A 288,358-nucleotide genomic window follows, 5' to 3' on the forward strand; every position below is an offset into this window, starting at 1 on the left:
GGTGGCTCAGCAAGGAAAGACGGCAGCTTCAAGTAAAAGAGGGAAAAGCCCTGTGCTGTGCCAATGACCAGCAGTACATCCAGGAGCAGATTGATGGCTACAGAGGAGTGTGGCTTAGCCACCTTAAGGGGCCAAAGTCACCTTGCAGCATATGTAGGTGCCTATGGTCCCCATGGCACTCAGAATGCCAGCAACATACCCCTGAAAAAGGGTTTGGAGTGCCCTCAGCCCAAAGGCCTGCTCATAATAGGGAGTCAGTCTGTGAATCCAGTAAGCTCACCAGTGATGATACAAGCAGTAAGGAGGGGAATAACAATTTATTCCCAGACCATTTTCTAACTGGACTCAGACCTTCACTATTTTGGAATGCATGATTGGTTAGAAGGCACTAAAAAACTGTTCCCCTATTGTTTTTTGTCTGGAGGCTATAGGTCAGTCTTTTTAAACCTTTTTAACTCTGAAAAATCCTTGAAATAATTTTCAATTTCTTGGGGAACCCCTGGTAATTATGCCTACAGCTCATAGTACAGTAGTGTAATCAATAAGTTGAAGACATTTTGAAAGTAACAAGGTATGCCTGGCCTATTTGAATGAACGGTTAATTTCTCTCCATTTGTTAAGCTAATGTGGCTATTTTTTAGGTCTCTCTATTCAGGAACAGGTAATGGAAGAAGAGGTACTGTTGGCACTAGACTGGGAGATTTAGTTTGGGCACAGACTAAGTATGTTTTCACATACTCCTCTACATCCTTACAGAAGCCTGGCAATCAGTAGTGGCAAGAGAGGAAGACAAAGAATCTGTGGACCTCATGCTGTTTGGAAAAACAGACTGCAGGAGACTGACTGGAGTACACAAGGAAACATGCTGAAAAAGGGAGAATTAATGTTGGTAGAGGTGCACACTGGAGTCACTGGAGCATGATGGAATCTGGGGAACACCAGAATCACAAGAGAATGCTTTGAGATGCAAACACAAGGTACAGATTGGAGTGCACAAGCATAAAAAGGCTGGTCTCGTGGATAGTCATGTGGCAACGGACTCTGAAAAATAAAAAGGTGCTTTAAATGGTTAGTTTAAACAATTTAATGAATATAAGAGGCAGGGAGTGGGTTTTAATTTTGCCTTAAAATGGGCTTTAGTTCTACTCACTCCATGACAGAAACTCTTCACTGACACCAGTCATAATAATGTATCAAACAAAAATGTGAATTATGCTTAACGTATTTCATACACCACAGCAATGTCCATTACTGCTCTCTCTAATGCCTTTAGACCACATGGTCCATATCCTCTAATCAGAGAACACATATGGTCCCATATCCTCTAATCAGAGAACACAATCACTGTTACCAGGGAAAGTAGGGCAAGACTTTCTAAGGACCATTTAAAATTATGATTTTAACATATTGCCATGAAAACAATTAATGTAATGAGGTCATCACTCTTACACCAACTCCCAGAAATCCATAGTATGTTCACAAAAAAGCCCATAAGATTGTTATAACTAAATTAAACTGTAAAAAAAAAAGGATAATAAAACAACCACCAAGAGCAAGATTAAAAGGAAAATACTTATGCAGAGCATAAGAGAAAGACATATGAAGACATATATTCTCTATGAAAAGTTATATATTAATTTCTCTTGGACTACAAAACAGCTTTTGCATAAACTGTAATCCTGCCTGCATATTCAGATTCCTAATATTTCATTCAAGTTGAGCTATGAGTTGCATAAAATACGATAAGCTTGACAACCACATCAAGGTAACCTCAATAAAGTCAAGCAATAACTTTAATGTTATTGTCTAATAATGTCTTGTGGGTTCAATTTGATTTCATTTTCTCTTTTGTTTTTAGGAATGAGAATTCTTTGAATATGTCATCAACAAGCCATCTTATCACACATGGATAAAGAATTGAAATTTATTGTAGGTTATTGCAAATCTGCAAACTTTAAGTGTCAATAAAAGGCAAAAATATACAAATGAAAGTTTCAGTTTTTTTGTACTTTTTTTCTTCCTTACTGAAATAATGATATGGCTTAGGAAGGCTAGACCTTAAGGCAGATGCTTTACGCTGCATCCAATTATCACATATTGGGACTAATTAAGAAAAAATGTCTCTGATCATCACCCTATCACTATGACATTACGATTTCCGGAGAAAGATTCCCGTTCTAAGATATGGCGTTGGATGCCTCTCTTCTTTCTGACTTGGCCAGTGAAGCAGAGGTTCGCTCCCAATTAACAGACTACTTTTCGAACAATCAAACTCCAGATACCTCTTTGTTAACTCAATGGGAGGCACATAAATGCGTCATTCGAGGAGTCCTAATAGCTATGGCCACAAAACGTAAAAAAGAGAGACAGACTCGCTTACAACAACTCTTAGATCTCATTCAATTCCCACACACAGCTCTTAAACAAACTAGGCAAGGCATCTGAGGGCAGATTCATTTTGTCTCAAAAACTTTTTTATGAGTTTTCTAACAAAAGCGGGAGATTCTTAGCCAGATCCCTCCAGACAAAAAAGTCACAAGATTAGGGTACAATACACCTTCTAGAATCCATCATTTTAATCCATCCAGACCCAGTATTTGATGGAAATGTGGGGCTCCTTTTGGATCTCTTCTTCATATCTGGTGGGACTGCCCTATGGTTCAGCCCTTTTGGCAGGAGGTACATCGGATTACTTCTTCAGTGTCTACTCTTGATATTGAGTTCTCTCCGGCCCAACTCCTCCTCCACCACACTCGGCTTCCCAAACGTCTATATTTCAAATCTCTGGCTATGCATATGCTTAACGCGGCTAAACTCTGCTTACCGGTTCTCTGGGGGTCTGTTCACCCCCCAAAGTGCGAGATTGGTTCATACGCTTGAACAGAATTGCTGAAATGGAAGAGCTGATTGCTTCTTCTCTGGATAACCCTACCAAATTTTCTCATACGTAGTCCTGTTGGATTTACTTCCGAACAACCCCTGACTATCGTTCTTTCATGGGTCTTGCTGATTGATTCTGAATCTCTCTGATACCCCATAGTGTTTCTGGCGATATATTGGCTCTCTGTTTTTTCAAGGTTGTAATTGAGGTCCTTTTTCTTGATGTCCTGTACTGCTTGGAGCAAGCTACGCTTGGCACCCTGATACCCTTGCAACTGTCCCCAGCTCGCTTCTCTGCCAGGGGTGTACGTATCTCTCATGTCCTGGGAGTCTGGAGTAAAGGTGACTTACCTACCCTCCTACTCCTCCACACCTCCTCCCCATCTGACCCTTCCCCAACCCCCCATCTCCCTCCCCCCCCTTTGTTTTTTTTTTCTTCTTCTCCTCTCTTCCCTTCTTTTTCATGCTTATTCTTAAATTCTTAATCCCCATTTCCCTGCTTTCTTACTCAGAGTTTAGCTTTCATTCTCCCCTTTCGATTTTGGCACACTTAGGAGCCCTACTCCCTATCTGCAATCCAGCTGCGCATATGTTTTACTTTTACATATTTCCTTTCCCGAACCCTATACCCACATGCAGGCAACCTGTAGTGGGTTACCTCAGTTTCATCAAAAGTACAAGGCCATATCCTACAAGCCCTTGCACCCCCCCCCCGTCCACACCTACTGTATACATTTACAACGCATACCTTTGACTCACTGGCCCTGCTCAGTACCTGAGGTTATATATCATCGACCCTGCCAGTGCTGTGATTCCAATATGCTAAATAAGGGCTTGAGACCAGATATGCCTTTAATGTTCCTGCGCTCGCATGTTCTCATTTTTCCCGTTTTCTTTTCCCTAGGATGACTTACGTCTGATTCTTTGTCTATGTATTGCTATGTATCTTTTTGTTTGCTGTATGTGTATTACCTCCTATTGAATTTCCAACTGATACCTTGTATTACCTGTACTTATTGTATGCTCTGAGTTTATTAATAAACTTTATGGAAAAAAAAAAATGGACTAAAACTTTTACAGCTAACCTTGCTTAAAGGATATGTTTGTTTTTACTAAACGTGACCTTAAATTCACCAACCCCCTGAGTGTAGCTTTCCATGTTAAATACCTTCGAAATATGGCTCACCCATAAGAACAGAAGAGGAGCTGCCAAGACATTTTTATTGGAAAGGCTGTGCGACGTCAGGCAGTGCCACACAGCGAAGATCACTGGAATGTGGAGGAAGGTAAGTATTTAACAAGGCAGGATGAATGGGGGATTCAGTACAGGTTGAATTCCCTAAATGTGAACTTGTCTGTTAAAGATTCTTACACTACACACTGTAGCACCTTAAGTTATTAAATCAACAAATTATAAAATCTATAGATTTTGCAAGAACTATGATGTATGTAGATGCTTTTCAACTGGGGACTGAACAAACAAATCTATAGTGTGCAGTTAATCCTAAACTGAAGACTTCACTCTGTGTTTTCTTTCAGCCCAAATTCAATGGATGACTGGTTACCCTTGGCAATGGCATCTGGCTACACTCTATGTATCTATGTAAAGTATGTATCTATCTCTACTATTTACTCTCTTACTAAAGTCTGGCTTAATATAGCTATCCCATTTATTCCCAAAATTACTGATCTGCTCACTAGGCATAACCTGCATCTGTGGAGCTATCACTAATCTTCTCAAATTATGTAGTATGCAGCAAAATCTCCTTAGGGCACTTGAGTATTCATGCACGCATATTAGGGGGCCTTAAAAGGTATTCATTATTGAATTGTATTATCATACAGATGTAATGGGGGATTAGTATAATTTGATTGTGAGCAGCAGCTTATCTATTACCTGTATTAAAGTCCAAATGAACCTTCAGTTTAAATCAGCTGAACACATTCCAAGTGCATCAAAATAAAATGTGTTCAATGTCTTACAGTTTTGAAGCATCCACAGCCTGAGTTGAAAGTCCTGTCCCCGTCAACGGCTGTAAAGTGTGACTCTTGCTTCCTGTGGGAAAACAATGGTCTCATTGCAGAGGTCTGACACACACCCTGTGATTCAGACCTGTAGCTCTGCTATCAGCAAAGTTCATGCCCCATGCTGAATGGAGAGTTTTGGATCTGACTCAGCAGGGTGTGTGTTGGACCTCTGCAAAGACCTAATTGAGAGTCCTGGCAGGGATTCTGTGACTACCATTGGAAATCCTAGCAGGGATTCTGAAGCAGTTCTGGAATTCCTGACAAAGATTCTGTGAGTACTATTGGGAGTTTTGGAAGTCCTGACAAGAAGTCCGCGAGTACTGAAACAGGCCTCTCTAGCCATAGGCATTGTGGAGCAACTGGAGCAACCTCAATGAACTTGAACTGCCTAGAGAGCCAGTTTGAAAGACTATAGGGCTTCTGCTGTGAACTTTGAGGATGAATTGCTTCATAATGCCTGCAGTTATGTACATAACCCGGTCACAGGTTCACTTTATTGTAGGGCAATGCAGCAGGTTTGCTTTAATCTTTCAACTGCTTTCATCTGATTGCTGCAGTGCAGTCACATTGGAAGTGTATGAAGAGTTCTGAATCTTCTGTAAACTCTTATGTGTATATATATATATATATATACATATACATACAGTGGGGATCAAAAGTTTGGGCACCCCAGCTAAAAATGTGTATTAATGTGCATAAAGAAGCCAAGAAAAGATGGAAAAATCTCCAAAAGGCATCACATTACAGATTCAACATTCTTATAATATGTCAACAAAAGTTAGATTTTATTTCCATCATTTACACTTTCAAAATAACAGAAAACAAAAAAATGGCGTCTGCAAAAGTTTGGGCACCCTGCAGAGTTAATATCTTGTACTGCCCCCTTTGGCAAGTATCACAGCTTGTAAACGCTTTTTGTAGCCAGCCAAGAGTCTTTCTTGTTTGAGGTATCTTTGCCCATTCTTCCTTACAAAAGTCTTCTAGTTCTTTGAGATTTCTGGGCTGTCTGTCACGCACTGCTCTTTTAAGGGCTATCCATAGATTTTCAATTATTTTGAGGTCAGGAGATTGTGAAGGCCATGGCAAAACCTTCAGTTTACGCCTCTTGATGTAATCCCCCGTGGATTTCGAGGTGTGTTTAGGATCATTATCCATTTGTAGAAGCCATCCTCTCTTTAACTTCAGCTTTTTCACAGATGGCATCAAGTTACCATCCAAAATTTGCTGAAATTTTATTGAATCCATTTTTCCTTCTACTCGTGAGATGTTCCCTGTGCCACTGGCTGCAACACAACCCCAAAGCATGATTGATCCAACCCCATGCTTAACAGTTGGACAGAGGTTCTTTTCATTAAATTCTGTGCCCCTTCTTCTCCAAACGTACCTTTGCTCATTCCGACCAAAAAGTTCAATTTTAACCTCATCGGTCCACAGAACTTGTTTCCAAAATGCATCAGGCTTGTCTATATGTTCATTTGCAAAGTTCAAACGATGATTTTTGTGGTGAGGACGTAGAAGAGGTTTTCTTCTGATCACTCTTCCATGAAGACCATATTTGTACAAGTATCTCTTTATAGTGGAATAGTGTACCACAACTCCAGTGTCTGCCAGATCTTTCTGGAGGGATCGTGCAGTCAAACGTGGGTTTTGAATTGTTTTTCTCACAATCCTGTGAGCTGTTCTGTCTGACATTTTTCTTGGTCTTCCAGATGTTGCTTTAACTTCCACTGTTCCTGATGACTGCCATTTCTTAATTACATTCCGAACAGAGGATATTGACATCTGAAAACGCTTCGCTATCTTCTTATAGCCTTCTCCAGCTTTGTGAGCGTCAACTATTTTCAGTTTCAGTTTTCTAGACAACTGCTTAGAAGAACCCATGGTGCTGATTGTTGGGGCAAGGTCAGATGAGTCTGGGCATTTAAAACCTTTGAGATTGACATCACCTGGTCTTCCCAGACGATGATTGAGAACAATCCATGACACTGGCAGGTCTCAGCTTTGCAAAGGGGGCAGTGCATGCTATAAATTCTGCAGGGTGCCCAAACTTTTGCAGACGCCATTTTTTTGTTTTCTGTTATTTTGAAAGTGTAAATGATGAAAATAAAATCTAACTTTTGTTGACATATTATAAGAATGTCTAATCTGTAATTTGATGCCTTTTGGAGATTTTTCCATCTTTCCTTGGCTTCTTTATGCACATTAATACAAATTTTTAGCTGGGGTGCCCAAACTTTCGATCCCCACTGTATATATATATATATATATATATATATATATACACATACATACACACACATACACAAAACAGGCACTCATGGGTTTTGCAGTGGAAATAAATCAATAAATCAGAACAACAGTGTTTAATTGTCAACACTTCAATGGAGCTCAGTCTATGTTTTTCAAGACAGGCATTACACTCACACATAGGGTGCTGTGGCTACCCTTGGCACTCTTATAATCAGAATGAGGACAAGGAGAGGGGCAGGAGGGATACCTGCTCTGGGCGCGGTGTCATACTGTGGAGGAAGGGGTGCAGGGAGATAGTCAGTGCTCCATTCTTCATCTGCCTGAATGACAGGAGTAACACTGCCATCACTCCCACTATTCAGGCAGCTAGAGAATGGAGCACAGAGCAGGAACTGCAATAGGTGCCGGAAAGAGAATTCTACACTAACCTCTCTCCAGCAGCAGCCTGACAGGGGCATGAACAAGTAAGTACGAGCGCCCACCAAGAAATGCATCTTTTTGCCGGAGAGGAGAAGAGCAAGTGGGGGGGGCAGGAACCTGGGACCCACTAGTGACATCATCCACGATGCTGATGTGACTGGGAAAGCAGGAGCAAAGCATGCTAAGGCCACTTCTAGTCTGCACTCTGGGAATCGGCGCTGTCATCACACAAGTTTTGACAGACTTATAGGCAACCACTTTTCTCCCTCTGGCAGTGTACAGTTTGTTTCCCCTTGATTGGCCACAAGTTTGGGTCCAGAGTTTACTCAATAACACCACAGCAGCAACAGAGGTTTTTAGAATTTCTTTTTTGTAAGTGGATTTTCCTGTAAGTGGATTGTTTTTACTGAATTTGCTCATTAAAGCTATCATAACATTACCACCTATTGGAGCACTTGGCATTTAGACCCGGATTGCATTAAGAATTACATAGGAATGCACAGTGCATTCCTGTGCAATTCACATGCGATTCAGTGCAGTGCGATTTGAGCCAATTCATTTTGAATGAGCTGAAATCACACCACACGATCTGGTACAGGCAAAGACACTGTGTCTTGTGACCTGCATTTGGAATGTCGTTAACATTGTGCTGACACCTTTTGCAGATTTCAAGTGCAGCGCATTTTGAATGCAGTGTGGGGAAACACATACATGGATCATAGGTTTCCCACACTGTGTTCTAGTGTGAATTGGGGCTTACTGGGCTTTTTTCTGTGGCATGTAAATGGGATGCTATCATTGTCCTCTGGTTGTGGAAAAAAGTGGCTCCCTCCTCAGAGTGTGGTGATTATTGGAAGGGTTTTTGGAAACAACATATGTTTCTTGCTTGTCCGTGTGGGACTGTCATTATGGTTTTTAGCCCAGTGGATTGACTGCAGCATCACATTTATGTACTGTCACCATCTGGCCCCTTTCACAGTGGGCTGACTCAGTCAGCAGTGGATCAGCTCACAGATTTCCTACTGATCAGAGCAGAGCACGTGGATGACAGGTCTGTGTCCACTCAGTTATTGCAGAATGGACATGGACAAATCTTTTCTGCTCTATGAGTGCTTAGGAGTAAGTGGACTCTGCTGTCTGTTTACACTTGTCTATCTCTTGTTTTCTTTTTTTTTTTAGTGGACAGGATGGGACCCAGAGGTATATGGATATAAATGACACAAGTCTGTGCTGCATTCCATACCCTACTCCCCTCGGAGGGGGGGGTCGCAGTTTGGCACCTTCACCCTGGGCACTCCATGAGCTTGTTCTGGCACTGGTTATAATAATAGTATTTGTTATACTATATATTCCATACCTGCAAAAATAAAATCTTGAAACTATTTTCATAATGGTGGTACTTTAAAAGAGAAAAAGAAGTATGTGTAATTGTCCTTTCCAAAGAATAAGAAAGGACACTGTGTTATTACTTTCCAGCAAAGTATGAATAGACTGCCAATGTCTATGTCACACACAAGTACCCAAGTCTCCAACAAAGAAACAGAAGCAAATAGTAAGTTTCAAATTAAAGTGGTCTGACAAGGAAACTATTAATCATGATGGAACACTTAGTATTGTTCTGTGCCTGGGAAAACAACAAGCCGGTTAAATGGCCCCAGAATAGTTACACTTAAAGCATTAATTTCCAACTCTGCTGTTTTGCATAAAAGGCTACAACATTCAAAAATAGCAGAATGCCTGTCCAACTAGACTGGATTATCACTGTATCAATAGAACTTTCATTTTAAATGACAAAACACAATGTAAACCTATTATTTTACTTGCTATTTTATCAGAAACTGTGATATATATGTATATAATGAAAATACTCAATAATAGGCAGATTTGACTAATAAGGGAGTGGATAGTTGTCTGTTTTCAGTAAATGATTCAGTTAGATTTTTCTATAACATGTACAATTACAAAAGCATAGTTGTCAGCATTTCAACAAAGAAAAAATTCCAGGGACACATTTTTTTTATTTTTTTTTTTGCGCTGTGCATCAAGCTAGTCATCATAGGCAGAAAATGTACTTTAATTAGGGGTGGGGCATTCATTTAAAATTAACGTGGTTCTACAAGTGGCATATCATTAACCTATTGAACAATTTAGTTTTTAAATAATGTATACACAGATAAATGTATTATATAATAAGGGCAGAAACATAGCTAAGAAGGTATTGGGGAGATTTACTAAATGCAGCTGTACATCAGCTTCTAACTTCAGCTTGTTCAATCATGCTTTGGCAAAAACCTGGAAGCTGATTGGTTTCTATGCAGAGCGGCACCAGATTTGCACTTTCCAGTTTTAGTAAATCAATCCCACTGTGTATTAGTAAAAGTTATTTTTGTATTTGTTTAGCTAGCTACAACCTTTAAGTTTGCCATAAACCGTTCCTCCTGAATCTGACAATATTTGAGCAATGGGTGGTCCTTTTGGCACCTCCTGGCTCAACAAAAGTTAGTTTCAAACTCGAAGGAGCTGGGTGAAAAATTATCGGCCAAACAGTGACTGCATCCAATCAGGTGTATTGTCCAGTCAGATGCAATACATCTGATGAAGAGCCCCACATGGCCACATTTTGTTTAAATTGTGACAGCTAGTGTGGAGGAGAAGATCTCCCACTAGCTGTCACAATGGGGATCTGGGAGGAGTGGGGACTTGTCCATTTGTAACATGTTACACCCGAAATACGGGTGTAACATGTTACGAAAGATTAATTTATCCTTCAAAATACAACAATGATTTTTTTCCACAATCATTAGGCAATAAAACCTAACAAAAACCTTTTCTTTTTTTGAGCACTGTTAGTTTAACCACTTGATGAGCTGTGTCTTTGCTGTATGAGTTGTGTCTTTGCTGGGCAGGATGTCTCTTTTGCTGGGGTTGAGCTGTCTCTTTGCTGGATGGGCTGTCTCATTGCTGGATGAGCTGTGTCTTTGCTGGACATGCTGTGTCTTTGCTGGGCAGGGTGTCTCTTTACTGGATGGGCTGTCTCTTTGCTGGTCAGGATGTCTCTTTGCTGGATAGGCTGTCTCTTTTCTGAACGGGCTGTCTCTTTGCTGGTTGGGATGTATGTTTGCTGGGAGGGATGTCTCTTTCCTGTATGGGGATGTCTCTTTGCTGGATGGGATGTCTCTTTGCTGAATTGGGCCAGCAAAGAGACATCCCAATCCAGCAAAGAGACAATCCAGTCCAAGAAGGGACATCCCCATTCCAGCAAAGATACACCCCCATATAGCAAAGAGACATCCACATCCAGCAAAGAGACATCCCCCATCCAGCAAAGAGATATCCCAATCCACAAAGAGACAGTATGTCTCTTTGCTGGACAGGGATGACTCTTTGCTGGAAGGGATGTCTCTTTCCTGTATGGGGATGTCTCTTTGCTGGATGGGATGTCTCTTTGCTGAATTGGGCCAGCAAAGAGACATCCCAATCCAACAAAGAGACAACCCAGTCCAAGTAGGGACATCCCCATCCAGCAAAGAGTCATCCCTGTCCAGCAAAGAGAGATACTGTCTCTTTGTGGATTGGGATATCTCTTTGCTGGATGGGGGATGTCTCTTTGCTATATACAGTTGTCTCTTTGTGGGATTGGAATGTCTCTTTGCTGGATTGGGCCATCTCTTTGAATATATAGGAGGCACTTTGATTAGCTCTCTAGGGGCACTGTAATGTAAAGGGGAACTATGATATAAAGGGGACTGCACTGTAAAGGGGCACTGTAATCAATACAGCTGTGTATTGCACTGTGATTGGCTTTCACAGTGGTCCTGTGATCAGAAGCTCCCAAAAGTAAACAATGATCGTTAGCTGTCTGAAAAGGCTCACAGTGAGCATGCTCTCAGCACAGAATAGCTATTCCTTAAGGACCCATAAGTGTGCTTTGTTGGACCCCTACTGCCCTGTGACCACATATATACCTATGACTGGCAGGAGCTGGATAGTGCACAAATATAAAGGATATATGTGCACTCCCTACATATTGGTAATGCACATTTTGTGTGTTGGTGCACTGTGGTGCAGCAACATATTAAGGGTCTGTTTACACCAGTGGGTGCATGCTATAATGCACATAACATACGAGCTGGTGTGCACTGTACACATGAACAGCAGTACATTGTTTAACAAACTGTGACAGCTGAAAATGAAAAATAAAAAATGTTGCAAAAATGGTCCCAAGGTTAAAAGTAGAGCACATGGCGTGGTAGCGAAAAGGGTTAAGGTAGATGTAAACCCTGACTGAATGCTTTAGCACTATGTATATTAAACAACTGCCCTTTTTTTATTTTTTTCATGCTTCGTTGCATCTCAGCACTGCTTATTTTTTGTAGCCTCTTTGCAGTTACTCCCTGTCTACATGTCCTCCAGTAATGGCTGCATGGCATTTCGCAGGCAGGCTTTCCTGGTGACAACAGTAGACCATTCCTGCGTAATGTGAGCTGAAAAGGCCATTTCATAACAAGAAGTGCTTGAGCAAAGACCTTACTAGGAACACTAGCTATTATTTTATGAAAACTGCAGACTTGAATATAATAAAAAAAGACTTTTGAAATAACATTAACATGTTAAAGCTTACATGAGATTTTAGTGGATGGCTATATTTGATACTTATAAAATAAAGAATTCATGTAAATAATTTAAAGGATACAAAAATTAGCTTGTAAATTTAAAAATATTAAAATTAACCAAGAATGATTATAGTTTCCCTTCAACAAATCACATTCCCTGATATAAAGATGATAACTAGACATGTGCGATTCATTTTGTTACTACCAGTATTCGGTATTACTACTGAATCTAAATTCGGAGATTCAGACGTATCCGAAATTTCAAAACTACAACAGTAACAAATTTTTACTAATCCGGAATAAATTATAATAAAACAACTTTGTTTCATTCAGATGTTTGAAGTGTCCGACCGACCGGGCAGGATTCCCCACTGATAGCAAAATGTAAAAAAAAGAAGTGCTGGTGAAAAAAAAGTAAAATAAAACAGCGTGGAGTCCCCCTGTCCCTCTCCCCATCCATACCATGCCCTTCAGGTCTGTTATTGATTTTGAGGAGAACCCCATGCTAAAACTGAAAAAAACAGCATTGGCTCTCCCCCAAATCCATACCATATCCTTTTCCAAGCATGCAGTCTGGCAGGCCAGGAAAGGAGGGGATGAGTGAGCACCTCCCATCCTGAACCATACCAGGCCACATGCCCTCAACATGGGGGGATGCATCTTGTCCCCATGTTGATTGGGACAAGATCCTCTTCCCCAAAACCCTGGGCAGGGGTTGTGGGGGTCTGCAGATGGGAGACTTATTAGAATCTGGAAGCCCCCTTTAACAAGGTGGCCCCCAGATCCCAGCCCCCCCCCCCCAATGTGAATGAGTATGAAGTACATAGTATCCCTACTCATTCACCAAAAAAAAGAATCAGAAGTAAAAATACACAGAAACAGTTACTTTTGACAATTTTTGGTGACTGAGTAGGCCCCCTGCCCTCAGACCCCCACAACCTCTGCACAGGTTTGTAGGGTATGAGCTCTTGTCCCCATTAACATGAACACAAGGTGTTTTGGGGGGGAGCTCCCCTCCCCCAAAGCACTCTCCCTCATGTTGAGGGCATGTGGTCTGGTATGGTTCAGGAGGGGGAGGGCCGCTCATTCGTACCCCCTCTTTCCAGTCCTATCAGGCTGCATTCTCCGATAAAGGTCTGGTATAGATTTTGGGGAAACTCCACGACATTTTTTTTTTTTGGCTTGGGGTTCCCCTCAAAATTTATACCAGAACCAAAAGGCCTGGTATGGATTAGGGTGGAACCCCATGCTGTTTTCTTTTTTAACCACTGCCTGACCAGGCTATTTTATGCGATACGGCACTGCGTTACTTTGACTGACAATTGCGTGGTCAGGCAATGTTGTACATAGATGAAATTTATGTCCTTTTTTTTCCCACAAATAGAGCTTTCTTTTGGGTGGTATTTGATCACCTGTGCATTTTTAATTTTTTGCTCTATAAACAAAAAAAGACCGACAATTTTTTTAAAATTACAATATTTTTAACTTTTTGCTATTAAACATGTCCAATAAAATATCTAAAAAATCTAATTTCTTCATAAATTTAGGCCAAACATCTTTGTTAAAAAAATCCCAATGCGTATAAATTAATTGGTTTACATAAAAGTTATAGTGTCTACAAATGGCGGTATATATATATTGGAATTGTTATTTATTTATTACTAGTAATGGCGGCGATCAGCGACTTATTGCGGGACTGCAGCGGGAATTCTGACAGTGGGGGGGAACTGACTAACTGCCACTAATATCCCCAGTGACAAAAGCTGAGCAATACAAAGCAGCCTGTTCATGCTGACAGGGGAGAGATCTGTTTGCATACAGACTTCTCCCCTGTTAGCTCCGCCGACGATCACTGAGTCCCAGCCGAGGGGACAGCCACCTAGCCCAAGACTCTGTAACAGCAATCACAGTCCTTTTAAAAACCTGCCATCTAACACTGAAAATTACAAGCACACCTGGAACTGCTAGGCAAGGTCCCTCTCAAAATGTCCAGAGACAGCTCCCCAACCAGCTTCCCTGTGGGACTCTTTAGTGAAAGTGTTCCCTATTCCAGCCGAACTTCATAGGACATGTTTTCCAGCAGATTTCCTTAACTCCTCCAAACACATGCTGAGGCCTGAGAGCAACAGCTCTCCAGTAGCACAGGCTTCCTTTTTGAGGCAAAGGCTCCAAAAGAAGAAAACCTCTGAACAGCCCCCACCTACTGGATGCCCCTTCCCAGGGACTGTCTGAAGTCAGATACATTTTAATAACCCCAGTGGCTAACCCTCCAAGCTTTTTCCAGAGGCAGGCAGGATCATTTAATCAACAGGCTTAGAAAGCCCTGATCTGACCATGAAAATACCTGCTACTTACCTAAGTACAGAAGAGTCAAAAACTAAATTTATCCACCTTAGGGCAGAGCTCTACATATTTAATTTTATTGTCAGACCCCAGCTGGAATTCTATGCTCCTTTTCTGCATTTTTACCAAGTTTAAACATTTACCAGGCTACATTCTAAATAAAGTCTGCTGTTTACTGAGCTCAATAGCTCATTCTCAAATCTGATCAATGTGAAAGCTGTATTTTAAATTTAAGTTCTATAGTCACTGCATATGCTTTCATTTTATAACATCTGTATTGTAATAGCAATACAAAAAAAATAAATGTTTGACAATCCATTATCAGGTTACTTAAAACAATCTCTTTTCATGTTGTGAATTCTGCCTGTCTGTTTGACATCTCTTTCAGCAACTTTCTGTATTCACTTCATACTTTGCAGCTTCTCCTCTGCTGTTTTCGCTCAGTGTAAGTCTAAGAACTACATTTGCCATGGTACCTTTCTGCCTGCAAGCAGCAATTTCTGTACTTACTCTGCCTCTTGAAACTCCTCCTCTGAGCACCTCCTCTGAGCACCTTCAGAAGACAGACTCCGTGAAATGTATCACACAGCAGTGCCTATTCACAGGGCATAGTGAATATGTGTCACTGCATTCAAGGCAGTTTAGGTGAAGTAAATATTTTAATGAAGTCAGCTCACAAACTTCAGGAACATTCAGATTAATAGGAGTAGGCTAGAAATAATTGAAACACAATGTGGAAATTAATATAAGATTTAAAATTTTGACCATAGATAAAGAAATGGGTTATTGTAGAGTCAATCACAAATTTTATTTAGAGGTACATTCCGGCAAAGTACAGCATTTATGGACCTACTGCAGGTGGAGGAGAAAAGCCTTAGGAAATGTACAGTCAATACAATACTTACAAAAATAGTTTTGTTTGGGCAGACCATTTACCATGCTTTAAATTTATTTAGAAAAACCAATTTGAATTCAATCTATTTATTCTTTACAAAACCAGTACTATTACACTTATACAGTAGATGTTTCCTATTGCTGATAAAACAACACATATACCTATGTATATCACATTTTAAAAATTCTTCTGGTATTTTGCAATTAAAGGATAAAAGGAGCAGAGCCGACACTATTTTCAGATGATTAAACCTAAAACATAAAGCTCTTCTATTCTATCCTCTTATTCAAACAAACCAAGCCGATATTGGTACCATTTGCATATATATATATATACATATATATATTTATATTTATGAACTCACAACAACTGTTAAGCTTGTTAGCAAATCTACAGTTTAGTACTGTGAATTATTCAAATATATGGAGAAAAATGGATGCAAATAGCTGAAAATCTTATACATAACACTAAAAATATCATGGATATGGAAATCAGCTTGTCTCCTGACTCAAATACTGTATGTTGGTAGATGCCAAAAAAGATCTATGAAGTTATTTCTAAAGCCTAGCTTGTCTGTAATCCTAAAAACTATGGACATCACGCTATTTATACACATAAGGTCTCTGCCAACCTCTACAGCTAGCTACAGATATGGCATTGGTATGTATAGCATGATCTTGCTATCAAAATGATCACAGGGAAACCATTCCATCTCTTAGCAATGAGATATTAAAATCTTTAGTAATTTTCCTATATGTGCCATGAACCTTAGGGACAAGTATCATCAGCATGCAGAGGACATGTGGCTGTCTAAAGAGAAAATATTAGGTTTACATTGGGCAGTTGTGTGATTTCCATATACTTTTCTTCTTTTTTTAACAAAACTACCTGCTAACAGTGATATAATTAATGACAACTGTAATTCTGCATGTAATTGAAAAAATGGCTAAAATCAGCATTTTCTAACACATCTAATGGCATAAATAAGCACCTTTGGGTAATAAAGTAGATCTAAATCCAAACACCAAAATGTTTTATAAGCTTGGCTATTGGGCCAGTTCTGACACTTCTCTTCTACATGTAAAAATCAGCATGCTTTTGATAAAAAATTACTTAGAACCGTCATACATTATACATATATTTTTTAAGCAGAGGCCCCTAAAGAATAAAATGGCGGTTGCTGCAATTATTTATGTCACATAGGCCTTGATTCACTAAGATGTGAGTGTATTAGCAGAGACTGACCATTCAGGCAGACTCCGGTCAATCAATCAGTCGCCTGACCAGCGTCTAGCAAGCTCATTGACGAGCGTCTACTGACTACTTTGCTATCACTAAATGTGGTATCCCGTCTGGCACATTTTTAGGTGCAATACCGGATATGTTCGCTAGATGGCGCACAAGCGCGGGCTTTATTAACATTGGCATTCTTATGATGGCAAAATAGAATTCTTAGAATGTAATAAATAGTACACCTGTATTAGAATTTTCTATTTTCTTCTATTTCTTTTCTTGCAGTGTCTCCAAAATGATCAGGAAACTAATGCATTTACTAATGAATGTCATACATTCTGTACTCAAATGTTAAACATTTTCACACTTATATCTCAAATAATTTATATACTTCTAATTTCCCAATATAATTATATATCTTCATTCTCTTTAATCACGTAACTATTCTATGGTAAAGACAAGTGCAGCGCTATAAATGCATGTGATCAATAATGAATGCATGTAAAAACCAAAAAGTGCAAAGAATTGCAACAATGATGTAATATTGTAAATGGTGCTAAAATAAGTTCATAGAATCATTCCTGAATAATGGAATGTCCTTTGTGTGAGAGTACCAACTCAGAGAGTGCCTATGAATGGCACGTGTGGTCTCTCTGTGACGGACAGTAGTGCATGAACTCGTGAAAGGTAAACCACCCTTGGGACTGGTCTACACTCACCAGAACAAAAGTATTAATGCGCATGGGTTATACACATCACACATCTGGGGGTGCAGCGGTATGCTGGCATTTATGGGTTAGTCATCCAGCTCCATCCATCCATCCATCCATCAGGGTGGGTGCCCAAATGGTCCTGGGGAGGAATTAGATCAGCCACAGGAGCCAGAAAGGTGCTCAATAGTGTAGTACACTGTCACAGGGGTGGGTGACCTTTCACGAGTTCATGCACTACTGTTCGTGGTTATATTTATCTTGTGTAATACCATTTTACTAGTCTATATCATTTGACCAGCGCTTGCTTTATCAGTTTTAAACAATGTAACTATTCTACATTATAGCTCAAACTGTGTCTCCCACAGTGGTTTAGTGGTTAGAGCTCAGAACTTACAGCACTTGGGTCATGGGTTCTAATCCCAGTCTTGGCAACATCCCAAAAAAATGGAGATCAATTTTCTGGGTTGTGGCAGGAATATTGATCAATCAATTATGATTTTGCCTAATGACTAGAAAGTGGATGAATGTTACTTGCGTACTGTTCTTCTGCCAATTAGGAAATGTGCAAGTTTCATGCCGTGTATATTTCATTGTAACTTTTTTCTCTTTTAAATCTGTCTCCTTATACAACTTGACCCCCTCCCCCACCCCATCATCACCTGCCTCATATGCAAATCTATGGATCACCGCCCCACTCTTTAACTATCTATTTACTGATCAAGTGAATGTGTCTCATTTTCTATCAGCTACAGCTCAGATCTCACATTATTATACAATTGCTGATTGTATCTCACCACTAGTCTGATTGAATTCACAATTCCTGGTCAGTCCTGTTCCCTGACCTCTAATAACCTTTAGGGCCAGTTCACACTACATGTGTTTCAGTTGCTTTTTCAGCATCACAAATGCACAGAAAGAAGGTTATATGGTTGTCAATGTCATAGTTCACATCAGCGCTTGCATTTTCAATGCATTGCAGGTGCTGTAAACAAAGTTGACCACGCTGCATTGTTTCTGCACAGAACTGTACTGGAACACATTGAAACGTCCTTGAATGTACAAAAACGCACATGTCCCTAACTACATTGAATACAAAGAAAATAGAAAAAAATAAGTGGAAGGGATACAAAAATGCAATGTAAACATGTCCAAAACGCATCCAAAATGTACTGGAACACACTAAACATGCATGCCAAAAGGGCATGAAAAAAACCCATCAGGAACACATCTAGACTGTTTCTATAGTGTGAACCAGCCCTTAGGACTTGTTCACACCATTGGTGGTGCAGAAACGCATGCAAGAACACACATTTTCCAGCACAGCAAAGAAATGCAATGCCCTTTGCAGATGTGCGCAAGTACCATGATGAAAACGTTGTTGCACCTACACACGTCTATTAAAAACAGCCCCATTCACAGCCACAAATACGCTTGGCACCACACTACTGTGCGGTTAGGTGCGACACACTTGGAAAATAACATAAAAATAAGCCAACATGGCTAAAACATATCTTGAAAATATGGGGACTCTGATATCTGGCGACAGTCCGTTCACGAACGAGAAGCAATTCTGCACCCCTAAAACCAACATAGAGGAAAGGGATGGTCAAATTGCTGTGCTGCTTCCAAACCACCTCTGGCATGCCAGGGTCATTATGCAGGTCCTCGATGCCAGTTCTTGCCTGCGGCCACAAAATATCCACTGGCCACAAGTGAAGGTGAGTGGAGGACGTGAAGGTGGATTTCTACCAGCTTCAACCGCAAGCAGTACCACTCCTGAAAAATGAGAGCAAATAATCATTGACACGTCATCATGACAGTCAATTCTCAGTGCAGGCTATCTAGAGTGTCTTTCCTTTTTAACCATTTCAAGAGTTCAAGGAAACATTCTTGGAGCATCTACTGTGTTTGGAAGGCCAAAGGTCCCCCCCTCCCCCAGGCACACTAATGCTTATGCAGGCCATAAACGGGGAGAAAAACAGCCGATTTTTCTTTTAAAAAATGAAAAATCGGTTGTTCAAGCGGCCGATGTTACTAGCAATGGTAAAAAAAAAAATCGGCCGATTTTCATTCCGTCTACAGCCGGCAAAAAGTGTCCCTGCAGAGAGCTCTGCTATTTCTTTGACAGTTCTTTGACATTTATAGCGGTTGCAACAATGTATTTGTATCCATTTCGGATACAGATGTTTTTATTCGGAAACAAATAGATACAATGTTGCAACCGCTGTAAATGTCAAGGAACTGTCAAAGAAATAGCGGAGCTCTCTGCAGGGACACTTTTTGCCATACTGGAATTCCTCTCATTTTTCATCCTTCTTCTTCCTCTTCTTCTTCTTCTTCTTCATCATCATCCTCTTCTACTTCTTCTTCATCATCATCATCATCCTCTTCTTCTTCTTCATCATCATCCTCTTCTTCTTCTTCTTCATCATCATCATCCTCTTCTTCTTCATCCTCATCTTCTTCTTCTTCACCATCATCCTCTTCTTCTTCATCATCATCCTCTTCTTCATCATCATCATCATCATCATCATCCTCTTCTTCATCACCATCATCCTCTTCTTCTTCTTCTTCTTCATCATCATCCTCTTCTTCTTCTTCCTCATCTTCTTCACCATCATCCTCTTCTTCTTCATCATCATCCTCTTCTTCTTCATCATCATCTTCTTCATCATCATCCTCTTCTTCATCGTCTTCTTCTTCATCCTCTGCATCATCATCCTCTTCTTCATCATCCTCTTCTTCATCATCATCATCCTCTTCTTCTTCTTCTTCTTCATCATCATCATCCTCTTCTTCTTCATCATCATCCTCTTCTTCATCACCCTCTTCTTCTTCTTCATCATCTTCATCATCATCATCCTCTTCTTCTTCTTTTTCTTCATCATCATCCTCTTCTTCCTCTTCATCATCTTCTTCTTCATCATCATCCTCTTCATCATCATCCTCTTCTTCATTATCTTCTTCATCCTCTTCTTCTTTTTCTTCTTTTTGTCTTCCTCTTGCAGGTCACTGCTCATGTGCAGATTTTTTATCAGTAAAATATTGGCCGATTTGCCCATCATTTGCGCGAACATCATCATCATCATCCTCTTCTTCTTCATCATCATCCTCTTCTTCATCACCCTCTTCTTCTTCTTCATCATCTTCATCATCATCATCCTCTTCTTCTTCTTTTTCTTCATCATCATCCTCTTCTTCCTCTTCATCATCTTCTTCTTCATCATCATCCTCTTCATCATCATCCTCTTCTTCATTATCTTCTTCATCCTCTTCTTCTTTTTCTTCTTTTTGTCTTCCTCTTGCAGGTCACTGCTCATGTGCAGATTTTTTATCAGTAAAATATTGGCCGATTTGCCCATCATTTGCGCGAACATCGGCCGATCGGCAAATTCGGCCGTTTTTTTTCCAACTTTACCGAAAAAAAAAATCTGCCAAAATACCGAAAAACGGCCGAACAAATAGCCCACTAACGATCCGAAAATCGGCCGATTTTATTTTCGGCCGAATTTTCGACCCATCTATGGCCTGCATAAGATATGGTGTGGCCCTAGGGTCAATGTGTGTTTAGAATACTTCCAAAATGCACATACAAAAACACTACATCCAAATGCATGTTGCATTTCTATAGCATGTTAAACAGAAGAAAAATGCACTTCCATAATGTTAACATGCGCAAGTAAAAATAGACAAAATCCACATCCTTTTATTGTGGCTTCACATACATGCATTGTGGTCTAACACCGCACTCCTGGGCAAATCACATGCAATTTGTGTGCGTTGCAATTAGAGACAAACATTTTGCACACCTCAAATTGCACCGCATCCGGGCCAAAAATGTGCAGGACCCTTTTTCAGGGTATGCACATGGGTGTGAATAGGCATGCCATCCAATTTGGCAAATCGCAATATGCTTTGTGTACCAATTTTGGTGTGTTGGTAACTTCACCTAGAAAGCCGCAGCAGGTGGCATGAAGGGGTTGCGGTTGTGATGCGGTGCAGCGCTTGCACAGAAAACACTGCAAATTTCACATCGCATCTATGTGACACCAGAATGTGCCAATATGTGGCTTGACAAAGCACAGTGGTCAGTGCAGATTATTTTCAATCCATGTTTTTTTACACTTTTCATTTACTGGTTTAACTCAGGTGATCGTTAATCCCAATTATCTCCGGAGATCACATGCAGCCCCTCAACCATCTACACATATCTCTGGAAATCTATACAGATCTCCTTGAAAAAATGTCTCCTCTCTTCTTCGGAAAACAATTGTCCTCCACCTCATAAACAGGGGGACAGAGAAGACTTCTCCTTGATAACTAAAATCAGATTAATTATCTGTGCTTAATAAACATACACCAATACTGCAAATGCATTGTACTGTCCAAGGCATTGCACACTAACGCATTGCACACTAGAAATGTCAAATGCGTTAGTGTGTACAGTGCATGAGTGTAAAATGCTTTAGTGCACACTGCAGTGTACAACGCATTGCACACTGTAATACACTGTACAATGTAATACCGTGTACACCCACACATTGTAGACTGTAATGCACTGTACACTGTCATGCAGGATGGAGCAACGCATTGCACACTGTGATACCGTGTACACCCACACATTGTAGACTGTAATGCACTGTACACTATCATGTAGGATGGAGCTACGCATTGCACACTGTGATACGCTGTCCACTGTCATGCAGAATCCAGCAACGCATTGCACACTGTAATACCATGTACACCAACACATTGTAGAATGTAATGCATTATACGCAGTATACATGTCCAGATATTCAAAGATTAGCCATGAAGGCCTAGCTGGTTACCAATTTGGCGACCGCAGATAGCCGAATAATGCTACACTGCATCCAGGCAGCTCTGGGAGGGTGTCATATGACATCCTGGCAGAACGCGCTCTCCGTGATTGCGGTGTCCTAAGGACACAGCTGATCACGTGATGTGGTAAAGGCCAATCACAGCGGTTTTTTACCATGTGATCAGCCATGTCCAATGACACGCTGATCACCGGGAAATGCATTTGCCGGGTCTTGGCTGCACTTTCATCACGCTGTCAGAATGTGTGGAAAGTACTGCCGAGAACCAGCAGTTATCAAAGCAGGGGTCGGCCTGGATGATCAGTGCCCACCAGTGCCACCCAACAGTTCCGCCCACCTGTGGCCAGCAGTGCCACCCACCAGTGCTGCCTCATCAACGCACATCAGTGTTGCTAAATTACCAGTTTACCAAATGTTATAATATAAACAGACTTTTATTCATTATGAGCTATTTTGTGGTTTATCGAGCAAAAAGTAAAACTCACAGCAGCAAGTCAATACCACCCAAAGAAAGCTCTATTTGTCTGAAAAAACTGATACAAATTTAAGATGGGTACAATGTGGCATGACCGCACAATTGTCATTCAAAGGGTAACAGTGCAGAAAGATGAAAATTGGCCAGGACAGGAAGGGGGTATGAGTACCCAGTAGGCAAGTGGTTAATATCATTGACCCATCAATACCCAGGAGCTAATGTACAGATAAGTAGCATGTGCACCAAGTGAGATTCTGCTAGGCCCCACCCACAAAATTGCAAGTACCTGTCGCTCATATGTTATAAACATATTTGCAACGGCCACACTTACTTTACATATAAGGATCATCTCCTCAGTTGAGAACTGTGCTCTCGCCATGTCCAAATGCCAATAAAGTTATCAAAATTTTCAACCAACACAAAACCTCCAACCACTTCTCATCCACTTACACTCCCCACAACCACTTCCGGATGCGCGCGCACGTGATGACGGACTTCCAGGATAGCCGTTCATGCGCCATGCGGACACCTGTTTGGTGCTTATTTGTTTGCAATCGCGCATTTCTATGCACGGCTATGATAGCTTTCGCAAATGTGTGTTTCTTATTGATTTGTTTTTTTTAACCTTGGCTAATATTTGTTGCCAAAGGCCAAAAATCAACAAAGTGTGGACTATTTTATTACTGTAAATCGAATTGTAGAAAACCTGTAGCTGGCTGCACAGTGAATGTGACATTCATTAGTACATAACAATATTGTGGTGCAAGTGGGTTTTTTTTTTTTTTTGGTTTTGAAAAAGCCAGTTTGCACACACTTGCATATTCACGCTCTTACAAGCTACATTTGAGCAGATTATATAAGTATACAAAGTAACTATTAAGGTTGTTCATATATTGAACATAAAATAAACACAAAAACATCGGTGAAACATTTATTGATCAAATATATCTTCATTTATTTGGTCAGCAGGAACAAGTAGGTACAGTCAATATCTTGGTGAGTCACAAAAATAGGATTCACGTGGCAAAAATAAAACACTCCTGCTCATAAGAGCTTACAATCTAAAGATACTTCTAGTGAACTGTGTGTGCTCAGGTTATAGCAGGAAACAAAGGGGAAGATGAATCAAGTAACATTTTCGTGCACATAAGATTTACTTACACAATCATTTAGTATGAAGATCCATTCACAAAAAAAAAGTCTACAGATCAAAATATCAAGAAAACAAAGCCTGTGAAAAAAAACCCCTCCCACCTCTACAAAACCCCTCCCACCTCTACAAACCCCCTACACATACATTTGTCAGCAGGTTTGTCAGAAAAATGCATTGGAGTCTAAATAAGCAAAATTAAAACAAGAGCAGATTTTAAACAAAACGATTGACATGTGTGAGGCTTTCAATGCAAAGAGAAAAAACACAATCATTGTGCAATAACACACAAACACACTTTACAAGGCCAAAAATATGCAAACATTTCCAGCCCACTTCCAAACACAGCCTGAGTGGTGTCTGGGGCAATTCAGCACAAAATCTCTTCTTCCCCCAAACCACTACAAGCAAGGACTTAATCACAAACCACCCGGCCTAGTAACAGGCCAAATCACTCCCTACTGCACATCTTTATATAAGCTAGGTTGTATTTGGAGCACGCCAAACAAGGCCCCACACCCAATTAAGCCACACCCACCACTGACCTTAATTTGGTCAGTGAAAGTGTTTTCACCTGATGAATCCGCTTCCTACCTGCATTAACCCTTGGTATACAGGCCCCACAAATCAGAAAGAAATATACAGTGAAATGTACGTGTGCAGCATACAACAGAACATTGAGCAGGGATGTGAAAGGGAACCCCAATTGGAACCTTTATTGCTACTATGGTCACAATTCCCTCCAGATTCTCGCATGAGTTAAGACAGTCACATGACCACATCTTGTATGCAATACTGAAAATGACAAATCGATTTGACTAGTATGGTGAATTTCCCATCAATTGGCAAAACACTCCAGAAATCAAACTTCACCAAACATTACACTCTGGGCAAAGCTGATTTACAAATCCTGCGACTTCCAGTAAAATTGACCATTTCAATGCAATTTTCAAGACATCTGACACAGATCTCTATGCAAATTGCCACTAAAGTAGTACATGTACTACTATATACTACATACTATATACATATACTATATGTACTATAGAAATCAATGTTTGAAACACACCCATGTGGTCGCTCTAATAGCATACAATAGGGTGCGACTTTGCCTCTCTCTGTCAGCTCTTTGCTTGCCAAATCCTTCACAAAAGTGGATGGAGTGTAAACCATCATTATCAAATCTATTAGTGCTCCAGGCTCTTATCCCATTAGTATGACATTCCATTGTATGACATTCACATAAGGTGCAGCTTTGAAGGTGTTTCAACAGACAAGGCCTCATTCTAATTCACATTTTAGGGATCATTTAGACAGAAAGCAAAGATGTTGCCAGAACATCTATTTGAAGACAGCCACACACAGAGATCATGCTACTTCCTCACCGGGGTTGGGATTCAAACCGACAACCCTAGAGTTGTGAGGCAGTAGTGCTAACCACTAATCCACGGAGCTACATTGCTAATCCAGCCTGTATTTCTGTGCTGTGAATCAATCTTAGGTCCCTGGGCAAGGTCAGTATAACTACCAGATATCTCCAATGTGACACAAATGTTGTGCTATGTTGCCAATTCAGATGTATGTTGGTTCTATGTATCCCAATACAAAGGATTGCAATACTAATACAGGCGTACCTCGGTTTACCAATGCCTCAGGGAACGTCATATTTGGGGTACAAATGCCAAACCATTTCAGTTAATTGGTCTGTTTACAAATGTTTGAATAATTTGGTATGGGCATGTGGCCTGGTATGGTTCAGGAGGGGGGGAGGCGCTCGCTTGTCCCCCCCCCCCCTTTCCTGACCTGCTGGGCTGCATGCTCAGATAACTATCTGTTATGGATTTTGGGGGGTACCCCATGCTGTTTTTTATTTAATTTCAGCGTGGAGTTACCCCTTAACATCCATACGAGACCCAAAGGGCTTATTATGGATGAGAGGGGGGACCCCACGCCGGGTTTTTTACAAATTGTTTATAATTCCCTGCAATACTTTTACATCAACTGTCAGTGGGGAACTCCGCCGACAGCTGAAACATGAGCGCTGCATTGGTTTTCGCTACTAAAATGCTGCATGAGTTGATAACATAACTCATGCGGGATTGTAGGAGCGACAGCCATGTGTTAATGTTTCAACTGTCAGCGGGGTTCCCCACTGACAGCTGAATGTACAAAAAAAAAAAAAAGCGTGGGGTCCCCTCTCACATCCGTACCAAGCCCTTCGGATCTGGTATGGATATTAAGGGGGAACTCCACGCTGAAATAAAAAAAAACAGCTTGGGGATCCCCCCAAAATCCATACCAGACCCTTATCCGAGCATGCAGCCCGGCAGGTCAGGAAAGGGGGGGGACGAGCGAGCGCCCCCCCCCTCCTGAACTATACCAGGCCACATGCCCTCAACATGGGGGGGTGCTTTGGGGAAGGGGGGCTCCCCCCCAAAGCACCTTGTCCCCATGTTAATGGGGACAAGGGCCTCTTCCGTTATTGGGATAATTGGTCGGCCATTTTTTGGGATTTTAGCATATTTTGTTTACCAGTAAAGTTGAAAATTTTTTGTTCCAAATTTACTGATAAAAAAAATGTGCCAAAATCCCGAAAAACAGCTGACCAATTAACCCACTAACGGCCCGAAAATCGTTCGATTTTTTTTTCGGCAGAAAAATCGGCCGATTTTAGACCCATCTATGGCCTGCTTTACATGGGTCTAAAATCGTCCGCAAAAAAAATCGGCTGATTTTCGGCCCTTTAGTGGGTTAATTGGTCAGCCATTTTTGGGGATTTTGCAACTTTTTTTAATTGGTAAATTTGGATAAAAATTGGCCGATTTTGCAGATCGGCCGATTTTAGCTGCAATGATCAGCAAATTGGCTGATCTTTTAACACATAAAAAATCTGCACATGAGCCATGACCTGCAAGAAAAAGAAGAATAAAAAAAAAGAATAAGAAAAAGAAAAATGCAGGCCATAGATGGGGCGAAAACTGACCGTTTTAAAAAAAAAAAAAAATTCGGTTGTTCAATGGGCCGACGTTACCACCAATGGTAAAAAAATTGTTCGATTTTCGCCCCGTCTACGGCCTGCAAATATAATAGCAAAGTAATTACTTCTGTCCCTGCAGAGAGCTGCGCTATTATATTTGACATTAAAAAGTATAAAGGTTGCAACATTATATCTATTTGTATCCGAATAAAAACATCTATATCCAGAATGGATACAAATAGATACAATGTTGCAGTCTCTATACTTTTTAATGTCAAATATAATAGCGGAGCTCTCTGCAGGGACAGAAGGAATGTTTCAGCTGACAGCTAAATTTCAAATTATTTCCGTGAATTAAATAAATAATAAAAAAAACAGCGTGGGTCCCCCCCTCTCATCCTTACCAAGCCCTTCAGGTCTGGTATGGATATTAAGGGGGAACTCCACACTGAAATTAAAAAAAAAAACAGCGTGGGTCCCCCTCAATATCCATACCAGACCCTTATCCGAGCATGCAGCCCGGCAGGTCAGGAAAGGGGGGGGGGACGAGCGAGCGCCCCCCCCCTCCTGAACTATACCAGGCCACATGCCCTCAACATGGGGGGGTGCTTTGGGGCAGGGGGGGCTCCCCCCCCAAAGCACCTTGTCCCCATGTTGATGAGGACAAGGGCCTCTTCCCCACAACCCTGGCCGGTGGTTGTGGGGGTCTGCGGGCGGGGGGCTTATCAGAATCTGGAAGCCCCCTTTAACAAGGGGGCCCCCAGATCCCACCCCCCCCCCTACGTGAACGAGTCTGCGGTACATGGTCCCGCAGACTTATTCACAAAAAAACTAAGTGTGGTGTAAAAAAAACACAGTACAGGGTCTTTGACAAGTCCTTTATTAAAACAATGTCCCCCGAAGTAGATCCAACGTCAATCACGGCGGCGGCGGCGGCAGGGACCCGAAAAAAGAAAAAAAAAAAAAAAAGGTTCCGCTCCCGTCGGAGGCTCCCAGCCTTGTGAAGAAGAGGCTAGCTGACATTTCTTAAATAGGTATGGGGCGGGGCCAGCCGGGCACATCATCCCCACCCCTTACCTATTTGAGAAATGTCACCCTGTCTCTCCACTGAGGCTAACTAGCTGAATGCAGGAGACAGTCTGACATTTCTTATATAGCTATGGGGCGGGGCCAGCCGGGAACAGCAAGCATGTGACATGGGGCGGGTCACTCGGATGATGTCCCCGGCTGGCCCCGCCCCATACCTATATAAGAACTGTCAGCTAGCCTCTTCTTCACAAGGCTGGAAGCCTGGGACGGGAGCGGAACCTTTTTTTTTTTTCTTTTTTCGGGTCCCTGCCGCCGCCGCCGCGATTGACGTTGGATCTACTTCGGGGGACATTGTTTTAATAAAGGACTTGTCAACACTGTGTACTGTGTTTTTTTTACACCACACTTTTTTTTTTTGTGAAGGAGTCTGCGGGAGCATGTACCGCAGACTCCTTCACGTAGGGGGGGGGCCGGGATCTGGGGGCCCCATTGTTAAAGGGGGCTTCCAGATTCTGATAAGCCCCCCGCCCGCAGACCCCCACAACCACCGGCCAGGGTTGTGGGGAAGAGGCCCTTGTCCTCATCAACATGGGGACAAGGTGCTTTGGGGGGGGGGAGCCCCCCCTGCCTCAAAGCACCCCCCCATGTTGAGGGCATGTGGCCTGGTTTGGTTCAGGAGGGGGGGGCGCTCGCTCGTCCCCCCCCTTTCCTGACCTGCCGGGCTGCATGCTCGGATAAGGGTCTGGTATGGATATTGAGGGGGACCCACGCTGTTTTTTTTTTAAATTTCAGCGTGGAGTTCCCCCTTAATATCCATACCAGACCTGAAGGGCTTGGTAAGGATGAGAAGGGGGACCCACGCTGTTTTTTTTTGTTTTTTTTTATTGTGGACCTTTATTTTTACATTCAGCTGTCAAAATAAATATTATCTAGACCTTTGAAATAAGTAAAATCATTACAGAAATAATTATAAAGGATAAGAAACAAAAATAGAATCACTAGAACTAAGGAAATCTAATTAGATTACATGAAGATATGCCGAGTGCTGTTTATTAAACACAATAGACGCGAGCGAGTGTCGGCTGTCAGAGGAATCCACAGTAAGATTCACTATTAGTCAGTGGCTAAAAAGCAAACGCCCATGGCAGACGTCTAAAATGTGTTCTGCACATGCTCAGTTGTATCTGCCAAAGACACTGCACAGGCTTCTAGATTTTTACTGTGTCGATTTCCTTGAAAAAAACGATTTTTAACACATTCTTAATTTTTTTGGAAATAGCAGATATTGTTTAAAGTGAAGTCCTGATATTTGGCAAAGCAAATTTCTAAGTGAACATGTTTCTGCAGTGATTTTTCATGGTTTTAGACTTGCTTCTTAGCAAGTCTGTTTTGTGAGTCTGATTTCGGGCGTGTGTCTTTTTGTGAATTAGATTGGGCATCTGCTTATGGGCTCTGCTCAATAGTGAATTAGGTTGCAGGGTAAAAAATGACGGACGCCCATGAAAATTGGGCTTAAGCCCATAAATATGCGCCCACGCCCAATAGTGAATCAGGGCCATAGTGTCTTTAAATGTTAGTTTACGGATTGCCGCCATCTGTAAAAATATGACCGGGGGCTGGTTTTGGAACTGCTTATGCACAGTCCCGAAACCAGCTGGGCTCGGTAGCACTCGGACAGCCTCGGCCGTCAGAACGCTGCCGCTGGGGACGCCATGCTTTTAATAGTTGTGAGGTTGTGATACAAATTGAATGTAACAGTCCAGCCTGGCTGATGCTACCATATGGGCGGCAACTTTCACCTGCTCCCCAGCTCTGCTTGATGGTCCCCGCTTGGCACCTTTTTTAAAGACGAGACAAGAGAGCTGTGTGTGGGTCCCTGTAGGATGAGAAAGGGTCTGGGATACATCCTGTGTTTCCTCCCTGCCTTGACTATACTCACTGCTAGTAGCACCTTCACTGCTCAAGGTAAGAAAAACATGTCAGGTGAGCAGGTGGGGGGAGCCCAGGAATGACCTTATCACTGGTGTGTGACCTCTCCACCTTCTCCATCCACCTGGCTGCATCCCCCCTCTCCTCCCTCTATCCCCTCCATCTGGCTCTGCCCTCCCCTCTCTTCTGTCCATCTGGCTCTGTCCTCCCCTCCACCGGGCTCCATCTGCCCTCTGCCCTTCTCTTCTGTCCACCTGGCTCTGTCCTTCGCTCCACCTGGTTCCATCCCTCCTCTCTTCTGTCTACTTGGCTCTGTCCTCCCCTTCACTTGGCTGTATCTCACCCTCTTCTGTCCACCTGGCTGTATCCCACCCTCCACCTGGCTCCATCCACCCCTCTATTCTGTCCATCTGGCTCTGTCCTTCTCTCCACCTGGCTCCAACCCCCCTCTCCTCTATCCACCCCTTCCACCTGGCTCCATCCCCCCTCTCTTCTGTCCACCTAGATTTGTCTTCCTTTCCACATGGCTCAATTCCCCCTCTATTCTGTCCACCTGGCTGTATCCCTCTTCCATCTGGCTCTATCCACCCCTCTCTTCTGTCCACCTAGCTATATCCCCCGCTCTCTTCTGTCCACCTGGCTCTGTCCTTCGCTCCACCTGGTTCCATCCCTCCTCTCTTCTGTCTACTTGGCTCTGTCCTCCCCTTCACCTGGCTGTATCTCACCCTCTTCTGTCCACCTGGCTGTATCCCACCCTCCACCTGGCTCAATACACCCCTCTATTCTCTCCAACTGGCTCTAACCCCCCCTCTCTTCTGTCCACCTGGCTCTGTCCTTCCCTCCACCTGGCTCAATCCCCCTCTCCTCCATCCACCCCCTCCACCTGGCTCCATCCCCCCTCTCTTCTGTCCACCTAGATCTGTCTTCCTTTCCATATGGCTCAATCCCCCCTCTATTCTGTCCACCTGGCTGTATCCCTCTTCCATCTGGCTCTATCCGCCCCTCTCTTCTGTCCACCTAGCTGTATCCCCCGCTCTCTTCTGTCCACCTGGCTCTGTCCTTCGCTCCAGTTTGAATAGAGAATACAAGTAGCCTTTTCAACACACAACACTCAGGCATGGTCTACTCTCATCAAAAACAGACAACCAGACCATACATACATGTAGACAGGATGTTGCTGCAAAGAAGCTATTTGAGCAGAATTATGATGCAACAAAGGATGAAAAAAATGAAAACAATATTTTTTTTAATGATATTCAGTGCTTTAGAAGACTACATTTAACCGCCCTATAGCAGAAATATTGCTACAAGGGGTGCACAAAATCACGTATATATACGTGAATTCGCAGTTCTGAGTAGGAGCATTTGCATTCGCGGCCTCGGTTGTCAATCACCATGTCCCAGCCAGTGATTTCTCGCTGGCACCCAGTGATCGCCGATTATCTCCGACAGGGGAGAGACATGTGTATAAACAACACAGATCTGTCCCCTGTCAACTCCTGCACACTGTTTTGTATGGCTCTGCTGTCAAGGTCCTACCTTTCCTCAGAGGTTTGCTGCTCCATGTGCTGCCATCCATCTTAGGTTTCTGCAAAGCATGGTGGGAGCCTTTTATGCTTTCAGGCCTCTGCAGTCCCTCCCCCAGAGGGGTGCGGTAGATCACATTTAAGCCTGTTGTCTGCACTTGCTCTTTGCATTCATGTCCTGTATGTTTCCTTGCAGCAAGCTCTTGTTCTGTTCTCATTGATCTCCTGGTAACCGACTCGGCTTGGACAAGACTATTCCCTGCTTTAACCCTCTACCTTACCTCCCGTTGCTGAACCCGGCCCGTGACCTGAGTATTCTCTGCCTACCGTCTTGTACTGTCTGCTCCGTTGTTATAGACCCAGCCTGTCTGACCACGCTACACGTTTTCTCATCTAGCTCCCACCAGCTGTACGCCATTGGCGGCAGTGGTTACCGCAGCTGGGGTTACTCGGGGACCGCGACCTGCTCTCAGGCTGCATCAAGTCCATCCCCACCATCAGGGGCCCTGGTGAAGGGCAGCCTGGGGCTTAGACTCCGGCCCCTGAGGGACTCTGGTCTGTGGGTAGTGGCTGTCGTCAGTCACTGCGTGACCTTACCATAGGCCTGCCTGCCCATTCCATCACTCCTGTTCTGACATTACACGAATGCCATGAATCCTGACGGTGCAGGTACGCCTTCGCTCCCCATGTTAGTCGCCAGACTTGATCAACAGGATCTCTTGTTGGATCAGTTCGCTCAGGCGTTGCAGACTCTGCTTGCACGCACTGGGCACCTTGCTCCTGGTGCTATTAGGCCGGTTGTCACTCCGGTGGTCACTCCCGTTGTTGCGCCTACCGCCGCAGCTGCTGCTGCACCCGTGGTGCCCAGTGGTATGACTGGTTTAGCCCCTCTTCCACAGCGCTTTGGGGGTGAGCCCAGTCAGTGTCGTGGGTTCCTCAACCAGGTGGGCATTTATTTTGAGTTAATACCTCATGCTTTTCCCACTGAGAGGTCAAAGGTGGGCTTCCTAATCTTGCTGCTCTCAGATAAGGCCTTGGCCTGGGCAAATATCTTATGGGAGAACAATAAACCGGTGATTCACGAGTTTGCCGGTTTTGTCTTCCGTAGGGTATTCGACGTGCCGGCTCACTCTGCCTCGGCTGCCAAGCTGCTCGTGTCCATACATCAGGGTTCACGGGCCTTTGCCGAGTACGCCATAGAGTTTCGTACCCTGGCGGCAGAGGTGGGCTGGAACAATGAGGCTCTGGTGGCTGCTTTTTCTCATGGCCTTTCAGATGCATTGAAGGATGAGATTGCAGCCAAGGAACTGTGGAGCTGTAAGCACTCATTTCCTTCCTGATCCTGATTGACACCAGGCTCAGGGAGAGGCCTTCACTCAAGGAGCACCTGCGGAGGCCTCCCAACCGACTGACGCCTGCGTTTTCTGTCCCACCCGTTCCTCCCTCTCCTCCCATGCCTCCTGGGGATGGCTTGTCTGGCAGTGAGCCCATGCAGCTGGGGTTTGCTCGCCTTTCTGAGGGGGAGCGGGCCGCTCGGCGCCGGGAGGGTCGCTGCCTGTACTGTGGCCTCGGTGGGCATTTTCGGCAGTCCTGTCTGGTCCGTCCGGGAAACGCTCGCACCTGAGATCCTGTCGGGGACAGATCTTGCGTGGAGTTTCCTCATCTCCGGCATCCTACAAAAATAAACCACTGATCACTGTTGTCCTCTCTTGGGTGGACGGCTCGGTGACGACCCAGGCGTTGGTAGACTCTGGGGCCGGCGGGTTGTTTATGGAGAGCTCGTTTGTTGCCCAGTACTCCATTCCCCTGCAGGCTCGAGTTACCCCATTGGTTCTCGGGGCGATAGATGACGGGCCTCTGCAACCGCCGCAGGTTACCCACGAGACCCTGCCGGATGAAGTAGCTATTGGAGCTGTTCACAAGGAGTTGGCCTGTTTCCAGGTAATTTCTTTCCCACACTATTCCGTGGTTTTGGGGTACCCTGGCTCCAGAAGCACAATCCGACCTTTAATTGGCGAATGGCTGAGATCCTCTCGTAGTCTCCACAGTGTGGGGCCAGGTGCATTCGTGGGCCGGTTAAGGTATTGTGTGCCTCCTCGGACTCTGTGTTGCCCACTGACTATGGGGAGTACCTAGACGTGTTTGATAAGGTGCGCACCGGTGCCTTACCTCCCCATCATCATTACGACTGCACCATACCCTTGCAACCCGGTGCCACTCCTCCGCGTGGCAGGGTGAATCCTCTTTCGGTTGCGGAGAATCAGGCCATGGAGGAGTACGTTGCGGATGCGCTTTCCCGGGGGCACATTCGCAAGTCTACTTCCCCAGCAGGAGCGGGCTTTTTCTTCGTAAAGAAGAAGGGTGGTGAATTGAGGCCTTGCATCGATTATAGGGGTCTCAATCGAATCACCATTAAGAATGCCTACCCAATCCCGTTGATTACCGAGTTGTTCGACCGCCTCAAGGGAGCAACGGTCTTTACTAAACTCGACCTTAGGGCGGCGTGCAACCTCGTACGGATCAAGGAGGGGGACGAGTGGAAGACCGCATTTAACACCAGAACCGGTCACTATGAATCCCTGATGATGCCCTTCGGTTTGTGTAACATGCCCGCGGTCTTTCAAGAGTTCATAAATTATGTCTTTTGTGACTTGTTGCAGCAGTGCATGGTGGTTTACTTGGATGACATCCTGGTTTACTCTGTCTCCATGGAATCTCATATCCAGGATGTCAAGCGGGTGCTGCAACGGTTACGTGAGAACGAACTTTTTTGTAAGCTCAAGAAGTGTGAATTCCACTGATCCCAGGTTGCCTTTTTGGGCTACATCATTTTCGCGGTGGGAATTTCCATGGACCCTCAGAAGGTTGCGGCGGTTCTGCAGTGGCCTCGTCCCAATGGTCTTCGGCCCATTCAGCGTTTTTGGGTTTCGCCAACTATTATCGGAAGTTCATCAGGAACTTCTCCACGCTGGCCAAGCCTCTCTCAGATCTAACCAAGAAGGGCAGTAATCCTCACGAATGGCCATCCGAGGCCATCGTAGCTTTTGAGGCTCTGAAATCTGCCTTCGCTTCGGCTCTGATACGGTCTCATCCCAATCCTGGGTTGCCCTTTGTCCTCGAGGTTGATGCATCTGAGACGGGAGTAGGCACTCTCCTGTCTCAGCGTCGGTCGCCCGATGGACCCCTACTTCCCTGTGAGTTCCACTCCAGGAAGCTTTCCTCTGCAGAATGCATTTACCAGATTGGAGACAGGGATACCACCAAAAGAAAGCACTATTTGTGGGGAAAAAAGGACATAAATTTCATTTTGGTGCAGCGTTGCATGACTGCGCAATTGTCAGTTAAAGTAACGAAGTGCCGTAACGCAAAAAATGGCCTGGTCAGGAAAGGGGGTAAATCCTCAGGAGGGCAAGTGGTTAGTTTAGTTAGTTTACATTTGTCTGGCAGGGTTGTTTACATCTCAGGGCTAGAAGTACAAAAATGCAAATGCTCTGGCAGGTAAAACAGCTTCCCTACATGTATTACACAGTGGTGTATTTAGGTTTTTTGCTACCCTAGGCAACACAAAAGTTGGACGCTCTCCCCCTCCCAGGTGGAGAGAGCCTGACACCAACCAACAACAAATCCCCCCCCCAACCCCCCCAAGGAGAGAGCCTGACAGCGACCCCCCCCACCTAAGAAAGCCTTTCACTTACACCCACCCCCCACGGAGAGAGCCTGACAGTGACCCCCCCACCTGATAAATCCCTCCACTAATACCCCCCATCCCTGCCAGCACCAGGGAGAAAGACACTCACCTTCATAGCTCTGGATATCCCCGGAAATGACAATCAGGCTCTGCATACACCATCAAGCAGCCCACAGCCTCTCTCAGATCCCACCTGGTCCCCATGCCACATATGTCCCTTCTTCCAGGGGAAAGTGCTGCCCCCCTAAAAAATGCCGCCCTAGGCAAATGCCTTGTTTGCCTTGTGTTAAATATGCCCCTGTTATTACATCTGTGTATTGAACTGTGTTCCTGGAGTTCTGCTTTAAAGTTGAAGTAGCCATCCTAGCGCATTGCACTTGGTTTGAGATATCCAGAAATAGGTAGATGGGCACTATAGAAGGTAGATGGGCACTATAGAAGGTAGATTGGCACTATAGAAGGTAGATGGGCACTAAGTAGATGGACAGCTTTTCCTGTATGTTGAGGATGCTCACACACACTCAGAAGTTACCATTACATAGCCCAAACATTACAAAAGAAGATCAAATCAGTTGCATAACTTGGTAATATAGGGTTCACTATGGACACCCTAATATGCATTATGTGTCCAACTTAATAATGATTTACAAATTATTATACACCCAATAAATATAATAAGCACTTTGTTCTCAAGACTGTACTCCACATATTCCAATATGAAATAGGCACAAAGCTGTGGAGAGCTGTACCTTCGGAGACTTTAAACAAGAATATAAGCTTTGATTCACAAGCTTAATGAATGATAATATAATTTGAAGGAGGCTAGAAATGTAAAGTATGTTGAAACCTCATTTCAGATGCAGAAAAGGGACGATTTTCCTCAGCTCTAAAACATGCAAAGTGTATTAGGGTGATTACTTTTAGGAAGGAGTAGGCAACACTTATTTCCTTTGAATCTCTTCCTATTAAATTAATATGAAAGGCTACAATAGATGGCAGTTGATATTAAACTTTACAGTTGTGACCAAAATTATTCAACCCCCACTGAAATTGAGTGTTTTGGCCAGTTTGACATTGCTTTTGATCATTCAGTCATCTTGCTTACATTTACATTAAAGAGGCACTTGTAGGTCAGACAAATATAACATAACAGTTATAATGAAATAACCACAAATGTCTTTTCTGTGCTCACAGCATTATCAGTTTTATTCAACCCCCAAGTGACATTCAATCTTAGTACTTAGTACAGCATCCTTTTACAGTTATAACAGCTTTTAAACGTGAAGCATAGCTTGACACAAGTGTCTTGCAGCGATCTACGGGTATCTTCGCCCATTCTTCATGGGCAAAGGCCTCCAGTTCAGTCACATTCTTAGGCTTGCGCACTGCAACTGCTTTCTTTAAGTCCCACCAGAGGTTCTCAATCGGATTTAAGTCTGGTGACTGCGATGGCCACTCCAAAATGTTCCAGCCTTTCCTCTGCAACCATGCTCTAGTGGACTTGGAGGTATGCTTGGGATCATTGTCCTGTTGAAAGGTCCAACGTCTCCCAAGCCTCAGGTGTGTGACGGACTGCATCACGTTTCCATCCAATATCTCCTGGTACTGAAGAGAATTCATGGTACCTTGCACACGCTGAAGCTTCCCTGTACCTGCAGAAGCAAAACAGCCCCAAAGCATGATTGACCCTCCACCATGCTTCACAGTAGGCAAGGTGTTCTTTTCATCATAGGCCTTGTTCTTCCTCCTCCAAACATAGCGTTGATCCATGGGCCCAAACAGTTCTAATTTTGTTTCATCAGTCCACAGAACACTATCCCACAACTTTTGTGGTTTGTCCACATGGCTTTTGGCATACTGCAGTCGACTCTTCTTATTCTTTGGAGACAGCAAGGGGGTACGCCTGGGAGTTCTGGCACGGAGGCCTTCATTACGCAGTGTGCGTCTTATTGTCTGGGCTGAAACTTCTGTACCCACATCTGACAAATCTTTTCTCAGTTCCTCAGCAGTCACACGGGGACTTCTCTCCACTCTACGCTTCAGGTAGCGCACAGCAGTCGAAGTCAGCATCTTCTTTCTGCCACGACCAGGTAGCGTTTCAACAGTGCCCTTTGCCTTGAATTTGCGAATGATGCTTCCTAAGGTGTCTCTTGGTATGTTTAACATCTTTGCAATCTTCTTATAGCCATTGCCCTTCCTGTGAAGAGAAATCACCTCTTCTCTTGTCTTCCTGGACCATTCTCTTGCCTTCACCATGTTTGTAACCACACCAGTAAATGTCTAGAAGGAGCTGAGTATCACAGTCATTTTAAAGCTGCCTAATTGGTGCTTATTATGCTTGATTGCTGCTCGGTGACATCCACAGGTGTTTTCAATACCTGATGGAAAGCACCTGTATGAACCTCTGTTCTTCAGAGTGGTAGTCTTTAAGGGGTTGAATAATTGTGGCAATGAAGAAACCACATAAGAACCATTTACTACTGTATTACATAAACAATTGATGTCATTTTAGTTGCATTTGGGTAGTTACAACGTCCTTGTAGGATTTGATTCTGAATACAATTCCAAATGTACACTATAGTCCCTAAACCCCTTTACAGCATTGGGGGTTGAATAATTTTGGTCACAACTGTATATGCAGCATCTAAACAATGTGATGTGCAACCATATAAACTGAGGGGCTAGGTTTATTTACTTGCTCTGTAATGTCTACTATAAAAGATTGCCACTATTTTATCTTATAATGTTACAGACCTCCAATGCTATTTAAAAATGCTAGTTAAGTGCTGGCGCTGCTCTCCCTATATTTGCCACAAAACAGCATCAATAATTATAAGTACACTCATTCCTCAATAGATAAACTAAGAATACATTCTGTACTAGGGTGAGTATTCTGTTATGTTATTAGTTATTTTAAGAAAATACACTTAATGGGATTTTTTCTCTTTATCCATGTATTTTAAAACAGTTTTATGTTTTGTATAAAAGCTTTATATTTCTTATTTGTTTTTGGACTTTTCCATTTAGTAACACAAAGGCTCCCACATACTGCAGTCTGTTTGTGTAAAAGGAAAAACAGAATATAACGACCCAGATAAACGTGAAAAGGAGGCAAGAGCCCCACCTGCTGGCGGAATTTGAAATTAAAAAATATTCACATTGCGATGTTTTGGAAAAATGGAAACAAGGAAGGATGTGCAAAAACATTACCTTCTCTTAAAGTGGTAAACTCAAGTACAAAAAAAAAAAAAACATATTCTCCTGCAAGATAAAGGTAAAACGTACTAGTATGCGTGGCATACTGGCACATTATGTGAAACTTACCTTAAAATGAAGTCCTCTAGCGGCGCGCTGTCACCACTGACAGGGCTTCGGTCTTCACTCGGTCCTTCATCCACGTTTGCGGGCTCTGGCCGCTTGAATAGCCGAGCCGTGATGACATCACTCCCACGCATGCCCATGGGAGTCACTGTTTATGGTACACAGCTCTGAAGGAACCAGCACGGGCATGCCATTCCTTCATTTCTTCTTTGTGTTTTTCTTCTTCTTTTATTTTTTGCGCTATAAACAAAAAAAACCTGACAATTTTGAAAAAAAATAAAAACAATATTTTTGACTTTGCTATAAACCATATCCAGTAAAAAAATTTAAATAATCTAATTTTGCCATAAATTTAGGACAAAATGTATTCTGCTACATGTCTTTGCTAAAAAAAAATTCCAATACTTGTAAATTAATTGTTTTACATGAAAGTTATAGTGTTATAGTTATATACAAATGGCGGTATATATACTGGATTTTTTTTTTTAAACTAGTAATGGCGGAAATCAGTGACTTATAGCTGGACTGCGGGACTGCGATGGGCATTCTGACACTGGAGGGGAACGGACTAACTGCCACTAACTGACTAACAACATGCACAATAATCAACAAGTGAATATAAATGATGTATTCAACATAATAGGGCTAACACGTCCTAAATAAAAAGGCACAAAAAGTGCCATGCAAAGAAAACTGTGACAATCAAAAAGCAAAACAATATATGTGCAAAACTAATTACACAAGGTGCATGAAACTACAAATGCATGAAACTATAAATGCATCATAAATAATACATAAAAATGTAAAGGCCTGAAGCCTAAAATGTCCCCCCAAATGACCCCTTTTTGGAAAGTAGACATTCCAAAATATTTGCGGAGAGGCATGTTGAGTCAATAGAATAATTAATTTTTTACCACAAGTTTTTGGAAAATGACAATTTTGCAGCTAGGCTCCCAAGAAGTTTCTCGCATGTGGTATCCCCATACTCAGTAGAAGTAGCAGAATGTATTTTGGGGTGTAATTCCACATATACCCATAGCATGTGTGAGCAATATATCATTTAAGTGACAAATTTGTGTTAAAAAAATGTGGTTATTTTCCAGAAAGTTATGGGAAAAAAATAAAGTATTCCATTGACTCATCATGCCTCTCAACAAATAGTCTGGGATATCTTCTTTCCAAAAAAGGGTCATTTGGGGGAGGGGGGATTGTGCTATCCTGGAATTTCAGGGCCTCTGAAAATGAAAGGAGGAATTTGCGCACCATCAGGCTTTCAAAGGGGTTATTGGATTTCAGGCTCCTGTATGTGGCTAGGCTCCCAAAAAGTCTCACACATGTGGTATCCCCATACTCAGGAGAAGTAGCAGAATATATTTTGGAATGTGTGAGCAATATGTCATTTAAATGACAACTTTGCGTAAAAAAAAAACAAATTGTCATTTTCCAAAACCTTGTGGAAAAAAATAAATCTTTCATGGACTCAACATGCCTCTCAGCAAAAAGCTTAGAGCGTTTACTTTCTGAAAAGAGGTCATTTAGGGGTGTTTGTCTTGCCAAGAAATGTGATCAGAAATGTACAATCAAAAAGTAAGCTGTGTAAATTCCAGTATCTATATAGATTTTATAACTTTCACACAAACCAATTAATATACACCTATTGGGATTTCTTTTACCAAAGACATGTAGCAAAATATATTTTGGCCTAAATGTATGACAAAATTTGAGTTTATTGGAAATTTTTAATAAAGAAATTAGAATATATCTTTTTTTTTTTTTAATTTCTGGGGTTTTTTTTTTCTTTATAGTGCAAAAAATAAAAACCTAGAGATAATCAGATAACACCATAAGAAAGCTCAATTTGTGTGAAACAAAGGACATACATTTTGTTTGGGTAAAGCATTGCATGACCGCGCAATTACCAGTTGAAATATCGCAATGCCGAATAGCAAAAGATGGTCTGGTCAGGATGGGGTGGTTGATCTTCTGGAGGGCAAGTGGTTAAATAGTACTTTTAGTTTGTGGTGCTGAGAAGCAGTGTAGTTCCACTTTAACAAGCAGGTTTAGCCATAACACCTACTCCTACTATTCACACCATGCTTTGTCCTGGATTCCGATATTGGTGATTGGTCTGAAGTTAATGCATTACATATTTGTCTCAGTGTCTTTTCAGGCAGTTTTTCTCTTATTCTTGCTCTTATACTGAAACAGTTTAATCACAGAAGAATTCCTGTTTAGGATACAATCAGAAGAAGAAGCCTGTAAAAAGAAATTGAAATCGGCTAAAGTTTTCTAATTTGCTTGAGTGATTTGCCTTGAGAGTTGCAACTTGGCACTGTGTTACACGTCTCCAATTAATTGTTGCATGATCCAGCAATTTGCAACCAGACTGGAATCTTCCATCTAATGTCTATAGCAGTGGTCGTCGACTTAGTGGACATAAGAAGTGCAGCCCCTATCATCACGTGATGGGGAATCCCCCTGCTGATCCTTTCAAACAAACAACATACTGATTGATATATCCCACTTTCTCTTTTTCCCTGCTATGATATTGTCTTCATTTGACTCCCTCGGCTTTTCTTCTCTTTCCCCTCCAGGAGTGGTTCAGTGTCAGCTTACCCCATTATCCTTATTGTAGGTATTCTAGGTTGCTATATAATCTTGCCATCATTCACACATACCTGATTCTTGTTACCAGTATCTTTCCTCCAGCTATCTACTGTATATTTTATCTTATATTAACTGTATGCCCCTTATCAGTTGTCAGATACCTCCCTCTTAATATGCTGATTGTATTGCTATGTAATGGACAATTGACATTATCTCTATATTGACTCACAATTGATCATTGTATGTTTATATAATGAGATATCCCCATCCCTCTTTCTTTTTCCTTCTGTACCCCATTTAAAATATTCAATAAAAACTTGTTTGAATAAAAAAAAAAAGAAGTGCAGCCCCTAACAATACCAAAGGGACGCTCATGCTATTGAGTGTATGCAATTCTACAGAAGACTGTCAGAGACTGCAGGTATACTTCAGTAGATGGTTAAAGACATGAGGGTAGAGATGATAAGACTGCAGACATGTTATAATAAATAGTTGATGACTGAGGTCATGCTGCGAAAGAATTTAAAATACTGGGAAGATCATTAAACTAGTTGGACCTGTCTTTTTTCAAGCTGACTAGGTAAATGTGTAGCTGTCATTACCATACCCTTACGAATCAGTGCCCCCACATGTTTGATTTCTTCATCCCCTCTAAAAAAAGTAATGATCCCACATTTTAAATTCCTCTCAACAAGATAATTTATTAAATAAAAAAAAACTACAAAAAATAAAAGGTAATAGCACAGAAAAAAAAGTAAAACAAGAAACAAATCTAACCAATTAACTAGCAGAATCCAAAGTAATCAAATATTTTATGTCACTAATCCTAAGGTCTTAGCCAGGGAAACAAACAGGCTAACACCCACTTAGGCCTAATGGCTGCACAATGTATATTAAAGGGCCACAGTTTGGGCACCAGGGGTCTATAGATACAAGCTTTAAAACTGATCTCAAGAACAGGAACAACAACCTCCCATGCTTTCTTATGAGTCTCCTCAAGCTATTTCTGATCTTTTTACTTTCAGAAACCCTACAATTGCAAAAAATGAAGGTAAAATTATCGGCATCACCGGCCTTTTTAACTTATCTACTGGAGCTCTGCTATGCTGCATGTAATTTCTGCCTCCCACATCTGACTTCCACATCCAGGTTGCTTAGGATGATAGTTTTACTTCTGTGCATTCATTTGGTAGTCTGTAGAGGATATTGGGGGGGGTTATCTTGCCGTCCATCTCCACCCCCAATATCCACTCACTGCTATCCCCCCACACTCGTCTTCCACAGCCACAGAGCAGGAAACCCACTGAGAGTAACCTTACCCCAAAGTGATACTCTGGACAGGTAAGTGTCAGCATAGCATTGGAAGGCAATAAAAAAGCTTTGGCCATATTTCACATTTAGCATTAACAACCAGTGTTTTTTCATATATAATTAAGAAATTCAGTTTATTTCAAGTGCTTTCCCTTTGCGTGTTGCAGTGATTTAAAAACATTTTGAAACAGAGTATCAGAATTATTCAAAAGACACATTCTTTCATTCTCATGCTCCCCATTATCAACAGATATGACCTATTCGCCTTTCCTACTATATATACATGCTTTCAATATTACTGCATATTCTATGAGATCTTACTCTCACTCAGGGTAACTCTTTCATAAGCCACTTGCACTATTTCTTGTATCCCTGTATCTGAAAAGATACAGAGATACAAGAAGCAGAGCAGGCTGCTTTTGAAAGCATTACCATGGGAGACAGTAAGATCTTATTGAACTGCTGAAATATATAGTAATATAGACTTATACTGTATATAAATATAGAGAAAAAAAGAAAAGGTCATATGAGGCGATAAAGAAGGGGCTCAGAAAATAAAAAGGCATCTTTTTAATATATTATTTTGCACTTTAAGTAAAGAACATATATTAGCCCTTTCTTTTGCACAAACTTTTATAACACACAACTAACCACTAACTCTGGAAAAGTTAAACTTTACATTTCAAATTTATTGTTGGTATTTGAAATATATTTCCTGTTTATTTGTGTACTTGTTCAGCTCACAGATACCGACACTGATGAAATCTGTCTTTTTTTCAGCTTCTAAAAGGTTATTGTGGAAATCCATTACTTTAGCAAGACATATTTTTGTGTCTTTATTTCACGTTGTTCTTCAATGTTTATTTTATTAGTAGTTTATGTTCTAGTTTATGCTGTCTTCTATTTTTGGTTGACATTTTTGTGGTCCCAAAGAAAAGCTATTTTCACTTGGATTTCAGTCAGTCACCATATGTTGCCTTGATGATTATTAAGATAAATACATTTTCAATACGTAGGAAAATTGAGGGTCATGGACTCTGTGAGCTGCAAAGTAAACATTTTTAACATGTTTGCTTTGCATTTTTGTTTAATTAAGAATAAACTTTAAGTACGCGGAACAAAAAGGGAAACTTCAATATGTGTATGATGTAGTGCAACCTATACAAAAGAACCATGCAACTCCAAAAAGGAAAATAAAGAATAAACATAGAAAAAAATAGTCCAAATGTAATAGAGTCCTTACAGTGGTAATGTCTCCAAGCCACCAGTGGTGTCTGATTATCTTGAATCCTCACATAACAGATCACTCATGTTCAGCATGTACAGTACATGCAAATCACCTCCATGAACCATATCTTCTCACCTCTGGGTGTTGACCCCAATCTCAAAATCAAGATCGAACACACTTGTGCCCCTTTCTAGGCTCAATACATGATGGATTATGGCTCCAAGTAATATGTCAAACCAACTCCCAGAATGGCTCCTTCTCTTCTCTCCTCCCACAAGGTAAGCGTTGGTCTCTTGTAGGGTGAAGACCATCAACCAGCAGCTGTCCCACAAAATATATGCAGGCTGGTATTGTATCTCTTCATTTCCTGGGTGCCCCCTTAGCATGGCACATAAATGATTACTATAACAGTATGTACTTGATAGCTACCATATTGAAATCAGGGTTATCAGTCATCATAGCTTTTATAAGAATATTGCTCCTGGTGTCAGTGCTAAAAGAAAAAAAGACAGATACTGCAATCAGTTTAAATCAACCACAATATATCCATATGGTACTTTTTAGTAGGATAACATCATGCAACACACAGTTACATTAGTAATCTATATTTGCCATCAAGTAATCAGTGACAATATTCAGGTTCAGGCATAATTTACTGTAATTTTTTTACCATATCAAAGGCAATTTATTTTAATGCTCCAAAAGGTTAGTTTTAGATTGCTATGGGATGGTATCTTTGTTTTCCTAATAATTATAATAAAAATATGTGTTAAGCAATTGTATATGCTATATTAATTTTTTTTATTTGCTATATTTTTTTCCTACAAAAGAAGAGTTGCCCTTCAAGTGGACCCAGTATCCGTAAAAAGAGACCACAGTAGACCTATGTTATCATAGTCCTTATATCCAAATATATTCTGTTCCATGCTGTATTACCAAAATAGCTGTGTACACTAACAATTTGTTTGAAATGCTGAACAAAATTGAATACAATGCATCGTGAGCACTGCGGAATGGAGCACCACTGATACTGAACACAACCCTAAACAGAGTGTTCAAATAGTCAAGGCAATGTTACAGTGTGTACACGCAGAGTGGGTTTTGAGGATTACCCTAAAACTGTCTGATCAGGCTCAGAGGGTCCGGCAAACCAGAATCATGGATCATGAATACACGCAACTTAAAACTTTACAAAAACAGCTTGAGACTGAAAAATAATCTGGTCATGAAGAATGCCTGTGACCTTCTTTAGAGATACACCATATACACTACTCTATTTTTTTCCAGAACATTTAATCCATATATTTTTATTCCTCTTGAGTCATCATCAATGGTCTCCATGAGTTCCCATTGCTTTAGATGGGGCTAGCATGATTATCTTTATGTGATATGTTGGTCTCTCTGACCTGACCTACGCTCCTCTCTACAGCTACTTCTACTGCTCTGGATTTCCCTGATGTAGGTAGGTCTCAGGAGAACCAACCTGCCTCCCACCTGGTCTCAGTTTCTGCTTTTCCTTTCTTTTCCTCTGCACAAAGGATTTCTGTCTTCTTTGAGCCTTGGTTCAAACTTGTGCGGTCCCCATGCGACCCGTGTATGTGCGGCCATGACAGCCCAATAATTTAAACGCCTTGCCTGCATATTCCTCAAAAAAGGGTCTTTTTGAATGAATGGCAGCTCTGTGCATCTCTGTGACATAAAGTAGCCCTCTCCTATCTGCAGGGGGACAGGCTGAAATGTCAGCAGTGCTAAGCTTTGGTTGGGAGAACTCCCCCCCCCCCCCCCAAACCAAGGGAACCTTCCTGGTAGACGCGTTAGACGACTCGTTTAGGCTCAGCTATGCGTCATCTAAAAGGGGGGAGATGTGACATAAATGTAAGATTTGAGTAGCTGAGATGTGATCTGTAGAAATATGACATTGTAGATTTAGCTTCATTCCATGTTAATAATAAGATGGGTTCAGGATTCAGTCAGACATATGGTCACCAATTAGCATCTGAAAGGACAGAGCAACCTCTAGGCTGGAGGTGACACCTAGATGCCAATAAGACCTGTCACCTACATAGTCAGACTTTGTCGCCTTCTAGAAATCTAAGAAGGAGAACTCTAGACATTTGGGCTTCAGAGGCAGCGGGAGACCAAGAGAGGGCTCCGACCTGTCTGTCAAGCTCTGAGGTATATCAGCAGTTTAAAGGAATATATTTAATCTTTCATAAAAGCTAAAATATTAGTTGCAGAGAGATGAAAATACTTCCTTCTGATTGGACACACTGTAGGCTACATCTGCATGTAAAACTGTATTTGTAGCCTATGTAGAATCCCAGAGAAAGCAGAAAACGGTTATATGGCACCTGTGCAGGGGGGGTGTGGACAGTGGAAGAGTGATTAACACCGGGGTTCTAGCTTGTAGGATAGCAGGATGAATCCTACAAGGGCGTGCCAACTGCCAGACTGCTCCCCAACCCTTAGCGTGCACCAGATTGTATATAAGATTTGTATCTGCCTTTGTGTGTGGTCAGCCAGCTGGATTGGAGTTGAGTCTCCCTCTAGTGGTGGCCAGAGGTAGTGCGGGCTGTGAAAGTATATCAAGGCCAGTCTTATATATTCAAGTAAATCCCCCTCATTCCCTCTTACCCCAAGTCATGGCCGGAAGTGCACACCTCGGTTAGCTAGTCGCTGTGGCTATGTGCGTGCGGGTTGGATCCGTGACAGTCTCATAAGAGCAGAGCGATTTGGTTGCGAGTGCGAGAACAGATGCGATTCCCTCACCCACAACGAGCCTGCACAGTGTGAACCAAGGCAGAAATTTCTGTCAGTCCTTCAGTTCCACCTGAAAGAAATTATCCTGTGTATTTAGGTGGTCTTGCACACTCCCTGCTGATTAATATTGACAAGCGCATTTACGGATCACTTCTGTACTTTCTCTTGTATTATGGATGAGAAATCTGTTAAAATCACTCAGTGCAATTAGGATTTGTCTGATCAAAGGCCTCACTCTGTGACTCTGTTTCCAGGATATTGTTTTCATCACCTTGTTCCTGATCTCAGTTTCCAGTTTCTTATTCCTGTTGATGATTTGTCTTTGGCCTTAGCTACAATTCTTGTCTTCCACTTGCTCCCATCACCTGTTTGTCTGTAGTCATGACCTCATCTCCACACCTTTGCATTGCTTGGTTGGTTTGGCATTGGTTATTACCAGCTGTTGCTGACTTAAATGTATATGGATATAAAATGAGTAGTTACAGACAAAGACAGTTTATGGGTGCACAGCTGAAGACTATGCAAACAGTATGAGCACAAATAGTGGCAGACTTGAACGGTCCATGGTTCATGGCCGAGGACCATAAAGTAGGTTTTAGCTTAAGTATTGTTAGACTAGAACAGTCTGAATTCTTGCAGCTGGAGACCACAAGACAGCTTGCAGAACAAATATGCAGACTGGAACAGTTCATACATCCACAGCTGGAGACCATAGATAAACTGCAGCATAGGAAGTAGGTTCTACTCACAGATCCCAGTGGTAAAGAACAAGTCCATGGGCTTTGTCCGTAGAAGAGTAGTCCAACAGCTAGTCCAGAGGTGCTACAGGGGCAGACAGCCCCCTTAAATTTGCAGATTATCTCCCTCTCAGCTCATAGATTCACCCCCATACTATTTAACAACAGCCTAGCTACCATCTGGGCACATCTCTTCAGGTATTGGCCAGGCTCTGATAAATATTTAGGCAGGTTATCTGAATCCCAGTCTGTGGAACCCTGAACAAACCAGAGCACACAATCACTGCTCCTCTGATTACAGAGCAAGCTAAAAACTAAATTTACCTAGTAGCCTAAGAAGGAGAGTGCTACACTTGCATAAACCTTACAATCACATCTAAGGCTGCCAAATAGAGTTAGACTAATTTCACACTGCTCTGTTGCAAAAACGTGGTATAAACGCATGTGTTTTTGTTTTACTGCGTTTTTGCATCTTTTTTGGTGCATCTCAAGGTTTTGCCACATTTTGATATGGTTTCCACTCATTTCATGGAAAGGTGCATTTTTTTTTAACTGCACCAGACATGCACCAAAAATGCAGCAAGCAGGATTTTACAAAATGCAGCAGACCTGCAACTTATTAATGTGAAGAGTTCCATAGCATTTCATGGCCATGCGTTTTCTCCTTCTTTTAACGCAAAAGCAGAAGAAAATCAGATCAGTGTGAAAGCAGCCCTACAGTTTATTAATAAGCTGATAAAAATTGTTCTCCCAAAGTTCTCCAATTACCTCAGACACAGGACAGTCATTATCAAAATTAATTTAAAGACATACTTTTGTTTTTGAGAGTGTTGATTCTTATAGCTTATTTTTATCATCCTTTTTTTACAGAAACAATTAAAGAAGAACTATAGGCAAAACTTTTTTTTCTAGTTTGGATTGTTTTGCAAAAATGCAGCACATTTTGAAACACAGCACTACTATTTTCATATGGAGAGATTAATGACAGCCTCCATACTCCCTCAGTATAGGATTCCTTCCCACCTATACATCTTCGTGTGAAGATTCCATTAAATAGTCAGAGGGTGCTTTACTCTACTGAGGTTCACCTAGAAGTACTATAGTTTTGGTCAGATTATATCTTTAATAAATAAATTGGAATGTGTCTATGGGTGTCAAAAACCCTAAGACAGCTTTTTCATTCTTTTTACCTTAGAGGAAACCTTGTAATAATTTAATTTTTCAGGGCACCCCTGATAAAAAATATAGGCAGGTTGTACCTAGTTTTGACACAAAGGTGGTTAGTTTTTTTTAATTATTATTATTATTAACACCCCTGCTATATATGGAAAAATTATTTTCTGGAATAACCATGAAACCATGGGGCTCTTTGGGCAGTAAGCAGTAGCAAATTGACCTCCTTCTTCATGCTGCCTGCATGGTTCTAAGCCAATGTCAGCTGGTATTGTCAGTGGTGTGGGGACAGTGGAATATTTCCCCTCTTCCTTCTGATAAGTAACCACTGCCACCAAAGATCTTTTTAGCTGTCTGTAAGTGTGACATTCCTCTCAGTGAGCCCCAGTGTAAGGGACATTCTTCCCAATGACCTCCAGTGTAAAGGGCATTTTTACAACCTCTAACAACCAATGTAATTGAACTCTTCTCCAACTGACCACCAATGTAAAGGAGACCTACGGTTTCACAGAACCCTGGCTGAGAATGCCTGGTCTAAGAACTCATCAGCGCTATTGACATAGAAATAATTAGCACGTGTGTGTATAGTAGACAATGAGCGAATGTAAATCTACAGCTTACACACACTGCCAAACTATCAAGAATTGGATTTACAGTAAATTAAAGATACAATCTATCTAGTGAAACACCTAGGCCAGATCATTTCCAGAAGTCTAAGCTTTGGTTATTCCTTTAGTTTATCACCTTTTGCAGCTATTTCTAAGTATTATATTATTTTAGAAGTAGAGATAAAGATAAGCACTTTTCCTGTGGTTTTGTATTGATATACTCTATGCCAATGTTCACTATCCAATGTTAAAGCCCTTTCAGTATTAAACTGTCCTGTATTCAAAAAATGGTAAGTTCCGTAATAATGGTAAAACAGTTGAGTCTTATTTGTTATAGTTGTATTTCAGATTTTATTACCATTTTGTCCATCTGTGTTTAGTTGTTTAGAGTTATAATTGTATGGCCTTCAAGCATAGAAATTAATTCAAGCTACAGACAAGCCAATTGCCAGAAAAGATTAACATTGTAGCCAATAGAATGCATTAACACTCTAACGCCTAAATGCACATGCAATACACGACTTTTTCACGTTTTTCAAGCAGCTTTTTCCTGCCAGTAGTTCTGGCATAGAAACAAAGTGATGGCAGAAAAAGAACAAATACTCCATTGAGTCTGCCTGTGTTTTTTTTCTACTTTGGGGGGGGGGGTTTGTTTTTTTTCCGTTAACTTTTTTTGTCAAGTATAAATCTATGCTTGTTCCAAGCATGTTTGAAGCTATTTACTGCTGACTGACTTACTATATATACAGTTGTGTTCAAAATAATAGCAGTCAGACATCACTAACCTGATCAATCACTGTTTTTGGTGGAAATTATATTTCTACGTGGCAAATAATTTACTAGCAGGTGTAGAAGAGTAATAGAAATCCAACAGACCCAACAGTCATGACATGCTGCTGCTGATTCTGTGTAATTGAATCACTAATTGAAAGGGGCATGTTCAAAATAATAGCAGTGTGGAGTTCTATTAGTGAGGTCATTCATTCTTTGAAAAACAGGTGGCAATTATTTCCCTTATTTAAGGAAGGAAGGCAGCAAATGTTGTACATGCTGGTTACAGTGCATTTCTCTCTGAAATTCTGAGGAAAATGGGTCGTTCCAGACATTGTTCAGAAGAACAGCGAACCTTGATTAAAAAGTTGATTGGAGAGGGGAAAACATATAAAGAAGTGCAGAGAATGATAGTCTGCTCAGCTAAAATGATTGCAAATGCTTTAAAATGGCAACCAAAACCTGAAAGACATGGAAGAAAGCGAAAAACTACCATTCAAATGGATAGAAGAATAGCCAAAATGGCAAGGACTCAGACAACAATCAGCTCCAGGAAGATCAAAGAAGGTCTAAAGTTACCTGTGAGTACTGTTACAATTAGAAGACGCCTATGTGAAGCCAAGCTATCTGCAAGAAGCCCCCGCAAAGTCCCACTGTTAAAAAAAAGACATGCTGAAGAGGTTACAATTTGCCAAAGAGCACATTGACTGGCCTAAAAAGAAATGGAGCAACATTTTGTGGACTGATGAAAGTAAGATTGTTCTTTTTGGGTCTAGTGGCCAAAGACAGTTTGTCAGACGACCCCCAAACACTGAATTCAAGCCACAGTACACTGTGAAGACAGTGAAGCATGGTTGCGCAAGCATCATGATATGGGGATGTTTCTCATACTACAGCGTTGGGCCTATTTATCGCATACCAGGGATCATGGATCAGTTTGAATACATCAGAATACTTGAAGAGGTCATGCTGCCTTATGCTGAAGAGGAAATGCCCTTGAAATGGGTGTTCCAACAAGACAACGACCCCAAACACACCAGTAAACGTGCAACATCTTGGTTCCAGACCAACAAGATTGACGTTTTGGAGTGGCCAGTCCAATCCCTGGATCTTAACCCAATAGAAACCTTGTGGGGTGACATCAAAAATGCAGTTTCTGAGGCAAAACCAAGAAATAGAGAAGAACTGTAGAATGTAGTCCAATCATCCTGGGCTGGAATACCTGTTCACAGGTGCCAGAAGTTGGTTGACTCCATGCAACACAGATGTACAGCAGTTCTAAGTTCAGCAGTGCTTATACAACTAAATATTCATTAAGTGATTCAAAGGAAAGCAAAATCTTCAAATATTTTTCAGTTTATATAGTGAATGTTTGAGTTTGTAAAGAAGAATACAATCACTGCTATTTTTTTGAACAGTCTAATATTCACTTTTCTTCAATTTTTTTATAGGAACTAAACAAATTTGATATATTTTTCTTCATGTTTTGATTTGGAATAGAATGTGTAGTGTTCCCAATGCATTTGTGTGTATGGAAATAAAAGCTATTATGGATTATGGATATTAAGGATTTTGAGCTTTATTCACTGTTTTCAACACACTGCTATTATTTTGAACACAACTGTATATATAATATTATATGTTATACTAATGTAATATAAAATAATACTTGTAATCTAGTTCATGTTTATGATTTGTTAATATTCAGCTTTCATTAAATAACACCTCGTGACCTTGTAATAAAGGTCCTTGTTCAGGCATGTTCTGTTATAGGGTGACATGTTGTCCTTGTCTCCAAAATGTACTCCTACATTCTAACCCTCTCACATGCTCTTCCAGTGGAGAATACAAGTGGTCCTGACAATTCACATTGCATAGGCATGGTCCATATGTGTCACCATCAGGAAATATGCCCTGAGAAACACAGCAGGGTAATGAAAAAAATAGTAAAAACAATTATTTTATTTAAACATGGCAGTTATTTTATACACAGTGCTTTAACCAAATACATTCTGGTACGGTTTGCATGTATTTTAATTAGAGATTTTGGAAGTGTTAAGCAATTTTGATTTTGGAAACCCTGTACAAAAGCTCTTTGGCTTTCCAAAATGGTTTTGGGGGGAAACTACATCAAGAAGACAGCATATGATTTCCATCCTTTTATACCATGCTTTTTCAAGTCACCATGACGTAGATGATCTGAATGTGCATTATCTGATATGCTGTGTTCTTGACCTGATGTCTGATGTTGAAATTTACATTTTCTTGTCATGTGACCTAACTTTATAAATAAACAAATTACAAGAAATAGAAGACAGCATACGAGACTACAGGCAGAAGTCCAGTGCAAAAACATTCCCAAATAATAGTCTGTTTTGTTAATACTGAGCTATAGGGTATGTATTCCATGCAATAAAAGTTCAGTCTCATTATTACATAGCAACAATAGACTAATTTACAGCTGAATTCCAAAGGGAAAAACTTTACCCGTTCCCCCCTCCCCTCCACACTAAAAAGGTTAATTGCTCATTTTACCTAGGGGATAATAAAGAAGAAGTTACCTTTACCTTTTTCTTTATTCCTCACTACCCTAAGCAGCCAGCACTCTTCTCAAATGTCCAATGCTCCCGAATTGTGGGCGGGCCCTCTGCAGCTATATGTACTATGTATGTGCTAGTTGATATCAGGGAGCTGCGACCAGTTGGACAGCGAAGGGAAGGCTTTAGGAGACCAGTTTCACCAAAAGAAGGAAGCCTGTGGGATCAAGAAATAAGGTAAGCATAATACCTTATTCATCATCCCTTAGGCCAGTGTTTCTAAACCTTTTCTTCAGCCAAGGCACCGTTTAAAACTATACACATTCCCGAGGCACCCCATTGTCAAATGTAAAAAATGAAATGAATAATTTTACAAAGTGCAGCAACATCCACGAGTATAGGACATCTAATGTTAGGTCATTTATTCTTCCAAAGCAAACCCATCTTTGCACACTGGTACTGACTTGTATTTCAGCGTTTCTCTTCTCCCTCTGTTTCTCTCCCTCACTCAGCTAATGTGACCCCAGTACGCATGGAAAGGGACAGGAGAGGGTCAAATAAGGATGCTGTGCAGGTACCCAATGTCCTAATGATCAACTGACATCTTTGGTCATTAGGGCACTGGCGGCTAGAAGGCTGTAGTGGTGCACAATCAAAACCTGTGGCTATCTGTAAATAAATTGCAGGCGTGATCTACCCGCTGACTTATATACAATTTTTGGGCAATTTTTAGGCATTTTTCCAAAGCACCTCTGAAGAAACCTGAAGGCACCCCAGGGTGCCTAGGCACCCTGCTTGAAAAGGCTGCTCTAAGTAGATCTAGTAACTCTTGCAGTGGCGAGGGGGATCCACTGCAAGGGTAAAGGGTTTTTAATCCAGAATTCATCTTTAACTTAGTAGAAAGTTCCCTAACTCAAATGCTATTACATGTGTTTATGGCAGCTAAATGAACTAAAGTCGTCCCAGCTCTTTGTTGCTATGTAAACACAATCTCGCATTAATTTTTCAGCAGTCCAGACAATTACTACTCTGGATGAGTACCAAAACATTATAGATTTAATATAATCTTGCAGGTTTAGTGAAGTCTTTCCCACAACATAATATGATACTAGCAATTTCTATGAAGCGCCAGCGTCTACTCCCATAAACTCCAATAATGAGGTGCTGTAGAAGAACAGCTGTCTTGAAACCTTGCTGCCTCTCAAAGAAGCGGCGCTGCTGGATAATAGCATCCAGCGATGGCTGGCAAACAATAAGTGTTCAAGTCTATTTATGCCAGGCAGCTGCGACTTCTAACTGCTCTTCTGTATGTCTTGTGTATGCAAACGTTTCACCTTCAGAAGAATGGCAGGAATGGAATCTGAATTACTGTAGGCACACGTTCATTTAACGCAGACAATGAAATTGGGAGCTGCTGCCCGTAATTTGGGTTTCGAAGGTCTGTCAGTCAACAGATGGGTTAAATGTTTGCTGGGCCCAGTTAAGCTATTGATAATAAGAATATGGATGTTGCGTAGCAACAAAGTAGATTCTTTTTGCTCATCCTGCTGTCGCTGGTATCTTGCCATATCCTTCTGTTCTGTGCAAAAACTCTTGGGGTTTGGGTCCATTAACCTTTTCACTGCCTAAAGCACATTCATAGCTAAGCTGGCAGATGCAAATTTTATTGCACTGTCACTGAAGCGTAAGGATAGTCAATAATTTAAAACAATCTTTATAAGACTTGTACTGAGAACAGTAGTTAGTGTCTCTGTGGGCATATTGTAAAAAGGCAGTGTAAAGTGCAATGACAGTGCAAAATGTAGAAGCCCTTAGTAATTCAGATTTCAGTGTACTGATGAGGAAAAGGAAGAAATCTGATGTTCTTTATAAACAAGTTTGAAAGACTACATGGTCTAATGACTTAGGTATTATATATTATCACCTGAGCTGGGATTTTCTGTACAGATAAAGCAGCTGTATATAACTTACCCTACTTGGTATTTTAACCATCAACTTTATATTATACAGTGCTGATCTGTTTAGCTTTCATATTACAAACCAAGTGAATAAAAATAAAGAAAAAACAAAGCAATTATCTGTGCATGTACATTTATAAATGCCACATTTGTAAAGTGTCCATGTGCCAAAACAAAAGAGTATCTTAGGCATCCATAATAATATTACCCATGTTGCCATTAAAGTGCTATTGTGCCGTGAGGTGTGGCCTGGAACGAGATGGAGTAAGGTGCACATGAGGAGAGCTCCGTCTTCATTCTATCCTTCCACTGGTCTCCTGCTAAATATTTGGACCTTTCTAACCAGCTTCTGGCTCTAGAATGTTCCTCTACCCCATCTGATATGTCTCCCCAACGGAAAGCCTCAGAGGATGGTTCTAAACTGGAGAAATTTCACCACAAAGAGAGGGACGCTCAAGGGGAAGATGGCGGCACTTCCACATCAGACATGGAGACTTCAGCGACAGAGACTACTAAGGTCCTAGAAGCAATCTATACATATTAAGCAACCCTTACCTCGAAAATAGACAAGGTCAAGATTGACATTTATCTATTATTCCAGCACTTTCATAAACTTCGGGACAGGGACACCAAGGCCAAGACCTGCATCAGCTGAGTGGAAGACAAGCTACACATGCTCCAGCATACCACGGAGCATATACAATGCCAGGTACAGCAGATCACCTAGAAGCAGGATGACATGAAGAACCGCCTGGTAACTTTCACTTTGTAGGCCTGCCAGAGGGTGCCGAGGGATCTGACCCAGCCTCCTTTCTTGAAAACCTTCTGACTCCACCTATGGCAGGACCATGAATGTCGTGGAGAGAGTCCACCGCCTGCCTGCATGGCCACCACCACAAGGAGCACAACCGCATACTTTCATAGCTAAACTCCTCACTTACCATGACCGAGACACTGTCCTTGAACTGGCAAGAGAAAGAGGCAACATTTCTTTCAGAATGTTAAGGTGACTGCTTTCCCAGACTTCTTAGTGGAGGTGCAGCGGCAAAGATCTCGCTTTGATGCGGTCAAAAGACACCTCCACGTTCACCACCTTAAGTAAGCCATGTTGTATCCCCTCAAGCTCCACGTGGAGGCAGAAGGCCGTGTCCACTTCTTTGAAAACCTTGACCTGGAGTCCACTTGGATTGACCAATGGTCCATTACAGATGCTGCTCCAGTCTGAACACCTACGACTGGCAGTCCCTCCGTGAGTACCTCCGTGCATTTTCTCACTTATCTACCAAAGATGATCATACCTTGTGGGATTCGGCAATTGCTCCATCTTTATTTTTCCCCTTCCCCACAGGGCCGAATTCCAGAACATGGCTTGTCACCAGCCATCTGTTACTGTGCATGCACCCAACCTGGAGATCATTCATCTTCTGCCACTTTTGCCTATGTGGGCTGGGTGCACCCGCTTCATGTCCAGATACCCCACTCATGTATCCTGCTATTCCTTCCCCCTAACCCTAAGTACGTTTCCCCCCTTGATTTCCCCCGCCGGAATTTCCCTTTATTTGGATACCATCTCGCATGAACATTAACACCTATTTGAAGATACAGTTGTGCTCAAAAGTTTACATACCCTGGCAGAAATTGTGAAATTTTGGCATTGATATTGAAAATATGACTGATCATGCTAAAAAATGCTTTTATTGAAGGATGATGATCATATGAAGCCATTTATTATCAAATAGTTGTTTGGCTCCTTTTTAAATCATAATGATAACAGAAATCACCCAAATGGCCCGAATAAATTGTTTACATACCCTGGAATGTTTGGCCTTGGTACAGACACACAAGGTGACACACACGGGTTAAAATGCAGGTTAAAAGGTTAATGTCCCAAGTCTGTTGCTTTTTAAATTGCAATTAGTGTTAGTGTATAAATAGTCAATGAGTTTGTTAGCTCTTATGTGGAGGCACTGACTAGGCTAGATATTGAGCCATGGGGATCAGAAAAAAACTATCAAAAGTCCTGCGTAACAAGGTAATGCAACTTTATAAAGATGGAAAAGGACATAAAAAGATGTCCAAAGCCTTGAATATGCCAATCAGTACTGTTAAATCACCTTTTAAGAAATGGAAAGTTCGGGGATCTCTTGATACCAAGCTAAGTTCAGGTAGACCAAGAAAGATTACAGCCACAACTGCCAGAAGAATTGTTCGGGATACAAAGGGAAACCCATAGGTAACCACAAGAAAAATTCAGGCTTTAGTTGTTTTGAAGGAGCACAATATGATGACACTTGAACAAAAATTAGCTGCATGGTCAAGGTGCCAGAAAGAAGCCTTTACTGCATCAATGACACAAAAAGGTCTGGTTAGGCATGTCAAGGTATTGTCAGGCATATTGTAACTGGGCTTTTTTATGCACCAATGTACAGTAAAAGCTTCTTTCTGGCACCTCGACCAAACAGCTAATTTTTGTTCAAGTATCACCGTATTGTACTCCTTAAAAACAACCACACCATCTTTTTCCAGAACAGCCTGTATTTCTTTTGAGGTTGCCTGTGGGTTTTTCTTTGAATCCCAGACAATTCTTCTGTCAGTTACGGCTGCAATCTTTCTTGGTCTACCTGACCTTAGCTTGGTATCAAGAGATCCCTAAACTTTCCACTTCTTAATAGGTGATTTAACAGTACTGACTGGCATGTTCAAGGCTTTGGACATCTTTTTATGTCCTTTTCCATCTTTTTAAAGTTCCATTACCTTGTTACGCAGGACTTTTGACTGCTCTTTTCTGATCCCCATGGCTCAGTATCTAGCCAAGTCAGTGCTTCCATGTAAGAGCTAACAAACTCATTAACTATTTATACACTGACACTAATTGCAATTTAAAAAGCATCAGATGTGGAACATTAACCTCTAATTGGCATTTTAGCCCGTGTGTGTCACCGTGTGTGTCTGAATCAAGGCCAAACATTCCAGGGTATGTAAACTTTTGATGATGGCCATTTGGGTGATTTCTGTTATCATTATGATTTAAAAAGGAGCCAAACAACTATTTGATAATAAATGGCTTCATATGATCATTATCCTTCAATTAATGAGCATTTTGTGGCATGATCAGTCATATTTTCAATATCAATGCCAAAATTTCACAATTTCTGCAGGGTATGTAAACTTTTGAGCACAACTGTACCTTTCCTCCATGTCACTCCTTAAATACATCTCAAGGACTCATTGTGTGCCTCACTCAGTAGCTCGCACCAGCGAGAAGTCGCCCCCCTACAGTTTGGAGTGTAGGGTTCGTGGATCCACAGGGTTGGTATGGACTCGATAGTTAGACACCACTGACTTTGAGCTTGAACATAATGTTTTATGTTCTTAGTTTCAGATTGTATCCTCCGACCAAGTTTGGGAGGTCAGGAACTGGGTAAGAGGTAAACTATACTAAGTTCACTATTGCAATGTTATTATATTTTTCTGCACCCCAGCTATTACTCGTTATGCAAAGTCTTTTAGTCCAAGATGATGAACATACTGTATATTGATGTATATACTTATTGTATGGTGATTTGCCGTGTCAGTCCGATGCTTATTCTCCTGTCCACTCTGTTATTGGTCCATCCTATGGCACCCTTAAAACCTTTAAAGTGGAACGTCTGCGGTATGCGGGATGTTATTAAACGCACAGCAATCCTAACATTCCTTAAAGCCCAGAAGGCGGATATATTTGTTTTGGTCAAGACTCATATTAAACAACTAGTCTTAAAACACCCCTGGGTGGGCTGGGCTTATTACGCCACCTATACTTCCTATTCCCGGGGGTGTTTTGGTTCTGGTAGCCTAACCAGTCCCATTTGAATTAATTAAGATGAGGATGGACCCACACGGCAGATTTATCTTTCTACAGGCTAACATTCATGGTCGTCCTTTACTCATACTTGCATGTTAGATTCCTCCACGTTATACTTCTGTGGTGATCAACAAGGGTCTGGCCTATATGTCCCAACACCCAACAATGCCTACAATCTGGCTAGGGGATTTTAACATGGTCCATGGCTATGGACAGGTTGGGTCCAATAATTATGGATTCCCCAAGAGGCTATAAGACTCAAATGTACCAAATCCTCACAGACTTCATGTTAGCAGACTCGTGGTCTTTTATATAGCCCCCCCCAACAAGGTCTACTCCTGTTTTTATTTATCACCCACTCCCCAATGTCCCACATACATTTTATGTTTCTATCCTGAACCCTGCTTCCTTCCCTGGCAGATGTGGGATTTAGTTTCAGACTGTTACTGGACCATTTCCAGTAGTGGGTGGTATTAGAGTTGGGTTGCAGGCCCTTGTGGTGACTGAACCTATTTTGGATAAACACCCTGGGAGACTCAGAAGAGTTATCCCAGGAATGGCACTATTTTTTTTACTAATGCCTTAACTGCCCCCTTTGGAGCAGTGTGGGAAGCATTCAAGCTCCATGCCAGGGCCATGCTTACTCTTCATATTTCCCACCTGAAGTGTACCTCTAAACAGGTACTCAACACCGCTGAGGCCCACCTGGCACAAATGAAAGATTCATTTGTACGAGACCCCTCCACCACAGAACTGAAGTTACGTACACGCTTGGTTGACCAGCTACATCCTGAACAAGCCAAACAATATCTCTTTGTTTTACAAACAGTGTGTTTTTGAACATGGAGAAAGAGCAGAAAAATTACTGGCTTATCTGGTCATTCCTGGGATAACTCTTCTGAGCCTCCCAGGGTGTTTATCCAAAATGGGTTCACCACCTTAGGGCCCTCGTGGTGGTCTCCTTATGTACCCAGGACAGGGCTCTCATTACTGACCCTCAATTGGTCGCCACAAAATTCAGAGAGTTTTTCTCTAAATTATACACTTCCCAGATGCACCACTGTACAAAGGCCATGAAAGCATATCTTACATCATTACACTTCCCCAAGTTAACACCAGACAAGGTAGCTATGCTGGAAGCCCCTCTCACAGCGGATGAGATTGCAATGGCGGTGCCCCAAGTGGCCTCTGTGAAGGCTAAAACTCGAATTCTATGCCACATACTCTGAATGTATCTTGCCACACCTACTTACATTATATAACGGTATCTTTCAATCTGCCACACTGCCAGCAACAATGCGTGATGCCGTGATTATTGTCCTCCAAAAGCCAGGCAAAGATCCTTCCCTTCCAGTATTTTAATGCCCAATCTCTCTACAGCAAGTAGACATTAGGGTCCTGGCCAAAATATAAGCCTCTCGAATGAATGAGGTGATTCTGTCTCTAGTCCATTCTCATCAAACGGGCTTTATGCCCAGTAGAAACACAGCCATTAACATCAGGCGGTTGTTCATGCACATTCAGGCAACACATGACAGGGTTGGCACCTGGGTGCTGGTGGCTTTAGATACAGCCAAAGCATTTGATTTTGTCTAGTGTGGTTACCTATGGGAGTGTTTAAAATGTTTTGGATTTGGCTCTAAATTCATTAAGTGTGCACAGCTGCTATACCAACCCCCAATAGCCCAGGTTTCTGTCAACGGGTGGATTTCAGACCCCTTTCCCTTGAGCCAGGGCACCCAGCAGGGCTGCCAAATATCTCCCTTTTTATACACCTTGGCAGCAGAACCCTTAGCCATCTCCCTTAGGTCTCATGACCAGATTCAGGGCCTGCGAATTGTTAACCTGGTGGAAACAGTGGGCATGTACGCTGATGACACCATACTTTATCTAACAAACCCGGGAACTTCATTACCCTCAGAAATGAATATAATAGACCAACTGGGCTCTCATTCAGGTCTGCAAATACAATGGTTCAATCATCAATTACCTGAATTACTTCACATTCTGGGCCCTATCCTGTGGGCATGCAACAGAATTCTCTATTTATACCAGTTGTTTCATACCTCAGGGTTAAAAACTTTTGCTGAATTGCAATCTGAATTCTCCCTACCTAATCATGTGCTGTTTCGTTATATACAATTGTGGCATGCTTTGCAGGCTCAAATTTCAGATCTACCCCCTTCCACGGCTTCCCTACCCCTTTTAGATATAATCATGGGCTCAGACCCTACCAAGTTGATCTCCGCTATATACAATACTTTGCTAACACCATCTGCCACAAAACTAGCCCAAAGAGTTGAAAATAGATGGTTATGGGACCTGGGGGATATTGCAGATGATGATTGAGAAGAGATACTCGAAAATTACAAATTTGTCTCCCTCCAAGGTTTCTGAATGCTTTAATCAGCTGTATATATTACACAGAGCATATTTGACCCCGGTCCATATATCCCGTTACAAGCCCACTCGCAGCCCACTATGCTCCCTATTCATGTCTCATACGGGTACATTCTATCATCTCCTCTGGTCCTGTCCTGTTGTGCAAACAAACTTACTGGGCTCATATTGTTCGCTTTCTACTTGAGCATATGGGATCCCCCCTGACACTGGACCCAAAAATATGTTTACTGAATCTCCTTCCATATTCGGACACAGAGAAGTCATTAACCATGTTTCTTCATGAAACATTATTCTCAGCTTGTAAGGTCCTTGCTCAGGTCTGGATGCAGACAACACGCCCCACACTAGACTCCTGGAATCATTGAGGTAAACCTCACCATCCCCTACAAGAAATGTATTTACCTACATAGAGGCTGTCCAGATAAGTGCAATAAAGTATAGGATAGATGGCTTGAAATACCAGATACATGTGATTGAGTATTTGCTCCCTCTTTTTTTCTGAAAATTATTGTATTGTACTGGTTATCCCGCATACTGGACTACATATGATTCTTGTTCCCGCAATTACCTCAACCCACTGTCATACTTGAGTGTGTAATTGTTAATAGGAATGCTGTTCACCTGTGCTTTACTTGGAGATACCCTACAATCTTGTATACTTGGCCTAATTGTTTCTTCTGTCTTGTGTAATGGTTTTATAATCTACATTGCTTTTTTTTCTGAATAAAGAAGTTTTTTGAAGTGAAAAAGTGCTATTGTGCCATACAGAAAATCTTCAATAAAGGTGCTGTTTGTGATCCACTTATAATGCCATTGTACACCCAGGAGGAAGTGTACACTTACCCTATATACTGTATGTATGAGATGTATGAGGGAGGTGTTTGGATTACCCAGCGGTTTTTGAATTGATGTAACATGCAATTTATCCTTGGTGCAAGGTATAGCACTTTTTAATGTGAATACCTAGTTATATATATTGTTTAATAAAGTTAATCAGTACTACACTATGGCAGATCTCCCTTATTTTCTCCATATGCCTCATCTGTGATTATATCCCAACTTCAATGAGAGGCGAGGTGGAGGTCTCAGGAATACCGTGGATTGTCTGCTTAAAGCAATGGTTATATGATTTACCTGTAGTGGGGGGTCATATTGAGTTGGTGAGTTCTCCGGTGTGGATCACAAACAGATTTTTGGCACAGCACGAAAGCACTTTGATGACACTGTGGATAATATTATTATGAAGGACTAAGAGACTTTTTTCTTTTGGCACATGTACACTTTAAATATGTGGCATTTATAGGTGTACACGCATGGATTATTCCTAGGTTATTTGTTTGTTTGTTTATTTATTTGTATGCACTTGATTTGTAATAAGAAGGCTAAACAGATCAGCGTTGTGCAATATTACATTTATGGTCTAGTAACTACATTAAATAAGTTTGACGGACCACAAATCCTGCAAAAGCTCTTGAACTGTTGGGTCAAAAAAAATAACACAGTTTGAATTTGAAATTTTATCTATGTGTTTATTTGTCATAAAATCGTCAAAAAGAAGATAAATATACATACATCATTATATAAGCAGGTATATACTGTATACAATGAAAAGAAAGTCCCAAAGGCTGACAACCTAGAGGAGGCTGCAATGAGGTTTGAGTTTCAGACATCCCATGGATTAAATTTTGTTAAGATGCTAGGCCTGATTTACTAATTAGGCCCAGTGGGTGGATGCCCAAATTGTATCTACTATTTACTATGCACCCTCAATGCATGTGGGACACACCTCAGTATACATACAGTTAATTTACTAAGAAACATATTTCGTCTTTGAGAACATTTCTCTGAAGTAGTGGCTTCTCTAACATAAAAGTGTGACTTTGGTTAATGTGTTGGGCTCTTTCTGACTACTATTAAGAATGTTGCATATGCATACCATGAAGGAGGAAATCTATTTGTGGCGCATACTAATATTGTTAAAAGTAACTGTAAAATTCACAGTATTAAGGAACATTCCACACCTACAAATATGAATACTTTTATTTTTTGTTGGCTTTTAGTGAAAAATAACTGGCTACACTATTGGGCACTTTTATCATTTTTATATTACCAATACTCATGTGGCAGAGGGAGGAAGTACAACTGACCACAAAAGAAGGGGACAACTCAGTAAGCTGTCTATGACCCCAGCTGCATACTTCCAGTATGGGACCTTGAACGGTTTGGATTATATAGCTTCTATTAAGTAGATAGTATTATTTAGGAACTAGTTTAGGTAGCTCGAATATTGTTCTCAGTAATCTTGTAAAAAATTGGGAAAAAAGCACTGAAAATAAATTGAGTCATGGTGTACAAATGTGCACACTGTGACCAAGTGACCAGGGCAAGTGCTGGTACATACTTTTATATGCTGCTTTAGGCTTGATACGGCAGTTTTGATGATAAATATCCATTATTACTTTGCCTTCTTTGCTCTGACATCATTGCATACAGGCTTCCTTGCTTAGAGCTATCTTTTTTTTAATTTTCTGGCAAAAAAGTTGCTACGACTCAAGCATCTATGGGAAACAACAGGAAGTTGGAGTCCAAGGTAAGTATCCTTATTTATTCTATTCTATGAGGTTGAATTTTTATGTAAAGCTGCAGAATTAAGAATATTGAAAAAAGATTTTAGTGATTAGGTTTGCATATTCATTAAAGCCCAAATCTTTCCTCCCCCCTCCAAACCAGAACCTTAAGGGCTTGTTCAAACTGTGTCCACTGAGTTGCACACCATCGCATGTATGGGGCACACCAATGCACACCACTGCATATGTATCGTGTGAACAGGGCGTATAGACAAACAATTGTTTTTTATATGCCCTGCTCACATTGTAAGTGTGTGGTGGTGTGCACAAAAAAGTAGCTTAGACTTTGACTTTAGGAGATATTATACAATAGGAGACATTTGTTGTTGTAGGTTTCCAAGTGTCACAAAAGAAAGAAGGCATCAACTGCAGTCAATAGTACAGAAAAATGGCACAAACAATGGGACAAGAAAGGCACTCTGTATCAATGGTTGCAAGAGAACAATGGTCCAAATCAGCAAATTTAGAGGTAAAATACAGTACCCAACAGTATGCATGATTATATCAGCTGAGAAGATCAGTATGATGAGGTGATGAAGGTTTCTCACCGCTGACAATAGTCAAAAACACAATGTGCAAAGAAGATGGGAAAACAAAATGTAGCACTATCCCCTTAGGAGTCGCTAGAGAATTGGGTCCCCCTATAGTCCTGCACAGCCAGACAGCACGCATTTCCTTCCAGCCTTGCACTCCAGAGACAGTAAACAGTCCCTGAACTTGTTTTTTTTGGGGGATTTTATTAAGGGATACATGGGATGCCCGAGGAACTAGTAAACTGAGGACAATTTCCTGGAAAAGTGTTCAGAAGGGTTTCTCTTCTTTGGAGAGCTATCTAGCTTCTCATGATGTACCATCTCAGACCCCAGATGAAATCTCCTCTTCACCCAGCTGCCTGAGGGAATCCCTGGGCAAGGGGACCCAGAATCTGCCACCTTAAGATCAGCAGTCCCAGATGGGGACTAATCAGGTTTCCCATCAGAATGTCCTTCTCCCCTTATCTGTGTGGGATTACTCACTCAGTCCTCTCCTGTAAGTGTATGGGTTGGTGGCTGCCTTCAGGCCTTACACTGGGCTGGCTCCTTCCCTGCTTCCCAGGCTGTCCTCTCTCCAAGGACAGTTGAGAATGAAAGATCCTCCCTTCCAGCTCCTCTGCCTGTAGGTAGGCCCCTCTCCTGGACCCCCTCCCAGGCTCCAAACTCCATCCTGCTCACTTCATATTCAACCCGAACTTTCCTGCCACTGAGCAGGCTCAATCACTCTTAAGGGCTGTCTTGAACCCAAGCCAAGCCTCCAGCTTGGTGATTGGCCAGAATCCCTTAAAAGTGCAGACCAATTCCTCCTCACCTCCACTCACTGAGTTCTAGAGACTTCTCCAAGTCTCTAGATCAGGGGGAGGTATCAGTGAGCTGATCTGCAGAGCGGCTCAGCCCTAACCTGAATTTTACCCCTTTGACTATTCTCCCTGGCTGTTATTCAGCCTCTATCTAAAAAAAATAATTAACTAGCTCCCCCTAGATTCCTAGGAGAGTACTACAGAAAGAAAAAAAAGGGGAAAAGAAAGAGGGGAGAAGAAGTATGGGCTGACGTAGTCTCTCCCACAGGCTTCAGCCATAGCATGCTGTTATCAAGTTGCTAAACAGGTTTAAATTGAGAGCAAGGTCCTGCCATGGTTACCTGGGTATTATAGGTGATCCTAGGATCCCAAACTTTGAGAAAATTGGCATGGATGTCCTCTAGAATGGAGGTGAGCTTCTCATGTACCATTGTTCCCATTAGGCTCTGTCATACTTCATCAAAATTGAGAAACTGTTATTTCCATGCTCTAGCCAGGGTTTGCCAAGCAGCTAAGAACACAAACCTCACCAACTTCTTCTGGTTCCTAGTCAATGAGGGGGTTGATTTATGCAAAAGAACCTCCCAGGGGTTTTAGGTTAAAGGGATATTAAGGACTGATCTGATCATGTTATATACTCGATTTCAAAACCTAATTGCCTTGGGGCAGGACCACCAAACATGAAATAAAGTGCCTTGGAAGCACATGGGGGATACTGATTGGGTATATTCAGGCACATGGTCCAGGGTCATGTACCATCAAGAAAGTAACTTGTATGTGTTTTCCTGAGCAAAGATATTCAGAGAGCATTTTGTGGAGATTAACCAAATCTTAGCCCATGTAGGATGGTCGGGGGTTTTGCCTAGGTCAGCCACCCACTTCACCGTACTTCATTGAGTTGGTCAGAGAAACGCACAGATTGGAGACAAGGCCTTTCAAGTGGGGAAACTTTTGACAATGATTTTTGAAGGGAGTTAATTGTTTGGGTGGTCCCTCATGGCAACGAAGCAGGCTACAGACAAGGTAGTTAAGTTGGATATAAAGATATAGTGTTCTTGTAGGAAAGATTTAACCCAATCCATAGCAAGAAGTTCGTAGAAGTATCCAATTCCTCTCCTGTGCTACCATCTGAAAACCAACTGATTTTCATTTTCAGGGTGTTTAGGACATTGGAAAGAGGTAGATGAGAGATCAGTCCACAGGAATATTTCACGAAGTCCCATACACATAAGGAATGCAGCAGTATTGGGCCATGAATCCTGGGTCTATAGGTGTGAGTGGTCCAGAGAACATTATAGACCGGGAACGGGAGCATTCTGCTACTGCTAAATTAACCTAGATCGGCATTTCAGGGGTAGCATTGAGAGAGACCAGGGGGGCGATCTGAGCCACAATATAGTCATTTTTCAAATGTGGTACCACAAGGCCACCTTGTAGCCTACAACGGTACAAGACTGGGGCCAATAGCTGTGGTCTGCAGCCTTGACAAATGAAACGTAGTACTTTTGTGCTGCTCAATTCGTAAGACATAGTTCGAAACTGGTAGTACTCTGAAGAACTAGAAGAGTTTTGGTAACTAGGTCATGCAGAGGTCATGTATCCTGCCACACCAGGAAATATGTAAGGAGGCCCAATGAGGCCAGCATTCCAGTCCGATCTTTGAAAAGGGAAAAATAGTTTGCATTGTACAGGGAGTGAATAATCGTGGCCAGGCTTATTCCAAGATACAGGATGGTAGCTGACCAAAAAAAGCCATAGTTGGTTTGAAGCCTACTGAGTTGGTCCTGGGACAAGGAGAGGTTCAAGGCCTTCAATTTAGTCTTATTGACCTAAAGATGAGATAAAAGCCAAAACTCTGATAAAAGCTTAAATAGATTAGGCAATGAAGTGTGGGGGGAAGAAATAAACATCAGAATGTCATTGGCAAAGAGCATTAATTTATGATGCTCTCCCGCCAGTTCCAGCCCCCTAATGTCTGGATGTGTCCTGATGGCTGCAGCTAAGGGTTCAAGGGACAAGCTGAAAAGGATAGGAGAGATAGGGCAACCCTGTCTCCTGCCTCAATGAACTGGGAAGGGATCAGAGGCAAAACCAGCATCATTCAGAATTGCAGAGTTAGCATATAGGGCAGATACCAAAGACAGAAAAGAGTCGCCAAAGCCCCAACTCTGCAGAGTGTAAACCATGTAGTCTCAGGAGTATCAAAAGCTTTGCAAATGTCAAGGGACAATAGCATAGTCAAGTTGGTGCGTGATTTGGCTATATGTATAACATGGATGGCCCTGCAGACGTTTCCTCCGTGCCTTTCTGGGGCACGAACCCTTATGAATTAGCTTCCCTAAAAATGAGTCTAGTGGCCAGAATTGTTTGTGGAATTTGAGCATTAAGAAGCAACATGGGGCAAAAGTTGAACCAGGCATGGGGGTCCGTACTGGGTTTAGGAATCATTACTAAATTGGCCTTAAGGGATTCCAAAGGAAAGGCATGTCCTGAATTTAAGAAATAAAGACCAACTGTAGATTGGAAGTAAGGAGGTAAGAAAGTTTTATAAAAAAAAGGGCCGTATAGCCATCGGGACCAGGCTGCTTGCAAGTCTTAAGGCTGGGAATTGCAGTGGTAATGTCTGCTTCCATAATGTTGCTGTGATGCACTGAGAGCATAGGAGGAGCAAACTTATAGAAAAAGGCCTGCACCTGGGAAGCAAAAAACATTTCATAAGCGTAGTATAAGTGGGCTAAATGGTGGCAAAATTCTGATAGGATATTTTTAGTGTTGCTTGTTAGTGTATGGCAACATGTACAGAGAGCAATAGGCTTATGATGCGTCGAGAAACATTGTAAAAGTTTCAACAGCATGGTACCCAGTTTGCTGCTGTAGGCGTAACATTTTTGGTTAACCCAGGGGAGTTGCTTTTCTGAGATGTCCATAAGACAAAGGTTTAACTCTGTCTTAGTGGCAGGAGTAGGCCTGGATTTATGGGCTGGGCTCCTGCTACTTAACAAGCAGCTATTTTCTTTCAGTGCTCAGCTGTCAGTTAATTACCAGCCACTCATTGTCTCCACAGTGACTCACCTGGATACCATGGCTTATGGTTCCTGACAAGAACAAAGAAGAGGGGTGTAAAAAAATTCAGCAAGCTTGTCGCCCATTGGAGCTTGGGAGCTAAGCCCATGCTCAGGAGGAAGGACAGCGGGTAGCATTTAAATGTCCAGGAACCAGGGACTAATTACCTGATGAAGTTATGAACCAAAAAGAGAGAACCTAAGAGGGCAAAAACAATAGGAAACCTTTAAAACAGGTATCAGATCTTCAAAATGAAATCCAAGTACAACCTACCGACCACACCCACTTTTAACAATATTCACAAAACTACACCCTCATTTATTGTCTCACACACAGCAAATTCACTCCCTGAAACAATTGGTCACAGTCTGTTTGAACAAGATACAGCCATTTTACCTATAAAGTCAAAACATCCTGGGCACCATGACAAGGGGTATGATTCAGAGCATGAATCATGTTGTAGAAAATTGTGGGTATGGCCAAATGTGCTAACAGTGGTTGGGGATGAAAAGGGTAACATTAAATAAAACCTAAGCCTATGCTGCTTTGAGTAAAAAGAGTAAAAATAATGGAGTGCATGGGGTAAGGATTAAGAAATGCACAGAGTGCTGGAGTCATGATTAAGCAATGCACAGAGAGTTGGGGTCAGGATTAAGAAATGCACAGAGTGTGGGGTCAGGATTAGATAGCACACAAAGATTAGGCGTTAAGATTCATTAACATACAAGGGGAGATTTACTGAAACTCGCGTGCAAAACCTGGTGCAGCTCTGCATAGAATCAGCTTCCAGGTTGTATTGTCAAAGTTTAATTGAACAAGCTGAAATTAAAAGCTGATTGGCTACCATGCACAGCTGCACAAGATTCTGAGTGATCCAGTTTTAGTAAATCTCCGCCACAGTGTGCAGGGGTCAGGATTAAGTAGTGCGCACAATTCATGGGTCAGGGTTAGGCAACACACAGAGTGTAGCGGGAAGAATTAAGTAACTCACAGATTGTGCCTGTTGTCCCCCATGTCCAGCTTCCATTTTCATTGTACTCCCCCTTTTGTTTGTTCCTGGAAGCTGGTTAGCATAGACTAAACATTACAGTGTCCAAAATGATGTACATATGGTGCAGCGCTAAAAATAAAATACACTTATTGAAATACAATAAATAAATCAAATAAATACCAACATACGGAACCCAAAATAGGGAACTTAAATTAAGGTGCAAAAATCCTTAACGTGCAATTAAGTGAATTCTTAAAAATGGGTCATAAATACAGACCCTAAATGCCGTGAAATACAAAAAACCCAAATCCCAAATTGAGATAATACACACCAATATGTGTGAACAAGGTGAATCCCTTGAAATGGGATAAACTTAAAGTGACAAGTGCCAAAACACAAATAAGTGTATACACTATACACGCAGTGAAAAAAACAAGACCAAAACGTATGTGTAGTGAACCAAACAAACATCAAATATGCAGTGAAAAAAATTATAGTGAAACTCTGATAATAAAAGCAACAAAATGTCCCTTTTTGAGTCCAAATAATAGTGCTGTGGGAATCCTCCACACAAAACAGACAGTGCTCCACCCTCAACAGGGAACTAGTGTCGTGTGGTGTGCACTCCAAAGGAATCCCAAAATGGCTGAAATGCCTGCTCACCTCCAATAAGTGACGGTCATCACACTTTTTGGATCATAACCGGATCCTATGGTATAAATCTCCTTATACACAAGGTTCCAATGTGCCAAGTATGTAATCCCCTTCCTGGATCGATTAGGCAGGTGACCTTAAATACCTCCAGCCCACTCACAGAAACTCTGCCCAGCTCTCAGTGAAAAACATGCCCATAAGAGAAGAAAGATACTTCCATAGTGCAATAATGTTTAATCAAGGTAATCAGACCAAAAAACGGCAGTAGATACACTCACTTTTGCGTAGAATTAGTAAGGCATTTCCACCCCATACTATGGGTGTATCCATATGTATCCTGGGTGCACCAAGATGGCTGCCGGCATAATGACGTCAGCACGTAGCGTATCGACGTGTTGCGTCACGTGTCACAAGTGACTTCATCAGGATCCTGATGATCCTGATGAAGTCACGTGTGACATGTGATGCAACGTGTCAATACGAAGAAAGGAAGATGTGGTCACCTGTCTTTGGAAAATCTTTATTAAGACTAGGTTCACACCTATGCAGGTTGTGTTTGAGCCGTTTCTGCATTGCGTTTTTGCACCTGTGTTTTTTACGCATTATGGCAGCCTTTTTGATGCATTCTGCATTTTTTTTTTTATTTTATTTTATTTTTCTTGCTGCTAGGCAGATTTAAAATGCAGCAAAAACGCAGCAATAAACGCAGTACATGCTTTTCTGCAGCGTTTCCATTGAAGTCTATAGAAACAAAAACACAACTATTAGCGTTCAAAAAAGTACCTGACCCTTTCCAAAAACCGCACGGGGCAAAAATGCGGAGATGTGAACATGTCCAATAGCAAATCATGTTAAATGGACTGTACTCTGCAAAATGCAAAACGCTGCAGAAAACGCTTAGATGTGAACCTAGGATAAGATAGAAAACTAAGTAAACAAAAATATCACAGCAAATGTATTTTTTTTTAACGTTAAGGGGGCACAAGGGGAGATTAGCAAAAGCATTTAAAAACTTTTCTAAAATTAGAATTTATAATTAGAATATAAATACAAAATTTAGCACTGACTTTTTTTTAAGCGGAGGTAATGCAAAGTTCAGTAATAATGTTCTAAGACAGGTAATCCATTGCAACCAATTAGATTTCATTTTTTCATCATCTATTTTACCACTAAACATAATTGGCTATTATAGGTAAGTGATACACTGATACACATAATCAGTTAGCACCACCTTAACCATGTGTGTTTGACAGCGGTTCCAACTGCAGAATACAGCATTCTAGCCAAGCATTGTAACCTTTCTTTAGCACCTGAGAAGCAACAAATTAAATCCCCAATATACTGTAAACAACAAAATTAACTGTGGCATTCACTGAATGCCATGACAGTCACTACTGATGATCTTTGCCCTGTCAGGAAATCCTTTGCAGAGAACACAAACTTAATTACCTGCATTGTTATGTACAAGCTTGCTTTCCTCTATCTTTCATATCATACTGGCAGTTCTTCCAAATAAAAAACAAGGGGCAATTACTATGATAGCACAAAATTAAAATTCTTTCTTTTTGTGACTGTACATGATGTAATTCTAAATGAAATTAGTTTAAGAACCAGGCAGTTTTGCTAAAATGCAAGCAAGGAACCATTTTTTCATGAAGTGAGTGGTTGGATTGTTCCTGTTTATAGTACATTTAATTGTCTTTAAAGTGTTACTAAACCCAGGACCCTGCATTCACTATATCTGGTCTCCCACAGTACACAGAACATGGAAGTACAATTATTTTAGTAAATATAAACTGATAAATACCTTTTCTCATCAGCAGTTAGAGAAGTCTTATGACTTCTATCAGTGTCCAACTGAGCACTGGTTAAAGCTTATAGGAGGAGTTTTCATTCTGCTGTAGGAGGATGCAGGACCCCTGACCTCTGTATGTATAGTGCTGATTGGCCCTGTGCTGATCACATCCACTCTCTCAAGAAAAAAAAAACCACTCTAGCAATACATACCAAACTGAGCATGTGCAGAGTGACTCCACACATATGTCTTATCAAGAGATAAGAGGGGGACACTGGAAGAAGGGGAGGATCAAAGAAGTCAGGATATAACAGCGTTTTCACACAATGCAGAGGATTAACCCCTTAGCTTCCACAGTGAGTATAACATTTACTGCATATACAGAGTGATTTTACTGTTGTGGGTTTAGTAACACTTTAATATTAGCAGATTCAAAGTTTGACCCAGTGGTCATGAATTTTGTAAAAGATGGTCATATATAGATAAGAAATGTACACTTTTGTTTGTAATGTAAACTGTGAAGAGTAACTAGCCAAGCACTCTGTCAAACTAAATGTAGCACTATTTGTACACTCTTTGCGGCTACTGGGGTATGATGGCGTCACCTGTATAGTATTTAGGAGCAGAGTCTTTATAATCTGTGTGATCAGGACAAGATCTCTAACAAGTGCTAGTGTCTCCACTCAATTGGGGCTTGTAGATAACAAGTGAAATCCCAACTGAGAAATGTATCGTCCACATAGACAGTAATCCACACAGCATTGTATATGAAAGTCCATGTATTGAAGAAATCACATTCAGTGAATCATCCAACATAAAGTATCTTCCAAACAGGAACATTAAAGCGGAGCTCCACCCAAAAGGGGAAGTTACGCTTTATGGACTGCTCCCCATTAAGGACTGGCACCTTTGGGGGGCGGGGGGGAGTGGGTACCCGAATTTGATAGGTACCAGCTCCCAATTGTGGTCGGACTGCCTAGGCGATCGGAAAAGGAAGGTGTCCTCCCTCCTTCCCTCCCCGTAGTCTTCTGGGACACGTGACAGGTGCGAGAAGACTACAGGACCATTCATGAAGCGCAGCACTACTCGAGCAGTCACAGTCGGATGCCCACACTGAAGATGCTGGCCTCCAGGAATCAAGGACGGCAGGTGAAACGGGCTGTGGGGGACACACCACGGGACTGAGGGACAGGTAAGTGGCTGTTTTTTAAAAGTCAGCAGCTACAGTTTTTGTAGATGCTGACTTTTATTTTTTGACAGGATGAGTGGAACTCCGCTTTAAAGCATTAACAGTCTTTTTTTGCATGTCTCAGTGAGGGGAGGCTGCAACACTTACAGTCTGAGCTGTCTCTCCCAGGAAGTCCACACACCTCTCTTTTCCACAAGTGCTCTCTCTGATGACCTCATCCTTAGTGCCCAGAGAGCATAGCAGCCATATTGGAAAAGGGCAAAACAAACACTGCATAACAGAAGTATACACTGGAAAATGGGCAAAGAAATTATCACATCACATTCTCCCCCTGCTGAAAATCCTTCCGACCCGGCAAGGATATACACATAAAACAACAACAAAACAGCAAGTTAACATCGTTGTCGCCTTCTGCAGACCACTTCTCCAGAAGCAATCTATTACAGAGATTATCTGCAAAGAAAACATGGTTAATAACAAATAGGCATCATGCTAACCAGTCTAGAATGGGCTGTAATCATGTCCATCAGAACATGAGGTTGTACAGCATAGTTCTGTACAGCATAGCAGGGTCTTCCCAAGGTGTCATAAGTAAACATTGGTGGAGGTCCTCGAACAGGATCTCCTCTCCTCAAGCCCTCAGTCATTAGTCCAGATAAATCTGGGACTGCACTAGTGGGAAAACTTGGTGCTCCAATCATGCCTGGAACTGTAGGCACAAAGTTTTGGGCTGTTGGTTCAAAAGCAGGAGTAGTTGGGTTCAGACTTCCCCTCTGAGAAAGGCCCCCATTACTAATAGGTGAAGGAGCCTGTACAGGAGACTCTGGTGGAGGTGTAAACCAGTCATTGTCATCACACTGTTCTCCACTGTCTATACAAGCAGCAATATCAGGTTGTGGCTCCTCATCAGCAGTAGCAACTTGTGGTACTGGCAGCAAGTGATTCCTATGCCAGGCTTTGATCCGACCCTCAGGTCCTCGAATTCGGTAAACTGGAATTCTAGGCAGTTTTTCTATAACTTCAAACAACTCATTTCTCCAGCGATCAGCTAACTTATGTTTGGCTGAGGGTCCCAAATTGCGAAGAAGCACTTTATCACCAAGTTGTAAGTCTTTGTAACAAACTTTGGCATCAAAGCATCTTTTATTGGCAGCATTTATTTTTGCAGCATTTTCCTCAGTCATTCGATAGGCCTCTTGTAAACTATGTTTGAGTCGTGCCACATACTGGTAGTGATTTATATGTTTCACTCCATCAGTAGACACATGCAACTGAATGTCAATAGGTAGACGGGCTTCTCTCCCAAACATGAGAAAATAAGGAGAGAAACCAGTTGACTCATGTCTGGTACAATTATAGGCATGTACCATAGCTCCAACATGTCAGCTCCAGGTTTGTTTAGCACCATTAGGGAGGGTACCCAACATATTCAACAAGGTGCAATTGAAACGCTCAGGGAGAGCATCACCCTCTGGATGATAAGGTGCGGTTCGGCTCTTGTCGATGTTAAGCAATGTTAACAGCTCTTTAATTGGTTGACTTTCAAAGTCCTGTCCCTGGTCAGAGTGAAGTCAATTTGGCAGTCCATAATGAACAAAAAACTTCTCCCACAACACTTTGGCCACAGTTACTGCTTTTTGATCTTTGGTGCGATAGGCTTGAGCATATCGAGTGTAGTGATCAGTCACAATCAAAACATTTCCCACACCACTGCTGTCATTATCAATGCACAAAAAGTCCATGCACACTAAATCCATTGGACCAGAACTTTTCAAGTGTTCCATAGGAGCAGCTCAAGTAGGTAGAGTTTTCCATTGCAGACATCTCACACAAAGGCAGCAATAGTCCAAAACAGATTTTCTGTAGACTTGAGGGAGCACTAGCCGTCTCCTTCCAGGATGATCATGGAACAAATATACCCTACACAAAAGTCCATCGATTATTTTGAGTTCATCCCATTCCTTAAGATAGTAGGTACTCTGCTCAGGTAGGGTTTTTCTCATGTAATTAGGATCTTTGTGGAAAACAGACTCTCTAACATGTCTGATTACTGGATCCCTCATTTGTAGAAGAATCATATCTTTCTTTTGCAGCTGGATGTTTTCTGGTACCCCCTAGAGCAGTGGGACAGCAATACATCACCAGCTCCCAATGAGTCAATAACTCGTAAGTCAGAGAAAATAATATTGTCTCCTTGTACAGCAGCTGTAGCACAGTAGGCAGCCACAGCAGGCCCAGGTACTTTCTCCCATTCACTTTCTTCTAAGTTCATTGGCAATCCAGGACGCCTGGAGAGAGCATCAGCCCCAATATTTTTGGGTCCTGGCTTGTACTTGAGAGTGAATTGGTAATTAGACAAGGCAGCAAGCCACCTATGACCAGTGGCATCCAGCTTGGCTGTAGTCAAAACATAAGTGAGGGGGTTATTGTCAGTTCTCACCTCAAACTGAGCCCCATACAAGTAATCATGCAGTTTTTCAACAATAGCCCACTTCAGGGCAAGGACTCCCAGTTTGTGAATGGGATAATTTGTTTCTGATGGGCTTAGACTGCGACTGATATAAGCAACAGGCCTTAGTACTCCTGGGTACTCCTGAAGGAGGACTCCTCCTAACCCATCGTAGCTGGCATCTGCATGCGGAACGTATGGCTTTTGTGGATCTACACTGGTGCTTTTGTAAGGCTTTTCTTAAGCTGTAGAAAAACTTCCTCGCAAGCAGAAGTCCACCTCTCACTGAAAGGAGTTTTGCTGGTTGTGTCAATGCCAGGTGTTTCTTTAAGCAAGTCATTAAGAGGCTGAGCAGTCTTGGAATAGTCTCTAATAAAGCGGTGATAATAACCACAAAAGCCCAAGAAGGACCTCAGTTCTGTCAAATTTGTGGGACGTGGCCAGGTTACCACAGCCTCCACTTTAGCAGGATTAGTTGCTACCCCTTCTGCAGATATGATGTGGCCCACAAAGTTTACTGAAGAACGGGGCAAACTTGCATTTGTCCAGGGAGTGTTTCAGACCTTCTCTCCTCAAACGATCAAGCACTTTAAACAGTCTCTGATCATGCTCCTCTAGGGTGGAGCCAAAAACAATTATGTCATCTAGGTAGACAATACATTGAGTGGGACAAAGGTCTCCCAGTGTTCGATCCATTAGACGCTGGAAGGTTACAGGTGCACCACTAATTCCCTGAGGCATTCGAGTAACCTGGAAAAACCCCAGGGGGGCATATGAAGGCTGTCTTTTCTTGATCTTCCTCACTCATTGGTACTTGGTAATACCCGGATCTTAAGTCCATTACTGTGAACCATTTGCAGCCTTGCAGGGCATCAAGACCTTCCTCAATTCGAGGTAGCGTGTATTGATCTGGGACCGTTCACCGCTTTAGAGTCCTGTAATCAACACATATTCGCACTACACCATTTTTCTTTCTGACCACCACTATTGGGGATGCATACAGGCTTTTAGACTTAGCAATGATGAATTGGTCTTTCATTTTGTGTAAGCACTCTCAAACATCCTCCAGATCTTTAGGAGGTAAGCGCCTGGATCTTTCTCTAAAGGGGGTGCTATCTGTTAGGCAAATACTGTGTTGAATACTTTTAGCACACCCGACATCCATGTCATCAGTAGAGAAAACATCATTGTATTCCATTAGCTGCTTGTTAAGCCACCTGGCAGAGTCTCTAGCAGCCCACCGCACGGACGCCCTCAGGGCGCGGGGTCTAAGTCCCAGCCTGCTGTTCACCAGGGCCCCTGATGGTGGGGATGGACTTGGTGCAGACTGAAACCAGGTCGCGACCCCCGAGTGCGACCCGTGGTGGTAGAGAATACTGACAGGGGAGTGCAGGAATCGGAATCTACTTTGGAAGAGGCAGACAGATACAGTGGTCTGATCCAAGCCGGATGGATGGATGGTCGGGTACAGTATGCGTGGTCAGACAGGCCGGGTCGGTATTATGCGGGCAGCGAGGTACAAGAGGAGCGAGCTAAGAATGGTCAGGTCACAAGCCAGGTTCAGCAGGATGCGGGCAAATACAGTACCAGGGATCAGACAGAAGAGTAGTCAGGCAAGCCAGGGGTTAAACAGGAGAAGAGCAGGATCAGGAACAAGCAGAGGTCAGCAACGGAGTATACAGCACACAGGAACAGGATACAAGACCAAACGGCAACTAACATACCTGTTCCTACATTTAAATAGCCCGCCTCCCGCTGTCATTGGTGCCAGGCGCGCGTCCGTGATCCCGAGTGCGCATGCGCGAACCCCGCCGCTGCCATGCGCGGCCAGGTCCTACCGCCCGCCGGGTAGAGAAAGTTGGTGTTCTGCGCATGCGCCGCCCGACGCGATGCCGCAGAACACCCGGATCCTGACACTGCTCTTCTAGTGCTTGTTGTGCTCTGCAGGACTATCAGCATCATTCAGGTGAAAGTCTAATTTGGTTTCTTTCTCCTCGACCTTGGTAGGGTAAGAGCCACTGGGTAACAATAGGCTACCTCCTGCCAGGCTGGTATTATAACTGGGTATGTGGTAACATTCCGAACAGTAACAACATCCATTCTTGGAGATTTTAAATGATAGTCTTTCCTTTCTGGTACTATCTCCCAGACATTCTTTGCAGCCTCTTTCGGATCAGTCTCTAGCAGGAAAAAGCTACCATTTGCACCCGGTGAAATTTTCAAATAAACCCGCAACACTCTCACACCCCCTGCTGGAAGCTCTATGGGATGCCATGGATTCCCCACACATCCTCCAGGAATATTAGGAGCAATGGTTTGGCAGATATTTTGAAGTTCTGGAGCAACAGGCAGTGAAGGTAGAGGAGTACCCTGTTGTGGCTGAAGAAAACTTATGAAAGCAGCCTCAACGGCTTCAACATTGGAACCCACAATCATAGGAGCATACTCATTACCCCCGGGTGGAGGGCTCACATAGGCAATGACTTTAAGTGGGGGATCCTCATCAGCTGTCACACCAGGAATGTGAAGCTCAACTTCTAGACAACCATCCATAAAAACAGGATTTTCTCCCACACCATAAACAGGCAGAGTGTCCATAGGTTTCAAAGGGAGGTGGCTTAAGTGTTGATGATAGAAGGGTCTGTAGATAATAGTCAGCTGAGAGCATGTGTAAAACAGAGCAGTAGTGGGTATATAAATAATAAACACATTGAAAGTACATCTGCAGCCTACTCTAGGCAGTTTTGTGAACATTTGTTTTCTCGATTTTCCCTGTTTTCTTTTATACATTTGTCCAGCTTTACTGTGAATTTCAGAAGTGTCAGCAAGCTGTGGACACTGATGAACTGTGTGGCCTGTTTGTCCACAGTGGAAACATTTAATGTGGAAGAGAGGCTTATCACTGGAGATTTTATCAGTAGATAGAGCTCTAGGCTGTGGAAGTCTACCAATTTCTTTGTTTTTAGCAACAGTCTCATTTTTGTACTCCCCAGAAGAATTTGATGAACATTGCTTTTAGAAGGGGTACTAAAAAGGATATCAGCCTCCTGTTTCTTTACTTTAGTCATAGTTTCAGTAAAAGTAAAGTTTCTCTCTCTCAAAACAACTCTTAGGACTGGTGACATTGGGTGATGCGGCAGTAACCCCTTTATGATTTGAGCAGTCTTTAATTTATCAATATCTGTAGAAGAGATGACCTTTTCAGTAAGCAATCTTCCTAGAAGCACTTCTAGCCTCCTCACAAACTCAGAAACATCCTCTCCCTCTTTATGCTTTGTCTGTTTAAAATCAGCAAGAATCTGATCTGGCTCACGGTGCAGTCCATAAGCATCTGTCAAAATATCAATATATTCTTGAGCACTGGTATTCACATGTGTGTCCTTGTAAGCTCTAACAATAATGGATGCTGGTGGGCTTAAGCTTTCCATGATGCGCTGTTTTTTCTTTTCTTCTAAGCAGGTCCAAAATCTCTCCACACTTCAAAGTTTTCTTCACCAGCAGGAACAGGTAGCACTCCTGAAAAAGCCTTTAATTTGCGGTAAGAATCAGAATGTAAATTCTGAGCAATGACTTCAGTGATTTTTAGCAGCAGATGCTCAATATTTGTTTCCTGCTTAGTGGCTGTAGCAGGCAACATTCCAGTCTCTCCTGATGAAGCAGTTGTATTCAATGGTTCACACTTTACAGGCAGGGCTGGTAACGTTTGCCTTACTAGAGGTGAAATCACTGAAAATAGTACAGCACGACCAAGTGCTTCAGCCCCTTTGGATTTATGCAAAAGGTCCCTTTAACTGGATTTAAATCCACCTCACTGAGACAGAGATAATGGGTATAAAGTTCAAAACTCTCATCTTCTTCTCTTTTATCCACAAGAGTGGCATACTGCAAGGTTTAATTTGCTTTTAGTGCCTCCTGCAGTCTGTGGGAACTTACAGTGATAGGCACATATGAAATAGCAAATGTTCTTTTAGGTGGCAGTCCCTCCTCCATAGTCGACTGCCTCACAGCTTCTGTTGATAACAGTGACATGGTCGTTCCTTAATGTCCTGAACCAAGATAGATCTCAGCAGTGCCTCCAACTGTAGCACTATTTGCACACTCTTTGCGGCTACTGGGGTATGATGGCGTCACCTGTATAGTATTTATGAGCAGAGTCTTTATAATCTGTGTGATCAGGACAAGATCTCTAACAAGCGCTAGTGCCTCCACTCAATTGGGGCTTGTGGATAACAAGTGAAATCCCAACTGAGAAATGTATCGTCCACATAGACAGTAATCCACACAGCATTGTATATCAAAGTCTATGTATTGATGAAATCACATTTTGTGAACCATCCAACATAAAGTATCTTCCAAACAGGAACATTAAAGCATTAACAGTCTTTTTTTTGCACGTCTCAGTGAGGGGAGGCTGCAGTACTTACAGTCTGAGCTCTCTCTCCCAGGAAATCCCCACACCTCTCTTTTCCACAAGTGCTTTCTCTGATGACCCCATCCTCAGTGCCCAGAGAACATAGCAGCCATATTGGAAAAGGGCAAAACAAACAATGCATAACAGAAGTATACACTGGAAAATGGGCAAAGAAATTATCACATCACTACACTAAATATTACAGTACAGAGTACTTAAATGCAAAGGGTTGCTGTTCCTCTGTTTTACAGAAGATATCATCATTGTATCTGGATGGTGATCACTGCCTGTAAATATATGTGCTGGCAACTATCACATACCAGGTCAATTTCAGAACTATGATGCTGATTATGGATAAGCTTCAGGTTTAAATTGAACATGAGTTCGACCCTATTCACAGGTGAACAAATTGGCTATATTTGGCCATGTGGCTTAAACTCCCGGCTGTTAAGGGTTAAAAAAATCAGCCAAAAGTATGTCATTGTGTGGTGGTAGTACTATCAACAACATGACAGATGCCAGGGCAGTTTCTGTTTGTAAACAAATTGGCAGGAGATCCTGGTGGCCTAATTAACATAATACAGTCACCCCAGGACCTTCATTAACATATCAAAGTTGGTTGGGGAACTGTCTTTTATAATGGGCATAGTAGAAGTTGGTCATCATTGAGCAGCATGTCATTGCGTCAACATTGTCACACTTTCAGTCGTCATGATTAACATGGATCTACATCGTTGTCAGATGATATACTGTACATCCAACATCAATCATGTTGCTGGCATGAAGGTGGCCCTATCATTAGTGCAACGGTATTACTACCAGCACTAAATGACAGTACCTGTCTTGTAAGTTTGCTAACAGCAGCTGGCAGTGGATCTTTAGTTTTGCAGTGGTAGTGCTACTGACACTAATTGACAGATCCCCTGGTCGTAATCTGTTTGTAAATTAACTGGAAGCTAACTCCTTCATGATGAAGGGCAGAATAAACACCTAAACACAGTGTTGCAACTGTACATATCAAAGCAACTACTTTGTGTATCCTGGTGGATTATAAAAATGTTTTCTGGAAAAAATGGGCTTTTAGTTGGTAGTAAATAGTAATGGATATCTCCTGTTTTTTTATCATCAAAAGAAAACTAAATAGTGAGAGCCCAGTCCCTGTGCTGGAGGAGTGCTGTGCAGCGTGCTCCCAGCACAAATCCACGTACACATACAATATATACAGCCCCATGGAAGAAGACCCACCTCTGTGAGACTGCATATACAGTATGTGTACACTTGGCTGGAAGGGGTTAATGATGTCACCCAGCATACCTGGCCCTTTGTTTGCAAACAGAAGCCAGATGGGAATCTGTTATTTATGCTAGCAGTAGCGGTGTGGAAAGATTTTCAGGTGATAGGTTATTATGTGGGGTGGGTCAACATTATGGATCAGCGGGCATTTATGATTGACATGAATTTACAACACTGGAATTACAATGAGGGACAGTGTTTTTAATGGTGTGAGTGTTTGTATCTTATATTTAATTTTTTTTTGTGAATAAGTAGCAAGAAGTACTATATACTTCATACTCTTTCATCTGGAGGGAGGGTGGATATCTGTGCATACCCTTATTTCAAAGAGGGATTTCAAGGTCACTCCTCCAGACCCCCACATTCATTTTGGGGGACAGGCTGTGGGGATGAGGTCCTTGTCACCATTGATTGAAAGGAGGAGGGGGGGGATTTTGCAAGGTATTCCTCTCAATATTGAATGCATGTGACCTTGCATGGTTCTATGAAACAGAAGCTGGTGGGGATCTGTAATTTAGCAGCTGTAATGCTACCACTAGTAACAGAAGTGCTCTGGAAGTGGACAAATATATTAGTATGTGAGTATTCATGAAAAACGCATGATCGTGACATGCGTAGATGTAATATAATGTCCAAATTGTCTTAAAGTCAATTGCAATCTTCAAATAACTCGTATCAAGTCCCAGAATGATGTTTCTCCTTGGGTTGATGTATTGAATATACAGAGTGCGCACTTACCAGATGCGCTAATAAAAAGCGCTTGTATAATGTACTCCTGGTATGCAAGGGTCCCTCAGGTGTGGTCAGAGATGCAGCCTGGGGGTGGATGGTCTTCCTCAAGATGCTGAGGTACGATGGTCATGACAGGCATACCCCTTTTGAGAGTGAACGCTGAGTTCGAAACGCTTTAAGGAGGAGCCCTTGCAAGCCATTGACGTCAAGCCATCGGATCATGGGGATCCGACAGCCACTTCATATTTCCAGCTGGTCAGTTATTCATGTGCATAACATATGCGACTTTTATTGTGGCACTTTCATACATACTGCAGTTTTTTGTACGTTTTTTAATATAACCTTTAATATTAATAAAGCACCTTTACAATACTACACTATGGGATATTCCTAATGTTTGCTCTGCATTGAGCACCTTAAATCCCCCAGCACCACTTCCAGTTGGTGTCCCAGCACCCTGAAGAGATCGAGCTACCAATACAGACCATCGTACCTCAGCATCTTGAGGAAGACCATCCACCCCCAGGCTGCATCTCTGACCACACCTGAGGGACCCTTGCATACCAGGAGTACATTATACAACGCGCTTTTTATTAGCGCATCTGGTAAGTGCGCACTCTGTATATTCAATACATCAACCCAAGGAGAAACATCATTCTGGGACTTGATACGAGTTATTTGAAGATTGCAATTGACTTTAAGACAATTTGGACATTATATTACATCTACGCATGTCACTATCATGCGTTTTTCATGAACACTCACATACTAATATATTTGTCCACTTCCAGAGCACTTCTGTTACTATTGATGTTTACTACATATATGCATAACGCATTTATTTCATACATGCGTCTATAAGACAAACATTAGGTTTTTTGTTCAACATCTAGCGCTGCACCAACATTTATTCTCTTATCTGAAGGCATTGTGGTTCACCTTTTAGTGTGTTCAGCTGCTTATTCCATACTTCAGGTTTAGCGCTCACTTTATTACCTTATCATTTTAGTAATGCTACCGCTGCTGAATGAGAAGTCCCCTAGTTTACACATAGAACCTGCCTGGAGATCTTTAATTTAGTGGTGGCAGCACTGCTGCCAATAAATAACAAATCCCCAGTCCAATGTTGAAAGCACTTCTCACAGAAACCTCCTACTTGGGCCCATGCATTTCACAATCTCTATATGGCAGCGGTGTAGGGTTAAATTCGTTGTTTTCTCAGTGTTCTCCCCTGAGCAATGTCATATTCAATCCCAGTCTCCCAGATGGTTTGGCTTTGGCTCGTGTGAATTCATGGGTTGAGATCAACTTATTTCAGTTGTGTCACCTGGTCCATCCAGTGACTCGTAAGCTAAAATCCTTTTCTGAGATTCAAAAAGCTGCCTATTTACCTTCTCATCAATATTATGTTTATCTACAGATACGCCATTTTTTCTCCTCCAAAGTTCCATCGTTAACTCTTGAGCAACCTACCCTTTTTGAATGCAACTGTATTCAAGGTTCTCATCAGCGGGGCATAATTTCCTCTACCTTTAAGCTCCTTCAAGATGCCTGCCCCCTTTCTATTGACACACACCTTTATATGTGCAAATGGCCCCAGATCCTCCAATGTGATATTGCTTTGGATCAATGGAGTGGGATTTGGGAGGCTGCCTCCAGATCTTCTATGTGGGTAGTGTATAATGAAAATACTTACAAAAAACTGATGTTTTGCTATAGGACCCCTGAGGTTCTCCATGCTCACAATCAGGGTGTTCCTTCTGCCTGCTGACGATGTGGCGAGGACACTGGCACTCTCTTTCACATTTTATGGACTTGCCAGAGCATTGTACCTTTTTGGACAGAGGTCTTTAACCTTTTGAAGCATCTTTTACAGGCTCCTATTTCATTTGAGCTTATACATTTTTTGCTGGGTCTACCTTTTTCAGGCCTCTCTAAATTTGCCAAGAAGCTGTCCTCCCATGTTTTAACAGCAGCGAAGAGAAACATTCCCATGCATTGGCTTTCTACTACATCTCCTACACGGTCGAAATTGGTGAAAGTTTTAATGGAGATTTGAAGAATGGACTACCTCACTGCTTTGCATGCTAATTCTATCCTCATCTTTGAGGCAGTTTGGGAACCGTGGGATCTTTACATTTCTGATTTGCCTACTCCACTGTCTGATACTGATGGCTAATTTATTGCTATGTATTGACATTATATGTACCTGTATGTTTCTCATCGATGAGCTTATTTCTCGGTTTCCTTTCTTTTATTGCTTTGTGCATTTCTGTTTCTTGTAAATCATTTTGAAAATCAATAAAAAGTAAATTATAAAAAAAAATAACAAATCCCAGCTGCTGTCTGTAAATGATCAATGTACCTTTTAAAGGAATATATTTGTACTGCTCCACAACTTCACATGCAGGTTTAATACATCCCCAAAGTATGCCATTTAAAGGATTTGTGTATTTTTATTGTTGCCCCTTAAGCCAAAATGAAAAATCCTCTATCCACTGAATGGTATTTTTTTTTTTTGCATATATCCCCAGTGGCAGTGCCTGTCTACAGTACATATGCCCTTTTTTAACAGAGCTTGCATATTAGCCTTGAAAAGACCCAAAAACAACAACCAGATTCAGCTCCTATAGACTTCAGTTGGGTTTGGCATAATATTTAGAGTTTGTGCTCTTCCTGTCAGGTTTGTAGATTGTCCAGCGAATTAGGACCCATTCCCTCATCACTAATGCTGATATCAATGCTCTGTTTATTATAACTAACCAAGTAAAGGTCTACTCTAGTCACTTTGATTTTAGGATGTACGGCAACTCACACAGCTCCACAGAGCTGGACAAAAGCGTAGGTAGGTGCCAATGTAAAGATATGCTGTTATGTTAATTAATGGCTGGTGCTGCATAATCAATTGAAGAGCACAGCCATATGTACTGTATATTGTGTTTACAAGAATGCTTATCCTCCAACGGTTCTATCTCAACATGTAACTACTATCAATGAATTAAATATAGTTCTTGTGAAAGAAAAAGTTGCCTGCTCTCCATTACTTGAAAAGGGAATCAAGTGTCTTACTCACAGGTGTATTCACTGTGTGTTCATAGAACTAGGAAATAGTGTGTAAAAGCCATGGTTAACCCTCAGAGCAGTGGTGTATGTAGGTGTTGTGCTGCCCTAGGCAACACAAAAATTGGCCGCCCCCCCCCCTCCACCAAAAGAACCTGACACCAACCAACTCCACCTCAGCTCCGTCTACCACCCCCCTTTCCCCCTGCAAGAGAGAGAAAGACACTCACCTTTACATCTCCAGACATCTCCGGGAACGAGAGTCGGGCTCTGCATACACCGTCAAGCAGCCCATAGCCTCTCTCTGATCCCACCTGGTCCCCATGCTGCATGTATCCCTTCTTCCAGGGAGTGGCGCCGCCCCCATGAAAAACACCTTGTTTGCCTCATGGTAAATACGCCCCTGCCTCAGAGTGAACATTACAGTTAACCCTTTTGGTTATGGAGAAGTGGATAGTAAGAAGGAAAAGCAGCCATATGGGGAGATGAAGCAGTGGTGGCTAATAATGGGAATTCTGTGAGTGGAATGGCCTGGCACTCTACTGAGCAGTTAGAGTCTCCATCTTGGGACCTGCTGTGGGGCAGAACTCTCATAAGGACTGAGACACATATCTGTGCAAGGCCTTGTGGAACTAAGTGTGGTGACTTCTGTATGTGCCTTCGGGCTGAACATGGTCAATTAACAGGGTAATGTGTTATAATAAGCTAGTGGAGATAAGTCAATGTTCTTCACTACTTTCTCAAAATGGCCATCAGAAGTTGCATGAGACAAGGTCACACCTTGACTATTAGTACCTCAGTGTCACAAGTTAGCTTGCAGTTTCTTGTTTGTGTATTCTTACCTCCTTGCTGCAGTGCTGTTCCTGTCTGTGCTCACCTATGGGTGTCGTCTGCTGTTCTCTGGGTTTTATTTCTTTCCCTTCCATCATTTCCTGGCCCGCTTCCTTGTTTGCCTGCCTATATAAGACATGCTCAGTGTAGGCCACTTTGCCTGAGAAACTTCCTAGTTGTCTGAGCTCCCAGTTGGCGGTCTACAAGGGCTCACTACCACAGGTTTGTGACAGATTGCTCAGGCCATGAGCTCCTCGGAGACCCTGCAGCCTCTCCTGGAACAACTCCAGTGTTTGGCACAGAGAGTCGATGTCCAAAAGGCCTATCAGGAATGTATTATGCAGTGCCTGCAGGAACTTTCCTCCTGGTTGGATCAGCTGCAGGTTGTGTTCACTTCCTCACCCTCTGTTTCGGCTCCTGCTCCGGTTCCTGCTGCTCCAACTCCTGCTGTTCCTCCAGTGGAACACAGTCCTTCGAAACTCCAGCTGCCTCCACCGCCTTGCTTCTCTGGTGATCAGAAAGATTGTTGGGGCTTCATCAATCAGTGCTCAATTCACTTTGAGCTAACAGCCCACCATTTTTCTACTGACCGTTCCAAGGTGGCGTACATGATTTCCCTCCTTTCTGGTGAAGCACTGGCTTGGGCCTTGCCACTGTGGGAGCGTCAAGATCCAACTGTTTGCAGCCTCTCAGCCTTCCTGCAAGCTTTCTGTAAAACCTTTGATGTGCTCAGCAGGACTTCATCTGCCGCAGGAGCTCTTCTTTGGCTTCATCAAGGTAGCATGACTGTTGGACAATATGCAGTTCAGTTGTGCACCTTAGCTTCGGAACTGGCATGGAATAATGAGGCCCTTTCTGCAACCTTTTGGCTGCAAGTCCATCCCCGCACCTTTTATGTGCTCAGCAGGACTTCATCTGCCACAGGAGCTCTTCTTTGGCTTCATCAAGGTAGCATGACTGTTGGACAATATGCAGTTCAGTTGTGCACCTTAGCTTCGGAACTGGCATGGAATAATGAGGCCTTTTCTGCAACCTTTTGGCAGGGTCTAGCAGGCCGTATTAAGAACAAACTAGCTGAAAGAACCATACTCACCACCCTGGATGACTTGATTGCTTTTATCATCCAAATCGATATCCGCTTCCAGGAGCAAGATCTGGAAAGGGCTCGTCTACGTCACCCCCCAGTGGGTTAATTTGCTCCTCTTTTCCAGAAAGCCCCTGATCAACTTACCTCTACAACCGTATCGACATCTGAGGAGCCTATGCGGTTAGGCCGAACATGCCTCACTCCACAAGAACGGTCGCATCGCCTAAGATTTGTCATATGCCTTTATAGTGGGGCTAAAGGTCATATAATTAAGTCCTGTCCTGTCCATCCGGGAAACTCTCGGGTCTAGGTTACTCTGAGGGAGGTGATCTAGACCAGAACTGGAATTCCCCCACCTTCCCTCGATTTATCATACCTGTCTCCATTCATTGGGCCCTGAACTCGTACCAGGTTTCTGCTTATGTGGACTCTGGGGCAGCCAGGAACTTCATCGAGCAATCTTTGGCCACTGAATTGGGCATTCCGCTTGTCCCCCTGATGACACCCCAATCAGTATCTACAGTTGATGGCTCTACCATGGCCTTAGGACCTCTACGCTTCCGAACCACCTCCATAACTATGCATGTTGGCGCTCTTCATCGTGAGGAAATCTCCTTCCTGATCCTCCCTAAGTCTTCAAGTCCCATCATTCTAGGACTTCCATGGTTGCAGAAACACTCACCCTATCTTGACTGGAACTCTGGCCAAGTATTGTCTTTGGGGTCAAAATTCAATCAGGCTTGTCTCCCTAAGGTGCTCCCACCTCGCACTGTACCCATGGCTGAGGCCACCATCTCTTTGATGCTCCCTCAACATTGCCAGACCTTCCAAGATGTTTTAATAGTAAAGCTGCTCCCCTGCCTACTCCTATTGCAGGCCCCCTTCCGGTGCTGGCCACCTCTAGTTCCTCACCCTCTTTGCTGTCTAAACCATCGGTCCCTTTACATACTGTGCAGCTCAGAGCTCCTATTTCACTACTTTCTGTATGGGTGGAGGCCCCAACATCTGTGACCTCTGTACCATCTGAGTTCCCAGATTCATGTGCCCTGTTTGCTGAGACCCCAATACCCCTACTCCCTTCAGCTGCTTTGGACCCAGCCGTGGTTTCCACATTAGTAGCTACAGTGCCTTCTGTCCCCTGTCCTGCCCCCATTCACCCTACTGTACCCTCTGTCCCCTGTATTACCCCAGGTTCCTGTTCTGCACAGCCTGCCTTGCCCACTGTACAAATCAAAGCCTTCACGCCTACTCCTGTGTCCTCCCTGGCTACCTCTTCACCAGACCCATCATCTTGGTTATTGGGGTCTGCTCCAGCCCAGCTTCCTGTCTTATGTTCTCCCATTCTTACTCCTTCTGAGGAAAATGTTTCCAAAAACTTACATCTGTCAGCTTCCAAGTACAAAGTAGCTGCAGATTGTCATCGCTGGGTGAGTCCAAAATTTCTCCCTGGTGACAAGATTTGGCTCTCTACCAAGAATATCCATCTACGAGTACCCTCTATGAAATTTTCTCCTTGTTTTATTGGTCCATTTACCATCCTCCTCCAGGTCAATCCTGTTGCTTTCAAACTTCGCCTCCCTTCACATCTGAGAATCCCTAATGTCTTCTATGTTTCTCTTCTGAGACCGTACATCATCAACAGGTTTTCCCGTCCTCATCGTCATCCTTCCCCAATAGTAAATACTTCAGATCAGCATATAGTCAAGCAAATCTTGGATTCCAAATTCATCAGAGGGAAGCTTTCGTATCTAATTGACTGGAAGGGATATGGTCCTGAGGAGAGGTGTTGGATTCCTTCTACTGATGTTTCTGCGCCCCGTCTTCTGGAATTTTTTCTTCAGAAGTTTTGATAGCCTGGCCCTAAAAAAGTGGGGAGACCTCGTAAGGGGGGGGGGGGGGTACTGTCACAAGTTAGCTTGCAGTTTCTTGTTTGTGTATTCTTACCTCCTTGCTGCAGTGCTGTTCCTGATCCCTTTCACATGTGTGTTTGTCTGTGCACACCTATGGGCGTTGTCTGCTGTTCTCTGGGTTTTATTTCCTTCCCTTCCATCACTTCCTGGCCCGCTTCCTTGTTTGCCTGCCTATATAAGACATGCTTAGTCTAGGCCACTTTGTCTGAGAAACTTCCTAGTTGCTATCTCCTGTATCCTGCATTGACTACTCTTGTACCGACCCCAGCTTCGTTCTATGACTGTGCTTGTTTTTCGCCTGTCCTGGCCTCGGCTAGTCTATCGGATTTCCATTTGTCTCCTCCCATTATACTCTGCTCCTGCAAGCGGTCTCCTCATCCTCAGCTGGGCATACCCGGGGGCCGTGACCTGGCCCCAGCTTGCTGCAAGTCCATCCCCACCATCACGGGCTCTGGTGAAGAAGCAGGCTGGGGCTTAGACTCCGCACCCTGGGGAACCCTGAGTTGGCGGTCTACAAGGGCTCACTACCACAGGTTCGTGACACTTAGCAACATTCTGCCAATGATAGATAATTTTAGAAAGTATAGTGAGTGAGACTTGACACTTTAGGACAGGAAGTGTGTACTGACAGGATCACCAGGTGAATTAAAAAAAAAAAGCTAATGTAGTCACCAGATTTAAGGACTGGAAACTGCAATATCACACTTTTGTTATTGATTTAGATACGCTTTAAGATCTTTGACTTGTGTTGTGACTTATCCTCTAACTGTTTTTTTTTTTCAGCGGTCCTTTTTAGTAAAGGTGTTGATTTTATTTTATCAAACATACAGCAATCTATTGAAAGGAAAATATACAAATCTCTACATTATATACATTAGATACTATCATTACTGTTCCTTAAAACAGTTTAGGCAAGCTTTGTAATAACTCAAAGGTCCTCAATGAGAATGCACAATAGTTTTAGCTTTAAGCTGTGCCGCCTGAAAACAGGTACCTGCAAAAGGTCCCCCTCCACACACACTTCCCACACAGGCATTCATAAACACTTTGGACAAATGAGCTTCATTTGTTATTTTCCGCTTAAAACAAAAGAAATACAAAATCACACCGCAGTGGGAATAAATCTGCAAAGCATTGTAAGCTTTTACCTAGGAAAATCATATTGCAATTTCCTTTTCTTTTATTTAAGTGTGTTGATGATTTATGTAGATGTGTCAGCTCTGCAGTGTTAGTAAATTTCCCTTTGGTCTTATCATTTTCCTTTCATCCTACAGAGATAGTAATAACGCTTTAATGAAAGCTCCTAGGCCTCCCGGGTACCAAACTAATGCTTTATAATGATTTCATAGAATTCCACTAACTTAGAACCTGCAGTTTTTCTAAAGGGTTATGTAAATCTCTATGTTAAAGCTTTTTTGCCATTTTCGTAATTACTTTCCAAAGCAGAAACCTAAACTTGCACAATTAAAGGCCATTAATTATTAGCAGAATTAACACATGTTTTCTAAAGAGGTCTTATGTTTTGAAATCCAGTCATCAGAAAAGGCTGTCTATTTGTTGAATACCAGAATATATTTATGTTTGGAATCAATAATATATGCTCTGCTATTCCAATTAATAGGCTCACCTCCTGTTCTTTGAAATTTTCAATATAATTCAGTCATTATTTCTTTATTAGAAAAACTGTGTAATGTTTATGAAAACTAAGCAGGGGGGAAATGTAATGTAACAACGAACTAGATTCAGGCTCTTTTTTTTTTTTAGTATAAATGTAAAATGAAATATAATTAAAAAAGGAACTGTAGACATAGACTTTATTTCCTTTGTTTGGTAAATATCCAGAAATGTAGGGCCTTACATATTTCCCAAAAGTGTTTGTCAACATCAGTGTACTGAGACACACTGTCTTTTATACAAGCAGGGTACTCTATATATTTGGCTTTGTATGTGTAGGTTTTTGCTGACCACTGCTCACAGCAGCATGGCTTGTTATAGCTTCCTATTGGTATTGAATTTTCCATTGCAAGGGAAATGTTATATCATACATATGGATATGGGTAGGTATAACTTGTGGGTAAAATATGGGTGGGCGTTTGCTGGAGGTAGGTACATTTTGCTGGCTCCACAAGATGCCTTCTGCTACTTTTATTACCCAGATGAGGCTCTTCTGTACCCTTCTCACGTTTGGTTTACTTTGCTACTGAGGCATGATTTCCTCTGACAACATAGCTAAGCCCTGCCAATTGCCATTCCAATGTCCAATGAGACTGCCTTAGTGGACAGCAAAGACACTAACTGGAAAGGTATGTGACAGTTGGTTGAACTGAGCCATCAAGTCAGGGAAAGCTAGATTCCCATAAAAAAAGGGAAAATTAATTGTAGGGGAGCACAAAAAAAGGCTTTTTTGACTAAAATGGTAATATCTGGCATTTTATAATGTGTGCTCCTTGACATGATGTTTAGCTATAAATGTTTTAATCTGAGTAAGGTTCACAGTGCTTTAAAATACTGCAGAATAGGAAGAGAATTAGAGAGAATAGTCGAGGTAAGGGAGAGAAAGAAGGAGAATACTGAAGGATAAGGTGACAAGGAGTTGTAAAGTGTTTTTATTAATTTTCTTGTGCTTTTTGTGCTTTTCATTTTGATTATCATTAGGGATGCAGTTCAGGTTATGCATTACCGTGGTTCATATTACATTGTTGGGGTGGAAAGGCTTGTGAATTGAAAACTGTTGGCAGAAACATTTACAGGTTTCCAGCTAGAAACAAGGAAACTCCATTATGCAGTGTTTAGCCTTTGCTCCTGTGTCAGCTGAATCACAAGAGTCCATAATATGGAGGAGATGGTAACCCAACCCATTCACTATAAATGAATGGGCTCCCAATAGCCACATTGCCAGTGTGTGTTGATTAAGGAGAGGTAACTCTGTACAAAGACAAATACTGTACTATGCAGTGTTTTTAATTTTGGAATTTGTACATGTTCAGGCATGGCAGTGCCCGGTTTTTTTGATAATAACTTGCTTATTTGCCCTATAAATGGCAAGAATTGAATAACAAGATTTACCCCTATAGACCTCTATGGGGTTCACCACAAAGTCTGCAAAATTAAAGGAAAGTTCATAAACTGTTTACAGACTAAATCCAAGTTGATTTGCTCATGCCTAATTACCATGTTTTGCTAATTTTTACTATTAATTTTTTCTATTTCTCTAAGGCTTTATCATATGGGTCATACATGTTTTACATTATTATTTTATTGTCTTTTTGCATTTTTGTATTTTAAGTACTCACAAAGATTATCTCACAGGTTATGATGGTGATAACTGTGAGATGTTCATGAGGACATTCTGAAAATAAGGAATTGAAGTGGTTGTAAAATGAGAAATAGAGCCTTTCAGTGGATGAATAGATAATTCATGTGAAAAGATAATAATTGCATACTTTTATTTATGTGTATGAACTGAACATTTTCTGAAGGAAATCATAATCAATGCAGTTTAAATAACTACTGCATATTACAGGGTTTTACTGTGTCCTTACATGTTCTCCTTTCAAAAGGTTAATGTTAGTATACCAGATTTCAACAGCACTATCACAATGGAGATGGAAGATCATATTGTGCACACAGAACAGTACATTCGTTCGTAAATATGTTTTTTTAAAGAGTTACAGTATTGTCTATAACTATACCTGATGGTCATGACAAATTCTCGCAGCAAATTGCTTTGCGTATACTGAAAAAAGTGAATTACCGAGAAATGGCTGCCATGTAGCTGTGAGATACGCTATAAGGCTGGAAGGCTTTTCACCAGATTTTGGAGTGTCTGTGTGAATTTGTGCCCTCAGCCTCAAAAGGGCATTTGTGAGGTAGGGTAATGATGCTGGGCAAATATACCTTGCTGCAATTGGCATTGCATTTCATCTCAGCAGTGTTCAGCAGGTTTCAAATAGTTGCTTTCTTCAGGTCACTTGAATTCCTCTACACTAAACTCCTCAGATCTTTTGAACCTGATTTTTTGCAAAAGAGCACAGACATGTTGAAACAGGAGGACTGTCCTGTTAACTGTTGCCACATATTTAGAATCACACAGCTATCTAAAGTGCCTTTGCATGCTGTTCATCCATTAACAGTACCCTTTACTGGAAACGCTTGATCTCAGTAATTTGGAGGGATGTCCAAAAACCAATGACCACATAGCACAAAAGATTGTTACGTGTTTGGAATGTCATGTTTCATGGAGACCTTTATGTGGTCAACATATGATGAGTTTTGAAATTTGAATCATTGAAAGTCCTGGACGTTGGTGATGTTGTTTCTACTACTGGATATAAAGTTTTGTGTGAGCACACCAGATTGATGAATATGGAAAACAATCTTATTTTGTATAACTTTAGCTTGGAAGGGCACTGTGAGACATTTTGTAGGGTTCCCTCTTCAATGTCATCACGGGACTATAAGAAGCAAAACTCCTAGGCCTCTATTTTCAAGGGAGATTTTAAACCAAAGAAAGACAAACTATTCAGTTACAAGTGTCTGGCAACCATTTACAAAACCAATAGTGAAATGACACCAGTTTTGATGTTGTAGTATTGGTGCTCAAACACATGATGTAGGTTTATTAAAGTTGTGGCAAAGCTAGATTTGTTTGTTTTTTTAATAATAAGCTTGCAATGGTTTTGCACAGAGAAACCCTGATTCTCCTCTTCTGTGGTCCTCTGCTGGCGATCCTCCCCCCTTCCGATTACCCCCATAGCAAGCTGCTTGGTATGGGGGCACTCGTGCAGGATGAACCCTGAGCCAGGCTGTGTGTGTCCATTGACATACACAGCATGGCCCGGCCCCACCCCCTGGTCTCTCCTCACAGGTTGTGATTGACAGCAGCAGGAGCCAATGGCACCCTCTGCTGCCTGCATGTCCAGCGAGGAGAAAAAAAGCAGCGCTGCATTGAAACAGGGCTAAGGTTAGTATTCAGCGGGGGGGGGGGGGGTCATCCACATTAAGAGATAAAGGATGCATAGAAGTTTCTTCCTTTACAACAACTTGGCTGGGCAGTCAGTTTTAGAATATTGTATGTATTTTAACAATAACTAATAAATATGTTTGACATTGCAGTATGGTTTCAAGCTATTTTGTATTGTATTTGATATTGAAAATGTTTTAATAAGAATCAGTCTCCTTTACAGGGTTTGGCTTTTTTTGTTTATAGGTATTATTTTTTAGACTGTGGTAAATCCACAGCTCCCATTGCCAGAGGTGTACCTCAGGAAGAGTGTCGGCTTAACAGTGCCGCTTTTGCTTATTTGACAGTGGCAGTTCAGAGCCAAGAGGAGACTCCTATTCTGATCATGTCAAATCACACAGATGAAAGGTAGGATTTCCCCTCACTTTGGACTGCAACTGTTTCTAGTAAGTTGAACAGGGAGATCTGTACAAAAGGGGAGTCTTTACTGAGGGTTTAGGTTGCAAAGGGGGGTTCTTAATGGAGGATTAGGCTGGGATGAATGGTCTGTACTGAAGAGGTGGACTGGGGAGGGGTTAAAGCTTTGGGGGACATCTCCACTGAAGAGGGATAGGGGCTGTTGGTGGACAGTTTTACTGGGGGGGATATGACCCTAGGGGGATTTGTACTGGGATGAGGGAGTCATTTTTGGCTGTATTCTGTATGGGGGTCTGTGTTTTATGTGTCCCTGACCCCTGCAGTCTCTGTGTTACAAACGCATGACCCCTGCACTCTCTGCATTACACATTCCTGACCCCTGAACTTTCTGTGTTATGCACTCCTAACCCCTGCACTCTCTGCATTACATACTCCTGACCTTTACATTATTTGCACTAAGTAGACTTGAGCCCTGGATTATCTGCATTGCCCACTTCTGACCCCAGCATTCATTGTACTGCCCATTCCTGACTCCTGCACTCTCTGCATTACACATGCTTAACCCCTGCACTCCCTGCATTACATACTCCTGACCCCTGCACTCTTTTCAAAAATCACTCATGAGAGCTTCACTCTCTGCATTACGCACTCCTAAGCGCAGCACATATTGTATTATGCACTTCTGAGCACTGCAATCCCCATTCCTGACCCTTGCACTCTCTGCATTATCCACTCTTGACCCCTGCACTTGCTGCATTACACATTCCTTGTTTATGTATGCTGTGTATACAGTAAATAGGCTCATGTTTTTTCTAACTATTCAAGTCCTTACCCCCCCCATATGTGCTATGCTATGTGACATGCTAGGTACACTACTGCCCACAGCTATAGGACTTGTCAGGGTTGTCAACTACCCATTACATTACATTTGACTGTAACCTACATTACTAAAGTGACCCTGTCAGCAACGTAGACATGCAAATAACAGCTGGTCTCTGAAAGAGAATGTGAATAATTACCTTTCTTGTCTGTCATCACTCCTGTGCTATGTAGTGAGGTTGGAAGAGGAGAAACCAGTGAGCGCTGCAGGGAACACAGAAGATCGACACTACTGAAAGTCGGTTGTTTTATCAACAACAGATAAACATTCAGTGGGGTGGGCAGCAGGAGATTATTTTATTTTATTACAGGTACTTATTTAGCGCCATCAATTTACACAGAAATTTTCATATACTGTACATTGTACATTCACATCAGTCCCTAACCCTCAAGGAGTTTACAATCTAAGGTCCTTAACTCACATTCATACATACACATACTAGGGCCAATTTCTGATCTTTTTACCAAATAATAATCTTTTAAAAACTTTCCTTCTATTTATACAGTAGACTTGCTGTTTATTCCTCAGGCTCATACATGTTGTACACATGCAAACATATAAGACAACACCAAAGCTTCAGCACCTGGCATAGTGTGGCTTCTATCCTCATTCTTCTAAAAAGTCACTTAATTCTTCATTGTATTGGTAAAGTCAGAAGGAGGAGAAAGTTCTGTCCATCAACTTGTGTGTAAGCATGACATCATTAGTGTGTTAAGGCTGTAGCGGAGTGCTCCTTGACACACCATTCTTAAATGCAGGTGTGGGCTCCTTAACAGTTTTACCCACAATCTCCTTGGTTCCCACAATCCCCTGGGCACCTAGACATTTCCCCATTCTCCACCCTTTTTACAGCTCAGAGTATCCCAGAGTATCCCCCACTGGTGCGGAGGAGCATGTGATATGTCTCTGCGTGTGTAATTCTCCACTGTTAGTCCCTGTGTGCAAGTACCCGGGCTGGAGCCCAATAACACACAACTTTTAGGGAAGATTGAGCCAATGTGGGGCACTGCTCCAGTTGCTACCAGAGTACTGTACTTCAGGTGGGGTGGCCCTGCATCTCCAGCTGCTGGCCAGTGTTACCAGCCCTGAAACTCCTTCAGCCGCTCACCTATGGTGTCATCCCCAAGTGCCCTCTGGGCTGTTTGCCTGTGCAACACAGACATCACTGTGAGAGACACTGTCCCAGAGGCTAAGCAAAAGTAGCTGTTTATGTACTGTAATTTTTTCAGATGTAGTGTTCATTCTTTAGTATCTGTGGCTACAGAGCCAAGACTGAGACATTGCTCTAATGAGCTCCTGCTTGTACAGTTTTCTACTGCATGCACATTTTTATTGCCATTTTGACCCTATTTACACCATTATTTCCTACTCTGCATCTGTTTAGAAAAGTTAAACTAGAACTAAAAGCAGAAGATTTCCCTTCACTACCCGTCCCGTAGACAAAACAGAAAGTGAGAAAACATTAGAAAAGCCCTGGTTGTCACTAGAACTAGTGTCCCTACTATTTCTGTTCTGGGGACAGTTCAAAATTTCAGATTTTCTTTTACTTCTGGTTAAACAGGGCAAATAGAGAAGATGAATTTCCCTAGCAGTGGCATAGAGAGTAATGAAGACCTGACAGGTGTCCTAATCCCTCTCCACTCTATCCAAAACTAAAACAGAAAAAAAACTAAAGTTTTGCCTTTAGTTATACTTTAAATTTAAACCTCTGTCTGTTCATTCAGTTGATTTCCCTACCTGTTACAAAACTATTAATTCCCAATGCTTGGATAAATCCATGAAGGGATCTTATGAAAAATGTTAACTTAGCTGCAGTGCAGTGTTTTTGATTTTAAACCAAATTGGTATGATTATGTGACACTAATCATGTCTCTGGGGCACACAGTACTAGAGGAACAGTGCACCTCAAGTGCATCTCATAGTGCTTTTATTTTAACATATGCCAAAAAAGAGCATCTACAGTACATGTTCTGCGCCTTCATTTTGTAGCTTAGCTAGACAAGTATTGTCTTGAATAACAACATCCACTAACCTTTCTGGCAATAAACACAGTGTTAGTTCTATGTAGCGCTACCCTTGCAGGAGCCGCTTAGTAATGCGTGTCCCTAGTGGTTGATCCACTAGGGTCCCTGACCTTGCAAAGCTCCTGCCACCTCTGAAACTCTGGGTTCAGGAATATTTCAACTGTATAGAATAATAATGCAAGAGACACAATTCTTTAGTAACACCTCTATATTAGACTGTAGAGTAGGCTACAAGAATAATGGGTTTAGGATATACTACCTCAGTTAACACATAAAAGCAGATCACTGGTAAAATAGGAATAATCAATTAGCAACATTTAACAGGTTATACATTCATGAGTAGTAAGCTTCAGCTATTTAGCTGCAACACCAGCACAAAGAGGAAGATGTGAAGACTTGTTGACTTATCAGCTCCTTCTGTGCCACCAGCGCCGCAAAGCGGCATGTAGAGAATTATGTAAATGTATACTCTGGTACAAAATAGAAATACAGTAAGTACCTTAACCATTTGCCGCCCGGCCGGCAAAATCCCTCAGCGTTCTGGGTGGATGCCATATGGTGTCCTCCCAGGCATGCGCAGTTTGCCCGCCTCCAGAGCCGTGCAGCGGCGCGATCTGTCACCGGCCATGTACCTCGGACATGGTAGATGACAGATCTGAGTACCGGCCCTTTGCCAGTACCATGTGACCTGCTGTGACCAATCACAGCAGGTCACATGACAGTTGTATACAATGGATGGCTTCATTCATGCCATCCATTGTATACTAGTGTGCCTAGCTGTGAATGGTCACAGCGATCACATGCACAAGCTGGGCCAATCACAGCCCAGCTGTGTCATGTGATTAGCTGTGGCCAAATCACAGCTAAGCACGAAAAAAAAAAAAAACCCTGAATGAATCGATGTCATTCAGGTAAATGCTTGCTTATAGCAAAGTAATTCTTTGCTATAAGCAAATTGTGTAAAAAAAAAAAGTGTAAAAAAAAAAAAATACTGATTGTTACGGATCGCACGGTCACCGCCACCAACATGCGACAATCGCACGATCGCAACTAACAGTAATATGTCCTGGCCGCAGCGTCAGACCCCAGACCTTCTCACCAAACTCATGACCGAAGGACCGGCCGATCTAAAACCGCAGTGTGACGCGCGTAACAAGGCCACATCCAGCTGCACCCTGCACAGCGATTGTCCAGCTAATGGGCCACAATCGGTGCCTGCAGCCTGAATGCACTTGTTACTGGGTCGGGTTAATTACGCAACTAACCCTTTCAAACTGCCACCACCGTCTTTGGTACAGAGAAGACGGAAACTCTGTCAGAAATACACTATAATGATTGAAAAGTCACCTGTCCAATATGGTCAACTACAGGCCAATTTGGCAGGGAGTAAACAAACACAGTAGCGTCTCTTCGAAAGGCAGGAATTCGTGAATTGCAAGTAAGCGCTTAAAAACAGTTTAACACTTTCAGAAAGAAAGATTTATTACTAAAAGAGTCAAACAGGTGCAATAAAATATTTACAAAGAGATATCACGAAAATATATATATATATATGTATATAAAGATACAGCAAAGAGATAATAGGAAGAAAGTTACAGGGTTAAGTTACTTGCCAATATGCCTTGGTTTGCAGATCCAAGTTGCAGAGCAGGATGATTCTTTGATCTCCTTTTGTTACGATGTTCAGCTGAGAAGATGTGTTAAGAACGTAAACTTTCAGGCTTGCAGCCTGTCCTTTTTAAAAATCCCTCTGAAAGGGGGGTTGCTCTGACTACGCTGTGTTGGGAGGGGTCAGGGGAACTCTGTATTAAACTAACAGCTTCATACTCCATATGATATGAAACATACAGTTGACCTGAGGAATGTTCAATTACTGCTGGTCAGTTTTATGATGTGTGGGCCTACACAGTTTTGGGTCAGTGCTTCCCAATTCTCTGAGAAATGCTGGCCTTATCAGAACGTAGGTGAGAAAGGTTACATTTTCGCAGATGGCTGGCACCAAACTAGGAATGCCTAGCCTGTGTTTGACCCCCCACCATCTGTAACTCAGGAAGGGAGGGGGTAGGGAGTGAATAATCGAGGAATAAGGAATACTTCCACTAAAAGAAAAGAAAAAGGGGAACTCCGCGTCCAACTCTGATTTGCTAGTTTGCTACACTAATCACTTCCCCAAAGTAGTACAATGTTACTATGGTAACATTGTACTACTTTGGTCATAGTGAAATATGAAAAAAAATCTTAAAAAAAAGAAAAAAAACTTAATAAAAAATCTAAAAATAATAAAAAAATTTAAAACAATTAAAAAAAAATTATATATATTTTTTTCATACTGTTAGTGTCCCTGATCACCGCCATGCCAGTTATATGATGACGCTGTACTGCACTGGTGGCAATATGTAAAAATAAATAGTGAAAATAATTTTTTTAATTTTTTAATTTTCCGAAAAATTATGGCAAAAAATATAACTTCAAAAAACTCGCTATGCCTCTTAAGAAGTACGTCGGACTGTCTACTTTTCAAAAAGTGGTCATTTGGAGGATATCTGTACTATTCTGACATTCTTGGACCTCAAGAAATTAGATTGGCTGTCAGTACTTCAGGATTGATCAATTTTCAGATCTATACCATAATTTGTGAACTCTATAACTTTCCTACAAACTAAAAAATACATCCTAATTTGGGTTATTTTCACCAAAGACATGTAGCAGAATATATCTTGGTCTAAATTTATGAAGAACAATTATTTATTTGCAAACTTTTATAACAGAAACAAAGAAAATTGTGGGGTTTTTTTTCAAAATTTTCGGTCTTTTTTGTTAATTTAGCTAAAAATAAAAATCCCAGCAGTGATTAAATACCACCAAAAGAAAGCTCTAGTTGTGTGAAGAAAATGATAAAATGTTAGTTTGGGTACAATGTTGTATGACCGCGCAATTGTCATTCAAAGTGTGAGAGCACTGAAACCTGAAAAATGGCCTGGGCAGGAAGGGGGTAAAAATGCCCGGTATTGAAATGGTTAAGTTGACTAACAATGGCCTTAGAAGAGAAAAGGTTCCTTTAACTAGAGATTGCGACTTGAGTCCTGCGATGTTTAAAGTTCCTGGTATAGTGGTATGCGCTGTCTTCTGCTAGCAATGGTGGGCCCCATAAACATTAGCAAATACTAATGTTAATGAAATTCTATTTCTGCATATGATGGCGCTCTAACTATTGATATCAATAAACTGTTTAAAATTGTCATACAAATATATATTTGAAATCAATTCTTTATTATTTTGTTGAAAAAAACATGGTGTGGGTGGATTTCTACAAGTCACAAGCTGTGTCACACCCCACCAGCATGAAAACTGAGCATGTGCAGAGTTGCCTCTACAGCTGCAAAACCTTTAGCTGAACTGGGGACATGAACAGAAGGTGTAGATAGAGAGCACCAGGGTCAACCAGTTTTTTTTTCAGAATACAGAAAACAAATCTCAAAGTAACTGAGTGAGTATGGACAGCATGTAATACAGCATTTATTCATAGCTTTTTATGATGTAGGTTTAGTGACACATTAACTCTTTCACTGCCAGGTCCATACACTGGTCCAGGGAGAGCCATGGTGAGTGCCAGGGGAGAGAGGAGAGCAGGCGAACTCCCCACCCACTCCACTTTCCTCCCCTTCTTTGTGTGAGCTGGAAGGCAATGTCCATGTCGTCTCTTCCGGGTCATGGCTGTCACTTTCCCGGCTAGAATAGCCAGGGAAAGATACATTGCAATGCAGTTTGCATTGTAATACATCTAATGGATCACAGAGGAGACATGCAGGGTATTTTAGACCCTACATGTCACAATAAAGACAACCTGTCACCAAAACATCATCACATGACCCCTATGTGATGAAAAAAAGTTAAGTAAAACATTTTTTTTTTTAAATAAAGTAATACCCAAGCACGTAACCTTCTTCCCCAAAAAACATTTTGAGACCCGCCACCCCCACATATACGCATGTACAAACATAAATGTAGTGATGGGCCGAACACCCCCTATTCGGTTCATGGTCGAACATTCAAACCAAACTAAAGTTCGATCGCGAACTTCGAACAGGGGCAATTAACTAAGCTGTATCTTATGCATCTGAGTATGCGGTAAGATACTGCACAGCTACTAAAATACTGCATGAGTTATATTAAGTCATAGGGTATTTTAGTAGCAAAAACATTCTATAATGTTTTAGCTGTCAGCTGGATTCACCACTGACAGCAGAATGCAAAAAGAATTGCCGGCAATTAAAACATTTTTTAAAAAACGGCATGGGGTCCCCTGCATCCATACCAAGCCATTCAAGTCTGGTATGGATTTTAGGGGAACCCCCACACCAATATTTAAAAAAAATGGTTTGGAGGATCCCCCAAAATCCATACTAGACCCTTTTCCGAGCATGAAACTTAGCAGATCAGGAAAGGGGGGGGTGAGTGCGTGCCCCCCTCCTCCTGAACCATACCATGTCACATGTCCTCAACATGGGTGGTCCTTTGGGGCAGGGAGGTTCCACCCCCAAAGCACCTTGTCCCCATATTGATGGGGACAAGGGCCTCTTCCCCAAAACCATGGCCGATGGTTGTGGGGGTCTGCGGAGATCCAGGCACCCCCATGTGAATTAGTATGGTGTACATGGTACAGGTCAGGTACATTGCTTTGGCCAATCAAATGCACTGTCAGGGTGCAGTGCATTGTGAGGTGTGGCAGACAGACAGGCAACATCAAGCCCAACCCTATAAACGCACACATCGGGCGCCTACGAGTGAAAACATATATTGTTATACATATGTTACATGTCGCCACACACGCTGGAGTGAGAGCAATAATTCCAGCACCAGAACTCCTCCGTAACGCTAACCTGATGACCTATAGGGGCCTTTGAAGCATTGTCTATAGAAAATATAGGGTGGTGAAGTTTGTCGTCATAGGCGCACACACATTTAAGGTGTGGCATGTTGGGTATCTATTTACTTGGCACACCTTTGTCTTTTATATTTATTTATTGTGCTTCTTTTTAATGAAATTTTGCATTTCCTAGACTTTTGCAATAATATTGTGTGACATAAAAAATTGAAACTACCACTATTTTCTTCTCTAGGGTGTCTGCTTTCAGAAAACATATAATGTTTGGGGGTTTCATGTAATATTCAGGCCTAAAATGATTTTTTAACATGTGTGCAAAAAAAATGCAAAAACTGGCTTTGGCAGTGACAGGGTTAAATCCATATATTCACTTTGTTTCAGGCTATAAGGTTAGAGCTGGGAACAGTGCCAAAACATTTTAAATGTTTGTATCTTGGCTATTCTAGTTATGGGAAACCTTTCTGCATTTATTTCCGAGTTTGTAATTCTAGGGGTACCACTGCACACACATACAGTACGTCGACTTTTACTTCTCCACCACCAATAGCAACTCTTATGCATAGCTTTATTTTATTATCTGCGAATGGCAGTTTCAGGCAAAACTAAAATAATTACAAAAAGTTCAGCCTAGGTGCCTCTGAAACCAGAGATATGATAACATGTGCATATGATATATACCTACAATTAACAGCTTTGGAATGGCAGAACGGCACAACTACTTAGCTATGCTGAATGCTGGCAATTTATCTAAGTTATTAGCTGGACAGAATGGAGAAGTACTCTCAAGGAAGTGCTTTGGATTTTTTCAAAGAACGAGACATCTCATCTCTGGTTCTTTCTCATAATTAAGATTAAACCCTATGTGTACATATCAAGGAGGTATGGGAGTGTTGTCAGTTCTCGACTTCAATAAACATTATTGCTGTCTCGTACAATCACTGTTTTAGATATATTGTATGCTCTGGAATTTAATTTGTTTTATCTTGACATTAAGTGCCTTAGTTCTGAACAGTTCTTAGTAAATTATTTGCATGGGTGAAAGTAAAGGATATTGCAAAGTACTCAAGGGGCTGCTTATCAAAGTGAGCTTATTAAGCTTTTATTGTTTTAATCCATTTATTATTACATTTTTCTAGAAGAATTGAATTTTAGAGGTAATTTAAACCTCATATAGGCCCTTCTGGGTTTTTTTTTTTTTGGGGGGGTTGTTGTTTTTTAATACAGAAGGGCAGTTACCAGATTTTGTAAGGGATTGCCACCTTCCGACATTATAATGCAAATGATGTATAACTGGAGAAATATGAAAAAGAATTTAAGAAAAATACAAATTTCCATGCTGTCCATCCCTGTGGTTGCACTCTCAAAATTGCTTTGTAAACAAGACTCATGTACTGTCAGTAAATGTACTGTATATGTGTATAGAGAACCCTCAGCTCAATAAACCTCCTAAGAAACAAATTGTGCCGCTAGCATATAATGATTTACCACATGTAAGCCATAAATCAATAAAAAATGCAGAGCAGCAATATAAACATAAATATAGTGCTAAAAATATTAAACAAGCATATATACAGTCATGGCCGAAATTGTTGGCACCCTTGATATTTTTCCTGAAAATCAAGTATTTCACACAAAAAAGGTATTGCATTAACACATGTTTTGCTATACACATGTTTATTCCCTTTGTATGTATTGGAACAAATATAAAACAGAGGCAGAAAAGCAAATATGACATAATGTCACACAAAACCCCAAAAATGGGCTGGACAAAAGTATTGGCACCCTTAACTTAATATTTGGTTGCACACCCTTTGGAAAACATAACTGAAATCAGTCGCTTCCTATAACCATCAATAAGCTTCTGACACCTCTCACCCGGAATTTTGGACCACTCTTCCTTTGCAAACAGCTCCAGGTCTCTCTTATTGGAAGGACACCTTTTCCCAACAGCAATTTTAAGATCTCTCCACAGGTGTTCAATGGGATTTAGATCTGGGCTCATTGCTGGCCACTTCAGAACTCTCCAGCGCTTCTTTGCCATCCATTTCTGAGTGCTTTTTGACGTATGTTTGGGGTCATTGTCCTGCTGGAAGACCCAGGATCTTGGACGCAAACCCAGCTTTCTGACACTGGGCCCTACAGTGCGACCCAAAATCCTTTGGTAATCCTCAGATTTCATGATGCCTTGCACACAGTCAAGGCACCCAGTGCCAGAGGCAGCAAAACAACCCCAAAACATCATTGAACCTCCACCATATTTTACCGTAGGTACTGTGTTTTGTTCTTTGTAGGCCTCATTCCGTTTTCGGTAAACAGTAGAATGATGTGCTTTACCGAAAAGCTCTATCTTGGTCTCATCTGTCCACAAGACGTTTTCCCAGAAGGCTTTTGGCTTACTCAAGTACATTTTGGCAAACTGTAGTCTTGCTTTTTTATGTCTCTGTGTCAGCAGTGGGGTCCTCCTGGGTCTCCTGCCATAGCGTTTCATTTCATTTAAATGTCGACGGATAGTTCGCGCTGACACTGATGCTCCCTGAGCCTGCAGGACAGCTTGAATGTCTTTGGAACATGTTTGGGGCTGCTTATCCACCATCCGGACTATTCTGCGTTGCAATCTTTCATCAATTTTCCTCATCCGTCCACGACCAGGGAGATTAGCTACAGTGCCATGGGTTGCAAACTTCTTGATAATGTTGCGCACTGTGGACAAAGGCAAATCTAGTTCTCTGGAGATGGACTTGTAACCTTGAGATTGTTGATATTTTGCCACAATTTTGGTTCTCAGGTCCTCAGACAGTTCTCGTCTCCTCTTTCTGTTGTCCATGCTTAGTGTGGCACAGACAGACACACAATGCAAAGGTTAAGTGAACGTCTCTCCTTTTTATCTGCTTTCAGGTGTGATTTCTATATTGCCCACACCTGTTACTTGCCCCAGGTGAGTTTACAGGAGCATCACATGCTTGTAACATTCTTATTTATCCGCAGTTGTGAAAGGGTGCCAATACTTTTGTCCAGCCCATTTTTGGAGGTTTGTGTGACATTATGTCGAATTTGCTTTCTTTCCTCCCTTTTTTTGTTTTGTCCCAATACACACAAAGGGAATAAACATGTGTATAGCAAAACATGTGTTAATGCAATACGTTTCGTGAGAAATACATGATTTCCTGGAGAAATATCAAGGGTGCCAACAATTTCGGCCATGACTGTAAGTAGTGAAAACAGAAACTGTGCTTGTGACAATCAATGTGTGCTACACCAAATGTCTTGCCAATGCATACACATAGGCACCCATAGAACTGCACATAACAAGTGCTGAGAATGAATTGTGCACACAAATACCAAATAAAATGGCCTTAATAGTGGACTGTCCCTTTAAATCCTAAATATCTTCATGTGAACTTGTGTGGTATATCTCCTATAGATCATGATCCAAACACACCAGCAGCAAGTGTCTTATAAATATGGTCACAAAAAATGGCGAACCATCCCTTTAAATCCACTGTACTGCAAGTGAACCAGTGTAAACACACTACTGCATAAACGTATACGGTGCTCCTGTGTCACCCCTTAGTGCTCATCCACCTCCAACATTCTATTGTGATCACCTCCACGTTTGACCCGCAATGACAGGTCAAACTGCGCCTTTCCCTTTAACCCGGGAGGGTATACTGGTACACAGATCTTCACCACCGTTAGCCAACACTTTTAAATATCTCCAGATCGCTCCACATCCATGTGAAAAGGATGCTCAATATAGTATAGTATTGCCAATAAAAACAGCCTTTATTAAAATAATCTAGTAAACTCACATTTAAAAGTGTCCTCCTGGGACACTACAGGGTTAAAACTCACTATACAGTGTAATCTGTAAGCAATGTGCAGAAAATCCCTGATTTTTATTGATTTATTTTTACTCTATATGCTACAAAAACAGATTCCACAGTTGGTGAAATCTGGAAATTTCAGTTTGGTGCCAATATTAAATGTGAAAAGCTATTTGAGTAAGTGTGAAAATACACAAAAAGGTCACAATATGATATCCAGTCAAACCAAGCAAATTTGCAAATATACCATCCTTTCCTGGCCTTCTAGGCTGCATGCTCAGATTAGGCCTGGTATGGATATTAAGGGGGTGTTTTTTTCTTTGAATTTTTCTGGGTGGTTCCCCTTTATTATAATATCACACCCTAATCCTGATGAGGGTTTGGTATAGATATTTCCTCTGGATCAACTGTGGGTACAAGATTATAGCTTTTTTTTAATGGTTGAACTGGATGGACTTTTGTATTTTTTTCAGCCAGAATAACTATATTAAAGGGGAACCCCAGACAGTAACAAACTGAAAGAGAACGTGATGACACAGGGTGCAGTGTGAAAATGCACATAAAACACACATAAAAACTGATGTTAATGCATATAAAAACTCATGTAAACTCATGTCTCTCATGGGCAGCACAGTGGCTAAATGGTTAGCACTTCCGCCTGGCAGTACTAGGGTCGTTGGTTCAAATAACAACCACGGCACCACCTGCCTTGAGTTTGCATGTTCTCCCTGTGCCTGCGTGGGTTTCCTCCGGGTACTCTGGTTTCCTCCCACATTCCAAAAACATGCTGGCTGGTTAATTGGCTCCTGTCTAAATTGTCCCTAGTATGAATGTAAGTTAGGGACCTTAGATTATATGCCCCTTGAGGGTTAGGGACTGATGTGAATGTAAAATATATATGTAAAGCGCTGCATAAATTGACAGCGCTATATAAGTACCTGTAATAAATAATGTCTTTGCAAGTCAAATATGTACATTTTCTCTATCCTGCACTTATGGTGTGAATGAGCTCACAGTGCTCAGTCTCTTCCATTAATGAGCATCAACCAAATACAGCCCCAAGGATCCATCACACAGCAAACATGGCAGTGCATGCTCATCCACTCCTACTTCTTTCTTCAGAAAGCCCTTTACATTTACTGCTGAATAGCATAGCACCACATTTTTTAAAATGTAATCAACGTTATCTGATCCACTAACATTAAAGTGTATGTAAACACAAAAAAAATATTTGATTGTATGTGTGGCATCATGCCTGACTATACAGTTTTATTGCCTTGCTTCCTTGCTGCTTCCTGTCTCTCTTCCTTTTGCAGCTTCCTACAATTAACAGCAACTTCTCTTGATTATTTTTTTAATAATATTTTTGTTTTCAGTGTTTTTTTGTTTGTCTGTTGCATCTAAGCACTGTTGAACCCCTGCAGCATCTTTACAAGCACTTCCTGTCTACACACACTCACAGAACCACTGCTGTAAGGGCACCATTGGGTCCTGTTTACATCACTGATGCACATCATATGCCTCTTAAAGTAGATGTAAACCCTAACTGATTGACACTTAGTTTGCTAAAGCACCGTCAGTGGGAAGTATAGTGCCCCATCGTTAGTGTCAGTGGGAAGTATAGTGCCCCATCGTTGGTGTCAGTAGGAGGAATAGTGCCCCATTGTTGGTGTCAGTGGGAGGAATAGTGCCCATCGTTGGTGTCAGTGGGAGGAATAGTGCCCCATCGTTGGTGTCAGTGGGAGGAATAGTGCCCCATCGTTGGTGTCAGTGGGAGGAATAGTGCCCCATCGTTAGTGTCAGTGGGAAGTATAGTGCCCCATCGTTGGTGTCAGTGGGAGGAATAGTGCCCCATCGTTGGTGTCAGTGGGAGGAATAGTGCCCCATCGTTGGTGTCAGTGGGAGGAATAGTGCCCCATCGTTGGTGTCAGTGGGAGGAATAGTGCCCCATCGTTGGTATCAGGGGGAGCAATAGTGCCCCAACATTGGTGTCAGTGGGAGGAATGGTGCCCCATCATTGGTATCAGTGGGAGGAATAGTGCCCCATCGTTGGTGTCAGTGGGAGGAATAGTGCCCCATCGTTGGTGTCAGTGGGGGGAGGAATAGTGCCCCATCGTTGGTGTCAGTGGGGGGAGGAATAGTGCCCCATCGTTGGTATTAGTGACACCAATGATTGGGCACTATTCCTCCCACTGACACCAATGATACTTACCTTGCTGACCCCTGCTCCAGCCTGGGCTCGCTCCCTCCCTCCCTCTCCCATGGTACAGACACTTACCGGTCAGATGTCTTCCTTCTCCGGCCGCTCTCCTCCTCTTCACTCGCTCGATCTTCGCGGTGCCGCTCGGCTCCTCCTTTCCAAGCTCCACCTCCTCGCCGGTGATTGGCCGCCTGTGTGCCTCTCCTGAGCTACAGTTCCGGCGGCCAATCACCGACAAGGAAGGATTGATCCCGGGGGTGTGTCCAGATGACAGGGATGGCATGTCATCCCGCCCACACCTGGAGACGGATCAAGGAGCGGTGTCTCGGTTCCTAAGGCCATCGGAAATATGTGTTTTCCGATGGTCTTAGGCCACCCCTGGGAAAGTGTCGTTCGACCCCCAAAGGGGTCGCGACCCCCAGGTTGAGAACCGCTGCCTTACAGTGTTTTAAGAAACTTACGAGCACTCTATGTTTGGAAGTAGGAAAGTCATCTGGCAAGTAGGCCATATTTGTAAAGAAGCAGGCTTTCTAGGATAGCTAATCTATACAGTTGTGCTCAAAAGTTTGCATGCCCTTGGAAAATTGGTAATAGTATGTACCATTTTTGTAAAGGAAACATGAATGAGCAGACAAAACACATTTCTTTTATTTCTTATAGTTTTCATATTCAGCTGTAGATAAAAACAGAATGGAACAATCATAAAAAAAACCATGGCAACAAGTAAGTAAATGAAGGTCTCCTGTTCAAAAGTCTGCATACCCTTAGTTCTTAATATTGTGTATTGCCCCCTTTAGCATAAATGCAGTCTTTTGTAATAGTTGTCTATGAGGCTCCGAATTCTTGCAAGTGGTATAGCTGCCCATGCCTCCGGGTCATGCAAAGTCTTTGGTCTTCTTGCATGAACCGCATGTTTGAGTTCTCCCCAAAATGGCTCGATAATATTAAGGTCAGGAGACTGTGATGGCCACTCAAGAACCTTCATATTTTTCTGCTTTAACCACTGAAGGGTCAAATTGGCCTTGTACTTAAGGTCATTGTCATTCTGGAAGGTCCAAGAAGCGTCCCATGTGCAGCTTTCATGCAGAAGAATGCAAATTGTCTGCTCATATTTTCTGTTAATATACTGCATTCAATTTTCATAAGATTCACAGTGCCTTTAGAGCTCAAACATTACCAAAACATGAGTGAGACGCCACCATGCTTCACAGTGGGGATAATATTCCTATAATAACCGTGACTCTTGTAAACTGCTATGCATACACTAATAAAATAATATAATAATAATTATTTATGCACACTCCCATACAAATGTGTTATGACACGCCTCACCCACCTATGCACTAATCAAGCCTACTGTTCAACTCAATTTCCAAAATTATATATGAGAATCAAGTGATTTTTAAAGTACATCAGATAATTATACATAAATGTGCAATAAAAAAAAAAAAAAGGTCCATAAACAGTCCAAAAAATCACTTGAAAACTTCTTCCCATAAGGAATATCCTTCAGTTATGTTAACAATTATTCCAACATCTCATGTGCTCAAAAATAATATCCAAATGTGATTTCAGATCCTCTCCACCAGATATGCTCTCACCTGGTTTATATGACGAAACTGCTAGGTGAGGTCATATATAGCTTGTGCCCCTCTATTAGAACTGGTGCTATTATCCAGCTTGGATGGGTCTGTACTCCCAAATAATTCCACCTTTTCTCCTTCTCCTTATCGATCCTCCTCAGGCATAGGAGAAAAGATCACCAAAACATAGTGCTTATCCTTCTAAAACATTTATTAGCTTAAAATAATTTCCAATTTTACACTTACATTTATAAGGTGTCTGAGCGCACCACACTATAAATCTCAAATCTATAGTTGACAAAGGTGCGTTTCCCTACGCACCATCTGGCCAAATGATGAATCTAAAATACATAACCTTTATTCAAATATATAGAAAATGTATGCTCAGCTGTAATTAATGCCTATTGGAATGGAATGTACTGCGCACAACAATATGACTGGATACCATTGCAATTATTAACCTTACATCCAAATGTAAGGGAAACGTACCCTCGTCCAGTATATATATATATATTTTAAACAGAAAATTGATGTTGCGCCAATCACAATAATGCCACAGACATTCCAAAACAAATAATGAGATGAGAAGACAATAGATAATACACCATAACATAATCAGTAAATGGAATGAATATGGGAGGAATATTGCTGATGAAGTCACCTGACAGTGATGTAACGCGTAGGTTAGAGAGCGGAATGTGGTGACGTCATTTCTGACACGAACAGCCACAGCTATATTGGTACACCCAGTACACCCATATCAGCACATGTTATTGATGCCTTGTTTGATCTGTTCCCATGTAAGTGCGCATTTGTCTCTACAATACATTTGATTAATTTACAATATTACACTATGGAAGCACTTTTTCTTGTCTCCGTGGGAGTGCTGTGAGCTGGCTGTTTTTTCTGGTCCAACGAACCCCTGGCAGGAGTTCTGTGTGCTAGCGAATTTCCGTGTCCAAAGATGAAAGATATATTACCACCGCTGAACAGTATGGTCCACCAGTGAGGGAGATATCATCCCTACATCGCTGTTTGGGATTCCACTTAAAGGGCTCCTGCAGTGAGTGTCCTGAAAGTCTTTTGGCCCCTTGGGGTTTGGGTGTGGAGGTGAGGAGGCAATTTAGCTGGTGTGGGATTCAACAATCATTTACCTATCCACGTTGTGGTTTTTTTATGCGTTTTTGTTGGACGCTTTTGCACATGGACTTTATGTCGTATTTACGATTTTTTTAGTCACATTATTTATTTCTTCATTGTGGTATTGTATTTTACGGTGCACAGTAATACATTCATTTGGTTTCACTGTGCGTTTATATCACCATTTTCTGTTTTATACTAGTTGCACTCTATATATGTGTGCCACATTTATTTATGGTATTTCTATGGTCACTTATTAGTCGTTTTATGTCACATGGCCTTTTCATGCACATTGTGGTATGACTCTTTAGCTGCATGGTCACATTTTTTGGCCTCACTGTGCATTATTATTATCATTCTTCTGTGATAAGTGGTTTGTCCACTTTTAATATTAAGCACTTCATTTTGTATTTTTCATATTTTGCTCCACTCTCTCATCAGTTGCATTCACGTTACTTCATTTTTGTTGTGACGGACTCATATGTCCCACTATTACTGTGATTTAGTTAATATTTTATTTTTCCCTGATCATTTCCGTGCGTTTTGCCCATGGTCACGATTTATTTTCTGTTACACCTTTTGATCCTCATTTTGGACCTTTTTTATTTCACCTTTCCCTTCACTCCCATATTCCTTCCATTTACTGATTATATGATGGTGTATTATCTATTGTCTTCTCATCTCATTATTTGTTTTGGAATGTCTGTGGCATTATTGTGATTAGCACAACATCAATTTTCTGTTTGTTGTTTTTTGCTAGTGGTATAGCCAGGTGTGTGCTGCTGTCCCAATAGTCCCATCTTTTCTAGTAGCAGTGCGAAACGTTTTTTACATATTTTTAATATATATTTATTTTGCCAAAGATGATTTACAAATTAGGGCTTAGTTCAATAGTTGACACTATAAATCTCGTTGTATACTGCGAAATGCACATCCATACAGTCTACAGCTAGCTATTGGGTTACCGGTAAGAATGTTTGCAAGTGATTCTTTTGATTTTTTGGACTGTTTATGGACCTTTTTTTTATGTATACTTGTCTGATGTAATTTCAGAATCACTTGATTCACATTTATCATTTGGAAATTGAGTTTGAACAGTAGGATTGATTGGTGCATAGATGGGTGAAGCGTGGCATTTCTCAAGGGGATGATATTCTTGTTGTTATAGGCTTGTTGACCCCTCTCCAAACATAGCGCCTTTGGCTGTGACAATAAAGCTCTATTTTGGTCTCATCACTCCGGATTGGCGTGTGCCAGAAGCTGAGAGGCATGTCAAGGTGTTGTCAGGCATATTATAACTGGGCTTTTTTGTGGCATTGGCAATGTAAAGGCTTCTTTCTGGCAACTCGGCTAGTTCATTTTTGTTCAAGTATTATTGTATTGTGCTCCTTGAAACAACCACACCCTGTATTTATCCTGAGATTACCATTGCTTTTTAATTTGTATCTCAAACAATTCTTCTGGCAGTTGAGGCTCCAGTCTATCTTAGTCTACCTGACCTTGGCTTGGTCTCAAGAGATCCTGAATTTTCCACTTCTTAATAAAAAAAAAAAAATTAATACTGACTGGCATATTCAAGGCTTTGGATATCTTTTTATATCCTTTTCCATCTTTATAAAATTACACAGGTCTTTTGACAGTGCTTTTCTACTCCCCATGACTCTGTATCTAGCCTACTCAGTGCAACCACGTGAGAGCTAACAAACTCATTGACTATTTATACACAGACACCAATTGCAATTTAAAAAGCCACAGATGTGGGAAATGAACCTTTAATTGCCAATCGAACCTGTGTGTGTGTCACCTTGTGTGTCTGTACCTAAGGTTGGCCATACATTATACAATTTTCTTGAGATTTTTGGTTTAGATTTACCAAAAACCATATAATAGGAGGTCAAACCTAACAACACTTTCAATTGTATCCAGTTAGGCAGGCTCTTGCACTACATAGTTGAAGGTAAATCTAAAGGAAATTGGGCAGAAATTGGAAAGAAAATTGTATAGTGTATGGCCAGCCTTAGTCAAACATTCCAGGGTATGTCAATTTTTGATCAGGGCCATTTGGGTGATTTCTGTTATTATGATTTAAAAAGGAGCCAAACAACTATGTGATAAGAAATGGCTTCATATGATCACTAAAGATAGTTTTTGGCATGATCAGTCATATCAATATCAATGCCAAAATGTCACGATTTCTGCCAGGGTATCCAAACTTTTGAGCACAATTACACGTAAGTCATTCTGTAGTAATGTGAGTTGTGAGTAACCCTGAAAAGATAAACTGTAAGGCCTCATTCACGCCATACATGCAGAAAAACTGATGGAAAAATGCACAGATTTAATTTGCAGAGGCATGTGTTTACATCAGTTTTCATGAACGTTTCAGTGAGTTTTATACACATTGAAGATTTGTGCGCAGACAAAATCTGCACATGATACCAGTGTTGTGGTGTAAACATGGCACATAGAGAACAATTGTTTTCTTTGTGGCCTTGCAGAACATGTGCAGAAAACCTCACGTCTCTGCACACTGGTGTGATCGAGGCCTGAGGATGATTGGCAGAAAATGATGCATTCCTCTTGAATGATGTACTCTGGCACATCCTATGATATACTCCCGGCACACAGCCAAATTATTCCCAGTGCCAGAGTTACCTATACAACAGCTGATGAAGCTGGTCAGCCTACCATGTTACTCAGGTGTGGAAACATTTGAATTTCAGCTGTTAAAATAAGACCCCTATAGACAAACATTTACAAAAACAAGACTTTACAAAAAATTATTTAAACACAGTTTAATATTACTGACTGTTAATTGTAATCTACATTTGTTTTGATTGCAAACATTCCATGATTTACCTATTCAGGTTGAAAATTGCTGTCATTTAATTCAAACATATTTTGGATTTCTACCTGAATAGTTTCCAAATTGTGGTTTGATCATGAGCCATAATTAAAGCAGTTCTATAAAACAAAGCATATGAACAACATTTTGCATTGTCATATGGTACATAACATTTGCATTCCATATTGCTTACCCTACCACTTCTTCAGATATACTGTATATTCACTGTTACTCCACTTGAGTCCTTCCAATAGGCTAATTTCTCTAAGCAGTAAGTAGTATGATTTGTTACAGTATAACAACCGTTATTTTCATCAATGATAGATAAAAAATAACAGTGGAATGGCTTAAAATATGAACTGTTATTGTAAAGCACATGCAATACAATAGCTCTTCCATAGAAAATGAGATCTTTAGTAGCCTATATACTTGAATCCTGGCCTGGATATGATCTCTAGTTAGCAGACCCAGAGTTAGACAGAATGAACACACATGTTACAGAGCTGGTACTGCTGTTGTTACTTGTCCTAAAGGCAAGGCCAAGGCAGAAGCAGGAGAGGCCCCCATACCTTAGGTGCTATAATGGTAGGAGAGCAGCTGTGACAGAAGCTTCTCCTATCTCTGTAAGGGTTTCATGGGACCTGTTCTTAATCTGCCAGTGAAGTCCTGCAGATTACACAGGGAGACCAGCACTTCCAGTGTAACCAACAGAATTCTACTGTCAACTTAATAGAAGGTTGAGAAACACTGTTATAGACCATGATACTATTGACAGACAACAGACACTCTATATTATTATTAATATAGAGGATTTATTTCCCTTTCTTTTTCTTTTTATCCTTTTTTCTTTATTTCTTCTTTTGTTTTCATATTTGTTTTCTTTCTTTCCCTTTTTTATTTTATTTTACTTAATTGTTACTCCTCCATACTTCATATTGGTATATAATTATGGGTAACTCAGCTACATTATCAATTGAATGCTAAATATTCATGCATGCTTCCACTACAGATGAAAACATAGATAATGATTATTCAGTTGACTGTAACGTATTTATTTGCTATATTGTTTATTACCAACGTAGTTAAATAATCTTGTGTCAGTGGATTGGAAGCCAGTATTGTAAATGTACCCTTTTATATTGTACATTTATTTTGTTATACTATCCTAATTTTTGTTGTTACTTATAATTTGGAAATATCTAATAAAAATATTTTTTTAAAAAGCCTGCACTGGTGTTCATACACCACTGTCAGTCCCCACCATACAAGGGGGTATTCCAAAGGAACATGTCTCAGGACACAGACCGGCCAGAATTCTAATCCCAGAAGAGGGGTATATATACACTAAATTGCCAAAAGCATTGGGACACCCCTCCAAATCATTGGATTCAGGTGTTCCATTCACCTCCATGGCCACAAGTGTATAAAATCAAGCACCTAGGCATAGATGCACACTACTTCTACAAACATTTGGGAAAGAATGGGTCGCTCTCAGGTGCTCAGTGAATTCAGGCGTAGTACCGTGATAGGTTGCCACCTGTGCAATAAGTACATCCATGAAATAAATATTCCATGGTCAACTGTTATTGATATAACAAAGTGGAAGCAACTGGGAACAACAGCAACTCAGTCATGCAGTGGTAGGCCATGTAAAATGACAGAGCGGGGTCAATACATGCTGAAGTGCACAGTGCGCAGAAGTCGCCAACTGTCTGCAGAGTCAATAGCTAAAGACCTCCAAACTTCGTGTGGCCTTCAGATTAACAAAACAGTGCGTAGAGAGCTTCATGGAATGAGTTTCCATGGCTGAGTAGCTGCATCTGTAAGAGGTGTAGAAAATAGGCAGCCCCATAAAATTAAAATCCAAAGCTTAATACCTAATATAACTGTAATCTATCTTTGTTAATAGAAGATATTAGAGATTGCATTTTTATCGCATCATCACAAGAGGGCAGAACTACTTCCTGTGATAATAGGAAGACACAGAAGTGGGAACTAAAAAATCTAACAATTTGTTTCCGGCAGGACAGTGATTACAGTGAACAATCCATGTCTGAGTTTTGTAGTTGCCAGGAGAATGGTACTTGCCTGACTGCATTGTGCCAAGTGTAAAGTTAGGTGGTAGGGGGGTTATGGTGTGGGGTTGTTTTTCAGGGGTTGGCCTTAGCCCCTTAGTTCCAGTGAAGCGAAAACTTAACCGGTTCCCACCTGGCCTATGGCCGAATGGCGGCCGGCAAAAACCCTCGTCCCTCCGGGTGGACGTCATATGGCGACCTTTCAGGCATGCACAGTTTGCATGCCAGCAGAGCCGTGCAGCAGCGTGGTCTGTCACTGGCCATGTACCTCGGACACGGCAGATGACAGATCTGTGTACCGGCCCTGTTGCCGGTACCATGTGACCTGCTGTGACCAACCGCAGCAGGTCACATGACAGTTGTATACAATGGATGGCTTCCTATCATGCCATCCATTCTATACAAGTGTGTCTAGCTGTGAATGGTCACAGCGATCACATGCACAAGCTGGGCCAATCACAGCCCAGCTGTGTCATGTGATTAGCTGTGGCCAAATCACAGTTAAGAAAAAACAAATCCTGAATGAATCGATTTCATTCAGGTAAATGCTTGCTTATAGCAAAGTGATTCTTTGCTATAAGCAAATTGTGTAAAAAAAAAAAATATATATATATATATATATATATATATAGATCACTTCCCCAAAGTAGTACAATGTTTCTATGGTAACATTATACTACTTTGGTCATAGTGAAATATTAAAAAAAAAAATCTTAAATAAAAAGAGAAAAAATGTAAAAAAAAATAATAAAAAAATTAAAAAAATAAACATGTGACCCTTTGTCCCCACAAATGGGACTCAACCTAGGCATACGTGAATCCCTGTGGAGGGATAGGTGCTTATCAGATACACATGAATTAGCACAAATATATCAAAGTCCAATAAATGTGAACCAACACGTGAACACAAAATATATAAAATATGTGTAATGGTAAGGCGATAAAATTAGATAATAAAAAATAAAAATAAAATAGAAAATAAAAAAGAAAATACAATAAAAAAGAAAGAAAATAATAATACTATACTATATATTTTTTAATTTCTTTTTTATTATCTAAATTTATCGCCTTACCATTACACATATTTTATATATTTTGATGTTTCTATCCAGTGTTTCAACCATTTTGCCATCGATTTATTGTTTTTCTTTATTACATTGTTGGTCTTATTTTTATTATTTATTTTTTATAGATAATAATAATTTCGGATGGCATCGCTTGTGGTGAGGCATATTGGGAGTGTACATCATTGGGGATGGTTTTCTCCGCTTTTTTAATCAGTAACTCGACATATCAGATTCGTGTGCCATTAGTCCGGCGGTAAAGTGTCCCTAATACCGCTCGGAGCTCACTAAAATGTCCGCGATCGTCCCGTCCAAATGTGGAATTAGGCTAATCTATCAGCCTTTATTAAGGAATGTTGCCAGCCAATCACACAGTCCTGATGAAGTCACGTGTTAACGTGACGCAACGCGTTGATGGTACAGCGTGGTGACGTAGCTTCCGGTGTGACGCACTTCTGGCGCGGCGCTATTTTTGAATACCCTGCATTCATCTCAATAGACCCACATATGGGTAATGCCTATTGATGTATTCTGAAATGTGAGTGCATATTGTTTTATATTCGTTTGAGTATCAAATAAAGCAGTTTTACACTATGGAGGATTTATTCTTCTGTTATATGGGCCTGTTGGATTGAGCTGTATCCAAGTATCCTGTCGCCTGCCTGTCCATTGACCCAGAGGGGTTCCTTAGTGAGGACACGTTATATCTAGGGGTCCTGTCCAGCCCAGATATTGGACCACCAGGAATACCTATACAAGTAGGATCCAGGAGAGATCCGCAAGGCTTTGTGGCCCCTAGGGGTCGCTGAGTGGAGGTGAGAGGCCATTGCAGTCATTCTTAGGAGCACATACCAGTGGGTCACGGTGGTTTTTGCATAAGCCCGAAGACTGAAGTACTTCAGCTGTGTTCACGTGTTGGTTCACATTTATTGGACTTTGATATATTTGTGCTAATTCATGTGTATCTGATGAGCACCTATCCCTCCACAGGGATTCACATATGCCTAGGTTGAGTCCCATTTGTGGGGACAAAGGGTCACATGTTTATTGATCCCTGAATGGGATTGGGTTCACTATATACCAGTCACTTATTAGGTCTATTGTGACCTTGTTTGGTTTGGAGCACACATTGTCACTTATCTGTATTTATGGTATTTACATTATCCATCTACTTGGTACTGAGCGCTACACCATTTTTTTATTTCATTTATATATATATATATTGCTTCAGTGTCTCCAGATTATTTCAAAGGAAGGACAATTCTTCCCAGAGAGCTGGTAAGTTAAAATGGTCCCCCTGTCTTTGGGCAGCACTTCCATCATTTTGACAGCCTCCTCTTTGTCTCAGATGAACTGACAGTGGCTGTTGCTGAACGAGGGCTGTAAACTGGCTCACTCATCTGTAGTGCTTGTGTTCAGATCAAACTCTTGTCCTTTGATCTGCACATAATACAAAATTAACAAGCTTGCAATTGTATGATGATGATATATACTAAAGTAGTGACAACAACAAAGATAAAAAATACACATTTTTATTCCACAAAATGTGTCTCTTTTTAACCATTTATTAATCCTTTGTAACCCTAATTACCTTATGCCCTTATCTCGTTTTATTACTGTAAATTTTTGTATCTTTGTCTACTTTTTGTGTATTGGTGAGAAAATGCTATGTACAAGAAACTTAATATTACTACCTTTTTTAAAGGGACAAATCACAGGATAAAATTTGCTTCAGACTTATAGGCTACCTTTGTTCCCAGATGGAAGAACCAATTTTGGTTATAATAATGAAAACTTGACTCTGTTTTACTATGCTCAGTACAGCTACATCATTGGTGTACATCACAGTTTTCTATGGACCAAGTGATGGCAACCCTAGGACTGACAGACAGAATCTGGCATTTCTGCAACCTGCCATGGCTCAGCCACTAGATGTGCAAACACAATCTATTTCAGCTCAAGAGGAGGTGCCCAATTTGCTCTGTTCACATTGGGTGCCAGAGAACCTTGTTTGTCACTTCTTGCACTTAAAGCAGTCCTAGTACTTAACCACTTGACGATCAGTGCCCATCAGTGCAGCTTCATCAGCGCACATCAGTGAAGGAGAAACATTACCTGTCTGCAAAATTCTATTAGAGAAACTAAGAGAAAAAAAAATGTTTTCAAATTCTTTTTTCATTTGTTTAGCAAAAAATAAAACCCAGTGGTGAGTAAATACCAGCAAATGAAAGTTCTATATGTCTAAAAAAAATTATAAAAACTTTTGGACATTTTCATGTATATAGCAAAAAAAAAAAAAAATCCCAGTGGTGAATAAATACCACCAAAATAAAGTTTTTTATCTGTCTCAAAAAAAAGTAAAAAAATTAATTTGGGTACAGTGTTGCAGGACCACGCAATAGTCATTCAAAGTATGACAGCACTGAAAGCTGTAAATTGGCTTGAGCAGGAAGGGGTTGAAAGTGCCTGATCGGCAAGTGGTTAAACAGCAATGTCTGCTTATTTAGAGTGGGTTCCTACCACCTAGGAGAAATGCCGTAATAATACGAAAGAAAAACGTATTATTTTAGTGCACTAAAATTGTTTTAAACAGTGCATAACTGCTGATGGGTCCTTCTTGACTAAATGTATGGGAGAGGGGATGCTAGATGGGACCTGCACCATATTGGTGGCTAGAACCTATACTGTTTTTACTAGGTTAAAGCGCTAACAACTATAAATCTCTGGGGTGATTTTTTTTTTATTCTGCTTTATTAGTAGTCTTGCATAATGTACTGTATCAAGAATATATAGCAATATGCAGGTGGCAAAGCAATGTATAGGAAAAGAAAATTAATATCCTTTTGTAATGTATAAGTATATTATTTAATTAATCTGTAAAATAATATTAGAAGAAAAATCCCTTTTAAACTTTTAAAAACACAACAATATCTCTTTGGAAACCTTTTGTTCCAAATGTTTCAACACAAATGGGGACAATTTATAAGAAGTAGGTATGGTAGAAGATGGAAACGGTTCCCTTTGTTTAATAAATCCAATTGATTTACTTTCTGTTTCAGATCTATAAACAGGAACACAGTGCTCATTTCAGTCTTTGACATAATAATCTACAGCTTATATTTTTTCTTTCATTTAGGCTGATTGTAGGAGTAAAACAAATGTCTTTTTTCAATGACTTGCATCAGCTCCTCTGGCAGTTTAGAAAGGTAAATCTGATTATCACTACTGAGATTTTACTGATATACTATATATAATTGAACAATGGGGCAGCTTTGTCCCCCTTTTTTTTTTAGATCACTATAGCTTAGTGTTCAGGTATAATTGCTTTCTATTTTCAGCCAGAATGTGAAAAATATGGCCACTTCTCTTTTTGCTGCTGTTCATTGAGAGTATTCATGCTTAGGACCTCGCCCAATCAGCTTCTTCCTTCTTAAATTAATGAACCCCTACCACCAAATCATCCATTTTGACAGCAATCTTTCCATAATATTATACATTATATGTGCATTTAAAGTGAAGTTCCACTCAAAAGCAGAAGTTCCGCTTATTTGCCTCCTCCCCAGGGGCGGACTGACCATTTGGAAACTCAGGCACTGCCCGAGGGCCCGGGGTCAGTAGGGGGCCCCATGAGATGCCCCTGGTACCTTTTTCATAGGCTTTTTTGAGTTTGGGCAAGGACACAGGGGCCCCATGATCCCCTATTGCCCGGGGGCCCCATGAGTTGTCAGTCCGCCCCTGCTCCTCCCCCCTCCACTGCCATATTTGACACTTTTTGGGGAGGAAGGGGGAGCTGATACCTGTTTTGACAGGTACCCACTCCCACTTCTGGCTCAGTTCGCCAGAAGTTCAGCCCCCTCCTCCCTCCTGGGAACTTTTACAGGTCTCAGAAGACTGCCGGACCATTTAGGATACGCAGTGCTCATGTACAGTGGGCACCAGGCTGTGAAGCCGCAAGCTGTCACAGCCTGGTGCCCACAGTAGAGATGCCGGCGCCGTGGAGGAGAGAAGGGGAGAAAGGACGCCACAGGTGAGAACATCGCTGGACTCCAGGACAGGTAAGTATGTGTTTATTAAAAGTCAGCAGCTACAGTTTTTGTAGCTGCTGACTTTTAATAAACACAAAAACGGCTGGAACTCCACTTTAATGTATTTTATGCATGTTATATAACTGTAAGTTTCCCATGTGTAAACATCAAAAAACCTGCTAAGCACCACCATCTTGGATTGGATGTAAATAGTGCCAGCCGACTTAGAACTGTCACTCAAGTGATACTCTATAGTACTACCCCTTTGCAGGTTCTATAAAGGTGCTTTTAACTTCTTCAGCCCCAGCCACTGCATATGTACGTTTGCAGGGCGGCACGGCTGTGCAAAACCACGTTTAAAACGTGGTTTGGCAAAACAGGTAGGGGGCGCGTGCGAGGCGTGCACCCGCCCTACCTGTCCCGCGGGTGTCAGCAGCGGGTCTCCGCCGCCAGGTCATGGCCGGTCATTACCGGCCATTTCCCCACGATGAGCGGTGATCGCTGACAAAGAGCAGGGCTGCATTGTTTATACACAGCCCTGCTATCTGTCAGTTGCCTGTCAGCTCGTGACAAGCTGAAGAGGGAGAGAAGAGTTTCTCTCTCTCGATCAGCCTGTCCCCGTCCAGCACACACCCCCGCCCCCTAGTAAAACACTCCCCTCACACAGTTAACACTAAAAATGTTAACCCCTTCCTCCCCAGTGCCATTAGTACAGTGTCAGTGGGTTTTTTTTCCACTGATCACTGTATTGGGTCACTGGGGATGTCAGTGACCCCAAGTCAGTTCCCCCCAGTGTCAAAATGTCCACCGCAGTCCCGCAATCCCGCCATAAGTCGCTGATTGCCGCCATATGTCGCTGATCACAGCCATTATTAGTATAAAAAAAATTAAAAATCCCAGTATCTTTCCCGCCATTTGTAAACGCTATAACTTTCATGTAAACCAATTAATTTACACGTATTGGGATTTTTTTTAGCAGAGACATGTCGCAGAATGCATTTTGGATGAAATTTGTGACAAAATTAGATTTTTTAATTTTTTTACCTGGACATGTTTTATAGCAAAAAGTCCAAAATATTGTTTTTTTTTCTCAAAATTGTCAGCCTTTTTTTTTATAGCGCAAAAAATGAAAAACGCACAGGCGATCAAATACCACCAAAAGAAAGCTCAATTTGTGGGAAAAAAGGATGTACATTTAATTTGGGTGCAGTGTTGCATGACTGCACAATTGTCAGTTAAAGTAACGCAGCGCCGTAACACAAACCTCTTCTGTAACCGCTTCCTGACCACCCTACAGGAGAAATACTGCTACAGGGCGGCATGGGTACACAAAATCACATATATATATATATATATATATATATATATATATATATATATATACGTGATTTGCGCTCCCATGGTTTTCACACCCCTCCCAGATAGCGTCAGATTGCCCGTCAGTACACCAATCATCACATTTAATCCCTTGATTGCCAGGAGCACGCTCATGTACAATAAACCTTCATTGCTAGTATAGTGTCTGAAATCAATATCTTTGATCAGGTCAGCACTATACCAGCGTTCACATTAGTATAGCGTCCCCAAAAATGCAGCGTTAGCGGAATCAGCCCCGGCACCTGCCAACACCTGCGTTTAGCCCCTGCGCTTACTCCCCCTTCTCCCCCAGCAAGTGCAGTGTCAGTAGGTCACTGTCACTTGATACATTGCACACAAAACCGCAGTGTTCGCAGAATCAGGCCTGATCTCTGTTAGCACTTGCCGGTAAATTTTGATGACTCTCATAAGCAGCAGAATGCCAGTACTAGTGCCGCTTTACCTTTTGGTGAACTGGCGAGTACCAGTGGTCTAGTACATCCTGGTCTTTCACATACCTCCTTGATTTTTGGAGCTGTTTTTCACCTAATATCTGTATGCGTTGATTGTGGATCAAAGCATTTTATATGCACAACAATTATCGCCGCCAACCCAAATTCAAACCTTGCCAGACCATTCGCATGGAAACTCATTACGATTTTCAAATTTACATTTTTTTTGGGCCTAACCCTCAACATGGGCATCACTAAAAGAAATGAATTGCGGTTGTATTGGTCCGCAGACCCGATTCATCATATGCCGTGTTCTCGGCTGCCATGGCCAGGCATAGATATGAGAGTATAATGTGTTTTATGCATTTCAGCGACAATACACTCTGTCATCCTCGGGGTAACCCTGAATTTGACCGGCTCCACAAAATTCAGCCTCTCGCAAATCACCTTAACCTAAAATTTGCAGATGTCTATACTCCCCAGCAAAACATCTGCGTTGAGGAGTCCATCATTAATTTTTCTGGCCGCCTTGCATTCAAACAATTTCTCCCCTGCAAGCGTGCCAGATATGGGGTCAAGATGTAGAAGACCTGTGAGAGGACAACAGGCTATACTTATAAGTTTCGGATTTACGAGGGAAAAGATAGTCACGTGGAGCCCCCCGGATGCCCAGACTACATGGGGAGCAGTGGCAAGATAGTTTGGGACTTGGTGTCATCATTTCTCCATATGGGGTACCACTTATACGTGGACAATTTTTATTCAAGCGTGCCTCTATTTAGACATTTATTCAATCTTGGAACTGGCACTTGTGGCAAAGTGTGACCTAGTGTGTGCCCACCATTAGAAGTGGGTGGATGCAGGTGGTATATTCTAATGGTGGGCATACCACACACTTTTTCTGGCAGAGATTTCTTCTCATTTTTCATTCAGTCCACTGGCTGCATACAAAAAAAAAAAAGAACATAGCATATATAACCAACAAGGACCAGCAATGTACTGGTACATCACTGGATTTGAATGGTTATACCAGGATGATGCCTACAGCTGCAGGCATCATTCTGATATCGTTTTTTTCAGCCAGTGATCGGCTTTCATGTAAAAGCAATCCTAGTGGCTAATTAGCTGCAAGATTGCTTTTACAAGCAGTGGGAGATGATGTCCCCCCTCCCCTGCTGCCTTCCACGGCCTTCTCGGGCAGTCCCGTGCCATCAGGGGAACCTGAGAATGCAGCCGGTGTTTCTGCCAGCTGACCATAGAGCTGATTGGAGACCAGAATGGTGCCAATCATCTCTATAGTCTAAGAATTCGGAAGCTACAAGCATTTCATCACTTCAGTTTCGCAGGATATAAACAGCGCCATTTGTAAATTGGGAAAGCATCTGATCACACCAATTTTGGTTTGATTAGATAATGTAAGGGCAGAGGAGATATCTAGAGTTTGATAGACCCCAGATTTCTCAAAAAATAATATGACAATGCCCATTGAAGTTATAGGGGTTATTTGCATTCCTTGTTATAGCATTAAAAGTGATAGAAAAAAAAAATGAAAAGTACAATGTCAAAATAATAAAAAAAAAAAATTGCCCCTCCTATGCGCACACACCTGTGTGCACAAGCCTTGACCCTGTGCCGTTATGTAAACAGCGGTTGAACCATGCATGTGAGGTATTGCCGTGAACGTCAGATCAAGGGCAGTAATTCTAACACTAGACCTCCTCTGTAAATCTAAAATGATGGCTTTTAAAGGCTTTTAAAGCGCTGCCTATGGATATTAAAAATGTTTGCAGTTTGTCAAAATTGCACAGGGCATGCACAATTTTAAAGCATGTCATGTTTGGTATCTATTTACTCAGCATACCATTATCTTTTATATTTTACCAAACAATTGGCCAATATATTGTGTTTTTGTGCATTAAAAGTAAAAAAAGTTTTTTGTTTTTTTTTAAAAAAATTGCTTTTGTAAAATCGCTGCGCGAGTACTATGTGCCATAAAAAATTTTAGTACCCACCATTTTATTCACTAGGGTGCCTGCTTTAAAAAAATATATAATGTTTGGGGGTTTAAATTAATTTCCTAGCAAAAAATACTGATTTTTTTCATGTGAACAAAAAGGCTTGGTCTTCAGGTGGTTAGAAGAGTGAATGATGTGTGGCATAAACTTCTAATGCCGGGCATAAAATGCCCCCACCCCCCAAAATTACCCCTTTTTGGAAAGTAGTCACCTCAAACTATTTGCTAAGAGGAATGTTGAATCAATAGAAGAATTTATTTTTTTACCACAAGTTTTTGGAAAATGACAAAAATAAATATAGATTTTTTTTTTTACACAAAATTGTCACTTAAATGATTTACTGCTCACACATGCCATGGTTATATGTGGAATTACCCCCCAAAATACATTTTGCTACTTCTCCCGAGTATGGGGGTACCACATGTGAGAGACTTTTTGGCAGTCTAGCCAAGTACAGGACCCCAAAATCCAATAAGCACCTTCAGGCTTTTAAAGGGCTTTATTTCCTCATTACACTTCCAGACTACCTATCACAGTTTCGGAGGCCCTGAAATGCCAGGATAGTACCTAACCCCCCCAAATGAGCCCTTTTTGGAAAATAGACACCCCAAGGAATTTGATAAAAAGCACGGTAAGTATTTTGCAGATCTCATTTGTTGCCACAAGTTTTTGGAAAATGAAGAAAAAAAAACATATTTTTTCTATTTTTTTTATATTTCAAAACCTTGTGAGAAAAAATGAGATCTGCAAAATACTCACCATTCCTCTTTTTAAATTCCTTGGGTTGTCTACTTTCCAGAAAGGGGTCATTTGGGGGGGTTTGGGGCTATCCTGGCATGTCAGGGCCTTCGAAACTATAATAGGTAGTGAGGAAGTGTAATGAGGAAGTTACGCACCTTCAGACTTTCAAAGTGGTTATTGGATTTCAGGCTCCTGTATGTGGCTAGGCTCCCAAAAAGTCTCACACATGTGGTATCCCCATAATCAGTAGAAGTAGCAGAATGTATTTTGGGGTGTAATTCCACATATACCCATGGCTTGTGCGAGAAATAAATCATTTAAATGACAACTTTGTGGTAAAAAAAAAGTTTTTGTCATTTTCCAGAAACTTGTAGAAAAAAAATAGTTTGTAGACGCTATAACTTTCACAAAAAGCAATCAATATACACTTATTGGGATTTTTTTATCCAAAAACATGTAGCAGAATACATTTTGGCCTAAATTTATGATGAAATTTTAGTTTTTTTAGATATTTTTTATGACCAAAATGAGAAAATATAGTTTTTTTCCCAAAAATTTTTTTTTCTTCAAAACTTTTTCTGGTTATAGCGCCAAAAATAAAAAGTGCAGAGGTGATCAAATACCACCAAAAGAATGCTCTATTTGTGTTAAAAAAGGACATACATTTCATTTATGTACCGTATTGCATGACCGCGCAAGTGTCCGTTAAACTAGCGCAGTGCTGTATAGCAAAAAAAGTTGTAAATTGCAGTATCTATACCATAGTTTGTAGACGCTATAACTTTCACACAAAGCAATCAATATACACTTAGTGGGATTTTTTTTTACCAAACACATGTAGCAGAATACATTTTGGCCTAAATTTATAACTAACTTTGAGTTTACTATATATTTTTTATAGCTGAAAGTAAAAAATATCGTTTTTCTTCAAAATATTTGGTCTTTTTTTGTTTATAGCGTGAAAAATAAAAAGCACACAGGTGATCAAATACCACCAAAAGAAAGCTCTATTTGTGTGAAAAAAGGACGTAAATTTCGTTTAGGTGCAGCATTGCATGAGGCCTGGTCATTAAGAGGTCATTAAGAGGGGTAAATCCTCAGGAGCTCATGTGGTTAAACTGCAGGCAAAGCAGATCAATTGCTGCATGTTGCCTTTAAACTCATGTGTTTGAACAGCAGTGCATTCGAGTGGAAAAGGATGTTTGACAAGGAGGCTCCTCAACAGTAACCCTAATTGGTAAGTATGCCTTTTTTCCAAAAAAAATGAAAACATTTCTGTTTAGGCCTGCAGCTAGCTTTGATTTTCAAAAACTGACAAAAATGTAATTTTGTTTGGGAATTGTCTTTTCCTGTTTGTGTGGTTTCCTCACTTCCATTTCCAGCAGTTTTATCACAATACTGGAACTGATCTTTTGACTATATGAGGAAGACCCTCTAAAATCTGAAAAACAGGATGGTCTTGCTCTAAAAATCACTTATGGATGGTTTGCTAACTGCTAAAGGAGCCACATCAAAAGGGCATTTCCTAAGAGCTAAACATACCGTATCTACACACTAGGCTCCTTTTGGCTATAATGGGGCTGTATACTAAGGCTATTAATCCTTAGTATATGACCTCATTGAAGTAAACTATATTTCCAATGAGCACTGAAGATGGTAAGATGAGACAATGTATGTAACATCAGCACATTATCTTCTTGTCTGGCTGCAGAATTCAGATGTCGGGCTGAAAAAAAGGTAAAGTGTTATTAAACCCACAACAGTAAAATCAGTCTGTATATTCAGTAAAACATGCTTGTTATACTCACTGTGGAACCTAAAGGGGGTTAATCCTCTGCATTGTGTAAAAAGGCTATTTGATCCTGACTTCTCTGTTCCTCCCCTTCTTCCTGTGCCCCCTCTTATCTCCTGATAAGGCATACTGTGTGGAATCACTCTGCACATGCTCAGTTTGGTGTGTATTGCTAGAGAGGTTTTCGTTTTCTTGGGAGAGTGCATGTGATCAGCACAGGGCCAATCAGCACTTTCTAGACAAAGGGTGAGTGGTCCTGCAGCCTTATCGGACAATCAGGCGTGTATGAAAACTCCTGAAAGCTTTAACCAGTGCTCTGCTGGACACTGATAGAAGTCACAAGACTGCTCTAACTGCTGATGAGAAAAGGTTTTTAGTAGTTTATATTTGTGACGGTTGAGCGGCGTCAGACCCCAGCCCTTCTCACCAACTTGTGACCGAAGGACCAGCCGATCTCAGACCGCGCTGTCACTTGCGTAACAATGCCACACTCAGCTGCGCCCTGCACAAAGATTTTCCAGCTCGCTGGACCACAATCTATGTGCAAGAAGCCTGAAAGCGATTGTTACTGGGTCAGGTTAATTAACCCTTCACACTGCCACCACCACCTTTTCACAGAGTAGGAGGAAACTCACAAATCTTAGCAGTAACACTATGATATTAATATAAGCATCTGTAATACACCCTGTCACAATAGACAGATGTATTCAGAGGATTATCACATACAGTAGCACTCTTCAGAGACAGGGATTCTTTAGTTTGCATAGAAAGCTTTAGAGACAGTTCAACACTTTTCAGAAAATAGGATTTATTACTAAAAAGGTCAAAATGGTGCAAATAAAATATTTACACAAAAAGATGTAACAAATATATATATATATATATATATATATATATATATACAGTTGCAAGAAAAAGTATGTGAACCCCTTGGGATTACGTGGAGTTTTGCATGAATTGGGCATAAAATGTGCTCTGAACGTCATCTAAGTCACAACAATAGAAGAACACAGTCTGCTGAACATAATACTACACAAACATTAGATGTTGCTATGGTTTAATTGCACATAACATGTAAACATTCACAGTGCAGGGAGGAAAAAGTATGTGAACCTTTGGACTTAATAACTGGTTGACCCTCCTTTGGCAGCAATAACCTCAACCAAACGTTTCCTGTAGTTGCAGATCAGACCTGCACAACGATCTGGAGTCATTTTGGACCACTCCTCTTCACAAAACTGTTTCAGTGTAGCAATATTCTTGGGATGTCTGGTATGAATCGCTCTCTTAAGGTCATGCCACAGCATTTCAATCGGGTTGAGGTCAGGACTCTGACTGGGCCACTCCAGAAGGCTTATTCTGTGCTGTTGCAGCCATTGTTTTGTTGAATGACTTGTATGCTTTGGGTCATTGTCCTGTTGCATCACCCATCCTCTGCGGAGCTTCAGTTGGCGGACAGACGGTCGTACGTTTTCCTGCAAAATGTCTTGATAAACTCTGGAATTCATTTTCCCATCAATGACAACAATCCGTCCATGCCCTGAGGCAGCAAAGCAGCCCCAAACCATGATGGTCCCTCCGCCATGTTTTACAGTGGGGATGAGGTTTTGATGTTGGTGTGCTGTGCCTTTTTTTCTCCACACATAGTGTTGTGTGTTCTTCCCAAACAACTCAATCTTGGTTTCATCTGTCCACAGTATATTCTGCCAGTAGTGCTGTGGAACATCCAGGTCCTCTTTTGCAAACTTCAAACGTGCTGCAATCTTCTTTTTGGACAGCAATGGCTTCCTCCGTGGTGTCCTCCCATGTACTCCATTCTTGTTTAATGTTTTCCTTATTGTAGATGTGTCAACAAAAATGTTAGCATGTGCCAGAGATTTCTGTAGGTCTTTAGCTGACACTCTGGGATTCTTCTTTACCTCATGCAGCATTCTGCGCTGTGCTCTTGCAGTCATTTTTACAGGACGACCACGCCTAGGGAGAGTAGCAACAGTGCTAAACTTTCTCCATTTGTAGACAGTCTGTCTTACCGTGGACACATGAACATCAAGGCTTTTGGAGATACTTTTGTAACCCTTTCCAGCTTCATGCAAGTCAACAATTCTTGATCGTAGGTCTTCTGAGAGCTCTTTTCTGCGAGGCATGGTTCACATCAGACAGTGCTTCTTGAAACCAGTAAACCCAAAACAGGTGTGTGTTTTTTAAGGGCAGGACAGCTGTCAGCAACACATCCAATATCATCACACTGATTGGAGTCAAGGTTGGCTCACTCCTGGCTCCAATTAGCTCTGGGAGAAGTCATTAAGCTAGGGCCTCACATACTTTTTCCTCCCTGCACTGTGAATGTTTACATGTTATGTGCAATTAAACCATGGCAACATCTAATGTTTGTGTAGTATTATGTTCAGCAGACTGTGTTCTTCTATTGTTGTGACTTAGATGACATTCAGAGCACATTGTATGCCCAATTCATGCAAAACTCCACGTAATCCCAAGGGGTTCACATACTTTTTCTTGCAACTGTATATATATATATATATATATATATATATATATATAAAAGAAAGAAGTTTCAGAAGGCAGAATTTGCGAAAGTCCTTGGTTTGAGCAGAGTCAAATCGTCCAAACAAAAGGTTGCCTTTGCTCTCAAGATGGTTCCTGATTGACGTTAAAAGGAGAGCTACCTTTTCTCCAGGCTGTCTTGTTCTATTGTCTCAAAGGGGTGTCTCCCGAGAACAAATAGCCAATCACCCCATTTAGGGATGGGTGTTAGGCGGTGACCAAGGTTAGGACCAAATCCCTTGCAAGTTCATACTACGGTCAATAACCTTCAATAGGTACAGGTAGCATCCTAGCAACTGGCAGATTAATATTTAGAATTATATTCCGCTTGCACAGATACCAAACTTTAGCATATCCTGCCAGATAAAAGATATTGCTTTCTACTCTCTTGTAGGCGCTACATAGGGATGTAAGGTGTCATGTGACTCATATTAAAATGACCTAGCCGAATATATACTTCATATTAATGTGCCCAGTTCCTGCTGAAGCTTATGAATTTGTATGAAAAATTACTCATGTGGAATGTATGTTTTATGGTAAAACCTGCTCTAATGGCTTAACAGGTCATGACCGAGTTATGGTGTTACGACCGGGCAGAGGAAAGTGGTTTCTCAAGCAGACCTTCTGGAACCAGGCTAAATAGTGGTTTACAGCCATGGAGCTTATCCAACTGTGCATATGCACTGTTGAACTCAGTTCACTTACAGACTCACATTCCATTCAAATGGGAGGAGGGAGGATCTGGTGAGACAAAATGGCTGGCAGTGTCAATGTCTCTATGCGCACAATTGTCACAATATTTAGTTAAATAATTGCATTTCCATGTTCTGTGTACTGTGAGAGACCAGATATAGTGAATGCAGGGTCTTGGGTTTAGTAACACTTTAAACACTATCTGATCACATTAAATCTTTTACACAATGTGCATCTGTGGGCAAGCTCTGCAATCTATAGGGTTTTAATTTTTGGTTTCACATATGCTTTAGATTTTACTACTTTCTGGCTGAATATTACAGACTCTTGAATCACTTCTCTGTTAACTGGACAATGATGCTAAGTCATTGTCCAATAGGCACACTGGACAAGTGATTCAGAAAGTTACATTACTGATTGGGATAATTGTTTTCACCTGAATAGATATTCAGTGCAGCAGATGTGGGTAAATCACAAAATTCTGTATGAAAATAATTAAATATCCTATGATATGCAAAACAGCATGCAAATATTTTAGCTTTTTACTTGAAGTTCCACTTTAAATGGGGCTCAGAAGTCCACATTTTAAAGCTGAACTCTAAGAAATGTGGGCTGCACCCACATTGCATGGGTCGACTGCTTGTTTATGTATAGGGGACTAATGCAGGCCATAGATGGGTCGAAAATCGGCCGATTTTTCGGCCGAAAATAAAATCGGCCGATTTTCGGATCGTTAGTGGGCTATTTGGTCAGCCGTTTTTCGGTATTTTGGCAGATTTTTTTTTCCGGTAAAGTTGGAAAAAAAAACGGCCGATTTTGCCGATCGGCCGATTTTCGCGGCAATGATGGACAAATCGGCCGATTTTTTACCGATAAAAAATCTGCGCATGAGCAGTGACCTGCAAGAGGAAGACAAAAAGAAGAAAAAGAAGAAGAGGAAGAAGAAGAGGATGGAGAAGAAGAGGAAGAAGAAGAGGGTGAAGAAGAAGAAGAGGATGAGGATGAAGAAGATGAGGATGAGGATGAAGAAGAAGAAGAAGAAGAGGATGAAGAAGAGGATGAGGATGAAGAAGAAGAAGAGGATGAGGATGAAGAAGAAGAAGAGGGTGAGTATGAAGAAGAAGAAGAGGATGAGGATGAAGAAGAAGAAGAGGATGAGGATGAAGAAGAAGAAGAGGATGAGGATGAAGAAGAAGAGGATGAGGATGAATAAGAAGAAGAAGAGGATGAAGAAGAGGATGATGAAGAAGAAGAGGATGAGGATGAAGATGAAGAAGAGGATGAGGATGAAGAAGAAGATGAGGATGAGGAACAAGAAGAAGAGGATGAGGATGAAGAAGAAGAAGTAGGATGAAAAATAAGAATTCCAGTCCAGCAAAAAGTGTCCCTGCAGAGAGCTCCGCTATTTCTTTGACATTTATAGCGGTTGCAACATTGTATCTATTTGTTTCCGAATAAAAACATCTGTATCCTAAATGGAAACAAATAGATACAATGTTGCAACCGCTGTAAATGTCAAGGAACTGTCAAAGAAATAGCAGAGCTCTCTGCAGGGACACTTTTTGCCGGTTCTAGACGGGATGAAAATCGGCCGATTTTTTTTACCATTGATGGTAACGTCGGCCGCTTGAACGACCGATTTTTCGTTTTTTAAAAGAGAAATCTGCCGTTTTTCTCCCCGTCTATGGCCTGCATAAGTAATGCAGTTTTGCTTACCTGATCCTCAGGTCCTGCAGACTCCTCCACGCTGCAATACTGCATCCTGCAGCCTCATCTCCCCTGCACTCTGGTGGTCAGATGCCCCTGGCATTATCAAGGCCAATACAAGGCCCATACCCTTATAGTGGACATGAGGACACTGAGGGACAGTCCAGTCTACTGCCAAAGCATAGGGGAATGACGTTTGCTGGGGGAGCAGAGAATCAGGTAAGTAAAACTCCTTTTACCGTCCCCTAAACTAAACAAGCATTTGACCCTTGCCTTGTGGGCACAGTCCCACTGCAAGTGCGAACTTTTACTCACCTCAGAGTCGGGCTTTCAGTTTTACTATAATCTGGTTGAGCTTTACAGATCCTTGTCCTCCCTGCTAATGTGACAGATGATGATGCTAATTCATTGTCTGATGAGCAGGTTGAAGAAGTGATACAAGAAGCTGCATTGCTGAACCAGATATTTTTTTTTCACCTGCCTGGTTATGCAATACTGTAGATGTGTGTTTATCATACCACACAATTTAAAAATCTTTGGTAGACAAAACACAAAAGGTTGCAAAGCTTCCCAAGGATTTCTTGTAGCGAAAATCTAAAGTTTCAAGAACTCAGCGATGTTCTATTAGAGCTTCAACTTGCTAAGGCTGACATCAACTTACCTGGTCTCAGTTACCTTGACAGCTCTCATGGCATCAAATCTTTTGTTCTCAAGCCACCATATGGAATTCAAGAAAGATGGGCATCGCTTGGATCAAAGTATAAGGAAGAACATAGAGTTGCCTGTCCTCCTTTTTCTTACTTCTGAGAGTTCATCAAAAGAATTACAGACACTAAGAATGACCCAATTTTCTCATATGGAGACAGTAACCTTCTCAGTACACTCTCTCCAAGACCTACGAACACACGTATGTCACACAGAGACCATAGAGGTCCAGTGTTAGTGAAAAGGACTAATGTTCTACCTTCACCTGCTACAGTTCTTGAAAAGACTGATCAAAACAAGAAAATTGAGGACCCAAATCGCCAATGTCCAATACATAGGAAACCACATCAACTTAAGAAATGTATCAGCTTCAGAAAGAAAACCCTCCAAGAACGTAAGGAACTTTTGAAGAACTTTGGCATTTTCTACAAATGCTGTGCCTCCACAGAACACTTTGCAAAGGACTCTAAAGCAATCATCAAATGTATAGAGTGTGACAGTGATGACCATGTGCAAGTTCTTCATCAATATTCGCACAACTCTACTATGCTGACAAACAATCTTCCTGAGACAAAACAAGACGAGGAGCACCCAGATCAAGCAGAACCTACCACCCCAGTGTTCTCTACATGTACAGAGGTTTTTGGAGAAGGGTTCTGCAACAAATCCTGTGCAAAGATATGCTTGGTACGTGTATACCCCAAAGGTCAACCTGAAAAGGCCATAAGGCCATAATATACTATTCTGGATGATCAGAGTAACAGATCTTTTGCAAGAACACATTTTTCTGAACTGTTGAACATAACTGGAGATGCTCTGCCTTATACTCTAAGCACTTGTTCCGACACTACAGAAGTCTTAGGTAGGAGAGCCAGTGGTCTTGTAGTTGCTCCTCTGAATGACAATGTGGAAATATCTTTGCCCACTATCACTGAGTGCAACCAGATTCCAAGCATCAAAGAGGAGATCCCTACTCCTGAAGCTGCTTTTCACCATTCTCACTTAAAGCACATAGCCAACCAAATACTAGCCCTCGATGAAAGTGCCGATATCCTGCTGTTACTTGGTCAAGACATCCTAACGGTGCACAAAGTTCGTCATCAAATCAACGGTCCACACAATTCACCATATGCTCAGCGTCTGGATCTAGGATGGGTCATCATAGGCAATGTCTGCCTAGACAAGGACAGGTGATCCTACTCAGTCTCTTCCTTTAAAACACATTTCCTGTCAAATGGACGCATAACTTGTTCTGCACAACAACCACAAATATAGAATGACTTTAGAAAGAAAGACTGTTTGAAAAAGGTGCACAACAGCACATCATACAAGACAATAAGAAAGCTCTTAATCTCTGGGATGACAACATTGGCAACACAGTGTTCGAGGTAACCACTAAAGACAATGAGTTGGCAGCTACCATAGAAGACAAAGAATTCTTGAAAACCATGAGTGAAGAGTTCTAGCAAGATGATTCCAACAGTTGGGTAGCACCTCTACCATTTCGTACCCCAAGAAAGAGACTACCAAACAACAGGGTACATGCAAAATCTCCGTTAGTTTCTTTAAATCGCAGTTTGAACCAGAAGCCTGAGATGAAAAGGTACTTTGTGGACTTTATGCAGAAGGTGTTTGGGAGAGATCATGCTGAGCCTGCACTTCCTCTTACAGAAGAAGAAGAATGTCGGTACTTACCATGCTTTGGTGTCTACCATCCTCGCAAGCCTGATCAAATTAGGGTGATCTTTGACTCTAGTGCTCTCATGAAGGCATCTCCCTCAATGACAATCTTCTCATTGGGCCTAATCTGAACAACAATCTCATAGGAGTTTTACTTTGCTTCAGACAAGAGCCAATTGCTGTTATGGCTGACATTCAGCAGATGTTCCACTGTTTAATCGTCCGTGAAGATTACAGAAACTTCCTCAGGTTCCGATGGTACTGCAATAATGATGTCAATGATAAAGTCATAGACCACCGAATGAAGGTACATGTTTTCAGTAACAGTCCTTCTCCTGCAGTAGCAATTTATGGACTGAGGAAAACAGCTCAAGAGGGTGAGAAAGAATTTGTATCTAATGCAAGACAGTTCGTTGAAAGGAATTTCTATGTAGACGACGGACTCAAAACTCTGCCCAATGAAGAAGTAGCTATTGACCTTCTTACTAGAACCCAGAACATGCTTGCCATTGCAAACCTCAGACTTCACAAAGTCATCTCTAACAGTGACAAGGACATGATAGCCTTTCCTTCTGATGACCATGCTGTCAGTGTGAAGAAATTCCAACTAGGCTCTGACCTTTCTGTTACACAACGCAGTCTTGGATTGCTTTGGAATGTTAAACAAGACACATTCACATTTCAAGCATCAGCCTGTGACAAGCCCTTCACAAAGCGAGGAGTATTGTCTACAATAAACAGCATTTATGATTCGTTAGGTTTCATTACACCTCTCACCATTTAGGGTAAGATACTGCTGAGACAACTTACTTCTGAAAGTTCAGACTGGAATACCCCCTTACCCAAGGAGAAACAACAAAGGTGGGAATCCTGGAAACAGTCTCTAAAAGCATTAGAAAAACTCCAGATACCAAGCTCTTACACCCAAGCATCCTTAAAAAATGCACCCAGAAGAGAGATTCATGTCTTCTCCGATGCTTCCAATGAAGCCATTGCTGCACTGGCTTATCTTCGAGCTACGGATCCCAGCGGTAAAGTGGGTGTAGGATTTATCATGGGCAAGACCAAGCTCACACCAAAACCTGCACATACTACTCCAAGGCTTGAACTTGGTGCAGCTGTGTTAGTTGTAGAAATTTCTGAGCTTATAGAACTTGAAATAGATGTTGAAATAGACTACTTTGACTTTTACTGTATACAGACAGCAAAATAGTGCTAGGATATATACACAATCACACAAGACAGTTCTACGTGTATGTCGGCAACAGAGTGGAACGCATAAGGAAGTTCTCTACACAATGGCACTATGTTCCCACTAGCCTCAACCCTGCTGACCGCGGCCGTTGTGCAGTACCTACTACTGCATTCCTGGACACATCTTGGCTATATCCGCCAGTATAAAAGAGGGGTAAGTGAGCGCTAAAAGTCAGTAAGCTGTTAAACACCAAAGGCACCAAAAACCTCCAAAATAGACAATAAGGCAGCAGGGTGTAGTGCTCAAAATGAAAATAATAGACACTAGTAAAAATGATCGTGGTAAGATAAATGAAAATAAAACCATATATCATATATCCACTTATAGATATGATGTTAAAAGCATCAGTATATCAATAATAATGGTGACAGTCCCAGAATAAGTGATAAAGTGACATAGTGCAAATACATATACAATAAATAGGTGTAATGCGTCATTAATCAGTGACTCGCCATGTGCACATGTGTCAGGTATAACTCCAAGTGTTAAGGTGCCTAGAGGTCTTCTGGATCCAGATTGCTGGTCCCAATGATTGGTGATAAAGAAAAAGTGTAAAGACTGCGCACTCACCAGATGTGCAATCACACTGCGCATTTAGCGATATCAATCTCAAAGAACCAGGGTGTCCCCTTTAAAGGTCTGGTCAGGTCTGGTATCCCTCTTAAGTCGACATCTACTGCCCATGGATAGCTCACCTCCTCTGTGGATGGTAAGAGCTCTCGGAGAGCTCAGAAAAGAGGAGGCTAATAGCGTGATACCGTTTGAACAGAGGGTACTTTATTAACCAGGTAGGTAAACAAAAACACTGACCAGTAATGGTGATCCAAGATGGCTGCCGGGACGAGTGTAGTGCCGGCAGCGTGGCATCCTAGTGCTGTAGCCCCTCTGTAGGGAGGGGCTACAACACTAGCCCCTCTGTAGGGAGGGGCTACAACACTAGGACGCCACGCTGCCGGCACCACACTGGTCCCAGCAGCCTTTATTGAGCCACCATAGGAATGCTTTCGCTTTCATGCCAAGGGTAAATTTTGGATTGTTAAAAATATGGGCAAACAGAGTAAATTCTGAATCAAGGGAAGTATGAGTTTGTGGTTTATCCCATAAGCTATTTAAATGCCATAATGTCAGAGCCAAAATCTCCAGGGGAGCACCATAATAAGTAGTCCTCTGTGAAGGGATGGATAGCTTGTCCCTTAATATGCTCCTAATTGGGTTTCTCCCATACGGAATAGACTATGGAAAGTTGCTCCATTTGGGCAGCACAATAGTAAGGCATAAAATCCGGCACCCCCCAAAACACCTTGCAGTCTGGGGGTGAACAAAATTTTCCACACAAGCCGAGTACTCTTTTTACCCCAAATAAAACAAGTCATTTTTGCTTGGAAATGTAGTAAATCAATTCATCATATTGGCACTGGCAGGGAACAGAAGAAATAGAGCAATTTTGGTAAAAGGTCATTATAATAGCATGGATTCTACTGATCCAAGACAGGTCACACACATTCCAAGCAGACAATTGTTTCTCCAACCACTGGAAAAGAGATGATAATTAGCCGAATACAAGCACGGATGTGAGGATGAAAAAAGGACCCATGGGTAAGGAAGTGCTCCCTGCTGTCTAATAAAGGGGGAAAGAGTCAGGGACATTAATATTAAGCACCAAAGACTTTGTCTTCTTTACCTGGAGCCTGTCAACACAGCCAAAATCATGCAAAGTATGTAGGAATAGTGGTAATCGGGAACAGGACAAATAATAGCAGGTCATCTGCAAATAATGCACACTTATATTCATGAGGGCCACATATTACTCCTTTAATATTCGGGTTGTCTCTTATTGCAATAACCAGAGTTTAAATAGCAATTGCAAATATAAGTGGAGACAAGGGGCAACCCTGCCAAGTGCTTCTTTGCAATCTCAATTGGGTTGGAAAGATGTCCGAGTAACTTAATCCTAGTTTGGGGTTGGGTATATAATACTCTATAGAATTTGTAAAAAAAATGTGGATTTAATCCCCAGAGTTCCAAAGTTTGAAAAGGATAAGACCAGGACAAGGAATCAAAGGCCTTCTGTAAGTGAATAGAAAGAAGAAGGCCTTGCTGCTAACCACCACCATCCCATCGAGACTGCAAGGGGGAAATCAAGTCAATTGCACGTCTAATTTGATCCGGATGACCTAGTATGAACCTCATTTGATCCTCATGGACGTACGATCCAATAAAGGAAGATAGTCTTTTTGCTAGGATCTAAGTACAAAGTTTGAGACTTGTCAGGGAGATAGGCAGATAATTCCTAAACTCCCTGGGATCTTTATTAGGCTTAGGGACAACCAAAATACGTGCAAAGTTCAGCAAAGAATCTAGTGGGTCTCCCTTTCTAAGCGCATTTAAAAACCATACTAAGTGAGGAACCAACACATCCTGAAATTTGCTATAATAGAAGGCATTAAAGCTGTCATGGCCCAGAGCAGATCCTGTGCAATCTGTTTAATCACTGTTACAATCTCCTAGTTGGCGATGGGGCCATCTATTAAGTCCCTATGAATAGAAGATAGTGTGGGATGGGAATGGAATTATCTTTTGAGTTGCACATTGCCAGTAGAGGTGCAGATCCTGGTATCAAAAAGTAAAATGAAAGAAGGAATAATAAATTGTAAAGTTAAAAATATATATCCATAATAAGTGTGTTGAATTAAAACCAAACTAGAAAAACTGTTGTTAAACAAATCCCCTAGCCTAATCACTAATTGACCTGTTGAAGTTGTGTGTTCATTTGTTTAATGGTCACAGATACTAAAGAAGCTGCTTGTGGCTGATAGCTTGAAATAAACTCCTTGGGACTTAGATAAGGCAATATCCCTTAAGAAAAATTACATTCTATAAACCTTCTATTTTGTAGAAATAACATTTATAATGAAGAGCTTGTTTTCAGGAAAAGAAATAGTTGTTTCATTGAAAATACAAATGCTCTTTAAGATACCTTCCTATTTAATGAAATATATTGGATTTTGTAGCCAAGTACAGTAATATATTGTAATGTATTGTTGTATTCAGACTGGGATTATTTACAAAGATGCTATTATTTAGGACAAACTACCTTTCTTCTGTAAGGCTTAATAAAGGAATAAGAGATTCTTAAAACAGGGGTACATACATCCATCTGAGCATAAATACTTATTGATCGCCTGATATATTGCCACAATTGTCAGATATCTAGGGACAAGGTTGTATTTTCTATACATTTGCTATATGTCAGGGTTAAAGATGGTAAAAGATAAGGACCAGGTTTTTTCTGTCCAGTTATTTTTTTCCATAGCTCATTTAAAGTAGAACTTTGATGCTTTGGGGCTCGTTTCTAAAGTAGTGCACTGTATCTTGCAGTCACAGATCTTCACTCGGAACTTTATGTGCTGTTAGTCACTTAGCTGCTGAAGTCACAGGCTCTATTCATCTATGTAGGCCAATGGTTTTGTTATTCAGAAACATAGTAGATGAGTGCAGAAAGTGACATCAACATGCACAGAGACACATCTTCGTTGCCAGTGTCAATGCACAAAGTACTAAAACATAAAAATTACGTGCCTGCTAATGTAAAAGCTAATGACGTTATCCCAATCAAGTCCAATGGGATATAGTACTTATAGTAGCACTGTGGCCCTGCAGCGCTATGGTTATAAGCTGAATTTCAACTTTTTAAGCTACAAGCTAGGTAAACAAAAATGTAATTCTGGGGGGGCGCATACACGGATGCCAAAGATTGCAGACATGTAACTGACCCACTCTGCAACACCGCTACCTTCCCCGGCTCCTCTGCAGCAATAAATAGCATTTAGAGAGACACCACCTTTAGACTCAGTACTCACCCAGGATCCACATGGGTAAAATTGGGCATCAAAAGCCTCCCACTTTGCTCACCAAATAGCAGCAGCCCACAAACATGGCGCGATTCCTGTCATGTGCTGTATCCCCAACCTCTAGTGCAATGGCTCCCCCAGAGGTGATTGCGGACGGCGTGGAAGTTCCAGCACAGGCGGTAATGTTTCACCATACCCCTTAACTGCCCTGTTCTCCACCCTACCAGCAGCTGAGGTACTTGATAAATTACATACGCTGCTGCTAAACATCTCTCGCACAATATCAGGGGAAATAGGGAAAATAGCACAGGAATTGCTGGGAGAAATAGCTTTAATAGAGGAACGCACAGATCATTTGGAGTCCAAATTTAATGACTTACTACAATATGTTCAAGTTTTGGAGGAAGGCAATCACAACCTTAAGTAACAAATGACACATTTACATGCCCAACAGGAGGATTTGGAAAATCGAGAAAGGCGCCAAAACCCCCCGCAATAGAGGATCTCCAGAAACAGTGGGAGACGCTGACTTACAGTTCTATCTGAAAGGTCCTTTCACTAAATTTGCTCCTAATGTCATTGATATTGACTGGCGCATGGATAGAGCACACCACTCGCTGGCCTCCAAACCCCCTATGGCGGCCCGCCCACAAGATATCATAGTCCGCTTCCATTACTATGATAGTAAGGAGTCTCTGTTAAACTCCACTAGGAACTCTTCCTCAATTGACAACAAAGGGGAGAAAATACAAATCTGTAGCGACCTTTCACCTCTTACATTGGCCAAATGGAGATCATTAATACCAGTAAAGCTCCATCTCCAGAAACACTGAGTTCCCTATCGCTGGGTGTTTCCCTTTAAACTAACAGTCTCTAAAGATGGATTAAAGCATAGCATCCGAGATCTACAGGAAGGGGAGGCTTTTCTTAAGAACCTGGGAATTCCTCCATTACCAGATGAGGCCCTGTATATGCCAATTCCCAGGCCTAGACCGATGACCACTCAAAGCAAAATCTAGTCTCCAGCTAAGTCCAAGGTCTCTGTCTCTCAACATACGTCTATCTCTCGATCTTCTGCTACCTCGTGAGAATACCCAGATGTCCTGGATCGATCCCTGGGACTCCAGCTTGCTAAATCTGCCCACATTATTGTATCCTTAAGTGGATGCTTTAGCTTACCTTCTTGGATCACACTAAAGAGCTTTCTAATAATCACCTTTTTTTTTTACAGTCCTGTTGGACTTGGGGAAGGTGCGGGTGGCTCCTTGGCACATGCCATGGTCACCTGAGAAAGCTATGGCTCTCAGGCTTTCTGTTTGTGATAACTCTACTCAACTGGCGTTTTAGGTCTCTCCTAGACCCCTCCTGTTTTTTCAGGGTTTTTTATGCCTTCTTTCCAGGACTTTCCTACCCTTTTTCTACAACCATTATTCCTGGTTAATACAGTTTTTTTAGCTAAATTATTTTTTTGGTTATTTGATTTGCACTTTCATGCTACTTTGTTATTTTAAAGTACAATGTCTTTGTGTGTTTTATCTAACATAAAAGGTTTGAACTCTCTGAGAAAGTGGCAGCACGCCCTGAAGGAATTTAGACACTCCCATGCTGATGCTATTCTGATTCAGGAAACACATTTTCGCAAAGGAAGTTTCTTTAATTTTGCACTTAAATACTTCCCTTCAGTATATGTAGCCTCAGATTTGACAGGAAAAGCGGGAGTTGCCATCCTAATTAGGTGGACATGCCCACTCCAGGTACATTCCACCAAATTAGACCCCCACGGCCATTTTGTATATCTTGACTGTAATTTAGGCAGAAACTATTCTCAAAGTCTATGCACCGAACTCTGGCCAGATGGGTTTTCTATACAATGTAATCTCTCCCCTCCTTTATTCTTCACATCCATTCACCATTGTGGGGGGGGGGGACTTTAATTTAATCATGTTCCCTACCAGAGATTGAGCATCCCTTTGGGGCCACCTGTCTTCTAAACAGCTTTCAAAACTCTTGGTGTCTTTTAGCCAGTGGGTCAGGGAGTCTAGACTGTTTGACTCCTGGTGAATAAGACATCCTACTTCTAAACAATACTAATTTTATTCACCGGTGCAGTATCTATACCAGAATGGATCATTTTTTTGTCTCTACACCACTACTTAAGTCCATGATTTATTCAGACATTAATCCAATTACTTGGTCTGATCACTCTTCTATAGTGCTAGACTTAGCAATAGTGAATTCCACACCACACACATGTCATTGGAGATTTAACGACTTATTGTTACGTGACATGAATATTAAAACTCCTCTATCCAAAGCCCTTGAAGAGTTTTTTAAACTCAACACAGGCTCAGTTAAAAAAGCTTCCAATTTATGGGAGGTCCATAAAGCCTACATAAGAGGACATTGTATAGCAGCTAGCTCTTGTCTTAAATGAGGCTCTGCAAATGCTAACGCTGAACTGATGCAGCTCACTAAGGCAGAAGCTGGTCTTCTGAACTTACCTATGATTGGAAGCGGAAGCTGTCCTCCCTCCCTCCCTGTAGTCTTTTGGGACATGTGACAGGTCCCAGAAGACAACAGGACCATTCATCAAGTGCAGCGCTACTCGCGCATGCGCAGTAGGTACCTGGCTGTGAAGCCACAAGCCATCAAAGCCAGGTGCCCACACTGAAGATGCCGGCCTCCTTGAATATAGGACGGCCGATGAAACAAGCTGCAGGGGGCACACCGCGGGACCGAGGGACAGGTAAGTGGCTGTTTTTTAAAAGTCAGCAGCTACAGTTTTTGTAGCTGCTGACTTTTATTGATTGACAGGGTGAGTGGAACTCCGCTTTAAGGAATCAGCTTAAGGCTATGGATGTTGATGGATTGGTGAAGAGCATGTTGTGGACAGAACAAAAGTTTTACAAATTTGCTAATAAACCCCACACACTATTGGTGAATAAGCTACGAACCAATTTTCCTCAAACAACCCCTGATTTCTTCTTTCAACCGGATGGTACCCTTACCTATTGCCCTCACATCATGGCTAAAACGTTTGGCCTTTTCTATAGTAAATTGTATAATTGTCTCTCACCAGAACTCCACCCACAAATCAACATAAACGTTTTTGAAAATTTTATGTCCCACCTTCCCTTACCCAAACGTAAACATGCTGACCTCACCATTCTTAATAAAGACATTACCTATGAAGAATTGTAAAACGTAGTTAAAGACCAACCTTTACATAAATCACCAGGTCCCAATGGGTTTACCTATTCTTATTATAAACAATTTCTTCCTAGCCTAGCCCCCTTGTTTTTAGCTCTTTATAAATCTCTACTCTCTGGAGAAACTCCCCATTCCCAATTTCAACACTCATATATCACCGTCATTCCGAAACCTGGGAAAAACCCTGCAGTTCCAGCCAACTATAGACTCATTGCTCCTCTCAACTCAGATCACAACATTTTCACTAAAATACTGGCAAACAGACTAGCCCCTATCCTACCCACAATTATTCATAAGGACCAAGTCGCCTACAACATTTTCAACAATATGGGATATTTGGGATACTTCAATTGTTGGAGCGCCTAAAAGTGATTCCCATTCTCCTCACAAACCTTAGCTATTCATCTCTTGTGTATTTTGAACTGCACGTTTTTCTTTTTCTTCTTCTTTCTAGTTTTTTTCTGTTCTTCCTGGTTCCCTTTTTCCTTCTCATTCACTCTTTTTGATATAGTTCATCATCTTTATCCGATGTAAATTGTGTAATGTTATATGTTCAACTGATAAACGAATATGATATCTCCATGTTTATACACTGTTAGACGCATGGTATATATTGTATTTCATGACTGTTAAACCCCCGCTGTAGCTGCTGTTTGGCTACTATTGAGTTTTGTTTTTTCATTTCTTCTGTACCTGATAACCTTCAATAAAATTACAATAATAAAAAAAATTTAATTCTAACCTCTAGACATTCAGTATAAATTAGTTAACATTCCACCTCGTGGAATGACAGGTGCATGATTTGTGTGACTCATATACAGTACATCTGGATCACAAATAAACTAACCAACCAGCACACCAGCAGCAAAGCCAACTGTAAGGGCCAATTAGCCTGAAAACTGTAAGCATGGTTTTGCATTGCACTAAGATGGTTTCTAATAATCCTACTGTAAGTCCAGTTTGGCTAAATCACATACATGTTGACAGCCAAATTGATCAAACAAATGCATAAAAAAGAGCTGGAAAAGATAAGGTTTCCTACACCTAATTGTAGGACTGTCTTAATGAATGGGCACTGTAGAAGAAGATGAAAGAAGGAGCGCGCAAACCTTGCTCATTACCTCAATAAACAGTGACTAATTTTATTATTAAGGAAATATACTCACAAAGTGATGGTATAACAGGCATAAGTAACCATAATCCAAGCAGGGTTACAGGTAAATCCAAAAGGGGGGGGGGGATGAAGGCTAACGCATTTCGAAGGGATGCTCCCTTCTTCATCAGAGCTGATCAAAAAAAAAAAAAACAAATACAAATTCCCCTCAAACTAATGATGTAATTTTGCATTACATCATACTTGCCAACTGAATTTGCTGGAACAATCATGCATTTAACCAAGCTGTCCTGGGATGGCCATGCCCTGGGCAGCATCCTGTAATCTGTACCGTGCCCTCCTGATCCACCCCCCTCCCTTCATACTGTGCCCTTCTGCCTCCTCCCTGCACTGTGCCCTTTCTGTTGATTAGTCTCTGATGGCATGATTTCTTATTGTTTAAAATTAATTTTATTAAAATGTTTTAATCCTATCAACTATTTATACTTCAATTTTTGAGAGTAGATGCATACATTGGGGTAGGCTGGTAGGGGCCCCAGTGCACTACATTTCCCAAGGGCCTATGATGCTATTAAGATGGCCCTGCCTATGTGGATCTGTAAATGCCTTTATAAAAGTATGCAGCTAAAAATACAGGGAAGGAAATGTGTGCTCTGTGAATAGGGGGTTATGGATTTTTTTGTATTATGTTTGGTCAATTTAATTTGTTTTAGAAGTTGGAATAGTAATCCGCACAGGCATGACAGGAGAAAAAAAGCTTTCTTTAATAGCTGGTATGCAGTCACCTGTGTTTACCTGCATTTTTATAAACTTTTTTTTTAATTCATATTGCATTTAGCTCCTTTATTTTCTGTGAGTTTTTTGACTATTTTTTGTGTCCTTTTCAGCAAATAATGCAATAAAATTATTATTAGTGGACACAAATACAACATAACTTGAAAAATTCCTGCTAAATCTGAAAGATAAAAATCATGTGAGATAACAGAATAAAAACATATCATATAAAATCATATAAAATCATACAATGTAGATAAATTATTGCATTACAGTAATACGTCCATATACAGCTTTAGTGTAAATTAGATACCTAGGCCTCTTGCACACAGGACATTTTAAAAATGCTCCTCCTCTTGGCAGCAGAATTTTGGCAGAAAAAATGCCTGACGCTTGTATAGGTATCTAGTGCTTTTACAAGCATTTAGGCACGTTTACAGGCGTCAAGCGCTTAGGCGTTAGTTCATTTCATTGGCCATAATAATCATTTATTCTGGCCATTGAAATGAATTAAAGTTTAAGTTCTAAACGTGCCTAGCGTTAACACGCATTCAGGCATGTTTTTTGACGCATGTACATGCGTCAAGCGTTTTTTCTGCCAAAATGCTGATGCTCCTGGATGCACTGGCCCTGTTTTTTTTTCCTGTTGGTAAATGCCCCTGCCACTAAAAACGTCTAAAAGTCTATGTGTGCATGGACACATACTGTAGGATAACATGGAGGGGTGTTTGGAAGTGGTAAAAAAAACGCCTGACACCCAAAAAAGTGGCTGAAAAATCGCCCTGCGTGCATGAGGCCTTAAAGTGTAAAAATGTGCAAATCTGCACTCTTCATAGTCTAAAGTGCTATTGCTGTACAACCTTCAAATGTGCACACTGGTGACTCATTATCATTCACCAGATTTATTTGACCTCCTATCAAAAGATGGTAAAAAGCACTGAGTAATGATGACTGATAAACAGAGTGGCAAATTACTTCCTGGATCCTTTAAGTGTTACTAAACCCAGGACCCTGCATTCACTATATCTGGTCTCCCACAGTACACACTACATGGAAATGTAATTAATTTAGTAAATATAAACTGCTAAATACCTTTTCTCATCAGCAGTTAGAGCAGTCTTGTGACTTCTATCAGTGTCCAGCAGAGCACTGGTTAAAGCATGTAGGAGGAGTTTTCATTCTCCCCTGATTGTCCTATAAGGCTACAGGACCACTCACCCTTTGCCTGGACAGTGCTGATTGGCCCTGTGCTGATCACATGCACTCTCCCAAGAAAAAAAAAACTATATAGCAATACACACCAAACTGACCATGCGGAGCTTGCCCCCAAGCCTCTGTTCTATCAGCAGATGGATTGGGGACTGTGGAAGAAGGGGAGGATCAGAGAAGACAGGATCTTTTTTTACTCAGTATAGAGGATTAACCCCTTAGGGTCCACAGTGAGCATACTAAGCATACTTTACTGCATATACAGACTGATTTTACTGTTCTGGGTTTAGTAACACTTTAAATATTCCCTTATGGTCCCACTCATAAAGCAGCAATCTATCTTTAATAAAATATCAGGATACAAATCAGTAATACTCACATATGCTTTTCCCAGCACTCGTGAATGGCAGTATACAAAATGAAAACTCCAATCTTAAACTACAGTGTGTGGGACCACTCACATGTGTGGGACAGTGTCACAGTTCCCAAACCCCACCCCCTACCCAACATGTTTTGTGACACTGAATGTCATCAGTGGACACTGTGGGGTTTATTTACTAACACTGGAGAGTGCAAAATCAGACTCACTTCTGCATAGAAACCAATTAGCTTCCAGGTCTTAATTCAGTGTTTCTCAACTCCAGTCCTCATGGACCCCCAACAGGTCATGTTTTCAGGATTTCCCTCAGATGAAACAGCTGTGGTAATTACTAAGGCAGTGAAACTGATCAAATCACCTGTGCAAAATAATGGAAATCCTGAAAACATGACCTGTTGGGGGTCCATGAGGACTGGAGTTGAGAAACACTGGTTTAATTGAACAAGCTGAGGTTAGAAACTGGTTGCTATGCAGAAGTGAGTCTGTTTTTGCACTCTCCAGCTTTAGTAAATAAACCCCTGTGCTTCCACCGCAGCATATATACAAGAATTAACCCAATCCGTGCCTCGGAGGCATTATAATGTAGATGGCATGGCAGTCCTTCTCTTTGTATTTAGTTTATTAGAGTTCAAAGTGGGACAACAATTATGGACCTGCAAAAAAAATGTATTTGGCTAGTTGGGCCAAGTACTCAGCAAGATCCAATATGTGTAGATGCATACCAGGGAACTGACTAAGCTTTTGGCATCTGAAAACTGGTGCAGGATACTATCTGGTGTCACACTTGTTTTAGGTTTATCTGTACTACACGTGCCAGTTTCTGTTTCCGAGTGAAAACGAAACTGACAGATTCTGTGATTAAATAAAGTGGAGCTCCACCCAAAAGAGGAAGTTCCACTGTAAAGACTGGTCCCTCACTCCCCATTGGCACCTTTGGGGGGCGGGGGTACCCGAATTTGACAGGTACCTGCTCCCACTTCCGCTCCGATCACCTAGGCCATTGGAAGTGGAAGGTGTCCTCCCTCCCCATAGTCTTTTGGGACACGTGACAGGTCCCAGAGAACTACAAGACCATTCAGGAAGTGCAGTGCTACTCACACATGCGCAGTGGGCACCAAGCTGTGAAGCCGCAAGCGATCGCAGCCATGTGCCTACACTGAAGATGCCGGCGCTCAGGGAGAGAAGAAGGCCGGTAAAACGGGGGCACATCGCGAGACCGAGGGACAGGTGATTGTGTGTTTTTTAAAAGTCAGCAGCTACAGTTTTTGTAGCTGCTGACTTTTATTTTTGACAGCGTGAGTGGAACTACACTTTAACAAAGAAACTGTGCCAGTTTGCCTACAGACAGCTCAAATCCCTCTTTCTGATCATACAACCAGAGCCTGCACAGCCCTCCTCCCCTAAGCTCAGCTGACACCAGGGGCGGACTGACCATTTGGAAACTCGGGCACTGCCCGAGGGCCGGGGTCAGTAGGGGGCCCCATGAGATGCCCCTGGTACCTTTTTCATAGGTTTTTTTGAGTTTGGGCAAAGACACAGGGGCCCCATGATCCCCTATTGCCCGGGGGCCCCAGTCCGCCCTGGCTGACACACAAAGAAATTTAGTGCATGCAGCTCCATTTGTACTGTTTTGTGCTGTATCTGTGACAGACACAGCATAAAACACAGAGCAGATGAGTCCTAATTAACCTCCCTAGCGGTATTCCCGAGCTACACTCGGGCTTACCATGCGGCGCTGCATAGGGATTCCCTGCAGAGCTTACCTTGTCCTGCGCTCCCGCAATGTGTCCCCTGCAGCATCCCCGGCCATCTCCTCCGGCCGATGCCGGCATCCAGCTTCTGTGTTCCGGTCCCTGTGACGTCGGGGACGTACGGGCGCCGATGGCAGCGGGAAATTTGAAAATTTTAAAAAATGTAATTTTTTTCCAAACAAATTTTACATAGTAAAACATTGCTGTTTCAACCCATTTCATCCATTTTGTCCCTACTGCTTTGTCCTGTGCCCTGCCTGCATTTTGTCTGTTGTTTCTGCCTGGAAACTGAGAAAAGTCCATGGCGTCCAAAAAGTGTCCCTTTAGGTCAAAAGTGGTTTTAGACCAGCTAGAGAACAGCGATTGTAAATCAGAACCACTTACAGAATTGAGTGATAATGATTAGTGGGGAAATTTGTCATCAGACACTGAAAACGATTTTGAGACTTTGCTCACCAATGTGCGAACTTGGCGCTCTGTTTCAAATTTCGGTGTTTTTGGTTTGATTATATTATTGAATTAAATGTATTAATATTATATTATTATTTTTTATGATTATTTATTAAATTATAATTTATGATTTTGTGTTTCAAATTTTATCATACCCGGGATGTTTAATAGACTCTTGTTCAGACAGATTTCAGTGAGTTATTCCTAAAAATTACAGCCTACAATAAAAAAAAGTACATATTTCCATGCAAAATAATGGTACCGCTTTCAGCACCAAAAATCTGAAATAATCATACCGCCAAGGAGGTTAACAAAGGGGCTTGTTTAGAAGAGTGGTGCAAGCATTATTATCCCTCTTTATTAGTTCCCCCATAGCACCTGTTAGTCTGTAGATATTATCACCAGATGAAAGCTGGGTCTCTTTTTACATGAAGGAAAAGGCAGTTACAAAGGTGATTGCCTGTATAAAGATGTTTTTGTGTGGAAAATTTTAGTTAGCATAGGCCTCTATATTTCTATGGTGTTCTGCAAATAGCAGTTATGGAACAATTTCTCAAAAACCCATGTCTTTTGAGACTTGCCATGCCCAGGTAACCAACAAAATACAATGTGCGCCACCGCAGAGGGCCTATTAGACATAATAAGCCAGTATATTTCATTACTACTTTATAAAGTGAAAACAACAGTTCCCCAGAATAGAAATCCTGAATCCTGCCAATTTGTGCATGTACATTATGTTTTTTTCTGTCCATAATCATTAACAAACCTTTACATTCTAAATAGCTGTTTCTTGGTCTTTATGAGTGCAAAAGTACTATGCAGTACAACACATAAATACAGGGGAAAAGAAAAATGACAGCTGCCTAAAAGTCAGCTGCTGCTGGCAACAGCATTGGTTTAATAACAACAAACATCCAGCTCTATGCAGTTTTGCTGTACATACATTTTTGGGCTCAGCAAAGCATTTTTAAGCCTCTTTTAGCATCCTCTCACTGCCTGCTGTATGCTTACATTCACAACTGCTGTTTCCTATATGTTTAATTGACTAATACCTCTAGAGCCAAAACATTTTTTTTAACAGAGTGGGGAAGAGTTAAAACATCTGTCAAGCTATAAAGCTTTTTTCCCTGTTAAAGAGTTTTATGGTGAGAATTTAGACATTATCTATGCCCCAATAGAGAACATTTGTCTTCTTTTCCTGTTCTGTCTGATACTGTCGCCAGCAGGGGCATAACTACTATTAAGAGACAAGAGGGCTGCAAATTCCCACGCAAAGTGCAACTTCCCTTGCAAACTGTACAGTCTATTTGGTACATTAGTCTGATGGTCAGTGGGAAGAATGCTGTCTTCCACTTTGGGAAGAATGTCCTTGTGTCATTGGGAAGAATGTCCTCCTTAGAGATGGCTAAAAAGATCACTGGTGTCAGTGGTAACTTATTTGAGATGCAGAAATTGCTAATTTCTCCAAGCAACCTTTGGAGAAACCCTAGGGTTCCACAGAACCCTGGTTGAGAAAGGCTGCCATAGAGTTTAAAATTTATATTGCCATATATTTGAAATACTACAATTTTGGCCATATTCAATGTTCTGTGTCTCCAATCTAAGCATTGAACGTGTGATATCTGCAACTTACAGTTGTGATGAGATAGCGATAACTCCAATTACCATATATTTGAAACTACAATTTTGGCCATATTCAATATATATATATATATATACATTTCAAATATACTGTATGTCTTTAAAAATATAAGTCTACAGTTTTGGAATGCATTTACAAAGATCTGTAAAAATATATGTTAAAATAACTTTCTTGTTCTTCAGATTTTTTTTAACATAAAAAAAAGTCATTTTAACATATATTTTTTTACAAATATTTGTAAATAATGCATTCCAAAAGTGTAGACTTATATTTTTAAAGACATACAGTATATTTGAAATGTATTTTCAAAAATATTTTTCATTTATTTTGTAATAAAAAAGCATTTCAACATGAGATATACAGTGGGGCGAAAAAGTATTTAGTCAGCCACCAATTGTGCAAGTTCTCACACTTAAAAAGATAAGAGAGGCCTGTAATTGGCATCATAGGTAGACCTCAACTATGAGAGACAAAATGAGAAAACAAATCCAGACAATCACATTGGCTGATTTGGAAAGAATTTATTTGCAAATTATGGTGGAAAATAAGTATTTGGTCACCTACAAACAAGCAAGATTTCTGGCTTGGGGGTGGCAACATCATGCTTTGGGGCTGTTTCTCCGCAAAGGGACCAGGACGCCTGATCCATGTACAGGACAGAATGAATGGGGCCATGTATCATGAGATTTTGAGTGCAAACTGTGCTGTTCCCCTCATATTTGTTATTTAACTGTGCATTGTATCACCAATTCTTATTTCACCATGTTTGTTTCTATGTCTTGATCTGTTGCTGCCATCTGCTGGCCAGAAATTGCATGCTGCATGCCCCTGTTATAGCTAGTAAGTTTTTTCTCTGCTTGGCGTGGTTTTAGGCAAGCCTTGGTCCTGGTCACTTCCTGCAGCCATTTTTATGTGCTTTATAGCTGTGTGACAGGACATTCAATACCCTGGGCTTGTGAAGGCATCAGTTTTTGACCAGCAGTTAGCCTCAGGAAAGATATAACAGGACAGCATCAATACCTCTACTACATTACAGTATTGTATCACTGTTTGTCGCTGTATTTGGACCAAATAAACCCACGCTGATTTCATTTCCGTGTATACGTTTGGATCCGTCTAACCTGAGCATCTGCCGATCCGGTCTGCTCCACTGCTTGGATACGAAGGTAGGAAGTTACACAGCTATTATCAGTTATACCTTCATTCGCCTTCATGTGGGGACAGAACAGTCAAAAACTGCCTTAAAGTCCGTACCCCGCTACAGATTCCCTCAGAGTCCAGTACCACACTCAGAAATCTCCCTAGCAACAGGCCCACTTGCAGCAAATCTGCCCGGCTACAGTGCATGTTCCACAAGCCTATGCGGAAGAACTGCACATACGCAGTATCTATACTCTTGCCTGGAAGTCCTCCACAACTCGCCAAGCCACTCTTTACATCCTATATTAACCTTTGCTCGCATAATAGAAGTACTGTTTATGCACACTCCTTACATTGTTGTGGCCGCGCCAAAACCCCGCAATTCACTCTAAACATCTTAGAAATTTTATCCAAGTGCCCTATCGGAGCCGTGCTGCGATTTTCAGCGCCCAATTCAAAAGTTCATTTTCTTAAAGAGACAGCGCACCTTAAGTCAAAATGGCCGAAAAGGACTTTGCACAGTTCCCCAGTGATGAACTAAAGCAAATGCAACCTGATGCTGATCATCATGAAGGGCAGGGAACAGAATCCACACTTCCAGCAGAACAAGTCGTACGACCAAGACGCTCTCTCAAACCGACAGTAAAGGTCATTGAAAATTATCACACCACAAAGGATAAGCTATGTGATAACCTGGAGGAGCAATGGGAAAGAGTTTCCTCCCTTATGTCCGGACTTAAATCCTCCTCAGGTGATGCCACAAGCTTACAAGTTGCCATCGGGCGTCTGGACACAGCTCAAGAAAGATACAAGAGACTGTCCACAAGGTATATAACCTTTCTAAAAGACTCTAATATCGATGAAGCCCTATCAGAACTGAGCAAGGCAGAATCAATAGTCAGACAAAGAGACGTCATGGTGCTGGATGTTAAAGGTAAAGCGGAACTCCGTATCTCGCATTTGCAAGAAACTAGATCACACAGATCAAATTCATCTAAACATTCCTCTCGGTCATACAAATCATCGTGCTCAAGAAGCTCAGCCTTGAGCGACAGATTACTAGAGGCCCGCATAAACGCAGAGCAATCCAAAGTGAGACGCTCCTTCACAGAAAAAGAAGCTCTTGCAAGGGCAGAGGCCAAGAGGGCAGAAGCAGAGGCCAAGAGGGCAGAGGCCAAGAGGACAGAGGCAGAAGCAGAGGCCAAGAGGGCAGAGGCAGAAGCAGAGGCCAAGAGGGCAGAGGCAGAAGCAGAGGCCAAGAGGGCAGAAGCAGAGGCTCGAATAAAGATTTTCAAATCAGAGATGCAGGAGGAAATTGCATTAGCTAAAGTAAGACTACTTGAGCAAGCATTGAGCCAAGGTCTTGATCCAGTCTGCTCGCTACCACAGGAGATAGATGATCCAGTTGACCGCACCAGTGACTATGTACTGAATCAGGTATCTGCGCCACCCCCAGTTTGCAGTACCGTCCAAGTTGACAACACTGAAACCTCCAAGTCAGCTCTACCTGCGGTACCACTCCCACCCACAGCACCCGAGCAACCTAATAACCGTTACCCGGATGTGCCCTCTCAAGGACGGTTGTTACAGAAAGATCGCTATCAGGCGTTTTCTGGCCTACCTCCACAGCTCAAGCAGCAGTCATCACAATCCACAGAGGCTAAACGAAAGCTTAACCCTGCAGCTACATCATTCTACCCGGAAGCATCTCACCCCTTCACGCCAGGCAGCTCATACGCCCCAGGGGCATCACAAGTCGTCATGGCCACAAGCAGTGAGAAATCAGATATGTCTGAGTTTGCCAGGTTTATGGTGAGCAGAGAGCTAATCAACACCAGTCTCTCAAAATTTGATGACCGTGCAGAGAGCTACAGAGCTTGGAAGGCAACCTTCAAGGCCGCCATTGCTAACCTCAACCTAACCGCAGAGCAGGAGTTTGACCTCTTGATCAAATGGCTGGGCCCAGGCTCCACAAATCGTGTCAAGAGCCTCAGAACTGTCTACGTGGGACAAGCAGAAGCAGGTCTCGCTGCTGCCTGGCAGAGACTCGAACGTACCTTCGGCAGTGCAGAAGCAATAGAGAAGGCCCTATTCAAGAGACTGCAGAATGTTCCAAGGATCAATCTCAAGGATGTCCAGAAGCTTCAGGATTTAAGTGATCTGCTCATGGAACTGGAGCTTGCCAAGGGTGACCCTCGTCTGTCCGGGCTGTGCTACCTGGATACAGCTCATGGAGTGAACCCAATTGTCGTGAAGCTACCATACAGTCTGCAAGAAAAGTGGGCGGCATCAGTCTCAAGGTACAAAAGAGAGCATGACGTCACCTTTCCCCCATTTATTCACTTCTGCAGGTTTATTGATGAACAGTCCCAGATGAGGAATGACCCCAGCCTCGACTTCCTGGAGTTCAACACTACAGCTTCAGCAACATCATCATCAAGGTATGAAAGCATCATGCATAAACACAGAGACTTCAAGAGCAGCGTGAGTGTTAGAAAGACTAACCTACCATCAAATGCAGTACCCACAGGTAAACAGTACACTACCTCATCAGGAGATAAGACCTTCAATCGTGAATGTCCCATTCATAAAAAACCACACTCTCTGAACAAATGTAGAGGGTTTAGATCCAAAACCATACAGGAGCGCAAGAAAATCCTCACCAAGCTCGGGGTATGTTTCAGATGCTGCGCTTCATTGGAGCACATGGCTAAGGACTGTAAATCTGTCATCAAGTGTGAGGAGTGTCATAGTGAAAGACATGCCTCAGCTATGCACCCAATCTCACTCTCCAGAGATTCACCCACTGCCGTCACCACCAGTCCTGCTCCAAGTCATGGCGGGGAGCCCCAAAATTATGCTAATGCAGCGACTGCTGTTTCCTGCTCATGCTTGGATGTATGCGGGGAGGGCCAGTGCGAGAAATGTTGTGCCCGAATATGCCTAATCAAGGTCTACTCAGAGGGACTACCAGAAAAGGCAGTAAAAATGTATGCCATCATCGACGACCAAAGCAACCGGTCCCTAGCAGGTCCTAAATTCTTTGAAGCCTTTGGAATAAAGGGACCATCCGAACCCTATACCTTAAACACCTGCTCGGGCCGCATAGAGACTAGCGGCAGAAGGGCACAAGCATTCATCGCTTCTCCTGTCAGTGGGGATACGGAAATACCCTTACCGATGCTGATCGAATGTGATCAAATACCCAACCATAGGGATGAGATTCCTACCCCAGAAGCTGCATTTCACCAACCTCACCTAAGGCACCTAGCCAACGTTATCCCACCTATGGACATCAATGCCGAGATTCTACTCCTGCTCGGCAGAGACAATCTAAGGATACACAAGGTGCGTCAACAGTGTAATGGTCCTGACTATGCGCCATATGCCCAGAGACTGGACTTGGGATGGGTAATCATAGGAAATGTATGCTTAGATCAACCAAAAATCGACTCCTTCAAAACGTACGTGCGTGCAGATGGACGCACAACTTGCATTAAGCCGTGTCCTCATCACTATGAGGTGAAAGAGAAGTCTCCAGGCCTCGTACAACTACCTGACGTCATTACTCCCCTCTTTGCCGACAACTTGGGGAGATCAGTCTTTCATACAACCAAGGACGACGATAAAGTAGCCTTGTCAGTAGAGGACAGAAAATTTGTCGAGATAATGGACAGTGAGTTCTTTAAAGACGAAACCAATCACTGGGTTTCTCCATTACCCTTCCGAGCTAACAGGGTAAGACTCCCGAACAACCGGGAACAAGCTCTGTCTAGATTTAACTCTCTTCAGCGTAATTCCGTAACAACCATGCAGAACCAGCTCCATCCTTAAGGAAGAACGACGAGTGCTGCTACTTGTCTTCATTCGGAGTAGATCATGCCACTAGACCTATGTCTGTAGGTTCCTTTACTAACTCTACTTGGCTTACAGGTCCGGAGTTTCTGCTAAGACAGGCGGACGAATGTGTACAGGAAGTTTTCAGCATCCAGGATCCGGATAATGATCCAGAAATCCGCGCTGAAGTCAGTGTATTGGTCACTGGAACAAAGCAAACCTCCAGCCTCGGTAGCCAGCGCTGTGAACGTTTCTCCAGTTGGATGAGACTCGTCAGGACTATCGCAAGGTTAGTGCACATTGCGAAATGTTATCACAATACTCACGAAGATAAGGATTGTCACGGTTGGCACGTCTGCCATAAACCCTTCTCTGCGGAGAACATCTCTCATAGTGAGTCCCTCATAATACATCACATCCAACAAGAGGAATTCAATGTAGAATGGAAGTGCTTATACAACAAACAGCAGATTCCAATAAAAAGCCCTCTTGCCAACTTAAATCCAGTTATTGATAGTTTTGGCTTGCTCAGAGTTGGTGGTCGTTTGAATCAAGCCCACCTAAGAGTTGCAGAACAAAATCCTCTCATCATTCCCAGCAAACACCATATCACCGTCTTGCTAATCCGACACTACCACAAAAAGACTGAACACCAGGGCAGGCAAATCACTGAGGGCAAATTACGGTCTGCTGGCCTTTGGATTATAGGTATGAAAAGACGTGTGGCCCAAGTATTGCATGACTGTGTTCACTGTCGCAAAGCTAGAGGAAAACAACTACACCAACAAATGGCTGATTTGCCTGCGGACAGACTATGTACAGAGCCGCCTTTCACCTACGTTGGCCTAGACATCTTCGGGCCATGGATGGTGTCCGCACGCAGGACCCGTGGCGGTCACGCAAACAGTAAGCGTTGGGCTGTACTATTTACTTGCATGAGTGTGCGAGCCGTTCACTTAGAGGTCATAGAATCCATGGACACATCCAGCCTTATTAATGCCTTAAGACGGTTCTTTGCAATCAGAGGACCAGTGAAACAGTTGAGGTCTGACCGTGGAAGCAACTTCATTGGAGCCTGTAGAGAACTGAACATAGATACCAAATCCATTCAAGATCACTTGGCGGAAAAGGGTTGCACCTGGATTTTCAATCCTCCTCATAGTTCCCACATGGGGGGCTCCTGGGAGAGAATGATCGGGATCTCACGCAACATCTTGAATTCTATGTTGATGGATGTAAACTCTTCAAGACTCACACATGAGACTCTAGTCACCCTTCTCGCTGAAGTTTCAGCTATCATCAATTCTAGACCCCTCGTGCCAGTATCTATGGATCCTGAAACACCAGCTGTACTGACTCCAGCTATCCTACTTACCCAAAAAGCTGAGATTACACTAATGCCTAGTGGAGAATTTACTCATGCAAATATCTACCAAAAACACTGGAAACATGTACAATACCTAGCTGATTACTTCTGGAACAGGTGGCGAAAGGAGTATCTCAATATTCTTCAAGGAAGAAGAAAGTGGCAACACCACAAACCAAACCTAAAAGAAGGTGACCTCGTGTTAATGAAGGAGCAACATACCATACGGATTGACTGGCCTATGGGACTAATTACAAAGGTTCTTCCTAGCAAGGATGGCAAGGTCCGTAAAGTGGAGTTGAAGATCTTCAGAAAGGGTGAGCTTAAAATGTTCGCAAGGCCAATTAACGAACTCATTTTGATACTACCCATCGAGAACTTTCCTGCTGGGTGAACTCTCCTGAACTTCAACTTTGTGGATCTTCTCTATTCCAACTCGGAATCTACTATATTGTTATGTTTATTGCATTCTAACATGTTCTTTGTTACAGGTTGTTTTATATTTTATGGACATTCGTCATAGTGAAATCCCTTATGGAATTTCAGACGGGGAGTGTGCTGTTTCCCTCATATTTGTTATTTACTGTGCATTGTATCACCAATTCTTATTTCACCATGTTTGTTTCTATGTCTTGATCTGTTGCTGCCATCTGCTGGCCAGAATTTGCATGCTGCATGCCCCTGTTATAGCTAGTAAGTTTTTTCTCTGCTTGGCGTGGTTTTTAGCAAGCCTTGGTCCTGGTCACTTCCTGCAGCCATTTTTATGTGCTTTATAGCTGTGTGACAGGACATTCAATACCCTGGGCTTGTGAAGGCATCGGTTTTTGACCAGCAGTTAGCCTCAGGAAAGATATAACAGGACAGCATGAATACCTCTACTACATTACAGTATTGTATCACTGTTTGTCGCTGTATTTGGACCAAATAAACCCACGCTGATTTAACTTCCGTGTATACGTTTGGATCCGTCTAACCTGAGCATCTGTCGGTCCGGTCTGCTCCACTGCTTGGATACGAAGGTAGGAAGTTACACAGCCATTATCAGTTATACCTTCATTCGCCTTCATGTGGGGACAGAACACAAACCTCCTTCCATCACCAAGGGCATTGAAGATGAAACGTGGCTGGGTCTTCCAACATGACAATGATCCCAAACATACCGCCCGGGCAACGAAGGAGTGGCTTCGTAAGAAGCATTTCAAGGTCCTGGAGTGGCCTAGCCAGTCTCCAGATCTCAACCCCATTAAAAACCTTTGGAGGGAATTGAAAGTCCGTGTTGCTCAGCGACAGCCCCAAAACATCACTGTTCTAGAGGAGATCTGCATGGAGGAATGAGCCAACATACCAGCAACAGTGTGTGCCAACCTTGTGAAGACTTACAGGAAACGTTTGACCTCTGTCATTGCCAACAAAGGATATATAACAAAGTATTGAGATGAACTTTTGATATTGACCAAATACTTATTTTCCACCATAATTTGCAAATAAATTCTTTCCAAATCAGTCAATGTGATTGTCTGGATTTGTTTTCTCATTTTGTCTCTCATAGTTGAGGTTTACCTATGATGCCAATTACAGGCCTCTCTCATCTTTTTAAGTGGGAGAACTTGCACAATTGGTGGCTGACTAAATACTTTTTTGCCCCACTGTGTATATATATATATATATATATATATATATATATTTTTTTTTTTTTTTTTTTTTTTTTAATTTTTTAAATATATTTAATATGGCCAAAATTGTAGTTTCAAATATATGGTAATATATTTGGGAAGAGTATTTTAAAAATATATTTTAAATACATTTTTCTTCCATATGGGTATACTTACCTATTTACAGCTTGCTCCAGTATGGTCATGTGTGCCGGCTCCCCTGGGTCAATCAGCTGTGGCTTCGGGGGACAGGAGGGAGCACCAACAATAATTGGGACATGGGAGCCTAAGGGTGACATCACCAGTACCAGAATTCCCAACCGTTGTCAAGTGCGCTCTCCTTTCCCCTGCAGCAAGCGTTCATTGGCATGGGGATCCCATGACTGAGCTGCAGCAGGCTGAAAATAGGTAAGTTTACACATATTTTTTTTTACACAGGTTAGTCAGCATAGGTAGCAGGAGGGGGTAGGGCACATTTTTAAACATAGTGTTAGACAGGATTTCCACTTTATTACCTCTGCCATCTACAGTAATTTGCAAGTGTTGTTTATTATGTTTGTTGTTGTTGATATGCTGACCTGAACCTCTTGAAACTGTGTCAGAAGCAAGAAGCATTAGAAAAGAAAATGGCTGCAAACAACCTACCAGCTCCTAATGCTATGAACTGCACAGGAGACCTGGCAGAAAACTGCACCTACTTATATTCACAATGGGAATAATATGAGCTGGATGCTGAAAAGGACAAAAAGACCCCAGGGAAAAAATGACTACCTTATGCTTGGTGATGGGGAAATATTATTGGGGTTATTTACTATTATTATACAGGATTTATATAGCGCCAACAGTTTGAGCAGTGCTTTACAATATAAGAGAGTACAATTACAATACATTTCAGTACAGAAGGAATATGAGGGTCCTGCCCATGGAGCTTACAATCTAAAGGAATGGGAGGTGATACAAAAGGTGATAGTTGTGGGGGATGATCGGGTGGAGGTGATTCAAGTACAGTTCTTAGGTGGAGGTGGAGTAGGCTTCCCTGAATAAGTGAGTTTTCAAAGATTGCCTAAAGGCAGACAGGGTGGGGGCTGACCAGACATACTGTGGTAAGGAGTTCCAGAGGATGGGAGAGGCTATGGAGAAGTCCTGGAGGCGAGCGTGGGAGAAGGTGATGAGGGTGCTAGAGAGGAAGATATCTTGGGAGGAGCGTAGAGGGCAATTTGGGCGATATCTGCGGATTGGGGTTGGTGATGTAGCTAGGGGCAGTGTTGTGGATGGCTTTGTAAGCTGTGGTTAGTATTTTGAATTTTGTTTACTAAAAATGCATGGTGCAAAATCTGGAGCACCTCTGCATAGAAACCAATCAGCTTCCAGGTTTTATTGTCAAAGCTTAATTGAACAAGCTGAAGTTAGAAGCTGACTAGCTACCATGCACAACTGCACCAAATTTTGCACTCTTCAGTTTCAGCAAATCTCCCCCTGTGTATTTATCAGGATCTTACACTGTTTGAAGATGATAAACAACATGTGCAGAACACTCTGGATGCATTACAGTGCCATTTTATGATGTACCAAAATATTATATATGACAGATATATTTTTGATACTACAGATCAAGGTCAGTCAGAGACTACATACCAATATGTCACAAAGCTAAGGCAGCTAGCTGAATTTGAAGCACTGCATGATGAACTCAATAGAGACACAATAGTGCTTGGATCAAGGGATATCAATGCAAGAAAAAGAATGCAGAGAGTTCCAGAGTTGAACTTACAAAAGCAATAGACATGTGCAGAAGCCATGAGCTCAAAGAGCTTTGAATACAAACAATGTAAGACAGCAAGGCGGATTTAGAGATTGTACATTATACTGCAAAAATATAGCCTTGAAAGTGAGGACAAATCAACAAAGGTGTAAGAAATAGATATGAAAATAGAAACGTACGTAGGTTCTGCACCTAATTAACTGCTTCCCGACTGCCCTATAACAGAACTACTGCTACAGAGTGGCAGTGCTGCGCAAAATCACGTATATATATGTGATTTTGTATTTCCAGGTAGGGGGCGCACGCTGCCTTACCTGCGCCGCCATTGGTGGCAACAGCTGTTGATCACTGGGAGATGTAAACAATACAGATCTCTCCCCTGTCAGCACCAGCACGCTGCTTTGCATAGCAGAGCAATACAGAGCAGCATGCTTACACAGTAAAGCACACACAAACAATATAGTAAAACACCACACAGTTAACCCTTTGATCACCCCAGATGTTAACCCCTTCACAGGGGCGGACTGATAACTCATGGGGCCCCCGGGCATTAGGGGATCATGGGGCCCCTGTGTCCTTGCCCAAACTCAAAAAAGCCTATGAAAAAGGTACCAGAGGCATCTCATGGGGCCCCCTACTGACCCTGGGCCCTCGGGCAGTGCCCGAGTTTCCAAATGGTCAGTCCGCCCCTGCCCCTTCCTGCCCAGTGTCATTAGTACAGTGTTAGTGCTTTTTATTAACACTGATCACTGTATTGGTGTCACTGGGGATGTCAGTGGCAGTTAGTTCCCCCCCGTGTCAGAATGCCTGCCACAGTTGCACAGTCCCACTATAAGTCACTGATCGCCACCATTACTAGTCAAAAAAAAAAAGAAGATTCTAGTATATATACCACCATTTGTAGATGTTATAACTTTCACGTACAGTAAACCAATTAATTTGCACATATTGGGATTTTGTTTATTAGCAATGACATGTAGCAGAATACATTTTAGCCTAAATTTATAACAAATTTTTATTATTTAAATTTTTTTTGCTGGATATGCTTTATAGCAAAAAGTCAGAAATATTGTTTTTTTTTCAAAATTGTCGGTCTTTTTTTGTTTATAGCGGTGATCAAATAACACCGAAAGAAAACTCCATTTATGGAAAAAAAGGACATAAATTTCATTTGGGTGCAGTGTTGCATGACTGCGCAATTGTCAGTTAAAGTAACGCAGCGTCATATCACAAAAAATGGCCTGGTCAGGAAGGGGGGTAAATTCTCTGGAGGGCAAGTGGTAAACAAAGAGACTGCAGCAGCTTTCAACACAGAAAATTGCCACAGGTCGGACCAGGTGTAGGGGATGTGAGCTTTGATGTCTTATATTGTTTATATTCAAAGCTCTGCAGACAGCTCCCATCCCTGCAAACAGTGATTATACTGCATGAGCAGAGCCTGCACAGCCCTTCAGCACCCCCACTCCCCACCCCCAATCAGCTGAGGCTGTGCAAGCTCTGCTTGTGCGGTAAAAACACTGCACAAGCAGAGAGGGGAATGCAAGCTACTGATTGACTCCTCATGAATGGGCTTGCTGGAAAACTTTATATACTTTATAGCTGGGATCAGCAACCTGTCGATTACGATCAACGTGTCATTCGCGGTAGGCTGACAGGTAGATCATGATCAGGGCTGTGCTGATGCTTCACGCCAGCCTCTGCCGCTTGCCTATTAATAGCAGAGTGGAGTGAGAGGCAAAACAGTGCCAGATTGAGGGCGGGAGCATGGGAGCTACTCAAGTTAACTTTGCAAGTTAACCAGCAGGTGACTGGTTACTATGTGGTCCTAGTAACCAATCATCAGCTTGTTCACAACATGAAAAGTTAACTCTGGCAGAAGGCAACTCTCGTTCCCACCCTCTATCCAGCACTGTGCTGCCTCTCACTCGGCTCTGATGTACAGCCGGTTTAAGGTAGGGGAGATGTACCTACACACGGCTGTGTGTTGAGCAGGGGGAAAATGTCAATACTTGTGGGGGACATAAAAAACATCTTGGGGGTGGGGCATAGGACACTACTGTGGGGGGAGGAGGGTGCAGAGAACAGTGCTCTGAAGGAGAGGCAGAGGACACTACTTTGGGGTGGTGCAGAGGGCACTGCTATGGGGGGCAGATGACATTGCTTTGGGGGAGCACAGGACACTACTATGGGGAGGCAGAGGACACTGCTAGGGGGGGGGAGGCGGCACAGGGCTCTGCTTTGGGGTTGGGTACAGGACACTACTATGGGAAGGCAGAGGACACTGCTATGGGGGGCAAAGGACACTATTGTGTGTGTGGAGGGGGCAGAGGTCACTACTGTGGGGGGGGGGAGGGCAGAGGACACTACCTTATGAGGGCATAGAGGTCACTACCGTGTGGGGGGCAGAGGACAGTACTCTGTGGGGGCAAAGAGGCAGAAAACACTACTACAGTGGGGGGGTAGAGTACATTATTTGGGGGTTAATGTATAAAGGGGCAGAGGACACCACTGTGGGGGAGGGGGGCAGAGGATACTACCATAGAGGGGAGTGACTGGAAGCAGGGCAGAAGACACTACTGTGACACAATATGTGTTATCCATGCCATTTTTTTATTATTGGGGGATATCTTTAATTTCCTCCATGTTGCTCAGGTAGATCTCAACCTCTGAAATGTTGCCTACCCCTGCTTTATAGGCTGCAGTGTATTCTGACAGTGGAGGACTCCAGCCAATACCTCCGCTATCAGAACACAATGACACAGAGGGGAGGATTACCACATCCACCTTGAATGTGTGGATGGGGGAATCAGTTCAGTTTTCTTCGTTCAGCCCAATGGCTGAATGACAGAAACTGAGCCATGTATGCAAAGTGGTAGTAAACTCCACTTGGACACTTGTAACTACAGTTAAGCTTATAATAAACCAGTAGATACATGGAATATCTCTTACATGTGCGCAGTTTAGGAGATATTCACTGGTTCTGCAGCCGGTGACATCACTGGTGAATAGGCTCTGAAGGGACAACATACTCATGCCGTCCCTTTAGAGCTATGTGCTGCGGCCATGACTCCTATGCATATGATCGGGAGTGACAGGACCAGGTGAAGATGGAAACCTTGTCAGCTGTAACAGCATGCCACTGGAGGGCTTCGTTTTAAGGTAAGTCTTTCATAATGTTACTATGTGATGTAGCTATTGCAGCTATGGGGAGCTAAACCCTAATGGTTAGACAGGAGCTGTTAGCAGCTCAGGTGTAATAGCCAGTGGGGTAAAATTTTGGTCAGGGCTGAAAGACTCTGCAGACCAGCCCCTCTGGAAGTTCCCCCTGCTCTGAGGCTTTTGGAGAAGGGCTTTGCTGGCAGTGGAGGATCTGAGGAGTGGCTGGCTGCACTCTTGAGGGACCTCAGCCAATGCCCAACAGAAGGCTTGGCAAGGGACTTTCTTAAAAGTGTTGGAGCCTGCTTTAGTGGGTGGAGTGGAGAGTCAGGTGGAAGAAGGAGTAGGAAAATGTGAGGCTGGAGGAGGAACGCTGTCAGGAGGCCTAGTGAGAAGGGGCCTGTCTGCAAGCCTGGAGCTGGAAAGGAGGGAAACTCGGGACTCACTAGCCCCCTGAGCGAGGGAAGGAGCAGCCCAGCTGATAGGACTGGTAGCAGCAGCCATTCCATGAGCAGTACAGGAGAGGATCTGAGTGAGTACACCTGCAACCCCTGGGCAGATAGGAGAAGGCGCAGTCTGGTGAGAAACTGTTTACCTCAATTAAAGAAACAGGAGCCAGATCCCCTGCTTAGGAAGCCAGTCTCCAGATCGCTGGGTGAAGAGGAGTTCATCTAGGGTTTGGGCTGGTACAACTAGGAGCAGCTTGCTTGCACTCCAACAGGGACTGCATCAGAGAAGAGAAGCTTGTGAATAGTTCAGGAAGTTACCCTCAAATTTCTGGACATCCTATACCCCTTACCCTAGCCAAGTTCTAATCCCTTCAATAAAATAACAAAACCAGTTCTCAATGACTGGTTCTGTCTCCGGATGAAAGCTTGTATGGTAAATGCTGAATGATTGGTTGTGCAGGACTATAGGGGGACCCTATTCATCAGCAATCCCTAAGGGGGTAGTGATACAGTGATACATACTAGCATACCTTAACTTGCAGGGAAAAGATTTTAATTTTGTCTAAAGTTTACTACCACATTAAGTCTGTTATTTCTCAACAGAATAAGCTGTCCTGCAGTTATAGCAGTTAGAGGGTTGAGAAAAACCATTTACCACTGACAGGGGTGATTACAATGGTCAGCTTTAATTTACTTATGTATAACCTCTATCCCAAAAAATAACAAAACTGTTGCTATAACTGCCTAAATAGTTTCAGGTGGATCTTGGCCTCTATTTGTTTACTGTATCTAAATCTGCTAGTACATCTAATACTCCCCTCCCCCCAGAAAGCAGGTGAAAACAAAGGGAAGGTTTGGGTTTAATACTGCTTTAAAAGGAGATATTTTCCACAGGGGTTTACTTTTACTATGGAGCCTCTACTGTAGATGGAGATCTTTCATCTAATAATTTTAATTTACTGTTTGTGCTTATGTTGCTGGAGATCAGTGACATTTGTGAAGTGGGATTTTGCTTGACCCTAATTGAATTATGCTTTATATATTACCTGTGGTCTCTCAGCGCCCATGGGCCCTGATGATGTCACTTTTGACGAAACATGTTGGTTGGAGCATGGTGTGCTGACATCACTGCATTATGTATGAGATAGCAGGATGGTGAGAGGATACATTTACTTACTTGCAGGCTTTTTTACTTACCTTAATGAGTTTTTAGTATTGGATTTTATTCATAAATGTAAAATAGTTTACTTGCAATATGTGAGTACTATTTCTTACATGTTATTATGGTTTGAGGAGGCATCTTCATTTGATGATTGGCTGGTAGTGTTCTGTTCCCTTGCTGGAGAGCCTACTTTTATGTGAGATTTGGTCTCCTACGGTTTTGAGGTCTTAATATTAGGTAAAAGTCCTTGTGGTGGTCGCTAGCATTCACACAGAGGAGTCTAATTAAAGTGGTTGTAACCCTGCAGTGCAACATAGAAGAAAGGCACCCTATTAATTGCAAAAGCAAATCGCTGAACATTTACCTTCAAATTTGTATCCCCTGCGGCCAGGGGAAGACTGACAACTCATGGGGCCCCCGGGCAATAGGAGATCATGGGGCCCCTGTGTCCTTGCCCAAACTCAAAAAAGCCTATGAAAAAGGTACCAGGGGCATCTCATGGGGCCTCCTACTGACCCCGGGCCCTCAGGCAGTGCCCGAGACTCTAAATGGTCAGTCTGCCCTTGCCCGCACCAGTGGGCATGTCTGCATGCCAGAGCTCAGGGGGCGGAGTCGTGACCTCACTGGACTCTCCTCCCATCTCTACACTCTCTCCAGCCTGTCAGCAGGACAGCGTGAACTCCTGGTGGCTAGCCACTCCCCTTTATGAGTACTGGACAATCGGAACTCATGCAAGGCACCACCTGACGTCAGCATGGCCAATAATGCTAAGGCTGTGGAGCAGCCAATTGTGGGTGAGCCAGAGGAGATGGGGCAGCGATCTATTGCTGGAAATCTGGACATACGGCCCCTTCTCATGCATGAAAGATTTATCTAGTCTGTCAATCACAGGAGGGTCGGGTGGCGACACCATTTTTTGTCATGTGTCACTTTTTAACCCTGCAAGAAAGCAGAGAGGATTTAACAATGCTGGATCCACTTTTCTTTGCAAGACTGGGGACAGATGGCTTCTGATGCTGAACTGTACCAGGAAAACTGTTTAGTTTATTTTTTATATTTCAGGTTTACAACCACTTTAAGGAATTGGGAGTGGACTCTTTTGAATCACCTTTTATTCTAAGGAAGCACTTTGGACTCTTCTGATTTCACTACAATTATTTCATATTTCACTTGTTTCACTTTGTATGTTATTATGTGTTAGGCCAATTGGTTCACTTTTTTGACAATTTTTATTTCAAATGGTAGCACAGCATATTCCAGGAGTCGCGTTTCTTTTAAATATCATAAACCAAGATATTATCTGAGCAGCTTCCCTGTTGATATTGTAGTGCACTAAGCATGGAATTGTATATGTGCATTTTTGTGAAAATCAGCCATGACCCACACAGTGCTATGATGTCAATGAAAAAGTAAGAGCTCAATGTGTTGCCAGTGAGAAAGGGCTCAGAGCAAACTCTATTGCAAAACAGTCAATCAGTTGCCTTTGCATCACGCACGCTATCACTAACAAAGCGGAGATAGGAGCAGATTGAAAAATAATGTCTGGCTATAGAATATATTTGTCAGAAATGTGACCATTATAAAGCTTATCAACCCCGAGTCTGATCACAAGCCACTGGAAAGCATTTTTTTTTTAAATCCAATGGCAGCCCAGAAATGTTTACAGCACATGATACTACAGTTAAAAAAAATACATCCTACACACAAAAAAAGGATCTGAAAGTTTTATTGGAAAAGTCTTGTCAAGAGCAGCACTACCTAAAAGCTACTTCAAAGGAAACACCCCTGACTATGAAATGTTTTCTTTGCTAGCTGAAGAAGCTTTTCAAAAAGAGATAGAGCAGATTAACCTTTCTGATTATTTAAGGGGTCTGATGCCAGACTGCAACAAATCCAACATCTTACTGAGCAAGATGAGTCTACAGTCAATAAAAACAACGGTTCTATCTGGATATCTTGACCAAAACGAAAATACACCAATTTGTATTAGAAACTACTGGGGTTTTAGAGATGAAATCGGTATACAGAATACAATTCTGTATAAAGGAAACAGAATCATTATACCCCAAATCATGTGTCTAGAAATGATAGCGCAAATCCATTCAAGGCATCTGGAAATGGATGCATGCATTCACAATGCCAAAGATGTGTTATCCTGGCCACAATTGGGTCCAGACATCATTGCAACAATAAAGAACCATAACACCTGTAATGAGGAACCCCTTTTAAAACACGGGTTACCAGCTCTAGCTAGTCCAAGACTTATTTTCTGTACCAGGACAGGAAATACTTAAATACAGTTGATCATTATTCAGAATTTTGTTAGATAGATGCACTGCATGATACCATTTCAAAAACAATAGTTGAATGCTGTAGGATGCATTTTAATCTGCATTTCATTGGAACATATGACTTTGTCATCACAGATAAGGGGGGCACAATTTATCAGTTTAGAGTATGAAAGGTTTTTCAGAAAGTGGGAATTTGAACAAGTTACATGGCCATATCTTAGTCAGTCCAATGGCAAGGCTGAAGCTTCTGTAAATATAGCAAAGATGCTTATAAAGAAAAAGAGGGATTGAAAAAGAAGGTACTAAAAGTAGTCTAGTACAAAGACTTATGTCAAGAGGAACACAAACCTTCTTTCTCATAGCTCAAAAAGCGTGTGTTTCTAAAGGTAATAGAAGGGGTAGAAGACCAGCTCAGAGCAAAACTTCAAAAAATAAAAGCACACTATGGGAAAAGAGCCAAGGAGCTCCCAAGGCTGAATATAGGTCACACAGTGCACATACAACTTTTGCCTATTTCAGTAGATGAACTGTGGTGAAAAAGTACACATGTAGAGAAATCTGCTCCAAGCTCATACAGAGTTAAAGCCGGTTGAACTTTTTACAGAAGAAAGAAAAAAATTCTTAGAACAATAAAGCGGAGAGGTGGTACAAACAGCACTGAAGAATCTTCACCAACTTCCAATCCAGCTTAAAACATAGCAGACATTCCCAAATGGATCAGAGCTGGAAACAACTATTGAAGATGGTGCAACACCATGGAAGATATCAGGACACCTGCATAATATAGAGACTTTTTCCTTTAACATCTTTACATTTTAGGTGCAGCAACCCAGTGTTGATACATGTTTTTTTGTTTTGTCTGCTGCTTACATTTGCAAGAATAGGGAGATGTTGGAGTTAAGACATGGGAGGAATTAATATAGAATGTCGTGACACTGTTTAGAATTCACGCCAAAATTGGTGGTGTTTGTGGCAGTACAGAGGCCAAAGTGTCCACACCAGGCAATCCAACTTCAGTGCAACTCAGCATTACTGAGCTCCCCCCACGCCACTGCACCAGCTATACAAACAGGTGCATGGCCAAGGGGTTTTGTAGCTGAGAGTACTGCACTCTGGGAGTTGTGGACCCAGCCAGAAGGAGCTCCAATACTAACCAGACCCATAAACTACAAAAGGAAGCATGCCTTAATTCTGGAAGGGTCATATAAATCAGAAAGCCCGGGGGACCACAAGGCAGTTTGGGAAAGAGACATGTGGGAGAGAGGTATGTAGAGAAGGGAAGGTTTTCTCAGAGGGAGAGATAGAGAGGAAGATACCGGGAAAGACTATGCATTACATGAGAGACAGTGTCTGTCAGTTCTGGAAATCTGAGGAAGCTGCTGCAATCTGCCAAATCCAGCTTCCTGCTGTCCACTGGAGCTGTGGATCATCCTGAGGTCTAGTACTGCAGCCACCAGAGACCCACACCTGCTGATTCCTGCCATGACACCACCAAGCCTAGCTAAGGGTGCAGCTGTAACGCAGAGCTACCCAGGGGTGTATTTACCACAAGGCAAACAAGGCATTTGCCTAGGGCAGCATTATTCAGGAGGGGCAGCACTGCCCCTCAGAAGAAGGGACAGAAGAAAGGACACACGCAGCATAGGGACCTGGTGGGTTCCAAAAGAGGCTGCGGGTTTCATGAAGGTGTATGCACAGCCCGACTCTCGTTCCTGGGGATGTCCGGAGCTATGAAGATGAGTGTCTTTCTCCCTCTCGCCATGGGGGATGGTGGCTGGTGTATGGGGGACAGTGGTAGTGGAAGGCTGTCCCGGGTGGGGGCAGGGGTGTTCTTGGTCAATGTTGGGCTCTCTCTGCGGGGGGGGGGGGGAAGCCGATATTTGTGTTGCCTAGGGCAGCACAAAACCTAATACACCACTGGAGCTACCGCTGTTTGATCGCTGCAGAAGCTCATCTGATACTGTTTCCACCTTAAACGGGGCCCCCGGTTTGTCACCACAGAAACTTTCTACTACAGGTGAATGGATGCTTTGTGATATATTGATTGGCCCTGTATTGATATAATTGAAAAGTCATACTGCACTATCCCTCTTAAAGACACCCCTTATCATCCATAAACCTTCTGTCCCCCTATAATCTATAAACTTTCTGCAATAGTCCTGTGGCTTTAAAACTGTGTCTCTGAACATCTGAGAGATATCTATTATTATACCCTTGATAATTAATCCCTTGTTGGACACTTCACCACTCAGTACCCTTAGGAAATCAGTGTTCTTCAAACATTTTTTCCTTGTTGAAGAAATTATTGCCTCGAGTGCAAAACCTTCTTCAAGAGCTCTAATGTGGCCGTCTGAAGACTTGCTTTGAGGACTGTATTAGAGTACCTGTTATCCTGCCTAGGCAAGAGTTTACAGTTACCTTGCAGTTATTGCATTATATCTTAGGCCCTAGCCTCCTTACCATAAGTGACTCTAGGCGACTTAGTCATTATTCTATTGATACCAAATTTACCTTCACCTTAGGTTGCGCATTTCCAATAGGGAAAGCTACAGTTTATGCTAACCTTACCAGAACCTAAAGAGGTACTACATTGTTTGATACTTGAAACTGTATACATCAATAAGTGTTCCGCATTGTGATCTTCTGTCATTTTTGAGAACTCATATTCTCAATATATTTTGTCATCATTCTCCAAGGTCTCGAGTCTCATTTTAGGGTGACCCTGTGGCACTAGACAAAATTTATTGATCTGTGTCTATTGACATGTATACCTGAGGTGTCAGAGGTACAGAAGTCAAGGTAAGAACAGAGGATCCAATACAATTAGCAGCTCCCGTGGGGTAGAACTACACACTGATGAGAAGCTACACCTGTCTTCTTTGAGCTGAATCTGAAGACAAAGCCTGTTATTTTGGTTTGCTGACAAATAAAGCAGATTTAAAGTTCCCAGGACTGTCTGGCAAAAGCCTGTTTTCCCCTCTGATCCTGACAATGAGCAGAGTGTAAAGGGGAACTGAGAGACTAGTCCCCCATTGGTTTTGTCTTGCTTTTGATTGGAGGCGCGTGAAAGGTGCTGTAAGCATAGAATTGGGTGGGTGAAGTCTGATGGGGAGCTCTTAGACTAGTTTCCCAACAGGTCTACCTCCTATGTGGGCATTTCCATACTTGAATAATGACTTCAGCCAGTATCCCCAGATCCTTTGTTTACTTTCAGCTTTCAGCCACAAAGTCTCCTGACTAACACCTGAAGGGGACTGCTGATGAGGCATAGATTGCCAGGCGGCTGCCAGTGTCCTGGAAACCTCAAGCGCTGTACGGGAAGTATTCCTGTCAACATTCATGGCAGCTTCCCAGCACAGACATGTCCCACTCTCTGTACGCCAGCTCAAAGTTGGTCTTAATTACTGCAATTTTTCTAATCTGGAAATGTGGTCATTCTTTTAAAATATGTTGCAGCTATATCATCAGTTTATAACAATTTTGGTAATAACTGTAATAGTCGTGTGTAATGGGCACACAAATAGCTATGTGTGTAGCAGCCATGTTGTTACAGAATTCAGCCATTACATTTTATTTGTATTTTCTGTTAAACAAAACAGAGATCCATCAGTTCTGATTCCTCCAGCTAAAGCTTCAGTGGTGCTTTGAGTCAACAAGAGTCTGGGTCTTCAAAGGACCAGTTATCTCCACTTAGGCCAGAAATCTGACAGGGCCTGATAGCAATCAACTCCTATTGTTTATCACTTTCTGGAGGCGATTGGAAGCATGGCCAGATCTAGGGGGGTGCTGGGATGGACTATGCCCCCCCCCCCAAAATTTCATCTGCACCCCCCCAGGCAACCCATGGACTTTGTCCAACAGGTCTGCAGCGGCTCACACAGACCAGACAGCACCCTCCCCTTCCCTGCACTGACAGGAGAGGAGAGAGGAGATCGATGTACATTGCCTCCTCCTGCCCCTCTGCTCTTGTCTGCCTCACCCACACTCCAATTCCCGGCCAGTGCTGTGTCTGAGCCTGCAGAGACTGACCTGGGTGAGTGGGCTGAGCTCTGTACTACAGCTGAACCCTTGAACTCTCCCCATCTCCTTCCCTTCTCTCCCCCATCTCTCCCCTCCCCCTTCTGTCTCTCTCCCCCCAACTCCCTACCTTCTCCCCCACCTCTACCTCCCTCACTTCTCTCCCCTCTATCTCCCCCCCTTCTCTCCCCCTCTGTCTCCCCACCTTCATCCCCCCATCTCGCCACCCCCCCCATCTGCCTGTTAATATTGTCAATGTGTACATATTGTTTATACTGTCCTCATGCACACTGGACGTTTTTACAGCTGCTGTTTTTGGCTTTTGGCATATTTTTCTACAGCCAGTAAACTCCCCAGCATGTTATCCTATGTGTCCATGCACACATAGACTGTAATCAGCATTTTTTGGCAGGGGAGATTTTTTGGCTGGAAAAAAAACCCAGAACTAGTGGGTTTCCAACGCTGAATAAAAGCAGCAAAACGCTGCAAACTGGCGGCTTTGGAGTTTTTTTTCATTTTGTAAGAAAAAAACCCAAAAAACGCAAACGCAAAAAAACACGGCAAAATGCCACTAAATGCTAATGCAAAAATGCTAAAAAAAACGCTGAAAAATTCATGTTTTTAATGTGACTTTACATAGCTAATGATAGCCAGCATTATTAAAATGCCCAGTGTGCATGCAGCCTTAGAGGCTAAGTTTGCCTTTGAAACATATTATATATCCTTTGCACTGCTGACCCCTGTACACTGCCATACTGACCCCTGTACACTCCCCTACTGACTGACCTTCCTCTGCCCTGCTGACCCCCTTTACACCATCCTACAAACTGCTGATCCCTGCAATACACTGCCAGGGGTGAACTGACCATTTGGAAACTCGGGCACTGCCCGAGGGACCGGGGTCAGTAGGGGGCCCCATAAGATGCCCCTGGTACCTTTTTGATAGGCTTTTTTGAGTTTGGGCAAGGACACAGGGGCCCCATGATTCCCTATTGCCCGGGGGACCTATGAGTTGTCAGTCCACCCCTGTACACTGCTATACTCACCCCTGTCCTCCACCTTGCTGAATGCCTGTCCTCTGCCCTGCTGACCCCCCTTTACACTGCCCTACAAACTATCGATCCCAGCCCTTTGCTCTGCTAATTCCTGTCCTCTGCCCTGCTGACCCCCAGTACACTCTTCTACTGATTCCTGTTCCTGTGCACTGCCATGCTGATGTCCTAATAATTTTTTACGGCATACCCATATTAGACCTAATTGAAAGTGACCTGTCGTAAAACTATGACAATCCTTCAGGCAATTAAAGCAACAGGAACACATAGTGTGTCATAAAATATCTACCCAGAAAGCAGTTTGCCTTGGAGTGACCTCTCCAAGACCTCTGCCCAAACTCACAACTTAATAAAATCCACAAACAATTCATAAAATCCAACAGGACCAAGACACATTGATATTAAGTATATATTTGAATGGGGAATATCATACCAAACAAATCAAGGCCATACATGACTAAGCTAGCACATAAGAAAGGGGAAGTAGCAGTCTGCTACCTCCTGGGTGACAGACCCATCTGAAATACTTTGTTTGGTATCCCTGGACACGAAATATAATGCTGAACAATAATCTACCAGTTTCAAGAATGCAACCTGTACATAGTGGAAGATGTTATTATTAGTATAAAACTGTGTGTAAGAGAGGGCCACGATACATTCATAAACATGGTGACACCTGAGCAAACCCCTCCTTAAAGTGGCCTCTGTCAACACCCTCCTTGATGTCAGATAAAAAAAAGAATGCAAACAGTCTGAGCAGCTCTCGTTTTAACATCAACCAAGGAACACCTAACCGGACTTGATTGAGCCACTGTACCATTTTTGCTTGTTCAATTGGACTCTGCTAAAACCAAAGACATTGCAAGTAGTCTTCACTTTCAACTCCTTTTTATTTCTTTGTTGCTTTATTGTCTCTTTATCTCTTTATAAACAAAAAAGGGTAACACGCTTTTCTTGTAAATATTTTATTTGCACTATTTTGAACTTTTCATTATTCAACCCTATTTTGAAAGTGTTACACTGTCCCTAAAGCTTTTAATGCAAACTAAACTCTTGAAGAGTGCTACTGTATATGATAAATCTCAGAATATACCACTGTCTGTGGTGACAGTGTGTGTACAGACATTTATTTTTCATATTTGTTCTTGTTAAGAATGTGAGTTTCTGCCTTCTCAGTCAAAAGGTGGTGGTGATAGTTTAAAGAATTAATTGCTTATTTAACTTAACCCAGTGACAATCGCTCTCAAGCTGCGAGCACCTAGATTGTGGTCCCGCACGCTGGAAAATCTTTGTGCAGGGTGCAGCTGAGAGTGGCACTGTTACGTACATGACAGCACGGTGTGGGATTGGCTAGTCCTTTGTTACTAGTTGGTGAGAAGGGTAGGGGTCATACATTACCTTTGTCACAATACCTACGATGTAGCTGAATCTGGCTCACATGTCAGTACTGGTACCGAAACTGGCGCAAAGGCTTCTCTGAATTAGACGTAGATAATTTCAAAGAGAGCTACCATCCGTTGTGTCCTGAACAATGGATGACTCATCGGCTGTCAGTGGGATTCCCCGCTGAGTGTAAATTAAACAATTGCCGACAATTAATTGAGAAAAAAAACGTGTGGGGTCCCCCCTTCTCAATTCATACCAGGCCCTTGGGGTCTGGTATGTATTTTAAGGGGAAACCCATGCCATATTGTTTTTAAAAATGATGTGGGGTCCCCCCCAAATCCATACTATACTGGTATGGATTTTGAGGGGAACCCCATGCCACAATTGTAAAATAAATGGCGTGGAGGTCCCCAAAAAATCCAAACCAGACTCTAATCTAAGCATGCAGCCTGGCAGGCAAGGAAAGGGCCAACAGACAGCAGGAGCCAGAATCGGGTGCAGAGCTATTTTTTTGGGGGGGGCAACAGTGGCAGCGTTTATCATGATTGATGCTGGATTTGATTTGGGGGACAGTTTTTTTAATAAAGGACTTGCCAAAAACTGTCTCTGTGTGTTTATTTATTTTTGACAGTACAAGGGAGGCAGGGATCTGGAGGCCCCCCTCAACCACAGAACCCTACAACCACTGCCTAGGATTGTGGGGAAGAGGCCGTTGTCCCCATAAACATAGGACCAAGGTGCTTAGGGGGGAGCCCCCCTACCCCAAAGCACCCCCCCGTGTTGAGGGCATGTGGCCTGGTATGGTTCAGGAGGGGAGAACCGCTAGCTGGCATGCCCCCCCCCCCCCCTTTCCTTGCCTGTCAGGCTGCATGCTCAGATAAGGGCCTGCTTTTTTTAAATTTTGGTGTGGAGTTACCCTCAAAATCTATACCAGAACTAAGGGTCTAGTAAGGATTGGGGGGACCCCACAATGTTTTTTTTTTTAATTTAGGTGTGAAGTTTCTCTTAAAATCCATGCCAGACCTGAAGGGCCTGTTATGAATTGAAAGGACCTTGATGCTGTTTTTTTTTCTCAAATTTTAATTGTTGGCAATTCTTTTGTTTAAATTTAGTTGTCAGCGGGGAACCCAAATGGTTGTTAAGGATGCGGGCAGCCGGCTTGGTGACCCGCTACTTAACAACCAGCTATACACTGCTAAATGCTGGCAAAATGCTACCAGAAATATGGAAAAACACTGGAAACAAACGCTCATATTAAACGTTTTTTTTTTCAGAATTTTTTTTTCAGCTACTAGTGTGCATGGAGCCTTAAATAGACCCCATCAGCAATTTAAACAACTGTGGGTAAAATTACAGAAAAATTTAAATGCTTATGTACATATTATTATGCATATTTCCTTTCTAGAAGTGATTTCCATAACTGATATTCATGTGCAATGTGCTTTTAAACTTGCTAGAAATTTAGATTATTGTAGGAAGTTCAATTCTTTACTTGTGTTCAGTCAGTGTATTCTTGCAGTGTAGGAGTCCCAATGTCAGAATACAGTAGCACAGCGTGAAGGATTCCTTCATTCACCTTGGATGTGTAAACTATGAACCACCTTTAGGATACAAGGTCAGTTATAGGATGACTCGGTTGTAATAGAAATTCTAAAGACAATAAATTTAAATAAGTTTACACTGCTAAATAGACAAACTAAAAGGGAATATGAGCAGTGACTAGTGATTCTGATAACTCTAGAATTGTCTTCTAGACTGTAGACTTCACAGTTAAATTTACCTCAACAGCCACAACCGCAGGGTTTTACTGCCCCCCTTTTCCTTCCCAACCACCAGTGTAAATGAGCCCTGACTGATACAGTGAGTACATGGGGGCAAAATAAATTGATAAACAGTTAATATAGATCAGGGCCCAGAAGCACAGGATATTATCTGTAGGTTTCCTGATAATCCTCTTTTTCCACATTTTTTTTTTCTTTTGTATGCCTTCAAGGACAAAAATGAAAGGACATACACAACTTTACCCCAAATTATATCAGAAATAAAGAACTGGGTGCCCACACAAAAGATACGGGTTCATGGAAAGCTGCAAAATAAAAGTCGCTTAGCAATGTGAATAATTGAAATCTAAACCTAGTTATGGCTAAATAATGCTTCAGTTTTACAGTGTATAAAAGAATAATAGCTGTAAGGGGCAATGCTAGCGATTGGGTCAGGCTGCACTCCGTATGCCATGCTTAAAGAACACATTAGTATTTGAAAAACGGCTGAGAGGAGGAAGCAGCCTGAAAAGCCTCATGGAAATTGAAAAATAAAACTTAAACCCTGAAATAATTATAACACACTCCATCTAAAATAAGCATCTATCCTGCAATAAGTGTATGTGCGCAGAACATGCCTTTTACATCTATTGTCACAGTAATTTAACCGTTCTAGGAACGCAAAGCAAACCAATTATTCATTTATAATACACTGCAACTAAAGCGGTTATATTTTTTTGTGGAACAAGTACAACAAAAGCAAGAAATGATGTATTATTGCAGCAGCCTAGAATGTAGCATAGAAGCAAGGAAAAAAAAAATATTCACCAAAGACGGCACAATGATAAATTCATGCAATGCCAGTAACAACTCTGCTTCCCAGGGGATACATTAGGGCATTTTTACACGTGAGACAGTGAAATATTGTACGGAACATTCATTACTACTTGTTTTTTCATCTTTAGTAGTTCCCACCCACCATACAGAGAATTGTGCTTACCGTTACATAGAGCCGTTAATAGATGCTGTTGAATATGCTATATCTGCTTTCAACCTGAGCGATTGATGGCAGAAATTTTATTCCAGCTTTTAGCTATATAGTTTTTAGCTGTAGTGGCAAAGGCTTGAAAAATGAGTTTACTATATTTAATAGCTGGTTCGGTATACTGTTCAATGGGTCCATCATTCTGGAAGGTATAGTGATTTTACTAATAGGCTTCTTTGTTGCATGGCTTTATCTTAAAAGAAAAAAAAGCAAGAAAAAAGCAGGTTTGCTATAGCTAGAAAAGTGATATAGCTTTTTTATTAGAAAATGGTCAGATAAGCCCATTATTGCTCAAACTGCAAAAAATAGCATGGCTTTCTCCCCTGTGGCTAAACAACAACTCCAGACAAATTTATAAAAAGCACTCCTAAATTCAATTATGTACAGTACACCATCAAAGTCATGAAAGGACTCAGTTCTGCTAGTGTAATTATCTGAAATGTATCTTAACTACTTAAGTCTCAGGTGCAGTTATAAAATGCACAAGGATAACAGTTGTTTGTAGCAGCACCATTCTAAAACCATCATAACAGAGAATACTGTATTCTGATAGCTGTACGTAGTTATTGCATATAACAAATCTATTTGTTTCACATGCCTTTATTTTTATATTTCATCACATTTCCATGCAGAGAAAGCTGTCCAAAAAAGCAAGAGTGATAAGGGGTTGGGTTTGCAAAATAAGTGATGTCAATCTGAAAACATAATTTATAAGGTGATAAGGAAATGACAAAAGTGAATTTGACCAATTTATTTAAGCACTTGCCCTCCTGAGGATTTACTCCCTTTCCTGACCAGGCCACTTTTTGCATCACAGCGCTGCGTTACTTTAACTGAAAATTGCACGGTCATGCAACGCTGCACTCAAATGAAATATTATGTCCTTTTATTTCCCCATGAATTGAGCTTTCTTTTGGTGGTATTTGATCACCTGTGCGTTTTTTATTTTCTGCGCTAAAAAAAAGACCAACAATTTTGAGGAAAAAACAATATTTTTTACTTTTTGCTATTAAACCTGTCAGGTAAAAAAATTAAAAAAATCTAATTTAGTCATAAATTTAGGCCAAAATGTACCTGTATTTTGCTACATGTGTTTGCTAAAAAAATCTCAATATGTGTAAATTAATTGGTTTGCAAGTAATGGCAGCGATCAGCGACTTATAGTGGGACTATGGGACTGCGGTGGACATTCTGATGCTACGGGGAACTGACTTGGTGTCACTGACATCCCCAGTGACACCAATACAGTGATCAGTGCTAAAAAAAAGCACTGACACTGTACTAATGGTACTGGCAATCAAAGGGTTAACTGTGTGCCAGGAGTGTTTTACATATTTGGCCTTGTCAGTGTGCTTCACTGTAAGCACACTGCTTTGGATGGCTGTGCTGTGCACAACCATCCAAAGCATTGTGTCCCGAGCTGACAGGGAGGAGAACTGTTAGTAAACAAAACAGTTCTCCCCGTCGGAGATCGTCAGAAATCACTGGGCGCAAGCGAGTAATGACCGGCTGGAACCCGGTGATTAACATCTGTGGCCACGAATGGCGGCATGGATAGGTCCCCCTACCCAGAAATGCAAAATCACATATATATACGTGATTTTGTGCACCTCTGCCTCCCTGTAGCAGTATTTATGCTATAGGGTGGCAGGGAAGCGGTTAAAGGAGAAGTCACAGGAGTGCTCTTAGTCCTGCACTCCTGTGCCCCATATTCAGTCTGCTGTGAGCTGACGTCATTGAGCCGGTCCAGACTCAGAAATTACAACTTTAAAGTCGGGATACACCCAGATTCCTGACCAGAAGCTGTCTCAATCTCTCAGCGTGCCGGAGAGAGCCTGAGACAGCCGCTACCGCCCCTTTCACGGCCTGGCACTTTAGTGCCGGTGTATATAGATGCAGATTGGATGCGGTTTGAACCGCATCCAATCTGCATGACATGTGAAATAATATTGCTTCCTATGGTGCCTGTTAACATATGTCCGGTGCACTGGCAGGGCGGATTCAGTGTGGATTGAAAAAGAGTCATGTCCGATTTCATAGCAGTGCGGTCCGGTTCAGGTGCGAATTACAGGCTATTGATTTCTATGGGAACTGTACCTAAACTGCACATGTCATCAGTTGTGAACAGGATAAAATCCTGATCTGAACCTGACGTAAACCTGACCTGAACCACTGAACTACTGTATCAATTAGCTGTGAAACCTGAGCATCAGTCTGCACATGTGTGAATCAGCACTCAGTGAGCGCTGTAGGAGCAGAGCAGAGAGCCAGGGACTGACAGTTACTGGCTCTTTGCTCACTGAAGACCAAGACCAAGTGATCAGCGGTTTTTAATCACTCGGTTCTCAGTCTCAGTGGTGGTGGGGGACAGATGCAGCATCGGACAGATGCTGCATCCACCTAGGTGGGTATAAATGTTTGCTTTTTTAATTCCCGTACTTCTCTTTTAAAAAGGGTTACTTATTTATAATATGTGGATAGGAAAAGTTGTAGTCCATTTAACAGGAAGGTCAAAAGTCACTGCAATACTATACTACAGTAGTAAAAGTCAATGCAATTTCACTCCAGATTCGACGACTACTGTCCGCACTACTACTGGACATACTGTACATCCAGCTTGTTACTGAAAATAAGGTAAAGGGGATAATGGGTGACTGCACTCCAGTAAAACAATTTATTTATCAGTGCAAAACTATTAAGACCAATACAACAGGAGAAGTGAGACTTCTGACTTGTTTCACGTTAAAGAGCGTCAGAAGTCTCATTTCTGTTGCATTGGCCTTAATAGATTTGCACTAATGAAGAAATTGTTTTTACTGGAATGTGGTATCCATTATTTGTTTTTGTTTTCTTTCAAATGCCACTTTATGCATTGACATATCGCCTACACCCAGTCTGTCCAGACAGTTTGGTCACCTGCTGACTTGGCACCATCCACAGCAGCTCAACTCTTCAATAAGACACAGACGTTAAATCAAATGCAATTTTACTTCAGACAATTGCAGCACAGAGGATGTTTTTCCAGTCTTTTGAAGTATGAGAAGACAATGACTTTCCTTAGCCCAGTCTCTCTGAAAAACACTGATTGAGGGAACATGGAAGAAGTAGAGAGGGTTTAGCTAGGACTATACGAACTAGCAGTAAAAAGGAGGGGTGGACAGAAGAGAATATCAAAATCACAATAATAAACAAGTTGTAATGACCCAAAATCACCATAAGATGTCAACATACTACAGAAAAATTATAACCTCCTGCAGTTCAATACAAGACATAAAAATACATGAGAGAGAGAAACACTCCATTGTACTACAATAGCCCACTGCCAAAACTACTGCGGTATTCTACTGTAGAATTACTGTAATGCCACTGCCAGAAAAATTGCACCATATTACAGTATCCCATTGCCAAAGGTTCTGCAGCATACTAAAGTAAAGGCTTGTTCAGCATTACACTGCTATTCACAATTTGTTGTCATTTTCTGTCCTACAAGTATCCTTTTCTCTTTCTTTTTTTATTTTTATATTTTTTTTTACTGAAATTCTTGTTGGAAGCATCAAAAGTGTAGGAGGCCCTGATGTAATCTGGGGTGACTCTGGGGACAACATTTCATGTTGTCATTGTTCATGTAATGTGGGGAACATTTAACAGTTTCATTTCATGAGATAATTTATGAGAGCATGTTTAGGGGCGGAATTAGGGGCGAGGCAGGGTAGGGGTTGGGTGGGGCAACTGGTGGCGAGTAACGTTTAAGGCCTGGCTAGTAGCTGAGGACTTGAAATTTTGAGCCCTGAAGGGGGCGATCCTTTTTCTAACTCAGTGATTCTGTTTTTGCATTTTTCTCTGACATGTTGGTGATATATCTTTCACCTGGATATTATAAGTTGCACTGAGTAAATACTGTACAGATGGATAAAACAAAAACTGTGTCTATCTTCATTACAGGCTGCAAAGCAACAAATTGTGATTATTTTAAAGGGGGTGATTCTTTTCTATACCCACGGTAGTACAAGGGCCTGACTGATTGCATAAACAGAAAGTGTTTAGGTTTGATCCCATATTATATTGTTTTTTATCTAAATCTAAAGGAAAATGGTAAAAGAAAATTGTACAATGTATTGGCAATACATTGTACAATTTTCTTTTACCATTTTCCTTTAGATAGCGTCTTACAGATGCTGAGTATATTGTGAGGGTAATATCTATTAAATTGTCTTCAATTGATTTTGAGAATCATTATATGTAATTTCAAGAGAAACATTTTACTTTTATTATTTGTCTAATGTTTATATTGTTTTAATTTTCATGTTGTTTATAAAAACCAAAAGGACAATAACAGTACATGAAAGTAAATGACTATCAGGTACATACATTAACCGTTTACCCGTCGCTGTATAGTAGATATACTGCTACACGGCGGCATGGGTGCGCAAAATCACGCATCTCCGGGTAAGGGGCGCGCGCCCTACCCGTGCCACGATTTGCGGCTGCAGATATCAATCACCGGGTCCCTGGTGATTACCGACAATCACCGACGGGGATGAAGACTGTGTTGTTTTCAAACAGTCTGCCTCCCTGTCAGCTTGGGCACAATGCTTACAGTGAAGCTCACACCTCCGCCCCCTAGTAAAACACTCTCTGCACATAGTTAACCCTTTGATCGCCCTTCACATTAACCCCTTCCTGCCCAGTGTCATTAGTACAGTGTTAGTGCTGTTTTTTAGTTAGTTCCCCCCAGTGTCAGAATGTCTGTCACAGTCCCACTATAAGTCGCTGATTGCCACCATTACTAGTAGGAGAAAAATAAATCGCAGTATCTATACCGCCATTTGTAAACGCTATAACGTTCACGTAAACCAATTCATTTACATGTATTGGGATTTTGTGTAGCAAAGACAAGGAGCAGAATATATTTTGGCCTACATTTATGACGAAATTTGATTTTTTTAAATTTTTTTTACTGGACATGTTTAATAGCAAAAAGTCCAAAATATTGTTTTTTTTCTCAAAATTGTCAGTCTTTTTTTGCTTATAACACAAAAAATTAAAAACACACAGGTGATCAAATACCACCAAAAGAAAGCTCAATTCGTGGGAAAAAAAGGACATACATTTCATCTGGGTGCAGAGTTGCATGACCGCGCAATTGTCAGTTAAAATAACTCAGCGCTGTAATGCAAAAAATAGCCTGGTCAAGAAGAGGGGATAAATCCTCTGGAGGGCAAGTGGTTAATGATACCTCATTGAATGTTATGGTTAGACAATACTAGACATCAACCCTTATAAAAAATTTGTTTGCTCATTATCAAATGTCTAGTTGTGTTAAATAAAGAAGTCAAATGATGGTTTTGCTTATTGTTTAAATGTAAAGTACTTTCTGAATAAGGCAAACTATAGTTTTATTATCTTTGTATTGTACAACAAGGACAGATTTTCTTATTGGAGCTGTACTCTATAGCAGACCATAGATGATACAATTTGCTTTCCTGCAACCTGAAAGAAAATCAGTTTATTCCCTCATCAACATATTGGGGTTTATTTACTAAAGCTGGTTCACTCAGAATCTCGTGCACTTGTGCACGGAAGCCAATCAGCAATAACAACTATAAGCTGATTGGTTTCAATGCAGAAGTGCATGAGATTCATAGTGAACCAGCTTTAGTAAATAAACTCCATTGTGTATGTTGTGCTATTGTGCCCTTTTTTGTTGCATGGGGCGGGGTAATAATCCTGCAGGCTGGTTGGGCTGGTTCGTTGTACCCCAGTCATACAACAATTGGTTTGGGTAAAATCAGCCTGCCCATGGATGGTTCGAATCTCGACCGGTCCCTGCTGAACCAGCCAAGTTTCAAATCACCTATGGCTGGCTTAATACTGTGACACAATCATCATCATATATTATTTTGCCATCGCACATGTTCAAGAAAAATGTGTAACATACCATAAGCCTAAGTATATGTTGCTAGCACACAAAAGGATCATTGAAATAATTTTCAAGTGTTTATTCGGCGATCATGTCTCAGTGCTAAATTGCAACGTTTCAGGGGACCCCTTCATCAGGCATGCCTTGCAAAATATTACATTTTACCACTGTGATGTGATCAAAGAATAAACACTTAGACATTATTTCAATAATTCTTGGTGTAGCGCTACCCTATTGAGGGCCGCTGAGTTTTTTGGTCCTCCTAAGCTTTGCTCTGCCAGGCAGAACCCATTTTCCACAGTTTCATCCAAAGTCAATAAACAGTCCATGAGCTTGGTTTTTGTTGTTTTATTAGAGGTCAACAACTTGGGTGGGGCTTAGGGGTATATGGAATTCCCAATGGAACTGAAAAATTTGAAGGATAACATCTTAGGCGAAAATGACAAGAATCCAGCAAAAAAACACAAAAGAACAAATAGATGCTAGCTCTGTACTCCTTCAGTAGTAGTATTTTCCTTCTGACAGTTTAGCACACAGTCTTTGCAAGGAGCACTTGGTCCCCTTAAATGAACCTCCTCAGATCCCAGATGAAAATCTGCTCATCCACCTGGCTTGTCTTGAGAGAATCCCAGGGCAAGGGATTCCGAGACACCTGTAGTCCCAGGTATTGCACCTTACCGCCCTCTCCCTTCTTTGGCCTAAGGTGTGTAGAAGTACTCACTCTGTCCTGTTCCTGTAGCTTTAACCACCTTCCGCCCGCCATATAGTACAATGACAGGCGCAAGGTGGTTCTCTCGTTCTGATAGGACATCATATGACATCCTTCCATTCTCACCGCGCATTCGTGGCTCAGGGAGCGTGCGGCGTTCGCCAGTGCGCTGTGTCCCTCGGACACAGCGGATCACTGAAAGAGCCGAAGATGTCGGCTTGGTCATGTGATCAGCTGTGTCCAATCACAGCTGATCACATGTAAACACGGAAATGCCAGTTATCGGCATTTCTCTCCTCTTGAGCTGTCACACTGACAGCTCGAGAGGAGATGAGAGCCGGTAATCGGCTTTCCGCGGAGGGGACATGTACACTGATCATCAGGGCACTGATGATCAGTGTGCCCTGATGATCAGTGTGGCCCCAGAAGTGCCACCTGTCAGTGTCCATCAGTGCCAGCAGTCAGTGCTCATCAGTGCCACGTGCCAGTGCCACATCAATGCCACATATCAGTGCATACTAGTGCACATCAATGCCACATATCAGTGCCCATCTGAGCTACCTTTCAATGTCACCCATCAGTGCCAGTCAGTGCCGCCTATCAGTCACATATATCAGTGTCATGTATCAGTGCTGCCTTTCAGTGCCCATCAGTGATGCCTGTCAATGCCCATCAGTGCAACCTACCAGTGCCTCCTCATCAGTGCCACCTATCAGTGTTCATCAGTGCAGCCTATCAGTGCCCATCACTGAAACCTCATTAGCGCATATCAGTGAAGGAGAAAAATCAGTTATTTACAAAATTGTATAACAAAAACTAAGAAAAAACATTTTTTTTTCACAAATTTTCAGTGGTTTTTGGTTTGTTTAAGAAAAAAATAAAAGACCCAGAGGTGATTAAATACCACCAAAATAAAGCTCTATCTGTCTTAAAAAAAATGATAAAAATTTCATATGGGTACAGTGTTGCATGACCGCGCAATTGTCATTCAAAATGTGACAGTGCTGAAAGCTGGAAATTGGCCTGAGCAGGAAGGGGGTATAAGTGCCCTGTAGGCTAGTGGTTAAAGGTTGAAGCTGCTTTCAGGCCTTATGCTGTTCTGGCTCCTTCCCTGCTGACAGGCTGTCTTTCCCTGGTAGACTGTGGGACAGTGGAGGTCCTTCTGTCCAGCTTCAGCTTGTAGGCATACCCCCTCTCCTCTGAGACCCCCTCCCAGGCTCCACTCCAGCAGCACTTCCTCAACTTCTTCTTCTACCCAACTCCCCTGCTGACCAGGCTCTTTCATATTTAAGGGCTGGCCTAGCCACTATTCCAGGCCTCCTGCCTGGGGATTAGCCAGATTCCCCTAGGTATGCAGATCAGTCCCTCATCACACCTGCCCAAATTTCTAGAGCAGGGGGAAGTATCAGAAAACTGAACTGCAGAGCCCTTTAGCCTTAACCTGAAGAAACATCACTGACTCACTCCCAGGCTGACTCATAACTAATCTTCTAGCAAGGCTCTAACTATGCACAAAAAAGTATACTAGAGGGCGTTACATGGGTTTGCTAGTGTCATATACTTTTTCTTATGTGACACAACAATGACTCGGCTATACCTACACCGGATCTTAGACTTCTTAAGCCACATATTTGTATTGCCATCATGATCACAGATAGCTGTGGCTGTGTGGGTGGAGCCCTGCATGGCTGCGCTGTTTTCCAATCTGACAGATAGTATAGGGAGCTTCTCCCCATACTTCTAACGGGGAAGAGGGGGCAGCGAGAAAGTGGGTGGCAACTGCAGCATTGGGAACATGTTACATGTTCCAACCTAAAAACAAGTGGAACATGTAACATGTTCCCAAGAGTGAACTTATCCTTTAAAGTTTATGTATAGCCAAACTTTTTCGTAGCATTGGATAGGGTAGGCAAAAGTTAAAACCCCTGGCAGTGAAATTAATTCCCCTGTTCTGGTGTCAACGTTTGGATTTACTATCATTTTCGGTCTTAGTGGAAGTCATCACAAAAGCCAATAAAGTGGCAGTATTTTCCTAGTCAGGGCACAATCCACTATCTGGCAAGGGCCACAGTCTATCTCTAATCTATCTAAAACAAAACAAAAAGTTTATACACTTCAAAATATGCTAGACTATGAGCAAGAGACGTAGAAAGTCTAGTAGTATGATGGCTGTGTTTTTCATACATATGCAGGCTTCATACAGCTGCTTCTGTTTTAATTGCACAATCGCATCGTTTCACTTGTTAGACTTTCTTGGCTGACTCTCACAGGCTTTTGTGCCACCTCTCTACTAAGTGATGCTAAAAATATCTTCATACTCTGAAACCTCCTAGGAAAGTAAGTGATGACCATCATTGCAGAAGCATTATACCATTGTACTAAGCTCATGATGGTACTTACATGAAGAAACTGCATGAGGAACACATAATGGGAAGGCAGAACAACCACAGAGAATTTAGAGAAAACCTACAGTATGAGTTTGGTATTAGAGGTGTACACTCATTATACTAGTGTGTGTGTATACATATATATATATATATATATATATATATATATATATATATATAAATATATACACATACACACACACACACTAGTATAATGAGTGTACACCTCTAATACCAAACTCATACTGTAGGTTTTCTCTAAATTCTCTGTGGTTGTTCTGCCTTCCCATTATGTGTTCCTCATGCAGTTTCTTCATGTAAGTTTTATATATATATATATATATATATATATATATATATTACACACATACATAAACTGTGTATGTATATGGAACACACAGTATGCTTTCAGTTAGCTTTCTGCAAACATAAGACAGCAGACAGTAATGCCTATATATCCCAGCCACAAACTAACAGAGACTCTTTAAAAAAACAAGCATGCACTAGCTGTGAATCTGCATATTTGCATCTATTGAGGACGGAGAGGGAAATGTTGCAGAATTGGCTGGAAAAGTCAATTACAGCTGATCAGTCTTAGCCGGGGAGGATTGACCAGTACTATGGTGCCACCAACATACATACAAAACAAAAATGTCAGGACACTTATAGACTTGGCCACTAGTGCGCTTCATTATAAACCTTTTTCTTAATGTATGAAAGTCTTGCTTTTGTGTATGTTTTGTGTACATGGGAGAAGCCTATAGGCTTTGGTGAATTTGCCTCAAATGGGTTTTGCATATCTGTACAAGTCTATGAGAATGTAAAGCAGGCCATAGATGAGTAGAAAACTGAACAAAAATTCTTGTCGATAGATCATTTGGTTTTTGCATCATTAGTGTGCCTGCGGCAACATACGATTTTTGTGCTGCTACCGAAATTGCCTGGCCGAAGATGTTGGATTTTTTTAAAACAGATATATTTTTAATTGTTGATGGGGGAATCGTACAAAAAAAAAATTAAATGCACAAGAACTAGGAAAGTATAACCCGAAAGGAAAAAAAATTCACTGTCAATAAAGTTCTTTCTTACATACCATTAAGTATGTATGAATAACAAGCAGCAATAGGAGCTATGTGTCTGCATGAAGAAGGGGAATACACAAAGTGAGCTTGCATTATAATGAAAATGGGTTGTCACCTTATGTACTCAGTCCCAGCACCAGGAAACATCAAGTCTACTAATAGACGGTTAGTACATAAAGTGCTATAGAATCTGCAAGCAGAGAGGAGTACTCTGCTGTAAGAAATGAATCATATTTTCCTCCATGTGCTACAATTTAAATAGACAAGGGGAGTGTACAGTAGGGGTATGGAGGAGGTCAAAATATATTGTATTGCCTCACTTCCACAGATTAAAAGACTGTTGTTTTAGCAGGGTAAATTTTTAAACATTGATGGCCCAATTGCATGAAAAACTAAAAACATTTTCATTCAACAGAACTTTTGTTTTTCTACTCGTCTATGGCCTGCTTAAATCCCACTTGAATTAGCTCAAATACACCTGTCAAGGAAATTTTGAATGATCTCTGAAGCATCTTACACTGATTTTTAACTGATGCCATAAACAGAATCCCTCAAAACTATCAACACAGGCTCTATTTATTCATTTTATCTCACTTTGATTCAAGAGATTAGGCTGTCTTTAGTACTGATTGGTAGCCAGAGACTATGTGACCTAAACTACATAGGCTGCATGCCGGAAAACAGTTTTATATTTGTAGACAAATGAAAGAGATACTTTCTTAAGCAAATAATTTAGTAAAGTTAAAATGTGCTACATTGATTCATGTGTAGTAGTGTAAATTTTAATGATAAGTCCAATTTAATGCTACAATGGCTCACTTATGCTAGCACTGCAGAAAAAAAGAAATGAAAAAGATTTAAGCTGATCGTTCAGACTTCTAAATGAAAAAAGAAAAAAGACTGGGTGAAATTCAGTACAGCCCAGGGAGCCCTGGAGCATTCAATGCACTTGCAGATTATAGGTGAGTGTCTGAAACAGAAAACGTATTAAGGATATTGATCCTACCATCCCATGGCTCATCATTCCCCCCTCCCTTTTCTTTACAACCACCTCATGACACCCGCTGCGCTACATTTGAAAATAATGTAGCAGAGCTGTCATTATCCAGTTGTGCTAGACCTTCTGCAGGAACATAACCATTACTGCCACAAGTGGTGCGGAGAGAGAGAGAGAGTCAGCATGCATGTACTGCACAGGGGTGCCAGGCTCTCGTTCCCCTCTCTATGTGCTGTCGATGAAAAATACATTTCAGTAATGTCTCTCAGCTTTCGGGGATGGTGCCGAACGATTCACTGAACAGATGGATTATGCCAGCAGCCTGCATTCAAGGCCACCAGTGGCATAAGTACTGAGCACAGCCTAAATCCGCTTCCATCTATATTAGAAAATGAAAAAAATAACTCTTATTATTCAGGTTTAATCATTTTTATCTGTTTTTAAAGAAGAGCTCCAGTCTATTAAAAATATACAGAATGAACAATGAACAAATGTTATATCTCAGAGAATTAATTAGCACTTTTACGTTTGTTCTTTCCAATGGATGAGCAAAAAATATGCACGTTTGCAGCTCTATAATACATAACACTTGGTTTCACCTCTGAAAAGTGTGTTATTTTTTACAGCACCCTTAAGTAAACCTTCCTATTACCCACACATACTAGAATAATGATACCTTCATTTTTTGCTTCTTTTAAGCTTCCCAGCATGCTTTCTATAGTTAGTGTGGAACTAAAGTATCTTTTTTTTAATGCAAACAGTCTGAAATTGCAAGTTAAACATTGTTTATGAATGCATACTTGCAAACCAACCTTTTGCATTATTCATATTTCATATTATCATATGATATCCTGCATAGTTTGCATTAGAGGGCAGTGCTACCATTTGAGGAAAGAAATACTTTCTCTTACAGGAAATTATTTTTACAAACTATTGCCATTCTGTGCTAGAAACTGAGCATGTAATAGGGCCGCTGTGTCCCTACTCCAAAGCTCCCTCTCTTCTTGCCTTTTATCTGTCACTTGATACTTTTTTTACTTTAAATTAGAAAGAACACAGGGCAAAAAAATAGAGACCCACAATGTTTTGTGCAGAGATGGTCACTTCATCTTATGCAAATATATAAGCATAATGACATACCAAGAAGAAGGTGTAGAAAGCCTATGGTCTCTGAGCTGTTCAGCCAGCAAAGCTCAACTCAAGAGGCTGAAGAGCAGGGGTGTCAAACTCAATTTCATTGTGCACCCCATTGGCAGTATGGTTGCCCTCAAAGGTCCAGTTGTATCTGGGGTGCCCTACGTACAGGATTCAGGTGTGTGTTACATACAGAGTGCAGAGTTCAGGATTGCGATACGTACAGAGTGCAGTGTTAAGGATTATGCTACAAACAGAGTGCAGAGTTCAGGATTGCGCTACATGCAGAGTGCAGAATTACACTACGTACAGAGTTTAGGAGTGTGCTACACACAGAGGGCAGAGTTCAGGATTACGCTTCATGCAGAGTTCAGGATTACGCTATGTACAGAGTGCAGGGTTTAGGAGTGTGCTACGTACAGAGTGCAAAGTTCAGGATTATGCTACATACAGTGCAGAGTGCAGAGTTCAAAGGTGTGCTGTGTATAGTGTGCAGAGTTTAGGAGTGCCCTTTATACAGTGTGCAGGGTTCAGGAGTGTGTTACGTTCAGAGTTCAGGGGTGTGCTGTGTTCAGAGTGCAGGGTTTATGGGTGCGCTATGCAAAGTGTGCAACCCCAATCTCCCCCAAAGTGTCCCCACAGCTCTACCTGGCCCAGCTCTAGTACCTCCCTATGCAGGTGGCTCTACTACCTGTGTATTCAACTCTAGTAACTCCCTTTGTAGGCAGCTCTCTCTCACATTGGAAATCCAAGAGACAAGCCGAGGTCAGGGTTAGCAGTAAACAAGCACAGATGGTAAAAGAAGGCGGGGTCAATACACGGGTATTAAGGCACATGATACACAAGTAACAAGTGAACTAGCAAGTGAACGGAAGCTCAGAGAACTGTGATGTTGCTCAGGCAAAGCAGGTTGTACTGAACTTGTGTATATATAGGGAAGCAAACTGGGAGTAACCCAGGAAGTAATAGAAGAGAAAAGGATATAAAACCACAATGGAGCAGGGTATGCCCATGAGTGAACAGAGAAGCCAGTATACATGTGAATGAGATCACAGATCTAACCAAAATACTGCAGCAAACAGAAATCTGCAGGCTAGAACGTGAAAGGTTCTTGGGAACATACTATACAGGCAAGCACAGGAAAAAGGGCCCTATTTACATTTTGGGGTGGTGGCATGTTTAGATGTGGCCATATGACCATGTTTAGCATTGGTATCCATTTCTGAAGGTGTACAGTATGTGCAGGTTTTTGCCTTTGCACCCTTTGATTAATAGCTTGGTTCTTCCTTCCAGATGCTACGTTTGATGAAACATAATGGTACTAAAGTGGGACATAGCTGTATCTCAAAAAACAGATGGATAAACAATTTCTGGAGATTGCCATTGCATCAGTGATCTAATTTTAGGTTAAAAGGAACCTGTCAGGATAGACATGGTCTGTCATTGTCTTTCTTCCTTCAGTAATTGATGAGTCAGTGACTTAGAATAAGCATGTGTCTATCAAGTTATGGGACACCTACAAGCAGGGGCGGACTGACAACTCATGGGGCCCCCGGGCAATAGGGGATCATGGGGTCCCTGTATCCTTGCCCAAACTAAAAAAAGCCTATGAAAAAGGTACCAGGGGCATCTCATGGGGCCCCCTACTGACCCCGGGCCCTCGGGCAGTGCCCGAGTTTCCAAATGGTCAGTCCGCCCCTGCCTACAAGGACATAACTATATCTATAGCAGACCACATGACTTCTGTAGGGCTCAGAGCTGACTGGTTACACTATAATATATGTAGGTAGCAGGGGCAGACTGATCATTTGGAAACTCGGGCACTGCCCGAGGGCCCTGGGTCAGTAGGGGGCCCCATAAGATGCCCCTGGTACCTTTTTCATAGGCTTTTTTGAGTTTGGGCAAGGACACAGGGGCCCCATGATCCCCTATTGCCCGGGGGCCCCATGAGTTGTCAGTCCGCCCCTGGTAGGTAGTAATAGCTTTTGATAAACGCATTTGAATGAGATGAATGTTTAGAAAGTTTAGGAACATCTATACAATTTCTATGAACACAAATAGAATTTGATGTCACCAAAGACATTGTCTTAGAGCTGGAGATTAGAGACACAGGGTATCCTTGACAGTTTTGCTGAGTGGCCCCATCACACATAGTTACAGCTGATATGCACAAGATTGTTCTGGGTCAGTGAATTACTAAGTAGTAAAAGAAAAATAAGGGTCATAGTCCTAGAAGCATTCCAAGAATAAGTCAGCAATGGCAGCTACCATCTTCCTTCTTGACAGATGTAACTTGCTAAAGTTCTCTTGCATGTGGCATAACTTTTAATTTTCAATAGAAAGTAGAATAATTTTGGTGACACTTTTTTCTGGTTTCACCAGTGTTCTCCTTTATCTACGCAAGTTTAACAATTTTAGCAAAGCACTTTTAATTTCTGTTTCAATAAATATATGAAAAACAGACCTATGAAATCATTCCATAGCAGCAAAATACAGCACAATAGGAAGTGCTAAAAACTGCAGTCTATAAATAGATCGCTTATATGTCTTGATCTTCTTTACAATCTTGGGGATAAAGGATGTCATCACAGAGTTTTCATAAGGCTTTAAAGCTTTTAGTAAAACATCTGATTCAACAAATGTACAAAGCTCCTCTCATGCATGTAAATACAAATTCAAATAGCTTTAACTATATGCAAATATGATGAGCTATATTCAAATAAAATGCACACAACTTGTGAGACAGTATAAAATCGAGATAAACAGTTGCTGCTATCACAAAGTAGAAAACTGGCACAAATGTTTATCTACTACAGCACACCTACTAATCATTTTGTATGAAAGTTTTATTTTCTGAAGTTATGTTTTCTGTAGCTCTCTGTGTGGTAAGGTACAATGTAGCAAAGAAAATGTATCGTAAGAAAATGTCAAAACAAAGAACTCCACTAGAATTAGTCCACTTAGTTCACAGCAACAGGTTTGCTTTCCCTATCCCTCTCCAACCTAAACTCACCTTTCTTTCACACACGCCCCATGATGTTCAGCACCGAGAGAAAATATCCAGTATTTCTGCTTATGAAAGTGCATGTGGTTTACTCCATGGGACAGTACTGAGCCAATCCGGTCTGTCACACAGAGAATCCATATCCTTGTGTAGCCATAACTCGAAACATACCAGGAATGTTTCTTTGCTGGAAACTGATAGAAGCAGAGGGGAAGTAAAAGGAAGATAAGCAGGGTTTTTTTTGGAAAGGAGAGCACAATCTCAAAGTGAATCTGTTTAATTGTCCTGCACAAGTTCACTTCAAGCCCAACTCCAGCCAAAACCTTTCTTTCTTTTTTGGAGACAGAGTGGGGAAAGGCTAGCAGCTTTTTTATGTTTTTCTCATTCTCAATTTTTATTCAAACTTTTACACACATTTATAATGTAGTATGGGATGCACATTGCAGAGTAGAAACAATAACATACACTTAGTATAAACAGATTGGATGTAGATAGAATATACGTTCTTAACAGTGAAAAGTTGACCCATAACTTTCCAGGCTTGACTGTACGTTCGTGTGTTTGCATCCAATTCAGGAAATGTTGTAAAAATTAGAGGAAAAGGCTTGAAGGTAGGGCTAAGAAGGGTGGAAATGTGGTAGGGTGATTCCTGAGGATCTGATGGAGAAACAAATAAGAGCTCGGGAGATAGGAAGTCAAATATGGTGCTTTAGGGTCTAAGGAGTGTAGATCCTGGGAGAAAGAACTTACCTATCCAAGGCTGTCATATTTTAGTGTACTTAGGTACTTTAGCTTGCAGAGTGGCTCTAATTCTGCCATGAATCACAGCGCGGGTGAGCCAACTTTTAGTTGCAATAGAAGCTTTGTTATGTTTTTATTCCTCGTTGTGCACCCATTCCCATTGTGAATATATTCCTACACTTTCTGTGCTGCTGATCACACCAAAGTGAAAACTTAACTCTTTCCCACTTTGCTACAAATAAGTACTATAATTGCCCTCTCTATTATGTTAGAGATATTCCCGTTATTTTCTCTCCTGGTGACCATACAAGAAGTATATCTAGTAGAGTCACAGATAGCAGTAAAAAACAATGTTTAACCCTTTCTTACAACAAAAACTAAAACGTTATAACAGTAGCTAAGCTTTAAAACATTCTTACTTGACTTGGTTATAGACAGGTACATGTTTCAAAAACCATCTATCTGCCTGTCATAATACTAATCAAGGAGAATCAATCTTTTTTTTCATATGTCAGATATCTTTCTATTACATGTTCAGCGTAATAATTTTCTCAGGAACTGAAAGGAATCTGTGTGCTGAAACCACCACTTGTAGTGACTATTGAAAGCCCATGTGGCAAGGTGAAAATGCAGAGTCACACTTGAAGCATGTGGCACATTCCATGTGGTGCTAAGATCCAAAGAAACAAGTGCTACAGTGATCTTAGATGGTTGGTGCCATTATTCTGTAACAGTTTGCTTGCAATAGCACCAGCACATCGTGTGTCTTCTGAATGGGATAATTTAATCAGTCATATGATAAAATAGTAAAATTTCAGAGTATGAAGCAATCCCTTCCTCAAGCAGCAGAGAATAGAAGACTATGTGCCACCCCTGCAGCTCTGCCACCCTAGGCTACAGCCTACATTGCCTATGCAGGTATCAAGTCCTATCCATAAGGCTGCATTCATCCCTAGACATTTAGATAATCTATGCAGAAACATGCCACATTTTTGCATGTATGTGTATGTGTTTTTCTCACACGCATAGGGCAGTCCAGTGATTTAAATGGGCTGCACTATGCATGATAAATGCACCAAAGTAGCTCATGTAGCTTTTTTGATTGCTGAGCTTTGCACATATTTAACTGTGAATTTTGACGCATTTGTCAAATGTTTATCCATGTGGAAAAACATTTCTGAGGTGCCATTAACAATAACTGGTACCACAAGCGAAACGTGGTTTTTTACGGGTTTTGTAAATGTGTGCAAAAATACACAATTTTGCAGATGTACATGAAATACTGTGTAAATGTGACCCAACACCCATTGTTGACACCCAAAACTACACTCTGATACCATCTGCAGAAGCAAAGCAAAAGCAGTTGCATAAGGGGCTGTAAATAAAGGAACATTTAAAAACTAAAGAAACTGCAAAGTGTTTAGTTAGTTTTCGAAGTAATGTAGTCGGAAAACTATAATTCATACTGACAAGCTGAGCTTTTCTTCAGAAATCTTTTTTAAAACATGCCTTTTGCATTTAACAATAAATTCCCAAAGCATGTAGACCTGGATTACAGGGGAAAAATCAAGGGTGAATTACCAAATGCCTTTTGATGTGGAATTTGTGATTTAACTAAACTTTCTCTAATTAAAAGTACAACTTCTAAAAAATCCTGGTTAAAAGATCACTTTCATGGAAATGTCGTATTAAAATATTAAGCATGAAAATACACAGACTTCAAAGATAGCCACCTGTTGTGACCCGTTCCAGAAGACTTTGTCTGCCAGGTATCACAGCTCCTAACAGCTGGTAAGAAAATAAGAAAACCTTTGAATTGGTTCAGATCATTTGACACCACTGAAATTACTATAGACTATAAAAGAATTAAGGTGTTTTTTTTATATTAGTTTTTGATAGCTTGGGAAGGATTAGAACCTCTGACAGGTAAGTTCAGGTTAAGGATTAAAGCTGAACTCCAGCTAGAAAAAGGAAAATAAGGAGGTGCAGACCTCGTGCTGTGGGGTTGTTCCTCTGACATACACAATTTCATAAACCGGCTATACTCACCTTTTCTGATGTTATTGTGATTGTGCTTTCCAAATTTGATTTGTTTTTGATGACTTGGGTTTACTTACTGCCCTCTCTTATACTTCCTCACTTATATACGCAATTCTTTACACTGTTACCTTGTGCTGTATACAACTATTGAAAACATGAATAAACATCTGTGCAAAACAATTCTGTGTAATTATTTTTTTGTTACGTTTTTCCCTTTTGTGTTTTAATGTAGAATTCCTTCAGAAGCTTCTGCTTGATGTATTTTTGTAGATCTTTGAAAAACTAGGACTCTCTAACAAGTAAATATGAGGTCTTAACCACTGGCTGACTGACCATTTGGAAACTCGGGAACTGCCCTAGGGCCCGGGGTCAGTAGGGGGCCCCATGAGATGCCCCTGGTACCTTTTTCATAGGTTTTTTTGAGTTTGGGCAAGGACACAGGGGCCCCATGATCCCCTATTGCCCGGGGGCCCCATGAGTTGTCAGACCGCCCCTGGTCTTAACAAGAAAGCTGAGGACAAGGGCCACCTGAAACTTCCAGCTAGCTCTTCAAGGTGGTGGGCAGCCAACTTCTAAAAAGGTAATTTAAGCACAGGGCAAATGCAATCACCCTCTCTGTATAACGACACAATAATTTTCCCCTACCCTGTGAAGCGGGACACCCCTGCCTTGTAGATTCAGACTGGATCTCACTGTCAGGAACTGGAACACTCACTATAGCACCCATAATCAGATCTATGTCTGTAGTGCTAGGTGGAATATGAATGCAAGAATATTATTTCCTCTCACTGACCACTGACACAAGAAGATCCTTCCACCCTCTGAGCACCAATGTTGGGAGATTTTTCTTCTTACTATCCAGCAATGTAAAAAGCATTCTGTATGCTTTGCCATTTATTGCATACTCCTGGCCACTGCACCTTATATGCTATGTTGTATGTTACATAGTCATGGATCTTGCACTCTATGAACTGTCGTACACACCACCTTCCTAACCCATGAACTGTATGTAAAAAATGTTTTCTGTTAAATAGTCCTGGCTTCTGCACCATATATTGTATGTCATGTTTTATGTTATTCAGTCTTGACCACTGCTGTATATAGCATATTGTAAATGACATACTCCTAGCATAGTATATGCTATATTATATGTTACATACTTCTGACAGCAGTACTCTGTAACCTGTGCTGTACTTTACATACTCCTGAGCACTGTGTTTATTTTTTCAACAGTTGATAATTGCAAAGTAGTTTCTAACAATTTTTTTTTTGGCACACAAAGCAGCACTTTGTCTTTTTTCAGCCAAGTGCATCACATGCACAGTGATGTTACGCTGTCATTGCCACTTCTTCCAGCATTGCCAGCCACCCTTATTCCTTACATCATCCAACAGTCTTTCGTACAGTTTCTCCTCTTAGATGTACAGCAGGAGGACTGAGAATTGAGAGCTAATTTATTGCCCTGTGACTTGGAATAGTTACAACAGGGCACTGAGTCTTTGTAACCTATACTCTAACCCACATGCTCCAAATCACAGAGTAATAGATAGAATGAAAGTACTCCTAATATTAATCTAAATTTTGTTACCTTGTTTACAATAATTCCCAAATCAAATGGCAATAAATCACTGTAATTTAGACTCTAACCCACATGACCCAAGGTACTTGACTTGACTGTGCTTCACAATAGGAGACAGGAGGGAGTGCACAGCAAATTTCACATAAGGCACCATTTCAGGCCAGCCCTGTTGACTATGTGAAGTACTGGTTAATAATATTTTAAAGAGGAACTTCACCTGGCAATTAAAAGATACAAGTCAGCATCTACAATAAGGCAGCCACTGCCTTTTGAAAAACACAAACTTACCAGTCCATGAAGTCCACACATGTCTTCCTAGCACCTGAAGTCTCTGCATCTTTTTTTTCCCATGCTGCCATCTTAGATTCGCTGTGCAAGGTGGATGGATTGCAGGGAGGTAGATGTGTGAGGTGTGTCTCAGGAGGCTGCGGGTGGGCTGAGCGCTCAACCTCACCTATGTCAGAAAAAAAGTTAGTTAGAGAGAACATCGCTAAAAATGTTGTAATTTCCCCCCAAAAAATACATTTGTGATTGAGTAACAGGCAGTGGGGAGGCTGAGAGTTATATAACTTTTATTTTCGTGAAAAGGTGTGCTTTAAGACAGTATTATTGAAGTAAATTGACTTAACCACACTTTTCTTTTTCTTCTTGAGTGCAGGGACCCTGCCTTAAAGCAGGCTATACATTTATTTTTTTGTTATTATTGTTCAGTTTGCAGGTGCGGATGAATGTCCTGATCTCCTCTCCTTCAATCACAGGGCACTGTGCACTTGTAACACCCTCTAGATTAACTAGGTTTGTTGTTTCCTCTTAGACAGAGGCAGAGTAGCAGCCTGGGATGAGTCAGCCTGGGAGTGAGGTAGGAGTTCACCTCAGAATGGGCTGGGAGGTTTTACAGGTCAGGGCTTCTGGAGCCCTCCCACCTTTCAAGAAACTGGAGAACTTTCTGGAAAAGGGGTGGAGGACACCCAGATCTGTATGTTTGAGGGACCTTGGCCAATCCTCTAGCAGTAGGCTGGGCATGGTGACCAGGGCAACCCTCAAATATGACAGAGCCTGGGGAGAGAGGGGAGTCGGGTGGAAGATAGACTGAGAGGAAGGCTTAAGTGTGGAGCCTGGGAGGGAGCCCCAGGAAGGGGAGCCTACCTATGGGCTGGTTGCTGGACAGGAGGATCTCCACTGTCCAAAGTCTCCTAGGAAGGACATCCTGGGCAGCAGGGAAGGAGCGAGCCCAGCAAAAGGCCTGAAAGGAGCTACCAACCTGCCACACTGAGAGAACAGTGTAAGCACTCCTACACCTCCCAGCCAGATAAGGGGAGAGGGCGGTCATGTGCAATACCCAACTAGTCCTCATCCGGGACTGCTTAATTGCAAGCTTCTGGGACCTCTTGCTCAGGGATACCCCCAGTACAGCTGGTGGAAGAGGAGGATTCATCCGAGGTTTGAAGAGGTGCACCCAGAAGTCTATTTTTTTTTTGCTATCCCACATTTTGTACATAGTTCCTAAACCCGTTGTGATCTGAGCACTTTATCTAGAACTGTAACTCTCAGAGCTGGATATTTCATACAGACTGCACTGTACAAGGGGTGGATGAAGGTCAGAGTTGTACAGAACGCTGTACCCTAGACAAATGGAACACACTTCATTAGTGTTCATGTTTTCGGTCAGAGTTCAGCACGTCTCCGTCCACCTATTCACCCTGTGATTTGCCACAGCAGGAGTTTGTCAGCAGATCCTGGCCAATTATTCATGCCCAGGACCTGCTGATCAGCTCTGTGAAATCACAACCCAGAGCTCTATGTTAACAAACAACACAGGCCTCTAAACAGAGGGAAAATTTGATCTGTAGTAAAAAGCAGCACACTTTACACTCATTGTTAGGCACACAATTAGCCCTTTGATTGCCCCTATTCTTCCCACCCAATGTCATTAGTACAGTGATAGTGCATATTATTAGCACTGATCACTGTATTAGTGTTACTGGAGATGTAAGTGGTAGTTAGCTCTCACAAAGTGTCAGATTACCCGCTGTAGTATTACAGTCCCACTATAAGTTGCTGATCGCCGCCATTACTAGTATTTAAAAAAATAATTAATTAAAAATTCCCATTACAAAAATTTTTATTTTTTTTTTACCAAAAACATGTAGCAGAATACATTTTGGCTAAAATGTATGAAAATGTATGAAGGATTATAAAGAATGTAGTTTTTTTTATTGAATATGTTTTATAGCAGAAAGCCAAAAATATTTTTTTTTTCAAAATTCTTCATAATTTTTTATGTAATAAAAAAAATTTCAAAACCAGTGGTGATAAAATACAACCAAAAAATCTCTATTTGTCAGAAAAAATTATATAAATTTAATTTGGGTACTGTGATGCATGACCGTGCAATTACCAAGTAAAGTAGCACAGTGCTGAATAGCAAAAAATGGCCTGGTCAAGAAGGGGGTAAAATCTTCCAGAGCTGAAGTGGTTAAGGTAAAAAGCTCCCCACTACTAGCACCCCCTCCATTCCTAAACGCTTACCTGACTCACTGATCCAGCGCAGCACCGCTACTTCACCTCCTGGTCTCACAAGCAGAAGACACAAGTAGCAGCAGGAACCATAGGCTCATGTGAGTGTTAAACTCCTGTGAGGAGGGAGCAAGGTTTTGACTTACCAGTGCGGTTTGTGTGTGTCTGGCTCAGGATCATGCCCGCATGGGTGCCTCCTCAGCACACGGCTTGCTGAGGGGGCACCTGGAAAATGAGCAGACTGCAGCAGCAGGGGACTGCAGAAGAAGAGGTAGGAGACCACTGTGCAACTTTTTTTTATTTCAGAGCAACAAAAATCCTATACAATAATTTTAAGTATATTGTTGAAAGCGGTTTGTAACATATTTTTGTAAAAAAAAAAAAAAAGTTGATTTGGTCATAAATCTAGTGAGATGGTAACTTCCTCTGCTTCTAGCTTGTTCTAATCTTTATCAGCTACATTGTTCTCAGCTATCGCTGAAGACTACAAAACCACATGAGAATGAGTGCCAGGCCTTTTCCTGTGTATCCACAGCAGAGACTCTTCCTGCTACTACCCTATGGAGCAGGCCGGGGGCTTCCTTCAGCTTCCTACCTTGACTACCAGACTCTTCTTACCTCACTCTGAGGGAGGTGCAATTCCAAGGCAAATGCAAACAGCCATGTGCACTAATTATGTGAACTCCAATACCAAAAATAAATTCTAATTATCGTTTAAACACAAAATACAATATGTGTAAACTATAAATTCATCCATATGTTACACAAACCCTGGTCGCCAAGAAATCTCTTCCTTCCCAGGGAGCCCAGAAATGAATCGTTGCTCAGTGTCCAAATTTAAACATAAGTGTTCAGGCTTATATTGTCAATGGGTAAGTTCTTATTTCTTGGGTTTCTACCATTGACCTCTCAGTGATCAATTCCGATATCTTCACAGTGATGTACTCCTCTTCCTCTTTACCCCTCAAAAATATCAAATAAACCGCACATGTGCATTATCTCTTTACACATAAAATGCCCTTAGTCATCCTTTGACAAAGTCGTAATGATGAAACTTATCAGAAAGTGACGTTAGACACTGGCCGGAAGTTCAGCGGAGTCCATTTTGGTTGAGATCCGTTTCAGAAATTGTATACCAACGCTGATGTACATCTTTTTACTTGTAAGCGCTTTTTACATTCATTAAATTCAATTGTTTGGTTTGCTATGCGATGGCTGTCTATTGTGCTTTGGTGTACATACCAATATAGAGATGGAATTGTCAAGAACGATGATGGTTTGAAATGTCGCAAAGAGTTTATCTATTCAAGGCTTTATCCATATGCACTTTGGTAAGCTGCATGAGTCGTAAGGTGGTGGGTCACCATATTGTTTCACAGAGATTGGTGGTCACTTGTTTGGGTTTAGGGTGCACAGAGTGGCACTATATGATGTTCATTTGTTTAAATTACTACACTATATGAATCTCGTTTTTTCGGAGGGTCATTTATCAAATATGAGGATGAATGTTGAAGAAGGAATTCATTGGATTGATCTCCCTTTACAATGCAAACTATTTTGATTAGAGGGTAAGAGTAAGAATTACAGATATAACATGTTGGCACTTGGTGAAGTTTTTGGCACTTTTATGTGAGTGTAATTTGGAAAAAAATGTTTTTATCTTTAAAGAGATAATGCACTATGTGCGGTTTATTTGATATTTTTGAGGGGTAAAGAGGAAGAGGAGTACATCACTGTGAAGATATAGCAATTGAGCACTGAGAGATCCATAGTGGAAACCCAAGAAATAAGAACTTACCCATTGACATTATAAGCCTAAGGACTTATGTTTAAATGTAGACGCTGAGCAACGATTCATTCATGTGCACTAATTGCTTATGCGTCTCAACTGAGTGTCTCAAAAACGGTCACCTACTGACCCTTCATAGAAAATGCCCCTTGGCAGTCCTGTTATTGCAATTTCTTCATTCATCGTTGTATATCGTATTGTGTTATATGCATATCTCTTTGCACTCTGACTTTGTTGGCATTGTCAGTTTCTACTCTGCAATCTACTCAGTAAGGTTCTAGTTAAAGCCACCCTCTGTCTGATAATACAGGTGATCACAAATCCTGTTACACTACACTTGGCATCTATGAAGATAATTCATTCAAAAATGATGGAAGTGGTGCAACGCAGTGATACTCTGCAGGGAGGCAGGCAGCCCTGCAATGATGACCTGCTTGTTTCTGGCAGAATTCCTGCCACAACAACTACCCTAGTACACATGTCAGACCAGGACTTGAATGATCAGATCATGATATTGCAGTGTCTGATCCGATCATATGGGATTCTGCCCACTCAGCAGGCAAGACAAGCCATTGACACTTTGTAAAGGGGGAAGCAAGAAGAGTAATCCTGCATCTCGCTGCATAAGATCAGGATTCACTTGATAAGATAGTTAACCTAGAAGCAGTGTATAGCAAAACAGCACAACATTAGGGGACCTTAGGGCCCACATATCCATAGGAAGCAGAAATTAAAACCACCCACTGCCTGACCATTTGGCCAGATATGAATGCTGTTACACTACAGCCTAGTAGTTTAGATTTTAGTTATAGGGTTAAGATCTACATTGTACTTTATCCTCTATTTTTCTGCATACCCACCTCATTCTGTGGCAGAAACCTCTTCAGAATCACGTAGTACTAAGACACCAGCACTAGAAGAAACTGCTTCAACATGTACATTATATCATATGTATATGAACTAATATAATACCTATTAACTCCTGTCATTATTCTAATATTAATTTCTAGATATAACTGTGAGCTAAAAGTACGACCCTAATGATTCCCCATAGGCAGAATACACAGATGATGTGCATAGAACTGTGTAGCCACAATGTAATTTAAAAAAGCTAAGGGGGAGATGGGTTTATCTCAGTAGATCATAGTCAGTAGAGGACACTTAAAGCCCTGACACATACTTGAACAACACGCAGAAGCTCTCAATGCAGCTAAGCAGTTACTGCATAGAATTGTAGGCACTGTGCTAAACCAGAGCCCAGGGGAACATAGCTGAACCGGGCCATGTATCTCAATACTGATCCAATCTACAGCTTTGAATCAGCACAGTAAAAAAGTGCTGCATTGCACTGGGAACACCACAGGGATAGCAGGGGTTAAGATCCACAGCAGTTCTTGCAGACATGCTTTGAAACACATAATGGAAGATGGACTTTGGCTCACCTTTTCCTGTGTGGTTATCATCACAGCTGAGGCAAGATTTCTGTCTGTGTATGTTCTGCAGCTACTGTACTGCATCTGTCCTGTAAAGAAAACATTAATTATTATTCAAGGTCTGAGCACTGATATTGGTTGATAACGGGAAAGACAGAAGGTGGCGATTAAATTTGCTATTGATCATCATCAGTCTTCTAAAGCGTCAATATAATAAGAAACCCTCTGTGTAAAGAACAAAACACATCAAATCTTGAGAGCCTTGCCCATTCTTCAGTAGCTGTATCAGACATGTTACATTGAACCATTTAACAGTACATGTATAGACTTGGGACTATTCGAAGGGATCTGCTATCCAACACTACCACCTGCTGCGAAAACTGGCAAATAGCAATTTTCAAAAATGGACTAAATTGCTAAGATTGAACATGTGCTTCAAATTAGTAATTAGGTATCAGGGAAATATATGCATTTTCTTAATTGATCTTTTCCCAGATGTGATGTTTTAAAGGGTGCATACATTAATGGATAGTTTTATGATTATTCCTTTATTGACTTTTAGACTGAGCCAGTTTGGTCACTTCGTGTCCAAATGGCACATTACATTCTGGTGGCTAAAATTCTACAAAAAAAACAAATGTATATGGAAACTAAACCACTGTGTAGACAGTATAGCCCTGGACAAAAGCTTTGAGAATGACACAATTAATAATTTTCACAAAGTCTGCTGCTTCAGTGTTTTAGATCTTTTTGTCGATGTTACTATGGTATACAGAAGTATAATTACAAGCATTTCATAAGCATCAAAGGCTTTTATTGACAATTACATCAAGTTTATGCAAAGAGTCAATATTTGCAGTGTTGACCCTTCTTTTTCAAGACCTCTACAATTTGCCCTGGCATGCTGTCAATCAACTCCTGTGCCACATCCTTACTGATGGCAGCCCATTCTTGCATGATAAATGCTTGGAGTTTGTCAGAATTTGTGAGGTTATTTTCTGTTCACCCACCTCTTGAGGATTGATCTCAAGTTCTCAATGGGATTAAGTACTGGGGAGTTTCCTGGCCATGGACTCAAAATGTCAGTGTTTTGTTCCCCAAGCCACTTAGTTATCACTTTTGCTTATGGCAAGGTGCTCCATCACGCTGGAAGAGGCATTGTTCATCTGCAAATTGTTCTTGGATGGTTGAGAGAAGTTGCTTTCAGAGGACGTTTTTGTACCATTCTTTATTCATGGCTGTGTTCTTAAGCAAAATTTTGAGTGAGCCCACTCCCTTGGCTGAGAAGCAACCCTGCACATGGATAGTCTCAGGATGCTTTACTATTGGCATAACACAGGACTGATGGTAGTGCTCACCTTTTCTTCCGGATGTCCTGAACAAAGCAAGTAAATATGACATTTGTAATGTTTTAAAAATAATAACTTTACCTTTACAATCACTTTAAGGGTGCACTCATACTAGGGGGTATATACCTTGCCTAAACACACTTTAACCACTAAAGTCTAGTCAATTTGAGCATGAACCACAGACATGGTTCAGCATACCATGTCCTGACCTGCTTGAAAGAGGTGGTCTGGGGTATGGTTCAGTTGTGTTCTGGCACAGTACACTTATGTATGACCACTAAATTAGCAGCACAGTGGCTAAATGGTTAGCACTTCCGCCTAGCAGTACTAGGGTTGTTGGTTTGAATCCCAGCCACGGCACCTCCTGCCTGGAGTTTGCATGTTCTCCCTGTGCCTGTGTGGGTTTCCTCTGGGTACTCCAGTTTCCTCCCACACTCCACAGACATGCTAGCAGGTTAATTGGATCCTGTCTAAATTGGCCCTAGTATGTGTATGTATGAATGTGAGTTACAGACCGTAGATTGTATGCCCCTTGAGGGTCAGGGACTGATGTGAATGTACAATATATATGTAAAGCGCTGCGTAAAATTGATGGTGCTATATAAGTATCTGAAATAAATTATGCCCAAGCACAGAGCTTTCTTGGTTTACTGAACACTCACAGTGCACAAAAGCAGGGAACAATGTGGTCTGGCTGATAGAGGTGATGATAATGTGAGTGCAGACCAGCGGTGGAATAGGGACAATCATGCTTGAGTATGGTGCAAAGGCAACTGTGCCAAGTATGAGTACACCCTAAAAAATTGGAGTGGTTTCAGTATTTCAGGATAAGCAGTGCTGCAGGATACCATTACAATGGGGCTGTTTCTATTTTTACGCGCAATATTGTGAGTTCACATCTGAATGTTTTAGATGTGGTGGGGAGGCATTTAAAAGATGTTCTCTTACTGCATCGTCGATACAGTTTTCAGCAAATGCACTTTAGATGGAGTTAGAAGGTAACGTGAAAAAAAAAAATCTAAAATGCACACTGCATTTTCAACACGCCTAAGATCTTCAAATATAAACAGGCTCTGAAGCTGCTCTGGTGTTCACTGTCCTAGGAACAGACACTGAGAGGAGGAAAGCCTACATTGTGGGTTGACACATGTAAGAAGTGAACAGTTCCTCTCAATTGGGTCAAAAAGCTGAGACAAGACTACGGCAAGTGCAGATATGGCAATTACCTTTGGGCCCAAGAGATGAAGGGGCCCTGTCACGACTGTTTGTTCCTTTGCTAACCAACGATGTGCTTGTAAAGAGTTGACAAGTGTTTTTTGCATGTGTACATGACTACCAGGTCTAATAAGGCTTCCCTTTGACAAGGAGTGGGAGTCTCATGAGGGTGAAATCTGAGGAAGTGGATATATTCAAAGAAGTACAGAGTTGTAGGACTGTGTTAGTAAGTCTACAAAGTGGTCACCTAGAAGATTACATTTACTGTCTGTGAGGGAGAAGAGTCAGCAACTGCTGATTATTAGGAAGGTCATTGGGACCTATGTAATATGCAGGGATTGACTATTCAGCAGGACAGAATACAGGATAATTATCCTGCACAGTTGCCTGGGAGTGATATTACTTTCAATGCAGGTACTAGTGTAGCTCACAAACATATCCTGATATGTAAGTAGGTAGATGATTGCCACCCTATCATTATAACTTTTTTATTCTGGTTATTTTTCTATATTCTTTAAAGCATTGCTGTATAATAAAAATAACAAATAAGTATACTGTAATTTGTTTTTATTTTGCATACAAATGTTACAGAGAAAACCATTACCAGACTTTAAATCCGTAATGCAGGGTACCATTTTTTAAAAACTGCAGTGCTAATTATAATCCTTTTTTTTTCTGCTTCTGCCTAACCATTTTTCATTCACGTTTACTAATTTAGCAAAATGTCCTCTTGTGTTTCCAAAGCAACAACAGACTAACCAGCGGTAATATCTCTCCACGGTGCTACTGATACATGTTATTGGCTTCCTTGTTTTGGGGAGAGGCAAAATTCACAGCCATGTTCAAATTTCTAAAATGATTGCGTTATGGAAGATTTAATTTTTCTAACAAAAGCCAGCTATACAAGAAAAGATTGCTTAAATGTATTTGACCTTCTAAATTGAATACTTTCAAAGTAGAAAATTAGGTAATAAAATGAATGAACTGTGAGAGTAGGGAAGAGAGCAAGTAAGGCTACATCACATCATGTGTATAATGCTCTTTCTCCATAATTACAGTTTCTAGTCTATAATATGCCTTCAGTACAGATATGCATGCAGGTAGTGACAGTGCAAACAATGGTGGGGATATAAGTAAGATCATAAAGCTGAACACCAGGAAAACAGATACAGTCATGGCCGAAATTGTTGGCACCCTTGATATTTTTCCTGAAAATCAAGTATTTCACACAAAAAAGGTATTGCATTAACACATGTTTTGCTATACACATGTTTATTCCCTTTGTATGTATTGGAACAAATATAAAACAGAGGCAGAAAAGCAAATATGACATAATGTCACACAAAACCCCAAAAATGGGCTGGACAAAAGTATTGGCACCCTTAACTTAATATTTGGTTGCACACCCTTTGGAAAACATAACTGAAATCAGTCGCTTCCTATAACCATCAATAAGCTTCTGACACCTCTCACCCGGAATTTTGGACCACTCTTCCTTTGCAAACAGCTCCAGGTCTCTCTTATTGGAAGGACACCTTTTCCCAACAGCAATTTTAAGATCTCTCCACAGGTGTTCAATGGGATTTAGATCTGGGCTCATTGCTGGCCACTTCAGAACTCTCCAGCGCTTCTTTGCCATCCATTTCTGAGTGCTTTTTGACGTATGTTTGGGGTCATTGTCCTGCTGGAAGACCCAGGATCTTGGACGCAAACCCAGCTTTCTGACACTGGGCCCTACAGTGCGACCCAAAATCCTTTGGTAATCCTCAGATTTCATGATGCCTTGCACACAGTCAAGGCACCCAGTGCCAGAGGCAGCAAAACAACCCCAAAACATCATTGAACCTCCACCATATTTTACCGTAGGTACTGTGTTTTGTTCTTTGTAGGCCTCATTCCGTTTTCGGTAAACAGTAGAATGATGTGCTTTACCGAAAAGCTCTATCTTGGTCTCATCTGTCCACAAGACGTTTTCCCAGAAGGCTTTTGGCTTACTCAAGTACATTTTGGCAAACTGTAGTCTTGCTTTTTTATGTCTCTGTGTCAGCAGTGGGGTCCTCCTGGGTCTCCTGCCATAGCGTTTCATTTCATTTAAATGTCGACGGATAGTTCGCGCTGACACTGATGCTCCCTGAGCCTGCAGGACAGCTTGAATGTCTTTGGAACATGTTTGGGGCTGCTTATCCACCATCCGGACTATTCTGCGTTGCAATCTTTCATCAATTTTCCTCATCCGTCCACGACCAGGGAGATTAGCTACAGTGCCATGGGTTGCAAACTTCTTGATAATGTTGCGCACTGTGGACAAAGGCAAATCTAGTTCTCTGGAGATGGACTTGTAACCTTGAGATTGTTGATATTTTGCCACAATTTTGGTTCTCAGGTCCTCAGACAGTTCTCGTCTCCTCTTTCTGTTGTCCATGCTTAGTGTGGCACAGACAGACACACAATGCAAAGGTTAAGTGAACGTCTCTCCTTTTTATCTGCTTTCAGGTGTGATTTCTATATTGCCCACACCTGTTACTTGCCCCAGGTGAGTTTACAGGAGCATCACATGCTTGTAACATTCTTATTTATCCGCAGTTGTGAAAGGGTGCCAATACTTTTGTCCAGCCCATTTTTGGAGGTTTGTGTGACATTATGTCGAATTTGCTTTCTTTCCTCCCTTTTTTTGTTTTGTCCCAATACACACAAAGGGAATAAACATGTGTATAGCAAAACATGTGTTAATGCAATACGTTTCGTGAGAAATACATGATTTCCTGGAGAAATATCAAGAGTGCCAACAATTTCGGCCATGACTGTAAATACCATTTGAAATACCTGTATGTGAACTCTTTTAGCTGTGGATAGAATGCTACCTTTGTGATTCATACTCCTCTGCCTGACAGCACAGCCATGAGGGAGACACCACTTTCTCTGTTTGAGTTTAAGAGGTTGCAAAGGCTCAAGGTGTTTTACCTTCATGCATTGTATCCATGAAGGTAAAAAACCTTCTGTGTGCAGCAGAGCCCCCAGCCCCTTCATTACTTATCTGAGCCTCATCCAGGGGCAGACTGAAAACTCATGGGGCCCCCGAGCAATAGGGGATCATGGGGCCCATGTGTCTTTGCCCAAACTCAAAAAACCCTATGAAAAAGGTACCAGGGGCATCTCATGGGGCCTCCTTCTCACCCCGGGCCCTCGGGCAGTGCCTGAGTTTCCAAATGGTCAGTCCGCACCTGGCCTCATCATGATCCAGCGATGTGCACAACAGCCTTGGCTGTCTCGTGTCTCTGCCTCCTCATTGGCTGAGATAGCAAGTGGGAGCCATTGGCTCTCGCTGCTGCCAATCACATCTAGTCAGCCAATGAGGAGAGATGGGGCATGGCCAGTATGCAACTCTATATGCGAATGGACATATGGAGCAGTGGGTGCCCCCATAGAAAACTTCTTGCTGTGGGGGCACCCCACAGGATGGAGGAGCCAGGAGAGCCTGTGGGGGACCTGAGAAGAGGAGGATCCAGACTGCTCTGAGCAAAACCACTGCACACAGTAGGAAAGTATAGACATCTTTGTTATTTTCCAAAAATAAAAAAATTAACCTTTAGAATTGCTTTAAGGAATATAGTGGTGTCACTTTCCCACCCACATCTGCTGACTGAATGGGGAAGAAGCTTCAACACATTGATAAATCATCAGTTCAGTACCTGTGTTCTCACTGCCTGTCAGCACTTGTGTATGTAACAGAGCCCGATTGGCTTCTAATGATGCCCCTCCTTCTCCCAGTTTGAGTGCAGCTGTGCAACCTTTGGTTAAGGTTGATATTAACACAGGTACCTGTATTGTATGTAACTATACACTTAATTATTTTTAAAGTCATCTACAAATATATTACTTAACCACTTACTGTCCGGACACTTTTACCCCCTTCCTGCCCAGGGCAATTTTCAGCTTTCGGCGCTATCACACTTTGAATGACAATTGCACGGTCATGCAATACTGTACCCATATGAAATTTTTACCATTTTTTTGAGACAGATAAAGCTTTATTTTGGTGGTATTTTTTCTGCTATGTAAATGAAAATGTCCAAACATTTTGAAAAAAAGTGTTTTTCTTATAAAATTTTGCAAATAAATAATCGTTCATCATAAATCTTGACCAAAATGTATTCCGTTATATTTTTAGTAAAAAAAAATAAGCCAAATTAGTTTATAACCAAAAATTCTAATTTTTAAACTTTTTTTTACATTTTTATTTTATTTTTTTATATTATTATTTATGTTTTTTTTTTTTACATACTGTCACCCTAGCAGTACTACTTGTGGGGGGTGATGAATATTTTTTTTTTTTGTTTTAAAGTGATTGCTTTTACACCCATATAGGATGTAAAAGCAATCATTTCTCTTTCTCTCTGTCTGCATTCTTGCAGCCATTGAGAAATACTGAGTGAGCTGTGATTGGTCACACCTTGTCACATGGTACAAGGCTGTTGTGAATAGCCTTGTACCAAGTGACTTCTGTGATCATTCACAGATTTCACACATAGTAAGCAATGATGTCACAAGTGACATCTTGCTTACTACTTTGCATGTGTCTCACTGATTGGCCAATCAGTGATCACATGATCGGGACCTCGTACAGAGGTCCCGTCCGACGATCAGTGTTTCACTGTGTCCACAGTTGATCCAGAGGAAGGCAAAAAATCATAATAAAGCATGATCCAATTTTGGGGAAAAAATTATTTCCTGATCCCTAGGAGGCAACTGGATATTCCCCGGATCAACAATGCCTGCTGTTATTACCTATAAATGTTAATATCAAATTATATTTTGTGTATTAAGGAAAGAATCCAGCTCTTTTTTTTAAATAATCTACACGTAAAAGAAATTAAATTGTGTGTTTTTTTGTACAGTATCTGCCTGAAGCCAATCCAAACGGTTTTCTTCAGACAAACATGAAAATGTTATGTTTCAAGTGGCTTGGGATTACAGCCTACTTGCTCTGTCTCTGTCATTCCCAGTCTATTATTCAGGCATCTTGCACATGGACCTAATAGCTTATTGATGTTATTATGCCATTGCATTCTTTAGCCACTTGACCATCGGAAGGTTTTACCCCTTCATGACCAAAGCATTTGTTTGCTATTCAGCACTTTGCTACTCTAATTGGCAATTGCGCGGTCACGCAACAATGTATGCAAATTAAATTTTTTTGCATTGTTTCCCACAAATAGAGCTTTCTTTTGGTGGTATTTGATCATTACTGTTTTTTTATACACGAAAAAAAGACCAAACATTTTTGAAAAAAAAACAATATTTTCTAATTCCTGTTATAAAACATTTGCAATAGAAAAAAGTTTAAAAAAATCAAATTTCTTCATAAAATGAGGCCAAAAAATGTATTCTGCTACACGTCTTCAGTAAAAAAAAAAATGAAAGTGTATATTAATTGGTTTATGCGTAAGTTAAAGTGTTTGCAAACTATGGTATTTACTGTATACTGAAATTTATGCAACTATAGATGCTTTACTGGTAAGGATGGTGATCAGTTATTTATACCGAAACTGCGATAGTGTGGATTGCAATCTGGCGCTACCTGACACTGAGTGTGAGGTACACTAACTGACTGACACTGACATTAATAGTGATACTAATACAGTGGTCAGTGCTAATACTGCATTTTTTTTACAACTCCGAAAGCATCACTTCAGTACTGATCTTGCTGTGTACACTGTCTCATAGACAGCAATGCACCTGTATTTATAGCTGTAAAAAACAAAACACTGCACGGCTACAAGCACTGTGTTTTTTTCACCTGCATGCAAGGGGCCTTTGTTATCTCAAGTGGAAACTTAAATATTTTTAGTTAACCCCTTGGCGCCGGCGCCTCCCGGCCCTTTAAGGGTTTCAGAAGCCGGGAGGCGGGGTGGGGTTTAGGGTCATATGACCGCCGTGACAAGCAGTCATGGCGGTCCTGATCGAAAGAGGAGATTGGGACCTTTCCGTGAGTACCAGACAGGTGTGCTGGGAGCATGTAGGGCACACGCTCTCAGCACGTTTTTTTTTAATAGAACGCAAATGTGCGGCCGCTTGGCGTCTAGGCCCTGACACCAGGAGGCTGCACATTTGCGTTTGGCTGGCGTGAAGTTGTTAACCACTTGCCCCACCGGGAGGGCGTCATATGACGTTCTTCCCGTATCACGCTTTGTGCGTGCCCGCATTGTTCCACTATGGCGAGATCTGTCACCGGCCGTGTGCCTCGGACACAGCCCCGTTGCCAGTACCATGTGACCTGCTGTGACCAATCACAGCAGGTCACATGACAGTTGAATATAATGGATGTCTTCCTTTCATGCCATCCATTGCATACAAGTGTGTCTAGCTGTGAATGGTCACAGTGATCACATGCACAGGCTGGGCAAATTACAGTCCATCTGTGTCATGTGATTAGCCGTGTCCAATCACAGCTAATCACCGCAAGAAAAACCTGAATGAATCAATTTCATTTAGTTAAATGCTTGCTTATAGCAAAGAAATTATTTGCTATAAGCAATCAAATTGTGTAAAAAAAAAAAAAATACTGATCACTTCCCCAAAGCAGTACAATGTTACTATGGTAACATTATTCTACTTTGGTCACAGTGTAATATGAAAAAAATCTTTAAAAAAAATAGAAAATAATTTAATAAAAAATGCAAAAAAATTAAAAAAATTATAATTTTTTTTTTGTACTGTCACCAGTCAGTGTCCCTGATCACCGCCATACCAGTTATATGATGATGCCGTACTGCGCTGGTGACAGTATGTAAAAAAAAAACATTGTGAAAATAATTTTTTTTAATTTCTTCATTTTCTGAAAAATTTGGACAAAAAAATTACAACTTCAAAAAACTTGCCATGCCTCTTTTAAAATAACTTGGACTGTCTACTTTGCAAAAAGGGGTCATTTGGGGGATAGTTGTACTGTTCTGACATTTTTGGGCCTCAAGAAACTACCGTATTTTTCTCTCCATAAGATGCACTTTTTACCCCCAAAAAAAGGGGGGAAAATGTCAGTGCGTCTTATGGAGCGAATATAAAGTGGCCGGTCCGGTATTTCCGCCTTCACCATGTCAGAATACTGGGCCAGCCGCTCAGCTGTTCTCTGTGGCAGGAACTCACCTGTTCCTCGGTCCAGCGCTGTAGTCTTCCCGCGCCGGCTTCTTCCCGCCCGGCATCTGTGGCAGCCGGGTGCCCACTGCGCATGCGTGAGAAGCGCTGCACTTTGTGAATGGTTCGGTATCTTCTGGGACACGTGACAGGTCCCAAAAGACACCGGGCCATTCACAAAGCGCAGCGCTTCTCGCGAATGCGCAGTGGGCACCCGGCTGTCAAAGTTGGGTGCCCACAGTATAGGAAGGAGAACTCTGCAGAAGTGGGAGCAGGTACCTGTCAAATTCAGGTACCTGCTCCCCCTCCCTCCCTAAAGGTCCGCAGTGTCTGGTCATGCCCTGTACTGTCTGCAGTCTCTGGTCATCTGTACTGTCTGCAGTCTCTGGTCCAGGGGCGGACTGACAACTCATGGGGCCCCCGGGCAATAGGGGATCATGGGGCCCCTGTGTCCTTGCCCAAACTCAAAAAAGCCTATGAAAAAGATACAGGGGCATCTCATGGGGCCCCCTACTGACCCCAGGCCCTCGGGCAGTATCCGAGTTTCCAAATGGTCAGTCCGCCCCTGCTCTGGTCATCTCCTGTACTGTCCGCAGTCTCTGTTCATCCCCTATACTGTCCGCAGTCTCTGGTCATCCCCTGTACTGTCTGCAGTCTCTGGTCATCCCCTGTACTGTGTCGGCAGTCTCTGGTCATCCCCTGTACTGTCTGCAGTCTCTGGTCATCTCCTGTACTATGTCCGCAGTCTCTGGACATCCCCTGTACTGTCCGCAGTCTCTGGTCATCCCCTGTACTGTCCGCAGTCTCTGGTCATCCCCTGTACTGTCCGCAGTCTCTGGTCATCCCCTGTACTGTCCGCAGTCTCTGGTCATCCCCTGTACTGTCCGCAGTCTCTGGTCATCCCCTGCACTGTCTGCAGTCTCTAGACATCCCCTGTACTGTCCGCAGTCTCTGATCATCCCCTGTACTGTCTGCAGTCTCTGGTCATCTGTACTGTGTCCACAGTCTCTGGCCCATCTCCTGTACTGTATCTGCTCTGGTCATCCTCTGTACTATGTCTGCAGTCTCCAGTCATCCCCTGTACTGTCTGCATTCTCTGGTCATCTCCTGTACTGTGTCCGCAGTCTCTGGTCATCCCCTGTACTGTGTACACAGTCTCTGGTCATCTCCTGTACTATGTCCGCAGTCTCTGGTCATCTTCTGTAGTATGTCTGCAGTCTCTGGTCCATCTCCTGTACTGTGTCTGCAGTCTCTGTTCATCTCCTGTACTATGTCCGCAGTCTCTGGTCATCTCCTGTACTGTGTCCGCAGTCTCTGGTCATCTCCTGTACTGTGTCCGCAGTCTCTGGTCATCTCCTGCACTGTGTCCGCAGTCTCTGGTCATCTCCTGTACTGTGTCCGCAGTCTCTGGTCATCTCCTGTACTGTGTCTGCAGTCTCTGGCCATCTCCTGTACTGTGTCCACAGTCTCTGGTCATCTCCTGTACTATATCTGCAGTCTCTGGTCCATCTCCTGTACTGTGTCCGCAGTCTCTGGTCCTTCTCCTGTACTATGTCCGCAGTCTTTGGTCATCTCTTGTACGGTCTGCAGTCTCTGGTCATCTCCTGTACTATGTCTGCAGTCTCTGGTCCATCTCCTGTACTGTGTCCGCAGTCTCTGGTCCTTCTCCTGTACTGTGTCCGCAGTCTTTGGTCATCTCTTGTACGGTCTGCAGTCTCTGGTCATCTCCTGTACTATGTCTGCAGTCTCTGGTCCATCTCCTGTACTGTGTCCGCAGTCTCTGGTCCTTCTCCTGTACTGTGTCCGCAGTCTCTGGTCATCTCCTGTACTATGTCCGCAGTCTCTGGTCATCTCCTGTACTATGTCCGCAGTCTCTGGTCATCTCCTGTACTGTGTCCGCAGTCTCTGGTCATCTCCTGTACTATGTCCGCAGTCTTTGGTCATCTCTTGTAGTGTCTGCAGTCTCTGGTCATCTCCTGTACTATGTCCGCAGTCTCTGGTCATCTCCTGTACTATGTCCGCAGTCTTTGGTCATCTCTTGTACTGTCTGCAGTCTCTGGTCATCTCCTGTACTGTGTCCGCAGTCTCTGGTCATCTCCTGTACTGTGTCCGCAGTCTTTGGTCATCTCTTGTACTGTCTGCAGTCTCTGGTCATCTCCTGTACTGTGTCCCCAGTCTCTGGTCATCTCCTGCACTGTGTCCGCTGTCTCTGGTCATCTCCTGTGCTGTGTCTGCAGTCTCTGGTCATCTCCTGTACTGTGTCTGCAGTCTCTGGTCATCTCCTGTACTGTGTCCGCAGTGTCTGGTCACTTCCTGTACTATGTCCGCAGTCCATTGGTTCAGAATATTTTTTTCTTGTTTTTGTCCTCTAAAACCTAGGCGTGTCTTATGGTCAGGTGCATCTTATGGAGCGAAAAATACGGTACATTGTAGATCAGTACTTCAGGATTGATCAATTTTCATATTCTGTATATCCCATAGTTTCTGAAATCTATAACTTTGCTACAGACTAAATAATAAATACTGATTTGGGTTATTTTTACCAAAGACATGTAGCAGAATACATCTCGGCCTACATTTATGAAGAACAATTATTTATTTGCAAACTTTTATAACAGAAACAAAGAAAAGTGTTTTATTTTTCAAACTTTTCAGTCTTTTTTTGTTAATTTAGCAAAAAATAAAAACCCCAGTGCTGATTAAATACCACCAAAAGAAAGCTCTAGTTGTGTGAACAAAATGATAAAATGTTAGTTTGGATACAGTGTTGCATGACCGCGCAATTGTCATTCAAAGTGTGAGAGCGTTGAAAGCTGAAAATTATCCTGGGCAGGAAAGGGGTAAAAGTGCCCGGTATTGAAGTGGTTAACAATGCACCTGAGCTTTCCATAATGCAGGCAACAGTTCTACCACTATCGTTTCTTTGAGCCCAATAAAGCCTATCCACAAACTGGAGCTTGCAGAACACAGAATCATGCGACAGGAGCCTGAAGCCCCATCAAGAAAAATTATGGGAAACCTAATTTATCAGGCTGCATTTTTTAAAATATTTGTATTGTATGAAATGTTGTGCTGTATATGTGCATTAAAGTTAGATCAAAGAAAGAGGTTATAACACTGACCTACTACACCCCCCCAAAAATGTGCTGGCTGTGCTTTTTGCCCCCTGCTCCATTCATAGAAGCTGTAATATAGCTTCCAGCAATAAAATGCACTCTATTAATGGAGGATATGTGGATGAATAAAAGGTCCGCCTCCTCCATTCAAAGAGTGCTTTTCTTTGCTGAAAGCTATTATACAGCTTCTATGAATAGAAGATCAAATGGCAGGCATAGTCGACACATTTGACAGGTTCAGTGGCTCATATTAAAGTATATGTAAACCTTCACCTTTTAAAAAAAAACATTCAGTTTAAAATAAAAATGAAAGGCAAAACATTTACTGTATGTATAGATATGAAAAATATTATAAATACATTTTTTTAAAAAACATTTTTATAAGTGATCACACATCCTCTGTTCTCAGCTGCATAGAGAGTTAAGGGAGAAGAAGCAGCAATAAACTAGTTTTCCCAGTGAATGGCTATGCGAGGGACGTGTCAGGATAAGTCATTGGAGGAGAAAAGGCTGATTTCCTAACACAGCCAGAAAACCGACCACGCTATGCTCCCACGCCTAGTGTGGTCAGTTAATAATAGGAAAATAGAGGGACTGACAGGAACACCAGGGATTTCACATAAAGGTTGCAAAGAAAGAGAACATGATACTTTTTCATACATGAACATGGTACAGCAGGTATATATCAGGAAAATGAAATGTTGGGTTTACATATTCTTTAACTTTTCATTAATACTTCCATTGCTGGGGTGGGGGGGGGTGTTATGGCAGGGAAAGATTTTAAAGGATTTTTGGCTATACTTATCCTATGGATCACAGGAGTGCAGTTCATTCTGCACTCCTGTGACTCCTTTTATCCCTCTGTCGGTTGACATCACAAAGCCGATCCAGGCTCTGAAATGATGGTCAGAGTCCACCCAGAAGCCTGTACCGGCAGCTAGCTCAGCCTCTCAGCTGTGCCGCTGGGAGACTAAGCCAGCTACTCCCCCCACTCCCCAGCCCGTCGCTCCTTTGAGTGCTGGAGGGGCATAGCAGAAAGCCAGTGACTGAGGGGAGAACTGAGTGATCAGTAGTGTTTGATTGCTCAGTTTTCAGTGCAGAGCCAGCAGGGGACAGATGCAGCATCGGACCAGTGCTGCATCCACCAACAGTAGGTGAGTATAAGTTTTTTTTTAGAAATTCCATATTTTTCTTTTAACTAAGAGAACAGCCAACAGCACATCAGACACTTCTTATTCAATATAAGTACCATCCTTTGTGCTACACAAATACACAAAATTTGTAGCACTTTTTGTTTAATACATATAGTATATATATATATATATTTATTTATTTTAGGTACTTATATAGTGCTGTCAATTTATGCAGCGCTTTACATATATATTGAACATTCACATCAGTCCCTAATCCTCAAGGGGCGTACAATCTAAGGTCCCTAAGTTACATTCATACATACACATGCTAGGGCCAATTTAGACAGGAATCTATTAACCTAATTGCATGTCTTTGGAGTGTGGGAGGAAACTGGAGTACCCAGAGGAAACCCACACAGGCAAAACATGCAAACTCCAGGCAGGTGGTGCTGTGGTTGAGATACGAACCAACGACCCTAGTACTGACAGGTGGAAGTGCTAACCATTTAGCCACTGTGCCGCCCATATATATTATATAATGTAGCACAAGTTAAATGACACATATGTTAGATACAATTTAGCGGACTGTCAAGTGATCTTTATGTACTTCAAACTTTTCAAACTGACTTTTTCAAAAAAAATTTGTTTGCTGTGCACCAGATAGGTTTAAAACACCATAAACATTCCAGTATGCTCATCTCCAGTGCGTAGGAGAAGCATCGTGTCAGGTCTGTCGATGAGATAAGAGAGAAGGTGGATCGGAGTGAAATCCACCCACGCAATGAAGAGGTTACATACTTGTATGAAAACACAGGGAAATGCTAGTGTTGTAAAGCAGCACATCTTAATAATGGCACATTATTATTTTTAGTATTCAAATCATCATTACCCATTAACGGTCTGCATTGCTTCTCTCATTTGCATGAAAGGTAATTATCCTTATTAGATTTCAACAAAATCATGGCAATTATTGTTCATTCCTTTCTATTATAACTGTCTTCTCCTTTACTCCTGGCAGGGATACTCACCTGGGTATCTTGAAAAGAAGAGGAAGTCTCGTTAAATTTAATATCACACAGAGACACTTACAGAAAAGCATGTGGAAGATTTAAAAATACCACATATATTTACATATCTTTTAGGCGTGAGGTTTTTGTTCCACACAAAGCAATCTGTGCAGCTTGCAAACAGTTATCAATTAAAGTGCACCTCTAATTTACTAGCAGTCAAAATTTTAAGAGTGAGGAAAGTAAATAGTTGCCCATGGTTCTTAAAAGGATTACGTGTTTCAAAATATTTAGGAATACTTTCTTCTGGCCTACTTTAGTCCTGTGTGTATACGAACCTAATAGTTATTTGACATCTCAGGATATCACTGTAACACCAAAGTTGGACACAGCCTTCTTATAGTGCCATTGTAGCATGTACGTGTAAAGGGCATTGCTATAAGAGACAGGGTATCTAAAGCTACACAATAGTAAAAGGTTAAAACCCTGCCTTTTTTTGGGGGGGGGGGGTCCATGTCTATTTTCCAATGGGATATTTCCTGCAACTTTCTGATCTGGAAACACAACAGAAAGTAAGAGCAAGTGTCTCTTCTAGACCAGTTGTCACTCCAAAAAGATGCTCCTATTTGCAGACATGTCTTTTAAATACACCTTCTATTCCTGCTACCTCTCTCAGATGGTTTCCCTTCTTCTGCACCCTATCAGTTGACTTCTATTATGTTGCTACCTGCTACATATCTCAGCTGACTTACATCCTTCTGCATTCCTCTACATCTCTCAGATGATGGTCTTGTTTGTGCCAGCTGTGCATTCTCTAATATTGTGGGTTTTTTACTTTCAATCCTGCCATTTACTGATGGCGTACTGTTGTGTTTCTTGGACAGTACCATGTCAGGTTCCACCAAGGCATACATTTTGGGTTTTTATACCTTGTTAAAAACTCAAGCTCCTAATGTGTCCTTCTAGCCTCAGCACTCTTTGTGATCATTATGTAGGTAAATTACTAAAGAAACTATATGCTAGTAGTACATATACAGTGCTCATCATAAATTAATACACCCCTATTAAAATAAGACACACGAACAATTTCCAAAATTTTGACAAAACTGAGTTTTATAGAACATTTGTTTAGCTCATTACATGAAAAAGAAGGTTAATAATATAACTTAGATTACAAAATCTTCAGTTTTACTCAAATTAGTTGATGCAAAAATGAATACACCCCACAACAAAAACTACTCTATTTAGTATTTTGTATGACCTCCATAATTTGTAAAGACAGCACCAAGTCTTCTAGAAATGGAATGAACACGTTGGCGACATATTGCAACATCTATCTTTTTCCATTCTTCAAGAATAACCTCTTTTAGAGCCTGGTTGCTGGATGGAGAGTGATGCTCAACTTGTCTCTTCACAATTCCCCATAGGTGTTCGATTGAGTTCAGATCAGGAGACATACTTGGCCACTGAATCTCTTTCACCCTGTTCTTCAGAAATGCAACAGTGGCCTTAGATGTGTGTTTTGGATCATTGTCATGTTGGAACATGACAACCAAGGGCACGGAGTGATGGTAGCATCCTCTCTTTCAATATAGAGCAGTACATCTGTGAATTCATGATACCATCAATGAAATGCAGCTCCCCGACACCAGCAGCACTCATGGAGCCCCACAGAAGGACACTGCCACCACCATGTTTCACTGTAGGCACCATGCATTTTTCTTTGTACTCCTCACCTTTGCAACGCTGTACAGTTTTGAAACCATCAGTTCCAAAAACATTGATCTTGGTCTCTTCACTCCACAGTACAGAGTCCCAGTAGTCTTCTTTTTCAGCATGGGCCCTTGCAAATTCTAGATGGGCCTTTTTGTGCATGGGCTTTAGGAGAGGCTTCCTTTATGGACAACACCCATGCATGCCATTCCTCTGCAGTGTACACTGTAATGTGTCACAGGAAACAATCGCCCAGTTTGGCTTGCTACTTCTTTACCTAACTGCAGTGAACTTGCATGGCGATTTTCTTCAACCCTTCTCATCAGAATGGATGGTGGATAGCCTGGACGTCTCTGTGAGATGGTTGCAGTTCCATCTTTGTTAAATTTTTGTATCACTTTTGCTACAGTATTCTGACTGATAAGTAAAGCTTTGCTGATTTTCTTTCTCAGGCCTTGTGACATTTCTCTTCCATGTGATGAAATTGCTGACAGCATGAAACGAGAAGGGATTTTCTTTGTTAAGCAACGCCCTTTTATTATCAACTGTCTACTGGACACCTGTTTAATGAATAATTGGACTTACCTGTAGTTGAATTCTTGTTAATTGGATTTTGTTATCTAAAATTTAGCTTTGCTCCAGAAACTTTCATTGAGGTGCATTCATTTTTTTGAATGAATTTGATAGGAAAAATACTTTTTTGTGTGTGCAAATTAACAAATCTTGCTTGCAATCAATGACCTGCATTTGTGGGTGTATTTTGTAGCATAGCTTCCCGTAGAAAATGTTGATTCTGAAAGGAAAGTAAAGGTTTTCTGACAAATCTGTTGGGGGTATACTCATTTATGCTGAGCACTGTAGTTCAAAAAGCACTGGAAGGGGTGGTGGCATAGTTTGATAGTGAAGAGTAAACTGACATGTTGGTCTTTAGATATAATGCTGAAGAGTACTGTAGGTGAGCAATGATGTAGTTGGGTGTGCCTACTGTAGAGCCATGGCATGATTTGATGAATTAGCTGAGTGCTGCAAGTGTGTAGGTAATTAAAAATTTTAGTGGCACCTATGCTGAATCCAGTTGCGTCCTGAGGCAGGCGCGGGGGGTGCGGTCCGCACGGGGTGACACCGACCGCATGGGGTGACACCGGACCTGCTCCACAGAAAGGTAAGTTGTAAAGCAAGCTGACGATCCCCGCAGGATCATCGGCTTTCTTTACAACTTACCTTTTCTTGGAGTGGGTCCGGTGTCACCCCGTATAGGTTGCATGCCGACAATCCTGCGAGGATCATCGGTATGCAACCTACACGGGGTGACACCAGTGTAGCGGCAAGATGTGTCTCCCATGTAGATATACCCCCCTTAAGCAACTGCGCATGTCCCGGTTTCAGGCACAATCAATCGATGATAGAACTACTGCTATCATCGATTGATTGTACCTGAAACTGGGACATGCACAGTTGCTTCAGGGGGGACATATCTACATGGGAGACACAAGAAAAGATAAGTTGTAAAGAAAGCCGACAATCCCCGCAGGATGGATCGGATCTGCGGATTGAGCATAATGGATGGGAATCCGATCCATTATGCTCATTCCGCAGATCCAATCCATTCTGCGGGGATCTTCGGAGGGGGTGTCACCAAGTGTTACCACACCGGGTGACACCGACCCTAGGGATGCCTCTGGCTGAATCACATATATTTGAAAAAGCCAGGCAGGAATCCATAGGCATTCTAGCATCTGGTCTAATACCCTTTAAATTGTACAGTATGATGTACCTAACTGCTGGGCATAGAGATGGTGAAACAAAAAAGTGGCATAACCAGTCCAGAGCTCTAACTGCTAGGCATAGAGATGGTGAAACAAGAAAGTGGCATATCCAGTCCGGAGCTCTGTCTGTGGTAGGTCATTTTGAAAAAGGTCACAATAGGCGTTACATTTGAATCAGTTCTGATGAGTTACAAGTAAAATAGAGCAGATGTATTTTTCTCAGTCAGCACCTCTGTATCCCTGGAAATGCTACTGAACCCTTATTCCTGATTTGGCTGCATGCTGTACCTGGATTTAAGGATCCCCATCTCAGCAGTGCCCCTACTAATACAGCTGCTCCTACAACTCCAGCCAAGTACTACAGTCCCTTTGCCACCATTCCTGGCTGAACAACACAGTGCCTCTTAAAACATTTCCAGCCAATCTCTCACTTAGCAGCATAGTGCCTCTAGAATTTATTTTTCTACTTTTTTACATTCACTAAAGCCTTATTTTGTTGGTACAGATGCATATAAATAATATAGTTGTGTCCAGACCCCGGAACTGACTTCTCACATATTAAAAGATCTTGATCAAATAGAAGTCAAAAGGTTCCACTACTGCCCAGTACAGATCAATGTATTCTACAGTGAAAAAGACAAGTAGCTATAAAATATTGATCTTAACACTCTGGTGGCACAGTTCCCTCTGTGTCTGGTCATTCACTTTGAAATTGTATTATTTATTCTTCAGAATTATTGACTTGAACTTTATTACAATAATACAAAGTTGTATATGAGGTGAAGTCTCTAAGGAATGTCTTAATTTACCTCCAGTTTCGGTTGTCCTAGAATAATATTTAACAAAATGCATTATTAATATACAGTGTCATGAAATGCACATTGATTACCATAAATGACTGTACCAAACACATTTGCATCAGCTTTTGCACCTATTTAATATATAACTCGCATTAACATAGCAAGGGGTACACAGTAACCCAGGTGGATTTCTTATGTCATGCATCACTGTGTGCAACAGTTCTTTGCACTATTTTAGCAAATAAGCTTCATTACACAGGAAATCAGACTGATCATTGTAATGTGACAGAGCAAAGTTATCTTGGGCTACCGACGTTTCTAGAAAGGACAGGAGAACCGACAAAAATATACATAATGAACAAATAAAGTGCAGCTCTTAAACATTCTAAACGGAATAAAGTTCCAAAGTGATTCAAAATGTTCATAAGTGAAATATTAAATGATGAAATCAAAGCAGAACAGTCCCCAAATACCGTGATGAGATAGGAAGACTTATGAGGATAGCCAATGTGATACCAACCACTTGCATGCAAGGCTTACCAGAAAGTGTGTGACCCCCTATTAAGAGTGGTCAATCATGCCTTTTTTTTAAAAAAAAAGACCTCCAGAGAAAGGAACAGAGGGAATCTTCCTCTGGACACCCAAAGAAGAGAGATTGGTAATCCTCCCAAGCCGATCCCTGTATGTGGTGACTCCAACCACTCCAAGCAAATTGTATAAGACCAGAACTTGTGGCGTTAAACATGTAATAAAAGATTTCTTCACATAGTGTAAAACTTTCAAATAACGCAATTTATTGTAATAAAATTACACTCACATGATGAAAGACATATATCAGCGTGTAACAGAACTAAGATCAGATCTTCCAGCATCCAAGATGGCCGCTGGTCGGTCACGCATGCGTGGTAGCATGTGTTCGTAACTCTGCCCTACGCGATTTGTCATAAATTACGTCATCAGGGGCACACACGCTAAAACGTATGAGCGATCATCCAGTGGCCATTTTAGATGCTAGAAGATCTGACCTTAGTGCTGTTACACGCTGATATATGTCTTTCAACATGTGAGTGTATTTTTACTACAATAAATCGTTATTTGATGGTTTTACACTATGTGGAGCAATATTTTATTACATTTTTAACTCCACGAGTTCTGGTCTTATACAACTTGCTTGGAATGGTTGGAGTCACAACATATAGGGATCGGCTTTGGAGGATTACCAATCTCTCTTCTTTGGGTGTCCAGAGGAAGATTCCCTCAGTCCATTTCCCTGGAGGTCTTTTTAAAAAAGCGGGATTGACCACTCTTAATAGGGAGTCACACACTTTCTGGTAAGCCTTGCATGCAAATGGTTGGTGTCACATTGGCTATCCTCGGAAGTCTTCCTATCTCATCATGGCATTTGGGGACTGGTCTGCTTTGATTTCATAATTTGCTATTTTACTTATGAAAATTTTGAATCACTTTTGAACTTTATTTCCTTTTGCAAGTTTAAACACTGCACTTTATTTGTACACTATTGAGTATGTGCCTGGTATCAAAGTACGGTGTCCAGCTGCTATGTATTGGTGTTTTATTTCCTAGCGCAGATTTTTGAGTTATACTTTGGTTAAAAATATATATAACCAGTGTTATAAAATGTAATGAGTGGTGGTAATAGATTAAAGTGACACATTTGCATATCATCATAGTTCCCTGTTATGAACAGAGGTTACCACTACTTTCTATAGTGATTGTCACAGATCAAGGCAGCTTTCTCTGCAAGTGGAATTTAAGCAGTAGCTGGTGTTCTGCTAAGGGCCACCAAACCCCCCCTTTTTCCGCATGGATGTTTTGCCATAACTGCTGGCTACTCCCAGGTAGGTGCTAAGTAACAAGGAATTGAAGAGTGAGAGGGGCACATAGCACAAGACAGCAAAGATTGAGGTTTGGGACTGTGGGTGCAGAGAAAGTGCAGAGCAGGCTTAAGGCTGTGGGGGCAGAGGAAGTGCAATGGAGACTTAAGGCTGCAAGTGAAGAGGCACAATGAAGCTTGAGGCTATAGTTGCAGATAAGGTAAATAAGAGACTTGAGGCTGTGGGTGCAGAGATGTGGGCAGGTGACAGTTAGATTGTGAACAGGTCCTTGCTTTGCTGACCATCAACACTTAGGTGCCAGTCCTTCCCCACCCAGCCTCCTCAGCAGCTCTCGTCCACATGGCACAGTGGAGAGCGGGAGGCAGCACAGCTTAGGACAGAGGGCAGGAGCAGGAGCTAACCAAGCTAACTTTTCAAGTTAACCGGAAGGTGATTGGTTGCCAGAACATAGGGTGGGCCTAGCAATCAATCACCAGCTTGTTATTATGAAAAGTTAACTCCTGAATGCTCCCACCCTCTGCCCAGAACTGTGCTGCATTCCACTCTCTCCTCCATGTACACATGTAGGGAGGACACTGCTTATGCTTGTGTGGGAGGTAATGTGAAAGGGGCAGGAGACACTTCTATGGGGGGGGCATAGGACACTGCTATCTGGGGGAAGGGGAGACAGAGGATAATACTAGGAAGGGCCAGAGGACACTGCTATGGGGGGGAGTGGCAGAGGACACTGCTATGGGGGGGATGGGAGGGGCAGGGAACATTGCTATGGGGGGTAGGGGACACTGCTATTGAGGGAAGGGGGGGCAGAGGACACTGCTATGAGGGGAAGGGAGACAGAGGATATTGGTAGGAGGGGAGAGGACCCTGTTATGGGGTAACAGGGGCAGAGGATACTGCTACAGGGGGAAAGGGAGCAGAGGACACTAATATGGGGGGGGAGCAAAAGACACTGCTACAGGGGGGAAAGGGGGCAGAGGACACTGTTGTGGGTAGGGGATAGGGACATGGAAGCTGTAGGTGACAGCCATCTTGTAAAGGTCTCAGCCATTTTGTTGTCATGAGCAGTGATTGTACTCCCTCCCTCCTCCTGCAAACTATAGAATTTGTAGCCATAACTTTTAACAAACCTCAAAAAAGCCTCTTATCTCAATCAGGGACACAAAGAGACCTGGTCAGAACTGTTAAAGAGAGTTCCACTCAACCTATCAAAAAATAAAAATATCAGCGCTACAAAAAACTGTAGCTGCTGACTTTTAAAAAACAGCCACTTACCTGTCCCTCGGTCCCATGGTGTGTCCCCCACAGCTCGTTTCACTGGCTGTCCTGTATTCCAGGAGGCCGGCATCTTCAATGTGGGCACCCAGCTGTGATAAGCTTGCAGCTTCACAGCCAGTGTCAGGGATCCGGGTATGACCAGAGATGTGTGGACTGACACAGGGAAACAGCAGGCTTCAGAAATGATTAAATAATAATAATATTTATTATAAGCGGCACAAAATAAACAAACAGTGCAAAACAAAACAAACCTTAAACTAATAGGTACAGGTGCAGTCAGGGCTGGAGAGGTGGAGTGGTCAGGCAGGCCGGGTCAGGAACAATCAGGCAGAAAGGTACAACGGGAGCAGGCAGAAGAATGGTCAGGAATAGCTGGGGTCAGTGCAGGCAGAGTTCTATCAGAGTCAGAGTCAAGCAGGACAGTCGAGCAGGCAGGAGACAGCATACAGAGCACATGGGAAACAAACACCAAGGCACTGACTGCAGGTCTGGCCATTCCTTAAATACACCTCCTGCAATCAGCCTCAGGTGATGGCTGATTGCAGGAGTGAGCTTCTGGTTGCTGAGAGCACCCGCTGGCCAGCCCTGGTACTGCAGCCCACAAGGCAGGTGAGTCCCACCACCATTGGCGAGTCCATTCCTGACAGCCTGGTACCCCCTGCACATGCACGAGTAGCGCTGTGGTTCGTGAATGGTCCTGTAGTCTTCTGGGACCTGTCACGTGTCCCAAAAGACTACAGGGAGGGAGGGAGGACACCTTCCGTTTCCGATTGCCTAGGCGATCAGACCGTAAGTAGCAGCGGATACCTGTCAAATTCGGGTACCCGCTCCCCAAAGGTGCCAATCCTTAATGGGGAGCGGGGGAGCAGTCCTTAAGGCGGATCTTCCCCTTTTGGGTGGAGCTCTGCTTTAAACATTAATTGAGGTCTGCCGGATGTCTGTTTTCACAAACCATGAAAAAGTCTTCCCTCTGACATATCCTAAAACAATAACAGCTCAGTCAAGCCTGTCACACATGACCTGTAAGGCCATTAAAGCTCTAGAAATGCAGAGCTTGCCATAAAACGTTTATTCCACAACTTAACAATTCCACATACCATTCATAAAATTCAACAGGAACAGGACACATTAATATTAGGTATATATTTGTATGGGGAATATATAATACCAAACAAATCAAGGTCACACATGACTATGTTAGCACATACGAAAGGGGTGAAAGCTATCTCCTCCCTCCTGGGTGACATGGTAGGCTGTGTTTGGTATCCCTGGATTCGAAATATAATTCAGAATTTTATTCTGCCAGCTTCTAGAATACCACCTGCACATATTGGAAGTTATTAATATTAGTATAAAACGGTAGTTGGGACTTTGTCATAAATTTGGTCACCTCCCAGCACCCATCCCTTAAACTGGATGATTGGTCAGAGGGTCTCTGTCCACACCCCTTTGATATCACAGGAAAGGAGATGACAGGACCTGTTAAAGAAGCTCTCATTTAAACATCAACCAAGAAACACTTAAGAGAGCCATGGCAACGTTTTTTCTTGGACAATTGCTAAAACCAGGCAATTATTCTCCATTTTTACCTCCTTTCATTTCATTTCCTTTCATTTCTCTGTTGTGTTAATGTTCTCTTTATGTCTTTGTAACATCCTTTTCTGTAAATGTTTTATTTTGTACCACTTGAACTTTCCATTAATAAACCATATTTTGAAAAGTGGTAAAACTATTTCTAAGGCTTTTAATGCAAACTAAAGAATCCCTGTCTCTTGAAGAGTGCTACTGTATATAATAATCCTCTGAATATACCTGTCTGTGGTGACAGTGTGTGTTACAGATGTTTATTGTTGACATTTGTTCTTGCTAACAGTGTGAAGAGTTGATAGTCCCAAAGTTATCTGGAGACAATTTGGAGTTTAAAGGGTTAAGTGTTATTTAACCTAACCCAGTGACAATGGATCTCAGGCTGCTGTCACCTAGACTGTGGTCCTAGGAGCCGAAGAATCTTTGTGCAGGGTTCAACTGAGAGTGGCATTGTTACACAAGTGACAGCGCAGTGTAAGATTGGCTGGTCCTTTATCACGAGTTAGTGAGAAGGGCAGGGGTCGGGCACCGTGTTCGTCACAGGTGTATGATGTGAAGGGTGGTAGAGGATGCTGCTATGGGGGGGGCAGAAGACACTACTGTGGGGGGGTGATGTGAAGGGGGCAGAGGACACTACTGTGGGGGGGTGATGAGCAGCAGGCACTGCTATAGGCAGGGCCAATGCAAGCATAAAGCTGCTTAGACAACCGCCTTAGGGCGCCAGGGTGGGGGAGCGTAAAATCCAAATCCCCAGCCACTTGCTGGGAATTCAGATTTTTTTAAATATTTGTTTTCCTCCTGCAGCAGCTGAAAGCCAGCTTCTCCTCTTCTCCCTCCCATTCAGCTGGTGCAGGAGGAAAATCCAGGGGATTTGTTCCAGCAAATGCCTCCCTCACTGCCCCTCCTGTCCTTGTTCCTCTTTTCTCTGCTGCCTGGCCCCTCCCTGTGCTCCCCTTTGACCAAAGCCCCCCAACAGGGCTCCTAAAAAAATGTAAACAAAATAACATTGTAAAAACAATAAATAAATCATTGTAAAAAATAATTTAAAAAAAACTACTGACACTATTCACTCCCTACTGACACCATCCACTCTGCTCTACTGACATCATTCTCTGCCCTACTTTCAAAGTCTTCTGCCCTACTGACACCAACCTTTGCCCTACTGACACCATCCACTGCCCTACTGACACCATCCATTGCCTTACTGACACTGTCAACACACTGTTTACTGCTCTACTGACACTGTCCACTTCTCTTCTGACTGACACTCTCTACTTTTAAGGTAGGCTAAGTTTATATGTTTTACAGTGACATTTGTTTTATTATATTTTTCTAAGTTTTCCTATTTAGTTAGACCTTGCTAGTTAATTTCTTTTTTTTTTAAATGCCGAACCTCAGTGATCTTTGATCTCTTTCATGTTGTTCAGATAGATCTCCACCTCTCCAAGGTTGCCTACCCCTGCTCTTGAATGAGTAGAGCGGGATGATGACCATTCATATAGAACATTTTGAAAAAAAGCTGGAATAATTTAGCATCCAGGAACATACAATTACAGTAAATGTTTTGTTACCAGGGCTGTGATTAGCAAATGAAGTAATAAATAATTTTTTTTTTACTTTTTATGAAATCCACATTTCAAAAAATCTGGAGATCCAGAGGTAGGCAACTGAATCATGTGCAGATGTCACCTTTGTTACCTTACGGTAGGAAAGAGCAGAGAAATTCTCAACTTTTAGAACTACCCACTTGATCTCCACACAGGTTTTACCCCCCACCTCATGACCAGGCCATTTTTTGCTATTTAGCACTGTGCTACTTTAACTGACAATTGCGTGGTCATGCAAAGCTGTGCCCAAATGAAATGTATATCCTTTTTTTATACAAATAGAGCTTTCTTTTGGTAGTATTTAGTCACCACTGGGTTTTTTTACTTTTTAATGTATAAATGAAAAAAGACTAGAAATAAAAAAAATATATTTTTACATTCTGCTCTAAAACATATACAATAAAAAAAAGTTCAATTTCTTAAAAAATTTAGGACAAAATGTATTCTGCTACATGTCTTTGGTAAAAAAAAATATAAAATCCCAGCAAGTGTGTATTGATTGGTTTGTGTGAAAGTTATAGCATTTGCAAACTATGGTATATAATGTATACTGGAATTTTTTTTTATACTAGTAATGGCAGTGATCAGAGACATAAAGTGGGACTGTAATACTGAGCAATCTGACATTAACTGACGCTGGCTGGGAGGTACGCTAACTGACATCACCAGTGACACTACTACATTGATAATACTATACAATGTCACTCTACTATGTACTATTGACACTGGTGGGAAGGGGTTAACATCTCAGGGTAATCAAGGAGTAAAGTGTGTGCCTAACAAGTGCTAATGTGTGTAATATGCTTTTTACTAAATACTGTATCTGCTTAAAGCAAACAGATTGTTCCTTCTGCACAGAGCCCTGTGTGTTTGTCAACACAGGGCTCTCTGGTCTGTGATTGGATACATCCAATCAACAGGTTGCAGTCATGAATCATTGACTCAAACCTGTTGACAGGATCACAATCACAGCAACAGTCAGCCGGGGGGGGGAGTTGACTTGCATGCCCTGAACCCAAAAGACACTGCCCAAAGAGCCACCCACCACCGGACAGCAAAATTGGATGGCCAGACAGCTAGTGGTTAAACATTTATGGCTTGCAAAGATTTCTACTTTCATAACACAACAGCGGTGGGTGTGCAGTTGCATTCATTCATTTTTCCAAGAGCTTAGTAAATGGGGTAAAGCTCTGCTGATTTTCATCTTCCAATCATGTGCAAGCAAAATATTTTCTTTTTTTTATTTTCCTTGCATCTGATTGGTTATATTTACATTTACTAAGAAAAATGAGTTCAACTGCAATTCCAAAGTGCACAGTCTATTTGCCTTTAGTAAATGAATGCCAATGTGTCATCATATGCTCAGTTGTTTCTAACAGAAAAGAAAAATGTCATTTGATTATGATACATTGTACTAAATACCATCCAGTTAGGGTTGTCATCTACCTTAGGAATGTGTAAGGCTCTGTTCACACCTATGCAGTTTGGTTTTTGTCCATTTTGCAGTTCGTTTTGCGTTTTTCTACACATGTTTTGACATGTTTTTGATGCGTTTTACTACGTTTTGCTCAGCTTTTTTTTTTGTTAAAGTGGAATTTTTTTTTTGTTGGTAGGCAGAATAAAAATGTAAAACACAAAATGCGGCAAAAACGCACTACCATGCATTTCAGCAGCTTCTCCATTGAACTCTTTTGTAGCGCAAATGCTGCTTTTTGCTTTTAAAAAAGTCCCTGACCCTTTCCAAAAATACAGGAGCTCAAAAAAGCATAGATGTGAATATGTTCCATAGGAAACCATGTTAAATAGACTGTAGTGCGTTGCTGCAAAAAGCACTAAAAAACATATTGGTGTGAACGGAGCCTAAAACTTTGTGGCTTTTTATTGGATCATGTGTAACAGATATTGGCTCTATGGCACACATCAACTTTTAACGCATCTCTGCAGTCTAAGCAATCTAAGCATTGTACTCGGGCATCGTTTTCATGCAAACTATTATACCTTACATGCTTCACAGAAATCAGATTTTGCTCATGAGCAAGAATGGAGGCTCCATCTCTCTTTATATGAATCTAAAAATAAAAAAGGAGATCACTAGAAAATGAGTTCACTTTCCATATATGATACCATGAATACTGAACGTACTTTAGCCAAAATTACAAATAATACAGTACTTTGGTTCATATGCAAGCAAAATGTATATTCTAAAAAAAATTATATGAGCAAAAAAAAAAGGAATGTATTTCCCTTTTCTTTTTGTCTCATCATAACATTTCAAGGTAAATTTTACCCATTATAACCCAAGAGGACACAGTGACACAGCTCAGCATGCAACATGATGGAAATGTGTCATTTGCCACGTACCGTATTCCTCCGTATGGCTCATGACTGCAACTATCTCATTCCAAATAAGAAAATTGCTATTTTTCCATCAGTGTATAGAAATGAAACCTCATTATGGGAAATTGAAAAATGTTTTACCTTGGTGCGTGCTGCTATGTGTTTTATAAATGAAGTGACCAGTATATTGCTCCATGAATACTATTCTTTGATTATCAGATATTTTTAGCTCCATTGACCCAGAAGCTTGTTTTACTAAATGTGATCATTCCATCTAAAGTTTTATGAGTTTCTAATTTTTGTTATATGCAAATGACATATTGCAAAATGGATGTGGTCATTGAGTGACCACTTTTATTATCTAATGTATAATCAGAACATTTAACATCATACCTTAGGGTCCTATTCAAAATATGATATATAGTCCCAGGACATAAGACCTACTATACACATAAATTGATTAGTAAGAGAAAGCATTAAGTTAAAACATATTTAGACTTTAGAACTACCTACACAGTTGAGCTTAACATATGAGAGTTTTTTCACCTGATAGAAGATTTTTAATTCACTGCAGTCAGATAGCACTGCTGGAGCCTCAACCTCCACTGCAACAGCACAGCTTGACAATGGTAGCAGTCAAAACAGATCCCAAGCTCACTATTTGGACAATGATTAATTATCCACTCTGATAATTCATTACTCTGTTTATTTGACTCCTGTCAAATGCTCCCTATCATCACACATGTATGCTGCTGAGTCTGAGTGAGAGTCTGAGTGAGTGCTAATATTGGCCATCCCTATCCAAGCCAGAGTTCTGCTATAGAGAATATTGCAGAAGGTTGACGATTTAAAATACTTCAAATATTTACACTATCTGCATTTAAAAATACATTTAAAACATTTGTGTTTAATGCATTGGTGCATTTTTTGGTGTTTTTATATCTATTTCCTTGAATTCCATTTTAATGCAATGGTGTGGCCCTCTTTAACCAATAAAGAGGCTACAAGGTGGAGGGGTATGGGAGTGGTTACATTTTTGATCTGGAATCTAGGATTTGGTATACTAAAAATATATGTGTGTATTTGGTTTTATTTTGGGGGTCATGCACAAAGACGCATAGGGCCGTGCCATAGTGGCTTTATTTCCATATCCGGGTGTCACTGTTGTTGCATATGGCATACATGACAGGATATTGGTGCAAATTGGTAAGCATAGATCCGAGCATATATATCCATACAGGTCAGGATGCACAAGACTGTATGGGCTCAGGGGGCGGTCATCTGTACCTGAACTCGTGTATACACTGAGATCTGGGTTTACAAGGGTACAACTGAATCCTGGTACAGGGGCAGACTGACCATTTGGAAACTCGGGCACTGCCCGAGGGCCTGGGGTCAGTAGGGGGCCCCATGAGATGCCCCTGGTAGCTTTTTCATAGGCTTTTTTGAGTTTGGGCAAGGACACAGGGGCCCCATGATCCCCTATTGCCCAGGGGCCCCATGAGTTGTCAGTCCGCCCCTGTCCTGGTATTAACTCCAGGAAAAATAAATATTTCCATATTTTATGGTGTATACACTTTTGTGCAAGAACTCTTAGGGGTTCATTTACTAAAGGCAATTAGACTGTGCACTTTGCAAAGTGCAATTGCACTCTGCAAGTGCAATTACTTTAGAGCTTAGTAAATGAGCAGAAGCTGTGCTGACTTCCATTATCCCATCATGTGCAAGCAAAAATTCAGTTTTTTTTTTTATTTTCCTTGCATGCAATTGGTATTCTTGGCAAAGGGAAGCTTTACCTCATTTACTAAGCTGTGGAGCAACTGCACTTGCAGAGTGCTATTGCACTTTGCAAAGTGCACAGTCTATTTGCCATTAGAAAATCAAGCCTTTAGTGTCTTATCTACATCCACTATTTGTTGTTTTTGCTTTTAGTTTGTGTGGTTTACTTAAATTTGCTTGCAATACCTTTGATTTCTCTGGTTGCTGACATTTAAAACTACAGTGTTAAAAAACTGAAATGTTTATAATTTACTGAAAATGTAAAAGCTACATTTGTGTCATACACAATCAACAACAGCACTGTACTTTACAACAGATATAATGCAGCATATGCTAACTAAAGGCTGACCTCTATTTTGTGACATTATATGCTTTGAATTTCATCTCAGCTGATTGAATTTTCTAATTCTGTGGGGGTTTTTTCTAACAAGGGTACTTGAGAATAACCCAGAGGTCTTGCAATGGGAAAACAAATTGCTATGCGAATTTAGCGTACTGTCAAAGAATGGTTTTGTATAATAAAATAGCAAAAATACAAAGGAATTTGCACTTGTATTTGGAAATGGTTATTGTCTTTCTGATAACATAGCCATTGTAGATCCATTTTGTAAGTGGAACATGTGTTTATAATCATGAATTCTATTTAGTTTTTTCAACTGCTTGATGGAGAAATGTTGATAGATTTAACCCAGGATAGAGGATGTGTGCATAAACAGCAAAGTCACATCAACTTCCTATTTTCTGTTAAACACCATTGTTAAAACGTCAGTTTTTAAGCAGCAGTATGTGTTCCTTAGTTGGTACAACTGATACATTCAGGATACATGTACTACACCTAATGTGCTCTGATTATTAAAGTAAATTCAAAACAGTTTGGAGTTTTTAGCAAATAGAAATAATGATCTTTATGCCAGAGATTTTGTACTTTCTACACAATACCCTGACCAGGATACCCCTTATAATCTTTCATGTGCACTCCTGAACCCCCGATCGGTGTGCAACAAGCTTACCGCCATCCACGACCTCTTTGTTTCCCGCTCCCTCAACCTCCTGGCGATCACGGAAACCTGGATCCAGCCCACTGACTCTACCTCCCCTGCTGCACTCTCCTATGGAGGTCTCACCTGGACCCACTCACCCAGACCTAACGGTCGCAAAGGTGGTGGGGTTGGTCTGCTCCTGTCACCGCAGAGCACCTTCCGAGTCCTCCCAAACCCCCCCTCCCTATCCTTCTCCTCCTTCAAAGCCCACTGCGTCCGACTATTCTCCCCAACCCCCCTGAAGATTGCTGTGATATACCGGCCTCCTGGATCCATACCCTGCTTCCTGGAAGACTTCTCCTCCTGGCTACCCTTCTTCCTCTCCTCTGAGCTACCCACCATCATTCTTGGGGATTTCAACATCCCTGTCAACCTTGACAACCCAGACACAGCCCGTCTCCTCCACTTAACCTCCTCCTTTGCACTTGCACAGTGCATACAATCCACCACCCACTCCGACGGTAATATCCTTGATCTTGTCTTCTCCAACCGCTGCGCTCCCCACAACCTCACTAACACCCCCTTCCCTCTCTCTGACCACAACCTGATCACCTTCTCTATCTCCTCGTCCTCCAACGCCTACTCCTCCAAATGTCACACTACTACCAGCCGTAACCTCCGCAACCTTAACCCTGCCCCCCTCCACTCTGCAGCTGATCAACTCCACGACCGCATCCTCCCCCTGTCCTGCCCCGACTTGGCTATGACTGCCTACAACAACGCGCTGTCAGCAGCCCTTGACTCACTAGCGCCTTTAACCACACGCAACATCAGACCCCGACCGCTCCAGCCCTGGCAGACTGATCACACCAAAACCCTCAAACGATGCAGTCGTGCCCTGGAGCGACTATGGCGCAAAACAAAATCCCAACAAGCTTTCACCTGCTACAAATCTGCCTTCCGCACCTACACCTCCTCCCTCCACGCAGCCAAACAAGCCTACTTCCTGACCCTCATCAAGGCCCTCTCCTCCAATCCTCGCCGACTCTTCTCCACCTTCAACTCTCTACTCTCTCCACCCCCACCTCCACCCAGCACCTCACTCACCGCCCTTGAGATTGCCAATCACTTCAAAAACAAGATTGACACAATTCGCAAAGACATTGCCGCAACTCACACGCCCTCTCAACCCGTCCCCTCTCACACAGCTACCCCCTCATCCCCCCTCCCCCTCGACATTACCCGCAGGGACTTCGTCACTGCTCAAACTCCCTCCAACCCCGTTCCCCCTCACTCAGCTACCCCCTCATCACCCCTCTCCCACGGCCCCACCACTGCTCTGACCTCCACTCCCACCCCACCCTACATTCCTCATACTGAAGCTCCCCCAACACTCCACACCTTTGACCTTACTACCATCGAGGAAGTCTCCAAGATCCTCTCTGATGCCCGCCTCACCACCTGCCCCCTCGACCCTATCCCCTCACAATTCCTACGACCTCCCTCCCCCTCCATCCTACGCTCCCTCACTCACATCTTTAATCTCTCCCTCTCCTCCGGCACTTTCCCCTCCCCACTGAAGCATGCACACATCACCCCCATACTTAAAAAGCCCTCCCTGGACCCCAATGACCCAAACAACCTCAGACCCATCTCCCTGCTCCCACTTACATCTAAACTCCTCGAGCGCCTCGTCTACACCCGCCTATGCTCTCACCTCAACAACAACAACCTCCTCGATCCCCTACAGTCTGGCTTCCGCCCCCTACACTCCACCGAAACCACCTTACTCAAACTCTCCAACGACCTTCTAACCGCCAAAGCTAATGGCCACTATTCAGTGCTCCTACTCCTTGACCTCTCTGCAGCCTTCGACACAGTTGACCACCCCCTCCTCCTCAAAATACTACACTCCCTCGGCCTCAGAGATTCTGCTCTCTCCTGGCTCTCATCCTACCTGTCACAACGCTCTTTCAGCGTTACCTATAATGCTACCACCTCCCCCTCACTCCCCCTCTCTGTTGGGGTCCCTCAAGGCTCTGTCCTTGGGCCCCTTCTCTTCTCCATCTACACCTCCTCCCTTGGCCAACTCATACACTCTCACGGCTTCAACTACCACCTCTATGCCGACGACACACAAATCTATCTCTCAACCCCCCACCTCACCCCCTCGGTCTCTGCCCAAATCACACACCTACTGAGCGACATATCAGATTGGATGTCGCTCCACTTCCTTAAACTGAATCTCTCCAAAACCGAGCTCCTTGTCTTCCCCCCAGCCCGAACCCCACCCCCCATTGACTTCTACATCACATCCAACAATGCCAATATCAAACCCGCTCTGCAGGCCAGAGTACTTGGTGTCATTCTGGACTCCAACCTATCCTTCCAGCCCCAAGTCCAATCGTTAACAAACTCATGCAGACTCCACCTCCGCAACATCGCCAAAATCCGCACGTTCCTAACCCCAGAAACCACTAAACAGCTCATCCACTCCCTCATCATATCACGACTCGACTACTGCAACTCCCTCCTCACTGGCCTGCCTCACCGCTGGCTATCCCCGCTTCAGTCGATCCTGAATACGGCTGCCAGACTCATTCACCTTTCCAACCGCTCCATTTCCGCCACCCCCCTCTGCCAATCCCTCCACTGGCTTCCGATTGCGCAACGGATCAAATTTAAAATCCTAACACTGACGTACAAAGCTGTCCACCATACTGCCCCGAACTACATCACTGACCTAATATCCAAGTACCGCCCAGTACGCATACTCCGCTCCTCACAAGACCTCCTTCTCTCTAGTTCCCTTGTCTCCTCCTCCCATGCCCGCCTCCAGGACTTCTCCAGGGTGTCACCCATCCTCTGGAACTCCCTTCCCCAACCCATCAGATTATCACCTACTCTCCTCTCCTTTAGGCGCACCCTGAAAACCCATCTCTTCAGGGAAGCCTACCTCACCCCCTGCTAACTTGCTGACTTCCTCCACTCTTCCTACCACTCCATCCCCCACAGCTATCTCCTCCTGTACCACTATCCCATCCCTTCTAGATTGTAAGCTCGAAAGAGCAGGGCCCTCGATCCCCTCATGTTTTGCATTGTATTGGTATTGTTCTGTCACATTTTCTGTCCCCCTTTGTAATGTACAGCGCTGAGTGAACTATTGGCGCTTTATAAATACTGTATAATAATAATAATAATAATAACTGGTCAATTCCATTTTTCAATCTTATTGTGGAATGACTGCCCTCCCAGAGTTCGATTGGAACAACTACAAAGACCTAAAGATGATGGTGGCCTCCCCAACCCCTGACTCTACTATATAGCAGCACAACTGCAACATTTGGTGAGCTGCATGGCTTCAGCAGCAGACCCTGATCCTTCTACCCTTTGCTCCACGGCCTGGATAATCTTATATTTTACCCACAGGGAGTCTACTCCCGAGCGACTTGAATCACTGGCATTTGGTAAAAATAACAAACTTTTTCTCACATATAATCTTATTCAAAAATTTTGGAACAAAGCCAGGCTCTTACAGAGAGTTAAAGTGTTAACTAAGTATAGCCCATTGTGGCAAAATGCCTCCTACAAGGAGCTGGCATAACTGCACCAGGGTAGTCAATGGAAGTTTTTCATGGTTACCCACTTGCACCAGATTTTTAGAGATGAGATCTTGTTGACTTTTTCAGAGATGAAAACTATCTTCTCCCTGCCCCCGTATATGTATTATTACTGTATGAAACTATGTCATGCTGTTAGGTCAAAAGGGGGTGCTACAGAATGGGGTAAGTCTCCAACACCACTATTTAAATTGGTTTCCACTGCTGATTCCTCTAAGGGCCTTATTTCACAATGTTATTCCATGCTCCTGTCTGAATATCTTAAGAAATATCCCATGAGAGCTCCTGCGCAGTGAGAGAAGGATCTGGAGCCACTGACAGCATATAGGTGCCTCAAAACCTGTCCCAAATGTATATCCAACTGTAGAGCCCATTATACTCCTCTCCATTTGCATAAAATGGATATACAGACATATCCTTGCTGTATTAGGGGAAGAGAGACCATGGTGAACTCATCCATCCACTCTGGCGCTGCTCCAAACTCCACCAATATTGGAAGGGGTTGATACAACTAATAAATAATTCCAAGCTAACATACCTTTAGACCCTAAATGCTGCTTGTTAAATAATCTGGATGATATAGAGAAGAGAATATACTTGTGTGGTCATCTCCAGAGTCCCTTTTCCTTTGGCAGTAAGTTGCTCTTGATCCACTGGAAATCTCTGGACCCTCCCTCCTTGAAGGAGTGGATTCGGTCTGTGGGCGACACCCTTCATATAAAAAAATATATTTACTAACACAGGGGATCCCCTGGTAATTTCGAGAAAATATGGCCCCCATGGTTGGATACCCCTGGACTTATTTTACTGGAGCTGGTTAAAATGCACCTTTTGCAATGTCCTTTGGTATGATGCTAATTGTCGATTGTTCATTCCTGCATGTTTTGTATACCTAGATTGTCGATTTTCATGTAACTATACATCTTTTAGTGATTCTTTTGGAGCTGTGCTCTAACTTTGTGTTCTTGCATACACTGGACTGCTGTACTTTTGTATATGCCTAATAAGGCCTTCTTTGATATTTAAAAAAAAAAATAAAGCATGCATATAAACAATATCAGTTTGTATCCTAAATTATTTAATCTGTAATGAATTGCTTGGAAAATATATTGTAACACTTGCCAGTTCCAGGCTCCTATGGATGCAGCTGCCAGCTTCAAGCCAATCCCGGAGGGGGTGCTGTTTTTAAAGCATGTAGATTGCTCAGTTTTCGAGCAACGCGTCCACTGACTAGTAGCTGTATATCCTGTGTTCCCCAGTGATTTATTCAATTTTCCCTCTGTTCTTGTGCTTTCCCCAGTGTTTCTCAGTGATTCTTTCAGCACTTCCTCTGTGCTTCTTTGTGTTGCATCTGTGTCCCTTTTGCTTCCAGTATTGTGTACCCTTTCCTGTGATCCTGTGCTTATGTCCCTCATGTTCCCTTGTCTGTTTCTTACTTTTGTAATCTTGTGCATTCTTGCCAGTGTCTTGTCACTCTTCCCTTTCTGTACTTCAGTTAGTTCCTGCTTCTTTGCTTCACTAGGTTTTCCAGTGTGTCTGTCAGTCCCCTGTGTCTCTGTGGAGGGGATTTACTAAAGCTGGAGCACTCGTAAACTGGTGCAGCCATGCATGGCAACCACTCAGTTTCCTACATCAGCTTGTTCAATTAAGCTTTGACAGTAAAACCTGGAAGCTGATTGGTTTCTATGCAGAGCTGAACCAGATTTTGCACCATGCAGTTTTAGTAAATAACCCCCTGCTTTTTAATTTGTGTATCCACTGGCCCAGTGCTTCAAGAGAGTTGTACCTTCTCTCAACACAACATCTCCACTTTCAGGAGCTCTGGTAAAGACCAGTGTCTTAGACTCTGCACGTCAACCCTTTCCAGGGCTCTCACCTCTGCCAAGTGAGCAGCCAGATAAGTTCTCCTTGTCCACCCTGTGGCTTTCACCACTATCTAAAAGGTAATAAATATATAGTAAGCGCTCAACAACAGTGGCAGCAGCTGAACATAAAGGAAAACGCATATAAAGTCCCTCAATTCATATATATAAAAAATGCAGCGCTTTAAGGAAGTGATAATAAAACACAGTCCAATGAAAGAAGTGCTCCGTGATTCCTAGTGCAGATGGTAAAAATTCACACTAACCAGACAGCATAAAAATATACGCATGTGTGTATATATCCTGAAGAATCTCCTCTCCACTTGGATCTGGTCAAAGGAATAGCCGGAAAAGATAGAAGTCCTACGCCCTCATGTGGTGAAAGAATGGTCCAGCAGGTCAGAGAAATATCAATCAGGGTAAGCCTCCCCCTTCACAGGAGCTGACACAGGGATCACTTGGGGCCCCACCATCCTTGGATTTACTCATGAGTAAATCCAAGGATGGTGGGGCCCCAAGTGATCCCTGTGTCAGCTCCTGTGAAGGGGGAGGCTTACCCTGATTGATATTTCTCTGACCTGCTGGACCATTCTTTCACCACATGAGGGCGTAGGACTTCTATCTTTTCCGGCTATTCCTTTGACCAGATCCAAGTGGAGAGGAGATTCTTCAGGATATATACACACATGCGTATATTTTTACGCTGTCTGGTTAGTGTGAATTTTTACCATCTGCACTAGGAATCACGGAGCACTTCTTTCATTGGACTGTGTTTCACCACTATCTACCCAGCTGCTACAAAAAGAGTTGGACAGCTACTTTATCCCTTGTGGGATCAGGTTTCCTAGACCATGACATAAATTATAATTATTATATTATTATTAGTAATAAAACTACCCATGACATGACGCATTGAGAACTAACAGTGGTCTCCAAGATGGAACCCCCCTCCCCTTACTTCACAAAACCAGTCGGCCAGAAGGATGTGAACTGCATACCTAACACGCAATGTCATGTCTTGAATCATATGCTTACTTCATGAAAGATGCTGAGAAATACACAAAATTGGTCTGCATCACCCTTCTAAACCAAAGCAGAAAATGAAACAAGAACAAGCATATCTATGAATAAAATGCAAAGATTACACAATATATACAGTAAAAAAGCAAATTGTCAGAAATGGATCAAAATTCCTATTCCCAATACAAATGACACCTACAAGCACAGCAATTTTAAACGTAATGTAGCTCAATGACATATGCACAGATAAGTAATGCCACTACAGCTCAGGCAAAGCTCTGTAGGTATGATAGTAACCTTTTGGATATGTACATAGGTCTCCAATCTTCAAGTGATACATACTTATAAAGTCAAATCAGTAGTGATAGACCGAACACCTCGATTGCGAACTTCGAACAGGAACAATTCACTGAGCAGTATCTTACCACATTTGAGTGTGCGGTAAGATAACACACAGCTACTAAAATACTGCATTAGTTATATTATTAGGTCATGTGGTATTTTAGTAGTGAAAATATTGTTTACTGTTTCAGCTGTCAGCCCTTTGGGTCAGGTATGGATTTTGAAGGGAATTTTTTGTTAATTTAGCATGGGGAGCCCCCCAAAATCCATACTAGTCCCTTATCCAAGCATGCAGCCCTTAACATGGAGGGAGTGCTTTTGAGCAGGGGAGGTTCCCCCCTTAAGGCACTTTATCGCCATGTTGATGGGGACAAGGACTTCTTCCCCACAACCATCACCAATGGTTGTGGGTGTGTGCAGGTGGGGGGCTTATGCGAATTTGAAAGCCCGCTTTAACAAGGTCCCAGCCTGCCCCCTCCATGTGAATGAGTATGGGCTACATGGTACCGCTACTCATTCACAAATAAAAAAAGTGTAGTGTAAAAAATAACAGTAGACAATCTTTGACAAGTCCTTATTAAAAACAAAAATAAAAAAAATGTTCCTCAGAGTAGATCCAACGTCAATCACGATGCCCACGTCACCACCGACGCAAAAAAGAAAAAACAAAACTCTCAATGCTGGCTCCCGCCATCTGACAGCTGCACCAATCTGACAGTTCTTAAATACTGTGCTGATGTCACAAGGGGGCAGGGGCGGGGTGACATCATCATGCGCTGTGATTTACAATGCACTGTCAGGGCAAAGTGCATTGTGGGGCGCGGTGGAACACACAAATGGCCGATGTGTCGAACTTATGTTTGACTCGAACATCTAGCCCAACCCTAACAAGCACCACATGTGCCCAGCAGCAAGATATGATTGGCTGCTAATACTGCATACCTCTAACTCGCTATTTCTGTTCATGTTTGTTAACCACTGCTCCTCCTCAGAATTTCATAGGTAATGCATGAATCAGCAAAAAATATTAAAAAAATAAATAAAACTTAGTTCCTATGATGTAGTGGGAGCTTTCTGTATTTGGTGTCGGTTAGTGCACACTATCTGCTCTATCATAGCAAGGGGATGATAACATTAATACATATCATTTAGTGAACAAATGTTCATTTTAAAGGAAACCTGTCATGAACAAAATATAAAAGTTGGTAAGCTCTATTCACAGAAGCATCTCACATGAGGTATTTAGATGTCCAGAGACATTCTGCCTAAATATCGCATATGATCCTGAAACTGTCAATTAACTTTACCATTTTGCTGCATTTACTGTAAAATGCTCAAAATGCTTGATAAATACCACATGAAAAGACGTTAAACTCAACTCATAGAAGGAAATAAATAATTATATGCATGCTGTAATTAAGTAGTGGTCCAGGCATGCAGTATTTAGGAAATCAAAAAATATAATAGCCAATTTTGAGCAGTTTCTGCCTTTTTGGATCAGTTCCCTCAGCAGTAATGCATAGAAACCTAAATATGGAAATCACTGGGGTTGATTTACTAAAGGAAAAACTTTTTTTAGTTTTGGATAGAGTGGAGATGGATTAGAACACCTGTCAGGTTTTTATTGTTGTCTGTGCCCCCATTAGATTCACCCTCTCTATTTGTCATGTTTACAGCTATCATTGAAAGTGAAAGTAAAAAAAATCCCAAATTTTGGGTTGTTCCCAGAAAAGTAATAGAGGGGAAATCTTCCAATGGGGACACGGATGGCAAAAAAAAAAAAAAACGAACAGTGGTTATAACCCTCTATTAATTTTACTTTTTCCTTTAGTCAAACTTTAAGCAAATACAAAATATCTTTCTAATTGGCAGATATTGAATGAAAATAGTATAAAAAAATCTCACACATATTAAGATACCCTTATACACCAATGAAAAGACAGAAAAAGGGTATTTATATACAGTACGTATGTGTGTGATTTTTATACTATTGTCATTCAATTTTGATATTTAGAAATATATTTTGTATTTACTTAATTTAACTTAGTTGTTTTTGATACACCACGTGTGTCCTGTGAAAGCAGCTTCCCTTTGAATAGTATTCCAGTCACTTTTTTTCTTTTCTATTAATACATATGCTTCAGGGACCACACTGATTTAGTGAGTTGGCATAATTTTAAGAGGCATGGTGAATTTTTTGTTCTAATTTTGTAAAGTTGTAATTTTTTTCCACAATTCTTTTGGAAAATTACAAAATTAAACAAAATGTTTTTTTTTTTTCCCACAAAAATGTCATATTAACAAGTTACTTCTCACACATGGCATACGCAAGCTTGCAACTACACCCCAAAACGCATTCTGATACTTCTCCTGAGTATGGCGATACCACACGCGTGAGATTTTTTTGACAGCCTAGCCACAAAGAGAGGCCCAACATCCAAGGAGAGCCTTCAGGCATTATCCACTTTAAGACCAGGCCGCCTTCTGACACTTTTGGTTTACAAGTGAAAATCAGTATTTTGCTAGAATCTATGCATTTACTTTTCTCTGTTTCTATGGAAAAAAATGGGTGGAAGGGGATTATAGGGTTATAAGGAAGAGGATAGGAGAGATAAGGAAGGGATCATGAAGAGAGCCTGATGCCACTCCCAGCACCCATATGCCCGAATCACGCAGGAAAGTCATATTAAATTTTTTTTAAATTGTTACCACATACTAATATTTTCTGTCACATAAAGGAAAATATGGGAACATTTTCAATATATACATATTATTTTAAGTACTAATTCTAGACATTTTTGTCCTGGTCTGAAGGATGTTTTAAAGGTAACATATACTACTTTGGAGTCAGTTTTACTTTTTAAATGCAATATGTCTTTAAAAATATGATTTATAAGGTCATTTTGCTACTTATTTAAAGTCTTTATATTGAAAACAAAAACATCTGCATTTGGAATGAAACTCCCTATGACCTTGTCTAAACAGAGGGAAAAAAATGGTGATGAGTCACTCTAATAATAATTCATTCAGTACTGTATGTAAATTTGAGTTTGAGCTATTGAGCTCTGTAAACAGAAGGCATTTTTGTAAGTGAACATCTAAGAATTGATGGGTAAGTATGTAAAAAGAAACCGTAGCTCTGTTTACCATCTGTAAATGTAAGAACTAAATATTATTATTCAATATGTTTACTCTTTAGAATTGAAAACTTGTTTTTAATGAATTACTAAATATTACTAAGTACTGAAGGACAACCATGTCATCTCATAGCTTGCACCTTAAAAACCCAAAGCCCAACTAAAGTCTAACAACTTTTTTCACTAATCCTGTATTGCCATATTATAGTTTTTAACTTCATTTGGAAAAAACTTAAAATATATCTATCCATTAGCGGAAATGTGCTTCCTGCTTTCCCCCACTACAGTGCCCAATGTTTGAGTGTTGTTCTGCAGTGCCGAGGAAGTGGGGCGGAGGGGGGTTTGGATGTCTGATCAGGTCTATAACTTAATTTGGAAAAGGAACCTACTACTAAGGTAATAAAGAGACTACCATTGCTGAACTTTCTTTCTGAGATTACTTGTTGTCTGGCTGTCATTCTGAATGAATAGCATTAGAGGTTACTGCTCATAGGCCTAGAACAAATATCTAGATCAGAAGTTCTGACTTGGCTCTTGCTCATCTGCAATTATTGTTGCACGTCAGTAACTCAGATGGCATTCTACCTTGACATGTTACTTTTAAAAGAGCTAGCATTTATTCTATTATTTATCTAGTTATTTAAACAAAAAAAAACCCCAAACAGAATGGCAGCCATTTCTGAATCAGTTACTGCTTTAGCAACATATTTAAAAATGTAAAACATTTTAAAATACATTCAATTTTTATGAATACCTGACTTGCTGCAAATCCGTTCATGTCTCATGAAAAAAATATAACAGAAATTCCACAAGCTCAACACTGCCAATCATTTCAATACCAGTGATTGAAATGTTAGAGAAAAAACAGGATATTACTTTTAAAACATTGTGACATAGGAAAATACCTCAAAATGCTTTTTGAAAAATGTGTTGGCAAGAACATTTGTATTACAGGGTGAAGAAAGTAAGATTTTTTTTCTTTTTGCTAAAATGTTCAAATTCTGATTTGCAAAGAACTATACAATTGTAGACGCTAAGAAATTTGAAGCATATGTTACCCCAAGAATAAAAATGCTATTTATTGCAGTTTTTTTTGCCTTCATTTTTGTCTGTCCTAGGCTGACACTCACTGAACTGCATCTATAAAGAAGCAGCACTGTCACCCTAGGAAAGGACTATGGAAACCTCCCTCTCTCCTCTTCTCCTTAACATAGGGGAGAGGGATTATGTAGTCCTCAGACAGAGCTGAGAACAATGCTAACTTGTAATAGGGCAGGACTGGCAGAAAGTGCAATTAGTGAGCTGATGCGATTTTTAGCAGGATCAACAGTTTTTGGTATTTTTTTGCAATAATTGAATGATACAAAAAAAATTGTTAAATCATATACCAGATTACTTTCTGTGTACTTTATATTGTACCATTCTTGGCTAGCTGACCAGAAAATATATAAATAAAGGAATTAAAAACAAAAAAACAAAAACAAAATCAGATCAAAAGAGACTAAATTGTTTGGGTTTACATACCCTTCAAAAGCTGTATTTTTGCTAAACCAAAAATGGTGGAATGAGCTACATTTTAAGATTCTGTTTCATAATGCTCTCAGCTTACTAAGACAAATGTTTTAACGTGACCCAAATTGCATCATACACAAGAACAGAAAAAGGGAATAAATTAGGCTGCTAGATTAGTGAACAAAGGAAGAATTATTCTTAATCATTTTAATTTATGGTGTCATCTGGTAAAAGATTTAGTAGGCATTTAGTAGCAATTCCCAAGTTACTATTTTACTCTTTTAAATGTGATGTCTTAGAAGATTATGAGATCTGCAGAAATTAATGAATTGTACACAGATGAAGTTGCACTATTAAATAGTTTTCAATGTTTTATTAAGAATCCAAAGAAATGCATAAGTGGTAGTTGCACTGTGCTCATCTTCTGTAAAATATGATTAGTTACATAATCCATTTGGAATTATCAAGCCTGTAATTAGAAATTCTGTTTTAACTCATGTTTCAAGGAAAATACATGTTTTTTCTCAGTACTCAAAGGAAACCTGTGATGAGAGAAATATGTAGGTGCCATTGTTGATCTTTTTCTGCAAGGCATTTTTTTCAGCATAGTTGTACTATAAAAGACTCATTGTTTGCCTTATGAAGGGTTTAGTACTCTGAAACGTTACTAACATTGTGCAAGCAATAAATGGCTCTTATTTGAGCTGTGATATGTTGGTGAGATGAGATCCAATGGCCCAAATTAATATAAAAGAGGGCTCCAGTGTTACACAAATTTGCAAAAATTAAAGCTGGCCATAAAAGGTTAGATGCTAATTTGATGTGAAGGCATGGTCTGACTCATGCTATAATATCTTCACAGCGCTGCAGAATGCTTCACAGTCTTGGCTGTGCTCTCATACAGGAGTTGCATCAGGGAAGAGGGAAAGAAGTAAGAAACAATAATCCTGACACTTTACAAAACCCTGGTTGGGCCACGTCTGGAGTATGCCATCCAGTTCTGGTCAACAGTCCTCAGGAAGGATGTGCAGGAACTGGAGAGAGTCCAGAGAAGGGCAACTAAGTTAAAGAGGGGACTGGAGGACCTCAGTTACGAGGAACGACTACAAACATTAAACGTATTCTCCCTGGAGAAGAGATGCTTGAGAGGAGACATGATAGTGACATACAAATACCTCAATGATGATCCTAGCAGAGGGAATAAATTATTCAGTCTCAGAGAGTGTAAGAAGACATGCAGCTACTTGAAGAAATTGTAGGACAAGCAGTTTAACCTTTAACTGCATAGGGGTTTTTTCACTGACAGAGCAGTAAGGATGTAAACTTCACTTCCACAATTGGTGGTGTCAGCAGGAAGCATTGATAGTTTTAAAAAATGTCTGGATGGGTATCTTGATGAACACAGTATACAGGGATATGGGCAATGATCTTGACATGAACACACACCCACACAGGTTGAGCTGGATGGACGGTATATTTATTCAACCTTACCAACTATGTAACTATGAAAAGGGGTAGAGAAGATGTTGCTTTTGTTGATGTTGTCAGAGGGCAAACAATTTTTTTGCTGCTCTTCTAACCTGTTTGATCACTCATTCCCCAAGAAAGTCAGGCAGCAGTATCTGTGAGGCGTAAGAATGTTGTCCCATCTGGATGAAAGAGGATAGAACATGCAAATTCCAATGCATATCTTTGGGTATATAGAAACAAATATAACAGCAAGTCCTTGTTGAGAAAAGGCACCACTGTTGACTATAGTAAGGTGTAAGTAGACTGCCCCTCATAGACTTATAGCAATCCATGAAGCATGGTGGTGCTGGTGGTGATTCATTTGCACTGAGTACTGTCTAATACAGGGGTCTGTCTCCCAGCTCATTGTGGGATAAAACCCCCCTGCAATAAACCCTTAACCTCTTCCTGCCAGCCACACGCATATATGCAGTTCATTTTTGGGCATCAGTTCACAAAAAGGATATTGGGGAACTGGAGCAAGTGCAGAGAAGGGCAACCAAACTGATAAGAGTCAGGGAAGAGCTCAGCTATGAGGAAAGATTAGAGGAACTGAATTTATTCTCTCTTGAGAAGAGGAGATTAAGGGGGGATATGAGCACCATGTATAAATACATCAGTGGTTCATATAGTGAACTCGGTGTAGAGTTATTCACCCTGAGGTCATCACAGAGGACAAGGGGGCACTCTTTACATCTGGAGGAAAATAAATTTAATCTCCAAACACAGAAAGGTTTCTTCACAATAGGAGCTGTGAAAATGTGGAATAGACTCCCTCAAGAGCTGGTTCTGGCCAGGTCAGTGGATTGTTTTAAGAAAGGCCTGGATTGTTTCCTAAATGCACATAATATAACTGGATACTAATACTTACAAGTTGATCCAGAGAATATCTGATTACTTCTTAGGGGATCAGGAAAGAATTATTTCCCCTTGTGGAGAAATTTGGAACATGTTTCATTGGGGTTTTTTTGCCTTCCTGTGGATCAACTGTGGGTATTGGATAGTGTATATGGAGGTCTTCCATTTGTTAACTGGATAGACTTGTGCCTATATATATATATATATATATATATATATATAGTACATATATCTAGTAATATTCTGGGGGATTACGCTCACACTGGTGCCGTATAAAGGTCCGTCTTTATTTTTCCAAATAACAGTAACAGCTTTCTGGCAGCAAAAAAAAATAAAACTGTCCCAACAGCGGGGTAATAGTCCTTCAGCCTCTACAGGGGCTCAAACACAAGTTTGGAGCAGACAGAAGACAGTCCTTAACCCAAAATAATCTTTGTGGCTTACCGCCATCCACAGAATAGGTAATTTCACTGAACTGTCACCACAGGGCTGTGTCCTCACCTTTTTCTGAGGGTCAAACACAGCGCATAACAACTCCAGCAAAATGGCTCTGCAGTTTAGGAGCAGACACTGTTTTTCAGCCATGTGTCTTCCCACACACAGCTCATTCTGTACCTCTGCTAGGTGAGGGCTATGCCCTTTACACACCTCTCCTCCCAGATGAGGCCACTAACCCTTTGGCTCCCAGGGTGAGAGGTTGGAGACTCATCCCTCCCAGTAACTCTTAAAGTCTCCAGACTCCAGAGACCCATAGCAAACTAAAGAAACACAGGGGAAACTGCTAGCCAATTTCCACACTTGTTGGCAATTCCCTGAAATCTCTCAGCTAGGGCTAAGAATCTCTCAACGAAAATAACGCCCCTCCACGACGTATCATTGGTGCCTGCTACAATATATATATAGTATGTATGTATATATATATATATATATATATATATATATATATATATATATAGTATATATACAGCCTCTCGGAGGGTGGGCTTTAACACTGAGTGGTAGCATATTGGCATCTGTGTGTAAACATTTTAGTGATGAAAGCACGCTCCTTGCACAGTAACTGAAGTGTCACGGGAAGCCACCGATGCATAGATGTGATCTGGAGCTTTCCGATCATGTGACCAATGTGACAGCCAATCACAGCTAGTGTACAATCCAAACGCACACATTCGTGTGTTAAAAATGGCTGTGTGTATAAGTGGGTGCTGCAGCGACCATCAGCGGAACCGAACAGAATCAGCAAGGGAGAATGTCACCAGCACACCAAGGATCACCAATATGGGTCCAAAAGTTACAGCAAGGCAACGTTTCACAGTCTCGCATGGTCACATGCCTGATGAAGGGGTCCTGCGAGACTCGGAAACGTTGCCTTGCTGTAACTATGTGATCGTTCATTAAAATATTTGGACCCATATTGGTGATCCTTGGTGTGCTGGGGACATTCTCCCTAGCCAATCACAACAGTCACATGATCGGAATATCCACCTCCTCCATTTAAATCAATTTAAAGGGCTAGGAGGCAGCAGGGGGGAGGGGTTAAGGACCTATTTACATTCATGATATGAGGTAATGTGGTGAAATGTTCATTTTTCTCAAGCATTATCACAACACACAACAATGTGTGTAACCTAGTGCATTGTGGTACTATTCATTGAATCAGTAATGGGCAATGTACAAGCACCAGAGCACATGCCATGTTTTGTTTTACTATGTTAGAAAAATAAGCCATGTTGATTTTGTCTGCATTCTAGTGTGTACATTCAAAATTAATCAGCTGTGACAAAGCAAATTTGTTAACTTTCAGAGTCAAGGACTAGAAACATCGTGCAGCATGTTAAAAACTTCTAATCTTAATTTTCTGGGTCCAAAATTCAGAATATACTGAAGCCTTGGAATCAAAATAACAGTCTGGAACTAAAGTTTTAAAAAGGTAGGGTTTCCTTTAAGGGGACATTTTATAGAAAAATGCAGCTAAAGTGTTTGAATGTTTAATATTTCAAGTACTGTCCTTGCATAAAGGATAGGGCTTTATAGTTTTTTTTTACCATAGACCTTTGATAAATTCAATATATGAACTGAAGTGCTGAAAATCCTATACAAATATAATAAAATATCCTCCAATTTCACATTGTCTGCAAAAACTGTTAAATCACAGACTGTGTCATTTTGCATTTAGATACTGTGAAGAAAAGTTTACCTAGAGCAAATACCTATTTTAACTTACCATTTGTTAAACAAACATAGTAAGTCTCATGGATTCAGTAGCAAGAATCCATAACTTGCTTTTCATATTTCAAATATTTTCTCTGTGAGAGACACATTCTATAACTTTTTAGAAGTGTATTTTATAAAATTTAAAAATACATTATGGCATACCATAGTTCTTAAAGCATTTCTATGTGTTGTTTATAGTGGGTCAGAGATACCCCACCAACTCTTTACTGCAGTTTGGGACCCTGGCAGAGAGGCTGACGTGATATCTCTGGGCATCAGGACCCTTGGCTTTACCTTTCTGCTAAGCCCTGCCTCTCCTTTTAACTGTGACATGGCTGATGCAAAAAAGTTTTTCCTCCACTTCACATATGGGGAGAAAGTACCATATATAAACTGCCATAGTGAAGCTGGACTCTAAGAGATAAAACTCTGCCCCCCTTCTTGATAAGCCCTGCCTGTTCCCTTCTGCTTTACAAAATAAAAGTTCACCAGCACACTTTCCCATTCTTCCCCACCTTAGAACTTGAGGAACAGGTACATCTTGGGGTGAAGATGACCTGTGGCACATGCAGGGTTTCTTGGTGAAAATTGCAAATGGTTACATTATGCTAGATATTATGCATGGCCCAAAGCAGTATTAAACCCTAAGCAATTTTTTAGCTTAACACATTAAGCATAACAAAATAAACATTCCCGGGTTTGTAAAAATTCTTGCCCAAGTACTTGCAGCTTCCAGCTTTCAGTGCCACCTGCTCTTTCAGTGCTGCTTCCCTAAACTTCAAGTCTTTACAGGAATGAGTTAACAGTGGACAGTGCAGTCTCCAGTCAGTCTGCTAGCTTGGAGTAAGAAGGAGGAGGGGTGTCTTGCCATCCAAGGCTATGGAGCTGTGTGTTTCTATTGATGTACACAGTGTAGGGAGACATGACTCTAGTCCCTGCATGCAAAGATGGCTCCATACAATTTTTCAGGAGAAAGAAGGCACTCTGAAACAGGAAACCTGGGGCAGTGGTCATGGCACAAGCTTAATCAGGATCATGAGCAAGGATTAAAAGATGAAGAAGCTGAATACTCAGTAAGTGATTGATTCAGCTGCTGAAAATGTTTAAATAAAATGAGGGTTTAATATTGAAAAGATAGTGAACCTACTTATAGTATACACTGCACATGTATATCACAGTCTTTGTACTCTCAGAAAACTTCTTAATTACAGTGCTAGTGCTCACAAGAGTCAAACAGACACACATAAACCTCAGGACAAATATATATTTTTTAAATGTCCATGTTTAGCGGATGGAAGAATGCCCCAATCTCAACATCAGTGAGAGGCAGAGCCCCCCTCAGCATCCACATAATTTGAAGGAACAATCAACCCCTAAGCATCATCAATGAAAGGAAGACTTCCCATCCAGGCATTTGTGGTTAGTGTAATATTCCCTTTATCTCAATTAATGTTGGTCAATAAAATATCCCCTTCCCACCTTTTCCCAGGCACTGATGGTCAGCCCAATAGATAGCCAATTCCTCCTTGAAGAGAAACTCTCACCTTGCCCATGCAGGGTAAAGTGTATCTCTGCAAAAGGCACACCCCTCCTGTCTCTGAATTCTGCATTGGAAAAGTGACACGGGTGTGGATTTATTAAGTCAAATAGACTGTGCACTTTGGAAGTGCAGTTGCTCCAGAGTAAATCAAGGGAAGCTCTGCTGACTGCCATCATTCAATCATAGGTAAGTAAAAATGCTGTTTTTTTTTTTTATGTTCCTTGCATGTGATTGGGTATTCTTTGCAAAGTGACGCTTTACTAAAATATGGAACAACTGCACTTGCAGAGTGCAACTGCATTTGCAAGATGCATGGTCTATTTAGCTTTAGTAAATCCACACCAGTGTCTCTTTAAAGGTACAACAACACAACAGAAGACCAGTATTGCTTAAGTCTGCTGAAGACCTCCACTGTGTCTGTACTAAATTCAACAAAGCAAAAATGGCAACCACTTAAATCAACATATAGGAAAAAGACAGAGCACATGGGCAAACTTTTCACACACTTTAGTTTGTCAGCACAAAAAGCTTATTTAAGGTATTTTTAGGTTAAAGTCACATTGTTGCAACAAAGCACCTCTGAAAAGTGTGATCCTTAACACTAAACTATCTGAGATCCCATCTTGAAACATACACTCACCGACCACTTTAATAGGTTCACCTGTTAAATTGCTTGGTAACACAAATCGTTGATCACCCAATCACATGGTAGCAACTCAATGCATTTAGGCATCTAGACGTGATGAAGACAACTTGCTGAAGTTCAAATGGAGCATCAGAATGGGGAAGAAAGGAAATTTAAGTGACTTTAAATATGGCATGGTTGTTGGTGCCAGACGGACTGGTCTGAGTATTTAAAAAACTGATGATCTACTGGGATTTTCATGCACAGTCATCTCTAGGATTTATAGAGAATGGTCCGAAAAAGAAAAAATATCCAGTGAGCAGCAGTTGTGTGAATGAAAATGCCTTGTTGATGTCAGAGGTCAGAGGAGAATGGGCAGACTGAATGCTGCGACATTCAGATGGTAGGGTCAGAATTTGGCATAAAGAACATGAAAGCATGGATCCATCCTGTCTTGTATCAACAGCTCGGCTGGTGGTGCTGTAATGGTGTGGGGAATATTTTCTTGGCACTAGCAAGGTGTACCTAATAAAGTGGCTTGTGAGTGTATATAAAGCAATAAATAATCTGAGTGCAGGTACACCTAGAAGGTAGCCCTTTTTCCTTTGTAGTTGAAAAATGTACTTGAAATGCAATGTGGAAATTAATATATGATTTTACATTTTGACCATAGATATGCTTTAACTAACCCACATCTTCCACATTGCAGGGTATGACGTCATTAAACTTCTGGCAGGAATCCTGGAGAGTACCCAAAATCTCACAAGAAGAAACTCCAGTCCAGAGCAAAGGTGTCTTCCTGCAATATTTGGTAACCTTTTTGTTTCCAGGATCTTACTAAAAGGAGAGTGATATCACCCTCACCTAGATGCCAGAGGTGGCTCTGAGGAAGAGGCTGAGACATTGAAATCCAGGGTTCAATGTCTCCAGGGTCCAGGGTTCCATTTTTTTTTACTTATATGCTTTGTGGACTGGACACTGCTATTTAGTGTGATGTGTCTTTGACCTGTTGGCCTATTGTGAGTACGATACTTACTTTTTATCCTTCCAATACAATTTTTACGATAATGCACCAGGCCGGTGAGCTCTCTGTTTGTTTTTCTTTGTATCCAGTGACACTGGACTACCCCGGTCCATTGAGGGCAGCAAGGAGTGCATTTTCCAGGATATCTGTGATGTTACCATAACCTTAGCCGAGTCCATCCCAAAGCGCAGGAGTACAGAGTTTGCTGTGTAACCTCAGATTAGGTAGGTATACAAGTCTTTTTCTTACAGGTTTATTTTTATCTACTTATATGCAGCAATTTTTACAGGGGGAGATGACCTAGGTCTAATAAGTGGACCTTGCATGTTACTGCAAGGTCCGCTTTAGAGGACAAATTTGGGATGAATAAACTAACATTCATACTCACCCTGATGTTTTAATGTTGTTGTGACACTGCACCCCCCACCTCCACTGGAATTCCACTCTTTCTGTCTGTTCCTCCAGCGCTAGCAGGAGATACAGCTTGGGAGTGGTGGGGAATTGGAGAAGTATGCATAACAAGCTCTGGCTATGTGCAGTGAAGCAGAGCCAGTTGTCGACCCGGAAAACCAGGGTGGATCCTGGCAGGCACAAATTTTACATAGTTAGATTGATCCAGCTTGGACCAGTGACAAGATGTATGTGCAATGTAGGATCCCCCAGAAAGCTGGAAATCACTGTTGTAGACACCGCTACTACAGAGATTGCTGCTAGCTTCCGAGGCCCGTGCCGAGCAGCTGCACTGCTGGTTATTGAACACAGGAGATCACCTGTCACTGCGTTGCCTCTCCACCTTGTCCAATCAAAGAACACTTTGCATTCATTGAGAAAATGCCAAGTGTTTTCTGAATGGAGTTTGTCGCTAGCAAGCGACTTCCTGTGTTCACAATGCAGCAGGGCAGCCGCTCGGCACAGGACCTGGAACCTAGTGAAGATCACTGTAGTAGCAGTGTCTACCACAGTGATCTCCAGCTTCCAGGGGCATCCCACAGGTATAGTATATGTATAATGACATCGGTCCATGCTGGATCAAAGTAACTAAGTAGAAATTGCCATACTTTGAATTCATCTTTAACCCTTCTGGTGGTATTCCCGAGTGTAGCTCGGGGTAAAGTTTCAGTACCACAAGCGAAAACCCCGAGCTACACTCGGGAATACCATGCTGCGTTGCTCCGGGATCCCTCGATCACTTACCTTGTCCTGCGCTCCCGCGATGTCCCTCCTGCAGTGTACCCGGCAATGTCCTCCGGCGGATGCCGGCATCTGTCATCTGGGTTCCGTCCCCTGCGAGTGTTGGGACGTACGAGGGACGGAACCGGCGGGAAATTTGAAAATGACAAAAAGTGACATTCAATAAATACACTAAAATCGCATAGTAAAACATTACTGTATCACATACATTTTGTCCCTAGTGCTTTGTCCTGTGCCCTGCCTGCATTTTTACTGTTCTTATTGCCTGGAAACTGAGAAACGTCCATGGTGTCCAAAAAGCGTCCCTTTAGGTCAAAAGCGGTTTTATACCAGCTAGAGAACAGCGATAGTAAATCAGAACCACTTGCAGAATTGAGTGATAATGATTCATGGGGAAATTCGTCATCAGACTGAAAACCATTTTGCGACTTTGCTCAGTGATGTGCGAACTTTGTGCTCAATTTCAAATTTCAGTGTTTTTGGTTTGATTATATTATTGAATTAAATTTAATATTATTATATTATTTTTTATGATTATTTATTAAATTATAATTTATCATTTCGTGTTTCAAATTATAACATACCGACGTTTACTAGACTCTTGTTCGGACAGATTTCAGTGAGTTATTCCTAAAAATTACAGGCCTACAATAAACAAAATACATATTTCCATGCAAAAAAATTTACCGCTTTGAGCACAGAAATATGGACATAATCAGACCGCTAGGGAGGTTAAGAAAGCCGAAGACCCCAGTGTGTGTCTCTTCTAAATCCAACAAAGCAACTGCAAACACTCAATCAATTTTTTAATCTAGTAAAAAAAAACACATGTACGTAGATGGGCAAGCAATCCACAGAATATACCCCCTTGATAAATGGACTGGAAAATATTTTTACTTTTTACTGCTCAGTTGTTTTAGCCTGAAAAGTTAGGAAACCATTTTCTTACCTTGCAGCTGTTTTGCTATTTGGAGACTGACCTACCTCCTGCTGCCTAAATGCCTTCACCTAATTTGTAGTGAGGTAGAGAACTAATGTAATACAGGATTATAGGCAATCACATTGTGCGGGTTAGAAACATACCAAATGAATATATGCATTGAATAAACCAAGGTTTGTATTTGAGCTTGGAATACTTTAACAGAAAAGATTCAGCCAAATCCAACCTGTTCCTTATTAGATTTTATTAGAGCTCACTGAAGCATTGCGTGAATTAATTCCTTCCACAAAGAACAAGTAACATTTATCATCCATAAAAGTCCTGTATAAAGTTATGAAGTATTATATTTATAAACAAACACATTATTATTTATAGGCCTTGTATTTTAGCAATAAAATTGTTTTGTATTCGTTCTTTTTTTTTGTTATTCACTCCACAGTACCATCTAGCGTTCAACATGAATTCTCATATGCGCTTTGATTTTCCAGCATTCATCTGTCATAAGCCTGCTTATTAAGCACTGCAGCCGAACAATGAATAAGTCTAGCACAAGACTGATGTGTTCTGAATGCAAATTAGCTCACAGTAGGTAGAAATGTCAGAATAAGTAGTGTAAATTGTTAACTGTATTTTCAACACAAGTTAGACCTTGGCGGACTATTGGAGATGTTGGATAAACAATTTGTCATGCGCATCAAGTTACTTAATGGGGTAAAAGTTGATTTGTTAAACAAGGTGTATCTTAGCAACCAGTTCATTTGAATCTTGCATTAATCTTAAAGTATATGTAACCCTATCACTAAAATCTCATAAAAGCTTTAACATGTTAACCACTTCCTGTCCGGCCCATGTACATAAACGGCTGGACGGGAGCAGTGCAGGAGCGGATTGCCGTTTAACCTCCTCGGCGGTATGATTCTTTCCGATTTTTTGTGCTGAAAGCAGTACCATTTTTTTGCATGGAAATATGTAGTTTTTTATTGTAGGCCTGTAATTTTTAGGAATAACTCACTGAAATCTGTCCGAACAAGAGACTAGTAAACATTCCGGATATGATAAAACTTGAAACACGAAATCATAAATTATAATTTAATAAATAATCATAAAAAAAATAATATAATAATAATACATTTAATTCAATAATATAATCAAACCAAAAACACTGAAATTTGAAATACAGAGGCAAATTCGCACATCGCTGAGCAAAGTCGCAAAATCGTTTTCAGTGTCTGATGATGAATTTCCCCGCGAATCATTATCACTCAATTCTGCAAGTGGTTCTGATTTACTATCACTGTTCTAAAACCGCTTTTGACGTAAAGGGACGCTTTTTGGACGCCATGGACTTTTCTAAGTTTCCAGGCAGAAAGAACAGTCAAAATGCAGGCAGGGCACAGGACAAAGCACTAGGGACAAAATATATGTGAAATGCATTGAAACAGCAATGACAGCAAAAATGACATTTTTTTTAAATTTCAAATTTCCCGCCGTATGTCCCGACGTCACAGGGACCGGAACACGGAAGCCGGATGCCGCATCGGCCGGAGGAGATGGCCGTGGATGCTGCAGGGGACACATCGCGGGAGCGAAGGACAAGGTAAGTGCTGCAGGGACCCCCTGAGCAACGCCGCATGGTAAGCCCGAATGTAGCTCGGGGTTACTGCTCTTGGTATTGAAATTTTACCCCGAGCTACACTCGGGAAAACCAATAAGGAAGTTAAAAAAGGCGCCCGCATTCACAGCCTGTACACGCTCCATGGGAGCGCGCGGCACCGCGATCCAATGCCGATCACTGTACGGGACCTCTGTGTGAGGTCCCGATTCATGTGATCACTGATTGGCCAATCAGTGATCACCTGAATAGTAGTAAGCAAGATGTCACTTCCTGACATAATTGCTTACTACTAGTGAAATCTATGAATAATCACAGAGATCACATGGTACAAGGCTATTAACAACAGCCTTGTACCATGTGACAAGCGGTGACCTTGACCTTGACGGAGAGAAATACAGCTCTCACAGTATTTCTCAATGGCTGCAAGAATGCAGTCAGAGAGAAGAAAAAAATATTGCTTTTACAGCCTTTATGGGTGTAAAAGCAATCAGTGTAAAAAAAAAATAAATCTTCATTACCTCCTATGGTGACACTGTACTGCTAGGGTGTCAGTAGGTAAAAAAACAAAAAAAACCTTAATAATATAAAAAAAAAACATTTTTGAAAAATTATAATTTTTGGTTATAAACTAATTTGGGTTATTTTGTTTTTACTAAAAAGATAACTGAATACATTTTGGACAAGATTTATGATGAAAGATTATTTATTTACAAAATTTTATAGGAAAAACACTTTTTTTCAAATTTTTTCGACTTTTTAATTTATATAGCAAAAAAAAAGTAAAAATCCCAGTGGTGAATAAATACCACCAAAATAAAGTTTTATCTGTCTCAAAAAAAAGCTAAAAAAATTAATATGGGTACAGTGTTGCAAGACAGCGCAATTGTCATTCAAAGTGTTATAGCACTGAAAGCTGAAAATTGGCCTGGACAGGAAGGGGGTGAAAGTGTCCGGACTTTAAGTGGTTAAAAAAATGTTTCAATATTTTATAAAACGACAGCTTTTATGAAAACAACACCTCATGATCCTGTCATAAAGGTCCTTGTTTGGGCACTTCCTGTTACAGGGTGACAACACTCTGTTCCGGTCTCCCAAATTTGCTTCTGAATGGTCAACATTTACAACAAGTTTTAGGAAGTGCCTATTTACCGCAGGCATGGTCCACATCAGGAAATCCACCCAATGAGATGTCATGCAGTGAATGCATGCATATGAAGAGAAAGGGTCTGCACAGAGGGTGGATGCTGACAAACTAAATGGCATTCAGTTAGAGTTTACATCTACTTTAATAAGTAAACTTGCATTTGATTGGTTGCTATGGTTGGTAAAACCTAAAATGGGAAAAATATTCAGTTTTATTTAAAATGTATCTAAAGCTCAAAGTTGTCCTATGAACAGAAATTGAAGGAAAATCTTCCAATGGGAACACTTGTTCCAGTGACAACTATCTAACAAGGAATATACCTCAATTAGGGAAGATTTCCTCACACATCCTGCTGTGTCTTTATTGTCGAACACCTAATCAAGAAGATACAGATGGTTTTGGTTGGGGAGACATTTGCACTGGATGCTTGCAGCTACAACAAGGTTGCCAGGGCCATTTGATTTAACCAGTTGGAGTCAACATATTGCTGGGGTTAATACCAGCAGATGCACTAACGCCAGGGGTTTCAAACTGGCGGCCCTCCAGCTGTTACGAAACTACAAGTCCCATCATGCCTCTGTCTTTGGGAGTCATGCTTGTGACTGTCAATCCTGCAATGCCTCATGGGACTTGTAGTTTGGTGACAGCTGGAGGGCCACCAATTTGACACCCATGACTTGCGCTATAATTGAGAGTGCCTAGCAAGGTAAGGGGGAAGTATCAAACTACAATATTTATAGCTTGTGATTCAAGTCCAATTTCAGGTAACCTAAAATTCTCCATTGTAGTGCAAGCGTACCCATCCCTACATACCTATCAAATGAATTTGTAAGGGAAAGTACACATAGGCAATGTGTTTCTATTCGCTTTATATAGGCTGCCTGCATGGCAGCTCACCGCTAGTGCAAGAAGTAAACAAATGGTTCTTGAAGCTGTACATGTGCTGAAGCTTTTCGGCTGATTAAAGTTTTGCCTGGGAAGGAGTTATTGGTGTGCAGCTTTTCCTTTGGATTATATTGTAATAAACCTACTTAGTTTATTTAGGGAGTAAAATTTGTTGTTATCACTTTAGTTGATAGTTGATCCTAACTATTTCTATTAATCATTTGCAGCCCTCCCGCAGTACATGCACTGCAGGCAAGCGGCTTCGGCAGGCTAGGCAACATACCTGTTAGCCATGACCGAACGTCTGGGTTTCCTTGCTGACCTGTGCTGTGATTCACTGTAGTACAAGTTTGTCAGCAGGTCCTGGCCAATCATTTTTGGCTGGGACTTGCTGACTGGCTGTAGCCGATCACAGCAGGACCCTGTGTCTTAAATTGGAAACACAGACACAGGATCTTCTTGGGTCTTCTCTTCCTGAACCTTTTTCAGTTCAGGAAGAGAACGCAGACATCACAGTGAGTAAAAGCAGCACATATACACCCACACACATTTAACGTTTTGATTATCCTCAGTTAACCCTTTGTTCCCCTCCTCACCCAATAAGTGCCATTAGTACAGTGTCAGTGTACAGTATTTTTCAGTTACATAGTTAGTCTGGCTGAAAAAAGTCCATCCAGTTCAACCATAAAAAAAAACTAAAAAAAGTTATAATCCTACACCAACAATTGATCCAGAGGAAGGCAAACAAACCTAGCAAAGCATGATCCAATTTACTCCTGCAGGGGAAAAAAATTTTTCCTGATCCCCTGAGAGGCAATCAGATATTCCCTGGATCAACTTTACCTGTAAATAGTAACCAGTTATATTCTGTGTATCTAAGAAAGAATCCAGGCCTTATTTAAAGCAATCCACTGAGCTGGCCAGAACCAACTCTTGAGGGAGTCTATTGCACATTTTCACAGCCCTTACAGTGAAGAAACCTTTCCATGTTTGGGGATTAAATTTCTTTTCCTCCAGATGTAAAGAGTGGCCCTTGTCCTCTGTGATGACCTCAAGGTGAATAACTCTACACCGAGTTTACAATATGAACCACTGATGTATTTATACATGTTGATCATATCCCCCCTTAATCTCCTTTTTTCAAGAGAGAATAAATTCAGTTCTTCTAATCTTTCCTCTGTCAGGGCAGGAGCTGTGGAATGGACAGGCAGGCCTAGTGGCAGGGTCACGCACTGACTGACGACAACCACCACCCACAGACTGGAGTCCCTCAGGGCACGGAGTCTAAGTCCCAGGCTGCCCTTCACCAGGGCCCCTGATGGTGGGGTGGACTTGACGCAGCCATGAACCAGGTCGCGGCTCCCGAGACACCCCAGCTGCGGTAATGGCCGTCGCCAATGGCGTGTAGCTGGTAGGAACCAGATCAGACAATAGCGTACTCGGGCAGGCCGGGTCGATAACAACGGGACAAACGGTACAGAACAGTAGACAAGAATAACAGGTCAGAGGCCGGGTTCAGCAACGGAAGGTCAGATCAAAGGAAACTGCAGAGAATGGTCTAGTCAACCCGAGTCAGATTCCAGGAGAGTCACGAGAGTATAAACAGAGCTATTGCAACACTAACACACAAGACACGAATACAGAGAGCACTTGCAGACAGCAGTCTTAAATGTGATGAACCACACCCTTCTGAGGAGGAGCCGCAGAAGCCTGAAGGCATAAAGGTTCCCACCATGCTTTGCAGAAACCCAAGATGGACACCAGCACATGGGATGCACAAGCTCTGAGGAAAGGTAGGACCTTGACATCCTCATAGCTGAGCTCCTCCATGCCTCATATCAGTTTGGTTGCCCTTCTCTGTACTTTCTCCAGTTCCTCAATGTTCTTGTGATTTGTACAGGGGTAAAATGATATCTCTTTCTCTCTGGGGTCTATACCTTTATTAATACAAGAGAGGATTTTGCTCACTTTAGAAACCTCAGCTTGGCATTACATGCCATTATTAAGCTTTTGATCTACCAGAAATCCCAGATCCTTCTGCACCACTGATTCTCCCAGTTGTACTCCCCCTAGTATGTATGATTCATGCATATTCTTTGCCCCCAAGTGCATAACCTTACATTTATCAACATTAAACCTCATTTGCCACATAGTTGCCCAATTAAACAGTGCATTGAGGTTGGCTTGTAAATTGGTGTCATCTACAAAGACTGAAATGGTATTTATAATCCCAGACTCTATATTGTTTATAAATATATTAAAAAGTAAGGTCCCAACACTGAACCTTGGGGTACACCACTGACAACCGTAGACCATTCAGAGTATGAATAATTAACCACTACTCTCTGAATACAATCTTTTAGCCAGTTTTCTATCCATTTACATATGGATTTTTCCAAGCGCATAGACTTTACTTTACACATTAGCCATGTGTGGGGAACTGTGTCAAACTCTTTTGCCAAATCAAAGTACACCTCGTCCACCACCACCTCTCTGTCCAAGGTTTTTCTCACCTCCTCATAAAAATAAATCAGATTGGTTTGACAACTTCTGTCTTTCATGAATCCATGCTGTCTGTTGCTTAAAATATTTTTTCCAGCAAGAACTCATCTTTGGTCTTTTATTAAACTCTCCAGTATCTTCCCAACTATAAATGTTAAACTAACAGGTCTATAATTACTTGGTAAAGATTTTGAACTCTTTAAATATTGGCACCACATTGGCCTTACACCAATTCAGTGGTACTATGACAGTCATTAAAGAGTCCCTAAAAATTAGAAACAATGGCTTTTAAATGAAAGAGCTCAATTCTTTAAGGACCCGTGGGTGTATGCCATCCGGTCCAGGTGCTTTATTCACCTTTATTCTGTCTAAATATTTTTGCACCATATCAATTGTGAGCCAATGTGGATCATCTGGAGCTGTGTCAATACCATGCCCATTATGGACAAGTTCTCCCCCATGCTCCTTTGTATACACAGAGCTGAAGAAGGTGTTTGAAAAATTTGCCTTCTCTTTGTCCCCAGTCACCCACTCTACACCCTGTTCAAAATTATTATGCAAATTCTATTTAAGTGTCACAAAGATTAAATATTTTGTTTTTCAGTTTAACTCATGGATGGCATTGTGTCTCAGGGCTCTTTTGATCACTGAAAACAATCTCGGACACCTGTGATAATTAGATTGGCAGGTGAGCCCAATTTAAGGAAAAACTACTAAAGGAGGGTGTTCCACATTATTAAGCAGAGCACCATTTTCGAGCAATATGGGGAAGAAAAAGGATCTCTCTGCTGCCGAAAAGAGTGAAATAGCCTTGGATGAGGTATGAAAACATTAGATATTTCACGAAAACTTAAGCGTGATCATCGCACTATTAAGAGATTTGTGGCTGATTCAGAGCACAGACGGGTTCATGCAGATAAAGGCACATTGAGGAAGATTTCTGCCAGATCCATGCATCGGATCAAGAGAGCAGCTGCTAAAATACCATTACATAGCAGGAAACAGATATTTGAAGCTGCTGGTGCCTCTGGAGTCCCATGGACATCAAGGTGTAGAGTCCTCCAGAGTCTTGAAACTGTGCATAAACCTTCTATTTGGCCACCACTAACCAATGCTCACAAGCAGAAATGGCTGCATTGGGCAGAAAAATACATGAAGACTAATTTTCCTGTTCACTGATGAGTGCCGTGCAACCCTGGATGGTCCAGATGGATGGAGTAGTGGATGGTTGGTGGACGGCCACCCTGTTCCAACAAGGCTGCGACATCAGCAAGGCAGTGGTGGAGTCATGTTTTGGGCCGGAATAATGGGAACAGAGCTGGTCGACCCCTTTAGGGTCCCCGAAGGTGTAAAGATAACCTCTGCAAATTATGTGGAGTTTATGACTGACCACTTTCTTCCCTGGTACAGAAGGAAGAACTATGCTTTCCGTAATAAAATCATCTTCATGCATGACAATGCACCATCTCATGCTGCAAAGAATACCTCTGCATCAATGGCTGCTATGGGGATAAAAGGAGAGAAAGTCATGGTGTGGCCTCCATCCTTCCCTGACCTCAATCCTATTGAGAACCTTTGGAGCATCCTCAAGCAAAAGATCTATGAGGGTGGAAGGCAGGTTACATCCAAACAGCAGCTCTGGGAGGCTATTCTGACATCTTGCAAACAAATTCAAGCAGAAACTGTCCATAAACTCACAAGTTCAATGGATGCAAGACTTGTGAAGCTGCTATCAAATAAGGGGTCCTATGTTAAAATGTAATGTGACCTGTTAAAATGTTTAAAAAGTTAAAATGTTGTTAAAAGTTTGATTGAAATAGCTTTTGATTTCAGTAAATATGCTGCAAACACAACAAATGACAATTTTCAGTTATTTACAACCTATAATGTATCTTGAAACTTACTGTGCGTAATAATTTGGAACAGTGCAAGTTTTTTATGTTTAAAAAAAATACTGTTATCATTAGGAGGTTTGTTCAATAAAATTTGAATTGTACTCTTAATAGTTGATAACATGAGAATTATGCTGACTGTTATTTACATCATTTATTTAGGTAAATGTGAAAAATATAATTTGCATAATAATATAGAACAGGGTGTAGATTATTTTGTATAGGGCCTACATGCTCAGGCCTGACCTTTTTACTATTAATATATTTGAAGAATTTTTTGGGGTTGGTCCTGCTATCTTTTGCAGTCTGTCATTTGTTTTCCATTTTTAAGGCCTTTATTTCCTTTTTGCATCTTCTGTTATATTCTTTGTAATGTTTAAACGATGATAGCGTTCCTTCATATTTATATTTAATAAAAGCTCTTTTCTTATTATCTATAGCTTTTTTAACTTCAGTGATCACTGTACTAGTATCAATTGCGACATCATATAGCGCCAGATAGCATCAGGGTCAGTTAGCGTCCCTCAGAACTATATTAGTGTCTCCCATAGTATTAGTGTCCCCATAAATGCAGCTTTAGGAGGATCACTGCAAGCACTTTTGTTTAGGGGTGTCTACTTTCCGAAAAGGGGTCATTTGTGAGGTATTTGTACTATCCTGGCATTGCAGGGTCTCCAAATCTGTGAGAGGTAGTCAGGAAGTGAAATGAGGAAATTATACCCTTTGAAAGCTGGAAGGCGGTCATTGGTTTTGGGCCCCCGTACGTAGCTAGGCTCCAAAAAAGTCTCAGATATGTGGTATCTCCATACTGGGGAGAAATAGAAAAATGTGTTTTGGGGTGTACTTCCACATATACCCATGGCATGTGTGAGAAATATTTAATCAAAGTGACAACTTTGTGTAAAAGAAAAAAAGGAAAACTTTTTTTGTCATTTAAAAAAAAAAGTATTCCATGGACTCAACATGCCTCTCAGTATATGCCTTGGGGTACCTACTTTTCAAAAAGGGGTCATTTGGGGAGGGGGGGGGTTGTACTGCCCTGGCACCTCAAGAAATGTGAAAGGAAATCAGAAAGCAAAAGCTGTGTAAATCCCAGGATATATACCATTGTTTGTAGATGCTATAAATTTCACACAAATCAATTGATATTAGGTTTCTTTGTACCAAAGACATATAGCGGAATACATTTTGGCTTAAATATATGATAGAATTTGAGCTTATAGGATATTTTTTATAACAGAAAGTAGAATATATTGCTATCTGTGGAAAGGCAAGGGCGGGTTCAGTTAGGTCAGGGCAAGGAGGAAAAAAATATAGGTGCACCTTTTCTTAAAGTCTTTTCCAATGACAAATTAAAGACCTCAGGAAGGGGCGAACGTTGGTACCCTTGACTTTGGTGCCAAAGAACCTTGTCTCAGCACTAATAGTAACCCTCCTCTCTTTTCAGTGTAGTACCCTCCTAGTTAGCTAGGGGGAACTAGATTCAAATATTAGCTAGGTGGGCTCAGTAACAGCCTGGGTGTGATAGCTAGCAGGGTCAAACTGTGGTCAGAGTTGAGAGGCTCTGTAAACCATCTCTCTGGGATTTCCCCCTGCTCTAGGACTTTGGAGAAAGATCTAGAAGCAGTGGGCATAAATGAGGAGTGGCTGGTCTGTACTCTTAGAGGATCCTGGCCAATCCCCAGCAGGAGGCTTAGCAAGAGGCAAGGACAGCCCTAAAGGTAACTGAGCCTGCTCAGCAGTAGGAGAGTTTGGGTAGAAGATGGAGAGGATGTGAGGCTGGAGAGCAGGAGCCTGGGAGGGGGCCCAGATGGGTAAGGGGCTCATCTCCAGACAGGAACCCTGGAAAGAAGAATGCTTGGGACTTCACCGGCCCCCTGAGAGAGGACCACCTGTGTGGCAGGGAAAGTGCGGCCCAGAAGGAAGGCCTGGTGGCAGGGACCCACCCATCACCAACACAGGAGTAGGACTAAGTGAGTAGACCTGCATCCCCTAGGCTAGATAAGGGAAGGAGCACTCTGGTGCGAAACCAGATTAGCAACTACCCGGTACTGTCTTACTTTAACATGGCAGGCACTGGATCCTCAGTTTCATAGTTCCCTTTGGAATCCCATGCACCCCTAACCCTATCCAAGTTCTAGAGTACCTAATAAAACTTAAAATCAAGTTCAAGGACTGGTTACTGTCTCCTGGATGCAAGTTGATGTGGAAAAGGCATGTTTCCTGGCTGTGCAGTACTATAGGGGGGCCCATACTTCAACTTACATGGTGGTGTACATTGGTTGTTAGTGTAAATGCCTCTTACATTTATGGTTATTGTATTACCTAGGGTTGCTTTGTTGTTTGTTAAGCCACTATAGAGGACATTTATCAAGCAAATTAACAAGACAATATGACACAAATCAGACTGTCTCTCATTTTGCAATGTCTGTGCAATAGTTTTTCTGCATATTTGTAACCCTTGTACCAGGAGTCCTAGACAGGCAACTTGGACAGAATTGTCAAGGTCTCAGAAAGGTTTACCACAGGTAATAAGACAGATTTTCACTCTAAACAGAGGCACAATTAAAGCACCACTCCAGGCAGGAAAAAATGACCATTGCAGTGAGTCCATTCCCACTGCAAGGATTAAATGTTTAATGGTAAATCTTTGAATCTTGCTCCAGCAGGTTCCCTCTGTGTCTGTGTGACTAGTCACCCGAAGCCTTTCCTTTAAAGGCCTGCCCACAACCCAACCTGGCAAAGTGAACAAAGAGTGCTGGCGGGTGGGGGGGACAAGAAATAAGGTTACAAAATTTAAATTTTCAATCCACAAGGATATTAACAAGAATTTAACACTTGCAGTGGGGGGGGGGGGGGTTGGGGGCTATGTAAAGGTATTCTGTAATCCTGGAATCCAGCTTTAAGAGGTTGAATGGTCACGTCTCGTCCTGTCCCTGCAACTTTGTGTTTCTGATCTTCTACATCGCAGACACTTTGGGGTTTATTTACTAAAGCTGGAGAGTCCAAAATCAGACTCCCTTCTGCATAGAAACCAATCAGCTTCTAACCTCAGCTTGTTCAATGAAGCTTTGGCAATGAAACCTGGAAGCTGATTGGTTTCTATGCAGAAGGGAGTCTGATTTTGGACTCTCCAGCTTTAGTAAATAAACCCCTTTCCGTCTACATTCACTTGCTACAGCATCAGCTATAGTACAGGGTGCATTTCCTGATAGTGACAAACAAAATATGCTTGTTGACCACTTGTAGTCTTCATCAGGGACAGGTATGACAGGGTGAAAATGCAGGGACTCTATGGGAGAAGCTGTCATCGAACAACAGGGAGCATCTAAACAAGGACCTTCATCACAGGATCGCAAACTACTCTTTCAATGAAAGCTACAAATGTAAAAACATTAAAAACACATTTTTAAATTACATTAACATAAAGTTTATATGAAATCCTGCCATTAGTGTATGCTGATTGCAGGAGAACACTTCCTCATATCTTTTAGGAGTTTGAGAGAAAATATGTAGCAATATGCTAAACTACTCTTCTTATTATCTCTTGTAACAGAATGAAAGCTGTAATCTAGTATTAGTCAAACAAGCCCCCCCCCCACCTCCTTCCCTGAAGCCCCCCACACTTTAAGGATAACTAATCCCAAGAACTACAATGTAATATATTGCAGTTTACAGTCCTTTGGTAGCTTCATTAGTTTTCTTTTTCAAGCTAAGAATATGTTCAGCAAATACAGAAAATACCTGCTGATGAGTGAGCACCGATCAGTGTATTGGTGTTTGGCCATGCAATGATGTCTTCCCAGATGACCTGGGCTCAGAAAAAGTGGATTGAATGACACTAACTGTCATTCAACCCAAAAAAGTGGAGGCATGTAGTGGTGGAGAAGTACTACCTAAGGGAACAACTCCAGATTATAGCTGGGTATTGCAGCAAAAAGCTGCTTTTAATTTTTAACTCTGTTGGGCGGCATTTTTTATTATTTTCTAAAGCTGAAGTTAGCTTTGGGATGCAAGAAAAATAGTCAGCTACTGCTTGACGCCTCCTGCGGGATGTCTGTTAATTTTGCTTTTAGATAAGCATGGCAGTAAAATAAAGAGGAAAAATTACCTGTACATTTCAACAACTTCAATCTGAACATCAAGTTATCTTTATTTCTGCTTTAGTGACAAGCTATTTTAGAATGGTGTTTAATTATACTTTGAAATATGAAAATTCAGCAGTTTGTTAGACCTCTCTTCCATGATGGTACCTGCAAGGCAGAATTATTATGTTCAAACATAATTAATGTTTGGCACCAGCCCCTCAATTTCCCCATATTACTATTCATAGATGCTGGGCTTAATGAGGCAGTACTCTGAGCAATATATTTTGCCAAATGATTTAAGAATTAATTTTTAACTTTAAAAGCAAACATTCTGCCTCATTTCAGAATGAGAAAGTTATTTTGGTATGAATTCCTTGCAGAAAAAAACATATTGTCTTGGCTAAACTACAATAAGTGTTTTAAAACCTTCTTGAATTTTGATCAAGCATACTCTCATGTGCCACCACAACCTTTGCAATGTCTGAAGGACACCTGTACTCCTAAAAAACCCTGACACATTAATTGTGTACTATATATTGTATTACAACACAATACCAGGATGTTGGACAGTGTTTGCCACCATCACAAACATGAAAATGTAGATTTAAAACATGTCTAAACTAAAGAACAAAAATGTACCATGCACTATATTGCCAAAAGTATTGGGACGCCTGCATTTACACGCTCATGAACTTTAATAGCAGCCCGGTCTTAGACAGTACGGTTCAATATTGAGTTGGCCTACTCTTTGCAGCTATAACAACTTCATCTCTTCTGGGAAGGCTGTCCACATAGGAGTATGTCTATAGGAATGTTTGACCATTCTTCCAGAAGCGCATTTGTGAGGTCAGCCACTGATGCCCAACAAGAAGGCCTGGCTCGCAGTCTCCACTCTAATTCATCCCAAAGATGTTTTATCTGGTTGAGGTCAGGACTGTCCAGGCCAGTCAAGTTCCTCCATCTCAAACTTGCTCATCCATGTCTTTATGGACCTTGCTTTGTGCACTGGTGTGCTGTCATGCTGGAAATGGAAGGGGCCATCCCCAAACTATTCCCACAAAGTTGGGAGCATTAAGTTGTCCAAAATGTCTTGGTATGCTGACGCCATGCTTGTTATACTCACTGTAGAATTTAAGGGGTTAATCCTCCACATTGTGTAAAAAGGCTTTTTGATCTGTCTAATCTGATCCTCCCCTTCTTCCACATTCTCCATTTCATCTTCTGATAGAACACAGCCCTGGGGACATTCTGCACCTGCTCAGTTTAGTGTGTATTGCTAGAGAGTTTTTTTTTCTTGGGAGAGTGCAGGTGATAAGCACAGTTCCAATTAGCACTGTCCAGACAGATGGTCAGGGGTTATGCAATCTCATAGTGCAGTGAAAAGAGAATGAAAACTCCTACTACAAGCTTTAACCAGTGCTCAGCTGGACACTGAGAAGTCACAAAACTGCTATATACTCTGATGAGAAAAGGTATTTAGCAGTTTATAATTACTAAAATAATTGCATTTGCCTGTTGTTTGTACTGTGGAAGACCAGATAAAGTTAATGCAGAGTCCTGGGTTTAGTAACACTTTAAGAGTTCCCTTCACTGGAAATAAGGAGCCAAGCCCAACCCCTAAAAAGCAACCCCACACTATAATCTCCCCTCCATTAAACTTTACACTTGACACAATGCAGTCAGGCAAGTACAGTTCTCCTGGCAACTGCCAAACCCAGACATGTCCATCGGATTGCCAGACAGAGAAGCGTGATTAGTCACTCCAGAGAACACGTCTCCACTGCTCCAGAGTCCAGTGATGGCGTGCTTTACACCACTGCATCTGACGCTTTGCATTGCAATTGGTGATGAAAGGCTTGGATGCAGCTGCTCGGCCATGGAAACCCATTCCATGAAGCTCTCTACACACTGTTGTGCTAATCTGAAGGTCACACGAAGTTTGGAGGTCTTTAGCTTCTGACTCTGCTATTGACAGTCGGTGACTTCTGCGCACTGTGCACTTCAGCATGCGCTGACCCCGCTCTGTCATTTTACGTGGCTTACCACTTTGTGTCTGAGTTGCTGTTGTTCCCAGTTGCTTCCACTTTGTTATAATACCACTAACAGTTGACCATGGAATATTTAGTAGCAAGGAGATTTTACGGATGGACTTATTGCACAGGTGGCAACCTATCATGGTACCAGGCTTCTATTCACTGAGCTCCTGAGAGCGACCCATTCTTTCACAAATGTTTGTAGAAGCAGTCTGCATGCCTAGGTTCTTGATTTTATACACCTGTGGCCATGGAGGTGATTGGAACACCTGAATCCAATGATTTGGAAGGGTGTCCCAATACTTTTGGCAATATAGTGTATTTCAGCTTACCAGTCATTAGATACATTATTCTATTTTTTGTTTTGTTTTGTTTTTTTACACTTTTTTTTTCTTTTATTTTCACATGGTAATCCTGCGAATATCACACTTCATGTCGTAGGGTCACTACTCTTCCACTGTATCTATGAAGGGGGCCACGGTTCCCACCCTTGCTGGACTACTAATACAGTATATCTTTGCTTATTTATGTTACATCAAGGATGCTGAATATAATGGTTAACAGAAGAAAGATAACATTGTCTTCAGTGCAGCTCACAAGAAGTGCCAAGAGCACTTTTCTAGCAAGATCAAAATGTGTTGAGCATATGCTGTATTTGCTGAAAATATTCCTTCCTAGCTTTAAAAATGAAAAGTAATGCAGCCACCGAATTGAAAGTAGAATTCCAGTTCATTTTTATTTAACCATACATTGGGGCTGTGCCCCTACTGCATGGATCAGCTGCTTGTTTTTTCTAGGGGTGGGGGCTAAGCTCATACTCACTTGACCAGCCGATCCTATGGAAAACCATGCTCCCCCATGGTTCAGTGGTGGACTGTTCCTGTCTGTGGAGCGCGCATTGCTGACGTTAGGAACAATCTATATACAAGACTGCTTGACCACGGGCGGGGCAGGAGCCAAAAGGACCAATCTTGTTCAGGGAGGATTGGCGGATCAGGTGAGTACTGTATATCTTCGGTGTCCTGTCCCCTAGAACAAAACAAGCATTTAACCCATGCACAGCCCCACTGCACAGGTAAAAAAAATGTTCCCAAATTTCTGCTTTAATGACTGCTAATTTGTTATATATTTAATTTTCATTCTGTGAGTTAGTTATCCTTTAGGCTCTTGCTGTCAGGCCCTGGCTAAATGGACCCCTAATATTCCACTTATCAGACACAGAAAGAGGTTGAGGACACGGAGACCTCAATCTCCTCCTCTGCAGCCTGGGCTCACTGATGAACAGAAATTGCTCTGTACAGTGCAATCTTTACAAAACTGATCAGTACTGATCACTCACTGTGTTCATTTATAAAAGTGAAGGGTCAGTAAACATGAAATGCATGTTTACCCCCCCCCCCCACCCAACCCCCCCGGACCACTCTCCAACATGAAAGATCCAATCTTCATATTGTTGTGTACTGCTGCCTATGTTTCACTAGATCCTTCTGCTGTCCTCTCCTGCATGCTATCACTAGCTAACAATTACAATACACTGCTCCAGCTTGGTCTGCCTTCAATGTAGCCTCAATCCACACAAGAGGTGCCGGTCTGGTTCATAACCATGAAAACGTGAAAGAGGAGGGTGGTGATGCATAGGAAATCCAGAAACGTTATTGAAGTAGTCTCATAGTATAAAACATCACAGCAACTCAAGACATTGGCTATGCAGGTGGAGGAAGACAGCAGGGTTTGGAGGGCACACAGTGGGTTGTGCACGGGGCAGGGAGTGGAGCATATTGCAGGCACACAATGAACAGTGAAGATCTGACAGTTGGGCACAGCACAGTAGATGCAGTGGGGGGCGCTCAGGTTTTAATTGCAAGGCTACAATCAGAAGCTTGTAAGCTACTAACCATAGCTATACATTTATTTAGCAGAGTCCTTTTGCTATAAGTTCGTGGTTACTGAAATGAATGTATTCTTATAGCAGAAGGGAGAATGCAGCCAACGGAAGCTTGGTTGTACTGACCTAGCCAGTTGAAAGCGGCTCAGTTCTGCCATATGCCTTACTTTGGTGTCAGCAAAAGGGTTCAAAAACGAATTGTGCATATAACAAAAATAGTACCCTCTAAACCAGCGGTTCTCAACCTGGGGGTCGCGACCCCTTTGGGGGTCGAACGACGCTTCCACAGGGGTCGCCTAAGACCATCGGAAAACACATATTTCCGATGGTCTTAGGAACCGAGACACGCTCCTCGCCGCCGCCGCCACCACCGTCTCCAGGTGTGGGCGGGATGACATGCCGCCCCTGTCATCTGGACACACCTCGAGATCAATCCTCGCCTGTGATTGGCCGCCGGCACTGTAGCTCAGGCACACAGGCGGCCAATCACCGGCAAGGAGGTGGAGCTTGGAGAGGAGGGGCCGAGCGGCACCGCGAAGATCGAGCGAGTGAAGAGGAGGAGAGCGGCCGGAGAAGGAAGACAGCTGACAGGTAAGTGTCGGTACCATGGGAGAGGGAGGGAGCGAGCGAGCCCAGGCTGGAGCAGGGGTCTGCAAGGTAAGTATCACTGGTGTCAGTGGGAATAGTGCCCCATCATTGGTGTCAATAATACCAATGATGGGGCACTATTCCTCCCACTGACACCAATGATGGGGCACTATTCCTCCCACTGACACCAATGATGGGGCACTATTCCTCCTCCCACTGACACCAACAATGAGGCACGATTCCTCCCCCAAATGGCACCAACGATGGGGCATTATTCCTCCCCCCACTGACACCAACAATGAGGCACTATTCCTCCCCCACTGACACCAAGGATGGGGCACGATTCCTCCCCCCACTGACACCAACGATGGGGCACAATTCCTCCCCCCACTGACACCAACGATGGGGCACAATTCCTCCCCCCACTGACACCAAGGATGGAGCACAATTCCTCCCCCCACTGACACCAAGGATGGGGCACTATTCCTCCCCCCACTGACACCAAGGATGGGGCACTATTCCTCCCCCCACTGACACCAAGGATGGGGCACTATTCCTCCCCCCACTGACACCAATGATGGGGCACTATTCCTCCCCCCACTGACACCAATGATGGGGCACTATTCCTCCCCCCACTGACACCTATGATGGGGCACTATTCCTCCCCCCACTGACACCAAGGATGGGGCACTATTCCTCCCCCCACTGACACCAAGGATGGGGCACTATTCCTCCCCCCACTGATACCAATGATGGGGCACTATTCCCCCCACTGACACCAATGATGGGGCACTATTCCCCCCACTGACACCTATGATGGGGCACTATTCCTCCTCCCACTGACACCTATGATGGGGCACTATTCCTCCCACTGATACCGATGATGAGGCACTATTCCTCCCACTGATACCAATGATGAGGCACTATTCCTCCCACTGATACCAATGATGAGGCACAATTCCTCCCACTGACACCAATGACGGGGCACTATTCCTCCTACTGACACCAATGACGGGGCACTATTCCTCCCACTGACACCAATGACGGGGCACTATTCCTACCACTGATACCAATGACGGGGCACTATTCCCCCCACTGACACCTATGACGGGGCACTATTCCTCCCCCCACTGACACCTATGACGGGGCACTATTCCTCCCTTCACTGACACCAATGACGGGGCACTATTCCTCCTCCCACTGACACCTATGACGGGGCACTATTCCTCCTCCCACTGATACCAATGATGGGGCACTATTCCTCCCACTGATACCAATGATGGGGCACTATTCCTCCCACTGACACCAATGATGGGACACTATTCCTCACACTGACACCAATGATGGGGCACTATTCCTCCCACTGATACCAATGATGTGGCACTATTCCTCCTCCCACTGATACCAATGATGGGGCACTATTCCTCCTCCCACTGATACCAATGATGGGGCACTATTCCTCCTCCCACTGATACCAATGATGGGGCACTATTCCTCCTCCCACTGATACCAATGATGAGGCACTATTCCTCCCACTGATACCAATGATGGGGCACTATTCCTCCCACTGACATCAATGACGAGGCACTATTCCTCCCACTGACACCAATGACGGGGCACTATTCCTACCACTGATACCAATGACGGGGCACTATTCCTCCCACTGACACCAATGACGGGGCACTATTCCTCCCACTGACACCAATGACGGGGCACTATTCCTCCCACTGACACCAATGACGCGGCACTATTCCTCCCACTGATACCAATGACGGGGCACTATTCCTCCCACTGACACCAATGACGCGGCACTATTCCTCCCACTGACACCAATGACGGGGCACTATTCCTCCCACTGACACCAATGACGGGGCACTATTCCTCCCACTGACACCAATGACGGGGCACTATTCCTCCCACTGACACCAATGAAGGGGGCACTATTCCTCCCACTGACACCAATGACGGGGCACTATTCCTCCCACTGATACCAATGACGGGGCACTATTCCTCCCACTGATACCAATGACGGGGCACTAGTCCTCCCACTGACACCAATGAAGGGGGCACTATTCCTCCCACTGACACCAATGACGGGGCACTATTCCTCCCACTGACACCAATGACGGGGCACTATTCCTCCCACTGACACCAATGACGGGGCACTATTCCTCCCACTGACACCAATGACGGGGCACTATTCCTCCCACTGACACCAATGAAGGGGGCACTATTCCTCCCACTGACACCAATGACGGGGCACTATTCCTCCCACTGATACCAATGATGGGGCACTATTCCTCCCACTGACACCAGTGACGTGGCACTATTCCTCCTACTGCAAAATTACAGTTATGAAGTAGCAACGAAAATAATTTTATGGTTGGGGGTCACCACAACATGAGGAACTGTATTAAGGGGTCGCGGCGTTAGAAAGGTGGAGAACCACTGCTCTAAACAGACAGTCAGCGCGTTCCAAATTTCAAATCAACCTTTTTTATGAAGCAGTAATTCTCTCAATTGTCAGCATGTACAAAATTGTACCTATACTTCCTCTGGCATTCCTTGAACGGTCTCGAATGGCAAGTGTAGGGCAGGCAACATGTTTCAAGAGGAGTGCAGGAATGGGGTTTATTTCATGCTGACCATTATTCATTATGGTCCAGATTCACACAGACCATACCCCCTAGTCTTCATTCTAGATTATGCTGCCTATGAGACAGGAGTCGTAAATGAGGAAAACACCATTTGGCCTTGTTCATGTTAAGCAGTTGGAAGGTTTATATTTACACTTTGACAGCCATAGACTGCCTAATGGAAATGAGCAATCCTCATTATTTGAACATGTATCCTTTAAGTGATACTTTGGAACTGGCAAAGAAGAGTAAAATTACTGAGTGAAGTTCCTGAGACAACTCAACTATTGTGTAGTAAAGATAAAATTTCTATGGTCCCATTTTTCTAATTACCAAGCTTGAGGCCTACAAACCCACCACCCATCCAGGGTCCCTGTTAGTTTAATATAAACAAACCCAAAAACAAACTACTGTTAATGGACTACTACGAACAGATGCTATATTGTGTATTGCGTAAGAAAAACAAAATAGCAGATTTTCAAAGATTTATTGCTTAACCAAATGGTTGGCACCAAAAGAAGGGAATCAAATACTGTTGTAAATATTCAAAGAAGCATTTTTGGCTGTACCTATAACCTCTCTACATCAGGGTCAGGATTGTGAGGATAAACATTGAGCTCCCTTGTGTCTCAACTCCCTTGTGTCTCAACTCTGTGCACTGTGGGAGGGAAATATTTCCTTGCCCACAATTGGAATGGACCACAAGCCAAACCTCACTGTTATTATATATTCACTTAAAGTAGAAGGTTATCCAAAACCAGGGGCGGACTGACCATTCGGAAACTCGGGCACTGCCCGAGGGCCCAGGGCCAATAGTGGGCCCCATGAGATGCCCCTGGTACCTTTTTCATAGGCTTTTTTGAGTTTGGGCAAGGATACAGGGGCCCCATGATCCCCTATTGCCCGGGGGGCCCCATGAGTTGTCAGTCCGCCCCTGCCCAAAACTTAATTAACTCTAAACCTACTCGCAGCCACATTCTAAAACTAATCTATCTAGCCCTGTAAAGAAGAAATCGCCAAACATACCTGTTCTGCAGCTGCTCCGGTCCTACAGCAGGGATGAGAAACCACTAGATCTAGTAGTAAAAGCAGCACACGTTACACACATTACACATAGTGAGGCACACATTTAACCCCTTGATCACCCTACATGTTAACCCCTTCCCAGCTAGTGTCATTAGTACAGTGACAGTGTATGGTATTATCACTGATCACTGTATTAGTGTCACTGATGATGTCAGTGGCAGTTATTTCCCCCCAGCATCAGTTAGTGTCAGATTGTCTGTTGCACTATCGCAGTCCCATTATAAGTCATTTATCATGCCATTAGTAGTATAAAAAAAATTAAAACTTTAAATTCCAGTATACATAAAATTGTGCTCAATAGTTTGCATACCCTGGCAAAAATCATGGAATTTTGGCATTTACTGTATATTGAAAATACGACTGATTGACCTGCCAGAAAGAAGCCTTTACTGTGCCAATGCCACAAAAAAGCTCAGTGAGGTGTGCCATAGTGTTATCAGGCATATTTCGTGGCATTGGCGCAGGGGCTTATTTCTGGCAACTCGACCATGCAGGTCATTTTTGTTCAAGTTTTGTCGTATTGTGCTCCTTAAAAACAACCATGCAGCCTGTATTTCTCCTGAGGTTACCTGTGGGTTTTTCTTTGTATCCTAAACAATTCTTCTGGCAGTTGTGGCTGCAATCTTTCTTGGTCTACCTGAACTTGGCTTGGTATCCCGAACTTTCCACTTCTTAATACGTGATTGAACAGTACTGTCTGGCATATTCAAGGCTTTGGATATCTTTTTATATTCTTTTCCATCTTTCTAAAGCTCTATTACCTTGTTATGAAGGTCTTTTGACAGTTCTTCTCTGCTCCCCATGGCTCAGTAATTAGCCTGCTCAGTGCATCCATGTGAGAGCCAACAAACTCACTAAATATTTATACACATACACTAATTGCAATTTAAAAACCCACAGATATGGGAAATTAACCTTTAACTGCCATCTTAACTTTTGTGTCGCCTTGTGTGCTGTACCAAGGCCAAATATTCCAGGGTATGTAAACTTTTGATTAGGGACAGTTGGGTGATTTCTGTTGTCATTATGATTTAAAAAGGAGCCAAACAACTATGTAACAATAAATGGCTTCATATAATCACTAACCTTAAATAAGACAGTTTTTTGGCACGATCGGTCATATTTTCAATAAAAATGCCAAAATTTCACAATCTCTGCCAATGCAAACTTTTGAGCACGACTGTACCATAGTTTGTAGATGCTAATACTTTTTTTTAAACCAATCAATATACACGTATTGAGATTTTTTTTTTATCAAAAACATGTAGCAGAATCAATGTTGGCCAAAATGTAAGAATTTTTTTTTTTAATCAGAAATGTTTTATAAAAGAAAGTAAAAAATATTTGTTTTCACAATTTTTGGTCTTTTTTCGTTTATATGACAAAAAAATAGAAAAACCTAGTAGAGATCAAATACCACCAAAAGGGAGCTCTATTTGTGTGAAAATTATATACATTTCGTTAGGTACAGTATCGCATGGCCGTGCAATTATAAGCTAAAGTAGCTTAAATACAGTAGGCATAGTCATAAAGAGGGTAAAACCTTCCAGAGCTGGAGTGGTTAATGATGCACTTTATCTAGTGAACCATTACCACTGTTTCCACCACCTCAAGACCAGAAAATTTCTCCAATTCCTAAAAATTTCCAAAAAGGGGTATTTTGGGGGGCTGTTTGCATTGTCCTGGCATTTTTTCTTTATTTATTTATTTAAGGTACTTATATAGCACCGTCAATTTTACGCAGCGCTTTACATATATATTGTACATTCACATCAGTCCCTAACCCTCAAGGAGTGTACAATATAAGGTCCCTAACTCACATTCATGCATACACATACTAGGGCCAATTTAGACAGGAACCAATTCACCTACCAGCATGTCTTTTGAGGGTGGGAGGAAACCGGAGTACCCGGAGGAAACCCACACCGGCACAGGGAGAACATGCAAACTCCAGGCAGGTGGTGCCTTGGTGGGAATTCAAACCAACAACCCTAGTACTGCCAGGCAGAAGTGCTAACCATTTAGCCACTGTGCTGCCCGATATATTTTATTGCAGTAAGGGAAACAGATGTGTTTTTAAAGATATTGGGTCTTTTATTCTTCATATAGTAAAACAAAACAGTGGTTAATATATACCACCACAAATTATATATAGTTAACTTGAGAATAGTGTTGTATAACCAAGTAATTGTCAATCTATCAGCACTAAAAATGAAAACTGGCCTGGTACCAATTTGGGTATATATATGTTAGTACACAAATCGTTAAATACTGCACAACAGTTCAAATCGGGGACTTCAGAGAAAAGAGCGATACTCTGCACATAAACAATTACTGCCTGGTTCAGGTGACATTTCTTGCTTGCTGAAGATTCAGAGGAAAATTTGTTCTGTTGTATGCTATTTGAAATTCTCCTGGCATGCTCTAAATCTGCCAGTAGAGGGAGCCCATTTCTCAGAATAATAATTAAAAATAGGTAGTTGTCATCTCTATACCTTTATAGAAAAAAATTGAAATAAATTAACAAAAGTTGTATTTCCTTGTTGTCTAGCATGTACTGAATGGTTGAAGCTTTAGAAGTTTGAAGGATTAGTAATACTTTATATAGCACACCATATACAACAGTTTAGCTCAGATCTTTGACCCTTCATTCCCCCCTCCCCCTAAGTCAGTGTTTCTCAACTCCAGTCCTCATGGACCCCCAACAGGTCATGTTTTCAGGATTTCCCTCAGATGAAACAGCTGTGGTAATTACTAAGGCAGTGAAACTGATCAAATCACCTGTGCAAAATATTGGAAATCCTGAAAACATGACCTGTTGGGGGTCCATGAGGACTGGAATTAAGAAACACTGCCCTAAGTGAAGCTTCAGTCTAATGCTTAAAAGTCTGTAGGGTCCCCTAACATGCAGAATACATCCCCAGTGGCAGTTGCAGAATGCGAAAACTGTGCCCCAAAATCTGAACCATTCTAGTTAAAGTAGTGTTAAATCATCCTTTAAAGGATAAATTCACTTTTGTTCACCTTTTTCTAATTTCCAGCACCCTATGTACCAATATAGAATTAATGTTTTTGTTTTGTAGAAATTCAAACGTTTTCCATTTTTTCTACACACTTTTATATCAGGGTCCAGATGGCTGTATAAAAAAGCTTCTCCATTACTTCTGCCTTACTTGGTGCAGAGACTTTAGGTCATGACTCAGGAAGGAGTTAGCCAGCTGACCTCATTAGCACACACCCTGCATCATCTATCCTCCTACCTCCCACCCAATTCCAGGTGCACGACTATTAAATGAAATGCAATCAATCAGTGATCATTGTTCTCACTATATACACAGGCATAATTGTTTTTCCTACCTTGCATAAATCATGTATTTGGCAGTATATGCTGAGCGATCAGATAACAGCCTATGTGGATAGAGCTTTAGTACTAAAAAAAAAATTTCTGTAAAGCTCACCATACATTATACAATATGATTGTACAATCTCCTTTAGATCTACCATCAACTATGTAGTGCAAAGGCCTGCCTGACTGGATACAGAGCAGTAGCGTCTTGAGGCAGGTTCGGGGGGTGCATGCCGCACCGGGTGACACCTACCGCATGGGAGTCCAATCCATTATGCTCCCCAATTCGCAGATCCGATCCATCTTGTGGGGATCGTCGGCTTGCTTTACAACTTACCTTTTTTGTGGAGTCCGGTGTCACCCCGTATAGGTTGCATGCAGATGATCCCCGCAGGATGGATCGGATCTGCGGATTGGGGAGCATAACGGATCGGACTCCGGGGATCGTTGGCATGCAACCTATACGGGGTGACACCAGACCCGCTCCACGAAAAGGTTAGTTGTAAAGAAAGCCGACGAACCCCACAGGATGGATGAGATCTGCGGATTATTATGCTCAATCTGCAGATCCGATCCATTCTGCGGGGATTGTTGGAGGGGGTGTCACCAAGTGTTATGGCACCGGGTGACACCAACCCTAGGGACGCCCCTGATACAGAGTGATTGGATAGATTGTGTATCCTCCGATCATGTAGTTTTGGTAAATCTAACAGAGATTGTGCAGTCAGATTGTACAGTGTATGTCCACCTTTATACATCTAAAATTAACTAGTTGCCGTTAACAGTGCCATTAATTGCAAACACGCAACCCACATCACGTCAAAATGTCCCACGAGCCACATGTAGCACAGCCCATTGAAATCAACGGGCTGCCCTATGTGTGTCATGGGTAAAACAAGCCAAAACATTGCTCTCCCACTTCTCTAGATGTGAATGGGGCCTGAAAGTGAAATTGGTTTGTTTACACAGAACAATGATGCTCCATTCACATCTGTGTGTTTCCGAACACATAACAAACTGCACAGAAAATGCACACTTTGCTTTGCATTTCAGAAATGTACTGCCAAACATTACAGTGTAAAAGCACCACACTACACTCTAACAAAAAAACAAACGTTCTGGTGTTTATTTGGTGCGATTGTGGAGGAGCTATGCGTGACAAGTAAAAAATGCTCCAAAATGCCCCTAAAAAATGCAGGTGGGAATGAGCGTTCCTGCTATGCAGACATGTGAACGGGACTGACAGCTGAGTGTCTCTGTCCACTCCCTCCTATGTACTTGTATAAGGATGGCCATACACTATACAATCTGATTGTACAATCTCTGTACAATTTCCTTTAGATTTTTCAGAGCTAGAATTAGATTTACCAAAACTATATAATAGGAGGACCCACCTATCTACCCATTCACTCTGTATCCAGTCAGGCAGGCCAGGCCCTTACGCTACATAGTTGATGATAGATCTAAAGGTGATTGTACAATCAGATTGTATAGTATATGGTGAACGTTACAGAACCCAGAGCACAATTCCCCTGTTTTCAGTGCTACAGCTCTATCCACATAGGCTGTTATCTGATCTCTCAGCACACTCTGCTAAATGAATGATCTATGCAAGATGAAAGTTAAGGTAGAAAAATAAAAAAAATTGATGCCTGTGTATTTAGTGAGAACAGTGATCACTGAATGATTGCATTTCATTTAATAGTCGTGCATCTGGAAGTGGGTGGAAGGTAGGAGGGTATATGATGCAGGGTGTGTGCTAATGAGATCAGCTGGTCAACTCCTTCCTGTGTCATGACCTAAAGTCTCTGCACCAAGTAAGGCAGAAGTAATGGAGAAACTTTTTTTACAGCCATCTGGACACTGACAAAAAGGTGGGTAGAAAAAATAATATACATAAAAATATATATAACACCCAGTGTCCACACGTGATTGATGAAACTTAACAAATGTCCAAAAGTATTAATTGTCCAATATTAAAGACAATTCTTCATGCTTTAAATCTTTCTGCATATTCCACCAGGCGACTGTGTGAATTCCACTCCCCGCAGGCTGCATGTTCACCAAGTTATGTTGCCTTTCATTCTCATGATCAGCAAAATTGCGGGTTTTACTATGCACCACCTGTCAATCACCCACTGGATCTTCCACTCCTCCTCTTTCAAAGGAATCACTCAGCACCAGGGAAAATAAATAGGTCCCAATAGTATAATATTTCTTCACCACCCTTTTTCACTCATTAACCTCCCTAGCGGTATTCCAGAGTGTAGCTCGGGGTAAAGTTTCAGTACCAAAAGTGGTAACCCCGAGCTACACTCGGGCTTACCATGCAGCGTTGCACAGGGATTCCCTACAGCGCTTACCTTGTCCTTGGTCCTCCTCCGGCCAATGCCGGCATCTGGCTTCCGTGTTCCGGTCCCTGTGACGTCGGGACGTATGGGAGCCGGAACTGGTGGCAAATTTGAAAATTTAAAAAAAATTACATTTTTTTTAAAACGATTATTTTATAGCAAAACATTCCTGTATGAAACCATTTCACATACATTTTGTCCCTACTGCTTTGTCCTGTGCCCTGCCTGCATTTTGACTGTTCTTTCTGCCTGGAAACTTAGAAAAGTCCACGGCGTCCAAAAAGAGTCCCTTTAGGTCAAAATCGGTTTTAGACCGGCTAGAGAACAGCGATAGTAAATCAGAACTACTTGCAGAATTGAGTGATAATGATTCATGGGGGAAATTCGTCATCAGACACTGAAAAGGATTTTGCGACTTTGCTCAGTGAAGTGCGAACTTGGCGCTATATTTCAAATTTCAGTGTTTTTGGTTTGATTATATTATTGAATTAAATTTATTATTATTATATTATTATTTTTTATAAGTATTTATTAAATTATAATTTATGATTTTGTGTTTCAAGTTTTATCATATCCGGAATGTTTACTAGACTCTTGTTCGGACATATTTCAGGGAGTTATTCCTAAATTACAGGCCTACAATAAAAAAAATACATATTTCCATGCAAAAAAATGGTACCGCTTTTGGTATAAAATTCCTGACATAATCATACCACCAGGGAGGTTAAAATACTACTCACAAGCAACAAAAATAAACAGCCATAATAATACACCATAAAATATTCCCCTCGCCAAAGCCGCTAGTGCGCGTACAGACAGACCAGTAAAAGCTGATCGTGATGGCGCCTCATGTGGGCCGTTTCACCATTACTTCTGATTCAGCGTATGAAGTCACTTCCAGTTGCCATGCAGCCATGCCCCAATGCATTTCGTCATTACTACTCATTAATGGGGTTCTTGAACAAAGTTGTAATGATGAAATGCGTCGGGGTGTGGCTGTGACAGCAACCAAAAGGGACTTCATACGCTGCACTGGAAGTGACATAGCAGACAGATCGGTGGAGCGATCCGGGTGAGATGCCAGCATGATTCCCTTGTACTGGTCTGTCTCTATCCACACTAGCGGCTTTGTTGAGGGGAATATTTTATGGCAGAGCCTTATTATGGCTGTCAATTCTTGCTGCTTGTAAGCAGTATGTTAATGAAGACTGAATGAATAAAGGTGTTGTAGCAATATTACACTACTGGGACCTCTATTTTTTCCTCCTCCAGTCCCATGCCCTCCATCCCATGTCCTCCTTCTCCTCCAGTCCCATCTTCTCCATCCCATGTCCTCTTCCTCCAGTTCCAGGGGAGCAGTGGGACAGCTGGGGGACAGTGTGACAGGAGGAGAGCAGCAGGACAGGTGGGGGGGGAGCAGCAGGACAAGAAGGGGGCAGTTTCACAGGAAAGGGGCAGTGGGACAGAATGGCAGGGTCACAGGAGTGGGGCAGTGTCACAGGAGAGATGCAATAGGCAAGGAGAGGGGTAGTGTCACAGGAGGGGGGCAGTGGGACAGAATGGCAGGGTCACAGGAGTGGGGCAGTGTTACAGACAATGGGACAGGAGAGGGGTAGTGTCACAGGAGGGGGGCAGTGGGACAGGATGGCGGGGTCACAGGAGTGGGGCAGTGATACAGGCAATGGGACAGGAGAGGGGTAGTGTCACAGGAGGGGAGCAGCAGGACAGAAGGGAGGCAGCAGAATAGGAGGGAGGCAGCAAGATAGGAGGGTTGCAGCAGTACAGGATGGCAAGGTAACAGGAGAGGGAAAGCAGGACAGGATGGCAGGGTCACAGGAGGGGCAGCCGAACAGGATGGCAGGGTCAAAGGACAGGGGCAGTGTCACAGAGGGGTGCAGCGAGACAGGAGGGGGGTAGCCTGTGGCAAATACTCAGTCTCAGAACGCTGGCAACCAAATACCTCATTGAAGGGCAATATGATATTACACCAAAGATGTTAGTGTTGGGATTGTTATATGGGATTGTTATATTTGGACATTGTAAAGCTGTTTACTAACTATTAAAGCAATTGGAAATGGGTAGGCCCTAGATGACGACGAATCCCCAGCTGTAAAAGAGAAGCGTTGGACTTGGCTCATCAAGCATCGCTAGGGGGCAATATTTATATCAGTTAAGGTTTGGGTTTTGTTTGCACTTCATTGTACATATTTATATTAGTTTAGGTTTGGTTTGTTTGCACTGAGTTTGTGTATTGTATAGCCTTTAATAAATTATATTGTTTACACCTTACTTGAAGCCTGCGTTTCCCTGTGTCAGTCCACACATCTCTGGTCATACCCGGATCCCTGACAGTGGTGTTCCAAGCAGCCTATGGCTCAACAAAAGTTGTTTAAAAAAAAAACTGAGCCCGAGTAGGAGATTATTGGCTAAACAGGTACTACAATATTGTAAAGAGGCCTCTACAAGGACCAGTAAGCTCCGAGCGCATTGCCTCTCTCCTTTCTCATTGCCGAATTCCTCCTGTGTGACGTCACATCCGCCCAGCTTGCGGGTCATGCTGGTTCCTGTCACTTCTGGTTCCAGTTTGATCGACAGTTCCCGAGACTCCTGACCATCCACAATGCTCTGGGACCCTCCTCACCACCCATGGCAGCCATCACCCCACCGGACTCCTAACCTTAATGATGGGCTTATTTAACACCCCATTTTTGTCAGTTTTTACATTTGTGGCTTATTAAAAACCATTTTAATACTGCACTTAGAAGTCGCCTCTCCTCTTTTCTTTCCTATCATGTAAACAGGTACTACATCCTATCAGATGACACACACTATTTAATGGGGATGGGAGAATTGATTTATTTTCTTCTGTTCAGTCCACAGGATAGGAGAAAACTGAGCAGTGTATGGCTAACTTAAAGCAGAGCTATTGGAACTACATACAGTGGCAGCAGTGATCTTCCAGGTCTGTCTTGGGTGGCTTCCCCAGTACATACTGAGCACATTGAAGTGCTTGCTCAGCACCACCACCTTTCTTTGAACACCTTGTATTTTGACTGAATACAAAGCGTTCTCTACTTGGATGAAGTAAAGAGGATGATGTCACGGTCTAGCCCAGCCCAATCAGAGAATTGCTTGTATTCAGTAAAAAACAAAATACAAGGCACTATCTAAATGGCAGGCAGTGCCAAGTGAGTGTTCAGTGTGCACAGGGGAGGCCACTTGAACAGGACCCAGAAGATCACCACTAACACTGTATGTAATGCAGGCTACTACAGAGGTTTTCAATATAGCCAGCAGCCCTCCAGATACACAGGTGAAACTCGAAAAATTAGAATATCATGCAAAAGTCCATTTATTTCAGTAATCCAACTTAAAAGGTGAAACTAATATATGAGATAGACTCATTACATGCAAAGCAAGATAGTTCAAGCCGTGATTTGTCACAATTGTGATGATTATGGCTTACAGTTCATGAAAACCCCAAATCCATAATCTCAGAAAATTAGAATATTACATGCAATCAATAAAACAAGGATTGTACATAGAACAATATCGGACCTCTGAAAAGTATAAGCATGCATATATACTCAGTACTTGGTTTGGGCCCCTTTTGCACCAATTACTGCCTCAATGCGGCGTGGCATGGAAGCTATCAGCCTGTGGCACTGCTGAGGATTTATGGAAGACCAGGATGCTTCAATAGCGGCCTTCAGCTCTTCTGCATTGTTCGGTCTCATGTCTCTCATCTTTCTCTTGGCAATGCCCCATAGATTCTCTATGGGGTTCAGGTCAGGCAAGTTTGCTGGCCAATCAAGCACAGTAATCCCACGGTCATTGAACCAGGTTTTGGTGCTTTTGGCAGTGTGGGCAGGTGCCAAGTCCTGCTGGAAAATGAAGTCAGCATCCCCATAAAGCTCGTCTGCGGAAGGAAGCATGAAGTGCTCCAAAATCTCTTGGTAGATGGCTGCGTTGACCCTGGACTTAATGAAGCACAGTGGACCAACACCAGCAGATGACATGGCTCCCCAAATCAACACAGACTGTGGAAACTTCACACTGGACTTCAAGCATCTTGCAGTCTGTGCCTCTCCATTCTTCCTCCATACTCTGGGTCCTTGGTTTCCAAATGAGATGCAAAAGTTGCTCTTATCAGAAAAGAGGACTTTGGACCACTGAGCAACAGACCAGGTCTGTTTTTCTTTAGCCCAGGTAAGACGCTTCTGACGTTGTTTGTTGTTCAGGAGCGGCTTGACAAGAGGAATACGACATCTGAAGCCCAGGATCTGTCCGTGTGTGGTGGCTCTTGATGCACTGACTCCAGCCTCAGTCCACTCCTTATGAAAGTCCCCAACACTTTTGAATGGCCTTTTCCTGACAATCCTCTCCAGTCTGCGGTCATCCCTGCTGCTTGTGCACCTTTTTCTTCCACATTTTTCCCTTCCACATAACTTTCTATTAATGTGCTTTGATACAGCACTTTGGGAACATCCAGCTTCTTTTGCAATTACCTTTTGAGGCTTTCCCTCCTTATGGAGGGTGTCAATGATGGTTTTCTGCACAACTGTCAGGTCAGCAGTCTTTCCCATGATTGTGATTCCTACTGAACCAGACTGAGAGACCATTTAAAGGCTCAGGAACCCTTTGCAGGTGTTATGGCTTAATTAGCTGATTAGAGTGGGATACTTTGAGCCTAGAATATTGCACCTTTTCACAATATTCTAATTTTCTGAGATTGTGGATTTGGGGTTTTCATGAGCAGTAAGCCATAATCATCACAATTATGACAAATCACGGCTTGAACTATCTTGCTTTGCATGTAATGAGTCTATCTCATATATTAGTTTCACCTTTTAAGTTGTATTACTGAAATAAATTAACTTTTGCACCATATTCTAATTTTTCGAGTTTCACCTGTAAAATATGGATAATTACATTATGGGAAGCTGAACCAAAGTAAGTTGACAATAAAGATAATTCTTGGGGTTCTGCTTCTTGCTACATTCCCTATTTTTTTTTTTTACATTCTCAAACAGATTGTTGCTGATACTCTAATATCCACACACAGATTAGTTTACACCATATCAGGTAATAATGCTAAATCAATCGACCAGGTTCTCCGAAAGTGTCAATATTTTGAGCTAAATCACCTTTATATAAACACAAAGAATAGGCTGCATGGCTGTACTAATAATCCCATGGTTTGTTGCATTCTACAAATGTTGGCTGCTTAATGAATTCTTAAAGAACTCCAGGATAGGCAAATAAGTATCCCCCATTAGTACAACCCCCGCATCAAACACTAAGCAATTAATATAATTTTGAAAATCCTTACCATTTAGGAGAAAAGTAATTTAATTCTCATGGCCTCATCTCTGTAATCCAAAAGATAACATCATCTGCTCTGCCAAGGAGGAGGTGCAACAGCAGGGATTATATCATATCCTCGCTTCTCTCTCTGTAGTAAAAGGAAACTACAGTTCCTATCAATCACAGAGAATTGTAGTAAATGTTGGCTGGTACACTAGGCCTGTGTATGTTGAATGTGTGTGAAAGTCTCAGTATACCCACCACTGCAAGTGGGGCTGATTTACTTCACTGCTTCCTGGATATAGAACTACAGAAGGGATGTGTCAAGACCAGTGGCTGGGGAAATAGGAGCAGGGGCAGACTGACCATTTGGAAACTCGGGCACAGCCCGAGGCCCCGGGGTCAGTAGGGGGCCCCATGAGATGCCCATGGTACCTTTTTCATAGGCTTTTTTGAGTTTGGGAAAAGGACACAGGGGCCCCATGATCCCCTATTGCCCGGGGGCCCCATGATTTGTCAGTCCGCCCCTGAATAGGAGCCATAGTGACCACAGTCTTACAAACAGGAAACCAAAGAGAGTTGATTTGAAAATGAATAGGATATTTCAAAGCAACTGCTTTGAACCATAAGATGGATAACATATTCAGTGAAGGTAATAAATCAGCAACAGCAACAAGCACATGTAAAGCTTTTGCTTTAACAAAAACTTTGAAAATTTCAGCTATCCCTAGCACTGTGTTAATTTATTCCAGTGAGCTCTGGAAATGATCATGGTAATATTGCAGGCAGAACCACCCACTCAGCAGTGAGTTTGTATAACATATTTGGCTAAGTTCACACTTGTTTAGTCTCTGAAAAGTGAAACTTTTCGGAAATCCTGCCAACGCCTGACTGCCTGTTTTTGAAAAATTTCAATGGGACTAATGCGCTACAACTGTGAGGCTTGAGTTTACAGTGTAGCCACATTGAATTGCATATGTTATGACTGTCAACTTGATGTGCTGCGTTTCATGCCACACAAGGCAATGTGGCCTCAGCCTGTAAACTGCCCCCTCCAGCTATATTTTAGGCCTCAGGTGGGTAGTTGAGGGGTATTAAAACTCAACCACTTGTTTTTACTGTTCCCCTGCCAGCTGCATGAAAGAGGCCTTACAATTGTCTGCCCTGGTATCAAGAGAATAGATGCAAGTAGAAATCTGCCGCAAAGTTTGCAAAAATTCTTGCAATGCATATACTTGGTCTTCAATGGATTGTCTTTTTCCCACCAAAAACATGGAATTAAGGCTAGATGACAGTGCTGAACAGCTTCATTTGACCCTAAAATTCTTTTCAATTAAATGTAGAATTAACGTATTCAAAAGAGGAGAAAAGAACAATCGTTTGCTGCTGTGCGATTTCAGCTGAGAATTGTATCTAAGAAAGTGGTCCATGACATTGGGAACTGAATGCTAATTTAGCTAATATAGATAATGTGAATGTTTAATAGTATAGAGGACAATAGCTAATTAGAGATAATTATTGCATTTAAGTCACAGATGTGAGAAAGAACATTGTCATCTTTCCTCTGTGGACATACTTTTTCTATATACTGAGTGTCAACCTGTGTGTTTGAGGTCGAAGAGTATTAACCGAAGATGCTTTCTAGGGGATACTCTGTTTAAATATTTTACTTAGTGTGATCTCTGCAGAGGACGAGCTGTATTTACGTATTTCAGAAGAAGCTCTGCGTCTCCTACAGCGAGGGAAATATTTGTTCTCTTTGCTGCTATGGTAATGTGTAAAAGTAATTACTATATTTTATTTATGAAGCTTACACATATTCCTTTGCACCATGAAATCTTCAAAAAAAAATGCTGAGAAAAGCCTGACTAATAAATGTCACAGATTAACAGTATGGATCCTTTATAACATGTTTACTTTGTACAAGCATCGTAGCACATAAGAAAACTTTCAGTGAATAAAAAAGCTAAAACTCATCAGTGGTCATCTACTTAGTGAGAGAAGTCACACAGGCTGCACAAGTGCTAAAATGTCTACTTATGGGCAGACTGAAGTGTGCCTGCTACCATCTCCTGTATGTTTTTTCAGTGTTATGGTACATTTTCACTTCATTTAGTAACTGTTGCCGATATGACTCTTACCAGTGAAGATGGTGCTGGATACATGGCTGATCCTTTCTTGCTTTATTGGAAACACAGAGACAGGAAATTATATCATAACCATACAGTCCTACTAGGAAGAACAAAACATTATTCAAGCATTAAACAGAACATAACTACCTAGTTCAGAACTACTAATCACAGTATAAGAGATATGAGAATGGTTGTTACATCTATGTCTGTAAAAAGCATGACATCAATAAACAGGCTGGTTACCAAGGGTAGCTCAGTCTCAGGAAGCAAGGAGAGAAAGTCTTATGTAAGATCAAAGTCAAGACTCGAAGCCTACACAGAGCTGAGGACTCTCTACCCACCCCAATGTGACATTGCTGGGTGTTTAAATGCCCAACAGTGAGCATACACTCCTCACATCCAGAAGTACTGGTGGTCCCAACAGTGTGGTCAGAGACGAAAGAAAGATCAATATAGGCTGCAGGTAGGGATACCTTTACAGTGAATCTATTGCTTTGCTCTGTGTGGTTAAAGTAGAGAATCACTTTCATTGTTTTTCCTACAATGTATTCTTAGTCCTTCCTGTCTATACTCACATACGAAGGAGGATACCTCGGGGGGCAGAGATAACCTGGATCCTCCTTCCAATAGGCATATGAATTCGTAGCCTCCATCAACATTTGTCATGCAGAGGCACACCAGATTTGTAAAGAGTGTTTGTCAGGGACCATCGCGACGCATGGGTCTACACATGCGTAGGTGTCTGTCAAGACATGCAGGCGGCAGGGGACTAGGACCCAGGCACACCCGTCGTCTATGACAGTACTGGGCTGGCACTAGGACCTAGGCTGCGCCTGTCAGGTGCAGGGCGGGCTACTTAAACCAGCCCTGCACAGACACTTGTTGCCGAATGGTCTTTGCGTATCCTGTTGCCTGTGTTGTGAGTACTCTGATCTGGATTGTCTGACCTTGTTGCCTTCTCCTGTCCTGACCCCGTGGCTTGCCTGACTCTGCTCCTGGATGCTCCCTTATAGATCTGATCTTCTGGCATTGACCCTGCGTGTGACCCGACTATCCCTTGCCTACAGTCTCTTGTACCGCACCGACTCGCTAGTTACCGACACGGCCTGTTTGGCTCCGATCTTGCTCATCCATCCCTCAGGGATCCCCGGGCTCCCTCACATCAGACTCTTAACCCACAGGAGCCTCTGGCAGACTCCTCTACCTCTGGTAGAGATACCCGATAGCTGCGACCTGGTCCCGGAACGCTCCAAGTTCATCCCCACCATCAGGGGCCCTGGTGAACAAGTGTTCCGGTACTTAGACTCCGCACTCTGGGGAGGCTCTATCAGGGGACTGATAGAGGTGCTGTCAGGTGGTCCGTTACAGTGTTATAAACACTCTTTAAGAATACCCTTGTATATTTTTATGGTTACTTGGATTTAACTACTGTATCTCATGTCATGTTACATTTTTACATTCCTTTTTCTTGTTTGTGTAGTGCTATCCCCTTAAGGGCTGCTGAGTATTTTTGGGTTCCCTGTCTTTCCTGAGCCTGTTACACCAGGAGGACCCCTGGCTTGGAACCATAAAATAAACACACATGGTCTAGGGTGAACAAGTATACTGGTTATCTTGAGGTCAGAATGATAACAGCGCAAGCATAACAAAAGATACAAGTAGATGAGCATGCGATATGAGTTAAATGCTCTAAAAGGTACAACAAAATATTGTAACACAGTACCATTTTAAGCAACTCCCAAATGTCCAGCAGGATCAGAATTTAACATCAGTCCCAGCCTCTGAGATGTCTCTACCCAAGTGAACTGGGAGGGCTATCAAACTGTCAGACTAATTCACTTTTGGGCTTTCAGTTATTTGTGACTGGGTTTAATTCTAGAGAATAATTCTTCTGTGAAAAGCAACAATGTCCCTTTTTGTATCTCTTTTAGCAAAAGTCTCCAATCTTCTGCATGCTTAGTGGGGCCCTAGTGGTCCATATTAAGATTCAGATCTTTCCTTGTGTAAAAGCAAGTTTCCCTCAAGATGGTGTAGTCTCAGAAAAGGAAAACTCCCCTTGGAGTAATGTTGAATTTAAGTGAAATCTCTTTAATACAAAGGATGAAGGCAAAGATTAACTAAGATTGTAAAAAGGGCAGAAGCAGGTTTTAGCAGAGATGGACTCCTCCCTTAAAGGTGGTGAGCTAGTCTGAAGAAGCAATTTCCTTAGGAGTTAGAAGAGACTTAAATGGAGACACTAATGTGGTTCTGTCTGCAGAGTGTATATACTGTAGCAAAGTACTGTGACCAGGGGCGGACTGACAACTCATGGGGCCCCCGGGCAATAGGGGATCATGGGGCCCCTGTGTCCTTGCCCACACTTAAAAAAAGTCTATAAAAAAGGTACCATGGGCATTTCAAGGGGCCCCCTACTGAACCTGGCCCTTGGGCAGTGCCCGAGCGCTCGAATGGTCAGTCCACCCCTGACTGCGACTTAGGATATT

The 288,358-nt window shown here is 41.8% G+C and overlaps 1 long non-coding RNA gene across 2 annotated transcripts; it reads right to left on the minus strand.

The window, feature by feature from the left end:
- Positions 1-42,781: 42,781 nt before the first annotated feature.
- LOC149474313 (uncharacterized) lies at positions 42,782-200,648 on the minus strand. Of its 2 annotated transcripts, XR_016306302.1 has the most exons (4): positions 200,350-200,648; positions 194,890-195,055; positions 94,070-94,133; positions 42,782-43,947 (listed from the first exon to the last, which is right to left on the minus strand). It is a non-coding gene; the product is annotated as an uncharacterized LOC149474313 (long non-coding RNA). The 2 variants fall into 2 exon arrangements; XR_016306310.1 differs by lacking the exon at positions 94,070-94,133 and having other exon boundaries at positions 200,350-200,647.
- Between the last annotated feature and the right edge of the window lie 87,710 nt (positions 200,649-288,358).

The sequence above is a fragment of the Staurois parvus genome, unplaced genomic scaffold (genome assembly GCF_062004578.1).
Source record: "Staurois parvus isolate SC_StPar_1 unplaced genomic scaffold, SC_StPar_1.0 ptg000006l, whole genome shotgun sequence".
In the NCBI taxonomy this organism is placed as follows: domain Eukaryota; kingdom Metazoa; phylum Chordata; class Amphibia; order Anura; family Ranidae; genus Staurois; species Staurois parvus.